The 252,474-nt window shown below is 40.9% G+C and overlaps 9 protein-coding genes across 23 annotated transcripts in view; 4 read left to right on the top strand and 5 right to left on the bottom strand.

Annotated features, from left to right (window-relative positions):
• The first annotated feature begins 24,375 nt into the window (after positions 1-24,375).
• Positions 24,376-35,848, top strand: opn3 (opsin 3). Its single transcript, XM_050071740.1, has 4 exons — positions 24,376-24,807; positions 26,736-27,055; positions 32,135-32,386; positions 33,230-35,848. The coding sequence occupies exons 1-4, from the start codon at positions 24,489-24,491 to the stop codon at positions 33,503-33,505; spliced, it is 1,167 nt and encodes a 388-aa protein (XP_049927697.1). The 5' UTR covers positions 24,376-24,488; the 3' UTR covers positions 33,506-35,848.
• Positions 35,849-35,985: 137 nt separating this feature from the next.
• LOC126407069 (kynurenine 3-monooxygenase) lies at positions 35,986-54,677 on the bottom strand. The gene is made up of 15 exons (XM_050071739.1): positions 54,519-54,677; positions 54,106-54,175; positions 53,725-53,822; positions 52,981-53,070; positions 52,041-52,089; positions 49,752-49,839; positions 44,098-44,263; positions 43,924-43,995; positions 41,688-41,809; positions 40,992-41,139; positions 40,855-40,912; positions 40,675-40,757; positions 38,812-38,913; positions 38,665-38,724; positions 35,986-36,540 (listed from the first exon to the last, which is right to left on the bottom strand). Exons 1-15 carry the CDS (start codon positions 54,576-54,578, stop codon positions 36,394-36,396), a joined length of 1,413 nt encoding a protein of 470 aa, XP_049927696.1. The 5' UTR covers positions 54,579-54,677; the 3' UTR covers positions 35,986-36,393.
• A 2,206-nt stretch (positions 54,678-56,883) lies between these two features.
• On the top strand, positions 56,884-88,017 carry ide (insulin-degrading enzyme). 2 transcript variants are annotated; one of them, XM_050071738.1, is made up of 25 exons: positions 56,884-57,039; positions 57,960-58,144; positions 58,901-59,108; positions 61,089-61,258; positions 62,360-62,482; positions 63,295-63,407; positions 63,624-63,786; positions 64,101-64,193; positions 64,333-64,424; positions 64,821-64,901; positions 65,444-65,547; positions 67,120-67,222; positions 67,359-67,481; positions 67,964-68,046; positions 70,403-70,547; positions 72,279-72,389; positions 72,639-72,759; positions 73,811-73,902; positions 75,842-75,953; positions 78,302-78,469; positions 78,969-79,241; positions 80,772-80,833; positions 83,762-83,834; positions 83,940-84,007; positions 85,761-88,017. In XM_050071738.1, exons 1-25 carry the CDS (start codon positions 56,954-56,956, stop codon positions 85,854-85,856), a joined length of 3,048 nt encoding a protein of 1,015 aa, XP_049927695.1. In that variant the 5' UTR covers positions 56,884-56,953; the 3' UTR covers positions 85,857-88,017. The 2 variants fall into 2 exon arrangements, with proteins under 2 accessions (XP_049927695.1, XP_049927694.1); XM_050071737.1 differs by lacking the exon at positions 70,403-70,547 and adding an exon at positions 69,484-69,628.
• Positions 88,018-89,403: 1,386 nt separating this feature from the next.
• Positions 89,404-118,806, bottom strand: marchf5 (membrane-associated ring finger (C3HC4) 5). 2 transcript variants are annotated; one of them, XM_050071741.1, is made up of 6 exons: positions 118,364-118,806; positions 105,046-105,248; positions 93,782-93,912; positions 93,276-93,459; positions 92,463-92,629; positions 89,404-90,128 (listed from the first exon to the last, which is right to left on the bottom strand). In XM_050071741.1, the coding sequence occupies exons 1-6, from the start codon at positions 118,405-118,407 to the stop codon at positions 90,012-90,014; spliced, it is 846 nt and encodes a 281-aa protein (XP_049927698.1). In that variant the 5' UTR covers positions 118,408-118,806; the 3' UTR covers positions 89,404-90,011. The 2 variants fall into 2 exon arrangements, with proteins under 2 accessions (XP_049927698.1, XP_049927699.1); XM_050071742.1 differs by having other exon boundaries at positions 92,463-92,614.
• Positions 118,807-119,460: 654 nt separating this feature from the next.
• Positions 119,461-172,425, top strand: cpeb3 (cytoplasmic polyadenylation element binding protein 3). Of its 9 annotated transcripts, none has more exons than XM_050072087.1 (12): positions 119,461-119,572; positions 120,951-120,997; positions 121,273-122,207; positions 131,872-132,025; positions 142,143-142,199; positions 146,842-146,865; positions 149,053-149,220; positions 151,692-151,781; positions 162,148-162,266; positions 163,323-163,437; positions 163,947-164,128; positions 167,924-172,425. In XM_050072087.1, the coding sequence occupies exons 3-12, from the start codon at positions 121,284-121,286 to the stop codon at positions 168,149-168,151; spliced, it is 2,061 nt and encodes a 686-aa protein (XP_049928044.1). In that variant the 5' UTR covers positions 119,461-119,572; positions 120,951-120,997; positions 121,273-121,283; the 3' UTR covers positions 168,152-172,425. The 9 variants fall into 9 exon arrangements, with proteins under 9 accessions (XP_049928044.1, XP_049928047.1, XP_049928046.1 ...); XM_050072090.1 differs by having other exon boundaries at positions 120,951-121,024; XM_050072089.1 differs by lacking the exon at positions 120,951-120,997.
• A 3,758-nt stretch (positions 172,426-176,183) lies between these two features.
• Positions 176,184-202,802, bottom strand: btaf1 (BTAF1 RNA polymerase II, B-TFIID transcription factor-associated). The gene is made up of 38 exons (XM_050072080.1): positions 202,358-202,802; positions 201,144-201,267; positions 200,718-200,832; positions 198,200-198,343; positions 197,149-197,339; positions 196,048-196,181; positions 195,645-195,774; positions 195,464-195,532; positions 195,161-195,250; positions 194,969-195,064; positions 193,057-193,233; positions 192,733-192,873; positions 192,486-192,610; positions 191,422-191,542; positions 191,105-191,209; positions 190,766-190,915; positions 189,813-189,955; positions 189,478-189,652; positions 189,143-189,346; positions 188,518-188,938; positions 188,111-188,295; positions 187,863-188,019; positions 187,309-187,418; positions 186,834-187,035; positions 186,471-186,619; positions 186,188-186,340; positions 185,543-185,664; positions 183,904-184,071; positions 183,597-183,674; positions 183,382-183,511; positions 183,136-183,277; positions 182,689-182,819; positions 182,258-182,380; positions 181,042-181,194; positions 180,600-180,811; positions 180,332-180,491; positions 179,810-179,980; positions 176,184-177,471 (listed from the first exon to the last, which is right to left on the bottom strand). The coding sequence occupies exons 1-38, from the start codon at positions 202,369-202,371 to the stop codon at positions 177,322-177,324; spliced, it is 5,565 nt and encodes a 1,854-aa protein (XP_049928037.1). The 5' UTR covers positions 202,372-202,802; the 3' UTR covers positions 176,184-177,321.
• Positions 202,803-210,975: 8,173 nt separating this feature from the next.
• On the bottom strand, positions 210,976-215,941 carry ccnj (cyclin J). 2 transcript variants are annotated; one of them, XM_050071160.1, is made up of 6 exons: positions 215,804-215,941; positions 215,479-215,568; positions 214,667-214,877; positions 214,280-214,579; positions 212,315-212,474; positions 210,976-212,023 (listed from the first exon to the last, which is right to left on the bottom strand). In XM_050071160.1, exons 2-6 carry the CDS (start codon positions 215,545-215,547, stop codon positions 211,669-211,671), a joined length of 1,095 nt encoding a protein of 364 aa, XP_049927117.1. In that variant the 5' UTR covers positions 215,548-215,568; positions 215,804-215,941; the 3' UTR covers positions 210,976-211,668. The 2 variants fall into 2 exon arrangements, with proteins under 2 accessions (XP_049927117.1, XP_049927116.1); XM_050071159.1 differs by having other exon boundaries at positions 214,280-214,877.
• A 7,494-nt stretch (positions 215,942-223,435) lies between these two features.
• On the top strand, positions 223,436-228,400 carry LOC126406628 (uncharacterized). 2 transcript variants are annotated; one of them, XM_050071041.1, is made up of 3 exons: positions 223,436-224,004; positions 224,907-227,594; positions 227,730-228,400. In XM_050071041.1, exons 2-3 carry the CDS (start codon positions 224,921-224,923, stop codon positions 228,389-228,391), a joined length of 3,336 nt encoding a protein of 1,111 aa, XP_049926998.1. In that variant the 5' UTR covers positions 223,436-224,004; positions 224,907-224,920; the 3' UTR covers positions 228,392-228,400. The 2 variants fall into 2 exon arrangements, with proteins under 2 accessions (XP_049926998.1, XP_049926999.1); XM_050071042.1 differs by lacking the exon at positions 223,436-224,004 and adding an exon at positions 224,103-224,558.
• A 54-nt stretch (positions 228,401-228,454) lies between these two features.
• Positions 228,455-252,474, bottom strand: part of blnk (B cell linker) — a 32,956-nt gene continuing 8,936 nt past the window's right edge. The window contains exons 3-24 of one of the 3 annotated variants that reach the window (XM_050071043.1): positions 248,364-248,410; positions 245,398-245,463; positions 244,741-244,787; positions 240,360-240,397; positions 240,151-240,268; positions 239,736-239,839; positions 239,479-239,551; positions 239,270-239,353; positions 237,335-237,360; positions 237,205-237,239; positions 237,034-237,090; positions 236,896-236,923; positions 235,974-236,025; positions 235,153-235,213; positions 235,038-235,065; positions 234,901-234,922; positions 234,028-234,103; positions 233,846-233,874; positions 233,671-233,723; positions 233,497-233,580; positions 233,245-233,400; positions 228,455-230,683 (exon numbers count right to left, since the gene is read on the bottom strand). In XM_050071043.1, coding sequence (XP_049927000.1) covers positions 230,567-230,683; positions 233,245-233,400; positions 233,497-233,580; positions 233,671-233,723; positions 233,846-233,874; positions 234,028-234,103; positions 234,901-234,922; positions 235,038-235,065; positions 235,153-235,213; positions 235,974-236,025; positions 236,896-236,923; positions 237,034-237,090; positions 237,205-237,239; positions 237,335-237,360; positions 239,270-239,353; positions 239,479-239,551; positions 239,736-239,839; positions 240,151-240,268; positions 240,360-240,397; positions 244,741-244,787; positions 245,398-245,463; positions 248,364-248,410 — 1,401 coding nt within the window. In that variant the 3' untranslated portion in view covers positions 228,455-230,566. Of the gene's footprint in view, positions 230,684-233,244; positions 233,401-233,496; positions 233,581-233,670; positions 233,724-233,845; positions 233,875-234,027; positions 234,104-234,900; positions 234,923-235,037; positions 235,066-235,152; positions 235,214-235,973; positions 236,026-236,895; positions 236,924-237,033; positions 237,091-237,204; positions 237,240-237,334; positions 237,361-239,269; positions 239,354-239,478; positions 239,552-239,735; positions 239,840-240,150; positions 240,269-240,359; positions 240,398-244,740; positions 244,788-245,397; positions 245,464-245,734; positions 245,867-248,363; positions 248,411-252,474 lie in introns of those variants that run through there. The other 2 variants (XM_050071044.1, XM_050071047.1) reach the window with 2 other exon arrangements.

The raw sequence follows: 252,474 nt of genomic DNA, 5'->3' as shown, positions 1-252,474 counted from the left end.
ATTCCTCTTCTGTGGGCATTGGGGTACAGCATTCACAGATAACGTTACACCACCAATCTCCAGAGCTCAAGCCTTCCAGCAGCCATTCCTCCTCTGTCGTCCTCTAACGTTACCTGTTGTGCCTCTCTCTCTCTCCTCCTCCGTTCTTCAATTTCACCAAGCTCTTCGTCAGTGTATTCTGGCTCAAATAAATAAGGGTGGCCATCGCCTCTCGATGTGGAAAGCCTACATATATTAACATTCCACATTTAGGTGGTCTTCAGAGTTGTCTTACCTTACAGTGTGTTTACCGTTTACCTCTGCTTCCCAAAGCGCGGCCGAAATATCGCGAGAACAAGCTGCAGCAGCTGCAAGGCAGAACCGGACAGTAGCCTGAAAGGTTCATTCATTTATTTTATGAAAGATTTATAGAATAATGGCTGACTTTTTGCCAGACTTCGACTTTGTGGAGGAGGAATTTGATTTTGCAGAGATTTATGGCCGCCCTTATTTATTTGGTAAAATATGGATAAAATTAATTTTCACCCATTTAGAAATTAGATATTTAAAATCTGATTACACAAGTGTGTTTACCATCCCCTGAAAGTCCACAGTGTACTCAATTCAGTATTTACAGCTTCCAAATCTAGGATAAACACTTATGCAGCTTGATACATATCAGCAACATAGTTGTATTTCTTCTGATTTGCAAAGTAGGGTTCTAAATAGGGTTGTGAAAAGATATATCTACTGAATATATCTAATATCTAGTAAAGCCAATCTAGTTATTACACTGCACCTAGATGAACTATGTTAAGAAAAAGTAAAGATGTCGGCTAATTTTCGATATTTTAGCTAATATGCTATAAACGGCGTTTTTGGGATGGTAGGTTTTTGCGGCTTGTAAAATAGAGTTGTAAAATAAGGTCATACAAAAGATATATCTACTGAATATATCAAATATCTAGTAAAGCCGAACTACTAATTATATTACACCTAGATGAACTATGTTAAGAAAAAGCAAGGATGTTGGCAAATTTCAGATATTTTAGATAGTACTCTAGAAATGGCGTTTTTGGGATGGTAGTTTTTTTGCGGCTTGTTGTAAAATAGAGTCGTAAAAAGATACATCTACTGAATATATCAAATGTCTAGTAAAGCCGAACTAGTAATGACACTGCACCTAGATGAAATATGTTAAGAAAAAGTAGGCATGATGGTTAATTTGAGATATTTTAGCAAGTTCTCTAGAAACAGCGTTTTTGGGATTGTGATTGTTCCGGTTTAGTTGTCAAATAGTGTCGTAAAAAAGTAAATCTATTGAATATATCAAATTTCTAGTACAGCCGAACTATCATGTTATTATTATTATTGGTGGGAAATTATAACAGAGGAATATATTTGCTGTTTTAATATCAAGAACACTTTCGTGTTTTTGTGTGTATACAGGACGTTGTTGAATCAGGGACTCCATGTGTCCGCCACGACAAAGGATCCTAATTGACTTTACACTGGCATTGTTTCCGTGGTACCGGCATGTAATTTCAACCCATTACGTACTGCCACCACGGAATGCGGTGTTAAGAGGTCATGGTCATTTCACGTATTTCTGTGAGATCAGGCTGGAAATTTCACAGCAATGGATCCAATACTTTGAAATATTTCAGTCTGGACCAAAGTGGTGGACAGAACTAAACAAAGGACTAAACAAAATTGTCATTAGCCGCCTGCATGGCTGAGAAATTGTTTGACCAATGTCAAAAACAAGGCCAAACAGTCAGACATTAGGAAAGGATAAACACCTGTCACTGCAGGTTATAGAACCTCATTATTTCACTCAGCACCACGTGTACAGCACAAAGGAACATATAATGAGAGGCTCTCAAAGGTTAGACACTAGTGGTCTGTAAGATGAAGATCGAAAGGTCAAAGCCAAGAGGACTTGTAGAAAGTTGTGATGCTATAACAAGCTCTGGAGGTGCCTGTACGTGTCCGTCCCTGCAGTTGCTTCCACAGTACTCAATAACTTATGTTTTTCAAAGATAAAACAAAAGGGGTTCAACAGCTACAACCTTTACTTACTGTGCTTCTAGCTTTTCCTGCAGGCAGTCAGCAAGTCTGTGCTTTGTTTTAGCATGTGATGTAATTTACAATAAATAGCATGGGATTACATTTATGCTAATAATTGTTCTTGCCAAATTCATTTTAAAGATAACATAAATGCTGCCTAAACTATGTTCATTGATTACTACTGAGTATGTTTTTATTGATTTAAAAATGTTTGTATTTCTTACACTAAATAAACAGTCAGTTAGATTTTACAGTTGGAATTGCGCCTATAAAAAACCTGTAGCCTTCTTCTTCTTTTTTTTCATTCCCATTGCCTAACATGAGCCGGGAACTGCCCATTGGTCCGACAGCCCATTGGTCCGACCATATTAAGCCCATTGTTCCGAAGTCCTGTTGTTCCGAAATCATCATGATGCCCTGTGGTTAAGGTCTGGTTAGGTTTAGGCACAAAAACCACTTGGTTAGAAAAGATCATGGTGTGGGTTAAAATGAAAAAGAAAGTGGCAAACACATAAGCCGTGAGCCTGCTTTGCCTCAAGCCTTTCCCAGTTGACCCAGAGCCAGTCGTGTCGGACCAATGGGCTGTCGGACCAATGACATGGACCCAGATGAGCCTACCTAACATTGATGTTAAACTGAATAATTCCATTGATAGTGAAGTGAGACAAGGTAAATGTAGACTCACAAGTCAGTCTTTAGACGCTTTGCTTAACTAAAGACTGATGTCTTTCTCCCTGATTTTGTGTTTAGATGGGCGGATACAATTTCAGAGTTTAAAAAAACTCCCTACGTTGCAGAACCAATAGTAAATCCGCAGGGCGGTCCTTCGATGGCTCGCTGAACTCTTGTGCTCATGAACATAGTCTGACTGCGTTAAAAGTTTTAAACAAAGTCGCTGTAAGTCCTTCATTTCCACAATCTTGTGGACTGAGCACATGTTTGATAAAACAGAGTTAAATCTCTCGGCATCCATTTTCAAGCTCTCTGTGTGTTTGTTTCCTTGCGGACGAGAAAAGGGGGAGCACACATTTCCGGGAGGGCGTGTCCTTTTCAAAAATGCAAGAGGCGTTGCTTTGTTGCCGGCCGTTTTCACCGGTGTGTTAAACACACTTTAGAAAGGAGTGTCCCCAGACTATCAGAAGGCGGAGATCTCTGATTGTCTGGTGGCGAGACTAAGGTGAATGAGACTTCTTTGGGAATATTGATGCTGACATTTCTGACCTCTACGTTTCCTTCCCTCTAGGCCGTGCACCTGGACACATGATTATTACTGATGTTACAACTGGTAAAAATATTGCTGTTATCACTACTATTTAGTGTTTGGTGATAGGCAACTAGGACAGGTTCTCACCAGATCTGGTGTTGTTGCCTAGATTGTAGGAAAGGAATCTTGCTCCGCTTTACTTTAATTGTAATGGTTGGAACCCAGTAATTCCTCAGGCTTCCCTCACATCTGTGCCACAGTCACAGACGTTACCTCCCTACTCTCAAGAACAGCCTGAGAGAGTTGAACAGCTGTGCTCCTCAAGCTGTCATTGGTGTATCTCTTTTAAAGCCCCGCAGCCTGGCTAATTTGGGGTAACATTTGCCCAAGGAAATTGTTCACTATGGGCTCATGAGTTTACCACGTTGCTTGCCTGTTCAGTAGGTGCTGTTTTTTGGTGGGTGAAGGCAGAAAGTTTCAGCATCAGTAGGGCAAAGAGATGAATACTTTTTAAAACCGGCACAGGGGCAGTTTGGATTGTAGAAGATGCACCCCTTATAGTTTTCCTGGGTCCATGTCATTGGTTCGACAGCCCATTGGTTCGACATCCCATTAGTCCGACTGTCCGCGGTGCTGAACGGCTCGCGGCGGGCGTATGGTGCGCCGCGACTGGCTTGAGGCGGAGCAGGCTCACGGCTTATGTGTTTGTCACTTTCTTTTTCATTTTAACCCACACCATGATCTTTTCCTGACCCTAACAAAGTGGTTTTTGTGCCTAAACCTAACCAGACCTTAACAACAGGGCATCATGATGATTTCGGAACAGACTTAATATGGTCGGAACAATGTGATGTCGAACCAATGGGCAGTTCCCGTTTTCCTTACGTTGATCTTTCACATCTTTGTTGTTCTTGGTATCAGCGTCGTGGACAATTCTCATTCTCTTAAAATAAAAGAGTCAACTGCAGTTTCTGCCTCACCTTGCCAGATACAGCTGTACCACGAACCACACTTTTCAGAACAGTCTGCTTGCTGTGTTTGGAAACAGAACTTCTGAACACCTGAGGAGCTGCAAATCTGTAGCTGAGATACTCGACCCACTTGCTGTACATTTTCTCTTACATATTACCCACCTATACTGTCTACAATCCCTGCCTGCCTGATGTGAATATTATTTCTATCTATATTGCAGACTTCCAAACACATGAACTGTACGCAGTGATATAAGCTGGATATGTTAGTTTATATTATATAAACCACCTTTGAAAAAGAAATCCTGTCATAGCTTTCTACCACGGTTCCATACATAAGACATGATGGACTTTGAACTAGATCAAACGCATGAATAAAGAATGACCTGCCTCCAGCCACTGCAGTCACCTTAAAGCTGGTATCCATAAGTTTTTAATCATTATGCTGGATAATTAACATATCCATCAGAAGGGTTTATTTAAACACCATCAAAAAACATTGTGTGCTCTTGAGAAATATTGCCTTTTAGATTGCACCTGTCTTGGCTGATGATGCCAATAAAGTCTTCAAAGCCTTTGGCAAACTGGAACCAATCAGTTTCACACTATGTATTTTTCACACATCAAAATCATCAGTGAGCCCACTAATGTCACACTTCCTTGAGGAGCATGTCTTTCAATTTTTGCTTAAATATAAGTTAGGCTTCCACACAACCTTCCAGGATATATCTGCAATCTCTCACTGCTGCAGAGGGAAACAACCTGGGGAAAGTTACATATTCTAGCTCAGGAAAAAGGTCATTTCCTTCATGTAACAGTGCTGTAAATAACCACCAGGTGGATGGATAATAGAATGCACGCAGCAGAGATGATCATTAAGGCGTTGCTTGCATCCCTTCAGGTAGCTTGTCACCTGCTGACAGAGCATGTCAGATTGATGCCATGCCTAGATTATCTTGTTTAATGTTGAAATTGATTCTGAATAGCCATCAACCTCTGTGACATTTGCCACGGTGATTACAGTGAATAAAGTAATCCTTCCTACAGAAACTAAGGCTCAGTGTGGAATAACGTGCAGTCGGGACCGTGAGGTGAATCTCTAAGTAGTTATAAGACAAAAAAGAACGTGCAGGGATTATTGTCAAAGGCATTTTATTAATACACAGGAACATGTTTTAACTTTATAACTGATTTTCTCCTTTAACCCTTTGAAACCTGACAGCAAATAGGCCTTGTTTCTTTCAGTAACGTGGTAAGAAGACAATAGGCTGCACAAGAAATTACCTATAACTTAGCTCAAAGAGAAAATTAAGAGCAAGAAAATTTGTTAAAATACGAACAAACAAGGAAATGACCTGGACGATGATCTTAAAAAGTGGAATAAATCTGTAACATAACTTTAGATATATAATGATAATTATTAATATGGTTCTTGCCTAGCTTTTTAAAAAAAATCTCAATATTTTAATTTTTTTAAGAGACTGCACCAATTAGCTCAGGGTTCAAAGGTTTGAATACTTGTGAAAGGAGTCTTAAAGCAAGAAAAGTGATGTCGCTCCAGGTTTCAAAAGGTTAAGATAATCTGAACAGCTATTACTACTCATTCAGTGTTAGTGTAGCAAAGCACTAAATTGAGCAGGGGCAAATAAAGGTAACACTATTGTAATATAGTGTGTTGTCTTTTAGAACTACTGGATCTCCAAGGTCAAAGAAAACATTGCTCCATGATCACTGCAATCATCCCCAACATTTATTGTCAACATGCAAATGGCACTCCATGGAGAAGCAATTTGCTCCACAGAAAAGCAATTCTTTGTCTGAACATAAAGAGAATATATAAATCCTTGGAGAGCCGTGGCCTTGACTGTAAGCAGGGTGTAAATTAAATCCTGCACACATTTCACGGCTGCACTAACAGCAAGGTGCCAACACCTGCTGTGAGAGAGTATGCTATTACTACCTACAACACGTAATACAATTATACTGATGCACAAATGTGTGCCACCTCTTTAAAAGACTGCATGAAAATGATTAGAGGCTGTTATTAATGTTTTCTTTGGACTTTCCCCTTGATTAGATCAAATTTGTAACATCCACACCTGCTACTCTGCCATAATGACGTTACCCCTTGATCCCACTGAAATGCACCACATTATGGCTGTGACACTGATACGTCCGACTGTGCTGATTGTGGCCACTCTAGACAATGCTTGTGATTCCACCAGATGCACTGCAGTTTTATGTTTCATAAGTGTTCAAGAAGTGGCTCTCCACTCTTCTAAAAAAAATACATGAGTAGTCTGTTAGTCCCAGCTTGATTTTCGGAGAGCAAATTGAGCTGGGCAGGAAGTAGAATGGAAGCATTCGGTCAGTTTTCCAAGTAAACACCCGATATACCCATAGTCTTTGGGAGGGGGATCACATGATCAATGCGCTGATAGGAGTAAGGAATAAAGAAAGAAGCTGTCCAGTCAGGAGGCAGGTTGGGCAGGTGGATGGGTCACAAAATACAAGACTTTCTTCAAAGACTCTCCCCAAGAGACCGATGTTTGGAACCATGTGAACTTTGTGCCACTTAAATATTTCTACTTTACTTTTCTTTCTTGTTGTATCTGTAAACTTTTGATTTTGCACTGAGCTGATTTTCATCCAGGTGATAAATAATTGAAATACTGTCGTAAATGAGATGTGTTTTGATGGTATGCTGATGCTTGCGGGGGAGTAAAACTCTTCCGGCTCCTGTACTATTATTAAAAATCAATCACTTCTGTGTGGTCATGCCGGGCCCTTTTGTAACTGATTGCGAGTTCCAAGAAAATTGGCTGTCACTTGGTTGAAATGTCAGACAGCCAGCAGCAGGTAATCACATGATGAAAGTGCACCCACCTGGAAAAATCACAGTGAGGGGAGGTGGACAGAGGGACAACCAGAGTTGACCTAGGGTGAGGAGAGACATGAAAAAAGGTAGATTTTATTTGTTGATTTTCATGAAAGGGTTCTGGAGACATCAAACGAAATGCATGTGTTTGTGTGAATGAGCTCGAAAGTGATGGATTCATTGTCACAATGGACTGTTCTGCTAGATAGAAACACACAATCCCATGATGCCAACATCAAAGATGCATCAAATCCTCCTCCTCTGGGGTCTTATTCCTCACAGACGTGTGAAAAACCTCATTCTGCATCAGCAAACCAATTCCTAATGAGGTTAGAAGACTTCAAACACGGCTTTGACTCCCACAAAGACGAGGGGTAATGTATTAAAGATGAGCCGATCGTCTTATACCTGCCTTCCACTAGGCACTTCCAGACACATGCAAAGCTCCACATTCACATTTTGACCCAGCTATTAGTTTCATTGATAAGATTCCTGAGAGCAGATGATTCTGAAAGTATACACTCAAAGGATTAACCTCCTCAGTGCTCTCAGCCGTGTCTGCTCCCCTGTTTTCCAGCGCTATATAACTGGAAGCAGGTTGCAGTCAGACAAACATGCGCAACATGCATCAGACACAGACGCAGACTGCTTCTGAGTGATTCTGGTGATCTCGCTGCTCATTATGAGCCGTTGAACTTATGGACTGTAATTCCCTCTCGGCTAACTGACTGAAATCTTCTTAGATTTCCAACTGGGTGACCTCAGATGGTTAAATTAAAGGCAGTCGAATGTAACAGCAGGAGAACTGAGTGGTTTAAGTTGTGAGTTTCTTTAATCATTGCTTAAAGGTGTATAGGATTTAAGGGAATATATTGGCAGAAATGGAATAAGTGAGTTTTCTTTCATGTATAATCACCTGAAAATAAGAATCGTGTGTTCATTACCTCAGAATGAGCCGTATCTACGTAGGGAGTGGGAGTGAGTCTGCCATGTTGCACTGCCGTGTTTCTACTGAAGCCCTGAACGGACAAACCAAACACTGACTCTAGATAGGGCCATTTGCGTCAGCCACTATATTTAGAAGCCCCTTAAGATGAAAGGGTCTGAAAAACAATGTTTTTTTGTTTTTGTTTTTTAAAGTGAAATGGCTTTATTCAGTGTTTTTACAGGTTTAAATCATCAGGTCCATTTGTTTTGGAGAGGAGGAGACAGCTGCGGATATTTCTGCTCACAGCAAAAACTTCCTGAATATCTGAATCAGAAAAAAGGTTAGCACACATTAACAGGTGCTGGATGAACGATCTGCCAAACAGTGTGGGAGAAACACTGATTAATAACATGAAACTACGTCAGTGTTCCTACCAGTTTTGGTCACCAGGTCAGTTTGTTTTGGAGAGGAAGAGACCTCTGCAGATAATTTTGCTACTGCTAAACACCTCCTGAACAATGAACACTAAGGAAAATCTAATCAGAAGTTTCAGCCGGTTGCAATCTGCAATCCACACCACTAGATGCCACTAAATCCCCCTGAATCTTACACACTGCTCCTTTCAGGAAATCATCTGTGCTGGCTGTTCTAAACCTGGTGCAGTTAAATATAAAGTTCTCAGTATGAGACCGGTCCCAGTATCAGAGGTAATTATTTTAGTTTCCACAGGTGGGCTTTGAAAGTTTACTATCGTTTTTATTTATTTATTTATATGGCTCTCTTTATTTCAATTAACACATTAAGACCAGATGCAACTTATGTGTGTTTATTAAACACCAATTAGTTTGAAGACCCTTTGAGGCAGCCTTTAATCAAATTAATTAATTTATCTAACCACTGTGAGGGACTGCTGGCTGCAGCTGCTGAATCACAATCTACACAACAGGTTTATAAAAACATTATAACATTATCTGTTGTCATGTATGTGGACTGACTTGCTCTTGGAGCCAGCCTCAAGTGGCCATTCAAGGAACTGCATTTTTTGGCACTTTACATTGGCTTCATTTTTCCGCCGTGGAGGTCACCGCTTGATCATTATCCACCTTAAGCCTCTTTCACACACCGCGGGGTAGGGCGCAGAGCAAGCGGAGAGCAAGGCGCGCAAGACAGGATTTGGGGGAGTACAGGCTCGTTCAGGAGCTACAGCTCCATGGTGACCGCTTCCGGGTCTACTTCAGGCTCTTCTCTGCTATTGGACGCGCCGAGGTGTCGTCACAGCGCGTTGCAGTGAAATTTAAAAAATTTCAATTCCCGCTCAGCTCGATGGCAGAACGGTGCGCTCTTGCGCTGCGGTAGCACATACACAATGAATGGGTTCGTCGACGGAGGTCTGCGCTTTGTATATATCGTATAAAAAATGCATGGCAAAAGTTATTTCTTTTACTACGACTTTATATTACTATTACTGATGTCTGCTGCTAAATTCAGCATCATGTTTTACTCAGAACAGTTTTTAATAAATCAGAAGTTAAAAAGAAACGTGTAAACTGCGACTGGAGGATTGAACTGGGAAACATCACATTTATTCACTTTACATGGAGCTACAGTTAATACTGAATTGTGTTAAATGTTTGCCGAATGTGTTAGTATCTCAACTCAACTCAACTCAACTCAAACTTTATTTATAAAGCATCTTCATAAGTCATCAGAAATCATCTTTTGAAGGAGCAAATGTTTACCTTAAGCTAGCTCGAGACTTGTTAAAGTTAATAATATTTTAATGAAGCAAGGCAAGCTAATTGCTAGTGTGCTCGGTTGGCTGTCAGAGATGGCAGAGGTATGATCACATAATCCCCTTTGAGCTGTAACAGGTGGTGTGTTCCACATTTTATTTCCCAACTGCTCTTGGAAAGAAGAATAGAGTACTGTGAACAAACTGTCACCACTGGAAATCACCTGTTTCAGTACCATGCCAAAAGTTGCACACATAATTCACACAAGGCATCATGGGGGCTAGAAATAAGGTGGATACAAACAAACAGGAGACCACTCACCATGACTTATCAATACAGCCAGCGTCGGAAAATCAAACTTGACAAAAAAAAAAAAATCAAGAACGAACTGATCTCACAGAGCAGAAGCAAGATAACAAAACACTCCTGGAGATTTATAAAATATAATGTTACTTAAAATACAAGGCTTAGTTTTCCACTTAATATTACTGCTTAATATTATTTGACTCATAAGTCTTGCTTTATCATGGGAAAGTTTCAGCCATTCACATATTCAAGTCTGCAAATCTCACCAATGTTCTCATGCAAGGACACTCTGACAGCACACATTTAAAAGACACAATTACAGCACAGTTTACATAAAGCACCAAGTATTAAAGTTATCATATATTGTCTCATTTTGTAATTAGGCCATTATACCGATTCAGTGGCTGACCCTGTCGACTAATGGAGTTTTCTTTTCAAGTGAGTATGATCGCTTAAATAGGAATATAGGACTTGAAATTGCTTATATAAAATCCAAACTTACCTCTTTCACCTCACTGACCCAATTTCTGAAGCCTGTCTGGAAGTCTGGAGAGTGTCCTCACAGCTGAGCACCCATTTATCTACATGTCAAGTTTCTGCTGCTGTTCCATAAGGAAACTATCTAATGCACTTTGAGACTCTGCAGTTCTGTTGCTGTTTCCCTCATGCCAACTGGCACACAAATCTACTTCCACTGTGCATCATTAAAACCAAATAACGACTGCTTTATTGCTGTGGGCATCTGGGCCAGTCTTACTTGAAAGAGCTCAAATCAGCTTGTTGAAAACTTTGTTTCATGTATGTCCCTCATGTCTCTTTGGCTCATCATAATATACAGCACGCTGCTGAATAATTCCCCGGGTGCTGGAGTTATGGAGAGGGAATATTATTTTCTCAGGCCGATACCCGCAGAGAGACAAAGAGATTGGTTCGAGGAAACACAAGATTCCTACCCAGACTATAAATATTCATAAAGACTGCACCATATTGGCATTTCAGTATCAGACCAGTTTCTCTGTTGTGAAAGAATTGAAGTGATGGCTCACACAGCGCACATATACAGCACACATACTCATGAATCAAGGTTAACTCAAGCAGGGGTAGGTGTTCATGTTTCCTGGTGAACAATAAAAAGCAGTACATTTCAATTCGGCTTTCAGTAATACAGGATAACAGACTAATCACTCATGTTGCAAAGTTGATGCAACTGGCATCAAACCCCAAACACAATGTACCCTTTCATTACCACAGCAGCACCTAATTAATTTGTCTCTTTGAAGTTTGATTATGAGGGAGCCATGCAGGAAATACGAAAATGATTTGTCTTTTTAATCTCATATCAGCGATAACCAAGGAAATCATGAAAGGAATTCTTAATATTTTGAAGCACTGCTCTGTTTTTCAACATTTTGTTTTATATCCCTACATCTGGCCAAGAAACAATTCCAGCACGAAACTCACTGTAAAACCAACCTGTAAACAAGTTTTTGTTTTAGTGTTTCGGCTTGTTTAGGGATCAAACGGATGAAGAACAATGTGTTAATGAATTATTCCTTTATAAAGACCCAGAGTGGTCTTGTCAGAATGACACAAACAGAACACCTGGATTGTTACGAGAGAAACGCAAATAAATGATGATGTGCAATGACAGCGTGGTTTTCTGACAGGTTGTCTAAGGCCTAGTCCACACTAAAAGAGTATCTTTGAAAAAGAGGCTTATCACTTAAAATATTCCTGTCTTCACAATGTGGTCCAGCACTGTTAAAAAAACACTCTGTCTAAACACCATGGATGTATAATAATAACTATTCAATCCAATTGTACTGCTCTCCTGGCACATATGCCAAAAAAAAGTTTCAAGCTCCTGGGTTTACCTCTGCAGTATGCGGCCCACTGAATATGCACAGTTGTGTTTCTCCCACTGGCCCCGATTATTTATAAGTTGTGATGACGAAGAAAGAAAAGAAAATAGAGAGGGTCATAGCTGACCTTGTTTGCAGTTTGAGGTATCCTGTCAACAGTTTTACCGATGTCATTTACACTGGTGGTCTATGGAGAAAATGGTTTTTGGGAGCAGGTGATTTGTTGGCTGCAATATCCCAAGTGGCCACTGGGAAAAACTGGAAGCAAGGCTGAGTCAAAAACACAATGGAACCACTGTATGCCAAAGTATGGCCAGGCCAACAGGCAGCAATATGAATGTAACTCAAAAAGACGACGTTGGCCAATCAGAAATCTGAAAAAAGGACTAACTGTGACTATTATTCTCTCTGTGCACCCACCTGGGTCACATGGCAGGTAAGGGATATCACAGTGTTTGGGCTCTCCTGTTGGAGCTAATACATTACACTCAACACTGGTGTGCAGATTGTAAGATAGTCTTGCATTTTTTTTATGTGCGCCTCTCGAGTGGTTGAATTTCGAATGACTGTAAAGTGAGAGTATGTTGCTATATTATCTTTCAACCAGCAGTCATTCAGAAATACAGTATTTTCCTTCATTCAAATGATATTGGTCAACACAGCTATATGATGACAGAAGGGTAATTTGACCCTTCTTTTAAGCCTTGAAATCCCTATGGATGATTTTAATATTAACTTACTAGAGTAACGATTAGCTATTGAGACAAACAACCCTCCAACTGACCTCCATCCACCTTAAACCTGACCAGGACATAGTTGCAGATTAGCTGGACGGGGACAATGACGGTGACGCAGAGAAGATCAGATGGCCTTGAAACTGTCACCATCCTCTGTCTATGTTACCTGGTTTCAACCCCCACAGGTCTATAAGTTTTCAGGCCCTGCGGGGGTCTGCTGAGTGAGAAGGGATGTCTGAAGAGTTCTTTTCATCATCTATCATCAACCTCCCCACAGGGCCAATGCTGTCATATTGAATGGCAGACTGGTGTCCATTCTGGCTGTAAGGGTAACTCTATTGTATTGGCCTACGGCAAGCATGTGCCCATCATCTAAATTCATCTCTGTTGTACATATACGGGAGATCTGGCTATGTTTCTGCATCAATATTAATAAAAATATATCATTGTGCGTTCAAAGCTTAATGTCTTTTATTAAGTAATTTCATGACATCAGCCCACCCTGTCAGCATCATCAACCTCAGATACCACACATCAAAGCTACTACATGCTTATATTCAATACAATGCACATTTACAACAAAGCAGAGCAGCACAAGTGATGAAGTATTCTATGAGCAGCTTCTGTGTCAATACCTTTCCTGCTCCAGTCACTGTGTGACAGTCATCTCACTTTCAGAGGTCCAGTGCGTCACTTCCACTGTGATTCACCTAGAATCCTGGTTGAAAAGAAATTACTGTTATATTGCCTGTAACAAGTCCTCCAACCCACATGACCGATACGCGATACCCCATAAGGGGGACGCCATCCTCCTTGTTAGCAGGATGAACCAAATGTGTCCCCCTTGTTCACCTGCCATCCCTCTCCTGCTCCCAGGTCCAGACCCAGATGCAGTCCTCTCCAGACCCAGACCTATAACCAATAAACTATTGAGAAATAATACATATTTGACAAAGCGTGTCTATGTTAACTGGTGCAGCATTTGTAGTACTCATTTAGCAGCCAGGAAACGTACAGACCGATTCCATGCGTTAAATCATTTCATGTGCTACTCAGCCAATTGAATCATATACATTGCAACTCAAGTGAGTGAGATACTGTACACATACAGGAGAGGGCACACTGTTGGCACAGAAAAAAAAATTACCAAATCACTTACTTAACTACTACCCACACAGGTAATTTGTTCCAACCCTGCAGTTCGGCCCGGAGGAGTGTTTCCTAAATTAGTGCCCCACATTAACGTCATATTGTCAGATAATGTCACATAGCCAAGTAACGTTCAGTACAAAATGTGACGATGTGGAGTTACGTAACATGATGTTTTGTATGTGCGTAAGTTAAAATAGCTCAGTGTTGGGATTTGGTTTCACATGGGACACAAACAGCAATCTCCTGGTGCAAAGTCCTGTGTTTGTTTGACCCATTCACATCTTACCTCCTCACTGTGTGGACTTTGTCGCTCTTTATACTATGTCACATGACAATCATCTTTGCTCCCATCATAATTGCTATGGCCACTAGAGGTCACCACCTAACAATAAACATAAATGTGGATCGTAATAAGCTGCTTGTACAAACGACCTATGATGTGGTTTTTAGGGAGGGACAGTCTCATTGTCTGAAACTTATGTACACAAATCCTGGATTTTGCAGTCCCAGTGCTTGGCTGTTTCTCATCTTTCCTGCTATAACCTTTTAACTTTCGATTTCACAGTGCTACACTGACAATATGGTACAATGGTGATAATGGTGACAACTATAAAATATGCAGTAGAATACCATCTGCTTACTGTACTCCTGCCAGCAAAAACTGAGGCTTGTGATTACACCTTCCACTACAGCAGTTGAGATGAACCAGACTGTGCAATCTCAGTAAAATACAATAATGTTTTTGTTCTTGTTGTTTTTGAATACATTGTAATGAATACGTGTTTTCTAGCTTCATAGTTTTGAATTGAAAATCTTCTAAATGTCAGCTCATAATATTTTAATTCTTATCCCACACATATAATTCAAATCATCCTTTTAGGATACCAATTTGTGTTTTTATTCCCTTTTCATTATCACTGCTTTGCTCAGTATATATTTGTGATTGGCTATAGTCTAAGAAGTCTGTGTCTGAATACACCACGCACCTCACACAACTTATTCCGCTCTGTTACTCTTGCTGGTCAGCTGTCTCACCAGGAGTTTGATAGAGGGTCAATATTAGTTTGGCCTCTGTGTTCAGTGGGGGCTGGAGGTATGCAGAAGTCATTGAGACGTACAGCATGTATATTATAAGTAGGATAATCTCTATTGTCATCACTACTCACTGCACACTGAGGTCCCTATTCACACAGTCTGAGCAACAGAAACAGAGCTGCAAGACAATGTCCCGTAATCATTTTGCACTCAACTAAGAAACAAATTATTTTTGTTAAGAAAAGAAAAAAACCTAAATATGCACTGTCAGAGCAATGAATATTCATTTCAGGCGAGGAGAATAGAACAAAGTAAAGACACCTGAAGAGGATTAAAACTAACGTGCCATTGTGAGAATGTGTCAATCAGGCAGAAGAGAGAAATGTGGTGTCTGTTAAGCCTAATCCTGTTTTGTCTCACAGCCAACAGTCGAGGCAAAAGCTGGAGTAGGAACTCAAACAAAGACAGAGGCTGTTGAGGAGGAGGAAGTTAAAAAATGTGGAAGCAAAGTTTGGCAAAGCTCTCTGATATGATAGACTCAATGCTTTATGGACACAGAACAAAAAGTCCAGACGTCAGTGTTTTTAAAAGTTTCATTCAGTCACAACAGCTGCCTATGGTCATGTTTATGCAGCACAACAATTAATTTATCAGGCCTGGCTAAATATTCAGTTATAGCTACTGGATTTAAAATTATTGACAGCTGCCTCTTTACCCTGCCATTGACACCATACTTATGGTTGATTAAATTTTGGGCTGTTACCTCTTAATTTGAAACTTCAGGTGCCTCATAACTAACTTATCTTTATTTCTCTCACTCAGCGACCTCAGCTTCTCACTGTGTTTCACCTGTTGCTGCTTTTAAAGGGAATGAGAGGAGCTCATGTGAATGGTCATTACAAAAGCTCATCTTGACTTCACCTGCTGATTCTATACTCCTCATGGTCACATGTAGGTGATGCAGGCAAGTGGCCATCGCCTGCTGATATTCATGCTGAATGTGGACAGTGCCAGGTGTGACGCACACAGAAGGCTACCTTGCTAATAGATACAGTAGAATTTGATGTTATTGGTACTTTCTGAATTTTCTTGTGTTCCATGCCTGTTTCCCAACTCACTTCCAGCCAGGCAGCATCTTGTAACAACTGGTGAACCAGGTGAGAGTGAACTCAAACACACGACTCTGGAGGCAGTTTGGGTAAAATAACACTGTCTTTACTAGTCAAAAGGTACACAGAAGGTCCATCAGTGGAGGCAATGAGGCAGAAGCAGAGTCAATCAACAGGCTGGATTTAGCTGGTGTAAACATAGTGAACACAGATGCTTCGTGTCCTGAACCATAAACCAAGACAGCAACACTCTATTATTTTTCACAATGTCCACGGCAGTCTGTTACTGCTCACTCTTTCTATTGTTTACCTTCCACGGTAAAAGCCTGATTTAAGCATTTTGCAATGAGGCAACTCAACAAAATAGCTCACACAAGTAATGAATAGGGTACATATTTTCAGAACTTACCATGTAGTCCTATGGGTTCCCCCACTTTTGTCCAGGCCCTCTCCTTTTTGTTTTTGTTTCATCTCTGTACAGTACTGACATTGAGTCGTAGAGCTCCGGGTTTCCACAGATGGCAACAATAAATTTGTTCTTCATGTCTGATCTTTGGTGACGTCTGGAGAATCTCAACCAGATCTAAGATTTCCCTATTTCAAGCCCAATATGATGATTCATCAAATTAAGAAGTGTTGGTGGGTGGATATTGTTATAAACCTTGGCACAGCACCATGCTCCCAAGGGAAATGAATCACTGTCTTTCCCAAAATGTCAATCTGTTAACCTTTTGATTGCTTATTTTCTATTTTAATGTGTTTATATCTGCTTCATTTTTGCCAGATACAATACAATAGATCCTAGCAGGAGGTTTTTTTGCAAGAATATGATTGCTACTGCAATTCCAATATATTAAGAGTGTATTTACAGTAACTGCTGATAATATGTCAACAAGCCAAACCTCTCCAGACCTGACCACCACATTTTATTGGAGTACAGTAACATTAAACCATTAGTTTAAACTGAAGGCTTGCACCAAAGCAATTATAAGCTAATGGGGCATTAACTTTGTGTAATGCTTATTACAACATACTTTTTGCAATTTTCCTCTGAATCTATGTTGATTTATATGTTGCTATGTCTGTAAATAGAGTCATATTTAGTAAGGTGCCTTGAGCAGGGGGCTTTAGATGCAAATTACCACATCTAATGTAATGACTGGGGTGCTGTGATTGCCTGACCTGCAGTACAGAAGATAATTCAGATTGACATTAATTATGCAACTTCATTGTGAAATCTTAATACATTTATTTTAAATAGCCACAATTCCTCAGGAGAGCCTGCTCCAGACTCCTGTACAGAGTTTACATTTTTGGCCTCTGCTAAAACTACTTCTGCTTTTGAATTCATAAATGACTTTTCATAAATTAAATCATGATGAGGTGCTTATTATAATGATGTTCACATGCCTGTGTGTGTTGGGGGCATCCATCCAATTAATGTGATGTTTCTCACCGTGACAGCAAAGGACATTGAAGATGACACTGAAGTGCTGCTTGCGGTGCATGTTTCAGAGCAAGGTGAGGGGACGTCGTCCGCAAAGCTGGTGCTTATAAAACGATGACCACTGCAGGATTGTTAGCCTGAGATAAATATGAACTCTCTTATTCTTATTGCAGATTTGGAAAGCAGCACTTGACTGGCATGAGATTACCCAGCGGTGAGGTGAGGAGACAGGCTGATTGAGTTGAGCAGAAAATAGACAGCTGACACTGACAGGTCCCACTGGGTGTCTGTGTGGTGAATGGTTTTATGTCTACAGGCATATAAAAGCCCAACAGCAAAGATAAAACTTACTGTATGACACTTTTACCATGCACTGGTATGTGAGTCATCGTTTGTATTCAAACAGTTTTCAGTATATACTAAAAAATCATCTGAAATGTCAGCCACATCAGAGGGCAAGGTGAAAAACCATTTGAGAGGAGGGGGGAAGGATCAGCGTTCAAAAGAGAGACCAACAAAAAGGATAGACATGCACAAAAGCAAGTGCTGGTGCACAGACATTACAGCTTCAAACTGTCTGTGATGAGATGTAGGTCAGGAGTCTGACAAATGTGCGTGTGGAGGAAAAAACAAGTATAAATCTATTCCTTCACTTTGAAACACAGATGCAGCTCAAGGCCACTTAAAGCATAAAGCAGATACTGTCATCTATAAACATTTGTGAACAAACCAACAACCTCACGTATGCAGTACTGTATAGGGAAGAGTGAACACTTTCACATTATCGATTATGACTCTTTTGATGTGAGTAATTATTTACCAAGCTTACATAAGGGTGTTTCACTCCTCATTTGGTTAACTGTGCCAAATCTGATGAAAGATTTTATTATCTTATCTTGCTTTCTCCATAGAAGATGGGAGACAAATTATTTACACTGTTTTATTATTATTATTTAATGATACTTTTCTGATATGGTGATGAACTTCTGATTATTACTTTTTTGTTTCTCAAATTAAAGCTGCATATAAGGACCTGTTTGCAACATTCAGAGTAGCGACCTTAGCAGAGAACGAAGTCACACTTCCTCTGTGTGTGCTGCAATCCAAGCTTTTCTGTGGTTTGTTGTGGTAGGCAATCCTGCTGCACGTGCATGTTAGCACATGTGAGTCCCTGTGGGTGTGTCAGCAGATTACACTGTACCAACCCACAGCGTTTTCAGTGTAATGCTCATCTTCCAGTTCCCCATCCTGGTTAACACTGTAGCTCTGTTAGCACTATTGTCATTGTTTGCACTAGTTATGGAGTTAGCACCATTAGCTGCTAGCCCCTGGCTCTTGTCACCTTCTCATGCTGTGAACCGTGCGCAGACAATCCCACCCCAGACTCCGATCATAAATATGTTCTTCATTATCACAAAGAGTTCCTTTAAATTATTTTACTGGCTACGTGGGGGCAGCAGAGCAGACAAACACCTTGATATATTATCCCCTTATAAAGTTATATGGCCTATGTATTAGTAAGCAATTACCTATTCATACACTGAGGAACATAGCGTTCATTTGGAGTCTGGATTTTCTGGCCAACAGACAAATGTATAAATCCAATATCCACTCTCCTTTTGGCTCTGTTTTGCTTTCCACTAACTGTCGGAAATGACTGATTCTTTAACTGCAAAAATTCTCCAGTATGTTGCCAGCTAGTCGCTAACTTTGTAAAGCTGTGGTTTAGTGCTGGCTATGGGGTGTAGTTAATTTATTAGAGCTTTAACCTGCTATGACAGAAAACAATGTCAGCTGAACCGAGCCAAGTCAGTGATCTCTTTTAAGTCCCCTCTTAAGACATAAGAGCCTTCCCTGATCTGATTTTATTTGAATTTTAAGTTCATTCAACTGTCTTTATTCCTCATTTTTTTATATACTAAAGTGTTTTTATCAGTTCTTTAAAACGTTGTTGTTTTCATATCTTGTCTGTTTTAATTACTGACATGTAAAGTACTTTGTAACTCTGTTTTGAAAAGCACTTTATAAATAAAAATGTTTATTATTATTATTAGCATTGTTAATGTCAATGAGAGTGGAGTTTTGGAGCTGTCAAACCAAAACACTTAGCTAAAGAAGGCTAAAACTGTGAACTGCAGAGTTGGGTAATAATGCCCTGTGGGTTCATTACTACACATGACCCATTTCATGTAACAAAGCCATTTGATCAATGAAAATGAACATGTACAACATTGATTAGTGCAGCTTTAAATCCATTGCATTTGCTCTACATCCCTCTGGCAGCGCTTGACAACATTGGCCAAGCTCACTGGGTGCAATACCAGACACCAGCTTGACAACAAAACCTTTTTGGATCTGTGCCTCCACTGGGGGGGGGGGGGCTCCAAGGGGGGAGGGGGATAGATCTGAAGCATCCAAGAATACTTCCTCTGCTCCACTGTGGCTCGTAGAATTGCACATCTCAGTGTCAATGATAATCTTTTTGTGTCTCTATGTACCACATGTTTACGCCTGCTTTCTTTTATATTTGTGACACTTTAGCTCTGATGTAATGCTTATTCACACATACACACACACACACATACACTTATCTTATCCAATTACTGCGGGAGTAAGATATGTTTTATCGTAATGAATTATTCATGGTAAAGATGCACCACAAAGGTTAGCGTGTTAATCTTGTGTCTGCTCCTCTGAATCCCTTTAAAAGATTATTTCTTGAATGCGGCTGACATCATTGCCCACCATAATTAAGTTGCTTTTTGCAGGGGCAGAATTGGGCCACCAATCTGTGACTCACTGTGATTACAGTTTAATTCTGTCTGACCTTGTAGCTGCACATGCAATTTGACTTGGGTCTCGTGTAAAACATCAGAACAAAGTCATTAAACTAGTTCAGGGGGAAAATCCTGACATTGTCTCCTCACTGACTAACCATGCACATGTGCACATCATTGCATGTGCCACTATTTATCTCTGTTCTTCAGTCACAGAAATTTGGAAATTACACATTTCTGGCTGATTCAACAACCTTATAACTTGTTGTGGATGATTTTATATTTCATTTACACAGGAATAACCTTGGATGTATCTTTTACATGTCAAAGACAAAGATGCTGCAGGACTCAAACATTCACACATTTTTATTCCTCGGACAGACAGCAGGGCTCCTTTGGCAATTTCTCAAATATACTCTCCAGTGACAGTCAGGAGGAATGATAATATGTAATGGTAAATGTCTCCATCACTGAACGCCAAGTGTGATAATGACAGGGACAGTCACTATCCTAAGAGAGAAATGTCCTCTTACATTCACTACCTACTTCCAATAAATTAAACAATTCAAATCCAACAGCAAGCCTGGACACGCACGAGCACTTTAGCTGCTACAAAAAGGTGAAAACAGATGTGAAAACCTAAAAGCACACTTTCGATCAACTCAGGCACGCACAGCAGTCCATTACATCTCCACCATCCCCTGTCCTCAACTTCAAAGTTCGCATTCTGCTCTGTTAATCCCTCAGTGAGAGCACAGGATGATATGACACAGATATTTGAGAGAATGTTTAGGGCACATGCATTATTTCTACTCAACATTTAAAGGTCCAATGTGTAGGATTTAGGGGGCTATATTGACAGAAATTAAATATAATAAGTATGTTTTTTAGTGTACAATCAACTGATAATAATAATTCTTGTCTTTACTTTTGAATGAGCTGTTTATATTGACATAGGGAGCAGGTCCTCATCTATGAAGATCGCCATGTTGCACTGTCATGTTTCTACAGTAGCCCAAAATGGACAAACCAAACATTGGCTCTAGATAGAGCTGTTCATGTTTTCATGTCAACCACTGTAGTTAGAGGCCCCTTCGTGATGAAAAAGTCGGAAAAACACAGATTTTTGGAACTGCTTTATTCAGTGTTTTTAGGGGTTCAAATCACTGAGTTTGCCTGTTTTATAGAAGAAGAGACCTCTGTGGATAATTCCTCCCCTGGTGAAAACACCCTTAGCATTTGGATCTTAAAATGTCAGGGGCAAAGGTGAGCACATGCAGGTGCTGGGCTAGCGGCCAGTCTCTGACATGATAAACAGCACCGCAGAAGCACTGATTTATAACATGAAACTGCTTCATTCAGTCTTTTTATAGTTCAAATACCCAGGTATATTAGTTTTTGGAGAGGAAGAGACCTCTGCAATAATTCGGCTCAGGGTAAAAAAATGCCTGAAAATCTGGATCAGAAATAAGGTGAGCACAGATTAGGCTGTCAAACAAAAAAGTGAGCACACATTAGCAGGTGCTGATGTAGCAGCTTGTCTCCGACATGCCTAACAGCGTTTGTAATGTGAAACTGCTTTATTCAGTGTTCTTACCAATTTGTTTTGGAGATGAAGAGACCTCTGCAGATAATTTGGAGAAACGCCTGAACAATTAACAGTGATGGAATTCTAACTGGGAGAAGTTTCAGCTGGTTACAACCTGCAATCCTCACTGCTAGACACCACTGAATCCCCCTAAATCTTACACACTGCTGACTTAAAATAGGGACAGACACCAGATGCTGTTACAATGAATGTGGTCTGAATGTAAGTCAGTAGGCTCCTACAGTGCTACTTCAGCTCTTTGCGGGGCCATAGGGAAATTAGTCAGGATCTGTCAAGGACTTTGTTAGTAAACTTTCGCCTGCAGCTGTGTGGTCACGCATAAAGGTGGTTGTGATGATTGAATAAGCTCACAGGTACTGAATATCGTCTGCTCTCTGGAGCTCCACAGCTCGTTCACAAGAGACAGACAGCAATTTCCTCAGTGAACCCTGGCAACACGGCTGGAAATGATCAATGAAGACATAACGATATTGAATTATGTGTTAATGGGGAGGGGGTAGAACTTGCCTTGTCATGTCTAAAGTGCTGATGTTTGTGACAGTGAAAAGCCACTTAAAAATTCATCATAGAGCCAAATCACAGCACAGTTGAGTGTAATGCTACAGTAATTGCATCTCAGGGGGCACAGCAGTGGTTGCTTGTGTGCATGCAAGCAGATGTGCTTTGCTAAAGAGTGGAGACTCATACGCACAGAAGGCTTCACTCAATAGAAGCTATCATGTTCATTGTCTCTTAGATTGAGAATGACAAACAAAAGGGAGGAGAGAGAGAGATGGAAAAATAAGGGCGAAATGCTTTGATTGGAAGCTTGACCTAGTTGCAGAAACTCTGACCAGAGATAAAAAAACAAAGAGGAAACCCAATTAAGCATCTGTCCTTAAGTACTTATGGAGATTATTTCAGCAGGAAAGAAGCACAAGAAAATGACGCCTCCAGAGAACATGCAGTACCAGACAGCTATGAAGGATCTCTTGTCAATAAAACATGTTCAATTTCTGACATTTACAACATAATTTGAATATTTCTTTCTGATGATTGCAGTTGACCCATTTTTAATACATATATGGACCAATGGTGATGGAACTGTTTTCCAGCTCAGCAGCATTACTACACTGCGAGGTCAATATAGGAGCAGTGTGTGACAAGTGACAGAAAAATGAGCCATTGACCTCAGCTCCCACACTTCCCTTTTACAGCACCTGTGATATGAAAGAGAACAAATTTTATCATAGTGTCAGGCTGCAGCAAAATCCTACCTTAAATAACCTTCAAACTATGAATGAACATCACAAGTGCGTCAAGTGGATGAGCACAATTCCCCGAAGCATAATTAAAACCTCCTAGAATCCATGTGTCAGTCACTTCTCCAACTCACACACTCACATCTCGTTTTATTCGAGAGAGATCTGCTATTTTGAATCAACCTGTAGGGCACCGAGAAATGAGGTCAGACGCAAACAACGTCACTGCAGGAATCCAACATCTCACAGAAAGTGACATTTCTGTGTGGACACAAGGCGAGATGTGTGGTGCAAGGAGAGCACCTCAAAATGTCACAGGAGGTGCAGCCACAAAATCAGCAATTATTGAGTTGTCGTCATTTTGATGCCTAGTGCATGCAAAACTGTGGGTCTGCTGGGTTGAGAAGTGGTTTGACCACTGCCAGGCCTTCCCACAATGGTAACGATCAACACCCATGGCACTTTGGATTCTGGAAATGCCTATTTTTTTTCCTTTCTGATGCCTCCTGTCCTGTTTTTCACACACTCCACTATCATTATTCAAGCACCCCTTCTGAAAAATGGGTTATCACTATAATAAAAACACACACCATAAGTATTTCATACTGGCAGGAGCATGATTAGATTCACCTGTGAGGTTCCAGTGAGTAGGTGGGGTGTGAAAAACATGCTTTATGTCCCTCATGCTGCAGGTTTAAAAGATTCAGGCATTTATTGTTCAGTCTTTTCAGTAGCCAGAACAGTTTGCAAAGAGTGTTCCTTTTTTTCTATGATTATATATGATAATGATTGGAAATTTTATGCAGCTTCCAAGTGTCGATTAAAATGCCTCAAATGAATGTAATCTGCAGTCACAAATGCATTTAACATTTAAAAACACTATGTGTAAATTATGGAAAATAGGTTAAAAAATGCAGTCTTGTGTGGAGGTGTAATTTAATAATTTAATTAAGCCACATCACTCTTATTAAATCGAGGGTCACATCAATTTTGCCACAGTTAGTCAGAATAAAACGGGAGAATATTTGGCGACTTTGGTTTCAAAATAAAATACAATATAAAATACGAGCCAAATTCTGCATCATTTGTACTTGTATTATTTTTGTAATGCCACTTTAGAAACGCTGCTCTTCACATGCTTCCTCTATGTATTTTTTAAACTCTGAGTGCCATACATACTATGGCTCGTGTTCGTTGTCAAACATGTAGGTCAAAAAAGTATTTTATTTTGAAAGCATAGCCGGAAATACACCGTGTATAATACGTGTAATGTGACAATGGTACATTGACCCACTTTCAGCAGTCTCAGGTTGGTTTGAATGAGCGGCGCGGGGAGCGCGTGGAGGAGCGCGTGGAGGAGCGCTGTGGACCCTATAGTGTCTCGTGCCCAGGACGCGCGCTCATACACCTCGCGCAGCACAATGCTGGACACCAAGTTTTTATCCACGCAATGAATTCTGCCAACGAAACCAGAGCGGAGAGAAGTACAGAACATTACCTTTTTGCAGTTGGCACCTATAAACTTCTCGCCTTCACCATCGGGACCATCGGAGTGTTCGGCTTCTGTAACAACGTTGTTGTCATCATACTCTACTGTAAATTCAAGAGGCTGAGGACGCCCACTAATTTGCTGCTGGTCAACATAAGTTTGAGTGATTTGCTGGTTTCTGTCATCGGAATAAACTTTACGTTTGCTGCGTGCGTCAAAGGCGGCTGGACCTGGAGCCAGGCGACATGCGTGTGGGACGGCTTCAGCAACAGCTTATTTGGTGAGTAAAAAAGTGAACATTTATTTAAAATGTATTAATATTGTCACATTAATTTTGTCACATTTTTTTTAATTTTCTAAAACAACTCTGAACATATTTATTAAACTGTTTACCCCTAGTTCTCTTAATTATTTCTTTCTCGTTACAGGCAAAAATATTACAATTCTGCTATAATTCAGAATATGCATCTTAATATCTTGTAATTACGTGGAAGCCAGAGATGAGCTCATTCACAATACAGATTACGCATGACAAAACATATTTCACAAGCTGTTTAAAAAGGTGACACTTTTCCCTCTTGTTCACACTTTATTTATAGATTGTTGAAATACTGAATCACTGAAACTCAAAAATGGTTTTCTGCCCCTTTAGTCTTCTCACACACTGAGCTGCAGTGAAATCTAACGACCTTGAATCCAATCCAATTAAATACTGTTTTCTTTGACAGTATGTGTTTTTTAATGTACAGTCAGCATATTGTGCAGGTCGTTGCTTTATGCGGAGAAAGGTTTTTGTCACCTACATTGCGCCCACAGCTTCCATTTTACTGTAATATCATTGTCCATTTATCACCAGCACCAGTGTTCAGCAGTGAAGTGTGAATGAACAGTCAGGGTCATTCTCCAGGTCCCACCCCTGTAGGAATTAAAGCTCAGGAAGGGTGGATGTGTGATAATGAGCTCATTAGAGTGAAGCCTCAAGCTTTGGCTGCTTCATCAGCAAACTAAACAAAGAGATCCACTGGACGACGGCTCTTGTCTGTGTTCTTATTGTCCTTTCATTGACATTGGCATCTCTGTACATGATCCACAGAGCATATTCTCCTGCCTCTGTCATGTGGTTTGCAACGCTGCAACACTGACTTTGTTGATCTGGTTTGCATTGCAAATATGTCAGAGGGAGAATTAATGTATAAAGTAAGTGTTTACATCCAGATTTATAGTTGTTATCGGAATTCAAGATGCCTTGTTCTGTCATTGAAATGACATTGAGCAGAAAGGATGTGGCGTCCTGCTGCTTTGGCCCACACACTCACGTATATTTGCTATGAACGTCACTGGACAACCTGGCTCCCTGCACCTGATAGGATGAGTACAACATATAGCTCTCCCCTGACACAAGTTGTAACATAAAAATCGAAGCATGCAAAAATAAATCAGGTATCTCTGTCTGTGTCCTCTTGTCCTCTGTTCTCAAACATGTCGTCATCTCTCTCCCTTATCATATGTTTTTCCTCAGAGGAGGCTGGTGTCAGTGTGTCCGACAAGCACAGGGGGTGCAGTGATAAACCCTGGCAGCTTTGTCAATGCACGTTAATCCTGCTGAAACTCTAGCTGGGTGGCTGTGGCTCAAGCTGAGTGCATCACCTGAAACAAGCAACTGTGTAATGTGTTTGGAATTTGTTTGTGTGTTCATAGACACTTTATCTGTGTCGCCCCCGTTAATCAAGTGATGAATGAAGCAAACAGGATATCGGAGTATGCAGTTGGATGGGTTATGTGGGTGTGTGTGATGTGTGTTGACTAAAAACATGCAGAACGGATTTTAGATATTGTACCTTGACTCAGACTTGCAGATATATGGGAACAAAATGATGCACAAGATAAACATAAGAGCTTCAAATGTGTTTGAATAGAAGGCACCTTGAGAACCAAACGTCTTCACTTTGTGTGGAAAAGCAGGCCGTGTACAGGTCGTAGAGGTGTGTGAGTGTGTGGGCAGCAAGAGTCTCTTCTTTGTGAGTGTTCAAGAATCATAACAAACGATTGAATGTGATGTTCAAGACCAAGATGTTCAGAATTCTGTTTATATACATGGAGTGATGAAACTCATTCAGTCTAAAGAGACGCTGAGTAGCCACTGACCCAGATCCTGCAGCGAGCGCCCTGCATTACTCAGCGCGGCTGTCTCTCTACCTCTGCTGACAGGTATTGTTTCCATCATGACCCTGGCAGCGTTGGCCTATGAACGCTACATCCGGGTGGTCCATGCCCAGGTGGTGGACTTCCCCTGGGCATGGCGGGCCATTGGCCACATCTGGCTGTACTCGCTGGCCTGGACGGGGGCTCCTCTGCTGGGGTGGAACCGGTACACATTGGAGATCCACCAGCTGGGCTGCTCCCTTGACTGGACATCTAAGGACCCAAATGATGCCTCCTTCATCCTCCTCTTCCTCCTGGCCTGTTTCTTTGTGCCTGTGGGCATCATGATCTACTGCTATGGAAACATACTCTACACAGTGCAAATGGTAAGACATGTTTTTCAGTTGTCTGGATATTTAATAAATTATGAATGAGTTCAACTAATAAACAGAATGAATTACACAGACTTGTAAAGGAGGGTGGTTGATCCAAATCTTTAGACCCAAATCTGGGGAGGAAACATTAAAGATGAATGTAGAAACTGGTGATTGTGTTCCTCCCTCACTAAATGTTATGCTTGAATTAATAAAACTCCATCTTGGCCCATTCGAGCTGTATATAATTACAGATGTAACTGTAAAAAGTCTTATGTACTACTATTAGAGATGTAAAGATATATCAAATTTCACAATGTTGCGATTAAAAAAAGACTTGATAGTGTCGTGGGACTGCAGTGAAATCTACCAAGATATTACATGGTTATTTTGCTCATATAGCCGCATTCTCTCCTTGTCGAAAATTGTCAGGGTACAACATCGCTTTTCTGGGGCAAGTGAACTCTGTGTTCAGGGAAGTGGAACGCCTCATGCAGTTGTCTGATCGGGCAAGTGAAATACAAAAGTGATGTCTAATATGACGTCATCTTAAAATAACCTGCGTACTGCATAGTTGAAGCAGAGCTTTTCCAGCCGAGCTGCGTACACAAGTCTGTCTCATCACCAAACATTGAAAAGGACTGATGAGAACCATCTGACATTCTGGACACTATGGACATTAACTCTGGGGCTGATGATGTCATACACGACATAGTGTTAGAGACGTTAGATATTTCTGGAACGCTGCATGTGACTGCCTTACTTTTTTTGCTCAGAAACTAACAGTCGTGCCGTTCCAACAAGGGCTCCAGTGCAATCGTATTCCTTTCAGAAGCTTTGTAATCCAGCCTCGGACTGCAACAACTTTGTATAATAAATCCATAATGATAAATCCAACACTGAATATCTTCTGTGATTATTTGTCTATGTTTCCAAGATGAAAACAGTTATTGTTGTTGTTAGGCATCCACTGGCCGTCCATGATGCTTTGGGTTGAGTCTGTTGAACAGTCAGAGGCTGTGTTTCTGAAGGTGTGGCAGTGCCAGGCAAAACACACAATAAAAAGCTATTTAAGTTTGAATCATTCCAGTCCTGTAATAATTTGCTAATTATATGATTTTAAGTTAATTAAGTGTGATAACTGTCCAAATCCCTATTGATTTTATTTATTTTTCCTTTTAAAAAGCTTGTCAAGCCCTGATTGTATTATTTTTGTTTGAACAGCAGAGGGCGCAATATCAAGTCAAGAAGAAGACAAACTCTCAGAGACAGGCTCAGACCCAAGGAGAAAATTGCGAATGTACACATCAGACTTATTATTTAATGAATTACATTTATTCAAGTCATAATTTTTCTTTGTTTTCTAATATCATGATAAATTTTGTATCATGGACCTTTCGTCATCATAATATCGCACCGTAAGTTTTTGGTATTGTACCATTACATCTCAATGCGGCACCTAAACTTTTTTTTCTCTTAAATCTTTCAGATCTTATACCACAGCCAGACATTTTAACTGCTCATTTGTTGCTCTTCTACTGATGCTTCAACTGCTTTAATCACATACAGTTTGATTACACTTCAAACCCTTTCAGGTCTCAGGTCTTCCCCTTCAAACAGCAACCTCCCACAACTTTTAATGTTCATACACAATTTTCTCCAGCCGCTTTTAGCACTAACACTTCAGCTGACACTTACACAGCCATTATCATTTTGTGTATACACATGAGCTGTCCCTTTTATATTTCCGGACTTCCACTTTAACTGACTTCCAGGTTCATTTATCACCTACACTGCATCTGACATTTTAACTCCTTTCAGCACTTTTCCTTTAACTTCCCTTTGCTTAAACTTTGACACTTCAACTTCATTCATAACACTCAATCTGATGACGCAGCTTCTTTCAGCCCTTCCACTTTAACTATCACTTCAACTTCATTCAGTTTTTGTACATTAGCTGCCACTTCAACTAAAGCCTAAACTGAGTTAGAAACTTCATACTGTGAATTTCTGCACAAGCACATTTTTTTTTAGAAGTTTGGCCTTTTCTAATTACAGAGGTGATAGAAAGTATTAGTAGTATGCAGAGTATAAAGATCTTTAAAACATTATTACTTTCAGACAGATACAGACTTAACAGATTCCTTTGGATTTTCATTTTAATGAAATGAAAGTCCTTGACCTTCACTGACCGAGTGCTGCCTTTCACTCCTCTTTCATCACGGGCTCTCTTATCATAGATTGAGCCTTGTACAGTGGAAAGCATTGGAAAGCTTATTTTACTTAGAAGTGCAGCCTTTAAAGGCGCTGTTCATGATCTATGATTCACAAGCTGAGCTGGGATTACCTGAACACAGTTCTCAACATGGAGGTGGCTTAGCTGGCCGGTAGCAAATAACAGTGCAAACAGGGCTAACAACAGCAACAGTGCTGACAGAGCTAATGGTGTTTGCCTTGGGGGAAACCGGGGGGTTGGCGTTACACTTTTGCAACAACGTCATTGTCATAATTGACAGTAACCGTCGCATGATTGCAACGTAGAGCAGCAGTGATTAGCTAGGTGCCTGGATACACACACAGGGACTCATATGCACTAACATGCATGCATGGCCGGACCGGCTACCCCAACAACGAACAGAGAAGCTCGAATTACAACACACACAGAGGTAGAGTGACTTCAGTCGCTGCTCAAGATGCTGTTACTCCACTGTATCTTAACATAGCAGGTACGTGTTAGCTGCTTTATTAATGTTCTGAATGTTGTAAACAGAACCCTTAAGTGTCTCAGATAAAGACGTACACTTTATAACTGTATGGGCAATGGTGCAATAGAATTTCACTAACTATATAATGTTGTCCCCAGCTCAGCTACACTGTCAGCTCTGTCATTATCATGTCTTGTTGTTATGCCATGCCTTATTCTTCTCTGTTATACTTCTACTTGCTTTGATGTCCTTCCCTTTCTCTCTTCTCTTTCCTACCTGCCAATGGAACAAGGGATGGAAATTAGCCGCTTGGCCACAATCTCTTACATATTTACATTGTTAATGTTCATTAATATGTTCTGTCCCATAAAAATAAACAAATAAATAAAAAATAAAATAAAATGAATCAGTCCCAGAAGACAGCCTGGTAATATTTGATGTAAGCAGGGTGTGAGGATAAGGGTTAAGCATTTAAAAGTGTGTCTGATAGAAATTGGGGAGCCACAAGATTCTCTAATCCATTTCTGCCTGTATCATCCTCATCTGTGTGTACCATTGAGCAGATTGCTGCTAAAAAGTGTTAAAACAGGAGAGTTTGTAAGCAAATGTGTAAATTAGAAAAACAATATGCCATTCTAAATAAATGACCCAGATGTCTGTCTGCATCACAGTTTGGTGCAGCTGCTATCTCTCCTTCCTTATTAATTCACAACTTTGTGAAGTGTTAGAGTACCACAAAACTCCCTGAACACCTCAGAAGCCTGGGAGGACTCATTGCACGTCATAGCATTTTGGGAGATGCTCTGAAAATCTTCAAAGCGAAGTACTCTGAACCCGACAGAGTATTTTTGGCTTGATAGAAAAGCAGCCTGCTTTGGCAAAGCCAGACAATCTCACCGTTGGTGTCTAAAAACCTGGAGAACATTAAAATGGAAATAGATCATGACTTCATAAGAAGTAGAGAACATAAATAAAAACATAGCTTATGAATTCATGATAGAAATAAGAGCTTACAGTGATGATCTGCTGGCAAAGACTGTGTAGAAAGACTTAAGGAAATGCTTTATCTTCTCATCACTTTATCTGAAGTGTGTTATCTAGTAGAAAGTGTCTGACACAGAGTGTATTACTGAGGTATTACAGCGTTAGCAGGATTATGGAAATAATGCTGCATCGTGAACACAATAAAGCAGTTGTGTGGTCTTGAATAGAAACTGTGGGTGGGTAAATTCCTTTGCTGATTTTCTGACTCTTCTCCACTTATGCTGCTATTACATTTTTTCGTTTACCATTATCCCATAATTTTTACTTGTAGCCACAAAAGCTGCTGTTCAGCAAAGGTTACATAGTCTTGCTTTAAAGGTATCTCCATAGTAAATGCCACATGCAAAGAAAGAGGGTAGATCCTCTCTGGTCTCCATTATAGATAGACAGTGCAGTTATTACAAAGATGGCACTTTTCTTGTCAAGACAAGTACATGTTTCCTTGTTCCTGTTCAGCAGTATGGTTTCTTAGGATGCATTATCCCCTACCTCCAATTCTGTAGCTTGTGTTGTTCCAAACGCCAGTGCAAAATTCTCAATTCTCGGTGCCGAAATTGACTGCAGTTTTACTCCAATAAAGTTGCATAGGATTCAAAAATGCATTCAAGATCATTTAAGTTAGTTGTTCCTAACCTTGGAGTCGAGAGAGTTCACAACATAAATGGGAGGGGTCGCATGATCATTAGCAGGACAGGATAGAAGAAGAAAAACATTAAACTTCTACCAAAGTAAGAAGAGGTCTTTTAGTAAAACCAAATGCTGAACAAGACCTTTTTAGGCAAACAAAACGTTACAATTAACATACTTGAAATAGCGACAGCTATGGCTACGCCTATATTCTGTGAATCTTGGGTTATACCATGGTCATGTTACCCCTCATTCTTTGCCAAGTCAAGCACAGCCTACAACCCCCTCATCTATGAGCAGAAAGGGTGATAGTCCTAAAGTTCTGTAACTGATAAACTGAAAACTGCCATTTTTTCACTGTAGTAGGGACATGTAAATGGATGGCACCCACCTGTCACTCTAAGTGGCCATGCCCTCCATTATGCGTAACTTTAAGCCTTAATAACATGTCGTGTACAGTGGTCATGAGGGTTACAGTCAGACTCGTAGTATCTTGGCATCACATTAAGGTATTTTAACAAACCTTTCTGTATTCCTACCTGCCCTTACTCACATGAATATACACTGTCAAATAGTCAGACCTAGAAATTGCCCAGTTCAACTACAAACTTTGATCCAAACCAGCTACAATCTGGTGGTCGCAAGACAGCTTGCCGTAAAAGTTAGGCCAACATCCTTCCTCATGACAGCATCTTATCTCTCCTGTTTCTTGTAGCTGCGCTCCATCCAGGACCTCCAGACAGTTCAGATCATCAAGATCTTGCGGTATGAGAAGAAGGTGGCCATTATGTTTTTCCTGATGATTACCTGCTTCCTGGTGTGTTGGACGCCATATGCTGTTGTGTCCATGTTGGAGGCTTTCGGCAGGACGAACATGGTCTCTCCCACAGTGGCCATCATCCCCTCATTCTTTGCCAAGTCCAGCACAGCCTACAACCCCCTCATCTACGTGTTCATGAGCAGAAAGGTTGGTAGTCCTAAAGTTGTGTAACTAATAGATTGAAAACTACAGTGAAGAACTTCTTATCTATTCTGGGTCAACTTAGAGACCTACAAATAATTGGGCATCAGTAAACTGTTATCTTCAGCACTACCTTCTTGCTCTGAGGGTGACGTCAGTGAAAATGTTCAACCATCACCACTGAGCCCATGTTTTGCCTGGGTTTAGAATACATTTGGTTTGCTGGAGATATCTGTGTGTTCATTCAACTCTTTTCCCCATCCAGTGACCACAGCTGGATTCTGAATTTAACATAGACAGAAAGGGCAAATAAATGGCATTTGAAATAGGGGCGATGGTTTGTTCTCCTCTTGTGCTGCTCCAGTTTGTGGTTTGAGTAGAAAAACAGGAGTATTTTAATATTTGTAAAAGAAAGTAGTATTTTTATGAGCATTTATTGGAGTATTTCACACAAAATAGTGCAAAAATTTCAATTTCCCCACAAATACAATTTATATAGGTGAAATTCTGCAAATTGGTAGAAAAGATTTTTGCACAATTACACGTATGCAGTGTTCCACTTCAGAGGTAAAATAATGCAAAAATGCAGGAAAAGATCTTTTTCAAAATGAGAATAAAATCTGCATCATAGCATGTTTTCCTGTAAATGTCCAAGCTTTAATTAGCACAGCAGCATGTATTGCGTCTGTAGGATAAAATTGTCTCCTATACGAGTGTTAGTTTGCTGTTATTCTAGGCTGATTTCTTTGACAGACAAATGAGTGAGAGAAGGGTGCTATTTCACCACGGTGTTAAATACAGTCATTTTATCTCCTCCCTCTGTTTCTCCTGTCAATCTTCCTCTCACAGTTCCGCCGCTGCTTGCTGCAGCTACTGTGCTCGCGGCTCTCTTGGCTCCAGCACAGTCTCAAAGAGCGCCCCCTGGCTCCGGCCCAGCGGCGCCCCATCCGACCAATCGTGATGTCCGGGTCATGCAACAGCAGAGACAGACCTAAGAAGAGGGTGACTTTCAGCTCCTCCTCTATCGTTTTCATCATCACCAGCAATGACTTCCACCAACTGGATGTGACCTCCAAGGCTAGAGAGTCTGCGGAGGTTAATGTCATTCAAGTGAGGCCATTGTGATCCACAAGGACTGGACTTCTCACCCCACCACTCAGTATGCCTTAGGACCTAACATGCAAATCCATGCCAAAAAAATCCTGTCTGACCTCCCTGGACTTTTTTGGTCTACACAGTTATAGACTTCTTACAGCTACTTGTAAATATTCAACTGTCAGCCCAAGATCTGAGCTAAACCTATTTCCTGACAGTATTTTGTCTAAACAGGTAGTATGAAAGTGTGACATCCTCATCTACCATCAACTGTGGTGATATTAGTGCATATTGATGTAGTTAACAACTAGTAATATCATGTTTCTCTTAGAACAAGTATCACACTTATTTGTCAAATATGCCACACTGTTTATGTGACAACTGCAGAACTGTGTTATGTTTTTAGAGGCCAGCGGTGTTAAAGACTTGAGTATGGATCAAAATGTGTTAGCAGATTTTTTTTGGTTGGTAACCAACTGCAAGTGTGTTTAATGGAAAATAAGCCTTAGCTCCTTAGCCATAAACCACGATACACAAACTGTCATTGTTGTGTATGGATTCAATAAAGAGATCCTATTTTAAGCTACCTAGCTTGTGTACCATATCTGATTTTAATCTAAATCTGCAGGGTGAGGGGAGCAGTCACTGTGAAATGACATATTGTGGATTTATGTGTATGAAGACTACAGGAGTGTAATTAGATAAGAGGAGATGAGACTGGGACCTCAGTATGCTCCAGTGAGACACTCCTTTCATAACCTCCTGGGCTGTCAGCTATGAATAGACTTGATGAATGGATTTCCATAGCTGATAATATCCTTGTTAGTGTGGACGTGTGACTGAGTGAGTGAGTGGTCTTTGTTTTTATACTGTTTACTTTAATGAATGGTTATGGAAAAAATACGGAAATATACTTGTTTGGTATCTTGTTTTTTTTTCTCAGCTCCCAAAGAGAAAAACAAAGACTAATTATTCATAAGCGAATAAGCATTCCTGATATATTAAACTATTTTTTTAAAGGAATATTTTTTTAATAACAATGTATCAAATTATAATGTAATGTATAATGTAACTAAAATTACCACCTTGTCACAGTTACAATTCAATACATTACATTACATGTACGTTTGTGCCAAACTTGAAAACCTAGTCCTGGTATGGAGGCATGAAAACAATGTTACAATGTAAAAGTGGTCACTTGAAGGGAGTCTTATAGTGAGTTTCAGCTGACTGTTTAGCTTTCCAACCCACAACTTCACTGTTTTTGGTTCACTCTCACCACTCTCGTATACCACTTATCCACCAAATTAGCCCTGGTTCTTGAATTAGTTCTGTTTAGGGTTCTTGGAACCACGGTGCTATCTATTGAACCAAACAACCCACGTTTCCACCATTTTTTGGGCAAAACCATCGTAATCAAGGATGCGCCATAAACAAAGGGCGTTGCACAATGCACAACGAGGGTAATCAGGAGGCAAATTTGCGTTTTCTTGGGATAGCCAAAGAAATGACCCGCCCTACTCTCCCTCTGATTAGCTGGTGCTTGTTGCCTTCGTTGGGTGGGTTGCTTAGGTTTTGGCAAGAGGAATGAGACTATTTAGGGTTATAGTAAAAATACCAGGATAATTATACCTTGACCATCCTAGGAAACGCAAATTCGCAAACAGTTGTAGTAAGATGGCGGTTCGCATTGATTACCTGAGAGCTTTTTTTTTTTTTTTTTTTTTAATCTTATTGCAGATACTTGTTTTTATCAAAGTAAAAACAAGTTTCTGGGTTTAAAACCAATTTATATTTTTTCAAAAGCCTTCTATATTGGTGGTAAAGGGGTAAAAGTGTTGCTTTAGGCCACAGCAGACAGCTGTGCTCCTTTAAGAGACAGAGAAATGTGTGTATGTGTGCATGTATGGAGGGAGTGATCAAGCAAGCACAAGCGAGCAGGTGATAGTGACAGTGAAGGCAGCAGAGCTGAGCAGAAAAACAGGTCTACAGCTAGCAGTGAAGTGATCAGTTTAGCAGTAAATGTGCAGTGTAAGTCACAGTTTTTCAGTTAATAAAGGCTGCCACTACTCAAGACCAAGTGGAGCTCCCGTGTGTTGGGGTTGAGGGGTTACTTTGACCCTGGAGGTAAACAAATCTCTCATGTGCTTTCTGACCACGGTCGAGGAGGTGAAGCAGGAACGGTTAACACAAGAACGGACAAAATTAGCGACTACCTGGTGACCATAGTGGAGTGTAAGAGCAGCAAAGGAGACAGATTTTTCTCTCAGAAGTTGGTAGAGACCAAAAACAGAACTAAAAGAAGAGTAAATATTGGACTTACATCCATCAAGTGGTCATCACATGAATGTTCACATTACTCCGTAACTGCTGAGTGTGTAAAGCAACTGTATACTACTAAGTTCGATAACTTAAGTACGTCAAGTGTTAAAATTCACACCTAAATTGTAGGTTGAAGAATGTATTGACTTAGCTGATATTGTCCGTCATCGTGCATAAACTAGATGATGTTGAGAGGAACAGAGCCAAAGACATTTATTTGCAATTCATGTATAAGCATCTTATACACTCATACAGCACGTTCCCTGAGCCACTGCCTGAGTTTAATACTCACTGTTTGTCGTCTTCACATTGAAAGTTGCGCAAGTGATGATAACGACATGAAAATAATTAAATCTGTTGGGCTCCCTCGGTCAAACCATTACCAGTTAAACACTGGTGGGACATTATAAAGTTGTTTTTATCAATCATTATGAGTTGTATAAGTTAAGACAATCATTATTACACTACAGTAATTTTCCTGGCAGAGCCTTCGTCATGTTCATTAGCTGATGCAGTGAAACTAATTAAAATTGGATCTCAGTTCTTGTGTTTTATGCTGCGGTCTTTGCACTTGTCTGTCAGATCAGAGCCGGTGCTCAGGGGGTCCAGCGAGCCACAAGCCTGTGCCACATTTTCTCGGCAGGCATGATGAGCTTGTTGATGTGAGAAGGATCTTTAATGAGCAGGTAGGAGCCTCCCAAAACAGCTCCTGTAGCACTGAACAGCAGGCCACGGTTTATCACCTGTGAAAAACACATTAAAAGAACCAATCTCAATTAGCTTGAATTAGGTTTTGTAGGTTTATCCACACAAACTTTTTAATTACTCACACCTTCACATAAGGCTTTGTAAATTAATTTTATTTTTAAGAGTATCAGTCTCTCAAAAGCATCAAGCTCATCACAACTAAAGAAAAAGCTGCCATGATTTCCTTCAGGTCTTTGGTTTATCATATAGGTGCCATAGTTTTCCGCTAATGTAGAAATGAACAGACATGTTTCTGTAAATTCACAGGAGGGTTCCTTACAGGACAAATTGTAATTTGGTAAATTTGGTAATTATAGATAAATGGGAGCAGTGTTACACATGTACACTTCTAGTAAATAAATCTTAATTATCTCAATCTTTTATTCAGCTGAACACGTAAAAATTCAAATGACAATCATGAAACTTATACAATTCAACATATGTAGGCTCAGGTTGTCTGTCAACACTATGGAAAGGATCCTTAAAGAGATAAGAGATAGACCTATTTGTTAAAGACTAATATCTTGTTTGTTTGACTAGAAACAGCCCCGAAATCACCATTGCTAAACCCACCAGACTCCTTTTTAAAAATAGTAATTTTAGTGTATAAAACCAGAATGTTGTCACATGTAACTGGGTGAATTAAGGGTTTATTTCAACCAAACCAGAGTTGGTGGATGTAGGAAGAGTGGAAAGACAAACCAAGACGGCTTTTATTTTGTTTCGGTCGACTTTGAATGAAGTGAGTTTTACGATGACAACATTACTGTTTAATTAAATGGGGTTTTCGGGGCTGTTTCTTAATAAACAAAAAGCATCTTGCTCTTTAACAAAAAGTTCTGTCCCTTTCACAATGTTGTCAGACACTTATAACAACAATCTGAGCCTGTCAGTGGCAAAAACAAGCAATATTAGTGAACGTAGATTGATGTGCACAAATGTCCTGAATGGTTACATCGCAGCCTGTTTTGCCACTGTTGGCTGAGCGTTCTTGCTCAATGCTGGACCAGTTTCAAAAATTGTTGTCATGGGAAAATAGGGTCCAGATTGAAAATACCAAAGTTAGCCTTTGCTAATATCATCATGCTAACATTCTCACAGTGACAATGCCAACACCACTACACTGATGTTTACCAGATTAAAAGTGATTAAAATTAATTCTGAGGGGAGCATGAACGTCTGAACCACATTTAATGGCAATCTGTCCAACATTTGGTAAAATATTTCCCTCAAAACAACAAATGTCAACCTGGTGGTGCTAGAGGAAAAGTCAGGGGATTGCTACAGTCTCTACGAGCCATCATTTGGGAACCATGAACATCAGCACAGCAGTGCTAAGAGTGGCTGAAAGTCAGGCTTAAGAAGTTATAATTTATGTATGATTTTGGGCATTGTAGCATATTTAATAAAATCTGTCCTTATATTGTTTATAAATGTTTATAATGCCTTATACTTTGTCCTACAATAGATACAGCTGTATACTCTTCACCTATTTCAGTGACCATGCTGTTTCTTTACCGTATAACTACCTATCCTCCCAACACTGGGCTAAAACACAGACCATCATGTTCTCTCTGCAGCAGACCTTGATTCGCTCATGTCAGTATCTAATTATTTTGTAAACAGCTGTGTTCCGCAAGTCCACTGTATATGCTGCATCATACAGCAGTTGTTTCTCCCCCAACAGAGGTCATTTTGCCTTTTGCCCAGACATCCCGACGAGTATAAAACGGAGGAGGCTGTGAAATCCCCACTGTCCTTTGGACGATGGATCATTAGCCCAGAAGACATCAGCACAGGTCACATCAGAGAGTTCAACACAGTGCCAACATCTAGCTGAGTCATTACAGCCAAGCATGAGAAATCAGAAACAGTTCTTTGTGCAGCAGAGCAATGTGTTGGTGGTGGAATACATTTGTCTAAAAAGGAAAGTATTTACCCAGTGCGAGTCACATCCGCCTTTCATTCTTGGTGCTGATAAAACTGAGACTTCAAAAGAGTCCCATATTATAATACCAAAATGTTCAAAGGCATAAAATGTCCTCCAAAAAGTAAACTATATGCAGGAAAGATGAAATGAAAAAGACTAAAGAGAAGAAACATTTTTATCAGCATCTTACTTTGTTTTGCCAATGCCAGCGCTCCACGGCCTCATGATACCTTGTCCTAGTGAAAGTGACCTGTAGACAGTGAAGGGCAGTGATGATATAGATAATATGGTAACCTGACAATCTGAAAGTACTCATTTTGTTTATTAGGACACTTACCATTGTGTAAAGGGGAACAACTGTCTTTGGCATGAAGAAATGGAGGAAGTTATCAAGATGTTTTCTGAAAAGAAACCATTTGGAGTTGACGTGGGCTCGCATCTGCAAAAACACAAAAAGTGTTAGTGAGGTGAACCATCTGTTTTTCATATTGTAATGTCCATAAAAAAGCTGCACCAGAAACTCCAGACAGCCTCCTCCACTCTGCACTTACGGGGGATTAAGCTAAAACAAAGTGCTGCAATTTTAAAATTTGTTAGAATAACGACACTTCTGAGACCAATTGCTGTTTTATTGACTGCATGAATTTTAATAAACAGATGGTTAGGGAGCTATCCATCTGTCAGATGTGATGGGGAGGGTTAATATCTACAGATATTTGGAGTCAGCACACCCAGAACACAAGCTGAAGTTCTACTGAGTGTGAACGGTCTTTCCATACATCTTACAGTATATAAAAACAGTAGAGGCAACTAATACTAATACTAGTGTTAAATTAGCTGACTGGCAATGGCAGATGCTGTTACAAATTCAAAGGAAAGAATGTTGTGAATAAATTGCAATGTTAAAGATAGAGAGAGAGCCATTATTTGAGCATCCCTTGTGTTGGAATATAACTAAGTACATTTACTCTGGTACTGTGCTACTGTGCAGTTTTGAGGTACTTGCTCTTTACTTGCGTATTCCCATTTAATGCTAGTGTAAACTTCTACGTTACTAGATTTCTGAGGGAGCTACTGTACTTTTTACATCACTACATTGCATTGTTTTCACAGCAATAGTAAGTATTTACACTCACCAATGATGAACAGACACTTTTACCTACATTGTACCTGGCTAAATTACAATGGCCGGTCCAACTTGGCTTGCAACAAAACAGTATCCATCCATTTTCTAACCACTTATCCTCTTGAGGGTCGTGGGGGGGGCTATACCAGCTGACAATGGGCGAGAGGCAGGGTACACCCTGGACAGGTCGCCAGACTATCGCGGGGCTGACACATAGAGACAGACAACCATTCACACCTATGGTCAATTAAGAGTCACCAATTAACCTATCCTAACCTAACCTATCATTCATGGTCCTTTTTAATACTGTCACTTTCAATAGCTTACATTTAATACACTGCTCAGCTACTGCATCATACCTTCTGTTAGCAATGCTAGTGCTGTTGGCTAAAGTAATCAATTTTTGAGGACAACTTACAACTGCACTGTTGGCCGTATATATGTAGCCAACAGCACTAGCATTGCTAACAGAAGGTGTCACTGACTGCCATGCAACTAGTAGCTTACACTGCATAATAATGAATATAGCAAATGGTATGGTATGTGGACACTTTGTATGAGTACTTTAACAATTAATATTTAATAACTGAGAAAGCATAAAGTGAGTTTCAAGAGCTTATTTGCTGAAAAACAGCTGCTTGCTGTGGCCGTAAACAACACTGGTGCGTGTGGTGAGACTAAACCGAAAAAAACAAAGATAAAAGAAGACTGTAAGATTTGTAGACAAATTCTCTGTGGGTTCAACACTACAAGTGACACCTTTCACACATAGTCATTTGATTGACTGTTATTATAAAAATATCAATTTTAGCGACTTTAAGTGGAACATACACTGTGTAATCAACACTCATAATGATAAGTGAAAACAGAAAACTTGTCCATTGCCAGTTTAAGTAAGAGATCTTAATACACCCACAGGTGTCATGTTATATGTTGAGGTCGCCATCTCTGCAATAGCAGGATTAATCAATTTATAATAGATATGTTGAACCCACTTTAATAGTTCTAATGTTGTGTATAGATGTGTTTTAAGGTATGATGTTAAATTAGACATATTAAATAAATATGCATTACTTCAATGTAGTTGTACATGGCCAGATCTGCAATCGCATGGTCGTCTGGAACACGCACTCTGGTATACTCAGGCAGTACAGCACCTGAGTGGATACACAAAGGGAAATATCCACACTGTGTTATAAATGTTCAGTTCATTCTCTGTCTCCTTTAATCTCTGTTCATTTAAAAAGTACTTACTGAAATCCTCACTGAACTGATCCATTATTTCTTCAAAGACAATGCAGTCCTCAAAGCCCTATAGAGCATGAAAGGATGAATGAGTTTCCATTTAATTCTTCTCTGCCTTTAATTCTCCTCCATTAAGTGTTACTTACAGCGTTCATCCCCTGACCGTAGAAAGGCACCACTGCGTGGGCTGCATCGCCCATGAGGACACATTTGTCTCCAATGTGATATGGGGAGCACTTGATAGACACCATGGCCTGTCCAGGCAATCGGAAATAATCCCTCTTGAGATTATCACTGCGGTGCACAAACAGACATAAAACAATTCAAGCTTTTCGTTTTGACAGTCGCTTTTGTCTGAACAAGACATTAAGGTTCTTGCTTGCTACAAAAGCATTTGTCACATCTGAATAAAACAGCCATTCTCCGTCTGCCCTGGTAAAGTTACACAGCCAAACAGATGAACAGAAGCATGCATTTAGTTGTTTCTGCCTGTGCACTCTAAATAAAGTCAACCCAGAGAGTGAGTGAATGAAAGCCTCAGGTGTTTTCTACAGCTCATGCCTCTCCTATCTCTCTGTCACCAACATACGGTTCACCTCAAATTAAAGCCTCACTGCACAAACCCATGTAAATAAAAAGGCTGTAATTTCACACTTCACAGACTATGGCTGTGGATGTTGCTGGAGTCGTCAGGATAATGAGAAATTAAAGCATTTTTAAGGATGGCTTGGCAGGTTGGATGAAGAGATAAAGGCGGAGGGGGAGATGAGGGGGAGACAGAGATAACAGACAGTGAAGAGACAGAGAGAAGAGAGAGTGGTGGAGGTGAGAAAGTCACTCACACTCCAATTAGTGGTATGGCATCAGGGAAGTATTTCTGGAAAAACTCGATGACTTCATCTCCTGTGGTGATCTTCTCAAACTCTTCAAAGGGCATGAAGAGGGTGCAGGTAAATGTCTTGTCCTAAATTGAAAAACAAACACAGTGAACATGTGATGTTAGCTCTCAAAGGCACTGAGACACACTTCTTGTCAAATTAAATCAAGTCAAATGTATTGACATGAAAACAGATTTGCTGCTGGACAGCTTCTACTGCTAGCTCACCTAGCACCACTCAGCTAGCTAACATGACAGCTCAGCCAAGGATTAATGTTTACATCATGCACTTTAACAAGCAGAAGCCTCTCATCCATGAGTAGATGCACGCTTCCTTCTGTGCAGTGATATGGTTGGCAGATGTAGTTCAGTAGACAGAAAATAGTTCCTGCATAATTTATTTTATGCACTTTGGATTTTTAGATGAACTGTCCCTTTTAACCACCATTTCTCTTTCTCTATTTCTAAACATGTCAAAAACAGTAATGTGGAGGCAGAGGATTTGGAGTTGTTTAAAGTCACCTTTGATGGAGCTGTGCTTTTTAACTAAAGCAAAATAACGAGTCATGTAACACATTACTTTTTCTGCTAAGTTAGACTTACAAGACACCTGTCATGAACATGAAAAAAATCTTAATGAATGTTGTCATTAAGTGTCATTCATTCAATTATGCAATTTCTAATGTACAGTTGACATTATTTGAGATGTCTTTGTTATGACCACTTGACATTAACCAAGACAACATAATCTGTTGTAAACATGCCATAGCAGGCTTCAATTCAGCTTTATGTGTTAACATTACATGAAACTGTCATCTGTGGTTGGTTTTGACATTGGATCATCACATCATTATAATTGTTTCATGAATATTTTCCTTGACTTCAACTACAGTGGTACAATTTAGGCTAGTCATAAATATCTGATTAACTTTGAGGAAGAACAAGTAATCCTGTTTTTCTTCTTTTTTTTTTTTACAAAGTACAAAATGTACATGCTGAGAATATGTCTGAACCCTCTGTCTGAGGATGAACAAGTACACAAGTGCAAAATGTATTGTTGTGCAAATACAAAAAAAGAAAACCTATTTCTTGACTTTGCTGTTGCTTTGGTTTCAGTATTTTAAAGCATTTGACAGTATAATAAAATATAATGGGATCTTAATGAAAAGTCAATATTGTACCACTGTAGTTAAGGTCAAGGCAATTATACATGAAACAATTATAATAGTTTGGCCGTGACACGGGGCCAAATGTTTTGGGAATAATTCAGTAAGTGAGCCTTGTATTTAGAATAATTTATCACATTTCCTAAGGTCAGGAATGAACTGCTGCACTTACAACTTAAATTGTTGCATCCTGTGGTATCCTCTGCACACAGGACATTTCACATGTATTTTATTATGAGTTGTACATCAATGCAGACTGCCATTACTGCCAGAGAAACACTTAATGCTGAGCTCATTACGAATCTTCCACCCTCACTGCAAATGTAATAGCCAAACTCCGCCCAGGGCAAGTGATGGATGAAAGTGCATGGGGGTTGTGGACGTGCCATTACATGCCCATCTGAGCAGGTGCTATCTATCAACATTGCAAAGTCCTCCCTGAGGACCTTTTAGCACTGTCTCTGTTACCATGGTATCCACAGCGGTAAGGATGTGTTAGCTTTTTTTTTCTTTGTCAGCCTTGATGTGTTGCTGGGAACTAGGGCAGTTAGTGACAGTGTGAATGCTCCAAAGTCAGCTGCTTTAACCTGGGCTCCGTGAAGAGAGCAAAACTGTGCTGCGCTGAGTCAGCCATGCAGAAAAAATCATTATGGGATTAAGAAGGACAGGAGAGGAGAGACAGAGAGAGGCCTGACAAAAACAAACAGAGAGAAGGAGGCCACGACTGCTCTGTGAAAAGTAGGCAGACACAGCAATCAACTTGCGGTAAGAGATTTCTGATGAGGAAGCCTCTACTGGCTATGACGCTCTGTAAATTAGGCCAATTAACTACGAGGGCATCCCAGAGGTCAATCATGCACGAAAATTTTCTGAAGTGATTATGCTTTTGTCATCCTGTAACAGCTAGTTGTTGCTAAACAATCTGAGGTAATACCCTTCACAAATAAACAGCTCACATTGCTCAGTTTACAACTGCATTTGAAAATCAGTGCAGCTTTAACACACAGGAGAGAAGACAATAATATTCACACTCACCAAGTTGGGCAGGGCGATCATCATGAATGTGTTTCGTGGCCAGATGTGCAGATAATTAGGCTTCATGGCGAACTGGGGAAGGTGATGAAAGTAGGACAAACGAAATAAAATACACAAGAAGAAGTCTACAACAACAAATGAGAGTCTGGCTGCGAGTCTGTACCGAGGACTAACCTCTCCGTTGATGGGTGGCATGGTGAGCTCCATGTAGCCATGGGGGATGTAAGTCTGGCTGTAGCTGAAGCGGCTGCGACGAAGGAATTGTTTGCGGACGGCAGAGAAAGCTCCATCACAGCCTACAATCAGGTCTGCCTTGAGCTGGTCGTTGGACCCATCTGACCTGAGAAACACCAATAACATGACAAATTCATTTAAGCGCACGGTATACTGACATCCATAAGTAAGTTAAATAACTTTTCTTGATTACTACCCCTTTCACACTTAGCCTGAGGGTCCTTAACATTTCAAAGAAATACCAGTTAGCAGTCTACATGTTAAATACTGACACCTTCATTGGGCTTCCTAGAAACAATGTCCCAATGCCTACACACCTGTCACTTAGGCTGATGTTCCTTTGTGGATAATTAGCCTGAGAAAATATAGTAAGGGTGAGGTCCTCAGGCTATGTGCTCCAGGTTTGATTCAGACTCAGAGAGCTGTATACTGCAGCTTTTCTTTCTCATATTGGCCTTTTCATCATGCACACTTTAGGAATATATTCCTTCTCTGTAGGAGTTCCCTTTTTGGCTTTCCCATTGGTAGAAAATTAGGCCACTGAATTTTAAAATTCACATATGTTACAACTTTTCATGCAGGTATTTAAAGCTTTCATTTTGGCGCCATTGGGCAAAATTGCACAATAAATTTTGAGCATATTGTAATTCAATTGGTCTGAGAGACAACTAGATTTCTGCACCTCTGTTTCGCTCAGTTTTCAGACTTCAGAAAATCTAGCCCATGACAGGCGACTTTGGCCAACCACAGGCTATTTTCAGAGACACCGACATTATGTCAATCGCTGCTTGTGAACTGCACTCAAACTGTCAAACTAGGCTGCACTTATCAAATACAAATCTAGATTCTGATACTGCATGCCTATTTATTGCCTAAAATGTTCTCAGAAACATATTTTAGTGTACAATTTAGCTGTAAATGAGATTGTGCATATTTGCTAAAAAGTTACCTACTGTAGGTTTACAGTTATACACATTGAGCTCTAAATGGCACATGCCCCTCTTCTCACCAAAACTACAACCTTTCACAGACACTTTACATTCAAACAACTGTTATGACAGTAACTGTATAGCACACCAATTTTGTTTCATAATAAAAGAAAGACATGGACAGCACTTCAATTTGACTTTTTAGTACTGTCACAGATGCCCTTATCAAGAGGGCCATCTTACCCTTGGGCGAAATGTCAGTGTGGCAACATAAAAAGTTAAATTGGAGTGCTGTCCTAGTCTTTCTTTTTTATTGGTATTATTATTACCTATATTAAGGATCCAGCACCCAGTCGTCAAGGTCTAGTCCTGAGTTGAGCACATTGTGTCTTATTTTTTTCTGATTCAAAATGCATTTGAAACCTTTTATAGTGATTAAGTCAAACTGATCACAATAAGCGGATGATTATTGTAACAGATTTTTTTCTTTATTCTCATGACGATTACCATGTAATTGATATTTTTATTATTTTTTTACAAATCAATTTACTTCATTCGAATGACTGTGTAAAATAGAGCCCGACTGTTTCATTATGTGAGCTTAACACGATCCACTTGATGAGGAGGCTTCAGTCAGATTTGCTTTCCCTATTTACATCAAGCCCCCAGGAATGGCGCAGGGCCTTGAAGCCAATTTGAAATAGTGGCCACACAGTGAATTAAAACTTCCAGGTCTGTCCTGTGATGCCATTGGGCCCATTAAGACTTTTTCCCACAGGCTTACATTAGGCGACATCCGTAAATCAATGGATACATTTTTTTTTTTTAACGTCACAGCCCCCATGAAATGACTCGTTTCACTTTTGGGATGTGATCCATTCAGTTGGATAACATTTCAAAAGTCTAGAACAACCACACGGTTAATCATTTTATCCTCATTCAAGTTAGCGGAGCGCCAAACTTGCAGTTAGCAGCTCGGCTGGCGAAAGCCTCTGAAGCACCTCCTCTATGGGCCAAGTAATGCAGAAAGATGGGGGCAATTTTACATCTAGGAAATTGAACATTTTGGCTTCATGTGCCACTGAGCAACTTTCATAGGAATTAGCGGAGCCCTGGCCCCAATGCTCTGTCCATTTCTCTTAATACATCCATGGTGCACATTTGTCTTTTGTCTCCATCACTGGCAGCTATGACTGTTCCTTGTTGTTTGAGTAAAGACCAGACAACGTAGTCTGAAGTTGCTCAGCTTCATCTTGTTGGCTCGTTTTTGGCTTTTTGTTACAAGCTTCAAGAAGACTACGTTTTTCATTGAGAGTAAATGACTTGCTTTTTTCTGTCGTGATTTCAATGTGCATGCAGCACCAGCCTCAGGAGGCAAGCTGAAGGCAGATAGGTTACCACAGGTGAGGCAAAGTATCATGGGAGTAAACTGCAATAAAATTTTCTCCCACACGTGTAAAAAGACCCAATAAGAACATTGTTAGCCGACTACTTGCTTACTTTAAGTGAATTGTTAAAACAACAATTGTAATGGATTGATCCTGTCGCAAGCTTTTGTTCGATGAGAGCAGTTTCCCCTGTAACTTCACTCAAAGCCATGTTGACAACAGATGGTGACATCTCATGGTCACTGTAAACACATAGTTAACTGTTTGGTACGTTTGCTCACTGACTTTTAAAAGCTGCTACAAACAGCAGGAGTCAGTATTCCCCACATCCCTGGACACAATCTGCTGTGCCACATGGGAAGGCTTTCTGTCACAGTTCCTGAAGTTACATGGGAGTTAAATGTTGGCTCTGAGATCTGAGTCTCCTCACAGGACAGCACACATTAATGAGTGAAAAATGTTGGTGGTAAGCTTGATGTTAAGTGCATGTGAATATATTTTTGGCACTCTATCATCCCATGTAATGATCCATGCAGGGCACATAATTGCCAAGTGCAATTAATTTAATTATTCTTGACCCCATAGACATTTTTGCATATATTCATCCATTTCAAGTCACTTCTTTTATGAGGCTGTGCATCACCATGCAAAAATCCAGGGCTATGGGTTACGGGTCTAGCAGGTCAATGCATGATTAGACTTAATTACAATCTGTAAAATAATTATTGAGTTATTTTCTGACTAAAGTGGTGGACCCACTGAACCACATTACCATCCATAGAGCCACACTGCGAGCGTGGCTAATAGCAGGGAACTAAAACAATAATTTGGAAGTCTGTGCGTACATCTCATTATTGCCCCAGCAGTCTCACTACACTTGTGTTTGCATGATCCGCATTCCACCTCTGAACAGCAGACACCACAAAGACAGGATAGTTTAAGCAATATGTACTGTGCACTGATTACAGACTGGAGCTTCAATGTCAGTTTGACAACTTTGGCAAACAGGCTTATTATTAGTTCAATGACCTGCTCTTTTTTCAAATAGAAATTGTTGTGTGAAAATACTAGATGTGCGCAGCAGCCAATAAATGTGTTAATTGACCTAATGCATTGTAAACCTGACAATATGTAGCTTACTAATTACAGTGTTGTAAGGCTCAGTGACATTGGAGGTTGATTTTATATTGTGTCTGCCCACCACAGTGCTACAGCTCTCTGTATTCTGAGACCTAATTAATATGTTACTAGATTTACAGTGATAAGATTATTGTGTGATCATACCCCAGATGATAGGAAGAAACCAGGTCATGTACATCTTTTTCATGCTGATGGCTATCACTGAATACTTCCTGACTGGTATGGGAGGAAACTGGCTATCACAGTGGCATCAGACTCTCCGTGTACATTTAATTATACAAGCTGGGGAGAGCAAATATGAGCTGTCACAGTTCAACTACGGGGTGGAGGGAAGGATGCTCCTGGGTGTGTTGAGTGCATGACCGGGTGACTTTTGGATTCAAGGCACACTCCCAGCCTTTACGTAGAATTTGATTTAATTAAAGTGCATCAAAGTGTTTGCTCACTGTGGCAATAATTGCGCAGTGACTCACTCTAATCCACATTTTCAACTGGGTACACGTTGGACCACCAGGCATACAAATAAAATAAATAAAAAGAAATGACAACATACACATCAAATGGATTTTAACACATTTTAGATAAGGCTGAAATTCAATTTAAAAACTCCAATTAAACAGTCTGTGCTCCTGCATACTGTGTTAATAATTTACTGCATGGGTACGTTAATTCCCACGACTAAAAAGACCTGGAGATGTTTCAGTGTTAATTGGGCTGTAAATTGTGTGTCACATTTAGCTCAAGGACATCCGATTACAAAGCCACTAAAAAGTCACGCACAGAGGCTTCAAAGGCAACATGCTCGTCACCATCCCAGACCTCTGGCAGTTAACATGTACAAGGCCACGAGTGTTGACACAGAGGGAATGTGATCAATAAAGCCTGAGTTAAAACAAAGCATCCAAATGAGCAGATCCTCCTCCTAGATTACCCAATTTACATTGTGCGCGCGTGTGTGTGTGTGTGTGTGTGTGTGTGTGTGTGTGTGTGTGTGTGTGTGTGTGTGTGAAGTCTTACTTTTACTTTTACTACTTTCAGGGACACAAACTAAAGACCAATTAATCAGGAATGGCTGGTGCAACTAGGGACAAATACCATTTCCCCAAAAAGATGATTTTTGGGGAAATGGTGAAGGTTGGAGTTTGCTTTAAGTTTAGGGTAAAGGTTAGGATTGGGCAAGTTGTGGTAATGGTTACACTAAGTCTTCAGGAAATGAATCTAAGGATGCATTCACACTGGCGCTATTTGGTCTGCTTTAAACGAACCCTGGTCCGCTTCCACGGATAGTTCAGTTCATCTGAAGTGGTGTGAACGCTCGTTCGAACTCTGGTGCGGACCAAATGAGAGAACCCTGGTCCACTTGAAAACCGGGGGTCTCGGTTCACTTGCAAGTGAACCCTGGTGCGGTTCGCTTACAGTGGCAAATGCAAACGAACTATCCAGCAAACCAAAGAGAGAAAGTGAACCAAAGAGAGGAAGTGAACCAAAGAGAGGAAGTGACAGACATATATGTGATCTGTGATCTGGTACCTTGCAGTACCTCGCTCGGCGTCTGTTTAAGCACAGCAGCACGTCGTCGTCATCTTTTTTGGTACTGCTGCATTCATCTCATGTATCGAGCAACATGCTGGATAGCTCACTGCCTCACCTGCTGTTCATACTGGGCAGCTTCTTGTGAAAAACCAATTAGGTTTGAACACCAAAGTAAAAACAGAAACCCCACGACTGCAAACATTTGGTGTTGCTCCATTGTTTTTGTGGTGACCAAGCCGGATGAAGGGGATGGATTTCTGTTTTCGGTCCTGGCCGATTGACAGTTTTCTTCTTCCTCGTGCTTTTTTTCTTCCTGGTCAGTGGTCGTTTCTTGCAATACCGCCCCCAAACAAGCAGCTGTTGTAACTGCGTGACGTTGTCCAGGCGGTTTGGTCCGCTTTAAAAAGTGCAGTGTCAAAGTGAACCAAACTAAATGAAGGTGTGAAATTTTTCGCCATTCCCCGCCCAATCAGACCGAGTCCCCTGGACTATCCTGGTGTGAATGCGCCCTTAGTCTATGTAAGGTCCCCAAAAGTGACATAAGTAAACGTGTGTGTGTGTGTGTGTGTGTGTGTGTGTGTGCATAAGATCGATAACTATTTACCTGGCAAAGGTCATTAGGCCTGTTTCAGCACTCCAATCCCGCAGTTTGTGATCAAAGTTCAACTTAGTGTTTGGATATGCCTCTGCCGCTGTGGAAGTAAATGTTACAAAAAGAGCTTATATCACAGACGGAAGAATGACATAACACCAGCAGTTTAATGTGACAGGTGATGTCTTGTTAAAATGGACATCAAGCCTGCAAACATTTCTAAATGCAGTAAGGACACAGACGGTCAGCAAACAGTTAAATCAATCCCTCGCTGAAGGGGAACGACCTCATGCTGATTAGCATGAATCTCATGATCAATATAACACAGCAGTCAATGCATCTGGTTTTGCGAAAAACCGATGTTTAGGTTGTCAGACTTTCCAAGATCTCTTCATCTCAATGTTCACTCCGGGAGTCTGGATCGGCTCTGATAAGAGCGACAAATTTACAATCAGCTCCTTTTTTCAGCACACACAGGCAATCTTATTAGAGACAGACCCCTGCTGTCACACATTATCTCCAAGCATTCACTGAGGCACTTCATTAAATATTAGGCAAAATCCTTTTAGCCTGATATTCCCAGATATCCCCTGAGGTACTTACACAGTTTAAAGAAGCTAATGCACAGGGAGCATCTGCAGTGAATACAGCTCAGCTCACCAGCAAACAACCTAATTTAGGACAATTGATGGGAGGAAAGAGTTTGTCTTTTGACTTGGAGCGCTGTGCACAGCTAATGAATTAAGAATGCGCTGGGGGTAAGGACTTAAAACTTATTTCATAGAATTCAAAAACACTGTGGGCTATTATATGCTGTCTATAAAAGTGGATCGGTTATCCTTTAATGTGATATTATGCAGCCTAACTTTTGAAAGAAGAAATATCACATTCTTCCTCTGACAAATAAAAAGTTGAATTACAATATGCAATAAAAGGCACACATGCTCAGTACAGTACACTGGGGGGTTTGGCTGCAACATCCTTCTTAGTCTATTGCTATGTATTGCTTGGATTTAGTTCAAATTTGCACAAACAGTGCTGTGGAATCCTTCCTACACCTCAAGGCAATATGAATATCAAAATATGTATTTATTATAAAACTAGAGCCTCGAGGCTTTTAAACACAAAGTTGTCTTTAACAGAAATTTCACACAGACATCTTTGTAAATGAAGTTACTTTTACTGTTACTTTTACCAATATATGATGGCATGTTGGCACAGTTCAGACCATCCCATTGATTGAGAAACTGCACAATCACAATAAAGGTGCATGTGCGAAAAAGCAAACTGTGTAAAGTAAGGAGAAACAGGCATTTCTTTATGTTAATTTCAAGATGTATCTCCCCTTAAGATCTTTAGACAAGACACTCCCAAGATCTAGATACTGTTAACACTTTTAAAGATTTTATAGCGATTTTTGAAATTCTTCTAGCTCTTAAACTTGTTCTAATTTTAATTCTCTTTATTTGTTCTCTATGTACTTACCTACAGTTTATAAGACACAAATACCACTCCAACTTCTATAACGTTAGTTTTCGTACTGTGAAAAGTGGACCCCCCGCAATTACTTATGCCCCTGGACTTATGTCATGGACACTACTATCATGCTCCACTGTGGGAAGATTTTATGGTACAATGTAGTGCAGAAAGTTTACACCCAGTATTTGGACCCTTGGATAAAATGTTAGACAGTAAATTTAGGGCAAAGCAATTTTGCCCTGATTTTATACCCTGAACTAAAGTGAGAAAAATCTTCTCAAAAATGTCACATTGGCTCCTTCCCAGTGCATCATGGTTAATTTAACTGATTTTTGAAGATGATTTTGATGAAGATTGAGAGAATATATTTATTAAAGGGCTGTTAGAGGGCAGAAACATTACAAGATGCATTGAATTTCTCTGTCTTTGTAAATGCTTCATCTTGTACTGCTGCTGCCTTTATGTAAATCTGCTGGCATTCAGCTCAGACTAGTGCTGTATTGAAAGTTACACAAATGTTACTTGGTCCGATCTTGTAAAACTGCTGTTGTAACTTTCATGTAAAAGTGAGGCGGGTGCTTATTCACTTGAGACCGACATGTTAAATAGCCCTCAGGTTAACATAATGGAGTGCATGTCTGAACAGGGCTAAAACTCTTTAGGAGTCAAATTTTGCAGTATGCTTCATTTAAATGTGAAAAAGTCTTGTTAATTTGTTTATAATTTGAGGTTTTCAGCAGACATCCCGTGACACTGTGTTCAGCACCAATGCTCCGACGCTACTTTGGCTGAGTAGTAGACAGACACTGTGAATGTCCTTACCTGTTAGCAGCTCTTTGTTCAGATTGGCTCGGTCTACTGACAGGATAAACTGAAAGGGAAATAATGTGTATTTAGTGAAATTCTACCAGGATGACTTCATAAACAGAAGTGAGAAACTGTTTATTAAAAATGGGAACAGGAAGCCGTTGGGGTTTATACTCTCCCAGCATTCATGACTCTACATGCTTTTGCTGTCTTTGTTGTATATTTCTGTTTTATTTACCATGTAAATCCCCGTGAGATTAAGAATCTCAGCCAAACTGCCAGCAGTGTAATTAAAAACTGCTATTTTCAGACTGACGAACCATGCTCTGCTGCTTTGTGACAAAATTTTAATCCGACTGCACATGTTGTCACTTGTACTGTTCATCAATTGGTGCACCCTTGAGTCCCTGCAGCAAACAAACCTCATGTGTGCAGGCATGTGTGTGTGTGCCTCTGAAGACACCTCTGTTGGTGCATGTGAGGTCTCGCAAGCTGCAAATTAAGATTTAATCCACAGTCTGACTCAGTATGGGCTACATGACGCAATATGTTTACCAACAACCAAACACTTGCAAATTAAACATAGTCAGGTATTCTTTTCAGCAATATACAGGATATGATTAAGATACTATCTATGTACCAAGCATCTTAATGAAGTTCTTTGACAGTATGTCAAAGCAACAAGATGTAGTAATAATGCATAACCATGCAAATGACACTCGGATCTATTTAGATGTGTTATCAGTGCTAACGAGCAACCCTGTTTGAATGTTGCAGGATCACCTCTGAGCTTATAATTAGTCTAGTTCTCACGTCAAAGATGTATAAAAAATGTATAGTTCTGTTGTGAATGACAGTAGTCCTGCAATTAGCAAGGGGATGATAGTCAGTTTATTTATTTCCTGGGTCCCTCTGTGTTTAGCATGATAACATATATGTTAAATGGCTATCTTACCTGGCCTTTCTTGCCATAAGGGATCGGAGACTGTTTCCCATTCAGGGAATGGATCATTCTTGCATGCATGGGGATCCCCTGGGAGACAATCTGAGGAAAATCATGAATACAGAGCTCAAATAAATTAAAAAAAAGACATATATTAACATTTAGGATAAAATATTGTGTATTTTGTTATACTTTGCATGGGCAAAATCCATGTTTTCAGTCTTTGTACGTGGTCTAAGTGCAAACAGAGTATTGTGTAATGGACAGTCCAGCTGGTCCATGTGGTCACACAGTGTCTGCCCTTTGAAAATATATGTGAAAACCTTGTAAACCAGGCCTTGTTTTGTTGTGCTGAAAAGTCCCACAAGTGTAAAAAAGGGTTTGAAGCAAAGCTCTCAGGCGTGCATAACATGCTCAGTGCAGCAAATGTGGACCAACAAAAAGGATTGCTGCTGTCAGATGCCAGAATAAAACATCCTGAGTGGACCGTAAGCAAAGAGAGCAGAGTGGACAGATTTCTGGGGCCCGGGGTTTCCAGCAGCTTGCCTTCAGTCTATGATGTGTGGTTTAAGAAGAATTAAACGGTAACAAGGGCACAAATAATGGACGACCTATATGCTACCATTTTGTTCCTTCCCATACCCATCTTTTAGACAAATAAACAGGCTAGAGTCACCATGCCCCTGCAGACCTGAGAGAAACCTTATGTAATTTCCACTTTATTAGTTAAACAGTAAATTTATCTAATCAGCATACCTTCTCTTCCATTCCAACATGCTTCAATGCTTGCCGGCCCCTGTGAGACAAAGCCAAGTTGATGCTTCTTCCTTTTACGACTTTGGCTTTCCGGATATCTAACCAAAATCAAACACAATGCGTTAATCTTACCTTTGTGAAACTTTGGTCATCAGTCCACAAAGCAATGTTTTTTGCCTCTGTGTGTATGGCACATGGGAGAGGTTTGCCTTATTCTGGCAGAGGTCTGTTCATTTTAACCAAAACTATGATCTTTTTCCCAAACCTAACCCTGAAAACTCCCCTCACAGTGTGTGAACACTGTTGAGGATTACTGTAAATGTGAAGTGTAAATGTTATTTACCTACAAAAGTAGGATTTAAAAAGAGCTTTGAATACTACCTTCCCGGGTTTCAAAGAGTTCCACATCAAAGCCTCTTTTGGCAAAGAAGCAGGCATTCAGCGCCCCAACCTGATGGATGAAGGGGAATAAGGACAGCTCTTTGGAAATCTTGCCAAAATCACATACCCTTTACAATGTCATACTGTTTTTAATAAACAATATTAATACTATATTGGCTGCATTGCCATATCTAAACACTCTTTTGTAAACTTATATCCTGTATCCCACAGTTTTAAACACACATTTGACTCCCATACTAAAAATTAAAGGTCCTCTTCTTTCCAGCCAAAGAGACTTTCTAGAACTGCCCCCCTTTAAGAGAGGGGACAGTTGCCTTGATAAAGGATAATCCAGATATCAAAAGGCAAGAAGTACAAGCAATTAAGAATTAACTTTCATTTTCTTTTCTTACCAAACCACCTCCCACCACCACAACTTTTTTCTTGATTGATCTGCCGGTTGATTCCTCCATTGTGCTTCAGCTCCTCTGCTCGTCTGACCCTGTCACTGTCTACTCCAGAGTGATTTACACAAGTATTGGGTGAAGTTTTAAAAGAGGAGGAGCAGAGTGAGTCCCATGAATATCACTCTCGAAATCAGTTCCTTTTTCAAAGTAAACACGAACCATGGCCCGAAAAGGCCTTCCCCTAATACTCCCTCTACTGTTGTACTAATATATTAGGGTGGACTGAGATGAGATTACGCTCGATATCGCAGTAAACCGCACACCTGCAGTACAGTGCATTAAGCCTGCGTATGCATTGCAAAAGCATATATCAAAGAGTCAAAAGTCTCTAAAACATCCTGCTGTGTGTTGTAAAAAACTCTTAAAGTCACAAGCTGTTCCTTCTTATTATTTGTAATACGAAAGACAAGATCATTGCAGCAGTTGTTTTCCAGTGATCACGTGCATCTGTAACAAAATGAGATGATTAACTACCTCCTGATGAATCAAGTGTCAGTGTCAGCAGTAAATGTCGTTGAACAAGTAAAGGAATCTGTCGCCATCTAGTGTCGGTGTGATGACAGCAAGCTCAGCTGCTGCAGAACCACAGCTCATAACATGCAGGAAATTCAAAGGGCGCGTGTGCAGAACAAAATTCATTAATATCAGGTGTTATTATTAATGGGACAGTGAATAGGCTACATACAACACATGTTCATATAATACTAGAGTATGAAATAAATGAAAAAAAGTCTGAACTTGTTTATGCTTTATTTGACAAAAACATCAATAACAACCATCTCATGCATTATCATTATTATTATTATTATTATTATTATTAGTAGTAGTAGTAGTAGTAGTATATTTAGCCTAATTGTGACCATTCTCAAATGGCTCTTGGCTTAAGTGTCCAAGTTATTCTATTTAATTTCAATGTAGCCTATGTGGAACTTTCCAAATGCTAGTACAAAGAAGACAATTTTTTTGTCTATTGTGTTGTCTTCAAATCACAGAAAAATGTAGTCGTGTCACTCACTCAGTCTTTCTTCCCTTATCTTTATAGAATGTTCAGCATGCAGCAGCATTCATGCATGCCTGTATGTTTTGTGAAGCCTATGTAATCAGTGGTGGAGGAAGTATGCAGATCCTTCACTTAAGTAAATGTACTAAATGTAAAAGAAAATTGTTACTTAAGTAAAGGTAAATAGATCAGGAACATGTAGGCTACTTAAAGTATTACTGTAAGAGTAACCAATGCAGAAAAATCTAAAAAAAAAAAAAAAAAAAAAAACACACCAAAAAACTCAAAATATTTCAACGTAAATGAGAAAACGACATAAATGCTTATCAAAAAACAGTTGCCATTTAATGCTCGGTCAATCAGCTAATTGATAGATAATCAGTGGGCAGCTGTTCTATAAACTGTTGGGTAGTTTAATTTATAACAAAATATCAGATTTTATAAAATCTTCTTATGATTTTTATGCAAAAATCACAATTTGTAAAGTAACTAGTAACTAAAGCTTTTAGAAAATGTTTTGAAGTAAAAAGTACATTTCTCTCTGAAACGTAGTGTAGTACAAGTATTAAGTGGCATGAAAAGAATAAACTCAAGTAAAGTATAAGCACCTCAAATTCATACTTAAGTGCAGTAATTGAATAAATGTACTCAACCAGTATTATGAGGCAACAGATGGTAACTAGTTTCTCTGTGCAATCCACATCGATCACATTATTTAATATCCAGCCTCTCAAGCATATGTTTTAGGCTGCCAGATTCGGTACAGGCCACAGAATCTAAAAGCATCTCTTTCTTCATTACCTGTACCAGCAGCCTCACTGCTTTCTTGAATCAATTTACAGACAACAGGGCAGTTTAATCATGACACTACATGATGTTCTTTTGTATCTGTGTAACATAAACATTTGAGAGTATGACTAAAACACAAGAAATATATAAAATGATAAGTTAAAAAATAATAATGAAAGTTGTGATTGTTTTTGTAAAGGTCTTCAGTGTATATAAGTGAACAGTCCAGTCGTGCCCTACTGATTTGCATAGTAGTGATTTCTACCGACACCTGAAGCGAATGCGCAGGACAAGACCGATCTCATACGCTGAACGTAAACGGAAACCCAAACGCAGGCTATCTAATCAATATCAGAACCAATGACACAACATAATTTCAGAAGTATGCTAGATATTTTGCCGCGTGCTCATCACTTTAACTTTGAATGTTTAATCAATAAAAAATGTCTTTATCACGCGTATGATTTAGCAAATTAAGTGTAGAATTGATAAAATGCTTTGTTAAATTGCGCTCTGTTCTGTGACCGATTACTTAGGCCTATTCAAATATGGCGCTGTAAAAGCCAAGGTTTGTTTTTCATGGGTGCAAAGTATGTTTAAGTGCATTAACCGAACGGCCCAGTGTACGAGATATCTCCAGTCAGCAGGGAGCGGTTTTTGTCTTACCCGAGATTTTAGGTAAGTGTTGTCGGGCAAATGTCGTAACTTTTTGTCCGAAAATAACTGAGTTATTTTTACACCAAATCGTAGGCTAGCTAGCTGCCGAACTAAAGCCGGTTTGTTGACCTAAGTTAAGCTCCCTAGCTGTTAAGTTAGCTTAGTTGCTACTCGGGGTGGTAGCTAGGAACGGTTTATGTGCGGAGATTCTTTGTAACTGGTCAATTATTAAACATTTTACAACAGCGAGAAATTAAAGGTGAACAGAATTAACGTTGGACAAACGAACCCGCCTGCAAGTGGGTTTCTTGCTTACTTTTTTCTGGAGCTTAGGGTGCTAAGGTAGCAAGCTAACGTTAGCTTCTCTCTGTGAGGGGGATTAACGTTGTTTTATGTCTATTAGCCGGTAACGAAAGCTAATCTCAGCTGTAGTTTGGGCGACGCGGTTGTGTGTTTTTAGTTAACCAACCTAACAGTAAAATTTGGATTATAAATCAGTATTTCTTTTAAGGAATAACGTTACGTCTTTAGTAACTTTTTGTCTAGCTGACTGTACTTTGCCTGGCAAAAGCAGTGCCGTTTAGCCCAGTGGCAATTCAAAGTCTTTATCCAAGTTACAAACAGGGTTGTTGGTTATATTTAAGAGCTGGCCTGTTCATAATTACGCCGCGTGGGATAAATTATTAGATGATTGAATGCCATATTCCTACATCAATCATGAGTCCACCAACAGCAGCCACTCTCACAGTGGTGTTAGCTAGTACGTTTCATTGCTGTTGAGTCTTGAGTGTCTAATTAACCAAAGTTAATGGAGTCGTCCTCAGTACTGAAATCTCCCAAAGCCATCGTGTCGGGTTAAAGCAGCATATTAAGTTTTTAGGCCAGACTCCTTGTGTAAATGCCTAAATTTTGACTGTACATTTTGATTCCCTCCACTGCAGGCTGGTGTCATCCTTGCCACTCAGAATGACCGACCCAGCTGTGAACAGGGTGGTTAGTGACATAATTCGCTCACCCGAGGACAAACGGGTCTACAGGGGTTTGGAGTTTACCAATGGCTTGAAGGCCATGCTCATCAGTGACCCAACCACAGACAAATCCTCAGCTGCTTTGGATGTCCAAATAGGTAAATGTATTTTATTACAATTGCTTTGTCAGGTGGTCACATATTTTCATTTAGCTGACACATTTCCTCCTTACAGGGACCTTTATCACACAGTTTTGGAAAGCATGAGCATTGAATATCGACTTATTATTATTACTATTATTATATATTTTCTTTTATTTCTCTAATTGAGTAATCCTGCCACCATAAATAAACCTGTAAACACAACATTACTGTCTGCCTACCTGGTGTCTCATTTAAGGATAAGACAGCTGCTCAGAAAACAATTTTTGTAAATATTGTAACTTCCATCTATAACTCCTATCTGTCTAGGCAGTAGCAGGTTGCATTAACTGCAGGGAAGGAAGTGGTGATGAAATTATTAACAAGGTTTCTGTGAACGATGATCTTTCACCGCCCCATTGAGATAGTGAAAGTAAAACAAAATGTTACCATGCCACAATCACCTTTCGTTTTAAATGCCAGTTATTTGGCAGAGATGGTCTTAACTATTTGATCATACTATTATCATTATTATTATTACTATTATGAAGATATTGCGCCGTCTAATGATGTAATTCTCCATGTAAAGAAATTTAGCCGTTATTGTGATGTTACTCATTTAGGATTATTTCCACTCTTTGCTTTCTTTTCCAGTTTGGACAACCAATCTATCAGAAACTGAAAAGTCAAGGTGTTCTCTTTGAACTTTGACAAGCTGAGAGATCTACAGCTTGATTAACTAGTTTTCTGTGGCCATTCTTTTTAATGTTACAGGTTCATTATCAGACCCAGGGAACATCTCGGGCCTGGCGCACTTCTGTGAACACATGCTGTTCCTGGGAACAAAGAAGTACCCCAAGGAAAACGAGTACAGCCAGTTCCTCAGTGAGCACGCGGGCAGCTCCAATGCCTTCACCAGTGGGGAACATACCAACTATTACTTTGACGTGTCCCATGAGCACTTGGAAGGAGCACTAGATAGGTACTGTCCTCTTAATTTGATGGGACTCATTTTGACACGCACAAAAAGTAATTTGTCTCATTTATCTTATGTGCATCTTAGGTGTGTCCTGTATTATGTATTATGACCTGGTCTATGCAAATGTTAGTCATAATTGACAAACCTGACATTAACGATGTTATGGCCAGTCGAATTTAGATTCATTTGACTGGTCCCAAACCTTGTCTCCCGCATTTACATACATCAGTTAAAAGCCTTACATGTCGATATTCAGGCTTCCTATATTATATATTTATTTTGTATACTCATATTTGTCCAGTTAAGATGGATGTCATCTCTTTGTCTAAGTGCTTGTTTGTTTATCAGTGTACAGTGTTACTCTTGGGAGTCCAGGTGTTAACCCAAATGAGCTGCCAGGTTGTTGTCTGTCCGTCTTTGGTTACCCAACCCAGCTTCAGTGTGCTGTCTTTTGTAACCATCAGCATAGTTCCTACCCCCCTCAGGCTAGAAGCCTCAGGCACAGGGTGAGACTGATGTCCTCAGCCTTGCAGGGGTCTCCTCTCACGTGCCAGCTGTGGTGGTTTGCAGAGGACAGTCAGGCAGTGTCAGAACTTAATGTACTGGGGTTAGCTTACCTGCTTATAAATGAATGATAGTCTAGCAAGCACCTGTTTATGTGCGTAAGGCTAATTGTTCCCCTGCGCCAGTGAATTGTGAAGGCCATCTGGTCTGTAGTGGGAGGAAAGGACAGTGCAGAGTGTGTTGAAATATTGATGATGTTGCCACTTAGAAAATAGGAGAGCATTGTGTCTGAAAGGATCATATGTGTCATTAGCTGGCTTCATTATATTAACCATATCCTCACTATATTATCAGAATAACTTTATTTATATACTCTTTAGGCAGTTAACAAATTTGATAACTTGTAATGGAAAAGCAAGATTTTTTTCTTGACTCATCTTTTTGTAGTGGGCTAAAGAAAGTGTTTGAACATGCATTTTACTAAGGATACAAGCTGCAAGAACCACACACAGTAAACAGTTTGTTAACTGCAGTACCAGTGTTCATGGTGTGATTGTTTTGCAGTGTCTTTTTATTGATCCGAACAATCAGCTGCTTTAACAGAGGGGCATGTTTGTCAGATGACAGGATTTGGTACAAGATGGCATCTGCTGTGTAATCTTCAAATCTACAGCAAAATGCTGACCTGAGATGTTGCTTTAAAAACATTCAAATGTGTGTGTGCTTATCTTTAGTCATTTGCTTGGCAGTTGCTCTCACTTTGCACTCATGCAAATGGGATTTTCATCAACTCTTGCTTCATGTCCTTTTCTGTCTACAAATGGTCCTTCACATTTCACACCTTCAGTAAACTCAGAACAGGCTACTGCTGAAAAAGCACAATAGCCTTAAAGAAGTATTTCACTGTTGGAAAGATGGTCTTTTCATAAAACTAGGCCATCTATACAGTAGAAACTTGCAAATGTTTTTGACATTGGTGTTTCATGACCAGAGAATCCAGAGAAAAGGGCTGTGGCTGTGGCTTTTGCGCAAGAGGTATAAAGCCTACTGTTAAGAGAATGCACTGTGTTGCACTAGGTAAATAAACACTCCCACTGGTGAATGTCATAATGCACATTGGTTTTTGGTTGTCTGGAAACAATGTGGTGGCCGGCTGGTAACAAATGATCTTGTATTACAGTTAAATACTGAGCTTAAGTATGTTTCTGACAACATTTGAGGAGAGAAATAGGTGAAAAGTTTCACGTCATTAAGTTGGTTTTTGCTGGCAAATGAGCAGGAAGGTCTGGGCTGTGCCAAGATGGAGACAAGTTTAACATAGTTCATTAACACATACTACAGATACTTGCCAGAAAATCGGGAAAGTATCCCTTTAAATAAAGTAATTATTCATGTGAAAGTTGGCGGCTGCTATACTAATACTCATATGAAACTATACTGTTTAATGTTCCATTTACTGTCATTTTACAATTTCTGTAGGTTCGCTCAATTCTTCCTGTGCCCACTGTTTGATGAGAGCTGTAAGGACCGGGAGGTGAATGCTGTGGACTCTGAGCATGAGAAGAACCTGATGAATGATGCCTGGAGGTTGTTCCAGTTAGAAAAGGCCACTGGCAACCCTAACCACCCCTTCAGTAAATTTGGAACAGGTAGAAAATCTCCACAGTTTACACCAATGCTCACTTTAACTATACATGGTTCTATTATTCATTCTGACTTCTGCTCAATGCAGTCCACCCACATAATATGATTTGTAAGGTTATCAGGTCCATCACATCTGTCTGTCTCTCTCTGTATGCACACACAGAACACAACAAGTATGCGTTTTAGCACTTGATATATTTAAATCAGTGTTTAAAGCTAAGGACAAAACAAATACCCAGCTTTATTTGTGTTTGTTAAACCAAAGGACACGTGTCCTACAGCAATAAATAAAATGTGAACCCATCATTTTGCTCACATGCTACAGTTTAGATCTTTGACATTTCTAACACATTTTATGATCATAACATTTAGATTCACTCAACTGACATTTAGCTGTTGTGAGGCAAAGCATCTCGTAGCATGAAGGGAGTTTACTCTCCGGGCCAGTGAAGTCCCAGATCAGAGTGACATGTGCTTGGAGCAGCTCTGAGCTCAAAATAGCCACCTGATGGCAGTCTTGAATTATGTAATCTTTATTCCAGTTAAGAATAGAAGAGGATCAGACAGACCTGAGTGTCATGCCCTCTTCGTAGACCAACATAATCTTCTCAAGATTGTTGCTTTGTTTTTCTGTCTGTCTCAAAAAATTTGAAATATGGCTCATTAACCAATGGCAGGCAAGCAGCTTGTTCATGTACCTGGCAGGCTAATGTCACTGGGTCATCATATGTTGATCATCATATACTGTTCTCATAAGTTTTAATGTTTGATGCTTTCAGGTGTTGATGCAGCTCTCAAGGAGATCATGCTGATGTTTTTTGTGTCACTGCATTTTAAAAAGAGGAACAGACATTGTTCCACCCTGTGCAGTGATCATTATCTGTCCACTCACCACAATGCACTAATGCCAGTACGCTGCTCATATTTGTGCATCTGTTCATTCAAACAAAATCGATAATTGCAAATGGACCTGAGTTTTTTTTGTTTGTTTGTTTTTTTTGTTTTTAATAAAAGATTGATTATTGTAATTGTACTCTGTCTTGGAGAAGTTGTGGCATATTTTTGAAAAACAAATATTCACAACTCACGTATTATCTCTTTTAAAGGTAACAAATTGACCCTTGAAACTCGGCCATCTAAAGATGGGATCGACATCCGTCAGGAGCTCCTGAAATTTCACTCTACGTATTACTCCTCTAACCTGATGGGATTGTGCGTGTTAGGAAGAGGTAAGAGTTAAGCTCTCACAAATATCATGTTTGAATGTTGCAAAAGCGTCACTCAGCCTGAACAGAGCTTGTATGACTTGTCAATTCCTTGTACTGTCAGTTACTCAAAACATCGAAGAGGAACAAACCATGCAAGTCATGTATGACTTGGTATTTGTAGCCTAAACCATAATGTTACAAGTTTGATTTTCAAGTTGTTAAACAGCAATTCAACATATGATTGTCAGATCAAATCGTGATATTGTACTTCAGCATAAATGCCAAAAACAAATGAGACCATTGTCAAGACTGAGTAGCTTCTGCTTGATGCTAGTTTGAGTATTTGTTGAAGGTTAGTCCATACACTATATGCCCTACACCTCCTCTGTCTTGTTTTACATGTTTATTTTCTCTTTAGCCTTGCTAACATGGTGGAGGTGGTTTCTAAAATTATCTTCCCATTGGTCTTTTACTAGTTTCAGCCTGTGTAATCTTCTGTAATTGGGACAAACTTTGAAAACCTCTGCTTCCTTTGTGGCAAAAGAGCAGCACCCTCTTCCTGTTTCACCATCTGGTCTTTGTGTTTAAGGGCAGTTAAACAAATGCTACGGTCAAACTTACAGTGAGTGGAGCCGTACTGTGCATCCTGGAAATACTATTAATGGTCAAAGTATGATCGCTGGTATTTGTTTCACTAGATGAGTGCAGAAAAAGAGCCATCCTTTATTATAGTTTATGGTTTAATTGAGTCCTCTTTGTACTCATATGGGCTCCTTATTGTCTGTTAACTTTAAACTCTATCTAAGCTAAGCTTTTTTGTCTTTTCCCCACAGAATCATTAGATGAGTTGACCTCCATGGTGGTGAAGCTATTCGGAGAAGTGGAGAACAAAAACGTACCTATCCCAGAATTCCCAGAGCACCCCTTCCAGGAAGAACACCTCAGAGTGAGTAACACAGCCATAGCTAGTTTTTAATAAGATAGTATTTATTAGCTTTTTTTAGCAACTGGCTGTTTGCTGTATGAAAACTGTATTTAGGCACTACATGATGAAAACCTTTTCCATTTATCGCTCATCAAAATTTTATTTCTAAAATATCAAATGACTGAGTTTTCTTAAGTAACAAGAAGTTGTTTTTTTGTTCTTGGTGATTTGTTGCAGCAATTCTACAAAGTGGTGCCTATCAAAGACATCAGGAACCTGTACGTGACATTCCCCATCCCTGACCTACAGAAGTACTATAAATCTAACCCAGGACATTATCTGGGACATCTGATCGGTCACGAAGGACCTGGAAGTTTGTTATCTGAGCTCAAATCTAAAGGTGGGACATAGAGAATTAAAGGAGAATTAAAAAAATAAATAAAAATGCTCAAACTATTGTGGTATGTTTGCATTATCATGTTTTCCCACCTCACAGATTGTTGAATTTTATATTTTTTGTTTCGTAATAGTATTTGTATAAAATATATAATATGATCAAAAATCAGATTATGTACCATTTTCTGATTGATTTGACTGCAGTAGAATTTCTTTAGTATTCACAATGTGCTTTTAAAGTAATCAAGATGTTCAGTTTTCAGTCTTCAATCTTAAGTATGTGACTTACTGACAATGGCCGTTATTTTTATTTTTAAGGCTGGGTGAACACACTTGTTGGAGGGCAGAAAGAAGGAGCTCGAGGATTCATGTTCTTCATCATCAATGTGGATTTGACAGAGGAGGGCCTGTGTAAGTAGCACAGCCATTACCATTCACTCATGTGCTTTGCATGTGTTTGATTATTCCCTATTGTGGTCAGATGTGTGTATGTGTGAGTAAATGAAATTGAAATACTCCTCATTAAGGCATGCTATATTTGTCACTGCAGTGCACGTTGAGGACATCATCTTCCACATGTTCCAGTACATCCAGAAACTGCGCACTGAGGGACCTCAGGAGTGGGTGTTTGAGGAGTGCAAGGTAATTAATGTTGTCTATTCGGCGACAGCATTTCAGACAGAGGGGCAGGACAAACTTGACCTACTTATTTCTGGTTAGTTGAGAAACTAATAGAGCAGCACAGACGTTGACAGCAGAGACTGATGGGATTCAGACCTGCCAGCTATTTTCACCATCTTATCGGCTGAATGTAGCCATGTCAAATGGAGCTGGATAGTATTCATTTTCTATGCTACGCTATCTCCTAAAGGATTAGAATAACATGGGGATTAAATTCTGTGCAGCTCCTCTTTCTAGACTCTGGCTCAGAATGTCTGTCTCTATACAGTAACTGTATAAAACAGTTGCTGTATGTAACTGTTGTATGTGTTGTGATTTCACATGTTTGATCCCTCACCTCTGTCTCTCTTTCTGTAGGACTTAAACAAAGTGGCCTTCAGGTTCAAGGACAAGGAGCGACCCCGCGGCTACACTTCCAAAGTGGCTGGTCTTGTACACGTAGGTCCTCTCTCCATCTGCAAAGGTTGTTTCCAGGGAGACACAATGCAGCTCTTTGCGTCTGTACCTGCTGTCGTCATCAGGCTGCCTGGTGCTGCTGTTGACTCTGTACTGAGCGAATTAAGATTTTGCAGAGGCACAGTCAGAGCAAGGCTCAGTTCTTGTATTTACCACAGTTCCTGTATGACTGTCGCAGCAAGGCTCATTGACTTAAGTACCTAATCATTATCTGCTGCACGAATTACAGGAATTTTCTTGTGTGTGTCTTCTTGCCAGGTTTCGCAGTACATTTTCCCCCCTCCATTCTCTTAACAGTTTGCAGGCTTTGATTCAGTGGCTAAACTATCGGTTTGAGATCTACAGATCTTGGAAATAAAAGCTTTATTAACAAATGTGTTTTACTATCAGTCCACTCCAGTGGCAGTTGAAGACATATAATTATTACAGCAAAAAAGAGTACAATTGAATTTTAAGCCGTCTCCACAAATCCTCCCACTTCAAGCAGCACAGTGCTAACAGCTGTCTGCTCTGTGTGTTTTCAGTACTACCCTCTTGAAGAGGTTCTGGCAGCAGAATACCTTTTGGAGGACTTCAGGCCAGATCTGATTGAGATGGTGCTGGACAAGCTGAGACCAGAACATGTCAGGTCAGTGTGAGCACTAATGAAAGTGCAGCTTTAGATAGCAATTGAAAAATGTTATACATACTATGTAAATAAAATAACAATTCCCTTCCTTTATGGATGAATAGTCTCACTGCAAGCCTGACACACATGTAGTAATGTGTGTATTTGTGCATAATGCCAAAGAAATATCTCAGAAAGTTTGCTGTATCTTTATAACTTGTATCTGTGACACAAGGATAATAACATAGAGGATAATACATTCAGATAATGATTATTTTCTGTAGCCTGCCAGCTGTGACAAAGTGCTGTTGGTCTACTTTGATATTTGGATGAAACAGCTTTTCAATTTTCTGCCTTGAAAAGAAATGCCAGACAACTTCACAGATTTGATTATCTCTGCAGCCTCAAAGAGTCCGTTTGTTATATCAGGAGATGGAAATGTGTGCTCAGGAATACATTATCAAGTTTTGCTCTCTGAATTGGAAATGCTGCTATCCCCCATAGGATATTACATAAACAATTTGGCAAATATAAAATTTTTCTTGCTAACTTGTTATACATGCCCCACGCTATTTGAAGATATTGGTCTGTCAAAGAGTGTTATGTGTTAAAGCAGAGCTAGACAGCTTAATGCTGTACAGTGGAAGATCTAGTTGGCAGCCAAAGTAAACACCAACCAATAAGCTAAGATGATATCAGTAAATCATAAAGTTGTACATAAAAGTTGTCCTTTGTTAAGAAGCTGAAGAGGTTCAGCCATCTTTTGTTGAACTACTGTTTGACACTGTGTTCTGCTCTGGTAGGAATTAAATTAAAAAGAAAGTCAGAGACCGTACCCAACAGGAGATTCATTTTGGGAATCCAAAGAAATGTCTGACATATCTTTTGGGAATAGCAGAATCTTCTCTGTTCCAGCCCGACTTTGAGTCTTATGTAAAACTCTAAGCCTAGTAAAGCCTCAACTCCAGTTCATTTTATGGGATGCTGCCTGTGTCAAGCAAAGTGCAGACTTGTAACTACTCCATTCCTTAATGCTTACCGAGGAGGAGATTGCGTGCCCTCATTGGCTGACCCTGACAGTTTGCGTGCCAATCTCGTCCTTTACTGAAGTGGCTATTTAACCTTGGGGTGTAACCATCGCTACTTTGAATTCATGGCAGCGCTTCCTTATGTATCACTCTCATTCCAGCAGCCGTAAGTGAAGTTACAGCAAATCAAGTTGCATCATTAAAGTGCTAGAAATTCTAATCACACACATGATGATGCACACTAACTGTCTTTATGCTGAGTCCTAGTTGTCATTTACTTAGCAAGAATGTACTATGTCCACTTTGTGATTAAATAAATGTTTAGGTACCAGTGAAATACACTCTGAATGCGGTGCACTGAGAGCGATTAGGAATTCTAAACATAGCTCATCAGTCAAAGGCACAGGACGTGTCAATGGCTCTGCACTACATGATCCAAATGCAATGCTAATAGAAAAGCACTCATCTCATGCAGGGTGGTTACAAATGGAGACTATCTAATCAGCTGACAGAGAGGTTTTTGTATCCATGTAACGTGACCTGGTTCACTCTTTTGATTTTCCAGAGTTGCAGTGGTGTCAAAGTCATTTGAAGGACAAACAGACAAGACAGAAGAGTGGTACGGTACGCAGTACAAACAGGAAGCCATCTCTGCAGAGTCCATTGAGGTGAATCACTGCGGTCATGGTGCTCTAATCAAATGACACACAGCACCAGGAATCTTTTTTTTGCTTCGTGATGAGTGTATGACTACTGCTTATGTTTTATAAGACACTTCTTACTTATTATATTCCTGTGTTTCAGAAATGGGCAAGTGCAGACCTCAACGGCAAGTTCAAACTGCCCATGAAAAACGAGTTCATCCCAACCAATTTCGAGATCTACCCTCTTGAGAAAGACTCTCCATCAGTTCCCACTTTAATCAAGGCAAGTGTTTTTGCTGCACAGCTCTGCCAAAGTATTCAAAGTACTGTCGCTCTTCATTACACTACTGCTCTAGACAATCCTTACTTAACTGCATATTGTTAAGAATCTCTGTATTGCTGTTATATGCTAATAAGGCATTGTGATTGAGACATAAAGCATTTAGCACTGTTGTTGCCATCATGTCAAGATCAGAGGAACTAAGCTATTAACAGCAGCGTACATATTCCATTCTCTGAAGGAAAAGCTTTATAAAAGCCACTGTACCTGTTTTCTTTTATTGCTACTTCACTATATTGTAATCGGATAATATCAAAGTAACTTTGTTACAGTTATGTGATAAAGCAAACACTCCCTCTGCCTGTGGTTTGTCTGAAGTGTGCCTTTTCATTTCCATGAACTGCAAACACTTATCTAGCTCAGAGTGGACTTGAATATGAAATATGAATAAATGAATTGCTTGTGTGTGGTGTTATTTCTTTCAGGACACTGCCATGAGCAAGGTGTGGTTCAAACAGGATGACAAGTTCTTCCTGCCTAAGGCATGCCTGAACTTTGAGTTCTTCAGGTATGTAACTATGAACCTTAATGGTTCAGCTGGAACTTTAGGTACAAGGTCCCCACCAGTAAATCCACTTTTTACTAGGTGTTACTACAAAGGTTACTTTGTTAATTCTCCATAATAAAAAATAACAGTAGATATGTATACCATCCAGAGTAATCTGCCAAAAAGTGCAGAAAATTGTCTAAAAAAAAAAACAAGATGTAGATGTGTTAATATGAATTGACTGTGGTTTTGTCAACAGTTTCTGTACCTGCTCTTAAGTCCTGCCCCTACTACTAACTAAAAATAATACTTTAACTAATAGAAAATAATCTACAGTTTAAAAAGTCTGGTAACTGACTGAAAAATTAACTGCACTGAAAACAAAGAAATGAAATCAATCAATCAATTTTATTTATAAAGCCCAATATCACAAATCACAATTTGCCTCACAGGGCTTTACAGCATATGACATCCCTCTGTCCTTAGGACCCTCACAGCGGATAAGGAAAAACTCCCCAAAAAAACCCTTTAACTGGGAAAAAAAATGATAGAAACCTCAGGAAGAGCAACTGAGGAGGGATCCCTCTTCCAGGACGGACAGACGTGCAATAGATGTCGTACAGAACAGATCAGCATAATAAATTAACAGTAATCCGTATGACACAATGACACGGAGAGAGAGACAGAGAGATAAATAAAAATAAAAACTATTGAAAAATACAAAATGATAATATCTGAGATCTATAAATCTGTTGGGAACTGAACATGTGATCACTGTAAAATTGTGATTTCTCAGTGTGTTTTCTTTACTGTAATGCAACAAAAATGTGGTAAGGTGAAGTCTGTCACAGTTTTTTTACTGAAGGTCGCAGGCCAGCATGTTAAGAGCAATAAAAATACAAATACGGAAACGCTACATAAACCTCAAATTGAATGCCATTTTGCTGAAATTGTTTGACTCAGGTTAGCTACTCTTTAATTAAGGCAGATTAGGGCTAATGCCGTTACAAGATTTCTTTTTCTGAAATTCTCAGCTCTTGAAGAGAAATATCTTTGCTGTGGCAAACGGCTCAAAATAATCCAAAAGGAAGTCTTGCACCTGCTTCTTTTTCAAGTGTTGCTATAATTTACCAGGAGGCCACTTCCAAACAGTCAGTCTAACTTGGGAGTCTTCCAGTGTTTGCACAGACGATACCACTACATGAACTGGGATAGTCTGGATTAGCTAGCCAATAGTCTACAACTGAAACACTGCCAAACCCTTCTTTGTGGGACTGTAATCACAGTCTGTTATGGGGTTTGTAGTTTGTAACAAACTGTAGCAAGTCTGATAACCAACCAAATGTCCTGTTGTGGAACATTTGTTCCATTACACCCTTAACTGAAGTGAGATGTAGGGACCAATGTCGCTACGCTTTGTTTCTATGTTTTGTTTGACCACTGCCATTTTCTCTACAGCCCGTTTGCGTACGTGGACCCATTGCATTGTAACATGGCATATTTATACCTGGAGCTCCTCAAGGACTCCCTCAACGAGTATGCATATGCAGCCGAGCTAGCTGGCTTGAACTATGACCTCCAAAATACCGTCTATGGGATGTATGTAAGTATTCAAAATCCCTCCCCATCGCCCTCACGCTGCATCCCAGACTTTACGTCCCCAACCTTTATCATCCCCAGACTGCGCTACTGTGGCTCAGCCAGGCCTGGGTTGACAGGTCATTTTAAGCCATCTGAATGGGCACATTGGAAGGTTGTATCTCACAGGATAATACATTAATGAAGAAAAGTTAACAAGAATCTGCTGTTTATTAAAGTCCATTGTCTGTTATAATGTGAGACTTAACTCATGGTAAACCTTAACCATGTAGTTAAAAAGAATAACATTTAAAAAAGAAAAAAAAGTATAAAACCCTTCCAACTAAGACCTGGCTGTCCTAGCCTCTGTTCTGTCTGCATCTTCCTCTTCATTCTTCATCAATCCTTTTCCCATTTTTGCTCACCCACCTCCCGCGAAACCCTAATGACCACTTGAGGTAATTATTTTCTCTCGTTTCAGGCGTATCGAATCTTTGTCATTTCTGTCTTTTAGGCATATTATGGTTAAAGGCACACCTGTAGTTATCACACCAGGTAAAGCGGCGTTCCACCAATGACATTAAATTTATGGATCTGAAAACAGCAGTGGCAAGTCTTTCACAGAATCTAGTCATCAGTTTTTTTTTTGGAGACAGAAGGCTGGTCATGAGGCTGCATATACATACTCTTCTTATCATTCTTCTCATGCGTGCATTGTCTTGTGTCTTTTTTTTTTGACAACCCCTCATTCCCAACAAACGTGTATTTTTGTTTTTCTTCTTTTTTCCCCTTTCATTAGTCGCTACCTATACGCAGACCCCCTGCACTGCAACATGACCTACTTGTTACTCAGGTTACTGAAGGATGATTTAAAAGAGTATACATATGCAGCCCGCCTGGCCGGGCTGGTGTATGGCGTAGCCTCGGGGATGAATGCCATCCTCGTAAGTAAGCCGTGTGAAATCTGGAGGGAAGTGGGGGGTGCCAATGAAGGGTCCACTTTGAGGCTATGAGCAGTGTGTGAAAACAGCTTGGTTTTCTACGTATGTGAAGAAGTGCTGTGTGTCGCCTGCTCGTCCAACCTGAAGGATTTATAAGAATCTTTGCTTGCTACTGCATCCCCCGCAAACACCAACTTAATATGTCCTTTTAACTGTTGCTGAATACAGTCCTCTGGAAATGTCATAGCTACTTAATTGACATTTATTTCTGCTTAGGATTAAAATATTTGCCTCTAGCAATTATGTCTCAAGAATCTGTTCATCACATTTCTTAAGGAGAACACACATTTCCATACTTGCTGCTTTGTTTTAAATGCCTCGACACCTCACTGTCTGTCACAAGAGTTTTTCGTTTCTAAGATTAGGGGTTTATGAATTGATATAACAGGTTTTTATTTCAGGCCCCTGTGGCAATAAAACTCACAAATTTAAAACTTTGTGCAGACTTTCAGAATACGCTGAACCCTGGCTGCTTCAGTCAAGGACGCATGAGTGACTGGTATTGCAGATTCACTTCCAAAATTCATTCAGGGTAATATATTCAGACAGGAGAAGGAGAAATAGACTGTATGGCACGATTTTACCTACTCTGTGTAATTATTGTTTGGTCTTTTGGCTGCCATTCTCTTGCTTCTATTGTGTCAGTGTCATTCAGGTGGTCGATGAAATAGTGTCTCCGTCGTAAGATACAAGGAATAAAGCCAAATGATGCAGATTCTCTTGACATATTTATAGTCACATTTCTGCTGATGCCAGAGCCCAAAGGATGTTGGAAGTGGATCTGTATCCAGGAAGTTTGAGTAGTTACAGGCGACTTGCTCAATCTGGCTTTGTTTCCCCCAATATATGAATACAGCAGTTTTCTCGTGTGTGTGTGTGTGTGTGTGTNGAAACCGGTTTGCGGTGATGGTGTTACGCTCTTTTCTGACTTTCTAACCTCTTGGCTGCACCCTTTGTCATATGACCGAGTAACCTGCATTCATTAGCTTCCTCTCACCTGTGAATCACAATCATGGTGTGCCCTTTGAGACGGCTATTCAACACACTATCTGTGTAGTCGTGTGATGGGCTGTATGTAATTTGATTTGAGTCAGCAGTGTTGGTGTGGCTGGCTGGGTGTTTGTCAAGGTTAATGATGTTAGGAGAGATTACTTTAACAGGTGTCACCGCAGGGACTCAGCAACAGGGATCGGGGAGGAATGGGATGAGTCTAAGAGCGAAGCTATGTAGCTGGAGGTTTTGCTGAATCATTACAGGCCATAAGGTGCAGATGACATTGCAAAGTAAAGGCTTTAAATAACCTTGACTGTTCTTTTCCATTTTTAAAATGCTCATTTGCATTAAAAAAAAAACTCATTGTGATGAAGTGATTCTTCCTCACATAGATCAGCCTCTTGTTACTTTTTGTTTTTTTAATGTGGTGGATGGGAGTCTTTTTTTAATGTATATTCCTCCACTTTTTCAGTTTTGAGTATAATGAAAGTGCTATTACATTTTTTGTGTGGTGACTCATCTTAAGAAGGGACTGATCTTGACAATCATTCAGCCAGCCAGTAAATCCACACATAATAAATAAATAGATCAAATCAGCAATTGAAACTGCAGTTTCAGACTGGCCTTATCTTTGTGTTTGTTGATAATATACCATCTGTCCTCTGTCGCTGTCTGCTGCAGCTGTCTGTTAAAGGTTACAATGACAAACAGCACATCCTGCTGAAGAAGATCATTGAGAAAATGGCCACCTTTGAGATAGATGAGAAGCGCTTTGACATCATCAAGGAAGCGGTAAGCTCACGCCATCGTCGGCACAAAGTTATGATGAATTATGATCGACCAAACAAATGACTTTATGGAGGAGCTCACTTTAACCCTTGAGTATTCAGAGCCTGTTTTATTCTGCCTTACAACACAAGAGCAGTAACAGCAGCAGCATTTTGATGTGCTCCAGTAGTTTTCACATACTTTTTTTTCTTTCAAGTCCAGTTCATGAAGTGTTGATATTGAACTGACTTTGCCTTCTCTTTCTCCCTGCAGTACATGAGGTCTTTGAATAACTTCAGAGCAGAGCAGCCTCACCAGCACGCCATGTACTACCTCCGTCTACTAATGACTGAGGTCGCTTGGACCAAAGACGAGCTCAGAGAGGCTCTGGACGGTGAGGATGGATCCTCGTAATCCTTCTCTTTTTCTCTTCACTGTCTCAAAGTCCCAGCCCCTGTGCTTATTACTCCCTTTTCTCCTGCGGGGCAAACTGAGTTCACTGAAATACAGAATAAATGCATATTCTAGTCCTTCTTCAGGCTAGATTGAGCAAGTGAAGCTTGAGATATGTAGGTAGGTGTATGAGGTTGAATAACCTTGTAGCTGTAGCGACAAACATATGGCCGAAATTTCGCTATTCCTCAGTTTCAGTGTGGCTGACAGTTGATAAAGGGCTACTCTTTCGCTCCTCTCACCTTAGGTCTTTTCTTCTTTTCTGTTTTCTTCCTTGAATCCTCATTTGAATGCTAAGACTGTTCTCCAGCAGATGCCTCCCTAGCTGCAGACTTTCCTCTCCGCAGTGCCAGTCTGGAACCTGAAGGGCAGACTGCTATTTTTTACCATGAAGCTTACACGGACTATCCTCAAATTCACATGAGACTCAATTAACCTGCAGGGTCAAAGCCTGCAGCCCAGTCACCGGGGCCTCCAATTACCACGCCTTCTCTTATCAGTGTCCTTAGCCTTTTGCTGTCCCCTGTATGAGGTCTATGAGGCACTTTCAGTCTCTTGTTTCCTAGTGTGTGTGTTGGTGTGTGGACACAATCATTTAGATAGATTGTGTGTGTGTGTGTGTGTGTGTGTGTGTGTGTGTGTGTGTGTGTGTGTGTGTGTGTGTGTGTGTGTGTGTATCCCTGTAGTAGCTCATCCTTGAATCTGGGTCAGACGTTGCTTGAATTCAGATTGGCCTGCCCACATTGAGACAGACTTGATTTTTATGTACTTGTAACTGAAGTGTGCATGTGTTTTGCATGATTGTCCAACTGGTGACTGCTGTTGTCCTGTTCGTGAAGAGTATGCTGTCGATGAAACACACACACACACACACACACACACACAGCAGTTATTCTGTTTTTTTTCCTGATTCAGTCTTGATAGCAGCTTGGTAAAATTGCCTGGGAAATTGCTCTTTGATTGATTGCTGTTGTCTGTGATCTGTATTCCAGATGTAACTCTCCCACGCCTCAAGGCCTTCATACCTCAGCTATTGTCACGGTTACATATTGAAGCCCTTCTCCATGGCAACATCACCAAGGAGGTTTGTCACTGTGTTTTTACTGCCAGCTGAGGAAATGTTCTTTCCTTTCATATCGATGCTCTAAGTTTTGTAAAATATGTGTAAGCCTTTTCCTGTGAATATTGAATACACTTTTTATACTGGAACATCTGAGTCACCTTCAGCTTTTTATCGTGCCTTCCAATGGTATCACACAGGTGAGGATTATTGTCAAAAACCTCTTATAAGATCCTGCAAGCAAGTCACTCTTTATATGAGGTCCCAGCTGTCGCAGCACCCGCCATACGCCTTGTAATGATGACAGCGTCACAGTCTGGTGGAGAGAGAATTAGACTCACCAGTGTGTGCAATGATCCATTTCTTTTGAGCTATAGTGTAGGCTGGTTCCTATAATGCCAGAGCAAGAACTGACCGAGTAGTTTGACAAAGGAGCCTCGTATTAAGAGGCTGTATGAGAGATGAAAAATCAGGTCATCATGTTGTAATGGGAAATTTGTGCTTATTATTGGTAGCAAAGCAGGCCAGTTAGAGAGCAGGAAATGTTACTGTAAAATAATGATTTAAAAGTTATCATTGATGTAGCTTTAATACTTTATTGTTAAACCTATTACTATGCGTACATGTACCCTCCGCTCTCATTCAGTTAATGAAACCTTGTTCCTCAAGCCCAGTGTTTTCAGTTACCACATTGACTTTGACTGCACCAGTGCCAGAGTCAGATCCAGAAACCCCTTAAATCCCTTGTTAGCTTAAGTCCATCCCATGTACACAACCCACACACCTTAAAGGGACAGTTCTCCCTAACTCCAAAATACATATATGTCCTCTTACCTGTTGTGTTTTAATCTGTCTAGATTGATTTGGTTTGAGCTGCTGAGTGTTTGAGATGTCAGCCATAGAAATATCTGCCTCCTCTCGAATATAAAAGAACCAGATAGCACTCAGCTTGTGGTGCTCAAAGTGCCAAAGAAATAATTGAAAAAATTAAAAGCAATGTCTCTTTCCAGAAATCATGACCTGGTTACTCAAGATAATCCACAGACCTTGTTGTGAGCAGTTTCATGTTGAAACTATTTTCTGTTTATTGAACTACATTACCAAACGCTTGTGCTTGTGACAGGGGAAATGTGAACATAAATGGCGTCTTCCTCAGCTGAGTTGTAACATAAGCTAGCTCAGTGGTGCTAGGTGAGCTAGCAGTTAATACACATCTCCTTCTGCGTGGTGATACATTTAAAGGGTGTACAGGTAAGAAGAAAAAATTGGTGAATTGTCCCTTTAACACTCTGCAAATGGATATATATATATATCTATGGCTATTACACTGATAAGTCTACAAACTGCAATGGAGATGACTTGATGGAATTTTTTTAAGGCTCAGCAATCTAAATGACAGAAACCTAATATTTTACCCAGTATTTAAATCCCTAGTGGTTTTGGTTGTATCTGAGAGGTGGTGTGATGTGTCTGCTGCAGAGACTTTAGACTTCTAACCCACTAAATCAAACTGTTTTCTGCTGACGGTTAAAACAAAAGCTGAGAGTGTCCACAGTAAGGTCTGTGTAAGCAGTACATTATTTCTGGAAACTTTTTTGCTTTGAGCTCCACAAGTAATATTCCATTCACTGTCTCTAGTCTGTGTTAGTGAACAGAAGTCTCTCACACTTAAATAAAATGCAAATAAAATCAAAACAAATCTGCATGGAGAGTTAATGGTGGGGGCAAGTATACATTGAATATGGAATATCAAGCTAACCTCGCTTTAGTTTTTAGGGTGTGGGTTAAGAGAGCAATACATTACCTGTGTGTACCATCAATTAGTGATCCAAAATCAGCAACCTGGAAAATTGTGTAAAACAGGTCATTTACAAACTCTTGGATAGAGCTTATCATCAGAGCTAAATATTGTGTTTGTGGACTGAAATGTTTGGCCTTTCCTCCCTGTCTGTCGTCTCTATAGTCTGCTCTTGGCATGATGCAAATGGTGGAGGACACGCTCATTGAGCATGCTCACACAAAGCCCCTCCTCCCCAGCCAACTGATTCGCTACAGAGAGGTGCAGGTTCCAGATGGTAAGTCCTGCACTCCCCCGCATCCCATACGCGCATGCACACACACACACACACACACACACACACACACACACACACACACACACACACATCGATTAAGCACTCTTAATCATTATTTGCCAGTCAAGCCTGTCTCCACGGCGACCATGCAGAATAACCCTCACCCAGTGCTGTTGCCCTCGTCATCAGTGACGCTGCCTTGCGTTTGTAAAGACTTGATTAAATTCGACATCCCTCATTTCCCTCAGAGGAACATCATAGTCACTGACTGGAAATGGACGTCATCGGGCAAAATACGTACACTTCCCCTCAGCTCAAAGATGAATGCACACACACGCCAAGCAAAGCACCTGTGCTGCCTTTCTGATTACATTAGGAAAGTGGAACGATGTGGAGAGGAAAACCAGAGCTGTGCAGGGCCACCTGGAGACATCCTGTGTCTCACCGAGGGATTTTCCAGGCTTTGCTCCAGACTGCCAGTCAGACATAGAGCAGGAGCTAGGAAGGAGGACATAAAGGATGTAAACACAAAGTTGGATTATGAAATGACAGACTGGCTGACAGTATATCTGAGAAACAGGTTATTACTCTCACAGCTGAAAGCTTTAGAGCCGAAAGTTCCTGTGAATCTGTCCAGCTACACATTAATCTTTGTTAAAGGCATCATGTGGTCCAAATGTAATCAGAAAGAAAGCCAAATGTCTAAAATTCAAACACAATTTTGGAGCCTGCTATCACTCCTAATTTGATTGACAGGTTTTTTTTTAAAACAAGGACTTGGAGAACAAAATCTCCAACTGAATTTATTCATGCTTTCTGTAGCAAAGGCACAAAATACCCACAGACCTATAATTTATATAGTTAAAAAAGATTGATTGGATATTTAAAGCAGGAAGTTGTGCAGGTTACCATTATGTTGTGTGGAACTATCCAGTTTCACCTCTTAGTATGCTGTATTTTGTGTGTTTCTTTGAGCTGACTGAATGCTAGTTTATTCCAGACTGACAGTGAGATATTAAATGTGCTATGACAAAACAAAACGACACACATGACAATGACACAACAGCCTGAAATTTCCACCCCTCACATTAGTGCTTTGGTTTTTATCTGCCCAAAATGTTTTCTAACTTAAGTAAAACTTTTGAAATGTTAAAGAATGCTCGGGGAGATGTTTAGGGCTGTGGACGTGACACTCCCCGAACGCAGAGCCAAAGTGCTCCGTCAGCATGTGCATAAAGGCACCTGCATTACCCAGCCTCAACTCATCCTCCATTCAAAGTGAGCTTGATCACAATGGACTCAAACAAAACTGAAGCTGAGCGTAAAAGGAACCAGTTTTCCCCATGCAAGAACGGATGGCTCCGCTCCACGTTCTGCTCAAAAGAAAATTTAAAGTACAGATGAAAGGCTGGAGGAAACCAGTTTGGAACCACTCAGCAAAAAGCACAATGTTGGCATTCAGCAGAATGTCTGTCTGCCTGTTTTTTGGAGAGTGTCACCACTGTCCTCTGTCTGAACTTTCCTGTTTTACTCTGTAACACTCATCTGTGCCTGGAGCAAAGTGCTCAGGCAGGAGTGCACATCTACAATTGGAACAGCTCATCAGTTTTTTTGCAGGCATCACTTGTGTCGCTTTAGGCAGCAGTGATTATGTTTTTGAAAGACCTGATTATGCATACAGGGATCAGCATTTGGTAGGGATTATATAGAGGTGTAAACTACGCTTGTGAAATTCATTTCCATGCTTATCTGAGTTCATTGATCACTGTGGATTTCGGATTAATGAAAGGATTCTTCTTGAGCTGGTTTTGACTCAGTCACTGGCATCACATGTTAAGTGTGGTTCTCAATATATCATCACACAGTCATGATGGACTGAATCATTTGAACTTGTTATAGACTTTATAAACTAAATTAAATTGGCACACACTAGAAAGTATTTCAAATGCTTATCAAATGCTGTCTTCCATTAACTGTTCCATAATCTGTTTTCTGTTTTAAAATTGGAACAGTATGACGAGAGGTTAGGGAAAGGGCTTTTCAATATTTTTGAAATTCAAAAACATAAAAATACTAAGATATTTTGATGCAAATAACTTGAATATTTTCCTTTTGTTCTTCAGTACTTTTAATTAAACACATATAGACATACAAAATACATGACTGCCCCTTCAGTTGTGTTACTGCCTGTAGTCTGTGATGAAATAAAAATTGAGTTTTTTCAGGCTCAGCTTGGGAGCCCTGCTTTCTCTGCCCTCTGTCAGTAATGCATTTTCAACTGAATGTGTTTATTTTGTATGATTACAGCACTAAAAAAAAAAAAACCCATATGCTTCTGTTCCTCTCAGGCGGCTGGTATGTTTACCAGCAGAGAAACGAGGTGCACAACAATTGCGGCATTGAGATCTACTATCAGACCGACATGCAGACCACCCACGACAACATGCTGCTGGAGCTGTTCTGTCAGATCATCTCCGAGCCATGCTTCAACACACTGAGAACCAAAGAACAGCTGGGTAAGCCCACAGAAAATGATGCACAACATATCATGTGACGCATTTTATAAAGACAAGAAACAACAGTGGCAGTTGTGTTAAATTTTGCTGCCAGGTTGTGAATATTAATGCAGACACTCTCTCTGAGAATTCTGCGGCTTTAATCTGCATTTAGTAATTAGATGCTTCTCTGTAAAGACCAGAAACTGTGTAAGTGAAGTTTCTTAAGTGCTGTCAACCATGATGATGTTTAATAACTTGGGAGAATGAATGGATTGAGTCTCTGAACCACATTTCCTTGGAAGTAGTGCTGTAATCAAAGTGCCAGACCTAAAGTTAATAAGATAAATACAGAGACAATGATGAGAATTAAATGAGGACATAAAAGCACTTCACCAGATCCTTAATGCAAAATGTTTTTGAGAGCACTTCAAAGGCTTTGAACAGTTTCTCTGCACACGGTACCCTGTCTGTCCTCTATGCTGAGTTCTTGCATATCCCCACCCCTCACCACCACCAGGCTACATTGTGTTCAGTGGGCCTCGGCGGGCCAACGGAGTGCAAGGCCTGCGCTTCATCATCCAGTCAGAGAAGGCGCCCCACTACCTGGAGAGTCGCGTGGAGGCTTTCCTCTGCACCATGGAGAAGTCTGTGGAGGAGATGAGCGAGGAAGCCTTCCAGAAACACATCCAGGCCCTGGCCATCCGCCGCCTGGACAAGCCTAAGAAGCTGTCTGCTGAGTGTGCCAAGTACTGGGGAGAGATCATCTCCCAGCAGTATAATTTTGACAGAGGTGAGGCATCCCAGCACTCCTTTTCACCTCACTGCTAACTCTTAATGGTGTTTAGATTTCAGGTCAAATGCTCCTTTTTAAGTGTACAGAAATATGTTTCAAAACTCTTTCTGATCTACCAGCAATTACTGTATGAAGAGCATGTACAAACAGAAAATCGAATACAGGTTCTTGAGAATTATCAATATTTTGGTCAGTCCCAGAGGTGAGCAGGATGTTGCTTAGAGCTGCACAAACTGGGATCGATTAAAGCCTGAAATAATCTGCAGCCGTAGCACACCTCTCTCTTGCAGCACTCTCCTGAGTGCCATAATGGATTGTAATGGGCCTGATTCACTGGTAATCTGCCTAAAGCCCTGAGTGATGGCAACACTGAAAGGCTGCCAAGGGAGTGGTGGTGATTACTGATACCAGCGGTGTTCGAGGACGGGGGGGCGGGTCGGGAAAGAGGGGGCAGCTAACACGCCAAGGGCACAGAAAAACATACTACACACGCCATTAGTTAGAGCTTACACACAACACACAGTCTGCTCCAACTGTGAGACAGATGCTGTTAGTTCATTGTTCATTCATCAGTTCATCATTTTTTTTTTGCATTTGGGTAAAAAGATGCTTATGTGACATGGTTGGATTCTGTTTTACCAGAATGCATTGGTTAGCCAGCAGCTGTTCATGGCAGTAGAGACTTTGAGATTTGAAAAGTCTTCCTAGTGGTGCCAAACAACAAGCAAACAGTGATATCATAAAAAAAAAAAGATACTTGGCAGCTCAAGTCTCAGATATCAGAGTTTTACGCAAGCAATTGAGCACACTAATATGTAACGTATTACCCAGTGGTTTCAGTTGCATTGTTACGCAGCAACAGTAAAAACTAAAGCTGACCAATGATGGATCAATAGTGTAAAGGAACTTTAAAGAGCACCTATAATGCTCATTCTCACATTCATACTCGTATATAACAGGAACATGTTTACATGGTCCTCTGTTTTAGCGCCTGTCCTGACAAAAGCCCAAGCTGCCTTGATTGGTCTGCATTTCAGATCTCCATATCTCTGCATGTCTGCACCGTCATTGCAGCCAGGGAACGACTTTAGAGGAGAATATCGGCACTTAATACCTCGAAAAATCAGCAATAAAAGCTTCCAAACACAGTCGGACATGTTCCAGTAGGAATCTGATCCAAAATCAGGGAGAAATTTACAACATCAGCAACCAAGCATATATGTTTCCCTGATGTTAGCATGTAGCAGTGTAGACTATGTCATATAAACACTTGCAATAGTGTGCCTGGAGCAGATGACCATATAAAGAAATCCATTACGAGGTGACATCAACTTGTAGCCAGAGTAGAAAGAAACTAAGTATTCAGAATGGTAGGAAGTCTGAGGTTTTTGCTCAGTGGATTGCTTTACATACATTCACCTCATTGTAACACTGTATAAGATACAAAATACAGATAAGCATAGATCCTCTTTAAAGTTCCCTTTCTAAACCTCACTGACATGAACTGTTTTCCCTGTTGTGTTGCAGATAACATTGAAGTGGCCTATCTGAAAACTCTGACAAAAGAAAACATAATGCAGTTCTACAGAGTAAGTAGCACAACTTTTTTTTCCATACAGTGTTTCTTCCCTTGACTGCATCTGGCAGACAGTGAGCAGTGGGAGACACGTCTCTGTCCCATGCCTGAGCCCAAACTGTTGTCTGTGTGGTTCAAACCATTATTGGCTCTTTAAGGCAACTGCTGGTCCTTTAAAATTGTAAATGTGTGTTACTGCATTTAATATTTATTTAAAAAAATAATATATATTTCCCTAAATTCTCTGAAACATCATTCATGTTATGAACCATCAGGGCTCTCTATAGAGACATGCAGCGGGATGATGGAGGTGTTAGCTGGGAAACAGTGTAGTTTAACGGCGTCCTATTAAATAAGGAGGTCAGATACTCTAATCCTGACACGCTCTAATGAGTGGATGTTAAAACCATAAACACCAAACAAATCTGAGCTTTGAGAATTTTAGCTTATCATTTAACATGGAAAATAACGACTTAATATTTCTGAAACGACTCTCTAGGTGCATTTACTTATCCAGCCGCCACAGTTTTATTTGAATAGACTTAAATTATGATGCTCATTTGACTTTAATTGTGGTACTTTGTGGCTGTGCTTAATGCTGTGTTGATAGCAGAGGTGTCATTAGGAGGCGGCTACATAAATTACAACAATAAGCCTGCATTTTATGACATGGAGGAGTCGTGAAATATTTCAGAGGTCTATCAATCATTGTTAAATGCGCGTTTGAACTGACAGGCTAAATGTTATAGTGACTATTCTGTAATGAGAAAATTAGACCTGACACAGCCTATTGTTAATGTCTGATGCCTTTGTGTTAGAGTGGAGAGTTAGGCCATTGCACAGTATGACATCACCTTTGTTAGAAAACACTGCTTGAACACAATTTTAACATCATACGAGCTGACATGAAATGATTTGTTTAGTGTTGGACATGCTGACCAGACATTATGTCATTGGTGTGTTTATTCATTCAACACATGGACTAACAACCACAGCCTGGTATTGGACAGTTTATTGTTTGAGGTTCAAAGTTCATTCTTGACCCTGGAAACTGAAAACAATCCGACACAAGGTTAGGTCTGGGTATCATTTAAAAAATTAGAACACCAACAGAGTTCTTTGATACTACAAGAGCCATGATATACCAGTATTGACAATAACTGTGTCTTTAAAAAATTAAATATTGATATCAAAACACACAAAGTTAAAGACGAATTTGATTGAAAGCAACATTATTAAGTTTTCTTTGTGGTTGGTTTTTCAAATTTTCTATTGATACCGCAATAATATAATTATTGTGAAAACTTTTGGCCACGATAATTGTGTAGTGAAAGTTGGATATTGTGCCAGCCCTGTTTGACATCTTCTTTTTTCTTCTTCATTTGATACCCATCATGTGAATGATACATTCAGTTGCATAAAATGCCCCAGGATGTGACAAGCGTGTAGTACAGCCATACTTTAGAACATTTTAGTGGCATCTTGGCATGCTGAACAGCCAACTTCATCAAATACACCGCACTCCACCACACCACAGGGGTTCTAGCTGCTGTGGCAGCGGGCCAATCACATGTCACATTAAATCAAAGAACACTTTGTGGTGTCAAGCTGTGAGCAGTACCATACAGATAGTCCTTTTTTTTCTACGTCTGGGTACAAAATGCAGGTTGAATGCAGATATCATTTGTCTGGAGAAGATTCAGTACAACTTGGTTCTGGGTTAATTGGTTGATACCTTTTGAGGTATCAAGTACTGATACCCAGCCCTACACAAGGTCCATTTAGTAGCTGTTCTGGAGCTTTTGACTATATCACACTGGAGTTTGTCATGGTGTTCAATTCAGTACAGTTTTGCTTTTTATTCCCAGAGCACTTCAAAGACTTTGTCACCCAAAGTTTATACAGGAAAAACAGATACTGGAAATTTGAACATTAAAAATTCCATTACCACCGTCTGCTGATCAAGAAAAAGTGATACGATCGAAGGCTCAAGAATACAATTAAATAAACCTACATAAGCACCTTGAGGTCTGATGAGGCAGGCTTCATCTCAGGGTACCACTGATGAGAATGTATCCTTTTTTTACCAGCTGTTCAAGCATTATTTGAGCCATTCCAGTTTAATTTATACCATAGATAATTGGTTAGTTTGGTTAACCACCACATTTCTGATAAAAGAGCAGTGTGTCGGCCCAGTATACAGCATGAGCACACCACCTTCTCTAAATCCATTTGTGTGTGTGTCCAGACACACATGGTTTTACTGGATTCAGTCTGCCGTCCCAGCTTTCATCTCCTCCTGCCTACTGCTTCTATTCATAGCCGCGGAGGTGACACTGACACAGGACGCTCACAGCATATCAGCTGCCATAATGACAGCCAGCCAGCCTGTTTCAAGGGGGATAAAGGGGCCAAAGACACATAGCCGCTGAAAGAATTGGCATTATCTCAGCCCAGCAGAAACTATTACAGGCCCCCATGCAGAATAAATCTAATGCATTTCTAATGTCATATCAGCGGCAATCGCAGAAGCATTTTCTTTTTCTTTCTTTTTTTCATTTCGGGTGGCCGGGGTTGACGCTGTCTGGCTGCAGACGAGCCAAATCTTCAGTCTAATATAATCCTCCATCCAGAGACAGTGACGAGGCCCGACTGTGTCTCCACAGGGCTGTCATAACTGATCCCAGACTCACTGTGAAAATCACACGGTCATCCAGGCCACACGGAGTTTCTTCTTTTGTGGTGGCAAAAGTTTTAGTGATGAGTCATTCCAGCTGCTCTCCGTTTTTTTTAACAAGATGTGGGCATTTAACTATTGGATGAATTCTAAATTTTGGTCACAGTAACTATGCTGTTTGTCATGAAAAAAAGAATCGCTTAGCAACAATGTTCCCTGCCGCTGTCCGTGCATCACCCCACCTGTCTGTCTGTGTCCCCGCAGGAACGGCTGACAGTAGAAGCTTCAAAGAGACACAAGGTGTCCGTGCACGTCCTGTCCAGAGAGATGGACTCCTGTGAGTATCTGGATTCACATGTTGGTGTCACGGAGCTTCATTTAGACGCTCAGTGGGTTCATTCAGTGTCAGGTTAACCTGTGCGTCACTGTGTGTGTTAACCAGGTCCAATAGTGGGAGAGTTCCCCGCTCAGAATGATGTCAACCTGGCCCCTGCTCCCTCCCTGCCACAGGTAATCATCGTGCTCTTAATTCATGCTTCTACATTACTGCTCTCTAACTACTGAGACATATTCACCTTATCCAGATTTTTGGTGTATGACATTTTTAACTTGAGTCCAAAAGGAAATTAGAAAAATAAAGTTAATTCCCAAAACTCATGCAATGTGAATATCTTAGAATCCTGTCCAGAGAAAGCCGCACCCAGTGTTAACCTCTTCTACTCCATCCATCCCAGGGAAATTGAAGATTAATTTGAAATGCAGCTCAGCACTGTGTGAAGTTTTTCTAGTCATAAATCTGTAATAAACATTTTGTTTTGGTTAGGCGCCTATTCAAACTTCATAGGTCAGAGTTTATAGGGGTTTAGAACATTATGATGGACGTATATGATGGCCATTCACATGCTTAATTATGTGTCCAATGTTCTTGCAGCAATTTTTGGGTGTTAAATTTAAGCATTTTTCTACCACTAGAGAATTTTTAAAAATGGTCAGATCTCTACAAAATACCACACTGAGACACTAAGACCTTGAAGTACCCCACAGAAAAATCCATGCTGTGATTTGGAATTAAAAACTTTTCAAATTTTGAGATTTCTGGAAGAATTGCATATTTCAGTAATTGGATGACGAGCATTGCTGCTCTGGAGACTGCTGAGAAACCCCCTTATTGCTAGTAAATCTATGACAGCCACACACCCTCTCAATTCTCTAGTTTGTGGTAATCAAGTTTCATGAGGCTGGGATTATCCCAGAGGTCACAATAGGTCATTTTATACAGCAAAAAATGGTCTTGCTACAATGAAATGGCTATGGGGGCCAACATCATCACACATGAATACAGTTGGGCTCATTGAATTCACATGAGTCTCAGCTTTCCAGTCAGACCCAATTTATGCAATACCAAGACTGTTAAGGGAGCCCAGTGTGCAGAAATATTCAAATTCAAAGGTTGAAAACACTACATTTGTACTGCATGAGAAAAACGGCATGGGTCTAGCATAGAGTGGGTGTGTCTGTACAGGGAAGACTTGTGGGTATCCATAGAACCTATTTTCATTCAGATATCTTATGTTGAGACTTCAACAGGCCCCCATGAAAATGGCCATGCTAGTTTTTCCCCTCGCCAAAATTTAACGTTACTTTGGAGCCTTATTTAACCCTCCTTTAGACACGCTATGCCAGGCATGGTTGGTACCAGTGGATCCTTAGGTCTTCTAGTTTCATGGTTTTGCACTCAGTCTGCTACAGCCTCTGGAAGACAGTTACAATGGCGGAGAATCCTGGCGGCCCAGTGGAATTGAGGAGGAGGTTTACCAAAAAAAAGAGGGAGAAAATTTATCTTTTAACACTCACCAGAGCACCAAATGTGTATTAATCCACAGCTGAAAATAGCCCCCCCCCCCCCCCCCCCCAAAAAAAAGTACAGTGACCAGCTGTTTTATGAAAACTATTTTTAAAAGATTTCAGCAAATTTCAACTTTTTAGAAGAAGTGATTCCTGACGAGTGAAAACATAACAAAGACATGAGGAAGAAAATTTTGCAGAAGCACCTACAATGTAGTCAGAGTATTCCTTAGTTTCCTTAAGTAGTTACCATGGAAACAGTGCGCATGTAGCACTTTCTGGTATCAGCACTAAATGCAGTTTAAGCAGGACTTTGTCCTTAAATGACTGAACAAAGCAAAACTGACATGAGTGCGAACGCCAGTCTGACCAGCCCACTGTGTTTTTTTTTGTTTTGTTTTTTTTTGTTTGTTTGCAGCCCACACTGGTTCAGGACATGACAGAGTTCAAGAGGAGCCTGCCTCTCTTCCCCCTGGTCAAGCCTCACATCAACTTCATGGCTGCCAAACTGTAAGCGAGGCCGGCAGGTCGACACGCAGCAGCACGGAGGCGCCAGGGAGGGCAACGGCAAATGACCCCGCTCTGTTTCCCACCTTAACCCCTCCTCCTCCTCCTCCCCTCCTCCTGCCAGGACGACTTTCATCCGACTGAGCCTGCGTGTGTGTGTTTGCGTGGGTGCATGTGAATGCGCGTGTGTGTGCACGTGTGGCAGGCTGGAGCCACTAGAAGAGATGCTTGGAAACAAATGCGTGTTATTTTGAATCACAAAAAGTTAGCCGTGGTTGTCGACATAGCTGTGATAAGGATAGAGGTCGCACCAGACTCACCTCATGTTCTAAGTCTCTAAAAGGAGACGCAACACTCACGCATCACAGTACTGTGTAGGCTGTTGTAGAGGAAATAGAAGCAACCTTAAACAAAAAAAAAGACAAGGGCCAGATCCCTTTCAATAAGTTCGAGTATACCGCAGAACAGAAGCTTCACAGCAGGAGGCGTTTTATTTGAATTATTCAGACATGCTGCTTTGAGAATGGATAGCTGGTTTATTGTGATGCACTGGGAGCTGTAGAAGTTAAAGAGCTCCATGAAGGTCTTCTCATTTATTTGTCGGACTGGTTTGTTTTCCATGTAACTCTCTGAAGCGCCACGACTCGCTCAAATGGATTATTTTATTCAAATCGATGCATTTCTTAAGAATATCTGCTCTAGAGTTCTGGTTTTAATCTTCACAGGTTTTGAAATGTTGCTTGTAAAGTGGTAAAATGTTGGGACCCTTTGAGGAGCTGTTTGAAATTGCTAATCACAGAGAGCCATGCCCACAACAGTTGTTTTTATTTTCAGTATTTTTTTTAATTGCATTTTACAGTAGTATGTAATTCAGACACCTCAGGGGTACCTATATGCTGTTTTTTTAACATTCAATTTTACTAGTGATCGATTCAAAATAAAAACACTTTTATCAATCTGTCATTAGTACTTTGTTCACATCACTAAATGTGATAAAATCCTTATTGGTCTTCTCCAAGTTATTTTTGTAAAAAAACTGAAAGGAAATAACAGCAACAGTATTTTTGTTTTCATTTTGTAAGCTCCAGGGAGATTGTCGTTCTTCTTTCACTCCGTGTCTGCATGTGAGACTTTCTGCAGCTTGTGCCTTTCCAGGGGGGCCATCAGTTACTCTGTATCTGGCTGCTCCTGGTCTGATCCGGGGCAGAATCCTGGAGGATCTAACCCCCCTAAATTTGCTGGACTGTGCTTTGGCTCTTACAGCAGAGTAAAAAAAAAAAAAAGCAGCTAGCCTTTTTCTCTAAATAGAAACTTTCCATGTTGATGTCTAAAGGGGGGGGTTGAAGAAAAGCTCCAGTCTGGAATTTTTTTTGTCTGAATATATGCACTTCTCTCACTAAGCAATAACCTTAATGATGCGGACAGGGAACAGTGTGAGGCAGAGTGAGATGCGGCTCTGCACTGCTGAGTAGCTGCAGCAGCCGGATCCACCTGAGCTCCAGCTCAAAGTGCAGAGAGGACCGCGTCCGTTCTGAGCAGCTGCTGGTGTGTGGACAGTGCTCTCTCAGGTGCTAACCAGCTTTGCTGTGTCAAACCTCTGCTGGTGGAGCTGCCACTCTGTCCAGACAGCCAAAAATCAGTTATGATTTCATTTCCCCCTTCCCACCATAGCTGCTCTCAGGCCTAGTTCATTGTTCCCTCATTTGATGCTGCACAGGTTTAAAGAATGATTTTGGAGATATGATTGTGCTGTATCAAAAGCTTCTTCAATGTTTTCCAGCATTTTGCTACGTCTCAGCCTCATCAAAACCATTTCAGTTTTTTTAGTGATCATCAACTGCTTTTCCCTCTTGTGGTCGAAACCCAAAGACAACCAGCAGCAGCAGCATATTAAGTTATTCTCTATTATCAGCCCGTAGCTTGACAGCACCTGGGGACGGTGACAAAGCCGTGTTTAAAAGAAACTAGCAACATTACATATCAGGCTTGTGTGGGCCATGCACTGTTTACCTTGTGAAGTACCTAGTGACTGGTTTACATTTAGAAAATCAGAAGCATATTTTTAATTTCCGAATGTCTTGGGCAACTTGAGAGACGGATTGGCTGGTGACATTTTGTTCTTTTTATCGTCTCCTGTGTGTTTCTAATTAATAAACTACTGAATGGAACCGTGTGTGTGTTCTGTTAATGTAAAGCTCAACACATGCACTTCAACATTGGAAAAATACATTTATTCACAGAACTGATAACAGAACTCTAAAGTCAACGTCCGTACAACACAGACTTCAAACATCTTTTGGCAGAGTGGAGACTTGACAGTGAATGTACCGGGTGGGGAAGCTGTGGTGTGCGGGTTGTAGGGAGGACACGTGTAAAGCAGGCACAGTTTATATGTGCAGGTTAAATATTCCAAGTAGTCGGCTGTACGTCACGCCGTTTCACAGTCATACTGATGTTTCCTGGCTCTTGTGAGGAGCAGGAAATAGCAACTTAGGGCTTAGTTCTCAGTTTAGTGCCATATAAAATGAAACTGTTGATCACATCATGCTCCCAGTGATTCAAAATAATTTACTATAACGTAGTGTTATGCTCACTAGCAGAACAGAACTTAATTTGCCCAGGCTTTCAGATTTCCATTGCAACCCCAATGCACTCTTATTTTGTAGGAGCAGCATTTAATAACAGAAATGGGTCTTTCGAAAAATGGTCCCCATTTCTGGGTAGAGGTACCAAAGATCTTGCTGCGAAACATTTATTTTCTGCCAAATGTTCCAAATTACAAATAAACATTTTTATATATGTAAAAGCAACTGAGGTGTAAGCAGGGATGAAAAAAACCCTGGGCAAATAGATCCAAAACCATCTGCGTTGTTGGATACTGCTCGTAGTAAGTGAGAAAATATGACTTGTCTTTTGGTTGTAGTGGCCCTTTAATTTTCCCAAGAGTCCTGCCAAAATGTCAACCACCCCAGTGACTCATTTTCAATTACTGGTGTCCAAGTTTCATTTATGTCTGCATGGTAATTACCCCCGAACCGCAGTCTGACCTGAGCTACAGTTCACACTCGGGCAACAGACACACACAACAGACTGATCATCACATGTTGGGGGGAGGAAAAAAAAAAAAGTGGCAGCTTAAATAAAAGTCCACACTGTATTGTCAGTCAGCAAAGTTTCATTTCTCCGAGTAAAAAATGCTGCGTCAAATGTCACATGAGTCGCCTGAAGCTTTCAGATGCTTTCCAGTCCGACATCCCGTCACTGTGACAAGCTCAGAGAGAACCATGAGCATCCATAATATCCATCCACTGTCATGGCAACAGGCTCGACCAAACCTGGGGTGCTGTGCCGGGCGATGAGGCTTTGAAACACATCACATAGCTAAAGCGACAAACAATCAGCGTAAACACTGCCAAGGCATGTTAATGAAAAAATTAAACACTCCCCAAATAACTCAGGGTCTAAAAGTTTCTATATATGGTCAGTGTGTTAGGTTCTCTTTAGAGTGATATTTTTCTCTTAATGTTTCCTGGTTGTAGTTAACGTACTGCATATTGATTCACAACACATTTTATTGTTTTATCATTAATACATCTGCACAGTGACCAAAATTCCTCACACAAAATAAACCCCTAACATTGGCAAAGGGGGTTTAAATCTGCAAAATAAACATTATAAAACAATCATTTATTATTATATTATAAAACTTTCTAATTACACATGCCCCGCATTTTTTAATCTTTAAAATACAGTAAGTTTACAATAAGTTTTAGTTACGTGATTGATGAAGCACATCCACCCTACAGTCGCACAGTCCTTGATCTGTGTGTTAATGTGTGTAACTGCACCCTGACTGAGAACATGCTCCAGTCTGTATCCACAAGTCTCATCCGTCTTCACCTTACTGAAGCGTCAGAGGTTTAAAAACAATGTGTGGTGGCGGCAGCGGTGGGGGATCCTTGCATGAATGTCAGCGACGGTGCGATGAATCACTCCAGAAGGGGTGAGGTCTAAGGAGGAGTAGGTGGTAAGGGTGACACTGATCCTAAGTCTGTTTCACCAGCACTTCCTGCTCTCAGTCTGACAGTTCGTATGTCCTCACCCCCTCTGGCAGAGGTGTGCGGTGCGTCCGGCTGTCATCCATCCGGACTGAGGGGCCTCCTCAGGCTTCCTCCTGTTCGGGGAAGTTGAGGATCTTGCGGTGGGCTTGCCTCAGGTACTGCTGCTGTTTGAAGTACACCTTAAACGCCCCCTTGATGGCCACAAAGGCGATGCCTCCCTGTAGGGGAGAAAAAAAACACAGTGTGTTGAAAGAGGGCTTAAAGGGAGAGTCAGCTCTGTCTTCATTCAGGAGCAGCCTCAGTGTAAATGTGGAAAGTGTGAAGGTGTGGAAAATCTCTTTAAATCTTCAACCTGCTTCCCTGATGTGTGGCAGCTGCCATGAACAGGAAGCTCACCTGTGGCAAACTGAATAAAGCAGCAGACAGGCTGCATGTGGACGCTCCCTTTAACCAACACTTTGAACTGTTTTGAAGAAATAGTTCCACATCTCAGGAAATACACATTTGTTTTCTTGCCAAGAGTTAGATGAGGAGATTGATACCACTCTCATGTCTGTATCTGAAGCTACGGCCAGCAGCTGGCTAACTTAGCTTAGCATAAAGTCTGGAAACAGCTAGCCTGGCTCTGACCAAAGGCAACAGAATCCACATACTGCAAAAGCAACTCCTAAGATCACTAATTACCCCCTCTTATATACGTTGTTTGTTTAAATAAGTAGCTTATTAGCTGTAGGTAATGATGTCATCGTGTTTGTTTCATTTGTAAAAATACCAAAGTGCAAAAGCCACAATTTGTTTTTACAGAGAATTTTGTGCTGAATTATTGCTGCACCAGCTATGAAGTTTAAACGTAGCCTAGTTTAGCATACTTTCTAACTCTGGTTTAAGTTTACATGCTACAAACATTTTAAGGGTTTAATAGTTCTGACACAGGCATAGCTACATCTAAAATCTTACACCTAGAGCTTAGTAGGTGTAATGTCCTCCTTAAAACAGCAGTTGTCATGGCACGTTTTAAAAGGTTGAATAACTTGGAAGATGAGGAGAAGCAAATTATACCAGCTCTTACGCAGAGCAACAAGTTCTCCATGGTTGATTATACCCACAGGTGATCTCATGCCTTTTATACTATAAATAGAAATTCTTAAAATTAAATGGGAGTGTCTATAAACATACAAAATAAAGTGCATACATATAAGTACATGGGCAATAACATATATCCTTTGTGACACATTGGCAAGCATTTTTTTTTTTTACAGTTTACCAGTGTAGACTATCATTATGTGTTTATTATAATGTTACAATTTCATCTGCTCATTAATACATTACAGTTATATGACCCTATGTTGTAGTTGACAGTTTCACCACTTGTTTTTCACCTAGTCATGATGCTTTGTCCTAGTTCACGTACCTTTTTGTTTGGTGATTAATTTATTATTTAGCTGTTTAATTTATTTTTAGTCGCAACCTAACATCGACACAGCTTTACGATCAGACTGGCTAGTTCCCACGAATCGTTAGTGCGGGCTTTGCACCCGAACTCAAGAGAGAACAATCGTATAGCTGGTACACCGGGCTGCTGAAGTCTTGAAGTCACAGTGAGGTTGCCAGGCAACAAGGGGAGACTCCATAAAGTCACCATACCTGGCCAACTTTGTTTGGTTTGTCTGCTGAATAATATATTTGTTTAAGAACAATCTGTATTGTTATGAATGTTTCTTACTCCGATATTTGCACTTTAGAAGCAGTTAGGTTATTGTTTAATTAGAATCGCAAATATTTACAATTAATTCATCTAAACGGAACCATTTTTACGGCTTTAATATTTATTTATTTATTGTTTTGTCTTCCTATTATCAATACTGATGGAAAATAATAATCCTGAATATACATAAAGAGCAGAAATGACTAAGGAGGTGAAAAGGTAAAGAGAGAAACTAGGACGCCAAAGTAACCAAAACATTAAATACTGTTAATGTAATGGAACTGGAAATGTAAAAAGTCTGAGTCAGCATTTAATGTTTGCTGTTGTCAAGTTTAACCCTTGTTATACCAGTTTTCCTTTTGAACAAAGTAATAAATGTCCCTCAAGAATGTGTTTTCAGTTTGTTTGAATATGTTTGGATAACCGGCTCTAAACAGGGCGTCTTCCTCGTTATTGTAAGGGTGAAACAGAGCGAAACACAGAGCCTTCAGTCAGCAGCAGCCTGTCTATCTCTCTGTCTGTCTGTCACTCACACAGCTCAGCAAATGAGGACAGAGTGTTCAGTGGCATCACATGAGCCACTCTGGTTACCTGTCTGTCCTCAGCAGTAGGTGAGTGAGGAGGCTGGCTGTCTCTTATGTACAAAAGACTGGTATATTGCACAGGTAACACTGGCTGAACTGGAGTCATTTGTTATTCCTGCATCACTGCTGTGTTCCCCTCAAATTAGGAGATCAATCATCTTCACATAAACAGCAGCACACACGGCTCCATTACACTAGATCATTATACTGTGACTTATTTATTTCCTGTATTGGATGCACGAGGAGTTTCTGCTTGTACCCACCAGGATGGTCCTCTGCAGGTTGGAGTTGACGCTGCTGAACATGAGTTTCCCCACAATGGTGGCGATGGTGGGGAACACCAGAGCGCCACAGAGGATCCGTGTGGCCGACACGTGGTCTGCCAGGGGGCTGGCCTCTGCTGGGATACGAGGAACTGGGCAGCCAATCCCTGCAGAGACGCACAGAGAAGCAGCAGGGAGCCAGTTGAAACATACGTGAATGTATTTGTAACTGAGAGTAAATCTGATCTAATAGGCAGAGAGTCGTCAGTTCAACAGCTTGGTGTTGTGTGTTTACAACTCTAATGAAATGAGCGTAAACCAATGACAGCGAGGGGTCCTGTGATAGATGAACAGCTGGTAAAGTCCACAAAGTTACTGTGCGTGATGTTTTAAAAAGAATAAGACACAACTATTCCTCACAAACACTTGTGTTGCTGAGTTACTAACACCTCACGTCCTGTGTTTGAAACTTGTTTTGAATCATCAGAGGTTGTGATCATCCTGACTCATTGTCTGGATCCATTTTGAGACTACCTCTGGTTCTGAAATGGATTCATATTATGATAAAATGCTCTTTGAAGCTGGGCGAACATATTTGTTTGTGCTTTTTAATTTCCATCTTATTAAATGACCATTTGCTCCAGAGGTAGAGGCTGTGCTCTGGCTACAGTCGCACAATGCTGCTGAATACATTACAGTTTGTATCCGTATCAACTCACAACAAGAGCAACATCTGATTAAGTTCAAGGCTCTTTACAGCAGCATAAGATTGATGAATACATTTCTGAAAACTACACCAGTGTGTGTCCTGACCTGGGAAGATGCTGTTGAGGATCTGCAGTTTGTTAGAGTACTTTCTCCACAGACGCAGGACGTAGTCCTCCCAGCGGATCATCTTGCCGAGGATCAGCATGACAGGGATGGTGGGCAGGCCAATGAGCAGGAACAGAGGGTCGGCCCGCTCCATAACGTCCAGGCCCTCCTTATGGCCCACCACCTGGAGAGCGGAGGGGACGGTCAGAATGGAAAAGTACTGCATAGGAGTCAAACTGGCTGACTCTTACTTTTAAATGAGAAAGAAAGAATGAAAAAAGAGCAATGAAAGAGCACAAAAAGGCTCTTGTGGCATGAGTATTATTTGTAGTTTTGTAACATGGATAACATTGAAACAGAAACACATACATAACTTGCACAACTGCTTTTAGGTAAACTATGATTTAATGTGCCAGCACAAAGGTACAGTCAAAGTCAGGACCTTAACTCGACTGAACAGACCTATTATAAAACCAAAACCTCTCAGGAGGGATCAGCGGTCGCACCTGCATGACAGTGACAGCTCCGTAGGTGACAGCAGTCCAGTAAATGGAGCCCACCATGATGCCAGCTGCAGCGAATGGTCCGGCCTTAGAGATGAGCCGGTCAGCCAGGTCCAGCACGTAAACCACAGGACCTGATGGAGGCAAAGAGCTGAGAGTGAGACCAACTTGTGCACATACATACAAGTCGTAATTTGAAGTTCTTCTTACCACTGTTTAGTGTATAGTGCAAATGATACAGGATTTTTCAGGCCTAAATCGATATCAATATTGATATTATTTTGTACTTTATCAGAAATATTACGACAATATCTGATGAGACTTATTTAAATTTAATCCCAGTGAATCAGTGCAAAAAGATTTATGGATTTTCACACATTAAGATTCTGTCACTGGCATACACTCAAACACACAGTGGCAATGAACAGTGTGTGAGTGTACAGCAGGGGTCATGAGACTCCTGCAGGTAAAAGAACCACAGTAACTAGAAAAGCAAACTCAACACATAAACATCAAGTTCATCTACCAGAAGAGGCACCAGCCATCACCTCCTGTATGTGCTACTCTTTTGTACAAGTTAAGCTGGTGGGTAAAGTGACACCTTGTAACCACAAAGTTTACTCTTCTGCCTTCAGGCTGAGTTATCTGTATTAAAGTAACAGCAAAACAACTGAAGACACAAGGAAGCTCACACTAAACAAACATCATGTGTTCAGGCAGCCTTCCAGGGTAACAACAGAAAACTTGACAAAAATACGGTCATGGGAAAGTTAAAGAAACTTTGAAGCAGCTCAGGTATGGTGCACACCTTGTACTGACTGACAGACAGGGAAGAGCTTCTCTGCCAGGTTCCACCGCGATTAAAAATAACTGGGCTGAAACTCAACAAACATGTAATACGGATTAATCTGAAGTCCAAACTTGACTTCAGAGCATCTAAGTCCCTGCCTGACATCAGGAGCGGGACCTTGGAAAAAAACTTGAGATAATTCTCTGCTGCATCTTCCTCTCTGGCATTCCAGGCTGACTCGAGGGAAATCATGCAATATTTACAGAAAGGCAACCTGATTTCCTCACTCAGACAGACCCATCCACATCCTATTAATAACTAGCCCAGGAGTCAGTGGGAGGAGAGTGGGGTGGGGATGCTGCCAGAGGGACCGAGCACAGAACACAGCACTGGGTCTCTGTGTTGCAGTGCAACTATCTGCAAGATAAGATCCACAGCACAGAGTCGACTGGATGTAAAGGCCCTGAAAACCTATTTAAAAAGATACCTTCTAATCAGTGTTGTTCCACATAAATACAACATCTTCTGCCAAAGTAGGAACAGTTTGGGGTATTTCACGAGAACTGTCTGTAATTACTTACCTACTTATTTTCTGTTTATACACATGTCAAGCTTTCTATTCTCCCACAGCAAGTGTGCAGTTTACAGTGATAATGGTGGCAGATTTACCACTCTATATTCTTAGTTATTCTGAAACAATGAGCACTAGATTTTAGACAGATACAAAAGCAGATCATCCTACAATTTATCAGCTGAAATGACATCTGTCACTGGCAGATGTCATCAGCTAAAGCTAGCTATGTAGTTTCAGGAGTTAGCTCTAGTGCTGTACTGTATATGTACTATAGTATTGTACAGACTCTTATGTTACTGTATTATAACCCTGTTTGGCTTCCACAGGAAAACAAGCAGTTGTTTGTATTTTCAAACAGTATGTTTGACTTTCAACTTTACCAGAGAAAAGGCTTTAAGGTTGAGGACTAAGTAATGTTTTTGGCAAACAAAAGGCTGTCTTGGATAACACGTTGAGCTGGGGTTGCTGAAGTGTAAACTTCTTAAATCAAATAAAGAGCTGCTGCGTTATCCTCGGATAGCATCCAGGACCAGGACTGACACACTGGGAAAATATCATACAGTGGATGTGCTGGTCATGAACAGTGCTTTCCATTTAAGTAACCCTTTAGGCCACAAATAATGAAGTTACTGACCTGGTACAAGTGATGTCACATTACTGAGATTTCTAATTTTGATACAATACTTAAAAACATAGATATCTGATACCATTTTCGATACCGCAGGTAAAAAATTGACATTGAGGGCATAAAATGTACATTTTTTCTAAAAGATAAATATAACAAGGCTATAACAAGACTACTACGACTTTTCTTGTCTTGGTTAGTAAGAGAGAAGAGCAGACTGACGTAGTAAACACTGACAATAAGAGAGAACGAGAAAGCACAGCTGGTACCAGCGTATCGATACTGCGGGGGAAAAAAAAAACAAAAACTAAAACTGTTTCAAATATTCAGAATCATTATGTATCGATAATCAATATTTTTGACAACACTCACTCACTTGCTTTGGAAACAGCACCATGAACACAGCTTAAACATGTAAAGAATTACAAAGCTTGACAGATTTTCTAATAAATCAGAAGTTCTTAAACTTTGATTGTTGCTTATTTACGAATATGAACATTCAAAGTTATAGGGAAAAAACTATTAAGATTTGAAGCAAAAATAAATGTACACACCAGAATTCAAATACTGTGCTTAGGGCAGGGCAACATATCGCTTTTATATCAATATCATGATGTGAGACTAGATACTGTCTTAGATTTGATTTATTGTAATATCGTAAGTGTTGTCTTTTGCTGGTTTTAAAGGCAGCATTACACTAAAGTGATGTAATTTTCTGAACTTATCAGATTGTTCTAGCTGTTCTAATATTTGCCTTTACCCAATTAATGATCATATCCATATTACTGATGCTTATTTATCACAACTCTCATTGTGTAAATATTTCCTGAAAGCACCACCAGTCAAATCTACAATATTGTTGTAATATTAAAATCTGACAGTATGTGTTTAGTTCAGCTGTTAAAACCATTTCCCTTTGTACACTTGGTGATGATTATAATAGAGATGTAACACCATTTCACATAAAAGTGTTACAAAGTTCATTTTGACAGGCTTTCTTAACATGCTCGTCTCTGGAGAAGGCTGACATTTATAACCACAGCTTAAAAACACTGATCTTGACACGTCTTGTCTAGTTGAGAAATAAAGCTGTGAAGTGGCATTAAAACAGTGCTGAGTCATTGGTCCTTGTGAAAGCAGCACTTGGTTCAAGAACACTTTCCCCTCTGGCCACGTCAGCAGCAGATTGATAAATATATTATCCTATTCATTTACGCTACGGGGCTGATGTACAGCAAGTAAAATACAGATCGACCTTGTCGCACAAAGAGCCTCCGTCACATAACGTTAAGGACGACTGTGCTGCAGTTGGTTACAGGCTGTTGGCAGGAGATTACTGGCAGAGCTGCCCGGCTATCTTCAAGTCATCATTTAAGACGTGGACAGGTTTAATGCAAACACCTGAGCAGATACATTTTCATGAGTCTGCAGAGGAAATCAAAGCAGTGGGACCAAACTGGAACTACAACATTTACATTAGCCTACGCGCCAAGTGTAAAAAGAGCAGCAGCTTTCCAAAATAGCTCTCTCTGTGGTTATTTTGGGGTTATGGGTTTTTACAGTTAGGACATAGGACAGACTTTATTAAGCTGTTTGTACAGTCAGGCCACCGTGAGGCTGTTACCCATAAGTACTTGCCACAAGTTGTCTACAATTCAGCCACTGTTAGCTGTACACCTATTTCTGCAGCTGAGTACATTGACTCTATAAAAGCTTAGAGTCTGGAGCACAGTCCAGTGCAGCATTTTAAGCAGCCAATGCTAAAGGTCTCTCTTTAGACAGCAGGGCTCCTGGCCACTTGTTGAGGAAAGATCCCAAAGCAAGCAAGCAGCTATTTGGCACTTTTAAAGCTGCTTAACACGCAACGGAAATATCACACTTTTATTTCTAAAGTAGTTATAAACACAGAAGCTCTCTCTCGCTCACTGCCAGCCTCCTGATGCTTTCCAGAGCTCATTGGTGGGGTGAAGGAGAGAGGCGAAAAGTGCAACTGCAATTCCTCAGTAGTGGGCACGCATGCTGGCACACTGTTCCAGCTGGCTTGTTTACTCTCTCTAAAGGAGAAGAAGCAAGGACACGCCGTCCTTAGAGTTATAACGCTGGCCAAATTAGCATGATAGGCTGGCTTTGGCTCTGCAGCAGGTGCTGGTGGGAATGGGGCCAGAACAGCATAAAGCTACCCTACTCTTTGTGGGCTGCAGTGTTGCTAGCTTCTGTATCGCCTGTGCCACAAGTCAGTGAAAATAATCAAAACCTGGGTTAATAGAAAAGGTGATCTGTGGCTCCCAATCAACCCCCCATCTGATCCGGCAGCAGGCAGGGGTCCCAGCCTGAGAGCCAAGCATGAGTAATGCCTGTCAAGCCTCTAGAAATGAGCTGGCCTCAGCAGCAACCCTGAGAAAATGACTACTGTGGCAGCCTCCCAACGGCGCTCCCTGTCTCTACCTGTCCACGGCTTCCATCACCAAAATTGAAAGCTATCATCCCAGTGTTGTCACCAAGCTGTGAAATTGCTATTATTCTGAGGGCTAATTAAAGCTACTGCAAATACCACAGCTTGTGGAGCCAAGCCACTAAAATTATATTCAAAAGGAAGAATATATATCTGAGCTTTAAAGTTTTGAACTAAACACAATAGAGAAGGAGCAACCCCCTCTCTATACGACAAGCAAATCATAAATATAAGGTAGCATTGTGTGTGTAAAACTATGATAAAGAATGAAAAACGGGAGAGGAACACTGCAGCAATGATGCAGCAAAACAGACAACGCTGTACTCCTCCTGCTAACTTTGAAGTGCACTAATGCCCACAGTATCCTGCAGCTAGAGACTGGAACTCCTCAGACAGTACAAATAAAATCTCAGCTTAGAGGAGGAGAGATTTACTCTTCTGCGTTTATTAGTAATAGTCATATTATTCATCAAGCATGAAACAAGATATAGTAAAGCCCTTTAAATTTCCATCTGCCTGTGTAACAACTGAATGCAGAATATGATGTGCATAGCTGGAGGACATACATCAAAAACTGCAAATAATTATAGCAAAGTAATGTTAATGTAACTAAATATTTAAATTCTATCAAACACAGTGTCACAATGTGGTAAACCCCGTCTATTTGATAATCCAAGTAGCAAACCCAAGTACTTTGCAAATTCAGTTTGACCCAAGGTTAACATCATGCAAATCAGCATGCAACTCCTGCGTGTGGTGCTCTGCTGGACAGGATCCAGTCTGAGGAACATCCTATACTTCATCATCGAGAAATGTCACCATCACACACCTGAGTTCTAATGAGGTGTGATGTGATGTTTAAGTCACAGGGAAACACTGGAGGACAGCCGTGATTTCATGGATTCATCAGCAGAGCGGCGGCGTTACTCCACTCATCTCGTCTCTGCTCCGTCAGCCTTTGATGAGCTGCTCCGTCAGCTCCTCCCGTGACCCAATTTCACTCTCACTCCCCTCTCCCAGACACATCCAACATCTCTGCATGGCTCCCTCGCTGTCTGACACTTGCTAATGGGATTAGGAAAAAGACACTTTTCCCTGTGGATGAAGAGCCTCTCAGGTAAACTCAATGGGCTCCGTGTATATAACTAACCATTGCTCAGGTTCCAGCTGCTGGAGGAAAAATTAACCTTTTTAGAGTTAAGAACATAGTGGCTAAAAACCTCTTGATTTCAATGCTTCTGGTGTTAACAATCAAATAAAAATGGAGCAAATCCATCATCCAAAACATGGGAATGGATGGCAAACAAGGCTAGCTGTCCGTATCTGGGGCCATATTCACAATCTAAGGTTAAAACTCCTAAAAAATAAGGTCAGTCCTACATTTATTCTAAGGGTAAAGTAACTGTAGGTAATGCACCTTGTCACATCAGTGTTTCGGAAAAATAATATAATGAACTTTTAAAAGAATTCTGCGAATGAACAAGTTAATAGGAATCCAACCAGCTCTCCAACAAATCCAAACTATTAAATGGGAGATAAACTGTGCACAATTCTGACACTGGATACAAGCAGTATGAAGCACTGATGCACTCAGCCATCTGTCAGAATTATTCATCAAAACAAAACTACGCTCTTCAGACCCCACTTTGTCTGACAGTTAATTATGATCTGGTAAATATCAAGCTAAATGTAGAATTAGGGCATCAGCCTGGAAAGCACAACACAGTCTATCTACATATCAATCTTTTTATTCACCTGCCTATTTATTTTGTTCCTTTCACTCCTGTGTTACCTAACAACCAATCACAGTAGTGATAAGTTCAAGTATTAAACATGTCAGCCACAGCACCAGGGTCCCCGTTGCCCCTTCTTATATGTAATGCTGCATTTCCACTGCTTGACTCTTTCAATTCACTTTTGGTATCAGGTCCTTCTCTCTATTTCGTTTTCCACTGTGGATGGTACCCCCTCAGTGTAGACGGGATTCTAAGCTGGTTGCCATAGCGATGCTGTGTGAAACTGGCGTGATATCATCTTCAGGGCGACACTCGCTGAATCCTTTCATCGGCAACCAAACAGAGGAACATCTGCACTTCGTCAACTGTATGGCGTAGTTTAGTGTACAGTGTAATTCTGTGGGTTGACGGGTTTTTTTTAAAATCTGGGTTGAGAGAATTTAAGAAGTTGTGGTCACTATTGCTACTTGGCTATTTAAAAATGGCAGGTTTGTGCAGGATATCATGTGTTGCCCACGTGACGATTCTACTGACGATTCCAATCAGTGGACTGCAGTGTTTTAACTCCATCTTCTCCACCTCCTGGTATTGGCTCAGCTGGCTTGGAACCTCAACTGAGGTGGTACCAAAAACATATCAGGTACCATCAACAACTTTTGACAATAAGCGATCAAAATTAGGGTGAGTTATACTGAATGAAGCCATGCTGTACCATGCAGTGAAAAAGCAGCATTTGGAGTTCTCTCTCCACTTTAAGCCTCACTAAACAAATGTTTATTTACATAGGATAAGGGCTGTCAAATGATTTTTTTTAAAACCATGATTAATCACTTAATGTCAATAGCTAATCACAATTAATCACTTTTTTTTTTTTTTGCAAGTTTAAAATTCCATTATTTTGCATTTCAAAACAGTTTTGAAGTCCATATTCACAAGGTGAAGCAATTCTTCTTCTTAGTGTTTTGATTGGGAATCAAATTCTCTGATTCATATAGAGTCATGTATGTGTGAAACTACTGTCCACTGCAACAGTAAGGCATATGATTGGTCATAACATGCCAACCTAATGACGTCCCTTAGACAAAAATCTTCCACAGTGTTGACTGGTCTGCAGTCAGTTGCCACCCAATTAGCGCTGTACTTAACTTCTTCGATTTAGCTTCATCCACAGGTCTGTGGCAACTCCCACATTCTAAAATAGTGCTTTGCCGGCTCTGGTGATATGGTTGCCTGCTGACATCAGTCTGATTATCTGCGCCTGTATGCTTAGCTCATAGGTGGTAGCTCAAACTTGAAGTACTTCTGTGATATTCTAATTCTGTTTGACAAAAGGTGTATATTACTTTTGACTTGTTAACTGAGCCATTTGGAGGTTTTTTTTAGTAAAATTAGCCATTCAAAAGTGCAGTGGTATCACTATTTTCCATCCCTGCAGCAGCAGGAAACCACTGCGGTGGCTTGACTAATCATATCAGACCTTAATCATATTGTGATTAATGCGTTAACCCTGACAGTCTTACATGTCCTGATACGTATCCTGATTCTCCAAGGAACCGCCTGAACCTCAGCAAACACTTATCTCACTTGAAAACTCAAAACTGAGTTTTCTCTCCAACAGACAGCCAGTTAGATGTGTAGCCTCCTCGCACACAGCCTGTCATCTAAACTGAAGGGAAACCAAAGAAAGTTATAGACATGGCTAAATCAAAGGTAACACAAGCCTCTGGTTGCTTATACAAAGTCCTCAATAAATGAAAGGTGAAATGATGGTGGCAGAAGCCTGCTGTATCATCCTCTGAGGCCGCCATCACTCAACAGATCAGCCACAGTAAGGAGGAAGCTACCTTTCAAAATAAACCACTGGCCCATTCATCATGATGCTCTATTGCCGTCAGCCAAACCACTTGAGCATTTGAACACATCACAAAAGAAAACAAACTTAGGAGTGGGCGTCAGGAGCTGATGAGCTTGAGGGTAAACATGTTACCTTCTGGGCCACAACTCCTTATTGGCTGCTATAAAAAAAGAGCTGGCTAACAACAACAACAACATAATGATGTGGCACACTGTGAGAAAACACTGATGCAATGTGTCTAAATCATGACTTCAAAAGCTACTGTGTGAAACAGAGACTCATTTTGTGTCTCTTAGAGTCAGAGCATGTGAGTGAGACTCTAACATTAGATAGCACAAACATGTTTGTGTAAAAGGTCAGATGAGTTCTCTCTGACTGAACTAGCATAAATTTACATTAAATTTATCTTGAATTTGAACATTAACCTACAGAGCACTTGCAACAAAATATATACATTTGTTAAGTCCACAGTAATCTGTTAGGATTAATAAAACCACACTAACAGTAGGAGGAAAATGTACATGAATATCAGTGTATTTGTTCTAATACAGCCTAAAGTACGGACTTCCTTTTACCATGTTGCCTGGCAACGAGTCAGGCATGGCTTCACTTTAATTTCACTGAATCAATACACATTTTGTGCTTCTCTCTTTGCTATACATTGATGAATCCGCAAGTAACAAAGTTGTTCTTTACCCAACACCATAAACACTGAGTTGTTTATCAGCCTCCTACACTGAATACTGTAAATCTTATTACTGTGGTGTAAATTTTAAGTTAAGAGATAAAAAAAAATCTCCAAATCTTATGTTATTAGTTTTGCAACGTCTCTGTCAGACATTGATTTGGCACAGTTCTTTCACATTTTACAGTCAACCTTGTTGGAAACTTGTCAGCAGCCCCATATCATTTCAATACAATATTATTTTTTATAATTTAATATAAAGACATTTCTCAATTTGTGGCTCAATAAATGCAAGATTTTAATTAACTATCACTTCACACATTTAAATAATTAAATGTGTTACTGAAGCCTGTTGGACTGCTCTATTGGATGTTATTTTATTTCTGCATGTAAAGGTTGATACAGCACTAATTAACAGTCCTATTGGGACCGCTGAGCCAATTAACACAACCTTAAATACGAAAAGGAAAGGGCCTGACGGACACATTCGAAAACACCCAGCAAGCAGCCAAGTGCCAATAATCAGTTCTCAGTGGGAGATAGACGTTATTTACTGAGAAGGAGGAAGTGTTTAAAGGAGCTGAGCTGAACCTTCTGCTTATAGCACCAAAGTGACTGACAGCACAGCCTTGGTCACTATAAATATACATGAACCTGTTTACCAGCCGGGCCAGGCCTCCCGCAGACTAGCATTGTCTTGGGGCCAGCTACTGTCTCCAATTGCAGCTTCTTTCTCTTTGAGGTTGAACTGGCAGTGGACCAGTGGTTGGTGGGTAACCCAGTGACAACTGGGCACTGTTAACCTTATATGTGTCCAGGCTCTGACATTTGGCTATAACACTTCAATGATTAAACTACTCTTTATACTGTACTGAGAATAATTTTCTGCCACTGTGAAACACTACAACAAACAGCGTGGGAGGTATGAAGGGATGAGAGACAGAGAAACTGAAAAGTGAGGAGGTTCTGGATAAATAAGCATGGTGGTGTATGGTGTATGTTCACTAAATGAGTCATAGCTGGTGTTTGGGAACAATTGAAGCCCTCATCACTCTGACGTGTCAAGATAATTGAGACAGCCACTTCTCTAAACTGCTGCCGGTCAATCAGCCAGGAGCTGGGCTGTATAACAAGTGAGCAGCCTTCTGTTCCTCGTCAGGCTGAAAGGAAATATTTATCCAGATCACCACAGAACCTATGCTGGCTCTGGAGTAAATAAACATGCACTCAGGCAAGACAAACTGAATAGCTCTCAGCGCTTTGGGTACAGTTACAGGCAGCAGCTACTTGAGGGCAGCGCCCTAAAAAAAGGAGCTACAGCAGTCTATTTACATGGAAATTTGCTCTATAATGCTGCTTTAATGTTGACAACTGTTGGAGAATAAGAGCTCTCCTGACATTTTGACTGTACAAAAAGTCAAATTCAGAATTACGAGCTGGAAACTTTTTGGCAGTTACTCCATCTATCTTGGTGCTATATAGCAAACCAGCAGACAGGCAATCTTTTTCACCATGTTCATATTTTAAATGTCAATCACACACTTAAAGGTGCAGTATGTAATTCTGGGGAAAGACAGCTGATTATTGATTTTCATTCCCAAACTGGCAAATACTTGCGCTAGTGGTTGGTGGTTTGGTCCAACTACCGACCCAAGGTCTTCTGTATTTGACGACCTGGGAATAAGACTCAACAATCAACTGTCTTTCTCCAGAATTGTATACTGAATCTTTAAACAAGTACTCTACAGATTTAGCACTGCACTCCGATAACACTGTCAGAGTTACAATAGAGAATGTTAAATGAAAGAAATATCAACATTGCAGCAAAACCACGGATATCATCTTTTTTGTTCCATGTAACCTTCTTCCTTGTCAAAAACTGTTGCCCACATTGCTCACAATTCAACTTGACCACCAACAGCTCAGCCTGAGATCTGAGTGTGTTATGCTAGAAACAGTTAATGTAGCCTGAGGTATTTCAGCAGAGTTGATTAGTGGGCTTCAGAGATTTGTTAACCTCACTTTTTTCTAATTCCACACCCCCAGATTTTTTTTCATTTATAATCAGAGCTACAATTTATCAGATTTCACAAAGTTCCCTATGGAGCCACAAAGGATTTTTACGATTTTCTTTTCCACACATGCTAGAACTCCCAAAGACCTGTAAAATACTTTGTTTTGTCAAACTGGCGTAGCACCCAAATCCCTTACAAATTCCTCTACATTTATTTCAGATTTTTTTTTAAATATACCTTACACTAATTATGATATATGCCTCCTAACTAAATAAGCTAGAGCAAGGACAATTTTAATCTAACCATTTAGCACCACTGAAAGACAGAAAATCTGTCCCCATAACGTTCCTCGGTTATTCCGTTTTTTCAGAAGCTCTGAAACTTGAACCCCTTAAACCATGTGTACTGATCAGATATGAAGCATCTTGGCTCTAAAACAAACACAAACCTAAGCTAGTGACACTTCATGGTTGTCTTGTTATTTTTAAGCCTCTGACTAGTTAGCTAGTATTATCCTTTGTGTGATGCAACCCACCCAGTTTGGGAAAGACGATGAGGTATTCTGCATTGCACTGTGGGCAGGCCACGCGTGCCGTGCTGTTGCCCCGCTGCTTCTCGTCCACCCAGCGCTGCAGGCAGGCCTGGTGAACCCACTTGGTGGAGCCACGGCAACGACATGGACGCACCCACTCTGCCGTGCGGTCGTCCTCATCTGTGGCGAAGCACACCCAGCAGCTCCTAAAAACAAACACACCCACAGGTGGGATGAAGATAACGAAACATACACCCTGACATCCTGAAAAATAATAGATTTCTTAATGAGTCTTCACATTACATCACAGTTTTACACTTAATCCCCTCAAGTGTGAACAATCAAACAACTACAGAACAGTTGTGTTACAGCTGATGACAACTGATAATGTCATTTCAGAAGACACACAACCATTGGCTTGTGCGCTCCAAAATCAAATTGGCGTGATAAATACATTTGGCTCTAGCAAAGGAAAACCCAAGCAGAGCTCCTGCCCACTGGCACAACACACAGACAAAGGCAAACTAGGGGAGCCAGATAGAATAAAACAAACTGCCTGCAACACACAAGACCCCAGATTCAGTGTTTGAATTACAGAGGAGCCAAGGGAGGTTTAGTTCCCCAAGACACAACAAAATGTCTAGTGTGGTTTTTAAGTAACCATTAGCATTTTAAATTCTGTCTTGAATTAAATACGTCTTATCTTCTAGTCTTTATCTTCTGTCAGTAATGTGTGTAACCTGATAAACTGGGACATGTGCAGGGCATTTATTATAGATCATGGCTCATGGGTTGCTCTCACGAGTTGTTTTGTGCACATATACGTAATTACTGTGCGTGGATTTGGTGTTAGACCAGCTACTCTCAATGACCAGCTAATGGAGCGCACCTCCTACTAGCACATTCAGTTCAGCAGCCTCTCTCTCTCTCATCATTTCAGCCCCTGCATTAAAGCTGAACCTTTCGGTCCATCCGCATGCAGTGAAGACTCCCCTGCCTTTCTCGATCACACACCTTTGAGAAGCAGGTTTCTCTGTTATATCAGCAACCAAAACAAGGATCTGGACTAGAATGGATACTGTAATCAGGCGTAGGTGGGCTTTTAATTTCTCCTTTTAATATTTGGTACTACAGGTGGCAACAGCTTAATAAAGTGAGTGTCCCTCCTCCTGAAGCTGTCCATGGCTCTGACATGTTTTTTATGACAGGTCGTCTGATCTGACCATGGAATTTTAATAAAAATACTGTATTTCAACTATACGGGCCTGTCAGCTATTTGCTGCTGTTTTTGTTTGTATATTGCCTTTTTCTAACATTGAGGCACGTATGTGTACATGTTTGTGTGGTGGGAGAGAGTGTAAGAGAGCAAGCAAGACTAATGTAATCTTTCATGTCCCCTTTGAAAAGTGGGCAGTCAGCAACACAAAGTCACTTAGATCAGACTTATTTGGAGTTCTTACTGAGAAAACTGTTGGCGAGGCCATTTTTCACCATTTAGGGAACAATGATGGAGGTAGTGAGCAAACTCTCTCAAATAAATCTAGACCACATGGTCTGAATGGAACACACACACACACACACACACACACACACACACACACACACACACACACACACACTCTGGGCCAGTGACTCTGCATGAAATCAACTAAGATCAATACATAAACCCTATAGGCAAACAAGCTGTTGTGCTGACAGCTTGTCAAGCATATCTGACAGCATGGCAGAAATTGCTCAGTGCTCACACACTCACTCAAATAAAAGGGCCCTTCATCCTGCCATCTGGATACAAGGCAAAGAATTTCCAGGGGATTATACTTTGGATCACAATGGCGGATACCTTTTCTAATTAAAATCAATATCTTTTTGGACCAATATATCCAAAATAAGGCCAACATTTACCTTGCTTTTGCACCGCTGCTGTTGCTTTTCACTGAATATTAAGGTTGTAACGGTACCAAAAGATAATCGGTGCCCTTGGGGCGAAGCCTGACTACACTGTAGCTATGGAGGAGCTCAAACTTTTAAAACCCCAGCCTATTTGCTAGCTGTATGTGGCTCTTGCAGAACATATTAGTGATGATATCACAAAGCTCATGTGACGGTACATTGGTAAAGTCAGTTTTTTTGGTGCATGCCACTGCCAGGGTTAAAAGATGTGGCAAATCAACTCCAACAGATCATGTCAGAAAATGGATCAGCATCAGGAGCTCGAGAGTCCTGTGAAGCGGAGTCTGGGCTCTTCAGAAGTGCATTTACAAGTTTTGTACAACAATTCACTGAGAGAACAACGCAGGCATGCCTTAATCCACGATTTAAATCTTTGTCAAAATGTGCCATATTCAGTGTATAAGTTGATAACTCTGAGGTTGTTGTTGCTGTTTACTGTAGCAAAGGGGACTTTGAAAACACTAACACACAGATAGTGGAAGGAAGAGAAAATGCCAATCGAAATCATTGCCCAAAGTCTTATAGCCAAAGTCTACATCCGGTGAGTCAGCTTAGCCAGCACTGAACCATGCCCCCTGTATCGGGACGGTTTGGCACAAACACACTAACCATTACAGCCCTACTGAATATTGCCTCCTGTTTTGCCTCTACGTAGTTTGAGCTACATTCTTCTGACGCTGCCTTTAGGATTAGTCACATTGCTACTCAAACCTAAATTCACCAGGGCATCCCTGTGCAAGTGCACACAATATTCTGATAAACCACAGCTAGGATATGCAGTGAAAGCACAAAGGGGCTTGGCTTCAGACGATGTGAGGACACACAGTCTCCCTTGTGTGTGACATCCAGACAAATGCCTTGTTCTGGCCTCAAGCCAAACCATATTTTAACACTCCCCCTCCTGCCCACAAGCATCCCAACACATCCTCCTTCCTCTTCTCCCACACACAGCGAAGGTCTTTCTGAGTAAACTGTTCTTCCACTTAAAAAGGAGTATGAGTTATGCCTCCTCACTTACAGAAAAGGAGCCATTAGTATGTTTGGCCTGTCTGCTGTGCTATCTTCCAATTAATTGGACTCCTTTTGTGAACAATACACCCCCGCCCTCCTCTCCTCCATGACTGTCAAACATCTGGGGAGGTAATTTGATATCCAAGTTCCCTGACCTTACCAAAGCGCATCTCCAACTGTGACATTATATTGCTTTTCCATAATTAATCAGCAGCATGCAATTGGCTGGAAGGTTCACTACCCCTGTGTCTCAATGCATGACACTAAGTTCAAGAATCTAGACCAGTGACACTTAGCTGCTACGTACTAATGAAAACAGTCATAGGTTAGAAAGATTTAAGAAAATCAGCAACACGAGGCCATGACTACTTCAGCCAAGCTCCTGAACTATGAGTGGAGGGTTCCGATGGTTCTAATACAAAGTAGAAACAGTGTGCTAACTGCTGAAAAAACAACAACAAAATAAAACAATTAAAATCCAAAATATCAAGATTTTTCTTAAAGCCATATACACAATCAACTAGGCCTGGAATGAGCTTGTTGCTAGGAGATCCACTGGTTGAGGGGCTGACTGCTGCCTTCGACCCACTTACAGCCTGACGATCCGCGTGACATTTATGTTCTCATTTTCATAATTACACTGAACCTTGAACAGTTGGCATTTCACTGGATGAATGAAACAATGATTACTCTACACACACCTCCCATAAGCCCCTGGCATAAATTCAATGAGGAGACAAACTGTAACAGAAAGGTTTGGGTTTTTCTTTCAGGCTGTGATTATGGACATTTTGGGTATCATTCACATTATGATATCTATATTATTAAATCTGGAAAAAAGCCCGGCAATAAAATATTTGGAACATCAGGGAACTTCATGTATATAACATCACATCCACCAAAACACATTGCAGATAATCCTGTCACAGTTTCTACTGCATTAACACAAATTTAAACTCAGGCACACGTCTATCCATTCCATGACAATAATACAAGGTTGATGTAAAACTTGGTCCCGTGCAGGTTGAGAAGTACCAGACAGGGCAGTATCTCTTCTCTGACAGGGTTTAGACAACAAGCTGCCTGTGTCCAACCTGATAAGACGTATCTCGAGTTTACTGTTCTATTTCCTGTCTTCAACAACAGGTATGCTTGGAATGGAGGAAACCCGCAGACTTTTCATTCTCACTAGGAAGTGGGAAATATGTCTTACCACATCAGGAACAAACAGAAATAGAATAAACCTCACATTTTGATTTGTCTTGAAATCTGTAGGGACTGTAGGAAAAGACATGGACATGTCTGTATGTCTCCGACATCACCCATAAGTTTCTGAGAGGATGGTTTAAATCCATATATTAAAAGGTGTAGTGTGTCGGATATTTTGGCATCTAGCAGTGACGTTGCAGATTGCAACCAACTGAAACTTCTCCCTGTGTGTCAAGCATGTAGGAGAACTGCAGAGGCTGATGTGAAAATGGAAAAGGATCTATCTAGAGCCATTGTTTGGTTGTCCGTTTGGGCTACTGTATAAAAAACATGGTGGACTCTTTGGAAGAGGACCTGCTCCGTATCTAAATATAAATGGCTCATTCTAAGGTTATGAAAACATGATTCTTAGTTTCAGGTTATTATACACTGATGAAAACATAGTTGTGAATATTATATTCCACTTCTGCCAATATGTCCCCCTAAATCCTACATAATGAACCTTTAAGCTTTACTGCTCTATGCCTTGTTGGAGGTAAATCTGAGTTGTTGTAGACATCTTTGCTGGGTGAGATATCATTGTGCCAATAAGGCAAACATGTCCCAAAACTCCCTCTGAATAAAAAAAAAAGCTTAGTGGACTTTCTAGTCACTTTAAAGCAAACTTTTCTTGGTGGACACCTCTAGCAGCACTTACTCAGTATTTATTCAGTGTTTAACTCAGTGAATCCCCATAGCACACCATATATGCTTTAACCCTCCTGCTCCAACAGTTGAATAATGTATGCCAAATCTGTGGCCTTCCGTCATCATCGTACTAAGGTCTAGGCGTGTTCTGTTGCTGGGGCCACAGGGGAGTAGAGGGGCTCTTCTGTGAAAGACTGTGGACGGCCAACTTGGATAGTTTGCTCAGGTTGCTGCCTGCCTGCAATGGATGATTTTCCAATACTCCCCTGGTGCTGAATAAAACATGACAATGCAGGAGAGGAACTTTAGGGTCGAGGCGCTCAGGTGACACGGCCAGCTGAAGGGCCAGAAGGGACACGTGGAGAATCTGAGTCTGATAGAAATTTTAACCCTCCATTTACACTTCTGCCTACTTTCTTTGTAAAACTTACCATATAACTGCCCACCTCCTCAAAGCTTCTGACAGGTATATGAGCCTACACCATACTCCAAGCTGTTTGACTGCATGTAATGCAATGCATGTAATTGCATTCTTTTGTATTGCAAAGCTGGAAAAGGCTGATAAGAAAAATATGTGGCCATTTCCTACACAGGGGGTTAATAGCTCTAAAACAACAAAACAAAAAGAGCAGAGAGATTTAAACTGAGGCACGCATAAAACATGATGATGAGAAGTTGAGTCGAACAGTGGACAGATGTCTTCACAGGAGCACGACAGTGGAGAACAAAACCCAGCGCTCTCTTAGATTCACTGGCTCTTATTCCTGTAACCCAGTCCCGCAGCATGACAGGACCTAATACAACAGCACCGAAATGCTATCCTCTGTGCGAAACCTTAATCTCCAGCTCTGAGTCGCCTCAGCTCTGTTTAACAGAACACTCTGGCAGATAAGTCTGTGCTGCACATGTACAAAATGGTCTCCTACATACAGAGAATTGTGGTGCATTTTGACATGAATACTGCCTATGAATATAGAAACGACAGTAACACAATTCTGGAGAGCTTGTGTTAAAGTTGGTCTAACTCAGACTTAATTAATGACTTATAAGGCATACTTGTTTACTGGTGAATATGCAATGAGTTCACAATGCATATTTACAACATATTTGCATGGCAAACATGAATTCAAAACCAACAGACATATCGTGTTGAAAGATGCTACCACACCTGACACATCTCTCTGTTACTGCTTAAAAGGGTCTGAAGGGTTTCCATGGAAATGTCCTTCAAGAACATGAGATCTGATGATGGCAACTAGCCTGAGCTATGCTGAAGCAAGGTGACCTGCAGGCTCAACCACTTATTTACATGTTAAACAGGCAAACTCAAGTGGGGCTTTGTCGTTTCCACAATGAGCTTTAATCCACCTAATGCTAACCGACTGCTTTGAAACTTCAAGGGCAGGCAAACAGCAGTGTTTATTATCCTTTATATTTCACCAGTTATTTTGACAAACCGTCAAGCTGCCAGGATCAAAAGAATGTGCAGCAATGAAGGACTGTAGATCCTTCCAGTCAAGCTAGGCCAACATCACCTCAGATGAGGATGTAATTTTGACAATCTTAAGAAAGTGTAGAACTGTATTATTGAGTCACAGAAAGAGGGGGGGCTGAAAGAATACAGGATGCCAGTGTGATTGACACTGTGTGTACAAAGATGAGTGTTGACAACATAGCTACTTTCTCATCGTCTCACAAGTCAGGCTCCCGTTCTTTAAGAAGCGCATAAGCCACCCCACAAAGGCCCCTTTCACTCAGCAGTGGTCACGTGACTGTGGGAAAACTGGAGGTTCCCCAGTACAAAGGCAGGGCACAGGAGCACCGGATTCTGTCCCACAAAGACCTTAAAGGAAGGTTCAAGTCTGAGAGGGGCTTCTCCATGTCTGACTGCTTCTACTCAATCACAAACTAGTCTTGTCCATGTCAGTTTAACAACAGCCCAGGCCGTTTGCCACCCTGGAACAGTATAGTATCCAGCTACCCAGAGCCTAAGATTAGTAGCTTTCATGTGTCAGCTTCTGGTTAAATGAGTCTTTGGCATTTGGTAAATTGGTGAATGTCAGCTGCCATATGGACTCTAAAGCAGGGGTCTTCAGTGTCCAAACAACCCTTAGCTGAGAGTAAAACCAAGCAGGGACCCTCTGCTACATTGCTACATACATTGTTGCATATTAAATTGGGTGGATGGAGGTTGTCAGGCGGAGGGCCACTTCAGCCCTAGGCTGCAGGTCTGACTTGTATATGTGTTTCAGGTAGATGAGGTAGGAAACTCCACTTTCACAAGGATAATTTGTTACAAATAGCAAAATATGCTGGATTCATGTTAATGTGTATTTCTTAGACGCAGGAACTTCGGGGTAATTTTACGGGGCCGGGGCCGTTGGTGCGTGTCTCCACCGCAGGAACCACCCCCGAAGGACAGAGTTCCAGAACTTTTACAGGGGCTAAACAAGTCCCTGCCTCGGGGTAGGTACTCAGAACGGCCCCGAAAGACTCCTGGCTGGGGCTTGGGGATTACTTGGTGCTGATTGGATATACTCAAGGAGGGATGTGATGACAGCAGAAAGCAACAAAATAGCCGGCATTTTTAAAACTCAGCAGACGAGGGTTAGCTCGTTCATATAGCTTCCGCCGCCATGTAAAAAAAACTCACTAAATGGCCTGTGAAAAAAATATTTTTTCCAGCGGATATCTTAGTTACAACATGATTGAGCTAGCAAAGCAGTTTTGTGTTGATATGTGTAGTATTTATTCAGTTTTGGGAAATCACGATGTCTAGAAAGCATCAGCTGACAGGGACAGCTAAAAGCAGCAGCAAAGCTAACATCAGGACGTGATCTGTTAAAAGCCTCCCGTTGTCGGATACGACATGAAACTACTCCAGTTAGCTCAATCATGTTGTAACTAAGACATCCGCTGGAAAAAATATTTTTTTCACGGGCCATTTAGTGAGTTATTACAGACACCGCTATCGGCTAACGGCGTCCCTACGTTGCCCCAGTCAAAATGGTCGCGCAACGATTACGTCACATCCAGAGCCTGTCAGTCAAAATGGTCGCGCAACGATTACGTCACATCCAGAGCCTGTAACTTTACAGGAACCTTCCTCCGATTCCGCTCTCAGTGAAGACACGGCGGTTGAGAGGGCCGAGCGAGAGGACGTTCCTGTAGTAGTTCCTGCCCCCCAAATAGTACCAGGAACTTCTTCAGTGGAAACGGGCCTAAAATTTGGCATCTCCTCTTCAGTAAATCTGAGGGCCCCCAAGGGGTTGCGGACCTCATGTTGCAGACCCAGGCTCTAAAGAGATGTGTTATACAGTCTTGGGTATTTCCACGAGGTGGATATAATTTCAGAGTGACCTTATAATATTGTGCAATTGAAAACAGAGTAAACTCCAGCATCTAAGCACAAGCTTAACACACAAGCTCAACAACTTGTTGACATTTCAGTCTTGCAGTCACAGCATGTATGTTATATTATTACACATATTAATTAGTGACATTTAAAACGTGACAGAATAACAAAAACTGACGAGTGCACATGATTCAGGGAGGTTTATTTATGTTGTTTAACAGTCAGTTACAAGTAAAAAAAAGTTTGTTTACTGGGTCAACTAACACAGGAGCCTCCCACCTCTACTACAGCCACCAGCAAATTCCGGCTACTTGTGTACTTCCACAACCCAGAGTGCTAGGCACTGTGACCTTTGTGTTATGTTAACATGTGAACAGGAGTCCAGTTTGTTTACGCTTTGATTGGCCCACGAGTGGCTGGCTTCCAAAGTTAAGAACACTATGACCAGTGGTGGATTACAGTCCATTAATCCAGAACTTGTTTTAAATGGAAGTCTCTAGAGTCACATGGCTCACATTTCAAGTTCACATGTAATGTTTATCATAAATATTCTGAGAACTTTATTGTGCCGTCTGTAAATGGAAAAAAAAGGTTTTATGATACAACCAAGTGTTTGAGGCCAACAATGTAAACGGGATGGCCTTCAGTTAAAAGCTTGTGGTTTAAATAACTCAAGCCTGCTAGCTAAACCACCTAACTTCAGACATGCCATTTGGCATGACCTTGATCTGCACTGTGATCTTACAAAATGTAAGCTTACCTCTTTGCTAGATTAAATCAAGATGAGGGAAAATAAATCACTCTGCACCAAAATAGTTTAAGGGGCTCTATATATGTATACCAATTTAACTTTGAGCCCTGTTGTTTTTTTTTTTGTTTTTTTTAAATTGTAAAGTATAGTAAAAAAAAAGGTATGTCACTTTCTCAGGGCTGAAGAGACCCTGTAGACACTGACACCACCACATACCAAAATTAAAACAAATCACGGCTACAGGGTCAATCATTATTAGTCCTTATGCATATAAACGCACACATACACCACATATTTATATACCCATTCCCACAAAGAGCAACAGGGTCAGTGATCTAGACAACAAAAGCAGACGAGAAAGGAGTAAAACAAGGAGGTTGTGTGCCAGCCAATAAAAAGGTCAGGCTGGATTGAAATGTGTCCCCCCACATCTATTTGTGAAACACTGCATTGCAGGGGCAGCTGGCTGCTTGTGGCAGGCCCAGATAAGAGTGTGTGGAGCCTTATGTTTGTCAGTGATAGAGGCTGGGTACACAACCGTCTAGAAGCAAGGGGACATGACATACATCTTCCTGCTATCAGCTCCTCAAACACTGTCAGGGTTATTGCGTCTGCCACACACCCACAGCAGCACACAGCTAAAGAACATTTCACAAAGCTCACATGCCCTTCCTTTCTTTCTTTCAGCTACTGTACCATGTGCTTGGGAAATGGTTTCAAAGTCCAAAGTTCAATATTGACAGAAAGTGCTGCGTCAAATGCCTACAAATGCCTTTTAGTACGCACTGCACAAGCTATCAAATGCCAGTGCCTATTTTGAGGGAAACGGCACACCGATGAGCTCGGACCTAATGTTGCAGCATCTGCTCAAAACCACTCTCACAAAAGATGGAAAATTCTGGTCACATGTAGCATGATAATGCTTGGATATAAGCCACTGTGGCTTTGTCTGAATTTAAAAAGTGAACCCTAACATATCCATGAATCCTTGTTTGATTACAGAATAAAGGTAGGCAAACATTTGCCTGGTCAGTTGTGAAAAATGTGTGAGATTTATCTCTGTTCAAGTTCAAAACAAAACTGCTCACTTGGTGGACGACACTTAGATCTTATCGCGTCTGATCTTATTCTGGAGTGCTTGTGTGGCTCCAAGTCCAAGTTTGCACTTCAATTTTGTGTTTTGCCAGGCACATGAAAATAGTGATATTACTATGTCAAAGTACTAAATTTATTATGTATAACCTGCCAATTCAATTACAATAATTGTTCTACTAAATTCATTACACAGGCATCAATTACCCATCCCTGCAATTTTAAAGTGAGGTTTTAAATTACCCATAATTTCCTTAACAACGCACATGCCAATAAAATAGAAGCAAGATGAAAACACTTTGGATTAAATTACTTTCCCTTTACAATGCCACTTTATAAAACAAATGTTGTAATATGGCAAATACACTGATTACAAAAACACAACTTCATTAATTTAAACAACTACTCCCATCCTGGCAGAACTCTACTGATCTAGCAGATTCACTTATCTAGTTTTACTACTGCATTATGATCAATCAGCTCTGCACACAATGGGAAATAAAAGGCTCAAAAGCTTGCAAGTAGAAAAACTTTGTCAGTATAATATCAATGCTTTTTAAATGGTCTTCATGATTGAAAAAGCAACACCCTCTTTCACAAACATTATTCAATTGTTTATCCACATAAAGATAAAATTCTTAACTTCAATTGAGGTTGATAAAAGGTTTCAATTTTGAGTTTTGAATTTCAGTGATGTGGTAACCCTTTTGTTTATATTTGATCACAGACTGAGCTTTTAAAATGCATTCAAAAATGTGCCTCACACACAATTATGTTTTCACAAACACGTCCAATGATCCTCAGCTTGACCTTGGCAGGTAAGAACTTTTTGTTCCCACTTTATCATGAGAATTGCTTATTTTGTGTTTCAAAATAACAGCTCACACAATAAGTATCATTACTGACATGTCTGATTAGATCAAGTGTCCAAAAATGCTAACTGCTCACTCAATTAGCTTTGGTTGATTAGACCCGACAATTAAAATGCACGCCTCTTACTAGGATGTGCTGTATCAATTCAGATCAGTATAACTAAACTTAATGCAGCCTTTAAACTGGGTAAACTGTATCCTGCAAAACAAAAGTAGCTTTCATCTTCTCTTCATCTAAGGGGCTAGAACAGAGAGAGGCTGGCCACATCTGAGTTATCAAGCTTCTTATTTAAGTCAGTTTCACCACTGCATGAAACCGACCACCTTTTTTTAGCTGTACTGGCTAAAGCTACGAGACAAACAACCTTAAGACTGTACATCAACACAAGCTACCTTAGATACAAGAAACAGAGCCAGCTATTGATATAAGCTGAACACAAACACCATGCACTAAAAATATCTAGCTGCAATCCTACAAGTACATCTGATCAGTGTGATGTGATAATGCATGACATCGCATACTTAAGCCCCTGAGGTGAGCTAACCTTTGTCTTTACTGCTTCCAGTACTACATTGTGCATATCCATGGAAGATTTTATACCTGGTTTGATGCAGAAATTTTTAGACTTTTGTATTCTACCGGCAAGAGTCTTAAATTGCTCTTTGCCACTGTGAAATGTGTGTGCGTCACTAACAAAAACCTGCATCACAAACCAACACTTGGAAATGTTCAGAGCAGGAACTGATGCTCTAGCCAGCACAACCCAGGATGCCTACACAGGTGGAATAATAATGTGCTGAATGTGATTTTAACTTGTTGCCTAGGGAGGTTAACTGTTAGCTATCACAAATAATAAAAAGGGGCAGCCTTTAAGACATGAATTTGAGGCTGCAGTGTCTGGATTTTATGTCTAATGTGACCGACAAAGTGACGAGCTACAGCTTTGGCAGGGTTCAGGACGTCGCACTGCTCCAGGAGACCTGCAGAGTCGCTGACTGTGTGCCTTGACATCCCTGATGAAAGGGTAAGATTGTATGTATTTATAGCTCAAATAAATGCCCCACCTCTCACAATGGATCTCCCCTCCATGTGACCATCAAACTGTTCAACCTGGGGGTGCTGCATTCTGCCTAGCAAGGCTTCAGTCTATCCAGAGCGCTGTCAGACATTTCAATGTCAGAAGACATGTTTGAACTTCTTGAGTCAGCTGTAAAACTTGCCACTGCAACACTTTCCAAGGGCTTCAAAAGGAATTCACTAACTTGTGTGTACAGGCAGCTACGACAGTTTGACAGTGTGACATAACGCTGAACATTTTCAATTATTTCTAAATCATATGAAAAGGGTCAGTCATTATGCATTATTTGCCCCATAATGTTAGCATTGATTTGTTACTATTTAGACAGAGCTACTCTTGCTTCTTGATGCTTGTGCAGCTTCAAAAAATGTATTCCCATGATGCCTAATGCTTTTTTAATCAGGTTTTAGGTGAGTTTCACTGATTTTGAGGTAAGTTTCACTGAGTTGACCCCTTAAAACACTCACATTGCAGTTTGCATTTTCTATATTTCTAACTAGTGACTCATAACACCTGCTCATACTTCCTCTCTCATACAACTTTCCCTGAAGTCAGCACCACCACTCAGCCTTAATTCTCAGTGTATGCTCAAAATTATTTTCTCTCAAATCTTGTATGTGCAACACAAACTTTGTTTATACACACAATTCAGTCTTATCACTGAACAGTTCCTAATGTTTTGGTTACTGTATGTACCAGTGTATGTTTACATAGTATGTCTGCAGGGGGATTTGAGTAAACTTGCCATGGAAATAGGACTTAATCAGTGTCTTATGTAACAAAAGATAAGCAGACACTTTACTCATTCAGTGCCATAACGATTGTTAACTATAAACGTGACATTTTAGGAAATATTACTGGATACAGCCTTTCCTCCCTCAACTTCAGGTCAATAGTTAACAGGCCAAATGTTTTGAGAAACGTGGCAGGTGACACTTTGACCTTTAGTTCATTCACAGGAAACAAGGTTATCGCTGAATAATATATATAAATTGTTAAGGTGAATAAGGTCAAAATGATATGCAGATATTAGGATCACTTTATGCAGCAAAGGTTATCAATCATATGACACAAGAACGTAGCCTAGAGGAGAGGACGTCCTGTATCAACACTGCAGAACTAACGTTACACTGTTAGCTGACGTTAAAGATATTCAACAGTTTAAAGTCAGTAGTCGGTATAAAACGACAATTACATATACTTTCAACACGTCTGAACATTTTGACAAAAACGAAGTTAACTTTCGCCGTTTCTGCCAAAAGTAGAGGCTTTACGTAAAGCTACGTAGCTTCCATTATAATGTTAGCCTACTCACCTGTCCAAATTCTGCTGCATGACCACTGCACCCTGTTCCGCCATTTTTGAAGAAAACAAGGGAAAAAATACTCAATGGTGTCTTGTTAGTAGAGCAGACAAACTGTGTTACAGTTAAAACATTAAAATGGCACGCCTGGTAATTTGCTGCAGCTGAGGCTGGCGTTACAGCACTTGCTAGCTAGCTGAAAAACTAACGCTAACTAGCTACATAGGCCTTTGTGTTGATACTGCGCGTCAGCTGCAAACGAGCCAATTATCTAACATAAAACTACTCCTTCGCCGTCATGGCAGTGTAGACAGCATCTATCTGCGACCGCTGCACTATTTCAGGTAAAAATCCTCTTTGCATCGGCTACGGCCTCGTTTGTCACTAATATTATCGCATTGGCGTGACCGCTTGACTCCATTAACTGGCCGTCTCTGAGGTAACAGCAGTGCTGTGCGCGTTTGCGTCATCAAAACAAGGACGGCGCCGCAAAGGGCAACATGACACTAGCATGGGAAATGTAGTTCCATAACGCTTCCCTCCCTCTTATGAACAAAAATATCAAATTAATGTTCTGAATCCACCACCGGCAGGTGTGCCAAGGAGAGACCACGGCTTCTTGAAGACACAAGCATCATGAAGATGCACATATGGCTGCAGAACACTTCTAACAGCGGTAAGATGTTTAATTAGGGTACATTAACTGGACAAAATACACCTTCTCTGCTGGTCTTTACCTGGTTATTAAAGTTTTATTGTGTCAGATCGGGTTTTTCTAGAAAAGTGGGCTACTGCTCAATGTCTAACGTGCAAACAGTGCGCGTGCATGTAAAGCAGATAGGGAGTAGGAGAGAGGGGGAGTTTGTTACTGTCAATCACAACTACTATTAGCCTATTATTATTTGTTATGGCAGCTTTAACGAGTTGCCTCATCTTGTAACTTAACCTTTAGGTCGGCTTTGAAGCTCATGTTCTTTTAATTTTGTTTTCTAACCACAGCAAGAGGGAACCTAGGCTCCATTTGTTGACCAGCCACTGCATAGCAAGAAACTACAACTCCCTACAGCCCCCTCGGCATCATCCATGCGCCGCAGTCAATCAGCTGTTGAGGCAACTGCTGACTATCTCGGCACAAGGGTAGCTCGTTTGTCATATCTAAACCCAGACGAGGCAAACAGAAATATCTTTATTTACAGAATCCCCAAAAGGTGAACGATAAAGGTAATTCAAACTTCACGTGAGGCAGAGAAGCGACCACGCTGTGTGTGCATGCTGTTTTGTCGTTTGTGTAGTGAGGGGACACATATGGATTAAAGGGGGGATTTCAAGGCAAGACAGCTTCATGAAATGTATCGGATGGCTCGATCGGCGCGACAAATAGGCATTTGAGTGGTGAGGTTTTGGCAGTGTATGTGGTGAAGGGGCCGGGGAGGTGAGCCACTGTATGCTGCTGATTCTGCTGCTTTGATGACCTTGGAAGCGCAGCTCTTGGAGGAGAAAACACGGATTATCTGGTGGGGTGTGTACAATGCAGGCTATTGCGATTACCTTTGAAAGTCCAACTTGTATGACTGCTGAAATGATCCGACATGTCATCTGGAGTGTTATTTTCAAAGTCTACAGACTATTGCAGTCGTGTTATTGAAAGGCCTCAGTGTGGGCTGCATGTTAGCTCTCTCCTGCAGCCAGTTCAGACAGTGAGAGAGGAGTCTTATCAGTGTTATTGTGGGTGATCTGACACTGTGTCACAGCCTTTGGTTATGCCTTGCATGTGCTCCAGCTGACAGAATAGGCTGTGCTCATAGTTCAGTGTAGCCTTGCAATGATCGAGCATATTGTGGTCTATTTACATCTTAGATTGTGCTCGGTGTTGAATGTAATAATGTGGCAGCTGTGTGGTTTTCTGAATGCAAGATTGCCGTCATGATAAAATAGTCGACGGTGTGCTTTTTATTGGTCTTTTGCAAGGCGTTGTCTCTGTAATGCAAAGTAAGGCATAAATGTGCATGAAAGGTGCAGTGTAGTGTCTAACTTTACATAGAGGACACCGAGGAGAGCTGTCAGTGATGTTCCAGCTTTGGCTTTAAGTTATTAAAATGCAAGTTACATGGGTACATGTTGTATTATGTCAATGCCAACCCGGGGCTGTGTCAATGCGGACCTCGGGCAGAGTCCCTCTTTGCGCCATAATAAAACCCCTTACTATAAATCATGTCATTCCTGTAGGACTTTTGTAATGTATACTCATCTGGACAGTTATCCTATTTATTGCATTATCTCTGTCTTATGCATAGTGCTAAAATATTACAAGACTGACACATTTTTATTGTAGGGAAAAGGTTTAGCCGGTACATGGGAGATCTTTGCGGTGTAATAAAGCGGCTCAGGTGCGTCACTTTCCACTGCATAAAAAGGGCGAAGTGTGCCTTTTGGTGGGAGTCATTTTTAAAAACATCTGCCGTGTGTCGAAGATCCTGGGTCCAAGGTAGACCTGTCTTTTAGCCCTATTGAAGGACAGCTGTATTTACTGACGTATGTAAATGAATGTAGGGGAGGTCCTTGGGCAAAAAACACACACTGAATCAGTTTCACATTGCAGCTCCGGAGTTCCTGCGTGGAAGGAAAAACGAGACGTGGCGAAATCTGGTGAATATCTGCAGCCGCATGCTCCGGGTATAATTTGTGGGATTTATGAATCATTCTGGTATAGTCTTGGGAAGTGTGTTTTCCTCTTCTTCTTTTCGGCTAAATGGGTGATCACGCATTTGCTTTGCAGTTGCCTGGTCCCTCTAACATCATATCCTTGTCGGAGTTGTCCCAGTTCATCAGATACTACAGCAGCAGCCCGGCGAGCCCGGTGTATGATCACCTAAATTACAACAACAATAATAACTGCTCGTCTCTGTTTCCCCCCGTTGCAGCTCAGCAAACCATGCAGGATGATTTACTGATGGACAAAAACAAAGCCCAGCCTCACCATCAGCAAGATCCGACGCAAGTAGACCCTCCTCCCTCCACCCCGACCCCGTCATCGGAGCCCACTTCTTCTTCATCGGAGTCGGAGAGCCCGTCGACCGGGAGCAACCAAGCGACTTCAGCGCTGAGCAGCAGCAGCAAGGACAAAGTGCCGATGGAGTCGCCGATCCTGCCCGGGTTGAGCTTCCACCACCAGCCGCAGGAGACCGGCGGCCCCCTTTCCTCCCCGTCCTCCTCTTTTGGGAGCACTTGGTCCACGGGAACCACAAACGCCGTGGACGACAGCTTTTTCCAGGGAATACCCTCGGTGAACGGGACGATGCTTTTCCAGAACTTCCCCCATCATGTCAACCCGGTCTTCGGGGGTAATTTCTCCCCGCAGATCGGTCTGGCTCCACAGTCCCAGCAGCATCAACAGCAAGCCCAGCAGCAGCAGCAGCAGCAGCAGCAGCAGCAGCAGCAGCAGCAACCCCAGCAGAGGAGATCCCCTGTCAGCCCCAGTCAGGGTCCCTTCCCCCAGAGAAACGCTTATCAGACCATCATGAATAACAGCAAAGGGTCGTCGACGTCCTCTTCTGCCTCGTCGTCCGCTTGGAATAATCACCAAAACGCCGCATGGAGCACAGCCTCCAACCCCTGGAGCGGGCTGCAGGCAGGCAGGGACCCGCGCAGAGCGGTGGGCGTCGGGGTAGGGGTCGGGGTGGGAGTCAGCGTCGGGGTGCCGTCACCCCTGAACCCCATCTCCCCCATGAAAAAGCCCTATACCAGCAATGTTATAGCACCCCCCAAGTTCCCAAGACCAGGTCCCCTCACTCCCAAGCCCTGGATGGAGGACAGCGCCTTCAGGACTGACAACAGCAACAACATACTGCCTTTCCAGGTAAATACACTCCAGTAAGAGCAGGCCTGGGCCTAGCTCTGTTGCTCCAGTCTGTATTTTAAAAGGTTGAACCCTTTGACATGTTGTCAGTTGTACCCTGGTGGTCTGCATCTCAAAAATATAAACCTGTAGGATGCTTGTTATCAGTGTATTCTAGGCCTATTAAAAATACTCAAGGGAATGCATCAGTGCATGAGATAAAACAGGCCTACAACAAGTAGGCTAGCTTTGGATAAGGTCACCCTGAACTCATCAGTAGCAGGGATTCATTATTGCTCCATATATGCTCCATATATTATAGTGATTGATGTGCTATTTATTGTAGTCAATTGGAAATAATACCAACTAAGAAATCACTTTACCGTATGAATCATCGTCAACATTTTTTTCAGCCTTTGTCATACAGTGTTTCCCTCAGTGATTATAGGTTACCATTAGTACGCAGCCCCACAGGCATTCATTTTCAACTGATTCAGATCATTCAGCAATAAAGACCTTCATTTTAAATGTGCTATGCATCGAAGCTGTGACTCATGTGGCTTGGCTGAATTGACAAATGACCATCAGGTTTCGCCGGTAGCAGTCAGAATTTTCCATTGGCTTGTATGCTGTCAAATTGTGTGGCGGAGGTCAAAGAAATTGAATGACACAGCGAGTCCTTGAAGTATTACTCATCGATCACAGCTATTTTTACGCCTTCAAAGACAAACACACTGAAGTCAGTCCCTGGAAATAGTCGCCGCGTACGGATCATTGCACTAAATGGTTAAATTCCCTCTGCCAGCTCACTCCGTGGGGTTTAAAGGACACATGACGCGTTTAGGTGCTGCTCGTAACTTTCTGTACTCAGACTGACAGGACGTGTATAGCCTACGTACACTATACTCAACTGACCCTTATGGTTAGGAATAATTTCTTGTTTTCAGTATTGTATTTTATAAAATCCAGTACATTACGCTACAGAAATAATCTGCTGCACAGTGAACAGGAGACATAATGTAGCAGATTATTAATTTATACCTTTTATTAAGTGACAGATTTTGGGTGAATGTGTGAATGCATGGCAAATACAGTGAGACTGAGCGGTACACTTATGCTCATTATGAACCAAGAATTAAAACACCAACATGGAGGACTAGTAATAGTAATACTATTACTGCTGCTACTACAAACCTACTGGTACTAATTCTGCTCCTACTAGGCTGCTACTAGTACCTCTAGGCCTACAACTACTACTACTAGGCTACTGCTACTAATAATGATAAGACGAAGAAGAATAACGACTATAATAATAAAAAAAATAATGATGACAATAAAAATGATAGATTAATAATATGTCAGTCTAACCGTGAGGTATAATATGGTTCTTTTGCTCTCCCCTCTTTACGTCGTAGCAAATGCTTTATTTTTCTGTCGCTATTTTCAACATTGTTGGTAGTTCGTATGTGGTTTCCCCGTAATTCCAAGATTGTGGACAGTACCTGAACGCAACATCCATACTCGCATTTGATTGGCTTGTGATCGGAGAGTGGGCGGGGTAAATCTGAGGTCCAACCCGGAAAATAGAAGAAGCAAATTACAGTAAGAAGAAACCAATATCAAGTTTTATTGTGAGTTTTAACAAAATATTTTACACACCGTAAAACAAGTACTAATAATGATATTTGTTATAGTTCCCGCTGTGAGATACCTGCACAACTTTGAAAGCTAACTTTATTCATGGTCGAAACATGACAGTAGGTAATGAATCAACGTTAGCTTAATGTTATACGTTGTTTTCATGTTAAAAGGTGACAGTTAACAGGTAAAGTAGAATTACAGCTGCATTATTCTAGTTTGGAAAAGGGTTAATTAATGAATTCCTCTCTCAATAGACCAAATACAACAATATACTGTTGGCTGTAGGTTCATATCACAACATATGACCAGCATTAGCTACAGTACACATATGTTGACATAGGAAACGACAAGGAGGTTCTGTATATTCTTTGAAACTTCCCTCTGCATGTTTGGTTTTATCACCAAACGCCCCACACTGATAAGTGAGAGAATGATGCACGGTGCTGCTTCCTGTCTTTTGGTCCATACATAAGATTCCCCAGGGCTCATTTATGTGTACCAGCACTACAAGAGACACCTGAGAGTCAGTTTCATTCTGGTTTGAATATGTTTCAGTCAGCCATCCTGCCTTGAACTGACATGTCTGTTTCCAGAGTAACATGAACAGTCCCAATACTGTATGACTTTTTCACATGGCTAGCCATGTGTTTTCCCTATGTTTAGTTACGCTGCCCGACAAACAAGCCAACATGAAAAATAAGCCAGCAGAATACTCCCCCCCTTAAGTCAGCGGCGTACTTGAAAAAGGAGCACTTGTTCACCCGATCAAAGCAAAGACTCAGGAGAACGGAGCACCAGCCAAAATGTTAACCTGTTACTGCAGAGAGGACTACGTGTGCAGACGAAACTCAGCCTGGTACAGGGTGAAATTCCAACCGGCGTGAAACGTATAGCCTTTTGAGGAGATAATGATTGTGTGTGTCAGTCAGGCCTCCCTAGGCTTTATTACACAGTTTCCTCTGCTGAGTGCCTCTATTTCTTTTCTCTTGACTTGGCCAGCTCACAGCTCCAGTTATCACCAGGAGACAAGGTCAAGGGCCCACATGTCATGCTGTGTAGAGTTGTCTGTTTACTGAAGTGAAAATCAGGCAAATAGTAGAGAAGTACATCTACTTTTGTGTGGCCCAGTGTTGCCAGGCGAAGAAGTAGGGTTAAAGTGACTGTGCTTTACTAATACAGTGGCGATCCTAGACTCTGGTGGAGCCTTGGGCAAAGAAGCCTATTAAGCCACCCAACATCCCCTGGTGTCATTTCACCTCCTCTTCTTGTTTGTTTGTTTCTGATGACCAGAAAGTTATACTAATGCTGACAGTTACACCTATCTTAAATATGACAGTTATAATCTTTTTTCTACCAAATTATGCGTGTGTATGCTGGTTTTTAAAATGTGGGAATATCTGTTAAAATAGGCGATAGACTGCTTTCCCATTGTCAGTAGACCAGAGCAGTGTAGACAAGTATGTTTTTCTGTTTTATTTTTAGGGTCCAGGCAGCTAAGCTGCCAGGACACTATTGTAATCCTAGGTATTCTTCTTCTTCTTTCTTCTTTCTTCTTTCTTCTTCCGAGGAAATCATACTTCCCATGGGTGAAAACTCACCAAACTTTGCACAAAGATCCAGTCTCATGCCAGATATCCTCAGCTGTAAACTCAAGCCAGTAGTCCTGATGGTGGCACTACAGCAAGCGTCTAAAGTTCAAAACTTTGAAAATTCATAACAAATCAACCATACGTGCTACAGCTTCACAACTTTCATCAAACTGTAGCCTCAATACTGAAGAAACTTTTGTACATTTAAACCTATTAAAAATTATGAAGTTCATCGCTGTTTTTTTTTTTTCAAAAACTGTAAAACTTCTTAAACCTATCTCCTCCCACAATTTTTGCTCAATTGACACCAAACTTGCTACAGAGCATCTTCAGACTGTCCTACAAAAACTATGTTTCTCAGATTTTTGATTTATCAAAAATTGAGCCTACAGTGCATCAAAATGTTTGACTGTAAACGGTACTGTAAACATATACATGCAAATTCTTGCTAAATAAATCTTCAATGTTCATGAAAAAAATGACAAAATTCTAGAGTCATGGTAGATGATGTGTGGCAAATTTCAGAATTTTATCTCAAAAACTGAATTTTTGACAGCATTTTGAATTTTGCTCTAATGTGAACAATTGGAGTCAATGTAAAAATGGCAATTTTAAACATCAGTTTTTCACTTATGGAGCAAATCAATCATTGTTACAAACAAATTACCAACATCTCCATGCTGTCTAGATGCAATATGTGTATTTTCAGATTTTTGTCTTAATAACTGAATTTTTTACAGTGGTTTCAAATCTGCCTTTCCATGCACGGATGGCTGCTTTCCTACACAACAGTGAATGGCTTACTCAATTTGTGAAGCCACTGTTGAGTTGCTACTTGCCAATTAGCTCAGAGCGGTAGATGACTGTCTTAGGTTCCAGAGGTTGCGGGTTTGAGCCTCAACTGGTGCAGAATCCACATTGTAATGTAATCATCTTCTTGTGCTCCAGCTTACTGCTTAAAATTGCCTGAGCGTGACTGATCACTGTGCAGCATCTTGAAGTCTTTTTTCTGCTAGAAAATCTGCCTTCTCATGCTTGAAAATAAACCAAACTTTGGACAAAGATCCAGTGTCAATACTTCAGTGTGAAACCATCTGAGGCTTCTCACTTTGCACATAGCTCAACTAGTTAAACATCAGTTTGTCACTTATGAAGCAAATCAATCATTGTTAAAATAAATTACCAACATCTCCATGCTGTCTAGATGCAATATGTGTATTTTTTAAGATTTTTGTTTAGATAACTGAATTTTTTACAGTGGTTTGACATGTGCTTTTCCATGCATGGACGGCTGCTAAACCTGTCAATTTGTGAAGCTACACATGAATTGTCACTGACTAATTAGCTCAGTGAGATAGAAATTGATTCTTAGTCTCAGAGGTTGTGAGTTCAAGCCTCAGCTGATGCAAAAGGCAGATTGTGTTGCTAAATTCCTAAATGTCTTCCAATTCTTCTGCTTGTTGCTCAGAATTGCCTAAAAATGTCCAGACCCGACCCATCGCTGCGCAGCAGCTATAATTTTATCGATTTTGGTGTGTCATGTTTGACGTCACTGACCGGCCAGAAAACAGGTTAGTTAACAGTAGGAAGCAGCAGGAAGGCCAGTGAGAATGTTATTGTGATTACTTTTTTGTAAGTCTCTTACTTATTCAGTCTCTCTCTCAGACTCAGTGTCGACTAAATTTTGAAAAATGCTCAAGCGCTGCTCCGATGGAGACGGATAGTATTTTGTGGTGGCATGACATTGCATTGCACTAGCAAAGGCGCTAGAAATAGCACGTCCGCCCAGGTGTCCTATTTCTCCCACTTCTGACTGAAGCCAATCAGAGCTGGAGCTGATAAATACCTGTGACTACCGCAGAGTCATTTGTCTTGGGAGTGCATTTTCTTATAAAATACAAAATACGTTAGCGGGTGTTGCTGTTATTTTTTTGGGGGGGGGGGGGGTTTAAAGTGGGAAAGCGGCTTTACTGGTAGCTAGCTGACTGTCCTATCTAATGACATCCAGTGAGTATCCAAAATTTGCCAATTACCCGAGGACCCTTTACCAAAACTGTTTTGGGGGTCCCAGACAGTTGTTTGGTTTGCCGCTCCAAACGGAGCTAAAATGATGAATCAATTGACACAAGAATTAATCTGCAATTATTCTGATACTCTATAATTTGTTTGAGTCAAGCATAAGTTGAATCTGGGTTTTTAAGCAAAAATGTCAACTATTTGCTGGTACTGGCCTCTTTAATGGGAGTATTTTCCATTCTTTCTTTCCATGGGCTGTATTTTCCTTGACCAGTAAACACACCATTTATTTGTAAATCTTAATGCCCCTTTAAGATCAGATACATAGCCTATACCAATAGTTATATCAGTATTTGTCGTCAGTCTGCATATCTGCATGTATTTTCTGCGATTTGATTATAACCATTTGACAGAGAGGGCAATTTTTTAAGGGCTCATGGGATCCTCAGTGATGCAATCCTGCCTGTAGCTCACACTTAGCTGTTTAGCAATTACACCCATAATTGGAGAAGACTTATCACCAGGATGCAAGGTCAGGCTGCCACAAGTTTACTGAAGTGAAACTCAGGCTAACTGCTGAGCCGAGAAGCAGGCAGGGTACGCACACACGCTAGTCCCGCACTGTCATGTGGACAGCTGATAATAGGCGTAGCTGTTGTCATTCTGTACATCTCAGTATTCTTCAGATTCACCAGATGAAACGCAGGGCAAAGTGTTGAGTCCCGTGTGCTCTGACATGTGCTCGTGCTCTGACATGTGCTCGTACTCGCCTGCTGCTGGCTGCCGCTTAAAGGCAGAGGAATGTGCGGAATTCAACTTAACATGTCAGTGTGAGGCTTAAGACGCAAAGTCACATGAGCTTCTCGGGAGACACCTTGATTTGAAATGATGTTAGTGGCAAGGATTGTGTGGTCCTCTGCGATCGTAATCACATCATATCAGATCGAGACGGCAGACTGGCAGGTTGAGCCTCACAGTCAAATGCTGTCTGATGGTGATGCAAAAGGGCAATTGCTTGGCCTTTTCCTTTTTATTGACTGATTTGTGGCAGTGAAGGTGCACATTAATGTTTAACATAAAAATAATTAACTGCTGCTCACACTTTTTAGAGTTCATGAAGGACAAAAAAAACAAACAATAGATAATAAATTCACCAGCTGCCTCTGAATCTGGCAGCCCTTCACCTTCCCGAGCAGACTTTACTCATTAAAAACAGGTACTCAGCCATATTTTCAATGCTTAGTCTGTTCCTTATCAAGATCTCCCTCATAAACACTCTCTTATATCTTGTTTATGTGCAGTGAGGAAAGATGAGCTGTAGTGTAGTCAAGATAGGTCAACCTGAACCTGCGCTCCACACTAATAGGATTCTTATGTGGTGTTTAAACACTAAAGTCTGTTTGGGACTTTTGGATCTCTTTAGGTCATTTGACTACACTGAGCCCTCCGACCCCCACCTCTCGTCACTGTGCTCATCCACATGTGTCGGAGAGGAGGGGAGGGGGAGAAAACTCAAAGCTCAGCGTTTTAAGTGTTTACCGTTTGTACCAAGTGGGCAGATTTTTATCTGCGTGGCGCTGTCGGGTCCAGAGTGGAGGGAATAACGCTTTTGAATGCTCAGCCGAATGGGCAACAATAGCTGTGGCTTGCAAACAATGTGGCCCCGGCTTGGGCAGCGGACACAGGACACAGCTGCCAAGGCTACAGCCTCCAGCTCCGGTTAGACGCGCTCTCAGGCTTTACCTTTGGCACACATGACATTCTCATGAATCCATTCACACACAGCGGGCGTCTTGAAACATTTCATCAGCAGTGAGAGGTTTAACCCTCAGGTGTTTGATGTAGGATTATTGATCGTCCAGTTCTGGACTCAGTTGGAGCAGTGTACCTCATACCATCAGGAAATTAGCTTGGAGAGCTTTTGCAAACCACCAGGTACAAATTTCAGATGAAACTTAGTGCGGCAGCATAAACAAAGATCCTATAACAGGTCTGAACCTTCAGCAGTGTCAAAACCAGCTGTCTGAAATGGGACTGAGTTCCTGTCAGATGGATTTGACAAATGGGGTCTAGGCAGCATCAAGATGCTTTCATAACATCTTTACATAATAATCAGTTTTTTTAATGAAATATGTCACAATTTTAAATTAAGATTTTTTCGTTTTTAGACAAATTTAAGCTCTTTAATGACGGATTTTATTTAGCTAGAATTCGATTGGCTTCTTTTTTTAAATAAACAAAGGATTTGGCAAAAGAAAAACATGTTTCTTGATATATTTTATATATTGTATGGTACTGAAAAAATATCATTTTGATACAACTCTGGGTCTTCAGACACCAACATTATTAGCTCCTCCATCTTGCCTCCTTTCTGCCTGTGCTGTGCCTGCCCCCTTCGACTTGTTGGGGCAAAGCCAGGTGGCTACCACCAGAAGTTCAACATGGTGAACTCTGCGCATTTACATGGGGGCCATGGCTTCATTCCTCTACCGCAGTATTCAAAATCACTTCCCCTCTGCCGCCTTCCCGTCATGGAAATGACTGGAGGCGTCTGATTACCAAGTGGCAGAGTGGCGTCCCCTTCAGAAATTGTATTTGCACAGGTATTGAAAAGAAAAAGCAATAACCAAGCTCTATAAATGATTATAAGAAAGGGTAAAGTGTTCTTTTCAGGGTCCCAGAGCCGAAGATGTCGTGTAGATTGCTTGTTTTGTCCAACCAACAGTCCAAACCCCCAGAGATATTCACTTTGCCATCATAGAGGAATGTAAAGTTCAGCAAATATTCACATTTGAAAAGCTAAAACCAGAGAATTTTAGGTAAATAAATGATTGATTATCAAAATGTTTATCACTTTTCTACTAATCGACTAATCTGACAATAGAGAAACAGATTGAGTTCTAGTCATATCCTCTTCAGTTGTTTGGTAGTTAAAACTGTCAAAATGATTGATACCACAGCCTGAACCTCTAGAGTGTTAACGAACAAAGTGAGGAGTACTTCATTAGTTATTAGAAAGCCCAGGGAGTAACTGTTACAGATTTGATTTGCCCGTCTGATAAGAAATTCTGAACTAAATCCTGGCAGATGGAGCTCCTCAGGGCACAGCCTTCACTGCGCTTCACTGTAACTTTCTGACATAAAAAGGTTTCAGAAGCCTCCGACTAAGATTCATATCTCTCTTACAATATCAGCTGTATTCACCATCATCCCTAGGGCTGACAGACACATTCTACTTTCCTGTAACATCTAGTCTCAGATCCTGAATTTATATTAGTCTAGATTAGGTAAGAATGCATCCCACCCTGTCTTGCCTTTTTAACTAAAATGGGAGCTGTTGATACATGCAAGTTGTTGCCAAGTGATCTGCCCTTGAGCAAGGTAAGCAACCAACCAGAATTTCAACAGCAAGGCTAAATGTGTAAGTGCAAGTTTGCCAATGAAGCTCATGCCCTTGTTATATTCAGCATTGTTATAATCTTTTACTCTGTGCTGGACATTATCAACACCACATGCAAAGATCCAGGGGTTTACAGGTGCATTCATATTCATTATCAGAGAATGTTTCATATACACACTTAAAGGGACACTTCACCCCAAAATCAGAACTACATAGTTTCTTCTTACCTGTAATGCTGTTTATCAGTCTAGATTGTTTTGGTGTGAGTTGTCGAGTGTTGGAGATATCAGGCGTACAGATGTTTGCCCTCTCTATAATATAATGGAACTAGATGGCACTTGGCTTGTGGTACTCAAAGCGCCAAAAAATGCATTTGAGAAACTCAATAGCAATGTGTCCTTCCAGAAATCATGACCCAGTTACTCAAGATAATCCACACACCTTGTTGTGAGCAGTTTCATGTAGGAACCATTTTCTTTCCATAGAAATAAATCCACCAAAGGTATCACCGTGCAGAACAAAGTGTGCATCTAATCATGGACGAGCGGCTCATGCTTGTGAAAGTGGGAGATGTAAACATAAATTGCATCCCCCTTGGGTTAGCTGTAACCTTAGCTAGCTTAGCGGTGCTAGGTGAGCTAGCAGTAGATGCACGCTTCCTTCTGCGTGGTGATACGGTTGTTGGACGTAGTTCATTAGAGAGAAAATAGTTCCTACATGAAACTGCTCACAACAAGGTGTGTGGATTATCTTGAGTAACCAGGTCATGATTTCTGGAAAGAGACATTGCTGTTGAGTTTTTAAATACATTTTTTGGCACTCTGAGCACCACAAGCCAAGTGCCATCTAGTTCCTTCAGATTGAAGACAAAGCAGACATCTCTCTCCTCCAACACGTGACCTCTCTCACCAACACAAGCTAGATTAATAATTAGCACTACAGGTAAGAAGAAACATGTATTTGTGATTTTGAGGTTAACTGTCCCTTTAATATTAATGACACTTGAGACTAACCCTCTTCCTGTTTTGCTGTGTTGCAGGACCGGAATCGGCCCTTTGATGCTTTTAGCTTGCACTCTTTGGAGACTTCCTTAATGGATATGATAAGGACTGACCATGACAAAGGTAAACCACACCCTGCCGGTGGCCCACCAATGACTATCGCTGATATTATATGGAGGAATCATTTTGCAGGTTAGGAATATTCATACGTCCATGCTTACAGTATTTGGGTTGTTTATTGTTTTTCTTTTTTGCTTCATGGGCATATATCATCTCTGGGAACATTTGTTTTTTCTTTTGCTCTATTTGCCAATCTCTTAACCAATTCAGTACAGATCACCATGTTCTGTTTGAAATTAAGTAATTAACATTATGAGCCTTACCTGCAAAATCTCACATAATTTTTGTTTGTGTGTGTATATGTGTGTGGTGATGGACCAGATGTGCAGCAATGTGCACTCAGGTGGTCTTTCTTGCAAATTTCTTTTGCCCTTTTCTCTTCTTTGCCTGTTAGCTTCCTGCTGATTGGATTTGATGGATCAAGCGATAATGCCACATGACTTGCATTTTTGTGGACTGGATGTGTTGTGAGCATACATGTTGAATGATTGAGTATATTTGTGGTATTTGTGGCAAAAAGCAGAATTCATAAATCCTACGTAGACTTTAATTTTGTGTGTGATTGTGGGCGTAGACGTGACTGAGTCACAGCCTGAAGATCAAATCAGTGTTTCCAAGCAACACTGATACACAGACGCAGTTTTTCATGGTCAAATGCACACTAAACACTAACACTAAAATGAATCAACATCAGCCTGTTTTATCTCTTGGGAAGTACAGAGAATTTCTGAAATCATGAAAACATTGTTAGGCGATCTCTCTTCACGCCCTTTTAAGGCAACCAATGTACATCAGGCCTTCTAAGTCAATATTTTCGTAGCACAGGTCACGTGTCTATTGTAAAAACTTTGGATCCAGTCTCACAGATGGGGCCCTGTCAGTTTGGGTGTAGGGTTTTTATACTCCTCCATCCTCCCATCTTTACAATGGAAAGATTGGTGGGAGGGGTATATAATGAGCAGAGCATGTCACTTTCTCATGCGTGGAGTCTGTTTTCCCAATCTCGTGCTGAGAGTAGCATTGTTACAGCAAAGTGGTCATCCTGGCTCGGCCTAACTTCACTGGAAAGGTGTCGTAATGTCCTGCAGGGCTTCCCTTGTGATTGTTTATCAGAGCACAGCAGAGACAGAGGGGATGTGAGGAAGGACTTGAAGGGTGGCACATGGATGTGGGTGTGCATTCCTGCATCTCTCTTTGCTTGTTTACCCCTCTCGCTATAATGTAGACAGCGTGGGGCTGCAGTAAGCTGCAGTGCCAACCACAGAGCAGTTCCGCCCTGCTGGCGTACCTACTCACTGTCTGAGAGCCCGGTCTGTTGTGTAATCTGCTGCAGACAGCAAAGCAGCTGGGGCTTCTTTGAATCTAGAGGTCACTGAGATAAGGAAGAGTTTTGCTATCTGACCCCGACAGGTCTGGGTCATTTTGGTGTGTAAAGATTTTGGGTCACGTTGGGTTTGGTCATTTTCAGAAGTAGTTAGTTAAGAAAGTCTTCTGTTTGTCTCTGTGACTTTACCAACTCTCTACGTTCATGTGTGCATGTGTGTAGCAATCTAATGTCCAGTGGGAACCGTGAAAGAGACAGTTTAGCAAATGTGTTGACAAGCTGAATATTAGTAACTGAAGAATTGATATCAAAAATGTAACTTTGGGTCTTGAATTTGTCAGCACCTATTGGGACTGGTCAGGTTTTTAAGGCACTGGCTTGGTTCAGGTAAACCTGTTAAGCCAGCTGAATCGCCATTTCATTTCATATGATTCATTCAGACATTGTGGTCATGTTGGCTGAACCTGTTGGGAAGTGGGGGTGTTTTGTTTTGTTTTACCCTAAATAGTCAGGCGTAAGTGACACTCCAAGTCCCTCCCTTCCCTCCGCTAGACCTGTCTGAGTTGTTAAACAAATCAGAAATGTGGGTGGGGATTCTGGATGTCTGCAACCAGGTTAGGTTCAGGTGTTGTTTTTATGCCGGTGCACACTGCAGCAAAGATGACTAAGCATGTAGAGCTGTGGCTGTGAAGTTGCCGGTATGCAGAGAAAATCTCACAGACCGACCAGGATTTTGTTTCCCAAAAGCACTTGAAATTCATCCCATGACTTTAACCTGTCTTTGGTTGTTGGGTGTTAAATTAAAGGGACAGTTCAACCCCAAATCAAAAATGCATATTTTTCCTCTTACCTGTAGTGCTGTTTATCAGTCTAGATAATTTAAGTGTTAGTTGCAGAGTGTTGGAAATATCAGCGTTAAAGTCTGTTTTCACTTGGATATTAATGAACCAGATGCCACTTGGCTCAGCGCCAAAAAATATGTATATTTGAAAAACTCAACAGCAGTGTCTCATTCCAGAAATCATGACCCAGTTATTCGAGATAATCCACAGACCTTGTTGTGAGCAGTTTCACGTAGGACCAGTTTTCTTTCTGCCAACTGAATCGCTGCGCAGAATGAAGTGTGCATCTACATCGACGAGAGGTTTGTTCTCATGACAGTGCGAGATGTAAACATAATGGCATCCTCCTCGGCTGAGCTGTAACGTAAGGTAAAAGGCAGAATATGTGTTTTTTATTTCAGGGTGTCCCTTTAAAATTTCACACATAGGTCAATAATTGAAACCTATTTAGGCAAGACTAGACAATAACAAGAGGAAACATATTCTAGTATCCTAAGTTGTTTCCTAAGCCAGCTAACATCGTAGTAAGTGTGGCATCTCTCTTTGAGGGTGCTGCCCACCATCTGAGATCCACCAGTCAAAACTAATTAACCCAGTAGGCTCAGTTTTACATTCCCAACTGAACGGGTCCCACCCACGTCCATCCCATCACAGACATTTCTCGCATACTTCTCATTGTGACTAGAATAGTTGTTTTTCCTTGAGTGTTTTATGAGTGCGTTTGTGTTTTTCTAAAGGAGAAGCACTTGCACTGTGATGTAAATATGAATTGGTGGGGTGAGAGAGTGTGAGGTGACCCCACCCACACCCCTCTTTCTCTCCGTCTCTGTCAAGACAGGGAGGAGGGCGAGGCCATCTCGATTCAACCAGTTTTTTCTTAGCACTTGTTTGGAGAAGAGTCAGCTTCAAAGGGTGTGTGTGTGTTGTGTGTGAGAGAGACACTTTATTCTTGCAACCCTCTCAAACTTTGTAAAAGCTCTTTACTCCTGGGTGAGGGGCCGCAGGGACGTCTGAACAAACGGGCCCTTTCTGTAGCAACACACCACTGGTCTGCATGTAGTTCCTGAATTGGGTCAGCTGAGCTCACGTGTGGAGAGCTAGGCACCCCCACACACACAAACACTAACACACACACCAGAGATTCTCCCCTTGGCCTGGAAAAACACTACCAGTTTGACAACAGCCACCACCACTGCTGCCAGCAAGCCGGCGATATCGTCTCACACACACACTCACAGGATGCACACATCCAAATTGTTTCTGACGTGTAAATCAACTGAGGCATTCCATGCAAAGCAGTCTCACCTCACACACTCTTTCATCCATCATTGTCTCAGCAGACATGATACTGTGTCTGTAACAGGTAGCCACTGCCCTCACACACACAACCCCAGTGGTGCCACTAACCATTTGAGATACTCAAAAGTGTTAATAAGTCCCTTAGGTCCTTATGGAAGCTGTGTGTGGATCCCAACCCACCCACGAAGCCTCTCTTTAAAAGCACACATTGCCTCAGCTGGTCTGACTCCCATGAGCTTACTCATGCATCAGTTCCAATTTGCATTGTGTCTTAGTGTGTATGTGCAGCTTTTAGTCCAACCCTAATGCAAATTTAAGCCCCAAAGCAGAGCTGCAACTTGTGATTATTTCTTACTTTTTTAATTAATTAATTAAATGAATAGTTAGACATATTGGGAAATGTGCTTATTCCCTTTCTTGCCAAAAGTTTGATGAGATCAGTACCACTCTGATGTCTGTGCAATAAATAAAAAATAAAAATACTGCCAGCAGCTGTTAAGCCTTGCATTAAGACTGGGAGAAGGGGAAAACAGCTGGCTTGGCTAGGTCCAAAAGTAAAGAAAAATCTGCCTACCAATGCCTCTAAAGCTCACAAATTAATATGCTATATCTTATTTGTTTAATAAGAACAAAAAGTGTAAATTTGACAAGATTTGTTTCGACGGTTGAAATGTATGGTGGCCAGCAAGGGCCAATGCGACCCAAAACCTTTTAATGAGGAGAAATGCACTGCAGCCCAGAAATGATGCCAATTCAAAAACACATGAAAATCCAAAACAAATAGGGTGTAACAGTGGAAATCTGTCGCAAATGAAAAACCAAAACAAATACATAAACGGCAAACATGCTGCAAATACATAAAAGATAAAAAGTCAGAAACAAACAAACGCCCAAAACACGGCATATCCAGTCAGCGCAACAGATGTCTTTGGAAATGTTTAAGATTTAAAAAAAAAAAAATTGATTTTAATTTTAAATTTCCATTGTTGAATTTGTTTTGTTTTTTATACGTATTTTTGAATTGGCATATTTTCCAAAGCTGGAGTTTGTTTCTCCTAATGGAAACGTTTTGTAGCTCGTTTGCCCTTGTAGGCCACCATAGTTAGTTGCTGGACTATTACTTTGCCAGGCACTAATGCTAATCTAAGCTAACTGGCTGCTGGCTGTTACTTCATATTTAGCTTACAGACATGACAATGGTATCAATGTTCTCATCTTAACTCTCAGAAAGAAAGCAAATAAGTGTTTTGCCCAAAATGTCAAACTGCTTTAATTTTAAGTTGATAAAATACCCACAAATGTTTGGAAATGTATTTGAAAAATTGCTTAAAGTTGATAAAAATGTTTCTAAATGTGTCTCTGGAGCAACTTTTTGAATGAAGAACAACAACTGGCATTTGTGCTAATGCTAACCAGTTTAGCTTTTCATAAGCAGTTTCCCATTGATTTTACTGGCTGTGATGTGTCATTTATCACCAAATGTTTAGCCTTGCTGATGTCATCATCATGTGTTAACGGCCTGTATGAGGTATTATGTTATAGTTAGAAGGTGCCAGGTATAATTGAAGTCAGTAGCCGGAGAAGAACAAACTGGTTGACTTTGTGCACTTGTTGTCACGAGCATCGGATAAGAGTTGACTCACAGGAGCTTTTATCAGGAGGAACACAAGAATAGCGAGTGCAGTACAGGTCAGATGAGTAACTGTGTGATTAAGCAAGTTGCTGAGACGATAGGAAGGAGTGGGTGTCTCCATTTAACTTATCTATAAACCTTTGCAAAGTTAGAGCCCGCACAATGTTCTTTTTGTCTCTACATTAGATGAAGTTGTGGTGGAAAAGTCTCCGGTGAGGTTTAAGTTTACTTCACCTTCCTCTGTCCTAAATAGTTCAGTAAGTTCAATAATAGTTCAAAATTCATGTTTGTTTGTTTGTAAGACAAGATATCTGTGATCTTTTGTCTTTTTCTAGGTTCATAGAGGGGTCACCTTAGCGCAACCTGAGATGAAAGGTCAATAAAACACTTGGTTGGACTGACGTTTGACATAACCTCTCAACTGTTTAACCTTTGTTTTTAATGACACCTGCGATGATCTCAGTGTCAGAGGGATGCCCCTGTACTTTAAACAGCCAGTAATTACTGTACAGAGATAAGATGATGTGTTTGTTGGCTGTGTTAAAGGTTAAATTGCACCTTGCTTCCAATAAACTACACTGTCAGAGCGCTATGTTTTGTTTTGGTGGAAAATTCATGACTCCTGCAAGCATGACTGACCTAATCCAGCCCAGGCAACAAAACAAGTCTGGGCTTGTTTTGTCTATTAAAATCATGGTTTGTCCAGATCTCACAAGCCATGAAATACTGTTGAAAGCATTATTATCACTGCCAAGTTGTGTATCAGGCTTAACTGGATTCTGGAAATCCTCTATTATTATATGAAAGGCATTTAATAGTTTTACGATTTTGCTACTTACTTTTATGAAACAAAGTAGCAGTGGGTGGTTGGCATATTTGGGGATTTGCTTCTAGAAACATTCCCTAACCGTTTAAAAGTGCACATAATTTGATATAGTTTTATGTGTTGTGGCTTGATAGCTTAGGGAACTTTGGCCGTGTTGAAATAGTCTTGTGGAGGGTTGTTGGGCTGAGTTCATGCTGGTATGAAAGGGGAAAAGTAGGCCATTGTGACAAACAGAAACACACAAAATAACTCTCTCACCACGCATTCACAGAAACATCCATCCCAGTCAGTCTTTTCAGTCATCCGTCGATTGTGTGCAAAACATAAAAATGCCCCTCAGTGGGTATTGTCATCTTTTTGTGCCAGTGTAGTGTTGGTAATTGAAGGTTTCTTTGGCAGTAGTCAGCAAGAAGTGCCGCTCTGGGGTATCCTGCTGCTGAGGTGTTTTTTTTTTTTTTTTTTTTTTTCTCCATCGGTTCTAACATTTCCACACCTTGCTGTTGACACTCCCACTCTCCTCTCATAACTTCGGCTGGAGCTTTCTCCTAGAGGTGTTATTGGGGGGCTTAAAAGTGCTGTAATGTGGAACAGAGGGAGCGAAAACGTGACCACAGCAGTTGAGAAGAGCTCCAGGTGGGACACAGTCAGTGGTGATCAGCCACATGGAATCTAGTGAAAATTTAACCGCTTAGGAACTTGAGGCACAGCACTCATGTGGCCCTCAGTAGTTTCCGTTAGTCAGTCGATGTAGAACAAAGGTCCCAGCCCTGTTTTCTTTCACTGATTTCTCAAAGCCTGTGTCCACCATAGACGTGATGTGTCCAACACAATGATAGATGTGGTTGTTGATCAGTCACAGTGACTCAGTGGTTCACTAGGTTTTTAAAAATTGAAGATGGTGCCATGAGGCAGTCGGCCATTCTCTTCACAAAACGTCCACTTGGACTGAACGAACTTATCAGTGATGACTTCTCTCTGTTGATGGTGGTCAGTAGTCAGAATTCATACACATTTCATGATGAAATTTCAGACAAATGTCTGATAGGATAAAATGACAAAGTGATGATATTGTATACAAAAGGTCAAAGGTCAACTTCACTGTGACAACATGTTTTCTGGCCATTGTTCAACATCGTAACTCAGGAACAGAAAAGGAGACATTTGGTCAGATACTGAATAGGTGACACCAGTCCTGGGTGTCCATCTTGAAACTGTTCCAATTGTATAGATCTTCTGTGCTGCTCGTTTGAAAATGTGAAGCATCCACGTTTTCTTTGCAGCAACATCCATATGTGAAGCATTGTCTACTATCATGGCTACAGATGAGTCTGGACAGATAACTGCGGCTTGGCTGGTTTGCGGAGGCATACAACCACGAGGTGGTATTTCTAGTTTAACCTACCTCTTCACAGTTTCAGCATCAGCTGACATGTCTCAGTTGTTACATTCCTTTACAGCCCGTAAAGTTAAACAGCTGATGTGCTTTTAACCTCATTTGGCCTGGTATCTCGTGGTCTTTTAACCTAACTGCTTTGTTTAAACCTTTCAGAGGTTTCATATTCTTCTACAGTGATAACTCTGGAGAGTCCCCATCAGGGCAGCAGATCCCAAATGTCCAGTTATTCCATCCCTTACTCTCTATCCCATTTCTACCCAAGCGGTCATGGTGAGGTCACCGTCCAGTCTGCAGATTGTCAGGCAGCTGAAAGAGAGGTACTGTCGGATCCCTGCATAAGGAAGTGGATGGCGTGTCTCCCGTGTGGCCGCGCTGCTGTGCAACCATCGTGGGGCAGTTGAGAATAGCTCAGGCTCTCGGTGAGGAAATGTCACCAGAAGAGCAGCAGCAGCAACTCAGAGGCCCCCTTAGGTCCTGCCACATAACTCCTGGGGGAAGCAGATGGCACATGCCCAGAGCTATTTTTAAGGCTTCAGGAGGGCAACTGTCCCCCTCTGTCTCCCAAAATGACTTACGTTGACCGAAAGGCAAGCACAGACCACAGTGTTTGTTGTGACTTTTGCCCTCCTACCAGCAAAGTCATGGTTTTGATTGTGGAATGTGTTCAATGGAGCGAACCAATAATGCAGCATTTTATTCATCCTATTATTTTTTATTTAACCAAATGCAGTGGTACTAGGTCAAGGTGCACAGCCTGCTCTGGAGCTGTAAGGGATTCTGTCTCAAGACCCTGACACACCAAGCCAACTTACGGCCGCTGGTCAATGTCAGGCCGTCGGTGAGCGTCTTCCAGCCTAGTTTTTGTGATGTGTCCTATACTGTTGTTGGCACTATTCGACCTTTGTCGGCCCTCATTGGCCCTTGCTGGTCCTTGTTGGCCCTTGTCAGAGGCTTTTAATGTGTGTTGAATTTGCAGCAGAGCCCGTCAGTGACTGAAATCACTCTGATCTGCAGTTTAGCTCAGTGGATCAGAAGAGAAAACGAAGTAAGGAAAGGGAACAAAGGACTGAAGTCAAGAGGACATGAAATCGTAACCAATGTGTTAAATTAGGTACGATTATTTTTACCTTTTTACCAGAAACGGTTTATAATTGTTTTTGATATTTTTGGCTGGTCCACAGTTCTTCCAACATCGGGTTGTGTTGTTAATGTGCTAACCGGCTATCTAGTATTGAATCCGTTCTGTTGGTCTTCTGATTTCTCATGATGAATACAGACTACCACAGCATGCTGGTATGGAGAGTTATTTCCTATCATGCATGTGCAGAACGGACGTGCTAGTTGGCCGTTGGCTGTAGTCTTTGTGGTATGTTCAAGTGCAACTTTTTGGTTGAGACACAGGCAATGTGAGATGATGTAACAGGCGGCCTTTGTCTCCTCTATTTATTGATGTCAGTTTGGTGTGTCTGGGCCTTAACAAATAACCACCCACACATTTACCAATACACATGACAGAGAGTTAAAAAAAAAAAAAAAACCCTCAGTGTCAGGACACAACACGGATATGCCTCCTTTTGGGTACAGCTAGTCTTTGCCAACAAAAAGTTCATTTCCTTATGATAATAAGTTGAAATGAGCAAAGAGCATGTGACAGCCATGACACATATCCACATGTTCAAACAAACGTGTGTGAATGTATAGGCTTGCCGCACTCTATTTGCCCTCAAGCCCTACTTGTTGCCTGGATTCTGACTGGCTGAGAGGAGTGTGGAAATCCACATCTGTGGAGCCCCAGGGTGGCCGCCCCCTTGTCCTCCCTCCCACCCTGCCTCTCTGGTATTCAACCAGGTCTAACTGCTAGTTCCACTCTTGTTTGCAAGCCAGGAAGAGGCCCCCTTGCTGTCCCCGGTATCTGTCTTCTGCGTCCAAATTTGGAAACTTTTGACATGTCATCTTGTTTGCGCCATAGCAGTTTGCAACACGCAGCCTGTCGGTCTCTCAAAGTCCATGCTACATATGGGGAAACATGCACTAGCAGTAAAGCAAGATATCCATTGCAGATGCCCCCTCTCGATCTTAACCCCTTACCACCACTCCAGTATTAACGTTGCAGGCTCACAAAGGCTGTTTCAATGAACCCAAAGGGTATTTGTCAAATATCGATGTGTATCAGTAAAAATGTTGCTTCACCTTCTATCTAAATGACTCTAGGTAGACTGCTTGCTTGCTGTGTGTTGAGTAAAATATTGGTGTAGGCGGATTTTGACAGAGGGCCCTAATTTTAAGTGGTTAGGGATAAAGGGTGTGCCTCTGCGGCTGCCACAGCAAATGTTGACAGTGGGACTGCAATGTTTTGTTGTAAACCAGGTAGGCTATTTCTGCCTCGGCTTATGTTGTCACCTGTACGAATAGGATGATGGAGACAGAGATAACCAGGAAGACTTGCATTTAGACGTCCCACACCACACCTCTGCCCACAAAAGCCCTGACAGATGGGCCCATGTAACAAGCACACATTGTCACCATAGCAGAACGCACGCTCTGTTGGATTCCTAGCCTTATAGCTGCCTTTGTTGTGTGTGTGTGTGTGTGTGTGTGTGCATATGAGATATGTGACAACAAAGGAATGCACATTTCCACTTCATTTTTTTACATCTGTTGTCTGTGGTCGTCCTTTGTGCCATTGTATCACGTTGAGTAAATTTGTTGTTGATTCATTTCATGTTAAACATTTCATCCCGGCTGGCATTTTCCCATCGCCAACAGTAGAGTGGAAGATTAAATATAATGTCTGTCAACAGGGTGGCTTTTATCAGTGATTTCCAGGTTTTCCCTCTTTTGTAAAATCTTTTCTTTTTTTCTTCAACAGGACGCATGGGCCTCAACTTCCATCATCCTGGAGCAGACCACATAATGCCATTGAACAGTAAGTCATATTTCATTGTAGTGTTTGCCATCTTCTTCCCCATCTGGAATTCGTCAGAATTGTCTCGGTTTTGCTGATGAAAGTGTTGCAGCATTAAGAATGGGAAGTATTTTAGTAGTGTGTTCCCATGAACCACATATACCCCCTACCCACAGTGGCCCATGTGTGTGTGCACTGGGCACACCTGCCTACCCTTTGCTAAGGCCTGGATTCCCTGACACCGTAAACCTAGGACAGACCTCTAAGCACAGTTGACCTGTGAATAGCACTTCCAAAAATACCCCAGCATGTAAGACTAGATTCCCCCCAGTGTCCCACCAGCCAGCAGATGACCAACAGTGACAGGAGATGAGCCAGAGAGAGAAATCAGGTCTTTATATCATATGCTCCTACACGGATGCCAGAAAGTTCTCCAGGCTCAGGCTCTTCCAAGTGCTCTTTATTTGTCTTCGGATGGGATCAGAGACGTAATTTCTTTTTATGCCTCCACGCCGGCGACAGGTGTGGCCATAGGCATTATGTTTTCATGTGTCTGTCATTCGTCCATACCTACGTCCATCTGTTCATTCTTGTGAACATGATATCTTAAGAACTGCTTGAGAGAATTTCCTGAGATTTGGCACAAACATCTACTTGGATTCAAGGATGAACTTTTGGTAGTCAAAGGTCAAAGTCACTGTGATCTTGTGTCCATCTCATTCTTGTGAACTTGATACCTCAAGAAAGCTGTTAGGGAATTTCTTTAAATTTGGCAAAAATGTCCATTTGGTTGAATTCTCTTCAATGAGAGAAATTGGTGGTCAAAGGTCAAGGTCTTTGTGACCTCACAAACTGAAGAATTTGTTGCTAATCATGACAGATTTCTCATAAATGTCTAATAGGATAAAATGAAAGTGATGACATTTTATATCCAAAAGGTCAGCTTCACTGTGACATCATGTTGACTGTCCATTATTCAACTACTCAGGGAGACATTTGGTGAGATGCTGCACCGGTGACACTAATCTTGGATGATCATCTTGAAACAGTCATCATCATCTGTGCTGCCGGGCTGTAGATGTGTGTGAAGCATCCATTTTTTAGAATATGTAGCGTCTTTGCAGCAACATTCATATTTAAAGCATTGTCTGTTGTCATGGCTACATGACAGACACGGATGTAAACTGCAACCTCAACTTGACTGTTTGGCGGAGGGATACAACCAAAGGCGGTAATTCTAGTTTGGCCATGTTCTCTAGTCCTTTTAGGGGGAATCATGTTTTCCTTTTTTCTTTTTTTTTTTCCAAACCTCAGCAAAATATCAAGAATGTCTGGACCGAGTGATGATCAAACCAAATCAGCGAAGCCCTAGTTTCCTCTCTGGTCATGTTCAGCTGGCCTACAGGGTATGAAAACGGGTAAAGGCAGAAGATATGTAACATAAAATAAACTTTCTTGGTGAAGCAGTTTCTAGCATCACATCTTGACAACACTGGTGCTTCTTCCTCATTTTGTTCTTTTCATCACTCATATCCTCGGAGAACGTGTCCCAGATTGATGTTAAACTGTTGTGTCATGGGATTACACTCAGGCAAGCACAGATCTGCCCAGATCTTCCAAGTCTGTCAGAATTGGCTCTCTCCACTGTAGCTTGTGATGTGTGTAGACAGGAAAGCTTTGGTTTCAACTTAAAAGTGTTTTACTCAGTGTTTCTCCTTCATTTCGTCCCATTAGCTTTGAGGCTTCACGCTGTGAGAACCTGTAAGGGCTCTACTTTCTCCGGATGGTGTTAGCACTTGAAGTGAAGAAGAAAGGATGGAGAGTAGTATGCCTAGGTCCTTTTTTCAGATTTATTGGTGTTGTTCACTTGACAGCTTAGTAGAAATGTCTGAGGCTTTGAAGCCAAGCAGAGCAGGAGACCTCAAACTCATCATGCCCAGAGGAATCACCCACCCTTCCTTTCAAACATTTTCTCTCTCTCTTCCAAACACCACACAGTTTGAAGTTAGTACTTATTCTTAACCCTCATTTTTCCCTTTCCTCCTCTCCCTCATCGGTCACATTCTCCCTCACTGGGGCATCTGACGGTTTCCCACATAACGTTTTCTTCATGTCATCCTGGTTGCTAGGTGACTTTGTTTCTGCCAAGGCTAGATGGCGAGAGGGCAAAGCTGCAGAGAGGCTGCCCAGGTTTTCTTTGGATTGGAGAGTCAGATCGTTTTTAATGAAAACATAGCAAAGGAGAAGAGGCTCAGAGACAATATATTTTCAGAGAGAAGCCAGAAGGGCAAGTCACACAAAGGGGCTCTCACAATGCAAAGGCCCATATTGGTTTTTGAGGCGACAAGTCTGCTTTGTGACTGATGGGTTAAGAGGAGCAGGAGGATCTCTTTAGCACTGTTACCCCTCCTGCTGTTTGTTTGAATTTGTACCGTCTTAAGCCACATTTTGCCTCCTGTGTGGTTTGCATTCGTAGCACAGCAGATTGACATTAAACTTGTTTGTGGGAAGATTTCAGAGATTAGGGAAATGCAATCCTCAAACAAGATGTAGTATGTAGCGTGAAAGTTCATTTTTGATCTTGAAAGAAGTGGAATAACTCAAGGTGAATTAGAGCTTTTGAATCCATCTCACGGTACATTTGCTGAGGTGTCATGGAGATAATTCAGCTGCCAACTCGTGATCTATGGAAATTTTCGCAACTTGATAACAGGTGGTTGTTTATGGGGAGAAGACCGTAAAATGCATTTGGAAAAAGCTGCTAAGTGGACTTTGATGAACTGGAAATAACGTCGCCACTCCAGTGTACAATTACTAGCTTTTTCCTGAGCTTTCAAGTAAATATCCTGGTCTTTCCTAGTAGATGGAGTTGTCATGGAGATAGCACAGATGTCATTGCGCAACCTAAAAGTGGAAATGTAGTCATGTGCTAACAGGTGGTTGCATTAAGTGGGAAAAGGCTATTAAGTGAACCTTGACTAACTGGGAAAAAAGTATCTCCTTTTGAGAAAAAATCTGAACTCAAGGTCTATTCACTGCTTTTTTTTTTTTTTTTTTTGTTAGAGGTTATGGACCCATTTAGGGGGTGTCCAACCACTTTTTGTAGTTCAACGGTGCATAATTTTGGCACAACGTAAGACTCAAGGGGCAAAGAGCTTGCATTTAATCCCTTAATTACTCAGGTGTGTTTTGGGCGTATCATGAATTCAACCCATCAAGAGCCAGGAGCACCTGCACCAAGCACACCAGGCTGTTTACATGGTGGCAAGTTGGAGAAGCAAGCGGTTTTTCTGAGTAATGCAGAAAAAGCATGGATGTCATTACAACAGATATCATCATACATTTAAGCAACAAAACTAAAGTCATAAACTTGACAGAGGAAACAGAAATAAACTTTTAGCTCCTGAAATAATCAGTGAAGTTACGCTGCTCCTCGTGCACAAATGCACACAGCGGCTCTCTATGGAGGCACATCTTACTATCTGAATAGTGCGCCTTTTATATAGCAGGAAAATACTGTGCCATCAACTTTAGATCAGGTTTTTGTTGGTCAGTGGCACGATTGCTTTCTGCTGCTTCAAAATAGCTATACACCAACAATCAAATCAAATCAAGTTTATTCATATAGCACAAAGCACCTGACCACACCTCAGTTCAAGACCTACATGTCTATGGCTGCACAGATAGGCACATTACACAATGTGGGTGCTGGCCATGCAATGACTATATCAGTCTAAAACTAGCAATGACAGTTTTCTTGGACCTTAGGTGAGATGATAACAGTTGGCTGTATATGGGAAGGAGATCATGGAATATGGTTGAAAGCTCAGGAAAAAGCAAATAAGCTTTGCACAGTTTCTTTAGATTTCATCTGAGTCACTGCAGTGAAAGGAGCATTAAAAGATAAGAGCGAGATCATGTGGAGAACTGTCACATGTGACCAGCTGATAAACATGATCACAATGCTGTACCTTCGCCTTGCCATAGATTTTTATCCATTCAGCCCTGACATCATAGCCTGTTCTTAACTGCCCACCTCCTCTCTGCATGTCATCCTCACTTCACGGAGCCCTGAGGCTGCCAGCCACCTCCGTACCCTCTCCTTATCCTGTGGGAAGTTTCCACTCGCATCTGGCCTGCCATACCTGACCTGAGAGCAACTTTTAATATTTCACCAAGGCCATGATAATGACTAACCTGCTCTACCTTCAGTCCTGCAAGCACTCTGCTTTATGGCCTCATTGGTGAATATTCACAGAAGATTATCACGAACGCGAGCCATTGTAGGTTCATTAAAGTGAGATTATGATCTCCGGCTATGGGGCGTTGCATTATGCTGCTAAATATCTCAGCCATTTCCGTGGCTAAACTTCACCTATGCGCTCCCTCTCCCCACCCCACTTCCAGCATCTGCATGCGTTTGTTGCCAAGGCAGGTGCAGCAGGTTTACTGTGGGCTGGTGCCAGGCTGTGATAATCGCCCTCCTCCCATTGCCGAGGCTTAGGTGTGGCCATCTGTGGTTCCTCTGTTGCCTTAGAGATGTTCCTGGTTTTGGTTTATTTCCACAAAACCCATGTCTCTGTATCTCTTTCCTGCCCTTGTTCCTGCCCCAACCCTCTGTCTCTCCTTGTGTCTCTCCTCCCCCCACTGTGCTGACAAGCAGCCCGGAGCTATGGCCGCAGAAGAGGTAACGTGTGGCATTTTCTCTGGGGTTCTGCTTGCCATGCCGGCCGTGTCTCTCTCCGAGGCTGAGGGGGGTCTTAGTGTGGTGTCACTATCTGCTTTTCATCTGTGCTGTGATTGAATGAAATCATATTAATTTTGACACCGTTTTCCATGTTGTGCATTTAATCAACATTGGGCAAGGGTCCACCAAATCTGTCTCTATGAATCTTGTTTTGCTTGATGGTGAGAGGGAAAAAAAATCAGTTCATTTTCTTTTCTCTCTATTCTGAGTCAGTGTTCTACCTGTAATGTGTATAATATGAACTATTGTGCAAATTAGGTGTGTTGTATTGCAAATACACCCAAATGTGAGAGAAAAGTAACAACAGTTCTAAAAACAAACAAACAGAAAAAAGCATATGGTCTATTCACAGTATTTGGTACAGCAAGGATGGACTCATCTCATTTCTCCAGGCAACGGCAGCGTGATGCTGCCACCAAATCCAACGCTAAACCTTTTCAAATGTTCCAGCATGTTTGGTTGGAGTGCTTCCAAAATGCATCTGTTGGGCTTCATGAAGGAGTACGCTGACTCAGAAGTGATTCATCATCTGAATGGCAAAGATGGGTGCTGCCAACGTGGCTCATCTCTGATTTGATGTGCTTTTTTGACTAATTCTGTCTTTCTTCAGCAAGGAGGAAAGCTGCTGTGTGACATTTGTAAGGTCACTGCACGATCGGGCTGCGGTTATGTGTTGTAGCTGTAGAAGGAGACAGAAAGTGCAGTATTCCTTACTGTGTAAAAATGTGATTCTTTACTACATTTATTAAACAATCAAACCCTGCTAAAGAAAGAGAGACAAATGTGGCACCGCTGCGTACAATGTACATAATTACATTTGAACAAGAAACACTACAATCAGAAAATTCACTTAAATATTGCTCAGACAATGCAACAGTGGAAGCCTCGTAGTGGGAACCATAGTTAAAGACTTCCGCGGGCATGATGTGTCCGACAGAGAGAGAATACCGTAACCAGGCTCATTACTGACTGATCAACAGTCTCTCTGTTCTCATTAAGTGCTGCAGTTCAGCATGTTGCTTACAGGTCTGGAAGCCTGGTATTTTAATGAGGCTTAGGAGCGGGAGTCACCACGAGGTTCCCAAGATGACATTATGATATCATAATTAAAATTTGATATACACCATAGCCAAAAGTATGTGGACACCCAGACATTACACACATCTTTCCACAAGACTTGGAACCTGAGAATCATTGTACGTTTATGGTATAGAGGATAGACAACATGACAGCTCCCCACAACATCTAGTGGCTGGCTGCATTACAGGTCATAAACCCCGCCCCCTCCACGTTAACGGATGGGAAATGGGCCAAACAAAAATAATCAAAGTGCAAGTCAAATAAATTAGATTGTTTCTGTCATTTTAAGTAGTTCTTATTAAGCTGATGTGTGCTCAAGTGTTAATTTTTCTGAAAAGTTTAGTTTTAATTAGTTATGTGACGCTATAAAAAAGGGGTGTGACGTCATGATTGACAGCTCTGTGTGTCATTCAGTGTGCTCGCGATCAATGGTGCTGCACGTGATCGGGCTGGACAGGCGTATGGGCTTCCTGCCCATCAGTAACTGCAACTCAACTTCCCAATTGCTACTGCGTAGACTCTGGCTCCAAATTACATAATCAATGCAAGATGGCAGTGGAAACATGTCGTCCATCTTCATATACAATCATTGATTAATGGTGGTCCACATACTTTTGGCCATATGGTGTATTTTTTCACAGGGTCCTTTGAAAAAAAAAAACCCTGAATGTTCTAAACAAATTTTACTTGTGGGGAAAAACAATTCCCCAATTTGGATTTCCAATTGACATTGTAGCCTCGAAGTCACCTCACCAAATGAAAATATGATCCTTATCAAAAAAGAGTCAGAAATATGTGGATGTGTTCAGAGGTTGAAGAAAACAAATGATCATTTCACTTTGTTTTTCAGAGTTTAAGCAAACTGATGTGGATAATTTCACTATCCCAACTGATTCTGCTACAGTAATGGTTTCCAGATGTTAATAATTCATTAATTCATCTCTCACACTCTCCTTCCCTTTTTACTTCACACTCTTGTACCTCTCTGTCCTCCCCTGTTATCCTTGCCTCTCTTCCTGGTGTCCTTCTCTCTTCCTCTCCTCCCAGGTCGTTCCTGTCTTTTTCCCTTCGAAGATGGTTTCCTCGACGACGGTCACGGTGACCCCTCCTTGACCCCGGGGCTGAACTCGCCTACCCGCTGTCAGAACGGAGAGAGGATGGAGCGCTACTCCAGGAAGGTCTTTGTCGGAGGCCTCCCCCCTGACATAGATGAAGGTAAAGGACTGTTTTTCAGTTATGCACCACAAGAAAAGTTTTCACTTAACTTAGAGTTTCTTTTTTCAGCTCCTCCCTGCTGCAGATTTATACTGATACTTAATGTATAGAGCACTCACACCTGGAAGCCTCTCAGTGCCGTCTTTGTCTTTGGCTGTTTGCCACTAAAAGTAACACTGAAGTGCTTGAGCCTCACTTAAGGGCACCTTGACACCCCTTGTTGAGGATATTAATTTATCACACTGTGAAGACACTGCAAAACTGTGATGAAAAGTCTGGGTTTGCTGTACAATTTAAGGCTTTTACACCAATAACCTCTAACCAAAGAACAAACTTTTGACAGGCTATCAAAGTTAAAGGAATAGTTCAACATTTTAGGAAATACACTTATTCAATTTCTTGCCAAGAGGTAAAGTCGAGATGAAATGAAAAATGCCTTTTTAACCCTTTTAGATCACAAAAATAAAAAATGCCAATAAATAAATAAATAAATAAATAGATGTTTGCCACCTTAAACTTTGCTCTGTTCCCCCAAAATATCGTGGTAACGGGCCTGCTGGCTAGAATTGATTAACGTTTAGGAAAGTATCTGTGACAGGTCCAGATTACGCACAAGTCATTTTACAGTTGAGCGCTTCAGCAACTCCTTAGAGCATATGATATAGGCTTCATCTCTCTCTCCCTGACAGATACTGCTATCTCATTGGTGAACATATTTGTTATGACACACCCACTTTTCAATGATCAAACAAAGTTCCTCCTAATGTTATAGCCAGGCCCCCAGGAAGTGCGCCAGACTTTGATGTTAATTTGACATGGTGGCCAGACCGTGCAACTACAACTTCTGGACCTGTCACATGATGCCATTGAGCCCAAGAAGACTTTTTTCCTACACACTTACATTGGGAAAGAAACATCTATAAATCAGTAGATAACCTATTTTTCAGCATCGCAACCCCTGTGAAATGACTCATTTCACTAACAGGATTTGATTTATTTGGTCTGATAACATTTTAAAAGTCTAGAGAAGCCACATGATTAAATCATTTTATCCCCATTCAGGTTAGCAGGCGGCTAATCCGAAAGTTACTAGCTCCGCCGGCAACGTCTCTAGTGCACCCCCTCCATGGGCCACTGATGCGAAAGATCTGGGTAATTTCACACCTGGGAAGTCAAACTTTTTTGGCTCCATGTGCCACTGAGCAACTCAGAAATAAGTCACGATACTGAGGCTTGATACGCTTGAAAAGCTGTTTCATCTGGACTTTAAATGAGGAGACTGAACTACTCTCGTGTGTGCATAAAAAATGAAGCTATGAAGCACTTCCAGCAGCTGGTTAGCTTAGTTTAGCACAAAGACTACAAACTACCCCTAAGACACAGTCTGGCATATAACCTACGTAATGCCAGAGCATTCTGTTTTTATAGTTGTTTGGACTAAACAAACAAGACATATTTTTGTTACCTTTGGACAGAGCCAGGCGAGCTGTTTCCCCATGTTTCCAGTCTTTGTGCTATGCTAAGCTAGCCACCTGGTGGCTCACATTTACTGTGCGCAAATTTCCGAATCCTAGGATAGCCAAGGAATGGCTCGCCTTACTCTGCCTCTTATTGGCTTACCCTGACATTCTTACCCTAACCCTAACCAAACCCATTTCTCTTGTCTAAACCTAACCAATCTAACCAACGAAAGCAACAAGTACTAGCCAATCACAGAAATGCGAGGGCGGGTCATTCCCTCACTACTGAGGATTCGATGATTGTGCAGACATGAGAGTGGTATTGACCATCTCATCGAACTCAAAAAAGCAAATATGTGTATTTCCAAAAAGTAGACGTATTCTTTAAGGGGAACGTTGGCAGTACTTATTGGTGATACTACGTTTACCCACAATTTAGCCACTGTAAGCTTCTATTAAATACCCTGAATTTATCCCTGTTTGCTGTACAATTTAAAACTTACACTCAGTGAGTCATTTGTTGTCTAGAACAGAGCCAAATCTCAGAAACTTCAGCCTAAACATGCCTCAGAAAAATGTCCATATAGCTAACACTTAACTCTCAAAAACTAGATTCTTAAGTCACTTGCAATGCTTTAGTTTAACTACTACCAGTGATGGATATAATATATGATGTAATTGTTTCCACAATCTCTGGGGCATTCCAAAGAGTTTGACGTTAATATGAATATGAAACATGATGCACAATACTTAACTGGTTGAAAAATTCATGAGTTTCCACAGCCCAGTGCAGACGGGATGTGCCCGGCCTGTGTTCCTGTTTAATGCAGTGGCTACGACTGCAGCAGGAACACAGCAAAAAATAGAAACTGTGCCTGTCTCAGCACTGAGTGTTGCTCTGCGTAGAGTCCTTCATATGCATATTACATGAACAACCATGAATGATGTCTGATCATGTCATGAAAACAACATTCAAGTCTGTTTTTCTTCTGTTTTCTTTATTTTTTACAGATGAAATTACCAACAGTTTCCGTCGCTATGGGCACCTGGTGGTAGACTGGCCCCACAAAGCTGAGAGCAAATCCTACTTCCCACCTAAAGGTAACAACAGCTTCTCAGAGTATAAGCTGCAGTTTCCCACCAGACATCAAAGTCTACACCAATAAATATCACCTTGGGTGCATCGCCATTTTAGTTTTGTAAAGAATCATGTTACCCAGAATTCGTGGCTCATGCTGGGTAAGCATGGAGGTGTCTGTTTATCTGAGTGACCCCCTGTAGTTGTCTCCTAGAGACACACACAGAGTGTATAATGACTCCATAACTGGCCACTGGGAGTTTTGACCCCAGAGCTGTTTGCTTGAATGAGTACCTGAGGAGTGTAAAAGTTTTTCTGCTTTCTGCGCAGCCTCTCGGGTGTCATTTTCAGGCAGGTGATCAGAGTAGCTCTTCCAAGCCTCTGCATCACTCCCTCTGGCCCGGGAGCTGCTGTGTGTCATATTAGGAAAGCTATTAAAGACGCTCTGGAAATAACTGACATTCCGTAGGCAGATGGTAATACGCTGCATCTGGAGGACCTGCGAAAATCTCTGCCAGTTTTTCCCCCACTCTCATTTTTCAACATCCCTTTTTTTTTTAGCTTGGGAGGATTATTTTGAAAAGGCTTGACTCTACTAATATCCAAAGCCAAGAGGAAAAATGCAGCATCCTTTTAGGGGAATGAATGAGCTTACGGCGGGTGGAGGATGCCGCCATGTAAGGGGAGGAGACATGTGGGACTAGTGATCTGTGTAGAATTCAGCTTGCACTCTAATTTAAACCTCCCCACTCCTAAACTCCAAGGGAAACTGCTTAAATGTCCTGTTTATATCACACTCTCCATATTAACTGGCAACTGAGCTTGGGCAGATGCCTGGTGACAGAGTTGTTAGCACTAATAGCTTCAGGGTTGACAGCAAGTGCACATCTGCATTTGTGTATGTGAGTGTGTCGCGCAGTCATGTGGACTGTGTGACGGCTGATTTACAGATGTTGGATTCGCATCAAGAGGTCATCGGCCTCTCCTCGTGTTAAATGTCCGTCCAAGTTTGACTGAATGGAAGATAGCTGTCACTTTCCGTCCTGCTTCGCATTAAACCGCCAGCGATGTGTGTCTGTACAGTTCCGTAAGTGTTTGGGTTTAGGGATGACTCATCATGTGGCTCAGTCCGACTTTAGGGGCAGGCAAGGACTCCTTTGGTACTCGGAGAGGACTGACGACTTAGCGAGGAAGTAGGAACAGGGATTAACTGACTTTGCTCAATGCTCTTATGTTTTCACAACTTTGTATGATTCTCTCATGTACATTATCATCCATTATCCATCTGCAACTTTTCCGTTTGTGAAGCTAGAGGTGATACCATGATAATGCAGGGTATTTAACAACATGAATTTTATGTTTTCTTTTTTGCTGAGGGAAAATAGTCTATTTTTGACAGAGCAGGGGAGGTTCATTCCTCTTTATCTTGTCTTCATTCATGATATATTTTGTTTCATTCCTTTGCAAGATTTTCTTTGGCCCATAACTTTACTGGTTTGGTTCACCCTCACTATTCTTATCAAGCTCATTTCCAGTCACAGCAGGCAGCTATTTTCAGCAAAAGAGCTCTGATGAACCTACTGTACACTGCTCACCCAGCGCCAATGATAAAGTTAGCTGCTAGCCAGAGAATAAAGTGGAGCATGTAACCACTGAAGAGCCAGATATTATTCTTAGAAGTTCGAGGAGAGCAAAGCTGAGCTTAGAGATGCATTTCACTGCTGGAAAACTAGTTTCTTCATGAAACTAAGCTGTGTATGCAGTAGAAAGATGCACATACTTCTTAAATTGGTGCTATATCACCAGGGAAAACAGAGATAAACGGCTGTGGCATTTGCTTTTGCTTAAGATGTAGAAAACCTACAACTACAGAATGCACTGTGCCGCACTGGACCAATAACCGCTCCCGCTAGCAGAAGACATAATGCAGCTTATCCGTTTTGACACAGGAAACAATTTGGCAGCTGGCTAACACACTCGAATAACAGCTGAAAAGTTAGCTAAAATATGTTTCTGAAAATGTTTTGGTGAGAAATAGTTAACGTGGTAACGTAATCTTGCATCACATTTGATCAGCACTGTTTACGTTGATCTCAGTGTTTTTCAGCCTCCAATTTTACAATACAGGAAACCGTATGATGCCAGCTTCTGGTTCACAAATTCTTGTATTACAGCTAAACAGTGCACTAAAATATGTTTCTAGAGACATTTTAGGTGAGAAATAGGCAATGCAGTAACAGAATCTTAGTTTGTATTTGATCAGCACTGCCTAGTTTGATCTGCGTCTCGATCCGCTTTTATACTTTTTCTGTCAATGGTGACAGGCATACAAAGGTGCGGAAGTACAATCTGTAGTCTGAGCAACAGCCTTAAAGCCAGCAAACAATGGGTGAGAGATGAGCAGGGAGATCTGGGTGCTGTTGAGATGGAAGCAGGTTTACTACAGTTCATTTACACAAACTATACATATTGTTATGGTACAAAGCTGGTTGAAAATATGCAAAGTATCCCTTTAAGGGAGTATAAATAGTGTATGTGCATTCATTAGGTGGCCAGAAACGTGAATCTAAGTGAATGCTAATGTGTCTGTTGGATGTGTAAACAGGCAACTGCTTGCTAGCACTTTCAATTTATGAGAAGATAATATGTCAATGTTGTATTTACTTGTTCTGATGCCCCCAGTTGGTCAAAAATCCTTTAATGCTGCTTTAAATTGACACCAATAAGTGGGCCCAATAAGCTCTGGTCACCATGGTGCTGTCGCTCACAGCTGCTCCTATTGCCCAACGCTGTCATCACTGTTGTTGCCAATGAGCTTGAAATTTTAGGGAGCTATTTGTGTCTGTGATTGGGGATTGAAGGAGGAGGAGGAGGAGGTGATGCTGTCAGTACGCTGGAGCCTGAGCGCTGGGAGCTGTAAACTGCTACAAATGCTAATGCTCACGTCATGCTGCAATAACAGTGCGTCACACTTGTTTGAAGGCTTCAGCAGTTTACAGCTGTTTGTTCCTGACCACAACCTAGTCATTATTAGCTTTTTTTATGATGTGGTGAAGCAAAATGTACAGAACAGAATTCCCTATTTTCTCTTTTCCATATAACATGAAGGCAGCACGGCTGAAATAATGTCAGCAGAGAAGTGCTGCAGTGGCAACAATCGCAGTATTACATCTTACTGCATTACTGAGGCTTCGATTTATCTTTTCACCCTCGTGCTGGGATTATATCCAGCTAGTGACTTCTTCAAATTGAGATGATTAGCGACGCCTGATTTCACCCCTCCTCTACTCTATCACTGACTAGCTGCCAATTGCTCCAAAGCCTCAAGGCCTGTGTTTGTTTTTAGGAGAGCAGATGTTTGTGTCTCCCTCCATCCATCCTGCCAAGCCTTCTTCTTCTTCTGCTGTCAGCAGTCAGTCTGTTTACATTTTGTGGCAGAGTTACAACCCCCTGCAGATTTCTTTTTCTCTCTCTACCCTCATGGGATAGATGTACTGTACATGGAGGGTTGACTTCTTCTATGCTCTCAACGACCCCCAGACTTTTGGAGCAGGCCGATGTGTGTGTTTACAGCTATTAAGGCATTTTTATGCCTCCACAGCGGTGACAGCCGTGGTTGGAGGCATTAAGTTGTTGGGTTGTCCATCCATTTGTCTGTCCCATTTTCATGAAAGCAACATCTCTACACCTTAAGGGAATTTCCTCAGATTTGACATAAATGTTCATGTGGACTAAAAGATGAATGATCAGATTTTGGTTGTTAGAGGTCAAGGTCACTGTGACCTCACGTCCGTCCCATTCTCATGAATGCAATATGTCAGGAACGCCTTGACAGAATTTCTTCACATTTGGCACAAACATCCATTTGGACTCAGTGACGACCTGATTAGATTTTGGTGGTCAAAGGTCACTGTGACTTCACAGGTTTTTTGGCCATAACTCAAGAATTCATGCGCCAAGTATGACGAAATTTCACACAAATGTTTAATAGGATGAAATGAAGAAGTGTTGACATTTTGAATTCAAAAGGTCAAAGGTCAGCTTTACTGTGGCACTTTAATGTTCTGCTAAAATATCACTGAGGAGCAGAAGGGGAGACATTCGGTCAGATACTGCGTTGGTGACACTAATCTTGGGTGCCCACTTTGAAACAGTGTTGATTGTATAGATCATCTACTCAGTTGAAGATGTGTGTGAAGCATCCAAGTTTAAGAATTTGTCGCATCATTGCAGCAACATTTATATTTGAAGCACTGTCTACTGTCATGGCTACATATGAATCTGGATGTAAACTGGAACCTGACTGATTGGCAGAGGCAGACAATAGCAAGGCAGTAATTCTATTTTTTTCTCTCCCTCTTGTTTGCCCCCATGTTTCTCTAATAGCAAGTGGCTGATTTATTCCTCAGTCACTGTGGTCACTGGGATCAAACATGTCCGTGCCCTCGCCTGCGTGAACTAAATCTGCAGACACATGTCTGAGTATGAAAAGATAAGCCAGGATTTAAATGTCACTATTAAAGCCAAAGGGATGCACATTGTGACCACGCTCGCTCAGTTTATCTAGTCATCATGGACTGGATTTCAGCAAAGTCAACACAACTCTCAGCTGATGAGGTAATGGAGAGAAGAGGATAGCAATGTGGGACTTCTGTACAAGTGTGGTATGTCGAAAAGTAAAGTATCAGCTCGCACCAGGTACCAGTGCATTACTTTCACTCAGGAGGGTATTTTTAGACCATTCAGACCATCTGGGTTCATAACTCAGAAGACATTGAGAGCCTTTTCTGGAAGCTGCTCTGCATTGAATTCTGACACATTGTATTTGATTTTCATGATGTGGAAAGCACTTAAAGGAATCATTTGACATTTTGGGGAAGAGGCTCATTCACTTCATTGCCAAGAGTTAGCTAAGAGAATCGATACCACTTTCATGTCTGTATAGAGTGCTCCAGGGATAACTTTTTTCTGTAGGCTGACGCGAAAGTTAGCGTCGTCCTGGTTCCCTCATCAAAAATCCAATGGGTTTTTTCCATTAGATTTTGTATATTGCAGAAAAGAAGCTCTGTGGCAAACAGACGTTTATGATACTTAAACGATTTATTCAGCCAGGTAAGCATCACAAATGAACACCGCTTTTATGAGTTTTGAAGCCTAAATGCAATCACCAGAAATAAAAAGCTAACATTACACTATTACGGAATTACACCACAGTTGCATGACTAACGTCGCCACCACAACAAGGCAGTAAAGCCGTGTTTTGTGTGATGTTCTGTAGTCTCATTTAGGCACTTCTTAAAAGCATCAAACTTGGGTATTTACTGACGTATTTTATGTCGAAGAACGAAACATCAAAGTCACATAAGCTTGTGTTAACCCTATTTCAGACATCTAACCAAAAACCCATGGACTTTGAGGCGAGGAAACCAGGGGTGCCAAAATGCTTACTCATTCCTGGGGCACTCTATGGTAAATATGAAGCTATTGTCAGCAGCAAGATAGCTTAGCACAAAGACTGGAAACAGGGAAACCGTTTGTTAGCTGTAACATATTAATTCGTTAGCTTCATGTTTGGGCTTAGCAAGGCTAGCTGTTTCCCCATTTCCAGTCTTAATGCTGTGCTAAGCTAACCGGCCTCATATATACAGAATTACAGTGTCAAATCTAACTCTTGCCAAGAAAGCAAATAAGTGTGTTTCCCGAAATGTCTGTCTGTGTGGTACATATGAAGCTACCGTCAGCAGCAAGTTAGCTAAGCAGAAAGACTGGAAACAGCTAGCCAGTAACTCCTAGCTAATAGCCTAATGCTATTTTTAGGTGGCAGTTTGCTGGTTAAGTAGTGCAGTTCACTGTCTTTGTTTTTATGGAAATTTGACAAACCGTTGTCAGGTTGCTGTTGAGGTAACTGTTTCTCTCCGTATGAGTCAAACTGCTGGCCTCCAATACAGGAAAGACTCTGTCCTGCATGAGCTCATTGGTTTGCCTGCGTAGCCCACGAGGCACTCTGCCTATCGTTTGTCTGTAAACAGCGCTGTTGAGGCTGGAAAATGCTGCCAGTGTACGTATTCCCTTCCTCCCTGGACAGTGCGGGGAGCTCGGCAGCAAAAGCCCTATAAATCTCAGGCACGAGCCACTGCAGGTCTGCGCTTTCCTCCAGTGGTGTAAGCCTCTGCAGTGCGCAAGGCTGATGGAGAGAGACAGATCCTCAGCACCATTCAGACTAAATACCAAAGCATTAAAGTGGCATAGAGCCCTATGGTATCTGCTACAGTCTGCTTTAATGCAAGGCCTTAAGTGTAAACTATGTACACACTGTCTAAATTGAGTATCTGTGTCGTTCAGGCTATTGATCATGAAGACATACTGTTGTTTGTCCTGATAGAACCAAGTAGAGAATGATAGATGACATCAATTATCGTTACAATTTTAACAATATTCCAGTTGTCCAAAATTGAACTGTAATGCGGTTTATTTGTATGAGCAGCTGTTGAAAGTGTGCAGGATATTAAGACAGATCATGCCACTAAAGCGGCCTACTTTTCAGGTTGTAAAAGTTTGTTTTGAACCCTAATAACACTGATTTCTATTAGATGTGAAGTTTCCCTGGAAGTTAGGAGTCATCACTTGTAAATTTCATTTTGCCCTGACAGGTTTGAGGGATGTCACAGAAATCAACACCCCTCTCTTACAGTGCTTTCACTGTCAAACTGAACACATGGAAAAGGTGTCTGTCTGTCTTTCCAGGCCTCTTGCATCAGTTTTGTAACTTCCTAACAAGCTCCATTAAAGCAGCAGCTTTGCATCTGTCTCCATGCTCCTCCCGCTCCCCATGATCCTCCCGTGTATTTTCAAACTCTCTGTTTGTATGGCACTCATTCATGCTGCTTCGCTCCTTCTCTCCCTACCTTTTCTCACTTTTTTTCCCACTCTCTTTCCATCTGTCTCACTCCTCTGCCCCTCCTTCCTCCCTCACTCTCTCCCTCTCTCCTGCCCTGGGTCATGGAACACGTTGTTCCCTCCTTCAGACTGTATGAGCTGCTGGCTAGCTCTGCCTTTTCATGCTGTTTTTTCTTTTTTTGTGCAAGACTGCAGTTGTTTTTTTCTCTGAGGGGGGATGTCAGTGCTAAACCACATGATTTCTCCCAATGACAAACCCTCTTTATGTAACCCAACAACATAGAAACAGGGGTCTTATGTCGGGTGATGACGAGGCGCGTGGAGAAAGATGACGATGCACAAAATCCTCTTTATGTCAAGTCTAATTGTGTATTTTCTGCGGCTGGTCCAGAGGGGAGTCGGCTCTGTGTCGACCAATTACAGAGACAGAGATTAAGCGGGTCACTTAAAGCAGCTGATTGCAATTAGTTTTGCATTGTGAATATTTTTGTTTTGCCCACGGCGGTACAGCTTGTTATTCGAGAAACCATTATAGCCCCACAGAGGTTATTAGCCTGTTACTTGACTCTACAAGGCCCCAGATAACAACCGCTAAAAACTTTTAATTAGTAAGAGCCTCTGTGGTTACTTTGCATAATACAAGATGCAAACAATCATTCAGTAGTGTGTATGCTAATATGTTAGCATGGAGCAGAATCTGATTTTGACCCAAAAGGGACACAAGTATAAATGATGTTGCTATCACTGAGTGATCATGTTCCAGTTCTCTCGAGGACAGACAGACCTACGTCTTCACACTCACTGCCTTTCCTTTTCTTACTGTCTTTGTTACACTTTATTTCTACAGCTGGCATATTTATTTACCTTGCTTGTGAAGTACTTAGCAGGCTATTAAGTGAGGTAATTGTGGTGATTATTTTTTTATTTTAAGTTGTAAATAGTTTTTTCAAAGTAGTTTTTTTCCATTTTTATTTATTTTGGCAGGATTAACACCTAATAAAATCAGTATCTATTGCAAATCTATTTAAAAAGCTGGAACTAGTTAATTTGTGGCATTTTTGCTTGGAAAAAAATACAGAAACAATCACCAGTTACCAAAGTAGTTTTTTTTATTTATTTTCTGTCCATCCACTTATTATTTGACTTAAAGTTTTAGCTTTAATACAATTAAGTTTTGGGTTAGGTCATTAGAAATGCTGTTTTTGGGGCACCGGTGGCTTAGTGGTAGAGCAGGCGCCCCATGTACAAGGCTGTTGCCGCAGCGGCCCGCGTTCGACTCCAGCCTGTGGCCCTTTGCTGCATGTCACTCCCTCTCTCTCTCCCCCTTTCACGCTTGTCTGTCTTATCCATTAAAGGCTAAAAAGCCCCAAAAAATATCTTTATGAAATGCTGTTTTTATACCTTCACATATTGACAGCTGAGGCCGGAGATATTATTGTTTCATGTTGTCCATCAATATGTACATATGTCCGTGCGTCCCATTGTTGTGAACGTAACATCTTAGGAATGCTTTCATTAAATTTCTTTAAATTCACATACTAATAATGACATCATTTTACATGAATGTCTCATAAAATAAAATGGCGACTTGATGACATCTTATATCCAAAAGGTCAAAGGTCAGATTCACTGTGACATCATAATGTTTACTGTCCGTTATTCATCACAATAACTCAGAAACAGAAGAGGAGACATTTGGGTGGATTCTGAAGTGGGGACACTAATCTTGGGTGCTTGTTTTAAAACTGTGTTGATTGTATAAATCTTTGTAGCTTGTAGCTTCTTTGCAGCAGCATCCATATTTTAAGCATTGTCTACTGTAATGGCTACATGTGAGTCTGGATAGACGTGGATGTAAACTGCAACTTGACTGGTTGACAGAGGCAGACAACGGCAAGGCTGTAATTGTAGTTGGCTCTTATTCAATTTTGCCCTCTAATCTGTGCACACATGAGAGATTTAGTGATCTACAGAACTGTTTTAGGCTCAAATGTCAGAAAGATACAATAGCCATCGCTGTGACGTCACTGTGACAAGTCAAACATCCCATGCGTCAGCAGGACACACTTCACACACATACATAGTCACAATCACACACAGACAAAAGCCGCTTTCACAGTTGCAGCTGTTTTGAGGACACGCGCCAGCTTACGCACCTGCTTTTTTCCATTCCACCTTTGATGCTCATTTTCTTTCTCCCACCCACCCTTTCTGCAGCAGCACACGCTCACACCCCGCCTCTCTTCCTGCCCTGATACGCACTCTGGCTCAGACCTGTGCACATACCACAGTTGACTGGGTCTGCCGAGTCAGGCTCTTCTTCTCCTTTTCCCCTCATCTCATCTGCAGCAGCTCCACGCTGGAATGTTAAAAGTGAAACATGACAGTTGCACATTCCTCTTTGCCGTTTTCACTCATGCATTTGTCCGCATAAGTGCATGTGTCTGAGTTTGTGTTGTGGTGTGCATGTGTGTGTGCAAGAGGGATGGTGAGAGACAGTTTTATAAAAGCAGGCTTCTCCAGAGATGCTGGAACACATGGTGGCTTTTGGAGTGATTGGAAGTTGGAGACAGAGTGTACTCCAGGAGACATCTCTGGGTGCGTGTGTGCACTTGTGCAGATCCACCAATCCCACTCGCTCCACTCAGACAGCAGCTCATATTCCCCTGACTCATGGGTGCCACAGGTGTTGTTGGGCTCCTGCTAACATAACCAGAGCAATAATTTACAACCCATTCAGAGACGTCAGCGTGCACCAATATCTGCTGCTCTTTCACGGTGTTGCTAATATATTCACCCTCGTCTCTTTTGGCCAAGTGTTGCGTTTTTATTATTTGGCTGTCATAAAGTGGCTTTAGGTTCTTGTGTCTGTGTCCTGTCTCAGTATCAATCAGATCCCTATGGCTTGCTGACCCCTGTAGCATTGTGTGATGGATGTACCCGATTGAGCTGGGATTTTTGTCCCTTCTGAAATGCCTTAATAGCTCTGACCTTGGATAAGGTCTCTGCTCTCAATGCTAAATAATTCAATAGTACAGAGTGACTGTCTGAATTGCTTTCTGCCTTGCAAAGACATCACCAAACTCTCTCTACCTGAACCCACTCTCAGGGAGAATCTGCGGTGTGTCAGGCTGGTCGATTTTAGAAGTGGAGCACTCTTAGCCATTTAATCTGAAGCAGCGCAGCGGCTGTAGAGTGTCTTAAAGAAGCAGGCAAGGCAAATGAGGACAGAGGAACAGGCCACAAGGTCATATGCCTGTGTAGAGACAAAGTTGTCTGAAACTATGAATAATTACAGGGAAAAAAGGATGGAGCTTAGTCATGGGAACTTGTACAGTGTAGATGCTGTAGAAAATACCCAGTTGTTTCTGAATTGTTGCTGTTAAAATCACCATGGTCACAAGACTATGACTATAAAATGCAACAGATGTAATTTCTTGTTAGAGAATATCTTTAGTTTTTCCTTAAATCCCCTTTTGCTCTTCTTTCCAGGCTACGCCTTCCTGCTCTTTCAGGAAGAGACTTCTGTCCAGGCCTTGATCGACGCTTGCATCGAGGAGGACGGCAAGCTCTACCTGTGTGTGTCCAGTCCCACCATTAAAGACAAACCGGTAAGCAGTGACATTCAGTTGAATAGAAATAAGAAGTAGATTTAGAGTTATTTTTTGGGACACACAAGTTTTGATTCAGTTAATCAGAATCCAGTCATATAATGTGTACACTGCTAGCATGCTTACAGTGTCAGTCCATTTTATGTGTAGCAGGCATAGACTGTATAAATATAATGGATGTAGCCATTGTGACGTCATCCATTGGTTTGAGGACTCCCGAGTTTGCCATTTTGGCCGTAGCTATCTTGGATTTTTGGACCCAGAAGTGACCCGAAGTGACCATATTTGAAGAGGGTGGAGTTGGTGAAGAGCAAGGATAATGGTGTGACTTGACTAAGCTGAGGTGACACCTAACAGACAGCCTGTCACTCAAAGCAGCCATGCCCTTGATTATGCACAACTTTAAGCCTTAATAAAATGTAAGTGAGTGAGTCATATAAAATGTTAACACCTGTACAGTTGTCATGAATGGGGAAATTGGCTATTAAGACCAAAACCATTTTTTGTACCAGGCTGTAAACACATGTATGTCTCACGTAAAGTTGGTGGGTTTGAATTGGGACTTACTTTTGGAACCAGCCTCCTGTGGCCATAAGAGGAACTGTAGTCTCCAGCTCTTCCACGTTGGCTTCATCTTTCAGCTTCCAAAGTTGCTGCTTGGTAGCAGGTATTATGTTGACAGCGTTTACCATGGTAGGTTAGCGTGCTAGCATGCTAATATTTGTTAATTAGAACAAAGAAGTGCAGTTGAGGCTGATGGGAATGTCAATAGACAAATTGAAAGTGTGACCCAATGGCTGTGCTAGATTAAAGGTCAAGGGATCATCACCAAAGTAATTAGAATTTATCTTCTGGGGACCTTGAATGTCTGTACAAAATTTCAAGACAATCCATCCATAAGTTGCTGAGACTTTTCAGTCTAAACCAAAGTGGTGAACTGACCGACAGACAGACATTGTCATCCATAGAGCCATGTTGCTAGCAAAAAAAATGTACAGGCAGTATACCACACATTGCCCTCAGGATTAACAAAACTTTTCCTTTTTTCTTACACAGGTCCAGATCCGTCCCTGGAACCTGAGCGACAGTGACTTTGTCATGGACGGCTCCCAGCCTCTGGACCCCCGCAAGACCATCTTTGTAGGAGGGGTGCCACGGCCTCTGCGTGCAGGTAACTAACTAATATGAATGGAATATCTTTTTTTTGCGATCCCCCAAAAGCCCCTAAATTGGCTTCATAATATCGGCTGGCAAAGAGCGCGGAGGCTGGAGGCTGTAATGAAAGTTCTCCCTGTGAGAAAGCAATTCTCTTCTTGGGTTTCCAGGAAGCAGGCCAAGTGGTAGTCATGTTAAGAATTCATGGTGTAATGGAAGGCTCTGTCTTTCTGTTCTTGGGATGAACATCACTGGCTGGTCTGCAATGTGACCCCTACTAATTATACCAGCAGTCTGAGACTGCTGCCCTGATGAATAGTGCAGTAGGGTAGCTTTTTACGTCACTTAATAACAGCGTCGATCACAAAAGTCCAAGTTAAAGCTTTCACTTAGTTTTTAAGAGAGGCTGAAGGCTTTCAATTTGAAGACAAAAGAAATGTCTTTAGCACACAAACACTCCTTAAAGGACTGGCTGCAGCACTAATCATCCCTCTCCTTCATCCTTTCTTCCCTTCTTCTCTCCAGTGGAGCTGGCTATGATCATGGACCGGCTGTACGGAGGTGTTTGCTACGCCGGCATTGACACTGACCCAGAACTCAAATACCCGAAAGGAGCCGGCCGTGTGGCCTTCTCCAATCAGCAGAGCTACATCGCTGCCATCAGCGCTCGTTTCGTTCAGCTGCAGCACAATGACATCGACAAAAGGGTGAGCGAGTTCATGCACTTCATTCATAACAATCCTTCCTCTGAAAGAAAGCAGCGCCTCTACCACAGCTGAGGTTTTCGCAGTCATTCCTATGGCACGCTGCAGAGCTGAACTCTGCTCCAGCCCTCTCCCATGTATCAGAGCTTTCATTACTGCCGGCTTTTCAGACTCAGCACAGCCTACAATAACGGAAGGCCAGGCCCGGCTGTGCAATCACTAGGGCCTTTGGCTGCCGGAGTCCCGACAGATGTTTCAAGTTGCAGACACATTGGGTTGGTTTAATTATAGTAGCTCCCTATACATGTATATCCACTCGGGCTGTGCTGCAGCCTGGTTATTTTAGGCACGCCGGCCAATTGCAGCGGGACAGATCGTGACCAAGAGAGACTGGTTGTCAGCCAGGAAGCCGAGCCTCTGTAGGGCGGGGCAGTCTGCCCCACCTCAGTTATCACCATCGATCTGCAGTGGGGGTTTAGGGTGTCTTTATTATGACTGGAACTGTGCGGAATACAAATAGTGCTCAAGAGAAGTTAAAGGAAATAACATTTATGAAATTAACAAAGGCTCTGAATAAAGACTTTTTAAAAGCACATAACAAAACAAGGAGCATGTTAAATCCATAGATTTTCCACTTTAAGCTGTAAGAAGTTGGGGTTTTGTTTTGTTTTGTGTTTTTCGAAAATCCAGTCACCACCATTGTGGTTGGCAACAAAAATGATTTATGTTGACAGAATTTTCACAGAATTAAATAATATATATTTAGGTCTCTCACAATAACTGCTTTTGTTGAACGATACATTGTCCCGGAAATAATGGTGATAAACTATATTATTGTCAGTTTAAGACCATTTTATGCCACTGATATAATGGCAATATAGTAGCATAATAATGCAAGTACACCCTTCAAAGAGCAATGAATTTTTAAATTGGATCGGACATATGAACATATTTTTGAAAATGTAATTTCAACCTGTTACTGAACACAAGAAAGTAGCTTCTTGCAACTCGCAGACACCGCAGTTACCACCATAATCTGGCCGGTGTGCTGCAGTTGGCTCTCAGGGATGGACAGCCTGGTGGATTTACAGAGCGGAGGATGAAGTTGTTGCAGTGTAAAACTATACAGGACTGACTTTTTGGCTTGTTGCTAGGGGTTGGCAAGCTAATGACTATCAGGACTGTGCCTTTTCCTCTCTAAAGTGCAGCTACAGGCTAATGGTTATCTACACTGTGTCGTCTTTGAGGTGTTGTTTTATTTCAGACTCACAAGTAGATGGTGGTGGAGAGGACAGAAACGGAGAAATACTGTGCTCAAGTCATATAGTTGCAGAAAACTGCTGTTTATTCTGGCATCATGATGACTAAAATGTTGGTGAGGTCATGTCCATGTATATATGTGATGTATGATATATGATTAGTCGATAACATAAATATCCTGACAGCCCCGTTGCAGAAAGGCGGAAGGGAGCACATCTTTGAGAATTTCTGCTATTTTGAGTTTAAAGTTTTGGGTTTTTTTCTTTCTAGTTTTCTCTTCTCTCAGCATCCACAGTTCCATTAACTGTAAATGGCTCTTGATGATAGGACATAGAAGCTCATTATCCCTGGCCTGGTCAGCTTCATGTCCACTGAGCTGATATTGGTATTTAATAGCATGGCAGCACTGTCCTTTCTGCCTGGCCTCCTTCTTCTTATTTGTCTTGTGTGAGGTTGTTCCTCACAGGTTGCACTGTAGTTGTTGCAGAGTTTAGCTGAGAGGGACGGTCTCCAACTGTTGAAGGATTTAATAACCTTTCATTTTGTGGCCACGCTATAACAAGGTTAGCATCCACCCCTGCCTTCTCATGCACCGAGGCGTCTCCATGGAGACTGAGCTCTCATTTCTTGTCTCCGGGCTTAGTGGTCAAACTCATTTCACTGGAGGACGGAAGGATACCTGCCTCAGTGTAGCCTGGTTTTATTTTAGAAAATTGCACAGAGATTGCCTCGAATGAGGTTGGTGGGTAATGGCTTAGGGAGCTAACACACCTGGATCAACTTAGCTGTTGTTTCAGCAGTTTGTGTTGGTTTTATAGTGTTAGTCAGGTACAAGGGAGATACCAGTTAAACAATCCACTTCTTTTAAAGTGTAATTTTCCTGTAACAGTAAGCAAATGAGGATTGTGGATGTCAGTGGTTACCTGTTAATCGGTTAATAATAATAATAATAATAATAATGCATTGGATTTATATAGCGCTTGTCAGGATACTCAGAGATACTTAGAATATTTTTGACTGCTTGCGTGTGTCAGTCAATAGGTTCATTTTGCTATTTTTCAGTTTACTGCACTATGTACCAACCAGGTCTGGTGGTAGCTAGCTATTCCACAATTACCACTAGTGGGTGAGTACCCTTTTAGCTTTGTTAAATATGGTATCACTGTTAGCTCTGTCAGCACAGTTAGCTGCTAAATTTTAGCAGTGTCCGCACAGCTAGTGGTGCGAACATAGTTAACATGGCTAAAGGGGTTTTGCAACTCGAAATGAAGCCATTTACTTAATGGGGCTACATGGCGGGAGACCAAAGTTTGGCTACCATGTCTGAGACGGCGTTGTCAGCGGTAATGGCTGAATGAGCGGCACCACTAGCTAGCCCCTAGCATTGCAGAGCAGCCAAAGCTAACCTTAGCCAACCAGTGGAGACCAGACAGCAGGCAGTGGACACTGTGTTTCTACTTGTTAACACGGCTAGCTGGCTATGTTAGCAAAGACAACACAAAATGAAATATAAAGCAAGACATTTACCTCACAAAACAATAAAATGTCACTGCCTCTATATGGATAGCACTTTGAAATGCTGCGCTAAAGCTCCCTGAGTCAACTGTGCTCGGACTGAAAGGAAAGGCCTCTTGTATTTCAGGTCATTTTGCATTTTGTATCTTAAAGATTAACCAGTTAGTTACTGACTGAGGGAAAAAAAGTTGTAGCCTGTCTTTTATACAGCATCTTTTACCGCAATTTGACGCTTTAATCTTCTCTCTATCTCTCCAACAGGCAGAGTGAATGTCTATACTAACTAAACTAAAACTAAAACTGAACATTTCCTGCAATTAAACTGGTAAACTGGTTTATAAACAGTGTGCTGTGAGATCTGCCGCTGCGCACCTCACAACCGTGTGTAATAGTCGCGCGTAATGACCGCTCCTCGTCTGCATGTCTTTCATGTTTGTCTCACTGACAGGTGGAGAGCCTACAGACAGGTACCCATACGAGCCGCTCCGCCACAACCGTGCGTAATAGTTGCGCGTAATGACCGCTCCTTGTCAGTTAGACTGCACGTCTTTCATGTTTGTCTCACTGTCAGGTGGAGAGCCTACAGACAGGTACCCATTGCTCCGCCACTGACTGCTCTTGTCCTGTCCTGTCCCTCTTCTTTCTCTCCTGGGATATACCACTACTAGGAATGGGAGGGGGGGACTAAATCTTTTAAGATTTAAATAGCACATTATTGCGCGATTATAATGAGCACCGCTTACATTGTGCTTTCAATAAATACTACTGCATTGTTCAAAAAATTATTAATTGTGTCTCAAATGATTCTAGGGGGGGACAGCTTTACTGAAGGGGGAGTCATGTCCCCCCTGTCCCCCCCGGGATTTCCGCCCCTGGGTGTCTGGCTATTGAAAGCGAAATTCACAGAAACTGACAACCCTAATGGGAGTTCAAATTTGTCAAAAAAGACGACTACTAAATGAACACGTTTCAATCTGTGGATGAGAATAGACTAACCCCACATCTCTTTCGGCTTCTTCCCAGGTGGAGGTGAAGCCTTATGTCCTGGACGACCAGATGTGTGATGAGTGCCAGGGGGCACGCTGCGGGGGGAAGTTCGCCCCCTTCTTCTGTGCCAACGTCACCTGCCTGCAGTACTACTGCGAGTACTGCTGGGCCAGCATCCACTCGCGGGCCGGCCGAGAGTTTCACAAGCCACTAGTGAAGGAGGGGGGCGACCGCCCTCGACATGTGTCCTTCCGCTGGAGCTGAGGGGGGTACACGAGTCAGCCCTGCCCCGGTGAACACACACCCGACCCCTAAAAAAAAAAACCTCCTGCGCCCCTCCTACCCTACAGGCCGGGACAGCGCTGCAACCCCCCCCCTACACACAGCCTCACCTACTCCACCCTGCTCCCCACAAACACCTCATGAAAAAAGCAAAAAGGATACCGTCAAATACATGGGACTTTCTTCATGCCACATGGCTCTGAACTCATTGTCTATGGTTCCCCTCTGATGAAGCATTGTGGGGAAACGAAATGCGAAAGTCTTTCAGCTTAGAATTTGCACTTTGGCACAAAATCTCGCTAAACACACACACACACACACACACACACACACACACACACACACACACATACACACACACACACACACACACACAGGATGGTATGTTAGACACCAGGCTACTTTCAGTTCCCCGTTCTGTTGACTGGGCGGTGTGGTACGTCCTGTTGGACCCCTCCTTACTGAGACAGAGGTGGGACCATACAAATATTTAAAAAGTATATATTTTTTGTTTTGTAACTATCTATACATATATAGATAATTTAAATTTTATGTAAAAGGAGCATGCACTTATTTTCAAGAGCTGTAGTTATATATTGCCCCTACTAAAAAAGAATTACCAAAGGCAAATGAAATTAATGCATACAGAAATAGGTGGCATAAGATGTAGCAAGACTTAACAGCTATCCAGTAGTGTGGGCCTGTATCGCCCAGAGTAAAAATAACACGGCTATATTCGCTCTCAATTTTGACTCTGAAAATATTAATACCTCATATGCGCAATCAGATTAGTTTGCTTTTGATTTCTAGGTCTTTATTTTTATAATAACATTATTTTTTAGTGTTATGTAAATGTAATGCTGCAATAGCTTTGCTGCTAAATCCATGGTATAAACAGATACCATAAGTACTTTATTCAGGCTAGGGTGTAAAATAATAAATAACAGATCACAAGAAGCACCTGGTGTTGTAAAACGACGAGCTATCATAGGGGGAGGGGGCGCCCCTAGACAACGATGGCTACCTTTTGTGGGGGTCGGGGTGGGTCGCCCCTAACTGCATGTTTATTTCAATCAGGTTGCTGCATGCAATAGACTTTTCAGTATCATGTCTACTATTCGATTCTGCCCATGTTTGCACAACACACTATAGACGTACGTTCGACTCGCACGAAACTGGACAGAAACAGGGAGGACTGGTCAGAGGAATCATGGCGGCTCCTGTCGCTGGGCGGGCCGACGGGCAACGCCACGGGGCGGCCAGAGCTGACGCTTCCTGCACAAACAGGCAGCGAACACATCCAGGCGACAGGGGAGAGAAAAAAAAAACAACCTTAATAATCACAAATCAAATTAAATGTAGGATTACCATTTAAAACTGTCTATGATAGGTGAAGTACTTTTTTGCAGTGATTGTTGATATAATTGTGCAATTTTTTATACCGTATGTAGTTAGGTCTGAGTATGCCTAGAACTGTGATTCGCTTTAACTGTCGTTAATGTCCGACATAGAAGTCCTGTGAAACTTCATAACTAGTGTATGCACACGTATAAATGTTCTCTTGTACACACACTTGCACCAGTATACACAGAAGCCTCTCGACACACACAGACACACACATGAACACACACGGACGGCTGTCTTTCTTACGCACACAAACAGGCCTACAAACACAGAGTCTGATCTGAAGAGAAGACGCAACAATGTGAGCTTAAACTGAGAACTGAGGTCTTTTTTTCTTTGATTTGTTCCACCGTTGACAAAAGCGCACGTTTACGTCTCGGAATGCAACCAAAGAGCTCGCGTGTTCGACTTTTAACAGACCACCCTAACACGCGTAGCGAACAGCCGCCTGCAGCTCGTGCGGCCTCCTGCAGAGGGGCTGAAGGTGCACTCGATTAGATGAGGAAAAAAAGAGGGCAGTTGGGAAGAAGAATCGGGATGTCATGGGGATAAAACGAAACATTGAAGCTACTGGAGACTTGAGGTTGATAAACTGAGCTCTGCACATGCTCTCACTATATGGCTGGGCTGGGGCGGGTGGGAACGGGGGAATGACATTGCCAGAACATGCAGATGTGCAAGCTGGAGTTACCATATTTATCCAGATTTTTTTTCCTGCAAAGCTTGAAGTAATGGACCTGCTAAAAAAAAGGTGGACATATATCTTTTAGTTTTTATCAAAAGGTTATGGTGCGCAGTTCAAACAGGATTGGGTGGGCAGGGTGGGGGTGCATAGAAACTTAAGTATTGGCTGCTGAAAACAGGGCGGCTCTGGTTTGGGGGCAGGGGTGCTGGGGCCACGTTACACTGGTTTTAGCAGTTTTGTGGACAATCCGAACGGGATCCTACATCATTGCAAGTTAATGTGTGTCGTCCCTCCCCTCTTTTTTTTTTTTGTCCGTGACTTGTGATTGTCCCGTGCTGGCGCCCCGCAGTCCCTTTCCTCTTTCTTGTTTTAGTCGCAAACTGTTTTTTTTTTTTTTTTTATTTGCTTTAGGATACATGTTTTTGTTGTCCAAGAAAAACTAATTGAAACTAAGCAGAAGATACTTTTTTTACTGATAGAAAAAAAAAAGACTTAAAAAAGACGAGGCTAACCATGAGTAATAATAAGTATCCCTATGAAAGTGAATTCTGGGTGTTTTTGTGACATTTCTTTCCCCACCCAGACAGGTTTTCTATGTTTGTTCCTTCTCTATGATAGATATTTGTTATGCACTACTCTTTGTATCTGAACAGTTTTTTCGACGGTCAGCAGTTCTTTTTGTTAAAAGACAAAAAAACAAAACAAAAAGCGACGATAAAGCGTGCTTTCTGACTGACAAGATCTTTTGCAATACCTCAATTTTGAAATATATTAGGAGAGAAACTGATATTTTCTAAGTAAGTTTATTCAGATGAAAAAAATATATATTAATTTAATTCTTCAAGAGAAATGATTTAACAGATGGTTGATTTTTTTATTTTTATCATGCTTATTTGCTTTTATTTTAAGAATTTATTTTTTTGAAAAAGACAACAACTGAAGGAGCTAGAGCTTTATAACTAATATAATGATGTAGTTAGTGAGAGTACAGTCTACTTTATTACAGTGGAAGTGAGGGTGAGCGTCCCACTGGTCAAATTGGTCGAGAAGAGCTCTTTAGGAAAAAAAAAATCTATCAGGTGCTCAGAGAGAAAACTGAACATATTTCCCACGTTTTTGTATATTTATAATCAATCATTTACTATGCTGACCAGAGTTGTGAAAGAGATCTTCTGTTCATTATTTTTTTAAGAGAAGTTTTTTATGTTTCCTAAAAGTATGTGCTCCCTTTTGTTTTGTACAAAAAGCAACGTGACCCTGATTTGTTAGCCTGACGTCGTCGGGGAGGAAAATAAAAAAGAGACTTGTGAGTCGCTGTTCGGCGCGAGGTTGAGAGAGACAAGAATGTTATTTTTAACACAAAACAGACACACGTGTTTTCACCTGTAACTTGATCGAAAGCCCCCAAGGTGCATCAATTGACTGGTGGCCTTCTATTCACGCAAGACTTGAATTAGTCCCATTTTTTAAGGCTAAGAACCTTGATTCTTTGTTGTAATGTGCAATACTGTTTGTACTGTTTGTAGAAAAGAAGAAAACAAGAAAAAGAGGCATAAATCTTTATTGCAGAATTATTTTCATTGCAAGCATTGTGATTCACTAAAATCATTTTCTACTGTGTATTTACCTACTCTACCTGCTAGTACCTTCCAGTAGTAATGTAGCCTTTGTACTGAGAAAATTTTCATTATTTTTAGAAAGTTTTGCTAAAAAAGAAAAGAATTTAAACATATTTACATATTTTCATTTTTATTTCGTATTTTTTCTTTTACAGACTTATTTCTCAACCATTAATAGTTATTTCTGGGGGAGATTTTTCATATCTGGTCAATGTCATTAATATTATTTTGTATTTTTACTTGGAATAAATTAATTTTATGATGCTAATTCTTTAAAAGTTTATTTTTTTCATTTGTTCACCTTTTTTCATTTTTTTGAAGCTGAAAAAAACAACAACTTTGTAATATTGTTACTAAAGTGTCTCGATTCTTGAAATGCTAAGCTTTATGTGTTAACTCGCTGATGTTGCTTACATTAGTGTGAAAATGATCTACAGAGAAAAAAAAAAACTATTCACAAACAGCAGATTGGTGGTTGGTGATGTTTAAGTGATTCGCAATGTAAACAAATGAATGGGCAATAAAATAAAATGGCAGAATGGAGCATACACGCGGTATGTTGTGATGTAATTGTGGACAACACCACTGACCATTTACATTGCTTCTGCTACTCCAATACTACTACTACTACTACTACTACTATTACCACTAACTCTACAATAACTCGTCCTCACTTTGTGCAGTGGAGAGCAACGTTTCCTCACGTGTAATATCCAACAGCTCCTACAGAAACAGCCATGTCACATCCTCCTCTATGTAGTAGGTTTGGTCCCTGCAGAGTGCACCAGTGTGATTGTATTTAAGTATGAATGTAAATGTGGAGATTCACTGTGTAATATACTAAGTTTGGGAAGAGCATGTATAACTGTAGAATCGTAATTACTCATAGGAGGCAATGGTCTAAAGTGTGTGTGTTTTCCTTCCCCTATTTTTAATTTGTCTCTGTACTTTTTTATTTTATTTTTCAAAACTCTTAAGTCCCCCCTACTTATCTTCTGCCTTAAAAGAATAGTTAAACATTTTGGGAAATTAGCTTTTTCGCCTGTTAGCTTAGCATAGCATTAGCATCATAACATAAAGCTACAGCTCGTAGTTTTTACACTTTGGCTTGTGTACAAATTACAAAAGGAACAAGTAACTTGTTAATTAGTGAGCTTTAGAGGTGTTAGTCGGCAAATTCTGGACATAGCTGGATTAGCTATTTCCCCACCTCCTCCAGACTTTATGCTAGACTCAAACAATCTTAAACCAGTTAGCTTAGCATCAAGACTGGATACGGGAAAATGGCTAGCATGGCTCTGTCCAACGCTAACAAAACTTGCTGACCAGAACCAAAGCCTTGTATCTCATTTGTTTAATTCAATCAAAAACCAAAGGTTAAAAGCAACACGTTGCAGTGTTATGGCCCAGACTATTTCTTGGCTCGGAGCAGTGACTTCCTGAAGAGTATTCTGAGAATAAGTCGTTCGAATAACCCGAAAGTAGGCCACGTGCGGCTTATTAGCCTCTCTTCGATGGCTTTGACAAAAAATTACTGGTTCATGGAAATGAATAATAGTTATTTTTTAACATTTTGATTTTCATTTATCATTGTTGAAGGCCTAAAATGATTTACATTCTTCGTTTGTAAAAGTGTGTAGCTCATACACAGAATAAAAAAATGTAGCCTGTTAACATTTCGTCAACTAAAATGAGCGCTAGCCTCTATGGCCTTGCACCTTTTCGTCTTAATTTTGCTAAACCTAAACAGCAGTGGCTAGTTTTGGGTTTCCTTAGCTAAGCTAGCTATTGATTCCAAATCAAAATACGAAAAAGCCTCGGAGGAATACAGAATTTGATGAAGTGTGGACAGATTTGTTTGCTTTCACCACCAACGCTCTGAAATTTAAATACCTAAGTAGTCTATTTTAAATCTTTTAATAATGTCCATAGGCTAATTTAGTTCCTTCCATCATAAGACTCGAATGTGCTGTTTCACATGCTAGCCTTTTTCAATCTTTATGCTAAGCTAAGATCACCAGCTTCAGCCTCAAGCTTTACACTGCTCCACAGATACAAGAGGCGGTATTGTTATTCTCATCTAACTCTCAATGAAACAGTGAATAAGCACATTTCCCAAAATGTCCGAACATGTCTTCAACTATGGCTGAAGTGTTTTTGATGTCCCTTCTGGTCTTCATCCAAAAAGAGACTCCATTGCTCATGTGAGAATGTTATTTCTGGCTGGCCTTTTCTACCAGTTTATACAGCTGATGCTAATACCAGCCCCCTCATGTCTTTAAACTAGTCCCACTCTTTCCTCTCTTCCAGGGCTCTGTATTATTCACCACCATACCACCAAGTATTTATCTATCTCCTGGCCTTTTTTTTTTAAGTTTCTCTTTCACGTAACAAAACAATTTATACCTGAACTATAACACAACGTGTATGTGCAAATGAAAAAGATCATGATTTGGATGATGGCAACCATTTTATATATTCCTCTCTATAGATATACGTATGTATTTCATGTAACTAGACTTGGGTAGTATACTGTATATTCACTTCTGCTTCATGGGCGTTCTCTGGGTAGGTAAACACTGTCAGTCTCGTCATGTTGTGATCTCAAAATAGATGAAAAAAAAATTGGTAATGTGCTTTTTTTTTCCACAAACATCCCACTACTTTTGAAATGTACATTTGTTTTTTTTATTAAGGCATCTGTGCTTTTGTTTTCTAGATTTTTTTATTTCCTGACTTGAACACTGGTTCTATCTTGGCGAGGCTTTTGAGATTGTTGACTTGGTCTGAACTTTTTGCAGTATAACTGATTTGAAAACATGGAGCTCAATGCTGCTAATGCTTACTACTGCTTCAGAGTTTGTAGTTTCCACCTTAATTTTTCCTTTTTCTGTACTAATAAGCAAATCTTATTAAACGTAGTTGTATGACCCTGTGAAACCTTGTGGTCTTTGGCATGGCATCCTCTCCCTGTCTGTCACCTCTATCCCCTGTCATGCACCTGACCTTAGAGAAGAGCTGACCAGTACTAACGTGCATTGTGGCCCTCTGCAGCTTCATCTGTCCTTTCAGCAGAATGGATTCACTCTTGATTCAGATGGTGAGGCAGACAAAGCATACATAATGATCAGTTTCTGGACCTTTCAGCAGATCACATAGTCTTCATCAGCAGATAGAGATTACAGTCATAGAACATGTACAAATTTTGTTGAATAAAGACAGGCTGTCAGGATAGTACAGGGCCCTTAAAGTCCCGAAAGATGTGCACACAAAATAAAGCATTTCACCTTTTGGGACTTGAGGGGTCCTATAGAGTAAGTGGACTAAACTGAAATATTTTACTTTGAAAATCAATCTTAATTTATGTGAGTTTAAGTCTCTCTTTGAAACTTACGGGTCATTTTAAGTGATAAAATTAGCATTTTTATTTGATTTCACATATTCAGATAAAAACCCCAGGTGTCTCATGATAAAAAAAAAACTATTTAAGTTTCTAAAAAAATGACTTAAAAATAATTATTATTATCATTTTAATAATAATAATTATTAAAATGAAATATTTTCTTGAATTGGATGCCAAAATTCAAGATGAAAAATTCTAACTTGAACATCTGGACCACAGAGGATAATCAAAGCAGACCCAATAGGTCATGTGCCATCAGTCACATGATCCAAGAACGATGAGATCAGAAAAGCAAACCAGCATTCCTCAATCTTCTATTTAAAATTAAAATAACATTTGAAATTGTAAAACCTGCCCTCATTTTCTCAGCATTTTAAAGAATAATTGGAAACACATACATTTAGTTTTTTAAAGTCAGAAATTTGCTGGCATGTACTAGTGGTAGTATTTAGTGATGACTACACACTAAGGTATTCTATTGTCGATGAATTTTAAAACCATTTCAGCTTATTTGTGCATCCATTAAATTTCCAATGTGCTTGGTATTTCAGAGGACTTTTTGTCCATGTTGGCTTAAAAATTAAGCTTAAAACTTGATTCTTGGCCTTGAAAACAGAAGGAGACAAGGTAGTCTTACCACAAGGTCCATTTGACTTTATACACCAAAAATGAACTCTCGCGTGGACAATAACTCCTCAGAGTTCTCAGTGAAATAAAAAACTGTGTCTGCTTCTTTTCTTTGATTTTTCTTTCTTTGCAGTGGGGCTTCTTGTGTCAAAAGAAGACTCGTGACCGTATTTTAGGTTCATTCCTGTCTTATCAGTATTTCTCTACATGGGTGTGCAACCACACCATCTACTGGCCATCACTGTTCACATGCAAAGAAAACAGATAGCGACAGTATGTAGTTCAAAAGGTCTGTAGAATTTATTACAATTCCACGATCATAAACAAAAAGCAGCAATTACAGAAATATGTACAAGTCTATTATTTTTTTTAAAATACTGGTGACAAGTTTCAGGAAGTTTCAGCTTGGCCCCATGTTCAGTCTCTGTAATGCTGCTTCAAATGCAGTGCTTTCCCAGGTCATTGTTACACCATAGTTTAGAGGAGCTGGACATGAGACACATCATTTCTACCACCGAATTTCCACCTGAGGTCATGTGAACAGACTCGAGGGGGCGAGAACAAACCAGCGCCATCTGGAGGATGGGAGTCGTGTTTTCACAGCACAAACAGCTCAGCAGTGTGCTTCAAAAAGCCAGTACGCTGTGATGACGTCCTATGGTTCCTCCAGCGAGCTCGTCACTCTCACCCCGTTTCCCTTTGTCATACAAAAACATGTTTGTATCCATCAGTCAGAGAGGCGTTGACGGGTGCGGCTGAGAATCGCAGTGCTTTTAAGACCTTGTGATAGGGGGAGGGTGGCAGTGGGGCAGATAGGAGGGAGGTTCAACTGGGTAATGGTGTCTGAAGCAGTTAACACTGTATACTCTGGCAATGCAACATGGGAGGAGGGCTGTGGGTTGTAAAAGTAGCACCTGGTGCTGTTACTATAAAAGATAACTGTAATTATGACACACTCTGCTTGACAGACTACAGCTACATCACTGTACACAGTGGTGACGCTGCTGTTTACTAATGTAGATGATGTAAACTAACACTGGAGATGTTTGTCGCAGATGGTACGTCTCATCATACCATTATATTCTCTTAGCAGTTTTGAAGAGGGCTTGTTGAAAACCTGGGTGGTTTGCTCTCAACAAGGAATTATGAGATTCTGACAATGTTCAAAGAAACATCAGAAGACGTTTTAACATTGCTGCAGCATACCTAAGCACTAAAATATAGATTTAGTTCTGGGGCTGTGTTTTAGTTATTGCTTTGGGACTGTAACCATTAGCTATCAGTGACTCCTCTTGTTGAAGGTGTGGGGGTGGGAGTAGGAGTGGGGCAGATGATCGCAGCAGTAGGGCGCTCCTCGGCTCTGACCAGGTCCTGCTCGGCCAGCGGCTGGAGGCTGCACGGGGGTCACACAGTGCTACTGCAGGGAGTGCATGAAGCTGTCCAGGTTGTACTCCGTGTCGTACTGCTGCTGGTCCCATAACTCTCCCAAGCCGTCCAGCACAGACTTCATGGAGGCCTTCCCTGAGGTTGACGGCGACTGTTCGCCCTTCTCATTCTTCTCGCCCTGAAACACATTTATAGGTAAGAAAGGTGAGCTAAACATGTTCCACAGGTATAGCAGCACAGTGTGCATGAAGAGGTGTGTATGTTTGGAACACAGGAATGCAAGCTAACAGATGTCAGATGTTTTTTTCCAGGCAGACTGTACCATTTTATGCAAGATAAAAAACTGTACCAGTCTGTGGTTCAAACACGAGTTTGTATTCCTGTACTCTTGTCTCATACTCATTAAACATGTCCTTACCTGTGTGAAACAGTGACTCTGCTCTACTGCTCTGAATTCTAATGTTAAATTTCTTAAGTGGTATGATTTCCTCTGACATCAGCCCAGACAAGCAAATCAGGTCACCTTGCTATAATAAACCAAAGGTATTAAGATGTGATCTGTATCTGAATAATGGCATCCAATCCTCAGGCTTCTGCATTTACACCTCGTCTTAATAAGCACTCGTTATCTTGAGTCTAGCCTCATTGTGGTCGGATCTCAATATGTCAATCAGTTTGGCAGGGCTGGCAGATTTGTCTGTGGTTAAGGAAAGCAATGCGGTGACATACATTATTTCTAAATCACTTTCTGCGAGCAAAGATATGCAAGTTACTGCTGCTACTTGTAGCTTTTTCAGCGCTTGCTTACGCTAGCAGGACGAGGCAGTTAGGTGACTGTTCATCGTGCTGGGTGAATTTGTTTCTAATCAACGTTTTCACGCATTGCATTTATATCTAACAGAGATCCCATTCCAGTCACATTCAGCTCACAGTGTATTTTATAACCTTCACAAGTAAAGGTGCAACTCATAACCCTTGGCTACATTTATTTAGAACATTGTACACATCACACAAAATGAAACCTCTTCCTACCCCCCTCTCCCAGTGGTGGACACTAACAAAGTAAATTTACTTGAGTACTGTACTTAAGTACATTTTTTGAGTATCTGTACTTTACTTGAGTATTATTTTTGGGGGATACTTTTACTCCACTACATTTGAAGGACAAATACTGTACTTTTTACTCCACTACATTTCTATTGATGCTCTCATTACTCACTACTTTTGCTCTTATTTCAGCTGATGAATTTTCTTTTCTTTTCTTTTTTTAACCAAAGAAAATAAACTGTTTCTGCTGATTCACGTATGGTTTGTCTTAGCCGTATTGCCATACCTGTACTACGTCATGCTTAAAACGGAACTTAACTTTGGCGGTTCACATCCACATCATGCGATAGCTGTGTCGATGGCTTCAGCAGTGATGGAGGAAGAAACGGACAGAGAAACTCCCCCATGCCCCGAGCATCCATGGCCGTATCTCAAGCCCATGTTTGAGGTTTTTGACACTAAGAATGATTCGTATCAGTTCCAAGTGTTTGCTGTGTTTACCGTGAACAAATTATTACACGGCCTACAAAAACTCGTCTTCCAACCTGAAAGAGCATGTCGAGGTATGTAACTTAGCTACTCTTATTTTAAGTGTAATGAGACTTGTTTGGACTAGAAATGATACATTTTGACTAAAAATAAAACAAATATTCTTGGTAAGATTTTGAGTTTTTGCCGTATATACTTCATGATGTGTTCAAATGTAACTACAAGAAAAAGAAATTTGGGTTTTTGTGAGAAAAATACAGTGACAATAACAATAAAACTACTTTCCTTTCCTGTATTTCCTGAGATTTTTTTTAAGTACTTTTACTTAAGTAATTTTTTAAGAAAATACTTACGTACTTTTACTTAAGTAATATTTTGACTAAGCTACTTTTACTTGTATTGGAGTAATATTTGACAAGGAGTATCTGTACTACTACTCAAGTAGTGAAGTTGTGTACTCAGTCCACCTCTGCCCTCTCCCCACCCAAACCTGCCCCTACAACATCCAGCCTGTCAGTCTGTCACCAGGGCGTAGCATGAGAACACTGTTGTGTGGAGCAAGTGTTGTCTGTGTCATATTTTGAAAAGTGTAACCACACTTGCAACCACTTTCAGCTCGCCATCACCCTGACTTACTGTACAGAAGAAAGAGAGCGAGACTGTCTCATCTCTGTAGGATGGTGCCTCCCTGCCAGTAACTTGCTCTCTCATCCTGATGCAGTACCGAAATTTGGCACCGATTGGTTTAGTGTGAATATGAACTTGATTGTACCAATCTAATTTGGTCAGTACCCTTATTAACACAGCCTTTGGTACCCTACCCTACCAGCCATAATCTGAAAGTCTACATGCCAAATAAGCACCTGAACTAAGCTCACTGACATTTTAAAAGCACTGCTGAGATCACCACTTGGGAGATCTGTGATCCCCACAGACATGTTTCTCTGTGTGTCTCCATGACAAACACCTGGAGGTCTCACCTTGTCTAGACTGAAGAGGTTGAGCAGCTGATCTGTGCCCATGCTCTGCAGGCTGGCGTTGTCTTGGCTGATGACAGTGTTGGCGATGCTCATCTTGAATTTCTGCAGACCCATGATCTTCTCCTCCAGTGTTCCTCGTGTGATCAGCCTGTACACGTTCACAACCCGTTTCTGCACGACACAAACACAATCATGAATGGTAACAAAAACGTATCAGGATGTGCGGGACGGTGTGTCCCTGCCAATTTAATTTCACTTGGGACATTTGCTTCACTGGTTTCACACAAGAGCGGCAGTGTCACACAATCCAAGGCTGTTCAAAGGCCATATTTAATAATGCAACAAGGAAACTGATGAACAAGTCACACTGTACTTAGGGAGCCACAGTATCTTAGATCAGTATCATTTTAACGCAGCTGGAATTTATCAAAGCAGATGATCATCTAAATGTTAATGGGATATGAGCCATACTGTTTACAAGAGCACAGGTCCATGGCATGGTGCATGTATCTGTGTATGTACCTGTCCTATCCTATGGGCACGATCCATGGCCTGCAGGTCCCTCATGGGGTTCCAGTCATGTTCCACAAACACCACAGTGTCTGCACCAGTCAGGTTCAGACCTAGACCTCCAACATGGGTGGTCAGCAGCAGCACGTCAATGGATGGGTCATTGTTGAACCTGAGATTCAGAGAGAAGAAAGTCAAGGAGAAGAATCTGACTCACTGTAACAGGCAGCACGAGTTGGAGTTCTGAACCAAAGCGACTTTATAAAATCAGTCCACTGACCTGGAAACAATGGAGTGGCGCAGGCCTGCCTGCACACTGCCATCCAGCCGCAGGTAGGTAACAGAGGGCAGTTTGGGTTTCAGCAGGTCATGTTCCACAATATCCAGCATGCTCTTGAGCTGACAGAAAATGAGCACACGATGCTGGGCCACCACTGCCTCAGTGCCTCCCTCTGATCCTCCACCACCTCCTAGACCACAGTCCAACAGCAACTGGAGAACAGAAAACACACCAGAGCCACAGTATGAGACAGTGGAGAGGTTGAAGTTACAGTTTTATTCTGCTAAAGGGTGAAAAGCAGAATATTACTGATATAATGACAAACAATCTGATTGGTCAGCAATGTGTTCTAATAGACAAAATTCTTATCTATATAATCGTGACACATTCCAAACTGTGGCCCACACAAGCAGAAGTGATGTGGTGTGGTTGAGCACATTACCTGTTTGAGGGCGGAGAGTTTGGGCGCGTGCTGAATGTCCCGCAGGCTGGAGTTTTGAACTGCAAGCTGCTCAGTGATGCGTTTGTACTCTGGATGCTGCGGGGTCAACACCAAACTCGGGTGGTTGCACAACTTCCGCAGGTACTGCAGCGCCTGAGAAAGTGTAGGGATGGAAGTTAGTTTTACTGCATGGTCATAATGAGATGCATCTGCAAGAGATCAAGGCGTACATCAAACCTCTACACATCTACTCTGCCCAATAGCGATACTGATGTTTAACGTAACAATGTTTTTTTGTTGTTATTTATTTTCCCTTTTGTGCCAGGGAAACAACAAAAACTTCCAATATGAAAAAAATACTGTTTTGAAGTCATTCAGCCCTTCTTCACACCATCTTTAAATGTGCAATGAATCAAACACATTTATAAAACACCCTTTAAAATAACCTTATTTCACACAAAAAAACTGCTTCAAAAGTCTTTTTTACTACATAATGTATCATAATGCCCTCTCTAATATCCATTTTATGTTGCTGCGAAATCATCAACAAGTTTCTCCTTTAAACAGCTGTATTTATTGCAGTTTCTCACCAAAAACTAAAGTTTACAAGATTACATTGAACACATCATGAAAACATTACAATTTACCTTCGCCCAGTAGTCATTTTTACCAAAGAGAGCTTGAATGCATCATGATGTACCTCAATGCCACCGCTGTCAGCAGTTAGTTGTGAACACCGGCTGCTAACGGCTAACTTTAACTAGCTCTCCTCCTGCTGACTGTAGCATGGATGTGTTGTTCACAATGTGGCATTATCAGGGAAACAATAGGGTGCATCTCCTGAAGCACTGATAGGGAGGTTACTGCATCCTTTCAGTCTGACAGCGTCCTGGGGAAGATCTCTGTTTGTCCCAAACATGTTTTTGATTGTAACCAGGACAACTGGACAGTGTTAGTTTCGAACAGTGCTATTTAGTCTACGCAAAATTGATGTGACGCAACAGGAAAACATCAGCAACTGCCATGGGTGAAGGTAATCTTTTTTGCTTATCGGTCGATAGCAGTCAACAAGGTGAATATCAGCTGATACTAATGTGCAGCCGATAAATTGGTATATCCCTAAAACTAACATTTCCCCACAGTGCACCTTTAACTCTTGTTTCAAAGCAGGTTTACATTTGATGCCAGCACTAATGTCTACAAAAAATATCTGTACCTGGAAGACATGGCCTGTGGCCTTCAATTTAGGCTTCTCCTCTTCTTCTGTGGAAGTATTCGAGATGCTGTCCTCCACACTGGCCTTGGCTCGAGACTTTGCAAAGTCTTCATATAACTGAACCTGCAGGGAGTGAGAAATCATACCACATCGTTGAGGTTGAGCCATTATCCAGTTGTAGTTCCTATGGACACCAGTAGCATTACTTCTAACCTACAATTATGTAAGCATACTTCCTATTTGTAATGCATTACATTTACATGATAGGCCTTTAGCTGACCTTTAATACGACTAGCTACTTTTAGTTAATAAAAGAAGACTGTAGAAAAAGTATAATGTCCTGGATCACAATAATACACCAATGGCAAGAAAAATGTAAAGCTGAGGCACTATCACACAGCCCATTAGATAGTTACTGGGGGCACAAGTACCTGTAGAGGACTCAGGTTGCAGTAATAGTCCTGAATTATTTTGGGAGGCAGGTCTTGGAGGACATCCTCCTTCATCCTCCTCAGAAGGAAGGGTAGCACCTGTCGATGTAGAGCCTCCATCGCCAAGACACCTGGGAGGAAGGCACCAATATTTACCACTGCTCATGTCCAACCCTTGATACACCTCTTAAAGCTACAGCAGGAAACTTAAATTAAAAAAACCTATGTCATATATGCTGAAACTGTCACTATATCCTGACACAAGTACACGAGACAGATAATCTATGAAAAAAAATCATGCTCCTCTGGCTCCTCCTACTGCTTCTAATGGCATCTGCAAGGATCCCCCGCGCCTGAACCAAAACACCCAATCAGAGCCACGAGGAGTCTAACACATGTCAAGGGCATTCAGAATGATAAATTTGGACAAAGGCTATATTTACATACCTGCTTCCTGTTCCCGTGAGGAACTTTTGGCATCGCGGCTGGCCAGGATTGGTTTACCGTAGCGAGCAGCAAACTGGCGTTCTGTTCCGAGGAAGCCCGGCATGAGGAAGTCAAACAGTGACCAGAGCTCCAGGACATTGTTCTGGGGATAGACGGATTGTAAATATATTCATGGTCTGACTACTAAACAAAAGGAAATAGAGTACAATGTCGACAGCCAAATCTGGTAGACAGCCAAGAGCTCACCTGAATGGGCGTTCCTGACAAGATGAGTCGGAAGTTGGCAGCCAACTGCTTAATGGCTTTAGACAATTTGGTTTTCCCGTTCTTGATGACATGACCCTCATCAAGGATACAGTAATTAAATTTTATATTTCTAAAAAAGGAGAAAACAGACGGTCATATTAAAAACAGAGTTCCTACCCCCAAAATAGAAAGACAGACATTAGAATGATACTCACCTAAAAAAGTCGATGTCATTCCGTACAACATCGTAAGAGGCTACTATGAGATTGTGTTTTTTCACTTGGTGCTGCAACCTGGAAAAGTAAATGTTTGTTTAGGTTCATGTATTTCATTACGTGATGTGTGTTTGTGTAACATTTTGTTTTCCAATAATCAGCATATAAAATAAATCCAAACAAATATAAAAATGGTTTGTTCTCCTGAACAGTGTTATTCCACTGTACGTATTCAGTTTTGGACATGAATAATCCTCTGCATGCTGACAGGCTTTTAGCTTTGCTACAAATTCAGACTAAGCTTTACCGCATTCGCTCTGTGGGAGGCCCAGTGTAGTGCAGTGGGTTGAGGTACTCTTTGGTGCAGAATTTGCCGACTTCATCCACCCAGTGGCCAGTCAGTGTGGGAGGACACACCACCAGAGAGGGCAGGGGGCTGCTGTCTGCGGCCTTAGTCTTGGCATATTCCTGCACCCTGAGTAGACATCAAACATACAGACGTCTGAGTCATGTTTACTGACATGGCACTTCAAACAAAGAAGAGAACGAGTGATTTAAAGATGAAGGAACACAATGAGATCAAAAAAGTGCATCAAACCTGGGACTAACCTCTGTTGATGTTAAAACTGTCAAAACCTGCTTTGTCTAATAGCATATTTGTTTCCACCAAGTAGTTCAGTTTAGTCTAGTGTAGTTTGGTACACATTCCAACAGTAATTTTTCTGTTTCCATAGTGAAAAGTTGTGGATGGCACCAAGAGACCTGTCCTCAGCTCTGGTCACCCCTTTATTGGAATAGCTAGCACACTGATCCGACACTAAAAGGTGGAGCTAGGAACACTGCAGTCCACTGACTGGTCAATAGCGAACTGTCACTCTTGCTCAGGGCTGAGTTGCGGCTGGTTTTGAAGCTTATGTAACCACAGTTTATACTGTGGCAAGTTTTTCCATAAATTAGTAAACTATAACTAAAAATGAAAGGATGTTTTGTTGCCTCTAGCAGCAGCTATAAACTGAGAAAAAATAATTCACCCTGCTGTTCAAAGGCTACTTCCGGCAGCTACCAGCAACTTTTAAGGTGGAACAGTGTTGACAATGTGAATCAATCAACAAACCTTTAATATGACAACTCTGACCATGCTATTCTTTTTATTATCTATCTTTAATGACATATGCTGTGGTAATGATTGGATCTTTCAGCATTTAGAAAATGTAAATGAATTTTGAGCAGCATATATTCCGTTTCCCTACTTGGAGAAAAAAATGGGCGGAGTGTGGTTCTGGTGCAGCACTACACCCTTGCGTCTTAGGACAAGGACTCAATGCACTATACCTAAAGTTTTTGGTGTAAACGGGGCTTTATACAAGTATTTTATATGCACAATGTTTTACATTTTGCAATCTAGCCAAACTACTAGCTAAACTAATCTTCCTTTTTATTTGTGGTTCATCTTTAATGGGACATTTCATTTTATCTCCTAATTTTGTAATTATCAAATGTTTTTGCTTAGAAAATAGTTCATGAAGACGACTACCAAGAATTAATTCTCTTGTCAAGTTACAGATTCTTTCTGCAATCGCCAGTTGTTTACATTAACTTGAAAGAATTAAGAGAGAAAGCAAGCCCTGTAGTTAAATCCTTTGTGATGTAGTAATAGTGGTGGTAGCAGTAGTATATCAATCTCTCACATTGATTACACACACTGACATATAAACTACTGCTTAAATGGATAACATCGTTGGACTTGTATGTTACTATTCAATAATAAATGTTCTTTACAAGTCTTAAAGCTGTGAAGGTTCTCGAGAGGAAACAATCATATGCGTGATGTTGCTTCTAAATGGTACGATGTCATGTGTCAAGTGACAGAGGAGGAGGTGAGTCACTGTGCTGATGCTGTAGAGCTGAAAGTCAAACAATAACAGTAATAGTGCTGTTCTGACTACCTGAGGTAGTGATCTCCTGCCAGAATGCAAATGGACTGCAGTGTCTTGCCGAGGCCCATGTCGTCACATAGGATCCCATGCAGCTTGTATTTGTTCAGGAAGGACAGCCAGTTCACTCCATCCTGCAGGACAACACAAAGAGCCACACTGAAATCCTATCCTTTGTTACTGCACTTGGTTTTAGAGTGACATATAGTCCTTAGTCTTTTGTGGATGAGAACATGGTAGCAGTGTGTTGCCCAATAGTAGTAACAACGGTGGAAGCATTTAAACTGGCTTTCTGCACTGCTCCATTAAACAGATAGATGGATGGTCTCAGCAGAGCTGCCAACAGCCACCATTTCTAGCGGAAACCTGCACACACCTACCCCATCTCTAATCGACCGCTGTAAATTCACTCTGTCGAGAACACCATTTGTTGTCAGGGTCTCTCACATTGCCACCCTGCAGCATTTAAAGCAAAACCTCATCCCTGAATCTGGCAGAAAAATGATCACACTCAAGGTGAAATGGGAGCTCAGGCTCAAAACACTCAAGTGTTGCAGGAGTTTGTTTAAATGTGTAAAAACAGAGGCTGGGCATCATTTATCTGCTGCTTGAGAAGATACTGCAGAGACGCAGTGGGCCTTGAAGAGTGACACACACCTGCTGGTACTTCCTGAGCTCAGCCTTAATGGGCACGGGGATCTTGTAGTTCTCCAATTTTCTACCATCTAGTAGCTGCTCTAGGAAATGGCGTTCTCTGGCCTTCTGGCGTATCAGGTCAGCAGACATGGCAGGGGGGTCGGGTATACCTGCCTGGTGGAAGAACAGGGAAAACACTGTATAATTACATCATGTTATTTGAGTAATAGCAAGAAAGTGGTTTTGCAGAGATTTCTAAGTTTGCATAAAAATGCATGTGAGCCTAATGTTTGTGTGCTCCTACCTCTAGGGGCAACAGGCGGATGAGTGTAGCAAAGCACTGTGTGGCCATGAAACGAATGCTGTCACTGGGGTCACTCATACGGCCCAGCACTGGTACTACAAGCAGCACAATGTAGGGTACAATGTCCACATCAAGCTGCTCCATGACACCTGAAGAGATGTTAGTCAAGGACAGTACTGTAGAGACGTAACAGCAACAACTACAAGCTTGATGTTTTAATACCAAACAATTTACCATGTAACATCCCAACAGGGTTTTCTTTCTAATAAATTAGGGTACAGTTACCGTTAAATTAAGAAATAAATGTAAACTGTGCTAGCTCTGACAACTGGATGACAAGTAAAATCACTGTGTGAAGGATACAGGCTAAGGCCTCGATGGCGCCCTCCTGTTTGGTGCAGTCATCAATAGCAGCTAACCAGGGAAGTACAAACTCAAGGAAACTGTTCATGGTCTCTAGCATGGCTATCTTGCTGAGCACTCCCACGCAGCGAGCTGCCATGTGACGCACCGCTGTGTACGGGTGTTGCAGGCAGGTGAACAAATGGGGTAGGTGCTCCAGTAGCTTGAGGGAAAAGAGAGACTTATTCAATGATTTGCTAACATGATAATAGTTAAGACAAGTAAATGAACTTTGCCTCTAAATTCCTGCTTTTATGCTGACTACTGTTGCACTACATTCAAATTAACTTTTAAGACAGACCCTTCAATGGTTCAAGGAGCAATTCAACAACAATATTTAACTGTTACGTCTACATGTGATGCAATCAGAACTTAAATCAATGATAAAATGATCAGTAATGGGTGGCATTAAAGTGCAGTAAATCAGCAGTCTTACCAAAGGTTTGAGTTCAGCAGCCATGGCCCCTGCCATGACCTCCAGCACTTGTAGAGAGTTGACCAGTTCCTGAGCTGCAGCGTCTCCTCTGTCCAGCTGGGCCTGCCTATCTAGAACACACAACAGACACAAAGTGATTCAGAACAGTGACTACATACATCCTGGAATTCCTGAAACATGGAGCACTGCATGATACTGAATGAGTACCCTGGAAAGATAAAGTGAATGGAATGGGTAAACACAGATTTCATTTTCTTATAACTGATTATACTTGAGAATTTGATCCACATCAGAAAAATAAAAACCAGGGTTGAGTACATCGTGAGTTTTGCATCTAAAACGCTACAGTTAGCTATATTTAAGTCAACTGAAGGCTTAAGTCTACAAGCCAATTAAATATATCAAATACTGGCTGGTCAAGTGTCTGACCTTTTAAACAACACACTAAAATAGTGTAGACAGGCAGTGGTTACTATACTGACGAAAACAAGCTCAGAAATTACTGTTACCAATGTCTATCCAAGATTAAATTCTGATCAACCCAATTGACATACCAATGCGTTGATTTTCAGTCACCACTGTTCTCAGTGGTCCCACTGTGTTCTCCCATAGGTACGGCAGAGACTTGGTGAAGTCTGCACCAAAATGCCTGGCAACAGTTGTTAGGGAGAAGTCTGCCCCTCGTCTCTGAATAAGAAACGGCTTCTTGCTCTACAAAGGAACAGACCATATACAAAAGTGTAAACAAAAGTGTTGATACAAGCTAAATGTGAGCAAACTGTTCTTCAGTAGTCGTCTGTACCTCATCATTATCAGTGCAGATGGTGCTGCCAGGAGGAAGCTCTGTGGTGGGGGTCTTTGGGGCTTTAGGGGCTGGCCCCCTCTTACTGGTGATAGCAAAGGCTGCCCTTTGGTGACGGTACAGGGTGATGATTCCTCGGGTTTTGTTGACCATGTGATGCATGCAATCTTTCTCCAACCCACTGCCTAATGACATGAAAAATAAGAGAGATATGATCAACATGCAAGCAAATAAGCACTTCTTCAGTGCTGACACATGATTATTGGAAACAAAGACACTATGTTGCGTATTTATAAGTCACTGGAATTATTAAAATGTCAGTGAAAACCCAATTTAAAAATCCTGTTAGGAGCTGACACATGGAGTAAAATTACTGAAAAATATTCCCACACTCTAAAAACGCTTACCTTTGGCATTTTCCTGTGTGGGGGGCACGGGGCAAGCAGATGAGGGTGTGACCGCAGAGTCCACGCAGGCCGAGGCACAGAGGTTTTTGATGATCTTGGGGTTGGGGCACGGTGAGCGTCCAGCACACTGTTGCAGCAGCTTAGCTATAAAAGAGGCAGCGTATCCCTGGATCAGGGCGTTCTCCTCCCGCTTGATGGTCTCCATCAGAGGCCTGACCAGTGGGTTGAGCTTTTCAGGAAGCACCTGCAGGTTAATCACCGCACAGGCTGTGAACATGTGGACGCGCAGGTGCAGCTGCTGCCATTCTGTGCTGGTCTCCGCCACAGTTGCTTGAGCCTGCTGTCGTTTACTGTCTAATGCTTGCCACTGATTGGACTTCATGTTCAGACCTGCCGTCGACTCCGTGAAGATGGTGGTTACCTAGGGAACAGGTGAGGGGAGGGGAGAATGAGTGACAGGAGTGGGCGCGATCTGTTACAGAGTACAACATTCATTGACCTTTAAGTATAACAATCAGCTTGGTACCAAACCATTACCAAAGCTGTCAATACAGGAAATAAAGACCTGAACAGGAAATAAATCACAGCTGGATGATATATAAAAAAAACATGTGGTTGCACCTACCAGTTCATTGGCTTGATCAATAGTGAAAACGCTACAGTTGAGGCGGTCTTGGAGATCTATACCAGCATCAGCCAGCAGTGCAATAAGCTGCTTGCACTCATTTTGCATGCGTGTGAAGGGGATGGCGATCTCATCATAGTACAAGTGCTCTGACAGAATGGCCAGAAGACGAGGTTGCACCATTGCTGACACCAACTGACAATCCTGAAAGAGATCGGAAAAGTAAGTAAATGCATCTGGCCTCTAAATGACTCATTTTGTTATGTTCATACTACATCCAAAACATGTCGAACTTGTTATTCACAATAAACAAACTCATCATCTGAGCTTTTCACCTTTTGCAGCGCAGCCCACTCACAAAGCACCAGAGCCACAGCTATGCGCTGCAGGGCAGACTTAGAGTTGAGGTGGAAGAGCAACAGATGGCCTAAAGACTCAGCTGGTCGGATCTCCTGAGATGCAGCATTGAGCTGAGGGTCACAGATACACCTACACAGAGCCCCCAGCAATCTGGATAACAGAGACACAAAGAGAGCAGGGAAACATTGTTAGTATTTTAAAAAATTCATCAGGCAATTCAAGTTTCTTTATCTTTTGACAGAAAGTTACAAGGTCACCTCAAGTTCAGGGCTAATAATTTATTCCTTCCAATACAACAATCAAAACTTACTTGGCAGCCATGAGGCGAGAACGAACCACCACATAGTCCCTTGTCACTGGGTCGTCTGTCACAGTTTCTGCACCTGCTATATATTCCTGGACTGTCTCCTTCACCTGATTGGTCCCTTGACGTGCCTTTGCACCAGCCTTATCCTGTTGCATCAATACAAAATGAATTGTTATAGTTATTAGTTCAAACAGTGGCACTCTGTATATATTTCATGCGGCTTTATAAATGTTGCTTTGCACAGGCAAAGTAACAAGCACCATCAATTCATTTAAACATTTTGTCTCTTTGGTTATGCTATGATATGCTGAGTCGATTTGGTGCGCACAAATAAAAGCAGTTCTCATTTCTAGCTTGCATCCATTCTCCTTCAGAGTTCAGCTCCATTTCATTAAACAAACTGGCTCTCCAGTCACTTGTTGGTTTGAAGGCGGTTTCTCCATTGTATTTTTATTTCCTCCTCCAGACTGTTCATGTTGCTAAAGCTCCTCTGGCTCAAACACACAGACACACAGACCAGGGCTGTGCTTCCATTACCTTCACAATGTCTGCTTGTCTGTCTCTTAGCAACTTCAGCAGGTCTATTCGTTTTGTGTGATGTCTCGAAGTCACATGTATTATTTGCATGAACTTGTTGATTTAACTTGCAACAGAAATGCTCTATCATGCTGAGTCACACCAGACTGATCTTTTAAGTTACTGGATATTCTCTGTAACATCAGATACATAACATGTGCATAGCTATTCATACATTTGGAAAACCTAACATTAGTTTTCCTAAATCTTGAATGTAAAATATTACTCATTTCACTGACAATAATTGATACCAACTAGCAGCTATTGTCTTAACAGAGCATCAGCTTGCATTTGAGGACCCAATCACTACATACAGAAGACAGAATATAACACAACAGTACATCTGTGGTCTTATTTAGATATGATTAAAAGTGTACAACCTTGGAGCGAGCCTTCACTTCCAGCAGCATGTTCAGGTCTATGGGAATGTGTGAGGCCTGCATCATGAGACAGAGCCAGGCACCCATCCATGGACAGCTGGCTGCGACCACGTACTGCTGTGGGGCCTGAGACAGCAGCTCCATCCACACCTGCCCAGTGACACACCATAATAAAACAAGGCAAAATCTAAAAGGTCATCCATATGCAAGGGAAGAAAAGTGAGACTTATCTGAGTATAAAGAATAAATAAAATTTATGACAGGCACTGGATAACGTTTCTGTAGTGTTTCACTCATTTCTGATAATCAGACTTTTTCCCATGAGATGAGTTAACAAACCTTTTGAATCAGTTCAAGGATTTCCTCACTGCTCTCCAGTATGCAGGACTGGAAGATATGCCGGAGCATATCTTGTAGGATGGGGTTTATCCAGATTGCACAGCTCTGAAGAACAAAAAACATATAACACCACGTTATCAGGCACATTAAACACATAACCAACATTCAAACTGAACTAAAAACTTCAACAACAACACTGGTTGTCAGGTCTATAAATCATGCAATTTATGTATTTCTTATATTTTGATAAATCCTGTATAAAATTGACAAGTATTTTATATACCTGAACATATTTAATTACTCTTTGTCAGCTTTACCTGGTCAGCTTTAGACAGCAGCGTGTAAAGGGTTTCCAGTGCTGCTCGTCTTACTGATGATATAGTGTGTCTCAAAAACGGCCAAACCCGAGGAACCAAGACCGTTAATGACTGCTGCATGCTAGAGAGGACAAGAAAGCGTGTCAATAAAAATACACAGTCATGAAGGGCAATGCAGGATCATCATTTTCAAAACAGCTGAATCAAATAATGTCTTGTTAGAAGGTTAAACACTTAATCCCTGTCTAGTCTGTAAGAGTCAGTGCCTATATAATTCTGTGTTTGCAGAAAGTTTGCTCAGTTGTGGGCATGCATTGTAGGATTTTGTGCTTTTATGTAAATCAAGTTCACATGAAGTTCAGCCAACCTCTTGGCACAGTGCTGATACTCCCCACACAATAAACCATAGAATACAGAGGAGACAATTTGCCTTCCTTCAGCTTAATGACAACAGACAAGTCAAGTCCCAATAGTAAGCTTCTTGTGAAACCTGTATATGCTAAAGCTGTCAAACTTCATATGTAAAATTGCATTTCACCTGTAACACAAACAAACTTCTTCTAATAAGTGAGTAAACAATAACAAAATATCTGTCCCAACTACAGACTTTATACTGTCGGAGGGAAAACAGCTTCATGAACTACAGTTTGAAGAAGGTGGCTGTGTATATCAATATGTTCCTTAGCTAATAAAGGGCCCACTGAATTTCTATTTGAATCTGTAGACAAATCTCTTTTGTCCATATGAGCACTAACAAAGTGTCCTTCTTGTTTTACAACCCCTGGTGTAAACAGACTTATAGAATAGATTGTATTTCAAGTCAAAGAGTGGTTTTCACATTTTTGAGAGGATTGCCAAAACTGCCCTCCACGCACAATAACATTCATGGTACTTGCCATTGCTTTTCCTTGCTTGTTGTACATATACTGTAGCCTGCTAAATTTGTTCAATTAAATTACCAAATGGAACATGCACAGTGTCTCTTTAAAGTGTGCCATAATTCAAAAAAACATTATGATGATGCTGAGGCAGAGGACTTGTTGTGTGACCTCCGTTAGACTGACCTGCACTGGCGGACCTGCGGGTAGGTGAGCAGCGAGGACAGCAATGTCATGATGCTGTTAGTGGAAGCTGTGAGGTCGTCCAGGTCCAAAAGAGCATCCCAAAGTGTGTTTACGATGAAGGGTACCTGAGAGACACATGCAAAATTGCACAATTATATTAAGTCTGCCTACAAGTGACAGACTTCAACACAAACTGAATCTAAATGAGGATACTTTGTTAAAAAGGCGCCATTATTACATCTCTGACCTTACTGGGCAGTAGCTGTACCAAGCCTTCCACCACAGGGATGAGGGCTGCAGCTGCCACGGCCCTGACATCATCATCTAGGTCCTGTAGACCTACTGTGATGGCAGGGAGCACACGGGGCAGTAAAACAGAGATCAGGTCCTGAGACACAAAGGAACAGACAGATGATGATCAGTATAGATGTATGGGTATGAGATCAAAAAGACCATCGCTCCAAAAGGAACACATACGCTTCCAGACCAAAAAAGGCTTTCGGTTCATACTGCACTCAAATCAACATTTTGGAACCCTGCTCATCATATACACACACATAACAGGTGGTACCTGTCGGACAGCCAGGGCATACTTGATCCCAAGCAGGCCTCCATGACGGACCTCCCACTGGTCTTCTTTTAGCAGCTTCAGCAGGACGTCTACTGTCATTGAAACACCAGTTTCATTCATGTGGCGAAGGGCCACACCGAGTGTCTGGGCACACGTCTCCCTGACAGGAGCCACCACCTGGTGTAGAGATAGAGATAGAGATAGAGAGACAGAGAGAGAGACAGAGAGAGAGAGGATAAGTCCAAAAACACGGGAAAGAAAGTTAAATTGATTGTAAACAAGTTGTACTCAGCAGTTTGCCAATACATGCGGATGATGTTGGTCTAGTGTTGGGTGAGTTTTGTACCATCATTTGTTGTTGTTGTTGTTGTTGTTGTGCCGGCCTTTTACCCAATACAACCATAAAACCCTTCACAAGGTCAATTCACAAATGAGCTCCTCCTCTCTGACTGAACTCAGAGTCCCTCTCCATACAAAAATGTGTTTTTCATTGCTTTATTTCCCCTAAAATGTCTGACCTTGACAATACTGATTTATATCTGTGCAATGTTTGTCACTAGAGAGGTGTTTTCACCTAATGAAGAGAACGATGTCTGTGCACTTCCCTTAAATTGCTAAGATCGAAAACTACCCTGAGCGGCCTCAAGCTCACCTGGTAGAGTGAGCACCCACATAGGCTGAATCCTTTGCAGTCACGTGAGTTCATTCCACCCCACAGCCTTTTGCTGCATGTCATCAGCTGTGCTATAATAAAAGGGCAAAAAGCCCTAAAAAGTAATATTCAAAACACGTCGGGCGAGCTAGATTAGGCAGTCACTAATATGAAAGCCAATTGTTGCCTAATACAGGAAATACATCGATGGGATAACAGACCTTGACGCAACACCAGCATCTATGGACAATGTCCAAAGAATCTGACATTTTCCCTGAGTTTCCCTTTCACAAGTGTAACACACAACAGAAGTGGGTAGAGCATGTAGGAGACAGGACATGACGAAGATTAAACCACAGTCCCGTAGCCAGTTTGTCATTTGGTCATGAGCATAGCCTGTAGCCATTAATTAAATTTGTGTGCTGATTTCACTGTTGGCCCCTACTGATGAGTTTCTCAATCTTGTCATCTTGAGACATTTTTGTTGCGGTCTTTGTGTAAGTGATCACTTCAGCCTCAGATGTTTTTCTTATGGTTTTGCTTGAGCCACAAGATACAAACATCACCACACCCACTCCCTCACTGAATTCTAAAGAAAATTATGTGCACTGTTCACACATGGGCTTAATCAGACATTACACAGACTGTGTACTAGGGAGCTGGCAGGATAAAGTCTGTTAAATGTCCAATCCAACCAATTTGGACATTTGATGTTTAGATAATTTCAGGTTTACAGTGCATGTTTTGTTAAAGTTTTGACAGCAAACATTGTAGTAACATGGTGTGCAGTTTCTGGATGTGAACTGGACCCTGGAGCTTCCAAAGCTCCAGGGTGTGGCAAAAACACCATTGTAGCAGATATCATCATATGTTTCACAACCACTGAAGCGACATCAGCCACTGCCAGTTAGCCTAAAAGCTAGCAAACAACATAAAAAAAATAAAAACAAGATGCAAACTACACTTAGCATTCTGATACATGACTGAGGCGCAAAAATGTATGGCTGAATCCCTCTGATGTTTAATGTAAAACTAACCATCTTTAATGCTCACTGGTCTTTCAACGGTCATCTAGTGCAAGCAGCACTGGAGAAAGTGAAAGTGAAAACAAGCTCAAGCACCGGCGGTGAGCAGGGTGACAGGGCAGATCCAGAATTTCTCAATGAGGGACAAAGAGTAGATCTGCTGCAAGGCCCCTTTTAGAGTGTTTTATTTTGCATCCTCAGACGTCCTGTTCTGCTGTCCAGCAAAAAGACCTACCTCATCAGACACAAAATCTCCAAAGCGATCCAGAGCAAAGACACAGAGCAGCCGGATGACCAGGTCCTCTATCCACTCCTGGTGCTGCCGCAACATCTTCATCAAAACATCAGACAGTTTGTGTCATGTTTCATTCTCCCAGAAATGTAAAAATAAATAAATAAATAAATAGGGGATAAGGCTAAGACATACCTGTTCTGCAGTGCTTCCCACCAGCTTCCCGCCCCCGGCACCATGGCACTTCAGGATTTCTCTAAGACCTGTGCCTGCACCGTGACGAATCTGTAAACAGCCATAAGAGATACGTTTTTACCTGTTTACATTTATTTTGAACAGTCATATTAAAATGTTAAAATGGAGTTCTAACTGTTTTGTTGGCAACCCTTTATTTACAATTTAATCACAGATTGCACCTTTAACTCTGCCCATCCTCTCATGTTCAACTGTAGCATTTGTAACTATCACATATTTGATAAACAAATGCTTTGTTTTTACCTCCCATGAAGGATTGAACAGATCATTGCAGAGCTCATCACAGAAGCTCTCCAGAGGCCACTCATGTATCTACAGACAAAGCAATGAGACATCACTCACATCATAAACAAATGTTGACCATTGTCATTTACCCATAAACCAATCAAACGGTTCAGTTATTGAAATGTTTAAGATTCATTACCTCCTCTAAAAGACTGGAGTTATCTGGAACGTTGTCGATTAAGACTTTATGTTCTGTTGCCGGTTGGTCAATAACTACGTTGGTGGTTTTCCTTCGTTTCTCTTCAGGTTCACCCTCAAAACTGTCGTTACTACAGGGTGGAGGGATCAAAGTGAATGAGATTATTATTACAACAAAAACGTCCAAATCTGTCAAGATTAAATGGATCAAAAAGTATGTTCATGCTTGGAACTTACACATTTGGTTGTAAATGATAGAAAAAAGTGCCTTTAATGTGTGTACTATTGTTGAAGAGCGAGTTTAATGGCTTCTACTTGAGCATGTTTTTTTAGGAGATGGAGAGGATGTATGATGATCAAAGTGTTGTAGTCATGCTGCAGATACACATTATGCATAATCTTACCTCTTTTCATTTGGATCAATGTCTCTGGATCTTTGTTTAGCCACTAGCTTGGCCATCCTCTTAGCTTTGTTCTTCTGACGACTGCTCATGCCTGGCCGGAACTCGGAGTCAATCAGCTCAGCGGCCTGAATGGGCTGAAAACAGCAGTGGAGTTGATTATTCATTTTAAGGTTTAAATGAACACAGACCAACATTGACAGATATGCTACAATGAAGAGAAGATGACTGAATGAAACACTTAATAAAGTAATTTCTTTGGCTCAAAGCATCACAAATCTCCAAGTGGTGCATACTGCTTCAAGTAAATCTAATCCACTCCAAATCAACCACAGTTCTTCTAGGCTAACTGAATTCATTCTCCCTCTCTATTCATGCACAAGTATTATTCATTATTTTATACTGTGTAGGAATTTCTGCAGAACAGACTATCAGAGAATGAAGCCCCGTATTTCTCCATACTGATAGTTCAATTGCAGCTGCCAATGTCACACAAACATTCAGCGAAACATAAAAAAAGAGGTTTATTATGGTATTACCACAGTGAAATACTGACATTCCCTGCCTTCTAATAACCTGAAATATATGCAGCACCTCACAATAGATAAGGCACACAGGCCGTGAAGATTTGAAGAGCAGACAGCATGATCCAAGACAAACACTGGAAACAAAAACTCACCAAGGTTTGACTCAAAAGAAGCAGAGAGAAAAATGATTCACAAAACGACTGTCTGGTTGAACAGAAGACGACAGCTGAATCAGTATAAAGTTAATAAAACTTGGCACCGCACCCCTCCACAGCAACAGCCTCCATCATTGTGAGACAAATTACAGCCTGCCTTCTTTTACTTAAATCAACTTAGCCAGGTAAGTCAGGCCATGACGTAAAGCCACAGTATCTCACCGCAGGTCAACATTCAACTGCTGACAGAAGCAGAAACAACAGGTGCCTACTTCCTGCCTCACATTTCTGACTATCTATTACTTATTTTTCAACTTTACAGTCCAGCCAAGACTACAGCATGCAGTAAGAACCAAGGTGAACTAAAGGATACAAAGTGCACGCTCAAAGGTCTGCTGCATCAAAGCCAAAATGAGACCCACCACATGGTTGCGGGAGCTGGATCCAGCTGCAGCTTTGCTTCCATGGGCTCTGGATTGGCAGGTATAGTCTAAGTCCTCATCGTTGAACAGCTCATTCGTGTCCATGCCGATAGCAGCACCCATGTCCAGACCTAACTTCTTCTGAAGAAGCTTTCTCTGGCGGGCCAGACGTTCCTTAGGGTCCATCTCGCCTGACAAGAAATGACAAGAAGTAGGGGGGAAAACTTCAGATACCCTGGAGAACAAGTGCACTGTAACTGTATCAGGAATACTGATCGTGTGTACGTGTCTTTTGGGAGCTAGACGCAGCGGGGAAGTAAAAATAATCAGTGCTGAAGTCACAAATAAATAAAGAATAGTATCATTAATAGCTAAGACAATCAACTAGAACTTGCTAAATTTAGTTAACTGCAACAGTACAGGAGATCTTAAATGTGAGGTGAAATCAGATCACAGAGAATCACCAACTGGTAAAACATAACAATGCATGACTGCAAATGATCAAATGATATCAATGCTTTCCTATTCAAATTAAATTCAAATTCATTGCAGAGTTGCCTAGTTCATTGTGTGGTATTTGTGTCAGAATCAACCTCAGATTTACTTGCGGTGATGTTGTAGTCCCGTCTCATTTCACCATTTTTCACAACACACAAATGTGTGATTTCAGGGATAGGACGTACATGTGGTTCAAAAAGGCTGTATAGCACACAAAAGTCATGACAGAATACTTTCCCTCATGTCAAAGCCATTGGTTGGAAAGTACAGACTCTAAATCTTCCAATTAGTTCAAAGTCAGACACAATCAAAAACAAAGCTGTCCAGTGGTCAGTGTCCCCAAAAGACTAGCCAATAACTGAAACCACAATACTCTTATATTCATGGTTTAAATGAGTCACACTTTTCCTTTCCACTGGATACAATCTATATAAAGCATGGACACAATGTAACAATGCATCCTTCTTTCCATAAGTGTATATGTGGGTGAAAGTGTAACAGTGTGAAGATTATTGCAACTAAACAATAAAAACTATAAATAACTCATACAAACCAGTTTTGTCATCCTGCAGCTCGAACTCAGCCCCGGCAGATCCCAGCAGAGAGGCCCCATGTTTGAGTAGGCGGGAGATGTCAAAGTGGTAGAAAGTCAATCGGTCACAAGAGGAGTCCTCTGGAGACAAGTCTTCACAAGACTCTGAGAAAGAAACGAAAGAGTCTCATAACTGCACATTTGTCCCTCTAACTACTTAATGAATCTGAGGTCATGTCCAACAAACTTGATTTTAACCTAACAAAACTGCATTTCTCTTCAACAGTCTATCTATTGGATCGATCTGAAAATGGAGGTCTTTAATTGTTGAGTGGTCAGGAAAAAAAAGCTTTCCTAAAACAGCAACTCATGCCTTCACAGATGTTGTTGGGTACTAGTTAAAAACACAGCCAATCACACAATACAGGTGCTGGGTTTAACCTGTATTTATGACTGTTTATGTTGTCAGGTTGTAATAAAAAAAAAATACTGATTTGATGGAGAGTCTCAATGTCACAGCCCAAGAATTGTTGAGGTAAACCTTGGTTAACATGTAGCATCTATGCGCCATGATTAAATCACCATTTGTATTCATACGGTCGAGTAAAAAACATGTCAGGTCTATATTGCAAGGCTACACAGAGTACAATAAGTGACCGTGGGAGAGAACAGAGCAGAGTTTAGCCTGCTAAGAAGTAACTGGGCTATGCCGAGCCAAAAGTGCATTTTATCCACCATGAGTTATCACATGATTATTGTAATGTATAAATCTACTGTTTGTCAGATGAGAGGAAAAAACATTAACCATGTTCCTATTGATTTAGTGTCTCAATGTTAACATTTTTTAACACAATCATCTGCAAAAGCTTGGGATTATGCTTGACATAAATGTAGTAAAGTCAAATTATACTACATCCAGGAGCGTGACGACCTACAGTAGAGGTTGTATTTTCCAGTTCACAATCACAACTAACCAAGGGCATTATGTGTTTGAACAGAAAAAACCCTGCATGTTATCAGTTAGCCCTGTATCCAAACTGAGGCTGACTTTTTAAATATGTTTGCCACTAAGTTCCCTGTAACATCTGGTAACTGCCAGGTAAAAGTAGGGCTGTGTGGACAATTGCATCACCACGGTCACAAGATGCTACTGCGGTGATGAGATCATCCCTGCTTTTTTTTTTTTTTTTTTTTGAGCTGACTATTAAATTGAAAAATGCCCTACTCTGACTGTGATGCAGCCCCTCCGTCTACAGTCACCACTGTGAAGCCTCACTTAACGTCCTGCCCACAGCACCATCGGACTGGTTGCATGTCATGAGTAATACTCTATGAACACAGAGGGCTGCCATGCCACAGACGGCAAAGACAGAGTTAGCGAGCAAACCCGGAACTGTGTCAAACATAAGACAAAATAAACAAGTAATTTTTGCTTGTAGTATGAAAAACTCCAGATTGTCACAGCCGTATGTAAAAGGTATAAAGCTATTTTGTGCCACATGACAAGTCTATGAATGTTGCTCCCATTTTGTCTTTTATTTTGTAAATCAAGCACAACCCTTCCAAGCAGATGTTATCGGCCCCTCCCCCCCAAACAGTGTTGTAACTTGATGACTTTCTTGCCAGATTTAACAACTTTTCAGACCCTCTAAGAGACTTTATTTCTACAACCCGACTAGTGACAAATTTAGGGATTTATTCATACCACCAGGGTAAGGGCAAGAAAGGTATTCCAATATATTATATTGTATTTCATTCCCATGCATGCTGTGCAGAATAATCACAATCCAGAGCTCCTCTGCTGAGTCTCTCCCCCTCTCCTTTAGCACAGCAGCACTGGCTGGGCCCGGGGCAGGCGGAGAGTGAGCGGTGGGGAGGACGCAGTGGAGCATCCTTCATGACTGAGCCTACATTGAGAATTGTGTGTTATCGGTCTTTCGCTCCCAGTTTGGAGGGGCAGCAGAAGACCACAATCTTATTGTGTTCTGTGGGGTGAAATTACTGTTTCAGCCAATGTAGTCTTGTGGCTTTGAAAACAGCATAAAGGCATCAGTTTACTGTTGTAAAGGGCTGTTTGACAGCTAGGTGAAGCACTGAAAACTCTAAATATAGCATATACTTAAAATGGTGATTTTTTTTTTCAGGTGATTCTATTCTTATGTAACTAAAATACACTTTGCATGCTCCCCCTTTCCACAGTCACCACACTCCTTTGACAGAACAATAATTTTGCCTCATAGATCTCAAGCCGTTCGAATGCTTTGTTGAAGATTTTTCTGCTGAATTTAATTCACCAAACTTGTAAAATACATCCATTACCGTCAGGAATACAATTAAGCATTTCGAAACACCACCATTTTGTCCATTGTTTCACATGTAGCATCCATATACTGCTATATATATTATCTTTGTATGTTATTTATTTTTGGAAAATATTTTAAAAATGTACCTTTTATTTATTCTCATTTATTTCATTGTTTTGCAGTTCAATTGTATTTAAAGTTAAGACACGTCATTTAGATTTGACAGAAAAGCTCACCTTCTTTAGGCTTGGGTGCTGGGTCCCACTCTGGAATATTCTTCACAATGGCCTCTACAGCTTGGCCTGCTGCTATTCGAGTGTCCCAGTTGGGACTCCTTAGGTAGGTCAAGACCTGGTAATTGACAGAAAATAGATTTGATTTACTACACAGACAACTTAAATTAAAACATCTGACCTATAAAGAGAATGAAAGAGACAAGTAAAATGGCCAACGCAAAACTTAATATGTTCCTAAGATATTAGGTTTGTTACAGTTCAATCCAGGTGCTAATATGGCACAGCCAACTCACTGACCTACCAGCAAAAAACACACATTATTGATATTCCAAAAAATCTGACTGCGTGGCCAGCCAAATAGGCCCCGGTTGACATTATCTTAGGTAGCCTCAATAAATACAGTTTGGACAAAGGTATGAAACACACCTTTGATAGAAGATTATTGAGTTCATGTGGGTGGAGTTTGACCACTTCTCCAAGCTGCTGGGCTGCTGCTTTCCTGGTTACTGGTGTTGTTCCGGTGTCAAGCAGGATAAACAAACGATCAAGTCTAAAGACAGGTGACAATAAAAAAAAAACAAGGTCAACGGAAACATTACAGACCACGCACAATGCAGAACAGTGAACAAACAACATGCTGGTTCCTCTTCTGCAATTTTTGGTGCTCTAATGTGCACGAACCACTGCAAAGTTTTAGACCTAATGAGAGGCCCAGAACATATTATTTAACTATATTTCTATACCTTAATATGCCCTTTGCATTTTTAATTTAATTTTATAAAGTAAAACATCATTCATCATTGCAAATGCTCTCAAAACACACTGATATTGACAAAATATAGACGTATTATCACGTGGTCTTCCACCAGGGTAACCTATGTATGAACCTGGTATTTCACTGAGGTCATTAGCAGACTATTAATAAAGTGAAGTGGATTAGAGATGTACGGGGCGTGACCCCAGGTACCACTAATACTTAAGCTGAACCACAGATAAATCTGCTTTGCTATGCAAAATAAGACCACGGCCACCACGTGGGATTATCACAACAATCATAGCGGAAAACACTAGTCAAGTGACGTTAGACATCAAGTATTATCTGGCTGCTGACGTTAAAGATTACCTCAAAATGAGCATTGGGGACAGGCTGCAAACACTCGCACTTTAACAAGATTGTGTGTTTAAATTTGCACCGTGTCACACAACAATGTCTCTGTTCTGATTACCATCACTAATATAACTCTAAACAGGAAGCCAGTGCTGTTTCTAGTGTTTGCAAACTGTCTTTCCTGACACAACTTCACAATCACGGTAGTTAATCTGTACTTAAGGGCAGAGCATCAGCAGGAGACTGTGAAATACTAAAATACGCTATTTGTTTTGACTGGAATTTCGCAGTCTGCAATCGACATGAGTACCAACTGCCTCATGAGCCCTGTCTGCAAACCTGTGCCACAAATAGTGACTAAGTTACACTATAACGTTACACTGTGTTAGCTTGCTGGCTAACGTTAGTCGGTCGTCGCCATGCCATTCTTTGGCAAATCCAGAGCTAGCTGATATTAGCAGGTTAGCCAGCTAATTGGCAAGGAAAGTCGGTCGGATAAAACTGAGTCCTTATAGGCGTACGCCAGTCTTACCTTGATACAGCCATGGCCAGTTGTTGTATGGCCTTTCACTCCCCACATTCAACAGGCAGACAGTAATTAGAGACGTTTTCCTCTCTGCTGTTTAACGTTCCCAATGCGGCAGATAACAGCAGCTAGCTGAAGTCATTAGCTAGTTAGCAGCTACCGCTAGCTAGCTGAGGCCCAGGCCGTGTGCCTCTGACCACCCCAACTGTGTCTACCGAGCGGAGTGAGTTCACCACCAATTCATGGCTTCAAAGTTCTCCCTCTTGTCTCTTCGGTATCTTCTCCCACAAAATATCGCCGAGTACCATACGCATATCAATCTATAGCTAACGCTACCCTTCAGAACTCTTCGCGGATAAATATTTCAACCTAATAAGGTGTAAAGAGTTATTTTGTAGCACGTTGAGGGCAACCCAGAAGACTGTTTTTATATGAGGAGCCATCTTGCATTTATTCCTTCCTCCATAGCAGGCGGAGGCTGATTGGCTACAAGCTTCGGGGCGAGCCAATCAGAATGCACGTTAAAACTGGAAGCGAATGGAAAGAAAAAAAAGCGCAAAAGGATAGTGTCCATTTTTTCTCAATAATGTGAGATACATTTTGCATCCTACGTGGCTCTAGTTTATCAAAATATTAAATTCACCACTAACTGATTTTTGTATGTTTATGACTGTATACTTCATGTTTATGTAAGCCAGATATAATAACACTGCCATTAAATGAATTTGACACTAACATTCAATCGATTTATTTTAGCTTAACAGTTTTAACATTGATTCGGATGCTTCCTTGCATTGCACTGTATCTGTTTCTATTTGCTGACATTACTTTCAGTTTAAGTTGCAACTGAACCCTGAGCTGACCATGGTCCTGAAAAAAGGTTAACCTTCTAAGTTTCAAACATAATGCTTTGAGTTAAGAATAGCTGTTTTTGTTTGTTTGTTTTATTTGTTAAATGGCATTCAGCATTGGTCAACAATGCTTAGTGTTTCATATTGCTGTTGTTTAGTTTGCATTATGTAAAACTAACAAGAGAACGAGGTAAGCATGCAGACAATTCAGTGGAAAGTAATTGTACTGCTGGCATCTCTTAATTCAAGAATTTGCAATATGCAAACGAAACATGTATTTCATTGTACTAGTAGGCTACTAAAGCAAAGTGACTGTTAGTACAGCTATGAGACACAACAACACACTCCTAACACACACACACACACACACACACAACCTTACAACTTTATTTTAATAGTTAATCAGATCATTTATAATTCCTGAGTTACCTCTGACCCGTCCATTTTAGCAGGAATAACCTGATCATATGACATGTCTGTGTGACTGCATATATGCATTATATCCCCATTATTTAGATATTACAAAATGGTATTTGATTATATTTGCAAAACACAAATCCAAAAACTGAACTGTGATTTTAACCCTTACAAAGCATAGGCTATGAATATTCACGTTTCACTGATGTCATATCTAGTTTTACAGAATGTGGTTTGTGTTGTTTATCTCCTGACAAAATCACGAGAGTTTAACAAACTGCTTTCATCATTACAGAATGCCACAGTGTTTTTCACTCACTATACAGGAGCAAAAAGAACATGGGGTTTGGAAGCACAAAGGCTGTGTTTCCAGAGCAGTATATGAGTAGTTTTTTTTCAAAGTTAAAATTCAGCATATAATGCAAGACAGACAGGGAAATGAAAGCTTGACCTTACGGGTGACCTCTCTCAGTCCGTCCTCATAATATTTCATGGTCTTTCAAATTGGAAGACTTTTATGTCATAGCCTTTATTTCTTTCTCATAAGTTTAAGAATCCCAATGGAGGAGTCCTATTTTTCTGCAATAAATGTGATGATAGAATATTACAAGTACAGCGTGACCTGTATTATCTGGAGGTTTATTTCTATCTCTTTCAGCAATGAGATTCAAAAATGAATTCAAAACCCTAACTTTCTTTCCACTATGCCAGCGTGTTGTTGAAGTATTGTCACAGAGACCAGGTTTTTGCTTTTGTAGCCTGCAAGATTATATTCTTGATATTATTGAAATCACAAATAATCTGAAGCGCTCATATGAAGGAGAAGGCACTGCATGCCTGTGATCAACACCACAGTGAAGATAAAGAAGAAATGACAGAGTTGCATCCTATATCTCGTACATCGCGTTGTGAAAGCATTACTGCAGAGAGCGGCTGCGTAGAATTTGAATTAGAAATGATTTTATCACATAATGAGCATCCTGTCTGTTTTCAGAATTTTGGTTATGAAACATTGTTATGCAATGTCTAAAATAAGCGCAGGGCAGTGCAGTTTGGAGTGCTGTGTGTTCACATTATCTCTTAGGGACTATGCAAAGTATAGATTCCAGACAGGCTACAATGCACTGCGGAAGTCCGTCTGACTGTATGAAATGATCATTGTGCTTTTCTCAATAAGAAACAGCTAAGATTAACCTTTGTTGATCTTATTAATTGTGTTTGTTTGGTGGTGGCTTTGCACGACTGTTTTAATTGTAAAATGTGTCTATTTACTTTTTTACCACTACTTTTCTGTGTAGACAATCAAAAGTGACAACCGTACAGTATATGTAATATCATAGGAGTAAATTTTAGGGGGATGCAGGACACACACACCCCTTGAAATTTAGATCATGTGCATTTGTTCCCAATAATAAAAACATGAAAGTTGCAGTAGACTTTTATGTTGATTAATTAAGGACATTTACACCATAAATTAATGCAGAAAATGTATAAATTGGTGCATAAAAATTCTAAGTGCTATATTGTAGGCGACTGGACTTGCTCTTGCTCTTGAACTCAAGCAAGTGGATGACGAAGAATCTTCACCAGTATGCATAAAAATTCACCAGAATGCAGGAAAATTAAGTGACTGACGCCAACATTTTCTGGCAGAGGAACCTCAAACCCCCCATTTCACATGTGTCCCCCCTAATATTGAAATAAATCCTACGCTCTTGTACATTATCCATATGTTTAGTATTGAGATGAAGCAGCTTAACCTGAACATATAGCTGAGCTTATTGTCACCTACCACCCTGCTTTCAGCACAGAGCATATGCTTGCTCAGCATCAGAGTATTGGAAAAAACGAGCAAAGCTGTCAGGTATCAGGTACAACTGACGACTTGCAGCACAAGCTACATCACATTTATTGAGCACATTTATTTTAGAACTGGCAATGATGCAATTGTATTTCGAAGCTGAACTGAGTTTCACCCACTGATGTCAGCAAATAGGGCTGCTGAATCTGGAAACAGAGCGAGAAAAACATGTCCAAAAATAGTCAAAGATTCAGAAACAACAAATGTGGAAATGAAATATGATCCTAAGTATTGCTGAGTTTTATTCTAACCAAGTAACATGGGATTTATGTTTTTTAACTGAAGCACATTTCCAACAGGAATAAGAGAGAAACAGACAGGCCTTATGAAAAACATCACTGGGAGCTGATTATAAAACATACCGACACATGTCACATGAAATCTGCAAAGGTTTCTATCACCACAGACACAAACAGCATGTTGCCACGTATTGTGTGACCTATCAGGTCTCTTCATCTCCTTTGAATATACCGCTGAGATCTCAATGATATATTCGTGCTGGCGTCCTGTTTCCTGAACACAGCGATCATAGCTCATCCAAACTGAACAGAAAAGAGGCAGGTACTTATCATAATGCAATGATAGGAAATATATTTTCAAAACTTCAGATGCAATCTATCATTTGAATGTATGTAATGGGCTTATTCATCCTCCTTCCGAAGGTGGAGGATGCGATTTTTATGAGGCGCTTTGTGTGTAATGAGCTCATGAATCTGGAGGAGGAGGATGCAGCAGCCACTGGAGAGAAAAAAAAATGTGACTGAAGTTTTTTTTTTCCTTTCCTGATATGATCTGTGTTTAATCGTTGAGTGGGGTTGTCGCTACCAGACTAAGCTGCCCCATGCAACACTATTATATCAAAACCATACCAGTATACCAGTGTTATTCCTCATCTGTTACATACTGTATTTCTGGTATTTCCCCAAAAGACACATTTATTTCATGCCAAGTTTTATTTTGTCATTTTACATAATGGCACACAGACAGTGCTGCCATCAATAGCCACTTCCCACCTCCACATCGCCTTTCAGCCATCAATCATGTACTGTCTTCAGCCAGCAAACTCCACCACTACTACCAAATTTAGCCTGTTAGCTCCTGTTAGCTGATGCAACAACAATTCTAAAGTTATTTTGAATCACCCAACTGAAGGCTGCTGCTGTAAATAAATACAATACACAGACACAGTGACGTTAAACCCACGGATGTAGTGTCTAACCCTGTTATCTTGTAAACTTTAACAATGCTTCCTACCTGGCTGGCTAACTATTCTGAACAGAAATATAAACACAACACTTGTACCTTTGCACCCACTTTTCATGAGTTTAAAGTTACAAAATTTTCTGTGTACAGAGGAGACTTAATTTTCTCAAACTTTGGTTGCATATTTTAAAAATTCAAAATCTGTGTTAGTGAGCACTTCTTCTTTTCCAAGATAACCAAAATGCTGTTAAACAGGCTTCATGTGTTTCTTGTTCTGGTCACAATAAAAGGCCACTCTAAAATATGCAGTTTGATCACATAACACAATGCCAGAGATATCCCAACATTTGAAGGTGTGTCATTGGCATGCTGACTGCAGGAATGTCCACCAGAGCTGTTGCCTGTGAAGTGAATGTCCATTTCACTACCACAAGATATCTCCAATGTAGTTTTGAAAAAATTGGCAGTACATCCAACCAGCCTTACACCAGCAGACTACGTGCTTTCACACCAGCTCAGGACCTCCACAGCCAGGGTCTTTAACTGCAAGATCGTTTGAGACCAGTCACACAAACAGCTGTTGCAACCATTGGCTCTTTTCACAGCAGAGCAGACATTTAGACTTGTCACAGCAGGAAAAGCACAGGTGAAACAATGTTTCTTAATGATGGCTCAGTGCTCCAGTAACCATGGCAGTGGATGGGACGGAGCCATCTTTCATGTTATTGGTAACACCTGTGCTATTCCTACCATGACAAGTCTAGATGTCTGCTGTAAAGAAGGTCTATTGGTTTGGGCAACTGAAGAATTTCTGCGCAAACCATCAGAAAAGGTTACAAAGAAGCTCATCTGCATGCTTGCCGTCCTCTGAAGGGTCTTCACCTGACAGAAATTCATCGAAGTAACTGACTTGAGTGGGCGATTGAACACCTTCGATGCTATCTGGCACTATGTGTATTGTATTTTGTACCAGGCAGATGGCAGACAGCATGTATGGCGTCCTGTGGGGAAGCGCTAATGCCAACGTTGCAAACAGAGTGCCCCATGGTAGCAGTGGGATTATGGTATGGACTGGCATAAGCTGTGGACAATGAACACAAGTGCATTTTACTGATGGCAGTTTGAATGCACAGAGATACCGTGACAAGACCCATTGTCATGACATTCATCTATCACCTGGACCTCATGTTGCAGCATTATAATGCATGGCCCTGTGTTGCAAGGATCTGTACACATTTCGTGAAAGCTGAAAACATCCCTGCTCTTGCATAGCCTGCATACCCACCAGACCCTTTTAGCATGTTTAGACTAGCATTTAGTATGCTTGTTATTTTGACAAATAAAATACAACTTTGCTGTACATCAGTTTCACTAGGATGTAAAAACTTTAAAGCTAAATATCTCAGACTGCAGATGCAACCTTATTCCAAGGTCTCCTTTACTATGATGCTGAATATAGAGGGGAAAACACTGCTGTCATTGAGAGAAAAAGTCAGGGAGTTGGACAACATACAAGCTCCTTTCAAAGAGACCAATTATATTTTATTTATTATGTTTCTTTATAACTTTTATGGATGGACTGGATGTTTAATTGCTGTTGTGACAAGTTTACTGAGAGTTCATGACCAGAGGCCCACTGTGCTATACGGGCTGATCAATGGCACCGAGACAAACCACACAAGTTCTTTCCCGAGGTCCATCCCAATTTATCAGAGCATTACATCACACTGTTTATTACATGCATAAATGTATATTCTGAATATAGAAAGTACAATTTGTGTAATCTTGTTAGTGCTTTTAGTGTGCATGGAGTAACAGATGGATAGGTGGGCGGTTGGGTTTTCAACATTTTAGCAGCCGCAGAAAAAATGCGTATGTGTCATTTCACTTATTCCATTTACTTTTCTCCTGAACTTTGTCTGGAAATAAATAAAAAAAAACTTCACATGGTACTGAGATTTCAGGCTTTTATTTTGATTGCAAAGAGACTCAACCCATGAGTTTACCTCTGACTTTAATTCCACCCTCTCTCTTGTGGCTTTCCTGCATCACAATAGATGTCTTTGTGAAGTCAAAAGACTAACTAAAGGATTAACACTAATATGTATTTTGAAAGGTGTGTCAGTCAGTAACTGCTGGCCTGTACCCGGACGCAGGAGGATACAGTGAATAAACAGGCGGTTAAGATGAAGCTTCCTGGATGAAGTCATAAATCATAGTCCACCTACTGGTTTGGCTACTAAATTGATATCCACAGTAAGAGAACAGCAGTGTTTGGGAGGGGGAGCAGCCAAGCCTAAAACTGCAAGAAGACTGTGGTCCTCACCACCAGGTTCATCAGTCTGCTTCCTCCTCCACAGGAAGCTCTGCAGTGTATAACCCCAGAGCGGAAATGCTATTTTAGTAGATCTGCCACATCGTGACATGAAGGAATCAGGAGTGCATTAGAGGTTTACTTGGAAGTGCTGTTTCCATCAGACCTGACCACATTGTTTTATAGCAGGAAGTGACTTTAACTGGGATCTATCAAGACCCCTGGGGTTTCTTTAAAAGTATAGCTATGATTCCAGACTCGAAGTTGGAGCAGAGGAGAAATAAATTAATTTGGAACTAAAGAGAATCTGGCTTTGTGTCTGACTCTACATTTGTTCTTTTCATCTCATGTCCAGCAGAGTGGGGGATAGTGGCTGACCTCGGAGATATACAGCGTTATTATACCAAAATAAATATTTAGCATTCTTTTCCAAGCTCTGACCGACTACTTATGATCTCAAGTTCAGAGCCTTGAAAACCAGTCTGAGAGGGGGGTGCAATCTCAGTTGACTTTGGGGTTAATTGACAATAAATATAAAACCAGGATGAACCATGTAAGACGTGTCTGTATAAAACCTTTCATCACCAGAGAACAAAGGCTTACTTGGGGGATTTTAAAGGGGCTAAATCCTGAACACTTTAGCAGCCTTGGACAAATGTTAAAATACACATGCTGCAGGCATGCTCTCCTGATATCATTCAGTCTACAATATGAAATGAAAACCTTGGTAAAGCTTTCTTCTTCTTCATCTTCCAGGAGAGGCAGCCTACATGTAAGAATATACTAGAGCTGTGAAGCCACAGAGATAAAAAGCATCAACAGAAATGTGGCGCATACTGCCCTCTGCAGATGAAGGATTGCTATGTCACCAGACATGAACTACTGATGGCATTGTATACTGTTTTTTCCCTTCAGTTGTCATTTATGGTACATTGCTTTGACTGTTTCTGGGCATTTTGTGCCTTTCAATAGCCAACAGTAATATATATATAGGAGGGAATTAAGAGGGAGAGAGAGATGGGGAATAACATGCAATAACTGTCCCCAGCCAGACGTGCACCAGGAACGTTGCAGTTTATGATCAGCCCCAGGGCACTCTTACTTTCACTATTCTAGACAGTATACAGCTGCTCTGGATATTACCTTTATTGTTATTGGCTGCTGTTGATAAAACATCCAAAATGACAGGTGTACAAAACATCTGCAGCATTTGACAAGCACCTGGAAACTGCCTACCAGAAAAACAATCTCTCTCTCACTTTATTAGGTACACATATACAACCTAGAGGTCCAATACAACAGCCCTGCTATAACATCTGTCTTTATGAAGCTCATAATGTTCTGTGTAACTCAGTTCTGTCAATTATTGAGGTCACAGTTCCCTTTTCATTAACATGCATGAGGGAAGCAGAGTAGAAACACCTCTCAAACACATTCCAGTTAAACACCACCACAAACTATGACCTCAATAATAAACATAATTTAAAGGCAAACTATGGTCACCTGAGGTCACGCCCATAAATGTACTGAACACCGAAAATAAGAGGGCAGACTCTTTGCAGATGAATACACCGCCACACACATCTAGTGAGTCATAAGTTATGATTGAGAGGGATTATTTCTGTACGTGTCTATACATTGTTTTTTAGGAAAATCTTTCATTGTGCATCTTTAGTTTAAAACCCTAACATTGTAAATGACAGAAAACGTCTGAGTTCCAAACCTTTGGGCCACAATAATCAAATATCTTCTTAAAACTGTTTCAGCTGCAGTGAATGTTTGAGACACCTAAAAGATTTGTTTGTTTACAGCAGCACATCTACTTTTCTCCCATGGACACTAAAAATAGTTGCTGCCTCAAGGCCGTCCTCAGTTACCCATGTCTTTGAGTTTTGTTAGTGCGATGTAATTACATGATTCCATTTTAAACCAGAGATTCTTTTTAGGCAATATAAAAGAAATCAGCGGGGCGAACATCTCATTTCAACTTACACAGATTTGTATTTTATTTAAAAATGTCATCATAGAAGTGCACAGCACTGACTGAAATCCTCTATGTGCAGAAGAGCTGCAATTTTCTCTGCAAATAAATTGTGAGGAGTATTTCTTTTTTTCTTAGTTTTACAAGTGACACACATCAAAACAAAACAACAACAACAAACAAAAAAGTTCGAGGTACAGAACACCTACACAAAAAGGGCTCTATAATCTCACCCACAAACCAACGGAAGTCCCTTTATGCAAATGCCCTTAACTTAAAGGCTATAGGCACGAGGTATTTGTACATTCAATACTTCTGAGGTAATTTGGCTCAAATAAATACAGGACTTTTGGTCTGCAGCTAAATTATACAGTAACACTACTCAGCACAGTGGTGCAAACTCTGCCTCTGGCAGCCTCACAACAACATTCATAACCGATATCTCAAAAAAAACAAAAAAAACAAATCAAATCAAATATCCTAATGCAGGCTCTCCACAGAAAATGACAGCAAAGTATGCATATTGCACATTGTATACGCCTTGTCTTTCAAAGTGCTGTACCAATCTCATCAAGTCTATTCAAATTAAAAACACTCTTTCCTTTGGTGAATTCTGTTTTGTTCAAGAGAAATAGATCACATCTCTTATCTCTTCTTCCTCAAAAATAACTACATCTATCTGAAAATCTATCATCTATCAAAGCATGGAGCAGCGCAGGTGTAGTGCATGCTGACTTGGTAAGCCCTGTTGGGAATGCTGGACTTTGGATCCTGGGAGGCAGTGATGGCCTGGGTGTTGCCATGCTGGGGGCCGTTAGGACCCTGCAGGCTGGCGGTGGAGTGGCTGAGGTAGGAGGCAGGCCTGTGGTTAGGGGCCAGGCCCGGCTGCGGAACCTGCTGGGGGTACTGCACGCTGGGCCGGTGCAGGTACTGGGCCACAGTGGCTGTCTGACCTGAACTGTGGTACACCGTCTGGCCCTGCTGCTGCTGGCCAGGCTTCTGGCACTTCTGCTTGTTGGCCTCTTTGACGTCACTGTCATGTGCACTAGAGAAAAAGAAACAAAGAGTTGCACCCTGATTAGTGGAAAAAAATCAGTGCTGTAAGGTGACATGTGCTCAGTGTGTGACTTAAATGTGTAATCTACTATCTGTAATGTGTGTGACATCCTATTGTCCTTGTGTAATGTAGCAGCATGCACTGTGTGTTGTCAGTATTCATCTTCATCAATGCATCAAGATCAACTCCTGTATGTTAGATTGTCCTTGGTCACTACAGTTATTTTCATTAGCGGTCATGAGCATGTATATATCATCTCAGCAACAGACTAATACACACATGAGTAGTTTCTCGGCACATGGGACTAGGTTCTCCCATGTGTAGCCTGTGAGGCGCTGCAGTCGGGGTGGCCATGTAGGAGACAGGTGGAGGACGAGGCGGGAGGTGGCCACACACGCAGCAGACACCAGTGAGGGGGCAAAACACAAAAATACATGATCTGAGGGAAGAAAGAAAACAGCAATCCATCATCACATGGAGCAAAAACTGCAGAACTGGTCAATACAGAGTTATGGCCCGAATCTAAGTTTTTAATAATTTTAATAATTTTACCCCATAAAATATTATTTTTCATTAACATTTCCATGAAAAATGCATATAAAATCAACTGGCTGTTGAAGCTGCTGTTGCACCTGTTGTCTCCCTGCCATAGACAGACAGACGACGACAGCTAAAACAAGAGGGCTATACCAAGTGAAAGCTAGCTAGTGAGCTGAACATGGCTAGCCTTCGCTAAAGCTAAAACTACAACTACATTTACTTCTTGATTTCTCCCTTGCTGTTACCTGTAAATAAAAAATATCCTTTTTCACAAAACAATATTTTTCTCACAACTTTGTGTTTTTCCACATAACCACATAAATTCAGTCATGAAACAGAATAAAAACCTAGCTAAACATATGCTAAAGCTAACTAGCTTAGCAGAGTAGCAGCCATTGCCAGCTCAGATTTTCTTTTGTTATGGAATTCACATGATTTGTTGTGGTTCAGCTGACTTTAAGTCACACATTTAAATGTTTTAAATTGTGAATCAAGTTTTTATATTGATTACAATATATTAGAAGGATACTTCATCTGCAAAATGACCATTTGCACATCAGTTATTCATCGCCTGTTATGTTGATTTTGTATAGAAATCTTTGTTTTTCTAGCAAGCCTTCATGGTTAACGAAAAATCCAAAAACCTTCTTTGTGAATTTAAGTAAGCAGAGACAGCATTTAACAAAGGCAAAACTATATCAAAACATTATCTTATGAATTCTTACACAACTCATGCAGTACAATCTCATTTATCAAGTCATATGCTCAGTACTTTCGGAACACATGCATTTTTCTAAATCATTATGATTAAACGCACTTTTGCCTACGAGTAATGCACCCTGAGTGCGCCTGACCATGCACATGTGCATAAGCTCTGCTTGTGCAGAGTTCAAACGCATGTGTCCAGGCCCGCTACGTGGCTGTGCATGAGACTGTTTGTACTGAAGTGTTTGCACATAAGATTTTATAAATGAGACTTGGATTATACACCACAAATTGCTTGACAACTTGTAAAAAGATGTTGTGATATAGTTTTGCTGTTGTTAAACATGGTTCCCATTGACTTAACTTAATAAAAAATTGTCACCTTTTTTGGATTCTCCGTTCACTGCAGAGCATGCAAGAAAACCAAGGTTTTCTTTATAAATTAAAAGGTAACACATGGTGAGTAACTGATAAACAAATGGTCATTTTGCAGGTGAAGTATTTCTTTAACCACAGATGGATGGACACAGGAAAACAGAGTTACATTTAATTACTAAAGACTGTAAACTATCTCAAGAGCTTTATTTTCTCATACCATCTGGATGAAATAAGGAAAAAAGCTAAAAGACACATTTTGTGGGTCGACATTGTTGTTCCCCTTGTATTCTGTGAAGAATAACCCAAGGAGGTATTTTTTTTATACATAAAATAATCAGCCAAAAAAGACAGCATTAGAACATTTGTGTTTTTCACACAGGTTGCCTGCCAGCCTTAAAAACCCTTTAAACTCTCATTTGATTTCCTTACAGTATGTAGGAAGGTATGAGTGGTGATAGTTAAACCTATGTCATTTGTATACATTCTCAAATCTGCATAATCCCTTTTGAATTAAATTGAGGGAAACTGAACTCCAATTTAAGGACCCCAGGACACCTGTTTGTCTTCTGATCACACGAAGGAGGGCCATTTGTAAGACCTTATGGATGGAATGAAACTTACCTTGCAAGGAAACCTCCAGGAAGTAATCAGCATACTTGGCCATGTATAGTTTGGTCTTCTCCAGGAGGGTCATGGGCCAGCCATCATGGAGGTCTCCCTCGTGGACAGCAATGGACAGGTAGTACTCTATGAAATGAGCAGCAGTAGGCAGGTACAGGTTCCACTGGAAAGTTTCCAGCAGGAGCAGCTCCATGTGAAGTAAACCCTGCTTGGTCAGGACCAGGTTCATGGAGCTCATGCAGCCAAGGCTGTTCAGGCTCTCCAGTTTAGGCACCCGGTCCTCCCTTTCCTCAAATTTACCTGCAATGAAAAAAAAGTTACAAAACATCACACCATGCAGAGACTGAGCAATCGCACGCTGGAGTGGAGGGTCAGCTACAGACTTACTGGACAAAAGAAGACATGAGAGTGAGATCATGTGAAGCTGCTGCACCGTGACATCATAACGGTCCATAAAGAGGTCCAGCAGGTAGACTGCCAGGTGTCTGGCTGCAGGACACAGCTTGAAGCGGTTGCTGACGATGGCTATGAGGTCTGCAAAGTACCGTCTGAAGTTGAGCTGAGGGGACTGGCCTTTGTAGGGAGGCAACTTGAGCTCCTGTTGGACAACATGTCAGACTTGACGGTCAATAAATTTTAGTTTGGTTTTCTGTTTGAATACTGAGCACATCCATCATACTTGACATATTGACAGGTAAGTTACAAGACACTACAGTGTAGAGCTATCAAAATGTGCTTTGCTTTGCATAATTCAAAAACTGTCTCCATAATTTTGTCCACCAGACAGCAATTTTCATTTTACACTGCACCATTTTTCTCTTACTTTCTAGTTACATATTGTGAGGAATATTTGTTTATGTTGTGCTTTTATCAAAACAAAACAAAAAAAGAAAAAAAAGGAAAAAAAATCTACCAATGCATCAGATATTTTTATGGATTTATTTGGTATCTGCCTAAAAAAAAATCCAAAACAGAGACATTCATGTTACAAAGAACACAGATTCATCTGGGAGTGGCAAATCTACATAAAGACAATAATAACTACATAAAACAGCGTGACACAAAGAAAAGATGTGATGCAACATATGCAAAAGCAAATAAAGCATGACTCAAGTTAAAAACACTTCTCTCCATAGTGGTTAGTGGTTTCATTTTGTCTATTATGGCAGCCATCACTGAGTTTATTGTGTCACCCTCACTTTGTATCGTAGCGCCTGGTATATATCTGCAGCGAGTTGTCCTTTCCACCATTGGTCCTCTAGCTCCATTTAACACAGTGCTTTGAAACCCTGTGAAAGGCAAATCATATGAAAGACAATCAATCCGGAGACAGACTTTGTTCTGAGGATGATCTACACATAGAAAAACTCTCTTAACTTGCTGAAGTGTCCTGTAACGCCACATAACTGTTCGCGTTAGCGGATCAGGAGTTGGCCCAGTGATCAGTCGCCTATCGTTCATTGACTTTTTCCAAACTAGGAAATAAAAACCATTGAAGCTGGCGTATGAAAAGTGGAGACTCACCCAGTTAGCACATATAGTGAATATTACAGGCAGTTTCACTGAAGTAAACTTCAAACTAGCCGGCCCTGCTTGCTCAAACTCATTGTTGTAGTCACTGAGGCTATTCGCCACAGCACGAGTTCAGCAAACACCACTGCTGCCTTCAAGTGCTTCAGGAAACGCCAGCTTTATGTCAAGGGCGCGTTAACAATCCATGGAAATGAAGCGGGGAAAGCCAAAAAGTGGTGTTAAGCGGGTGAACAACACAAAACATGTTCTAATATGCATAGTTTTTGCTACAAGGCTACATTGTTATTACATCTTATGATGGGTTTAATTTTTATCAGTGCCGCTCTAGTACAACCGTCGTCATACATGGTTTATTCATTGTTGAAATAATCCTCTAAGTTTTGGTACAATTTCATTTTTAACCAGAAATATTAAGTCCGATTTTTCTACTCTCTCCCAGAAAGTTTCTAAAGTGATTCAATTTCCTGATTAGCACTTGAAAGCATCACTCCATTCCCAGGTACCGCACACAGGACGCAGCCACTTAAAAGTTAGTACGGTAACTCACGCAGCCAATCACAGGCCTGATGCAGGCAATCCATGTGAAAGGGAAGTTGAGAGGATCCAGTTTTCCACAGCTGAAATATGCACATGCCTCTGATGAGGTAAACATTAATAGTGATTGAAAATCTGGCCAATAAAAAATTAAGATTATTTATGAAAAACATTCAAGGTGAATTTATTTAGTTATTTTTCATTTCACTGGCAACCTTCACTCTGTGTTCCACCAGCTCTTTGGTGTGGAGTTCTGATAGAATACAGGTGACAGTGCAGAGTGCAGGGGGTGCTGAAATAAATATGGAATGATAAATGCAACAGGTTGTTTATATACACGGGGTAGGTGGGTATGACAATATAAGTGTTCTTGACATATATTTACAGTGTTTACAATGTTTATACTATAAAAGTATATACTTTACTGGTAAAGTGGATGCTTGGTGTTTCAGGGTTATTCCACAGGGACTGTTTCTGATTCCTTGGACTGCTATTAAATGGTAATCATAGTGATTGCCTGTAGCAAGAAACTGCTCCTCTGTTTGGCTGTTTTTGCCATAGACTGTACAGACGTAGTTACCATGATGTCACCCATTGGTTTGTGGACTACCATTTTGAAACCTTGAGTTTGGCATTTCAGCTGCCACCATCTTGTTTTGTTGACGCCAGAAATGACCGGTGGGTGACAGGCTGGGGCTGTGGAGGAGTAAGGGGTGGATCTGACTGAGAAGCTGAGGACACTATCGGTAGCCTGTCACTCAAAGCGACCCACCCTTAATCATGCGTAACTTTAAGCTTTAATATAATTTAAACAGGTGAGTCATATAAAAAAGTTGTGCATTTTAACATGGGGGTCTATGCGGATTGATTGGCTTCTGGACTGTTCAAGGACTGCAGTTTTTGGCACTTTGTGTTGGCTTCATTTTTCAGCCCCAGAGGTTGCCTCTTGGTTTTGGCGTACAGTGCTCTGTTGCGCCTATCAGAGGGAAGTGGTGGGAACAGGAACAGATTTTTTCAGCAACCCTGAGTGCCTGTTGTTGTCTGTTCCTGCCCTGTTTGCTAGCCAATTTAAACCACACAGATGTGCAGAGAACAGACTGGAATGGCAGAATTGTATCCGCAGCTACTGAGGCAGCTTGAACTTCCTGAGCTGGCGCAGGAAGTACATCCTCTGCTGGGCCTTTTTCCTGGTGGTGTCATTATTGTACATCCACTTTAGGTCTTGGGGGATTGTGGATCACAGAAACCCAAAGGATTCTGCAGAGTGCTGTTCAGTGTGGGTTTTAGGGGCACCAATTCCTCTGTCATCTCCACAGATTTTAAAGTGATGAGCTCTATGTTGGTTTGACAGTACCGGAGGGCTAGCTATTCAACCTCCTGTCTGTGTCCAGACTCATAGCTGCCCCGGATCAGGCAGATGACCCCTGTGTCATCTGCAGATTTCATGAGTTTAAACAGACGGGTCTCCTGAGGTCCAGTTGTGGGTGTGGAGGGAGACGAGCAGTGGGGAGAGCATACATCCCTGGAGAACACCAGTGCCAATGGTCTGGGTGCTAGAAATTATTTTTTTCCAGCCTTACCTGCTACCTCCGATCTGTAAGGAAGTTAGTGATCCACTGACAGGTGGAGGCTGGCACAGTGAGCTGGGTGAGTGTGGAGTAGAGGACATCTGGGCTGATTGTGTTGCATGTTGAGCTGAAGTCTACATGGCGAGACTAAGGTGTTGCAGGATGTACAATGTTGACTGCCGCATCCACTGACCTGTTTGCCCTGTAGGCAAACTGCAGGGGGGCAAGCAGGGGTCCTGTGATGTCCCTCAGGTGGGACAACACCAGTCTTTTACAGGAGCCATGACCACAGACATCAGGGTGATGGGCTTGTAGTCACTTTATCCTGTGATGGAGGGTTTCTTGGTGATACTAGTGGAGCAGTTGAAGCAGGAGAAAACTTCACACAGCTTCAGTAATCCGTAAAAAATCTGTTTGAAGATGAGGGCCAGTTTGTCAGCACAGACAATCAGGCAGAATGGAGACACACCGTCTGGGCCTGGAGCCCTTCTGATCTCCTGTCAGTCACACTTCCTCTTCACAAATCCTAAATGCCGGTGGGGGGTCAGTAGTGAGGGGTAAGTGGGTGATGGGGCGGGGGGGTTCATTGTGTGACTACATCCACACTAAAAATTTGTTATAAAACATACAGCTATTTCTACATTTGCACCTGGCATCCACACTACTCTGGCATTTCCAAACCCCTAAAACAGAGACCTTGATTGAGTTTGAAGTTATCAAGCCAAACTGTTATAGATAGGTCTACATAACTTGTGATTTGATCCTTCTTGTGTGGCTACGCCTTTCCCATTGTCATGTCTTCCTCCGGCGATGGATAATACTCCTGGTACCACTTCAGTGTGTTGCCATATTTGATCTGCAATGACTCCCAATTTGTTTTCCACTGCCTTGTCCACCTTATACTCATCATACTTTCAATAACTGTTCCACCTCATTGTCGGTCCAAGCGAAGAAATCTCTGGTCTTACTTTTCGCCATCTTTGTAGTATTTTCTGTAACCAAGCAACCAGCCAAGGAGTAGACAATCTACTTCCTGTTTACACTGGCATGTGCATGCCCAGTGTACATGAATGGTCATGTGATTTGCAATTTTAGGCGTGTTGGTATGGATGGAGATTATTTCTGAAACAGTGCTGAAATGCTTGTGTTTACAGAGATTGTTTTAAAATGAAAGCGTATTAGAGTGGACGTGGTCTGAGTCAGAGAGGGTGAGGGGTGTGAAAGTGGGTTTATCAAAGCTACAGTAAAACACATTCAGATTGCTGGCCAGTTGATGGGTCTTCACTAAGTGTGGAGGTGGTTTCCTGTAATGAGTGATGTCCTACAGGCCTCTCCACACTGATGCAAGGTCGTGGGCTGAAAACCTGTGTTTCAGCTTTTCAGAGTATCTCCTCTTCGCTTCTCTGATCTCCTTTGTCTGTGTATTTCTGGCCTGGTTGCACAGGAGTCTGCCCCCACTACTGTACGCCTCCTCCTTGGCCTGATGAAGCTGTAAATAGTGGTTACCCTGAAAATAAACTGAGACACGTTTTTCATGTGTTGGGCTGTAGATATCCTATTTGTTTTAAACTGATATTTTACTACAGTACATAACATTCAGAGGACACCCATCTGTCACTATCCCATTTGTCTTGCTCTTTTGCATTAGCCCCGAGGCACCATGAGCATCCCTCAACTCAGCTCATCATGATGCTGGTTTAGGCTGGATGATGCTGGTGGGGATTTATCTGTTTTGTCCCTCTCTCTGTCATGAAGTACAAAGTGGCAAAATAGTTTGGGAGGAACTGAAATCCACAGTAAGTGAATCCATGTGTGACGTGTTGTGTTAAATGTATGAAATATGGTGCAAATCTGACAAAAGGCAAAGAAAATACATGTGTACATGTGTATTAGCATGCATGTTTATGAGTAAATTGCTGTGAGAGCAGTGTTACATCAAGGTAAGGTTACAAAAAGCAAAATTACCTTTTTTTGGCACATTTCCTATAACTAGACTGGTTTAATCTATTACTTATACCCTTTGTCTCTAGCCTGCTTGCTCATTTGAACTAAAGGAGATATATAACAATATAAATATTTTATGTGTACTACCTTTATACAGTATTTTATATGTAACTAAATGTATTCCTGTGCATGTTCTTCCCAGGAAAGACGCTGTTCATGTGAAGTTTCACGTTGGTAAAATAATTCATTGTGTCATTTATGTAGTACAAATTCAAAGTGGGTCAGTCTGCCCCAGCAACACAGCACAGTTCAATTTGACCCAAATAGGTTAAAGCGACATCAATGTTACAATGGCTTCCCTGTCTTTCAAAAGCAAAGGAACTCGTCTAATGCACTGCGCTAGAGGGATGTCTACTTTGTTAATCTGGCAGCATTAGGAGGAAATGAGCTTTGTAAATGATTCTAAACGGTGAAACTAGTGTGTCGACTCCTCTGTGGCTTCCAAGAAAGTGTATTCATGGAGCTAGTATGATCCAGCTGTGTCATATCCATTTTCCAGTCATTTTGTAACAGTGGATTGGTCACAAAATTCCTCCTGTAAAGAGCTTTCATAAATACTTAATTGAATGTGTGACTTTGAAAACACTACTGAAATCTAGGAACTATATCTATAATACTGTGTCATCTGCTAGTTACATTTCACTATAATTTTAGCAGCTGTATTGTGCTGGAAGCTGCTTACATTCTTCTGTTCTGCAGGGAGCACTGGTGCACAGACGTCAAAGTGTTTCCATGTTGTGCTTTAACAATATATAACAGCAGTCCAGAGATTGTGGCTGCATGCAGGGGGTGAGTGTTAAGAGCATTGGTAACGCTGACTGCTCTGTGGTGAAGGCTATTGAGGTGGTGGGTACTCTTGTTCTTAATGGGCTGGAAATGTCTCCCAGAGGAAGCAAATGGTGTCCTGGGTGGAGGGAGCTGGTGGCCCTCCTTTCTGTGCTTTTCATCTCCGTGGTGTCATGCAGTGCCTCGGTGGAGGGCAGCTGACGGCCATTGACCTGCACAGGAATGTGAACAACCCACTGCTGTTCTTTCTGTGAGCAGACTGAGAGAAACACCAAAGCAGAGGATGTAAGCTCTCTGTCAGTTATTGATATAACACTGGATCAGTACCGGCAGTGTGGGCATCATCTTTAGGTCCGTCTACATCATCAAAGATCTTGAATGACTCACCTGGTTTCTAAATCTGAACCACTGATTTTTTTTTTCTTCTTCTGTACATCAGACATTCCTTGGTCAGCTCATCTTTACCTTATCTTAGTTTTGGGAAGGCTCTGTTCCAAGCCATTGACAGCACAAAGGTCACTCTCCCCATATAGACTCATATACATAAGATTTAATAACAAACTAATTAGTCACACAGAAATGATGGAATGCATATCCATAGTAATGTCTGACAAATTTCACAATAAAAGTCAAGAAGTTGCAGGCTGCCTTAGAGTTTGTAAGCTGTAAAGTATTAGTAGTAAGTTGATCCAACACATATAACGCCAGTAAATACAAGATGACACATTTTTAAGTACACAAAGTTACATTTTAAAGGTGCCGTATTTATGCTTATATCACCTCTTTCAGGTTCAGGTTTCAGGTTCATACCTGTACTTTGGGTTTCTATTAGATCATGTTTACATGTTTTACTGGTCAAAAAAGACATTATTGTTCTCATACTGTCTGCCTGAATATACCTGTATTCACCATCTCTTTGAAATGCTGTTTTAGTGCCTGTGTCTTGAATCCTCCCTACTGAAAAAGCCCAGTGTGCTCTGTTTGGTGAGTGTTTCTGGGTGTTCATCATCTGAGCTCTTGGTGTCTTTGCACCGTCATTGCAGCTGGTGGAACTGTAACAGCACTTTCGCGTCATTTTCAATCTTTATAGACAGATTTACGGAAATATGTTGCTAGGCAACAGCTTGTTTACTTCCTGTCGTCTGATGTCATCCACATACTACATCGCAACATCAGTATGTCATTCAGAGTAGGCTCTCATCACCATGCTGCCTTTTGGGGAAAACAATCTGGCATTCTGCTCAGACAGCATCAGTGTACACAGAGAAGGTTGAAACATGTTTCCAAATGTCTACTTTAAACAAACTGGTTTAAGATAAGCCGAAGAGTTGCTGTGTATTTGGTTGCGCCAATATATATCCAGAAATGCTGATCTCCAATTTGTTGATGTAAAGTGATTTGGAGATATCAGCCCTGGCTTTGGATCCAAGTTATAGCCAGACGGGCCAACTCTGTGTCCGCTTTTGGGGGAAAGAAATGCACTGTTGAGAACAATGTGAAAATGCACAAACACTCTTGTGTAGTGGGTAACCCAGGCGTTCACACTGAGATTTGTGGCACACAATATATGTGAACATTCACCCTCAATACTCTTACAGTATTCTATCTATCTATCTATCTATCTATCTATCTATCTATCTATAGATTAAATAGATTATAAATTTACTAAAGACCACTAAAAGGTCACTGGATTAAATTAGTCTACAGATTACATCATCTAGATGCAACAAAGTGTCTCACATTCACTGAACTCAAGGCTAGTGGCCTATTTTTGTGGCTGTTATTGAACTGTGTGGAGTAGCCCGTCATTGTATGTTAATGTGATTTGTGAACTGCAGAGATGACCCAAAGGTTGCCCTGTTTCAAGCAAGAGTAACCTGCAGCCACACTCCCTGAGTGTTTTGCAAGATAATGGTCATTACATTACTACTGTATCTCCAGCGCTGGCACAGCGTGAGATAAGTCTGGCTATGAGAGACTGAATGCCGGGAAGTACAACATGGCACATAAAAGATTTTATGTATTTTCTTATAAACAGTTTCCATTTAAAAATTGTTCAGTTTCATGTTATAGTCTTAATGTTCCCTTGTTGAACTCATTGAACTCTCGCAGATTTTCTCTGTACATTTATTGTCATGAGTTCAGTATCAAAGTTTGATTATGTGATATTATAGATCATTTATAGATTATTTAAATTGTACAAAATGTGTTTTTAGTTATTTTTTTCTTTCAATCTGAAGCCTTTTACCTCCAATGCCCAATTTAATGCTTTATGTACAGAGGCTGGTAAATGTATGTTGCAGCATGTTTTAAGGGACTGTTCATTACTTATGGAGGGGGGGGGGTATGTCAATTTTTTGTGAACTGGGGTGGGACTTGTGTTTTTTATTTTGGCTTAGGGGAGGGGCATACACATTTATAGGTTGTATATATACTTAAGATTTTTTAATATATTATAGCCAGAAATTGTAAAAACAGAAATTATTGCTGGATTTTCAAGTTTCAAATGGTCTCTGGACACACCATGTGCAACAGAAAAAAATGAAATAAAAATCTGAGTTTAAAATAGTGATATTTTATGAAAATCATCAGCTTGCATAACAAGAGTGAAAAACCAAGGCTATGTTCAACTCCAGGATTTCGTCTTCAACGTTTAACTTTTAACTTTCAAACATCAAAAGGTGCGTTTTTAAAATCTAACAACTAATTTATGGTGGAGGGAAGGTCATGCAAGGGTAAAAAAAAGAAAAAAGAGAGACTTCAACCCCAGCCACTCCTCTCCTCTGATAAGTAAAGAACAGTCCCTGAAGGCTTAACATGTAATTCAGTGGTCCACACTTATCTGGGGCAGATACAGTGCAGGGGGCACAAACTACTTGCCTGGCAGCTTGTACACTGTATTACTGTGGTATTTGACAATGACATATTAATGTTTCAGTCCAACAGTTTACCATCCTTCACTCTCCTTTATGCAGCATACAATTTTAACTTGAGACAGTTTATTTGATGGATGTAGCTACCAGCGGATGCTAGATAGGTTATTTTATACCGCTTGGGGGTTTCTTTACTTTACACTGACACACATGAAGTATTCCCATGTGAATAAATCTGTACATGAATGCAGTGTTTGCATTAAAACAGCTCGGTGTTTGTGTAGAGCTGTAGGCCCGGGACAGCTCGGACTGCTCTCTCTGTCGGAGGCACAAGGCTAAAAGCTAAAGCAGCTCAGAGGCTGTAATCCCCGTATGAACCATCATGGCTGCCACTCGCTGAGCTGTCAAGCTCCCCACAAAAGAAAAGGTAAAAACCGAGACAACTACACACACAACTACAGCTTCATGATATATCTACACAACCCGGCGGGTTTATCTGCACTACTAACTCGATGCATGGTTGAAAAACTGTTGTGGCGTAACTTTGTTGCCACGCTGTTTATTCTTCAAGTTATTTCGTCTTTGTAAGCTCTCGTCGCGTCACGTTAATTCAAATCACACAAACGCTGTTTCCGAAAACGTTTTAACAGTTAGCTCATATGTTAAAGAATAACATGTGCTTTCATGCTAAAGGTGAAAGGCTGTAACGGTATCATGGTGGGATAGTTTTATCGTAACTTCGCAATTCCCAGGGCGGTCGTTGCTCCTTACAAAGGCGGTCTCATCACTTTGTTGTGGTCAACTCAAACTGCACAATGGCCGCACGATTCACCGATTAATCTGCTACAAGCAAGTGTTACCTCAAGCCTTTCTTGTCTTTTTATTTGTACCTTTGTTGGTTTTAGGAGGTTTTTAATATCGCCTCCCACCGTAGCGTGTGTAGCTGTGTTTTCAGCAAGTTCAAAACTATTGTGTGGGCAGGTGAGTTAAAGTGCAGTTTCCTGCACCTGGGGAGCAGATAATAATCTGAAGTCGTTGTTTTAAACCTGGTTTGAGTGAAATGAATAAATATCCATGCACAGGCATTTTGAACCATAGCCAGCAACAGGTGGACCAACATTAATAACATGCAGAGTAGGACTGTGAAAGCAGCCTCTTTTTATGGCTTCACTGTGAATAATGAAACAGCAATCTAAACACACAACATGCTGTTCTTTAAAATGAAATTTATGCAAAACGTAAATGCAGTTGAACCAGCACCCCTCCATTTGTTGCATTTGTCTTGAGGCTGCATTATTTTGTCGCTGATTCTTGCTTTTTTTCTGTCAGAGACCTGAAAAAACATGGATTCCGTGGATATTTGCGCAGCTACCTCCAGAGGAGATAATAAACGGCGCGTCAACAAGAAGAATACAGTTTGGCAAAAACGGCCCCACCTCAGGAAGATTGCCGTTCAGCCTCCAACTATGCAAAGTGAAGATAAGCATGGACCAAAGAAGATAGCAGAGGAGTGGGAGCAAAGCACAGTGTGGCCTTCATCAAAGAAGCCCCCACAGGGAACACAGCAGGGTCAGCACAGGACAAATGACAGCGGCAATACACTCAGGTTCACATGCTCCCAATGCAGGGACAACTTGGAATATGTTCCCAAAGACTTAGTGAAACACTTTGAGGAAAAGCACAGAGGGAGCCCACCAGTTTTTTCCTGTCATCTGTGTGCTTTCCGTACGCATGAGTTCTCCTTCCTTCAGGTTCATCTATTAAGCCACAAAGACACTTTTTCTAGTTGCAGCATTTGTCATGACAATGTTCAGCGCACATGGCCTGAATTCAGTGGACACCTGACTATGTATCACTGCCAAAATGGCAAATATGCATGTGACATGTGTCAGAAATTCTCCACAGGTGATGTGAGACTATTTTTAGAGCACACATATGCACATGATTTGGGCAGAGAACAGAGAACAGAGAAGTCACTGCAGCTCTTGGGCCTGGAACGAGCTAATGATCTATCGCTGCATGTAAAGGGAGAGAATAAGTATGGTCCCAAAACAACCACTCGATCTTTACGTTGTCAGCACTGTGACTACGCGACTTCTCACAAATGGTTACTCACTAGGCACGTTAAAGCTATCCATTTTTGCCGGAATGGTAATCGGAGCAAGAGGAAGAAGAAAGAGGAGAAATGGACCAAAACTTCCGAGACTGATCTGGACGACCCCTCTGAAGCCATCGCTTCCAGTCCGCAGTCAAAGCCAGGGGAAGAACTAACCCCCAGTTGTGCTGCAAAGCCAATGGGGTCCAAAAACGTGGACAGAAACACGCCTGTCGTGCTCGAAGGCTTGCCGTCATCGCATCAAGAAATGCAAGATGACACTGAGAAGTCACTGCAGCTCTTGGGCCTGGAAGGAGGTAATAATCTATCACTGCACGTAAAGGTTGAGAATAAGTATGGTCCTAAAACAACCACTCGATCTTTACGTTGTCAGCACTGTGACTATGCAACTTCTTACAAATGGTTACTCACTAGGCACGTCAAAGCTGTCCATTTTTGCCAGAATGGTAATCAGAGCAAGAAGAAGAAGAAAGAGGAGGTTCGCTCCATAGCAATGAAACAAAATGACCCAGTCCCAAAAATTAAGCCTAGATTAACAAGAAGTGCAGTTAGGGAAATGTGCTGGCTGACAGAGGACTGTCTTTCCCTGCCAGGGAGAGAGTTCCTGGATAAATACTGCCATCTGTCAGATCCACAAACAACACTAGAGGAGACTCAACAGTTCTTGATGAAATCTGTTGCCGGGGAAAACGGTAATCAGAAATGGACCAAGGCTCTTAAAACCGTTTTGTCAAATGTCCCTCAAGACATGAATCTTCACCCGAGGTCAGAGAATGGCATCGTGTCTAACTCGTCGGATCTCACCGTCCTGACTGTCAAGAACAAGATAACAGTGGCTCAGAACGGTGCTACTTACGCCAAAAGGTTGAAAATGATGACATCATCAGACAAGGAAACCCCTGAAAGTACTCCTGATGATGCTCGTTGTGTAGTTGACCAAAATGAATGTCAGTCAAATCTGAGCAATCATACACCTTGTCCACAGACTGAAACCAAACTAAATAACATTGTCTCAACGCCAGTCCACAGTGAGCCATCTGAGTGCACTCAAATGCAGGAAAACAGAGAGAATCAGGAGTTAAAGATTGATCAGGAAATCAAGGAATATAATAAAAAAGCAGAGGAGCCTATGCATGAGGATAGGAGTGATATCTCCAGTGAGCTGAAGCTGACAAATGACAGCGAAGAGCAGATTCATAAAGTTGCACCAAAAAAGAAGAGACGAAGACGAAAAAGAAAGGCCAGATCTAGAACGGTGGCTAAAAGAGCATCAGGTGTGGCTTTAAAGATAGTGTTGAAGAAGAATCCAGTAAAGGAGAAGCAGTGGGTGTCTCAAAGCTCTTTGTCTCCATCAGGAGGTGGTCTGACGGATGAATATCATGGACTGCCAAGCCCTCATACGACAACAGAGGAGACAGTGCAGGTTCTCCAAAACAAGCTGCTAATAAAAGCACACCAGAAGAAATGGACCAAAGCTTCTGAGACTGATCTGGACGACCCCTCTGAAGCCATCGCTTCAAGTCCGCAGTCAAAGCCAGGAGAAGAGCTAACCCCCAGTTGTGCTGCAAAGCCAATGGGGTATAAAAATATGGACAGAAACACGCCTGTCGTGCTCGAAGGCTTGCCGTCGACGCATCAAGAAATGCGGGATGACACAGAGAAGTCCCTGCAGCTCTTGGAAGCAGAAGTTGACGAGAGCGGTTCAGCTTGTATGACAGCCCAGTCAGATGTGAGGACTGAAGTAGAGATGTGCCCTGAGAACGTACAGCTCCGAACATCCGGCAGTGGCACAGAGTGTCATGTGTCAGACAATGAGATGAGTTCAGCTGCTGATGGAGCGACTCCCCATAGCAGTTACACCAAGTCTTCCCCTGTTTCCCAACCTGTTATTACAGCACATGGTAAGATGGCAAATTACTGTTCTTGCATAGCCATAATGGCTAAGGTTTTAACATGCAGTGGCATCTTCTTTACATACATTTGCAATAGCACACCTGTCTGTTTTGAAATGAGTATTTTCAACTTTTGTCTTGCAGGTAATGCTCTCATTTCAGAACACAGTGACCAGAGTGTTGAGGTGGTGAGAGACAGAGAAGTGCCCACTGACCCCTGCCCAGATCTCCTCAGCAACGCCAACTTGCCTGCCGGAAAAGCCATCCTACAGGATCCCTCACCAGCCCCTGTGCATCAGAGGCAGCCATTCCCAAAGAACCTGGAGAGGACCCTGAAATTAGTAGCCATAAATCCATCTCAGTTGGTAAAGCGTCCAGCGGGAGACCAGCCTGTTGTGGTGCTAAATCATCCAGATGCTGACATCCCCGAGGTCGCCAGGATCATGGAGGTCATCAACAGGTACAGAGGAGAGGTGCAGAAGGTTGTACTGTCACGAAGAACTATGAACGCTCTCTCAGCCATGGACGGCAAGGTCCCTGAGACGAATGACACATTGGATGCCCAGCCTGATTCTCCAGGCTGTGCTGAAAACTCAGTACAGGAGAGATTTATGTTGAAATTGAAACTTCGTAGGCTGAGCAGGAAAAAGTATGAAGTTGTCGGTGCAGTCTCTCCCAGCGGGGATGTCGCAAGGAAGTTTCGTTGCTGGTTTTGCGGCAGGGCCTTTGCAAGTGAGGAAACGTGGATGGTCCATCGGCAGCGACACCTGATGGAGTGGAAAGGGCCAAACTGTGAAAACTCTTAATGTCGCACACACTGGATGAAAAGCAGTCTGGAAAATCATGACTTTTCAGTACAAACAAAACAATAATGGAAACAGTGACAGCCAGTCTCCTCAGTTTTTTTTAAAGTCTTAATTTTGTTTGGTTGGTTTAGAGGAGAGTCAAATCATTCTCACGCCTCCTGGAGGGTTCACATTCTCAGGGTGAACATTTACCTGTTGTCTCTCTCACAGTTGGAGTAGCTTGATACAAACTCTTCGTACATTAGTGATTCTTCGTAAAGCCACAAGGATGTGGTGTTGATAATTTAGTTCTTTGTATTGTTTGTACTTTGTCTACGCAATAGCTTTATTTAAGGTGATTTTTAAGTACACTGTCATATGGAATCTTTTATAGAACACTGTAATATGTATATTTGCCATACCATCTGAATTATATGAATCAGTTTATGTACGGGTAGGCTCTACAGTGTGGTAGCTATCATATTTATGTTTATGGAATGGGACGCAGAGACCCACAAGTTACTCAGATATACCAAAACTGTGTTTAAAAAAAAAAAGAAAAAAAAAAGAGAGAAGACAATAAGCTGTTTTATTCATCATTTATTTATGACTCTTAGGTTTAGCCTTTATATGCTTTTCTTGATGCTTTTTGGGGGCCATTGGAAGAATCAGTGTATTTGTAAAATTTTTGTATAAACTCCAAATTATGTTTAAATAATAGTATTATCTGTAAGAGGTATATTTTCTTGCATTAATTAAGTGGAGGCAGATAACCCTAAAGACACGATTAATTTAAAAAAAGTAAACCTGTGTTTTGTGATGTCAATGAAATACTAACAAAGTTTTTTTTAAAGGTCCAGTGTGAAGGATTTAGAGGCATCTGTTGGCAGATATGGTATATAATATATTGTTTTCATTAGTTTATAATCACCGGAAACTAGGAATTAATGTGTTTTTGTTACCTTAGAATGAGCTGGTTATATCTTAAGACATGGCGGAGTGCGCTACATTGTTTCTGTAGTAGCCAAGAGTGGACAAACTCAACACTGGCTCTCGATGCAGCTGTTTGTGTTTTTGCGTTGGCTAGCATAGTTCTCCGACACGCTTGACACATGGGAGAAGTTTTAGTTCTGCAACCTCACTGCTACATGCTACTAAATCCTACACACTGGAGCTTTACATCTGGATTCAAGAGGCCTAGATGATTTGATCATGTGGTTTTTTTTTTCCCTCAATAAGTTTCCTCTTTTGACTTGAAATGATAATCTTATCTTTTAATTGCACTATGAAAGGAGGATTTATATTTCCCATTACCTCACCTTATCAGGCCTGAGCTTTCGACAATCTCAACCAGTGTCCTACTGTGGCTCAATATTTCCTTATGCAGCCATGATCCCTCAGTATTCACAGCAAGGGAACAGTGTGTGTGTGTGTGTGTGTGTGTGTGTGTGTGTGTGTTTGTTAGATTATAAGCATTGGACAGATATACCTGTCCTATATGTACTGATATTGTGCATGTATCCCTGTTTCTGGAGTGCACATTTCAGTGTCAGTAAGTCACTGTATGTATACTTTTTCAATTTAGATAAAAGATTTATAATTGTGTACATAGTCCAGATAGAGGTACTGTAAAATATTACCTGAGAATTTTCACAAAGTGCCTAGGAATTCTTGTTATGCAACACCTATGCATGAGTATGATAGCATTACTTGTTGACCAGACAATAAATGAACCAGTCTGTCAGTCCCTGCTCGCATTTTGTGATGACTGAAGATGTGAGCTGAGTTATAACAACACCAGAAAAAAGTTTTATTAAAAAAACAAAACAAAAACGTTGTATTTTTGGCTCCCCAAAGTATTGCTGTCATAAACAAATTCTTTGTCTACCTGCGTCCTTCAGCTACAGCCTCACCGTCTCATTCCTTGCATTAATTTTAACACACTGTTTACTGACTAAGCATTAAAAAAACATCTTAATAAAACACAAGTTAAAAAGTCATCTGAGTCAGTGCTATTTTGGCTCTGCATGGCCAGCAATGCAGACAAGTCCAGCATACAGTCCTGCTGACAGGACCACAGATCAACACTGAAGAAGGAGAAAAGTGTCGCACAGTGAGTTCTGTGAACAACAGTCTGACGGTAAGCAGGTTGGGATGCACAAGTTCAGTCTGCTGTTTACCACCAGCAAGGGTCATCTAGGGCCTGGCAGGGTAGCACAGTTTGGTGGCGTCCTTGGTGTTACTCTGGCTGTCGATCAACACCAGAGGATGCTTCTGGTGGTTCTCAATGATGTGGGAGACGCTGCTGAAATACTGCAAAAGAGAAGGATGATGAAGTTGGTGTCAGAAGTTTACATGTCCGTCTTAGTAGTCCCATCATCAAATCATGTTAATGAGGTAAAATTTAATATTTTCTTAATCTTGCTCTAAACATTTTAAATGATCTTGAAAGTTGATTTACAAAACCATTTGTGGAATAATCTTATGATAGTCTTGGCATTGTGCACACCAGCTCATTAGCTGTGTCTGATATCAAACCCTATTTATTATATAGAGCACTTTATTCACTGTCCATCTTTTAATTTGAGTGTGGTAAATCTCAGCATAAAATGTATGATTGATAAGCGTCCGTAAAAACTCCACGTCATGCCATAATAGATATGAAAATGACCGTTACGACAGACTCCACAGCTGTCCATAATGACTAGCAAATATTGTTAGAGCTATTTTTAAGTTATATAACATAGATAGGGTAGGACTTTGGCGTAAACAGCATTACTAATGTTTAAACCGACTTTTGTTATCCTTTGCTGGAGTACAGTTAACAGAAATAAAGTTAAGCTCACAAATTTGCTACATTTGATTTCACATATTTCATAATAATCTGGGCTGCTCTAATTGGAAATCAAGGATCCCCAACAATGTCAAGTAAATATCATTTTCAATACTCTGATTTAGATAATAGAACAACAGAATAATTTTTACTCAAATGTATTCAATTTCTTTAGGGAATAGTTTAGGATAAACCACCTGGGCACAGGGGTGGGAGACACTGCCCTAAAATAATATCATGATATTTCAGGGTATTCTTGGCAACATTACAAATTACTAAAAAAAAATGTTTATTATTAATTTAAGAAAATAGAATTGAAACAAAATAAGTGATATCGTTTTACATGTTAACCTAACAATTTACCTTCAAATATTCAGTAAAAACTGAACAAAAATGAGCTCTCATTTCTATAGTTTGTAAACAGCAACAATAACTCAGAGTGAGATTCAGATTCTGTTTACAATAATATCAGTCCCAACAAAATAAAATTTGCCAGAAATTACACATTTAAACAGCTTCCAAATATAAAAAAAAATGAACCCTGGGGTCTGTATTTATAAATCAACAGGTGATTTTCTTATCTTTTAGCAAAATCCCAAATGACTGAGTTGTTTTGTTTTTTCCCACCTGGACCTTTATGCTCTGCCATTTCTCCTCTAATCATCACACTGTGACCTGTGGCAGGCTCTTACGATACCATAACTATAGCATATTCACATTTTTTCATCAAGCTGCGAGTGTTAGGTTATGCTTTACATCACCAAAGGTTTATGACAAAATCACTCGACGACACTGATTCCTGTGTGCGCACAGCGAGAGAGGAGAGGGAGAGACGCTGTGCTGCTGCCGGAGGAGCCACTGAATGAGTTCACTCTTAGTGGTAACTCGCTAAAAGAGTCTGAGAAGTCCGCAGCTGTTCATAAAACATTCAGGATGCTCAGGTCTAACAACCCCACAGTTTATTCCACACTGCTGAAGCTGCTCCTCTTTTTGGAATCGGTAAAAATTTGCTTTCAGCCATGCTTGTTGTTGCCATGCGGAACAGTATGACGTCAATATGACAACAAGCGGGAATACTGCGAGTATCATGATGTGAATTTTTCATATCATATCCTTCTGAGACCCTGCGTCCTACTATGAGGACATCACAGTTTGGGTTTACTTGACCTTATACTTCATTCTACTTAAGTTAGACCTGTTGTCCTCATTCATGGTCACTTTTTTGCCATCTGTAAAAACAAGATGGCAGCCATCTCTGCCAGTCAGTTTGCAGCTGAACCCGACACTACAGTGAACCTGATTAAAATATATGGCTGAAACTTGTTTATGCTTAATGTTTCTAGTTTAATATGGCAACAAATTTGACCAATTTTAGCAACAGTAACAGGCTAAGACTATTAGGAAGTACTCATTAGAGGACACTGGGACTTTATCATCATCTTGTTTGAGGGCATGTACTGGGACTTAATTATCATTGACAATGTCTAGTTTTTCACACTTGTTGGGTTATATTGATCCCAAATAACTAGGAGAAATTAAAAATACATACCAAACAAAAGTTCAGGTTTCAGGAGGATATTAAAAATTATACCGATATTATCGTGAACAATATGGCACACCCCTATCAGCATATATTATTATCTGAATGACACAAAGTTAATGGTATTTTAAAAACCTAAAATATTAAGGGCTTTTGAGAAAACATTGAGGAGCCTTAGGCCTATATGCCACCCCTGCTCCGCTTCTGGTCTGCTGTGAAAAAAGCCTGTTGGCCAGGCAATAACTCTCTCAATAACGCTCTGGTGCAGTGTGATGCGGAAGTCCTTTCTGACAGAAAGTCCTGTCTGACAGAATCTATACATTCTAACTCAACCCCTAACCTTATCCTAGAAATCCCTTTCCGACAGAAAGCCTGCATATAATTAGACTCTGACTTTTTTTTTTTAACATTGTGCAAAACATTGATTAATCCCTATAAACTCCATTTTGTCGTCAACAACTGGGCCACAGTGGCAGTCAAACTGAGAAAAATAAAGAGTACCTCCTCTCCTCTCTTCTCTCTTCCCAGAGCGTACTGCTGAGTCGCTGGTATGAAGCGGATCGGGATGTTGTACACTCTGCCCTTGTAAAACACCACTAATGTGTAGGGCTGCTGTGCATCCTGACCGGAGCTCTTCCTCACCATGAACGCCCCGTCCTGAAACAGAAAGCACTCACAGTCACACCCACCTATAGGGGAGGTTATGTGAAACAATATAATAATAAATTAAAGAACAAATAATGCGATCCTCACTTTGTTTGAGCGACACAAGACATCGTCAGCAGTCTTGCGGTCACATTCGCTGGCATACCAAGTTTTCCTATAGACATCTGCATCCTGAAATAAAGTACATGGAGGACAGAATGTTTAACTATCACCGGATATGCTTTGTAAATAGGTTCTTTCCAATATGATGTAAGTGCACACCTTGTCTTGGTCTATTGAGTCATTTTCAGCAGACACACCTCTGTCAGCAGGTTCTGGGACAACAGACACAAACATCATGATAATGTGTGATATGCAGAAATGTAACATTTGTGTTTCTCAGTTTTTTTCATTGTGCATTTAGTTGTTGTGAGACTCGAGCAGGAGCTGTACTTACTGTGGGAGGTCAGCTGTAAAAGAGGAATTCTGCAAGAGAGACCACAAACAGAGCAGACCACAGTAAACACACAGCACCAAGCTGTGATTAAAGGCAATTTTCCTCAGTTGAGGAGCATTAAAAATGCGTATGCTCAGTGGACATAAAACGCATCGCGTAAACGTCTATGTTGCATTTCTTACTTTGGTCGTTTGAAGTCCAGTGAAAAAGCTTTCGATTGAGGCTTCTGGTCCATTTGCATCACAGGCAGTGTGTGGCCTGTGGAAATCCAGACATATGGTAACGAGGCTATGTTTGCTGTTTAGTAATGAGTAGAAACTGAAGACACATTCCACAAATGAAACATGTAAATAGGTTTTTTAGTTGTTACAATGCTCATAGTGTGCATGTGTAACCGCCAGCTTTAACTTGAATAGGTTTAATGTGGAAAATCTTTAATGACTTGGCTTCAATTTACAGTAAGTCATCAATGTGCTGTATATGGAGCATGTGTATGTTTGTAATTACAGCCACTGAGTAAATGAAAGGTGCGGCCATAAGCAGATTATGAGACACTGGGTCCCTGAGCACAGATAAGCAGAAGGCCCCACCATCCCTCTTACATAGGAGCAAGAAACACAGACTTTGTGATTGTTAGCATCTTTTTGTGGTTTTGTGTTTCTCTGTGGTAATTTTGTGTCTTTTGTGTCATTCTGGGTCTCTTTGTGGTTGATTTGCCTCTTCTTGTAATCATTTTGGGTCTCCTTAGCAGTTCCTTTGCATCTCTTTGTGGTCATTTTGAGTCTCTTTCCTATTCATTGGTGTTATTTGAGTGACATTTTGCAGGGAGGGGCTCCCAACACTTTTGGACCCTGGGCCTGTGGCTGGTGGGCCCATTCAGTAATCCATCTATGTGTGTGGTGGTAACAATATAGGTGAAATAGTGTTTCAGGAAAATATCTCAATCAGAAGTGACTGGCACTAACTGGCTGAGTGTACAATGTTTAATAAAAAACCCTGATGTGACTAGTGTTGTGCACATGTAGTATCTGAATAAAACACAAGTAAACACTTACTGTCAAATTTTAAATCTGGTCTCTGCAAAAAACAAACACACAACAAACAAAATCATATTTAATGATTTTCTGTATAATAAAAAAAGTCTGATAATTCAAAGTCAATCTTAAATTTTGCAAATCTTTGACATCCTTACCGGCCTTAAAGGTGGTTTTGGTGACCTCCTGAAAGAAAAAAAGAGATGCCCAAACAATCAGTTATTCCCTTTTTAAAGCTTAAACAGGTTACTGTATGAAAAAAGTGCTGCTTACTCTCTGGGCAAAGGTTTGGGTCGAAGTATAGGTGGACCCTCTGCAGGTTTATTTCTCGAACCTGGATGACCACACAATACAATAATAAGTGACCAGTTATTGTGTGTGCTGTTAGCTTTGGTAAACATCATATGTTACTGTTGTCCATTTACCAGCGGTGGAATGTAACTAAGTACATTTACTCAGTACTGTACTTAAGTACAATTTTGAAGTAGGCCTTTAGTATTTCCATTTTTTTCTACTTTTTTTACTACTATTCAGCTACATCTTCAAGGGAAATATTGTACATTACACCACGTTCTAGTTACTGATTACTTTTTACATATAAACATATATGATTTGATGCAGCACTCTACCCAGCAGAAAAAAAAGTTTAATATTGGCTCCTCAATGACTACAACATTAAAATGTTCATACATGTTGTGTTTGTTGGTGATAAAAACAGAATAATATAATATTCTATAAAAATAAAATAAATAAAATGAAATTAAAAAATAAAATAAAATAAAATCATCTGTACTTTTACTTTTGATTCTTCGCCACATTTTGCTGATAATACTTCTCTTTACTTAGGTAACATTTTGAATTCAGAACTTTTTCTTGCAGTGGACTATTTTCACATTGTAGTATTTCTACTTTTACTTAAGTAAAGAATCTGAGTACTTCTTCCACTGCCGTTTACTATGAGGAAATATATTTTTCTCTTTCCACTGCTCAACCTTTAGATGGTGTAGCACACCAGAATGATTTGTGGTGGCAGTCTTTATTTATAAAAAAAATAGGTGGAAAACAATTCAGTTATTGTTTGAATTAATACTCACTATCACTGGGATCACAGACTTCATATTCATCGTCGTCTGTCGGCTCCTGGACCTGGAAAATTACAATACCTTTAAGTCAGTGTCCTCCTAGTCTGACTCATTGGATGTAGGCTGTGGCTATAAACCTGCCATGGGCCAGCTATTTAGGCCAGCATTTTCCTGCCCTATCTGCCTGTTTTCAGAATCCACTTTGCTACTGGAAACAGCAACAACAGCAACCTCTGAGCTAACAACTTAGACACAGAAAATGGCAGAAAATTTGACAAAAAAAAAGGATGCTTTGTTGTTTCTGTGAATTGTTGTAAAGATCTACAACGAATAAAACAACTTGTTGACATGCCCTTCGATTTCTTTTTACCTTGGCAGCGGCATATGCCGATGACATGCTTCTGTGATAACGTGGCTAACAAATCGACTGTGGTTTTAATGAGTCCAGTGAGCACCTCCAGAACTTAAGTACAGTTGGGTTTCATCTCCACAGCACTGATTGTCATGTTATGTTTGTCTGTTTTTATCATTAAAAGTCAAATCACAAAGTCGATATAACGTCTTTTACTGTGTTTTGTGTTTTTATTTTTTTTTCATTTAAAAATGACAGTGCTCAGCTCCCCACATGCAAATGTTCAACTAAAATAAGCTCCCCCAGCACTATTCTGCGAGGGCACTGTCACTACACCCCTGGCTTACTGCCTCCAAGATGATTATGATTGGTTGAAAGAAATACAAACAAGCCAGAGCAGTTTTTCTTCTCTAGCAGAATGATAATGGGTGCTTCCAGACCTTTCTTTAGTCCTGACACGTACAATGCTATGGAAAAAGGTGTGGCTGCATGAGACTACTATCCTCCTAACTGTGCATCATACATCAAATATCTGTAAAATGCATTTTTTGAATGAAATTCAACACATTTGTCATCACTTACAGCAGTAGGAGATCTCCCCATATTCAATCTGAAAAAGAAACACAACCCATTATTAGTGTAATGGTAGGAGAGTAACCAGACAGAGAGAGCTGCTCTTTATGGCGGAGCTGCTTTGAATGTTGTCAGTGTGAATCGTACCTGGGGCTGGGCTTTGGTGGTAATGAATGCGACTGCTTTGTAGGGATTGGACGGGATCTGAAAGGAAATGATTAGTCTCAGACTGTAGTCAAAATTATTTCCACAATACTGTCATTTTATATTGTATGTCTGTACAGTTACATGAATAGACAAAAGTCAAGAAAGACTCACACTGATCTGCTTGCTGGAAGAGATAATGAGTTTCCCTGTAAAGATGCCATAAAATGAAACCACAATGAATTCCACATGTAAATGTACTTTAAAAAACATACTTGTAATTGCTGTTACATAAAAAGCCTACCTCTTTGTCAGGCACTTCATAAAAGTCTGAAAAACAACCAGAGCCAAAATTAGACACACTGTAAAGCCACAAAAACCTTGTTTTGTTGCTGGATCACATTGTTTTCATTACGCCCAACATGTCTTCAGCATGCAGCAGCGCCTGCCCCTGGGCATGCTTTTGTGTTCGGACTAACTGCTTTTGACTGTCTCTCATTGTGTTGTATTTACAAAGTATTCTCGTGCATTGGCCAATAAGCTGTTCATTCAATAAACATAATGGAGGCCTCCTTTTATGTTTTAGTGTTTTGTTACCCGAGCAACATGGCTGTAAAGAGAGATTAAACCTATTTTGTTTTTCTAGGAATCCAGTGAAATACTACTACTCTGTTTTGTACAGATATTAATACTTCAACTATGATATATCTTAATGTCCTTGTTGATCCCTCTAGTGTCACCATGGAGTTGACTTTAGTGGGTTTGAGTGAAATGTCACATATTCAATGAATATTTTATTTCTTATCATTCAGTTTGGTACACGTCTTCATACCTCCCTCCGAATTAATTGAAATAATTTTGGCGATTCCTTATTTTTTCACTTAGGGCCATCATCAGGTCAGAAGTTTTTATTCGCCCAATACTTTGGTTTATGATCAAACACCTGTAAAACTAATGACACCAGCTGTACATTGTGTTCAGTGCTATGTTAGCATGCTAAAAAAACACAAACCTAAGCTGGTTAACAATGTAAACATTAATGTTATACCTGTTAAACACCAGCATTGTAGCATGATCATTGTGAGCATGTTAGCATGCTAACATTAGCATTAAGCTCAAAGCACTGCGGAGCCTTCTTCTGCATTCGATTTACCATGGAAATCGGAGCTCGTAGCCAGAGATGATGTCACATTGCAGTTTACCGTATTCCAGTACAGCAAGTTGAAAAATCAAGATGTTAACAATACCAGTTCTACACAGGTTAGCCAATGTTATCAATACCAGTTGATAACAAAGTATTATGCTGTACTTGGTGCCTAGAAACAGCTTAGAAATATGTCCACAGATAACCTACTGTCTGAATGACTGTTTTAATGAGACACAAATAGAAGTGTCCATGAACACTATAGTACTCCAGCTTTCACTACTGTTGATGTGCAGAGCAGCCATCTTAGATTTTGAGGTTGGTGTTGGTGGCGTTTTTCCAACTTTCTGAGTTGAAAATCTGACTTAATGTGTTTGTTATTTAAGAAGAAGCACAAATTTGCAATAGGTGGGACCATGTACGTGCATGCAGCCATGCGTTGCCCTTTTTTGCTAATCAGCATGAACAGTTGTCAGCTGTCCTTGCTCATGACCAATCTTTCCACAAAATCTTGGGCAAGTCTGTGAATCTACGTGGAAGTTATGTGCCTTTTTGCATAGGCCACTCCTATGGCATGAACACAAACACACACTTGACTTGCATGTCAAATTTCAGCCTGTGTGGTCGCCACAGGGTAGGGAAATTTTTGTGTACCGACCGACCAACAGACTTACTTAAGAGCTGCTGGTCACAGCTAAAAATATACATCACCCCTATCCACATGTTTCCAAAATGTCAGCTTTTCACAAACTTTTCAGAAAAAAAGTATTTTTTCAAAGCTAGTGACAATGCATTTCCTTCAAATAATCACATTCATGTCTTTGTTTAACCTCCATGACATCATTGTGCTTGGTGATACTTGGTACAGTGGGCAGCGACAAATGAGCAACTTATTAAATGCAGTCATACCAGAAGTGGTACTGTATCACCCGGTTATATCATGCACTATATCATTATGTTACAAGTATTCTCAGGTTGTGAATTCAACACAGTTCGATTGTAAGAGAGTTGTGATGAGTACAGCGACCAATAATTCTAGTGGCTGACCACTTGTGAAATAGTGTTGAGGTAAAACATTGTTACTGTTGTACTTACCAGGACTAGATGGACGCTCTGGTAAAGGTGTGGGCAACATGGGGAGGTCCCTCGCTGCTCTGGTCCCACCATGCATCATAGAATCTAAGGAGAGGCATGGCCTTATTATTATTATTAAATCTTTACAATAGTAGTCCTTTCAGATCACTGTTTTTCCACATATTCTAATCACAGAGTTTGTCTCCTCTCCATTCTGATGTGTATCTTACTGGAAGGTGGGGGCTCTGCAGGTTCTACGTAGTTGTCATCATCGTTACCACAGTCTGGATTGATGTAGTCTTCCTGTGAAACACCACATTGTGAAAAAGGAGCTACATCAGTTGTCCACACTCTTTGGAGGGTATTTACCAATACACAGGATATGGTGAGATTCTCTAAGACACAATAATGTTTGTGCAAGTATCCACATGACACAGGCCTGCAGTACAGTATTTATGTGAGCGCGAGGAGGGGAAATTTGCTTTACTTCATCGCTCCCCAGTTGGGTGGGTTCAGGGGGCAATTCTTTGGAGGCTTTGTCTGGGCGGAGGGGCTTCCTGGGTGGCCGGCTGGGCCGGTTACGGCAGTTGTCTGGAAAGGAGAAGCAGAAGCAGAAACAGGACATCAGCATTTGCATAAAGCAGCGTTCTGAAGCCCTCTGTGTATTGTGGCTTTGGCTCCACAGTGTGAAGAGGCTAAATAGACCCATGCAGCTCCAGCTGGAAGAGAGTGATGACTGCAAAGGGAAGCTATTGCAGATATAGAAACTGTGTGTGAAAAGGAGTTTGGCATTTCATCATCAGGAGAAATAATGATGATGGTAGAAAAATTAATACACAGTCAATTTTTAGCCCAAAAAAAGTGCGGATATAAACACTTCTTCATGTCAGATGACTACTGACCAAGATACTCCCCCCTTTGGAAGGAAGCTGACTGAGTTGTGGTGAAGTCTTTGTGGCTGGGAGGCGGCTCGTAGCTGTCATCATGGTCCTCACGTGGATCCTCATACATGTCATTATCCTGGGAACACAGTATTTTTAATGTTTCAAACAAATATCAGCCAAAAAGCAACAATTTCAATCACTTATAATTAACATATTTTCCAACTTACGTAATCAGGTTCAGACAGTTCATCATCCTCCCTGTCATCTGTAAACACAGAAATGTCAGGGGATTTCAGAACAAAGAGGGGAAATGAGCTTGAGATGGGTCCACAATATGTAAAAGCAAACATTTCAGTTGTGGATTTTATTAAACCCAGCTAACTACAAAAACAGAAAATACTAGCATTAATTTAATTGGAGCAGGTGTCAGAGCACAGTTTCTAATTTTAGAACCAAGCCTACTCTGTCTCTGTTGAGGAAGCAGCGGAGCGTGACTCCTCACCTCTTGGACTATTAAATAATCTCCCAACATGTGGCCTAATTGCTGTTTTTTACAATGCAGTATGAACAGAAGCTTCACATAATTAAGCACAGCGTGTTTCTCAAAAACAACATCTGGAAACAGGTGCAGTGGTATCAACTTGTTTCCGCAGCTTGGTTGCAGTGTTTCCATACATTCTGGCCTTTCGTGAGCATGAAAGTTTCAATTAGGCTGGGGTTAAGTTCTGTGATGAAATGTCATAGGCTGAGTAGAGAAGGCAAATGTAAAATGATACATGATGTGTAAGTGCTAATTGTAAGGGTATAAATAACTTCTGGTACAGTCAAGTTTAGTTCAGTAACACATCTGATTTTGAGGTGTTTGGAACAAAACACACTGATATAAAACTTGCAAAGGGTGATTAGCTCACACAGCAAGAGCGTAGGTTTCGTTTCAACATTGTGGGTGGGGGGGATTATATGAAATGGGGATTTTGGGGTCCTCCCCTGGGAGATTTTGAGCGTCAAACCCAAAATTACCTGCATTCTGGTGAATTTTTATGCAACAGTTTGGGCTTTTTATAGTGGAAATGTCTTGAATTTTGTCCCAAAAATTGTTCACGTTCTTATCACAGCTGCTCATTTTCTAATTATTGAGGGGGACATGTCCCCCAAACCTACTCCTATGACAGAGTGATTAGCTCAGGCAGAATGATCTCAATATACAATATCATCTACATGATGACTGAAATAAGCTTAAAATCTTAAAATCTAGGGGTGGAAAGTAACTAAGTACATTTACTATACTTAATTACTTGTACTTGTAATTCTTGAGTATTTCAATTATATGCTATACTAATAAACCTACTCCACTACATTTTAAAAAGAACTAAACTTTTTCTTTTTGATCTGACCGCTGTAGATCCTAGTTTGTTTTGCAGATTAAGATTTTGCATTAAAACCTATGATCATCTTATAAAATATGATTTATAGAAATCGATTAAACTACCCAAGAATTTATAAAGAACTTTAAATGAACTCTATCTTAACCAACTGTGTCATTTTATTACATTAGTTATAATATACCTGTAATACATACATAGATTATATATAGAGTTGGGACAGAGTCATTGTATTTGCAAGTCCTGAGTTAAGTCACAAGTCAAGACAGGCAAGTACCGAGTATTAAACTTGCAGTGTTGAGTCCAATGGGCTCTTCAAAAAATGTAATGCCAATTTAACAATAAAGTAATAATATATCACATTTGCAAAAATCACGCATGCTTTTTAAAATGTGCATTTATTTGTTAAAACAAGCTTGTTAAAAAGTTACTAACTGTCGATATGACCCTCGACTTACTCTTCTTTGTGCAACTTGTGCAACAACTGTTTAACAAAGTTGGAATTTGTTGCGTCTCCATCTGTAATTTTTAACAGCGTTGTTTTTGTATGCAGTCAATTTGTATGTATCGTTTTTGTCCAGCTGATGCTCAGTAAAATTAGTTCCCTTATGGTTCTCTGTTGCAGCCTGATTGGATGATGTCAGATTGGTTCAAACAAAGTAGATCATCTGGGGAATTAAGTGTGGACTTGTTGGGAATACAGAGTTTAACATTAGTAGATTCAGATAATAAAGAGAAATGAAATGATTCGTAGCATATTTTTTAAATAACATACTTTTAATTTTTGGGCTTGGGAGAAGGTATCAAGTATTTTAAAGTTAAAAGGCTCATGTTCAAGTGAAGTCACGAGTCATTAGTGTTAAAGTTCAAGTCGAGTTGCAAGTCTTTTTAAAATTTTGTCATGTTTAAAGTCATCAAATGTGTGACTTAAGCCCAAGCTTGTCTGTATTACAATATAATACTATTCTGCCCACTGAGTAATTTTACCTTTGATCCTTTAAGTTTATTTAGCTGATAATACTTTTGTACTTTTATTAGTGAACCATATTTACCAGAGCAGTGTATAAGATCAATGGATACAACTGATTTGTTAGCATTAAAAACACTCCATCTTGGTGGGTTTGGATAAGACCAAAGAAATCAGCCAACCACAGTTATACATTAAACACTGTGATGTGTGAATATGCTGGCCACAATCATCTACATTAGTAAAATGTGATATTATCTGTGGGAGGAGAGACATTATCACACTCCTCCTATTGGGTTCTAAAAATCCAAACTTGTCTGCACTCCTTTTCCCCTCCAGTTTATCAAGTCTGTCCGAGAACAATGCTCATATGCCCATATGTTATAGGTCAGTCTAATACTTCCTTCTGTCCATAGTGGATGTTAAAAGATTTCAGTAACTCTATTCCACTGTAAGCAAAAGGGGACAAAATCCACAGTCCTCTATGCAAAATACCTCCCAAGATCAACTCAAGGTAATAAGAGGATTCATCACGCTAAGGTAGCCAGATCTAGTGGGTTTTCTCTAAAGTTCCTCCTCTTTTATTACCACATGTTCACTTTGTTTCCTACATTGTTTCCTCGTTGAGCTTCATGGTGAGGTAGTAACACAAAGAATAAACACTTGAGTTGGCAAAGCTGCATGATTACAGTGACCAGTGATTCTTTCAATGCACATATTGAGCACTGTTATAAGGCAGACATACATAACAATGGGTATCTATCTTCTTTTTCAGCATCATACTGATTTACTGACCAGTGGTTGAACTCAAGTCAGACACGAGTCACAAAATCGATGACTTTAGACTTGGCTTGACAAATCAAATCACACTTGGAACTTTTGATAAGGAAATACTTGATACCTTCTCCCAAGCCCAAATATTAAAAAGTATGTCATTTAAAAAGTGTAACACAAATCAATTAATTTCCCTTTATTTCCTGAATCAACCAACATTAATACTATTCATTCCTGAGAAGTCGACACTTAATTTTCCAGATCCACTTTGTTTGAACCAATCTGACAGCATCCAATCAAGTTGCAGGAGAGAACCATGAAGAACTGATGTTACGTTACACAGCCCGAGCTGGAAAATTTATACCAAAGATCATTTTGTTCACGTACAAAAACTTTGCCGTGTTCATCAAAAAAACCCCAACAACAACAAGAAAACAAGAAATGAAAAAGAAATGTGGTTTGTAAAACATGTGGGTCGAAAATCACATGTGGATTGAAAATTCCCTCAAACTTGTCCTAACAAATAACGCAAATTTTAAACAGCATTCAGAATTTTTTTAAAATTCAATATATTACTAGTCTGCTGGTAGAGTCTCACTCTGAAGTCATCGAAATCTGGCGCTTGGGCAGTGACTTGCAGCGTCGGAAACCAATGAAAAAAAATGCGTCCTTTAAAGTCGGCATGATACGTGGCCAGTTGCCATTATAGTTTAACGGTGCGCGGCGGCATCAGGGGAAAACATGGGGAAGACAAGGACGAAAGTTAAGGCGTCAAAAGACTGAGAGAGGCGGGCGGGAGGCGTGGTGGATGGGTCCAACAAACACCAGCTTTCATACGAGAGAGTGGTGTTCACATCCCGTAAGATTCTAAAGCCAAACCCTGTTCTTTTTTCCTAAACCTAACCACATTTTTGTTGCCTAAACCTAACCATGTGCATTTGTTGCCTAAACTCAACCATGTGTGTTTGTTGTTGAGGGAAAAAAACAGTCAATTTGCGGTGTTGTACCAACATAGTGCATTTATTTTGAAATAGACTTTATGTAAACGTTAAATTTCCTGTGAAAATGGAAGTGTATCTTGCAAGAAGAGAACCTGAAAAAGTGTCCCAGAACATCAACAACCAACGCACCCAGGGTACCTTGCACATCGCATGTGGACGTGGAAAGTCCATGATTAAAATGTCAGTATGTGACGCGGTCAAAGTGAGAATGTGTTGGCTGTTAATATGGCATTACGTTTGATGAAACATGCATTAGGACTCGGGAAGACTAAAAGCATGCATTGTTTAGGACTCAAAGCTCAAAGATTAGGACTTGGGACTTGTCAGTCTTGACTTGCGACTTGCCTCGAGACTTGAATGCTAAGACTTGAGACTTACTTGTGACGTGCAAAACACTCTCGGCCCCAACTCTGCCAATAACAGTTTGTATTGTACCACATGTGTGGATCTTGTTGTGTTGCAGTGATAATGACTCAGTACTTACCTCTGTAATCTCTCGCAGGTACTTTTGGAAGTGGTTTGCTTTTCAGCCTGCCACATAGAGAGATACTGACATCAGCAGCTGGCAATGAATGATTTAACAGTGATGTGACAGTGTGAACTCATCCACTAGCTATTAATAATAATTGATTTAAATTATTAATGTTGAATGTTGAATGTTAATGACGCTTTGTCTTAGTGCAAGAGACATTCCACCTGCATCCTTACGTCTCAGCGGACACCTGTGCTGTAAAACTGTAAAACCTCAGATATTTACATAAAGGCAGTTAGCAGACTGCTGTGCGTATTAACCAGTCAAGACGAGAGTAATCCGTGATGCATGTGTCATTACAGTGTCTATCCTTATGTGCCTTAAGGGGACTCATTCAGGAAAGGAAATTGAAACAGCCATCTGTTAAAGTTATTTTTGGTGTGTTGGTCTTACTCTTATTCCATCGGTTGTGAAAGAGGAATTGACATTCTCCAATGATGCATACACAGACCACACGACTTTTACCCCAGTCAGACTTCTCAGACATTTATCTCCTACTTAACAATACACCTACAGTAACACTGATAAATTTGTCTTTTTTCCATCCATAATATTATTATGCAGTACCTTAAAAAGTGCAGTAAAGATTTTAAAATTTTAGAAACTGACCGTCTTAGTTTGTTCAGTAAGCCACCGTCATTTTTCTTGATGTCTTGAACAATCTTCTGAAGCTGCCTGGAAAACACATAATTTGGCTTTGTCATTCAAAACGTTTTTATTTATGTAATAATAAATGCAGACGAGTTCTAACCCTTTTGCTGCTTCCAGAGAAAAGTTAACAGTTGTATCACAATGCTTTTACTGACACTATGTTGCAACAAATATAAGAAGTTTGTAGTTTTGTTTTTGTCCAAAGTGCCGAATATGTACATAGTTTTCTATACATTAAAAAGCATGAACAAAAAGCAATGTTGGAAGCAAAATATCAAAAACCTGATCTTCTTACCGAATCTTTGCTGTAGCAGGAGCAGCGAGTTTACCTAACGTATCCAGATTCATGTTTGATCCAAGAGTTTACATTTTCAGGCCTCATTCCTCGTGTACATTAAATACATGCTGCCACACTGTTGGCAGAAATGTAAATGAACACCGGTGTTTGGCCAAAAGTCACCACTATGTCACAGAGGGGAGGGAATTCATGCTAACCAGCCTCTGTAGGAAAAATCACTTCTCGTTTCCACTCCCCGTCTCACACATACTCAACAACAGATTTCAGTGAGCAAACCTCTTGCATCATATCTCTCTAGACTCTTTTCAGTTCCACTTCCGTCCAGCTGCTGCCATTTGAACTGCTGCTAATAACTATACAGTATATACACCACCTGAGTGATATCATCAGATGAGGCCTTCGAGTTAACGGGGGTATGTTTTGGAACAGTTTAAAGTCTCTACTGACTTCAGTTTCTCAACATTTCCATCATCTGCAAAGAACTTTACCAGAAGAGACGTTTCATAAGTGGTGTCACCTTTGGACACCCTTTTCACAAATACAGTATTTTAAGTGACACATTTTGGAGGGTGTAAGTGTAAAGTGGGTGCATGCTTACCCATCGTTGCTTTTAGCTTTAAATCAGGTGTAAAGTTAAATATAGTGTGTGACGGAAAGTTCAGTATTGTAATCCTGTTTTCTATTTATGGGAGGACAAGTCAAAAGTGAGTGGGCGGGCTTTCCTGTTGATCCATTACACTGTGTGTGTGTCTGTCTGTCTGTGTGTGTGTGTGTGTGTGTGTGTGTGTGTCTGTGTGTGTGTGTGTCTGTGTGTGTGTGGTCATCACGGGGAGTTTTGCTAAGTAAATGTCTGTTCTAGTCGACCACAGCAGAGGAGGAGAAATGACCATTTGGAATTAAGGAGACAGTTTTGGATTTTAAGCACCGCGCTGTGTATGATTCATGATGAGAAGACAGCCTTTAGTCATCATTTCTTCTGGAGCCACTGAGACAGAAACTTGTATAAAACCACTGGGGACACTTATGTGCTTATGGGAAATTTTAATTCCTGTCACCTCACTAAGTGTTCTCTAGTTCTCCCACTATTTAGAGTTTCACTGTTTAATCTTCAGAATCAGAGGCAAAACCTTTGATGAAATACTGAAAAATATTGCGCTATTAAGTAACATTTGAAGTCTGTTCTGTAGCTGTGATATGTGTATCAATGACTCCAGATCCTGTGTGTGTTTTTTAAACATGCATTTTCTACATTGTCAAAGAGGATCCTCTTCATGCAACAGCAGTAACATGTTACTTCCTGGTTCAAAAAGTGCATGATGAAACACAGAAAAACAGGAACTAAAAGAGAAAAGTGTGGGAGCCCTGCACTGACAATACCATAGTGTAATTATTCTATTTAGTTGAAAGTGAATTTGCTATATTTGTACAGGGTAAACAACAACAAATAAAACTTCACTTGCATATTAGCAGCATTACTGCTGAAATAAAAAATAATTTAATTAGTTTAGTATTAGATTAAAAATGTATGTATCTATATATACATATAAATCGGTGGGCTCAAAAGCATGATCCACATATAATGAAACTAAATGTGAAATGGCCTTAGAAAAGGATTTGAATTTTAAAGATTTTAATCAGCAGGGAACAGGTTATGCAAACTTAAAAAATAAAATGAAGTTTGCACTTGATTTTAGCTCGTATTTAACCATAAATAGAATTTTTTTTTTTTTCATTTTTTGTGTCAGTAAAGTTTTCATTTTTATTTTGATTTTAGCAGCAATGGCACATTTTTAAACACAAAGATGTATCATCTTATTTTACATTTTTTTTATATATATATATCAATTACTGCAAATGCAGTTTTAGTTTGACTGACTGGTTTCACTTCATCATAAATATGATCTAACATGTTTTTGTGAGGCGCACACACACACACACACACACACACACACACACACAGATACATGAACAGGAACATACCTTGCAAACAAGAACAAACAACATGCAGACCAATATGCAGGTGCAGACAGGCAGGCAGACGACACTCTGCAGCTACATCTGCTCATGCACCCACGCACGCGCACACGCATGCACGCACACACACACACACACGCACACATACCCATGTATTGTGGTTTTATGATGTTTAAAACTGTATATTTTCAGGCACATTTTAGGCGTATATGTAAAAGCCCAACAAAGAACAATAGTTAAAAAATAGCAATTGCTATAAACTGTGCATCAGTCTCATACTCTGTATTGGAGCGACGCATGATTAACTGCATCGTCCCACTCAAATAAAATATAATACAATCCGCACACAGACTCATATTTAACACACTGTAATTTCATTTCATTTCTTTTCAAGTATGTGAGTTTTATATACTCTACTGATAACTCATAACCTCCAGCATCCTGTCACTTGGAATTCATTGCTAGATGCTAAGAATACTAGGAAGAACAGACTGAGCATCCCAACATTTTGTGAATAGCTTCAGTGTTCCTGAAATGTGTTACTGTAGGGACAACATTTAAAAAAAGGAGATAAGAGAAGCAGGGAGGTGGTGAAAAGAAAGGAAAGTGTGATTGGGGTGTGTGATGACAGCAGAATAAAGGTGTTACTTACGGTTGGTGGATGAGACTAAACTTGTTCACGTCACTGTCAGACAGGTTCTGTGAAAAGCGTCACATAAATCTACTGTAAGCACATGATGACAAGTTTGAGAACATTTTGAGCTTACAGAGTTCAGAGGTGGTAATACGTGTGTGTCACCTTCACTAAATACACACGTCATTGTGTTAAGGCTGCAACACAGATACATCTGTGGTCATGCATCACCTCTTAGCTAACAGGAGATGGCAGCACCTCACTAAGGGCCACTCCATCAGCAAGGTTTGTCTTTCTAATGTAACCCTCATGTTATTTTTACACTAAACCAAAGAGGAAGAGAAATCACTTTATTGGGAGCTGCAGGGTCACATATGGTAACAAACATTACATAAATGCCTAGATTAACACATAAAAGCACACCTTATAATTGTCAGTATTGTTTTGTTCCTTCATGAAGGACACACAGTGACAACACAATGCAAAATAAGTAAATAAATAAATAAATCATAGATAAAAATATGTGTTTTGTGTGCTGTTGCCTAGTTTCCCTTTTGTGTATTCAAACTGCTGACCTTCAAGTGAAGAACCTGCTCCTCTAACCAAAAACACCCCACCACCAAATTGCACAATTTCACAAATCAAGCATTTAAAAAGTTTACCTGGCTGCCCGCTGCACTGGGATTTTCTGTTGCATTTAACGTCGGATTTGCATGGAGGCAATTGTGATTCGCAAATGAAAGGAAATGATTACCATAAAATATGCAACAAAATCCCGCTAAATTATGTATTCTCCTCTTCATTCATAATTCATTGCTCCGGGTCGTTACTTGCTCTGTCTCCTCTCTGTTTTATATTTGTTGTAATGTAATGAAGATCCATGACAACAAATGTTTGTAAAAGTTGGGGTATTTTAAGTTTGTAAGGTGTCAAATGAACAAATAGAGAGAGGCTTGTGATAAGAAGCCAAAGCAAGAGGTATGAGTCTAATATGGCCAGTTAATTTAGATATGAATAATGCATGGGCGGCCCTTTATCTGCAGTCTCCTGTGAAACAAGTGTAATGATGTTCTGTTAAGATGCCTACAGTTGATTATATAGTCTTTTTTCAAGGCTGTTTATGGTTTGATAATGCAGCTCACATGACTGCAGTGTGTGAATATGGGAACGTAGGTGCAACAAAAGGATGTGTTGCCTCTAGGAACGAGCCCATAGTATTGTGAAAGCCCTTTAAGCAGAGCTTGTGATTTAATCATTTGTAAATCAGAGAGTGAGATCACTTAATATGAAAGGCTTTACCTCCTTCAAAGAACTGAACCTTGGCCTCACGGATACACACTTGATCATCCCACTGGCTTACAGGAGAATATCGGTATAAAATCAGACTTAGCCTTTTGACACCGAATAAAATATCAAATAGTCCGCCCCAGTGGATACTCAGACACTGTTCCCACATTGAATTATTTATAGGAGTGTCTGTGCTTGTTCAAATGAGACACAACAGCTCTACAAGCTGCAGCGTCTTTCCTTTGTACTACAGACCGCGAACTCTCACACAAAGCAGCACTCAATGACATCTTAAGTTTTTACACGTTTTTATAACGTACATACAGTCCAATTAGCATGTATGAACAGACAACTACTGTCTCTGTGGTCCACTCTTTCTCAAGCTTGAATTCTTGCTTGCAGTGACGTGCTTTGTGTTCATAGCAGTGCGTGTGCGTGCCAGTTTTGGAGCTGAAGATTATTTGAATGAGTGATTCACTGTACTGGGCACTTTCAATATTTTAATCCCTATTTCCTTTAAAGCCACCATAGAACAGCTTTTCCTGGTGTTTCATAACGTAGCATTAATACATTGCTTTATCTGTATATGCATTTCAATATTGTTGTTGTACTTTGTTAGTATTATATTGTTTGATGTTGTCTTTTATTATGTGCTGACTGTCTTATCTGGTTTTGTAAAGTGTCCTTGAGTGATTTGAAAGGCACTTATAAATAAAACGTTTTATTTTATTTTATTTGATTTTATCTTTTTAAAGTAAGTCTTGGGCTGGCAGACTGACACCAAAAGCCATAACTGAATTTCAGGAATTCTATGATGCTGTTGATGTACTGTATATGGGCTAGTTGTAAGAAATTGCCTATTGATACACTTTGGTTTTTCCATTTGTAATTATTTTCATTACTTCATCAAAGTAATGTAACTCACTACATTTGATTAGTTTTCATTACTTCCCTAAAAAAGGTTTTAAATTGGGCAATAATGCTAAACAATGTCTAGATATATAGTCTGTGCCAAATGATCGCATTCCTGCATGGCAAAAAGATGCAAAGCAACAGAATGAATGTTATATTCTGCATATAAACTTTTTATAGAAAATAATATACTATAATCAACATTTTGATTAGTTACTGTAATTTAATTACAATCTTTATCTCAGTAACTGTAACTGATTACAATTATATTATTTGGTAATTTAACTACTGTAGTTACATGTAAGTATTTACTCTCCAGCACTTGTATCAACACATTCTCACTCCGACCTTGTCACATATTGACGTTTGGTCATGGACTTTCCACATCCAAATACGTTGTGCAAGGTACCCTGAGTGTGTTGGTTGCTGACGTTCCAGAACGCCGTGGCAAGTTCTGCCTGTTACATGTATTGTCTGTTTTCAAGATACACCTCCTTTTTCACAGGAAATATATTGTTTACACACAGTCTCTTTCAAAATATATGCACTGTGTCAGTGCAACACCGCAGACTGACTTTTTTTTTTGTCTTCAACAGCAAACACACATGGTTACGTTTTTCCAACACACACGTGGTTGGTTTTAGGCAACAGAAGCACATGGTTTGGCAACACCAGTCTGGCAGGTGAAAGTCGGTGTTTGTTGGACCCATGCACCCACCCTTCCATGTGTGCTTCTTGGATTTTTTTTGTTGTCCCGCTGTGTTTCCCCCTGACATCACCGCGGTTAAACTATTACGGTCACCGGTTGTGTATCATGCCGACGTGAAAGGACAGCTTTTTTTGCCTGGGTCTGACGCTAGAGATCACTGCCGAAGCACCAGATTTTGACAACTTCGGAGTGAGACCAGGTTGCTTACATACATGTGTTAGGAGATTCAATGATTTATAGGCTGGTTGTCCTTTTCCTTAAAAAAACAAATGTACAGCTTTAATATGAAGGAGTACATTGATTGTAAAGAACAAAACATTCACTGGGAATAAGCCTTCTCAATTTCAAAAACACCACACAGAGGCCTCAGAGTATTTTTTGATCATTTACACTGGGGGGTGGGCTAGTGGGTAGGGATGGGTATTGTTAAGATTTTAATGGTACTACTACTCTTATCAGTACTGCTTATCGATCCGGTATTTTAACGGTACTCTTATCGATACTTTTTGAGGAAGAAAAAAACAAATTAAGAACATAAATTGCTTTATTTTCTAAATTCTCATTATGCAACAAAATAGTTTTTTAACAAAACATTTTACTTTTTACAACTTGAAATGTAAAATACATAACAGTGTTGTCACGGTACAAAAACTGGGACCCACTGTACAATACCAGTGACAGTATCACGGTTCTGAGTAGTATCACGATACCACAGCAAAAATGAGGCAGATGTGCCTTTTGTCATTTGTAAAAGATAAATCACTTTTCTATAATACATCAATGATATTTCAAAGGAATAAATTACTTATTGACTTATTCATACTTCAAAAACAGCATGAATAAGTGATTAACATAGGGGGGGATCAAAATAAAATAAATAAATAAAATAAAAATCAACCAGCCACCCTCCTCCTCTGACAAGTAAAGAACAGTCCCTCCATAAGTAAAGAACAGTCCCTAAAGTGCGCTGAGGTTTGTGGACCGTTACCTGCCACAAAGAGAGAAATGTGAACGGCTCGTTTCTCCTCTGACACGCCACATACCGCCACGGCTCGGCTGTTCAGGTACTTCTGGACAGTCATGACATCAACAAAGAGGAAAATATTGGACCTGGGGCCGGGCTTCTCCGTCGCCGGTAAGCCGTTATCTTGCACCGCGGAGCACTATGGCCGCCGTATTTGACAGGAATACATACACTTTTGACTGTTTGACTCTCTCCGC

The sequence above is a fragment of the Epinephelus moara genome, chromosome 19 (assembly GCF_006386435.1).
Source record: "Epinephelus moara isolate mb chromosome 19, YSFRI_EMoa_1.0, whole genome shotgun sequence".
Lineage (NCBI taxonomy): Eukaryota > Metazoa > Chordata > Actinopteri > Perciformes > Serranidae > Epinephelus > Epinephelus moara.
Note: the sequence above shows the minus strand (reverse complement) of the source record. Positions and strands in the feature narration are given on the sequence as shown.

What these genes read in the sequence shown, in the direction of transcription:
- marchf5 (XM_050071741.1), bottom strand. Translation starts at nt 118,407, where the DNA reads ATGGCGGAACAGGGTGCAGTGGTCATGCAGCAGAATTTGGACAG. An exon ending in ATGCAGCAGAATTTGGACAG is followed by an intron (nt 105,249 to 118,363) that starts GTGAGTAGGCTA and finishes GTTTGTTTTTAG; the next exon opens with GAGCTGCTGGGTGTGCTTCG. An exon ending in GAGCTGTCACTGTCATGCAG is followed by an intron (nt 93,460 to 93,781) that starts GTGCGACCGCTG and finishes TCCGCTCTCCAG; the next exon opens with GTGGTGGGCCATAAGGAGGG.
- ide (XM_050071738.1), top strand. Translation starts at nt 56,954, where the DNA reads ATGTTTAAGTGCATTAACCGAACGGCCCAGTGTACGAGATATCTCCAG. An exon ending in CGGGGATGAATGCCATCCTC is followed by an intron (nt 70,548 to 72,278) that starts GTAAGTAAGCCG and finishes TGTCTGCTGCAG; the next exon opens with CTGTCTGTTAAAGGTTACAA. An exon ending in GCAGTATAATTTTGACAGAG is followed by an intron (nt 79,242 to 80,771) that starts GTGAGGCATCCC and finishes GTTGTGTTGCAG; the next exon opens with ATAACATTGAAGTGGCCTAT.
- cpeb3 (XM_050072081.1), top strand. Translation starts at nt 120,892, where the DNA reads ATGAATGTAGGGGAGGTCCTTGGGCAAAAAACACACACTGAATCAGTT. An exon ending in CCACCATTAAAGACAAACCG is followed by an intron (nt 162,267 to 163,322) that starts GTAAGCAGTGAC and finishes TTTCTTACACAG; the next exon opens with GTCCAGATCCGTCCCTGGAA. An exon ending in GCCACGGCCTCTGCGTGCAG is followed by an intron (nt 163,438 to 163,946) that starts GTAACTAACTAA and finishes TCTTCTCTCCAG; the next exon opens with TGGAGCTGGCTATGATCATG.
- btaf1 (XM_050072080.1), bottom strand. An exon ending in TGGGAAGCACTGCAGAACAG is followed by an intron (nt 195,065 to 195,160) that starts GTATGTCTTAGC and finishes GTTTTGATGAAG; the next exon opens with ATGTTGCGGCAGCACCAGGA. An exon ending in GCAACCTGAGTCCTCTACAG is followed by an intron (nt 182,381 to 182,688) that starts GTACTTGTGCCC and finishes CACTCCCTGCAG; the next exon opens with GTTCAGTTATATGAAGACTT.
- LOC126406628 (XM_050071041.1), top strand. Translation starts at nt 224,921, where the DNA reads ATGGATTCCGTGGATATTTGCGCAGCTACCTCCAGAGGAGATAATAAA. An exon ending in ACCTGTTATTACAGCACATG is followed by an intron (nt 227,595 to 227,729) that starts GTAAGATGGCAA and finishes TTTGTCTTGCAG; the next exon opens with GTAATGCTCTCATTTCAGAA.
- LOC126407069 (XM_050071739.1), bottom strand. Translation starts at nt 54,578, where the DNA reads ATGGAGGAATCAACCGGCAGATCAATCAAGAAAAAAGTTGTGGTGGTG. An exon ending in TGATCGCCCTGCCCAACTTG is followed by an intron (nt 41,810 to 43,923) that starts GTGAGTGTGAAT and finishes TTTTCAATTTAG; the next exon opens with GACAAGACATTTACCTGCAC. An exon ending in TTGTTCCCCTTTACACAATG is followed by an intron (nt 38,725 to 38,811) that starts GTAAGTGTCCTA and finishes CACTGTCTACAG; the next exon opens with GTCACTTTCACTAGGACAAG.
- ccnj (XM_050071159.1), bottom strand. Translation starts at nt 215,547, where the DNA reads ATGGAGCTAGAGGACCAATGGTGGAAAGGACAACTCGCTGCAGATATA. An exon ending in ACCAGGCGCTACGATACAAA is followed by an intron (nt 214,878 to 215,478) that starts GTGAGGGTGACA and finishes GTTGTCCAACAG; the next exon opens with GAGCTCAAGTTGCCTCCCTA. An exon ending in CCTGGAGGTTTCCTTGCAAG is followed by an intron (nt 212,475 to 214,279) that starts GTAAGTTTCATT and finishes TTCTTCCCTCAG; the next exon opens with ATCATGTATTTTTGTGTTTT.
- opn3 (XM_050071740.1), top strand. Translation starts at nt 24,489, where the DNA reads ATGAATTCTGCCAACGAAACCAGAGCGGAGAGAAGTACAGAACATTAC. An exon ending in CTTCAGCAACAGCTTATTTG is followed by an intron (nt 24,808 to 26,735) that starts GTGAGTAAAAAA and finishes CTCTGCTGACAG; the next exon opens with GTATTGTTTCCATCATGACC. An exon ending in TACTCTACACAGTGCAAATG is followed by an intron (nt 27,056 to 32,134) that starts GTAAGACATGTT and finishes TGTTTCTTGTAG; the next exon opens with CTGCGCTCCATCCAGGACCT.